This window comes from Carassius gibelio, chromosome B21, assembly GCF_023724105.1.
Source record: "Carassius gibelio isolate Cgi1373 ecotype wild population from Czech Republic chromosome B21, carGib1.2-hapl.c, whole genome shotgun sequence".
NCBI classification, from domain to species: domain Eukaryota; kingdom Metazoa; phylum Chordata; class Actinopteri; order Cypriniformes; family Cyprinidae; genus Carassius; species Carassius gibelio.
In genome coordinates, this window is record NC_068416.1 from 11,984,638 (window position 1) to 12,257,151 (window position 272,514).

General features: G+C 37.2%; 14 protein-coding genes, 2 long non-coding RNA genes and 1 other non-coding gene across 23 annotated transcripts; 9 read left to right on the top strand and 8 right to left on the bottom strand.

The window, feature by feature from the left end:
- Positions 1-6,881: 6,881 nt before the first annotated feature.
- On the bottom strand, positions 6,882-10,892 carry arxb (aristaless related homeobox b). The gene is made up of 5 exons (XM_052588524.1): positions 10,591-10,892; positions 9,678-10,182; positions 9,197-9,242; positions 7,891-8,186; positions 6,882-7,790 (listed from the first exon to the last, which is right to left on the bottom strand). The coding sequence occupies exons 1-5, from the start codon at positions 10,727-10,729 to the stop codon at positions 7,550-7,552; spliced, it is 1,227 nt and encodes a 408-aa protein (XP_052444484.1). The 5' UTR covers positions 10,730-10,892; the 3' UTR covers positions 6,882-7,549.
- Positions 10,893-11,736: 844 nt separating this feature from the next.
- On the top strand, positions 11,737-13,696 carry LOC127985627 (sperm-associated antigen 16 protein). The gene has a single exon (XM_052587657.1). It carries the CDS (start codon positions 11,773-11,775, stop codon positions 13,615-13,617), a length of 1,845 nt encoding a protein of 614 aa, XP_052443617.1. The 5' UTR covers positions 11,737-11,772; the 3' UTR covers positions 13,618-13,696.
- Positions 13,697-14,904: 1,208 nt separating this feature from the next.
- Positions 14,905-19,512, top strand: ccdc82 (coiled-coil domain containing 82). Its single transcript, XM_052588484.1, has 7 exons — positions 14,905-15,769; positions 16,640-16,907; positions 17,013-17,105; positions 18,227-18,351; positions 18,497-18,667; positions 18,766-18,966; positions 19,058-19,512. The coding sequence occupies exons 1-7, from the start codon at positions 15,224-15,226 to the stop codon at positions 19,121-19,123; spliced, it is 1,470 nt and encodes a 489-aa protein (XP_052444444.1). The 5' UTR covers positions 14,905-15,223; the 3' UTR covers positions 19,124-19,512.
- A 17-nt stretch (positions 19,513-19,529) lies between these two features.
- pomp (proteasome maturation protein) lies at positions 19,530-21,640 on the bottom strand. Its single transcript, XM_052588485.1, has 6 exons — positions 21,526-21,640; positions 20,931-21,031; positions 20,783-20,843; positions 20,028-20,129; positions 19,851-19,944; positions 19,530-19,687 (listed from the first exon to the last, which is right to left on the bottom strand). Exons 1-6 carry the CDS (start codon positions 21,601-21,603, stop codon positions 19,620-19,622), a joined length of 504 nt encoding a protein of 167 aa, XP_052444445.1. The 5' UTR covers positions 21,604-21,640; the 3' UTR covers positions 19,530-19,619.
- A 152-nt stretch (positions 21,641-21,792) lies between these two features.
- Positions 21,793-21,864, top strand: trnac-gca (transfer RNA cysteine (anticodon GCA)). Its single transcript has one exon. It is a non-coding gene; the product is annotated as a tRNA-Cys (tRNA).
- A 1,532-nt stretch (positions 21,865-23,396) lies between these two features.
- On the top strand, positions 23,397-24,060 carry LOC127985789 (uncharacterized). The gene is made up of 3 exons (XR_008160689.1): positions 23,397-23,543; positions 23,736-23,889; positions 23,990-24,060. It is a non-coding gene; the product is annotated as an uncharacterized LOC127985789 (long non-coding RNA).
- Positions 24,061-31,468: 7,408 nt separating this feature from the next.
- apbb3 (amyloid beta (A4) precursor protein-binding, family B, member 3) lies at positions 31,469-52,244 on the bottom strand. Its single transcript, XM_052587742.1, has 12 exons — positions 51,782-52,244; positions 44,531-44,718; positions 44,344-44,414; positions 41,104-41,155; positions 39,643-39,789; positions 39,430-39,557; positions 36,188-36,302; positions 35,985-36,072; positions 35,809-35,892; positions 35,354-35,469; positions 34,912-35,091; positions 31,469-34,758 (listed from the first exon to the last, which is right to left on the bottom strand). Exons 1-12 carry the CDS (start codon positions 51,828-51,830, stop codon positions 34,534-34,536), a joined length of 1,443 nt encoding a protein of 480 aa, XP_052443702.1. The 5' UTR covers positions 51,831-52,244; the 3' UTR covers positions 31,469-34,533.
- Positions 52,245-54,957: 2,713 nt separating this feature from the next.
- On the top strand, positions 54,958-58,857 carry LOC127985691 (SLC35A4 upstream open reading frame protein). Its single transcript, XM_052587746.1, has 3 exons — positions 54,958-55,069; positions 55,500-55,598; positions 57,296-58,857. Exons 1-3 carry the CDS (start codon positions 55,058-55,060, stop codon positions 57,485-57,487), a joined length of 303 nt encoding a protein of 100 aa, XP_052443706.1. The 5' UTR covers positions 54,958-55,057; the 3' UTR covers positions 57,488-58,857.
- On the bottom strand, positions 58,611-61,266 carry cd74b (CD74 molecule, major histocompatibility complex, class II invariant chain b). The gene is made up of 6 exons (XM_052587743.1): positions 61,069-61,266; positions 60,323-60,483; positions 60,123-60,202; positions 59,891-59,918; positions 59,602-59,805; positions 58,611-58,997 (listed from the first exon to the last, which is right to left on the bottom strand). The coding sequence occupies exons 1-6, from the start codon at positions 61,146-61,148 to the stop codon at positions 58,969-58,971; spliced, it is 582 nt and encodes a 193-aa protein (XP_052443703.1). The 5' UTR covers positions 61,149-61,266; the 3' UTR covers positions 58,611-58,968.
- Positions 61,267-62,408: 1,142 nt separating this feature from the next.
- rps14 (ribosomal protein S14) lies at positions 62,409-65,903 on the bottom strand. Of its 2 annotated transcripts, none has more exons than XM_052587744.1 (5): positions 65,776-65,903; positions 64,986-65,136; positions 62,807-62,968; positions 62,613-62,689; positions 62,409-62,513 (listed from the first exon to the last, which is right to left on the bottom strand). In XM_052587744.1, exons 2-5 carry the CDS (start codon positions 65,132-65,134, stop codon positions 62,446-62,448), a joined length of 456 nt encoding a protein of 151 aa, XP_052443704.1. In that variant the 5' UTR covers positions 65,135-65,136; positions 65,776-65,903; the 3' UTR covers positions 62,409-62,445. The 2 variants fall into 2 exon arrangements, with proteins under 2 accessions (XP_052443704.1, XP_052443705.1); XM_052587745.1 differs by having other exon boundaries at positions 65,780-65,804.
- A 3,054-nt stretch (positions 65,904-68,957) lies between these two features.
- On the bottom strand, positions 68,958-172,907 carry ndst1b (N-deacetylase/N-sulfotransferase (heparan glucosaminyl) 1b). 2 transcript variants are annotated; one of them, XM_052587484.1, is made up of 16 exons: positions 172,641-172,907; positions 145,060-145,146; positions 102,420-103,366; positions 95,760-96,233; positions 93,130-93,217; positions 92,806-92,960; positions 92,457-92,642; positions 88,781-88,909; positions 85,277-85,459; positions 82,309-82,405; positions 78,446-78,569; positions 75,553-75,727; positions 74,339-74,509; positions 74,139-74,248; positions 73,573-73,675; positions 68,958-71,722 (listed from the first exon to the last, which is right to left on the bottom strand). In XM_052587484.1, exons 3-16 carry the CDS (start codon positions 102,963-102,965, stop codon positions 71,603-71,605), a joined length of 2,661 nt encoding a protein of 886 aa, XP_052443444.1. In that variant the 5' UTR covers positions 102,966-103,366; positions 145,060-145,146; positions 172,641-172,907; the 3' UTR covers positions 68,958-71,602. The 2 variants fall into 2 exon arrangements, with proteins under 2 accessions (XP_052443444.1, XP_052443445.1); XM_052587485.1 differs by lacking the exon at positions 172,641-172,907 and adding an exon at positions 171,917-172,478.
- Positions 172,908-174,546: 1,639 nt separating this feature from the next.
- On the top strand, positions 174,547-178,727 carry rbm22 (RNA binding motif protein 22). Of its 2 annotated transcripts, XM_052588498.1 has the most exons (12): positions 174,547-174,691; positions 175,189-175,242; positions 175,369-175,398; positions 175,656-175,788; positions 176,000-176,100; positions 176,176-176,348; positions 176,586-176,786; positions 177,009-177,173; positions 177,266-177,348; positions 177,888-178,019; positions 178,113-178,236; positions 178,286-178,727. In XM_052588498.1, exons 1-12 carry the CDS (start codon positions 174,638-174,640, stop codon positions 178,293-178,295), a joined length of 1,260 nt encoding a protein of 419 aa, XP_052444458.1. In that variant the 5' UTR covers positions 174,547-174,637; the 3' UTR covers positions 178,296-178,727. The 2 variants fall into 2 exon arrangements, with proteins under 2 accessions (XP_052444458.1, XP_052444457.1); XM_052588497.1 differs by having other exon boundaries at positions 174,548-174,691; positions 178,113-178,727.
- LOC127986233 (myozenin-2) lies at positions 178,508-184,383 on the bottom strand. Its single transcript, XM_052588499.1, has 6 exons — positions 184,242-184,383; positions 183,953-184,041; positions 183,136-183,290; positions 180,694-180,856; positions 180,415-180,598; positions 178,508-179,061 (listed from the first exon to the last, which is right to left on the bottom strand). Exons 2-6 carry the CDS (start codon positions 184,017-184,019, stop codon positions 178,878-178,880), a joined length of 753 nt encoding a protein of 250 aa, XP_052444459.1. The 5' UTR covers positions 184,020-184,041; positions 184,242-184,383; the 3' UTR covers positions 178,508-178,877.
- Positions 184,384-185,082: 699 nt separating this feature from the next.
- On the bottom strand, positions 185,083-190,819 carry arl3l1 (ADP ribosylation factor like GTPase 3, like 1). The gene is made up of 6 exons (XM_052587544.1): positions 190,585-190,819; positions 190,282-190,425; positions 186,991-187,107; positions 186,797-186,847; positions 185,834-186,019; positions 185,083-185,757 (listed from the first exon to the last, which is right to left on the bottom strand). Exons 1-6 carry the CDS (start codon positions 190,600-190,602, stop codon positions 185,710-185,712), a joined length of 564 nt encoding a protein of 187 aa, XP_052443504.1. The 5' UTR covers positions 190,603-190,819; the 3' UTR covers positions 185,083-185,709.
- A 6,199-nt stretch (positions 190,820-197,018) lies between these two features.
- rgs14b (regulator of G protein signaling 14b) lies at positions 197,019-208,703 on the top strand. 4 transcript variants are annotated; one of them, XM_052588165.1, is made up of 15 exons: positions 197,019-197,170; positions 197,728-197,749; positions 201,081-201,250; positions 202,317-202,409; positions 202,515-202,658; positions 204,216-204,356; positions 204,434-204,551; positions 204,641-204,684; positions 204,766-204,957; positions 205,176-205,252; positions 205,558-205,684; positions 206,238-206,313; positions 206,737-206,789; positions 206,881-206,983; positions 207,060-208,703. In XM_052588165.1, exons 1-15 carry the CDS (start codon positions 197,126-197,128, stop codon positions 207,323-207,325), a joined length of 1,671 nt encoding a protein of 556 aa, XP_052444125.1. In that variant the 5' UTR covers positions 197,019-197,125; the 3' UTR covers positions 207,326-208,703. The 4 variants fall into 4 exon arrangements, with proteins under 4 accessions (XP_052444125.1, XP_052444124.1, XP_052444122.1 ...); XM_052588164.1 differs by having other exon boundaries at positions 201,102-201,250; positions 204,165-204,356; XM_052588162.1 differs by having other exon boundaries at positions 197,020-197,170; positions 204,165-204,356.
- Positions 208,704-211,120: 2,417 nt separating this feature from the next.
- LOC127985951 (uncharacterized) lies at positions 211,121-217,037 on the top strand. The gene is made up of 4 exons (XR_008160707.1): positions 211,121-215,098; positions 215,234-215,311; positions 216,566-216,622; positions 216,793-217,037. It is a non-coding gene; the product is annotated as an uncharacterized LOC127985951 (long non-coding RNA).
- Positions 217,038-219,052: 2,015 nt separating this feature from the next.
- Positions 219,053-241,380, top strand: slc34a1b (solute carrier family 34 member 1b). Its single transcript, XM_052587622.1, is given in 9 exon segments — positions 219,053-219,175; positions 225,791-225,883; positions 225,958-226,042; positions 226,872-227,039; positions 228,619-228,726; positions 233,993-234,031; positions 234,034-234,099; positions 239,733-239,758; positions 240,814-241,380. Coding segments are annotated over 9 exon segments (1,275 nt in total).
- Positions 241,381-272,514: the final 31,134 nt, after the last annotated feature.

The following is a 272,514-nucleotide window of genomic DNA, read 5'->3' on the forward strand; positions in this document are numbered from 1 at the left end:
ATCAGTCATGCCTGCTTTTAGCTTTTGCATTTAGTCATGCTTTTAGTCATCACTTTTAGCATTCTTTGAGTGCTGTTCCAGAGTGCTTCGGCCTGCAAGCCTGCTGCTGATTAGCCACGATGAAAAGAAACACCACCTAGTCTCGTCAAACTTTACTTCTGTTCTTTTACTTTAGATTCTTTTCTTTTCCGTTTGAGAGTTTCATGTTCTGAGTTAAGATTTGTAACGCTGTGTCTCTGAGTCTGACCTCGAGTGCCCGTTCAACTTCAACCAGCGCACACAACTCCGCATCGTCAGCCAACGCCCAACCACAGGCTTCCCAAGACGTCACTTCAGCGACTACTGAACTTTCAGCCAATCAGCAACCTCGGGAAACACCTTTCAACGTCAACAAAGGGAACCCTGTTACACAGACAACGCAAGTAACTTTACCTCCAGACTCACATCTGTACTGTTGTATCTAATATAATTTTAACCTCATTGAGGAACTCAAAGCGAGGGTTAATTAAGTGACTGATGGCAGTTCATGTCTATGCAATTTCAAGTATTGCTGTAAACTTGGGATTTCACATTTTCTTTCTCTTAAACTCATTCTTTCCAAACTTTCTATCTTTCTGCAACTTGTGTGAATGTAAGTGCGTGTGCTTATGTGTTAGATTAGTTTATATGTCTTAGATTTATCTAATAAAGCCTTATTCATATTGAAAAGAGAAGTATATTGTTTTCTGCTTACAAGTTATTGTCTTAAACTGCTGTAGCAGAAATGACTCGAACCAGTCAAATTAAAGAGTCGATCAGGGCTGTGATTGAAACATGAGACAAATTCCTCAGTAAGGCAACAGGAAGTCATAAAACATTTTGTGCCACAAGTCCCAAGCAAGATAACCAACCAACCTACGCTTTCACAAAACAGCCTTCAACATTAACACCACTAGAACAATTATTGACAATTTTAATTCGCAGAAGAGATTGTCAAATTTGTTGTTCGTAATTGAAATGCAATGCTGGACATCACATGTAAACCCATGAGAGTCCTACACAAGATCTTTTGACTTCCCCCAGCAGAACCAGACTGAAATTCCTAAGGGGGAGGGGCCTTTGAACCTCTGGTCTCCACAGAAATCTTTGTCAGGAAAATGGCAAAGAAACTGTCTTTTCTACAAATATATGGACCAAAATTAACTCAAAAAGACTTATATATGAATATCAGTCCATCGCTTCACTCCTTATTCATTTATATGTAACCCATACATTTGACTATCATGTTATAATCACTTATTGTGTATGTCTTTTAATAACTATGGGATAGCTTAAGGATACATATTCATGTCTAGTATCTATGTAATCGAATCTGCTTGCTTGAAATAGTCCTGACCATCAGTTATTTGTCAAATGTATCATATTCTTGTTATAGGAATCATGTCCAAAATTAGACCCTGCAAGAGCGGGAAAATTCGGACCACATGCTTGATAAGATAACATATGATTTTTGATACCCCCGAGCCAAGACAATATCTGATTGGTCAAGACAACATTTGAGGTGTGGCCAACAGGCCAGTTTAAATACTTAGGACACCATCAAATCTTGCTTTTAATCTTTAGCTTTGCTTTTGCTATCAGTCATGCCAGCTTTTAGCTGTTAGCTTTGCTTCTTAGCTTTAGCTTTTAGCCATGCTATTTGTCATCACTGTTCTTTGAGCGCGGTTCCAGCGTGCATCGGCCTGCACGCCTGCTGCTACTTAGCCACGATGAGAAGAAACACAACCTAGTCTCGTCAAACTTTATTTATTTTCTTTTCCGTTTGAGATTTTCATGTTCTGAGTTAAGTTTTGTAACGCCGTCTGACCTCGACTGCCCGTTCAACTTCAACCAGCGCACACAACTGCATCTTCAGCCAACGCCCCACCACGGGCTTCCCAAGACGTCACTTCAACGACTACTGAACTTCCAGCCAATCAGCGACAACTTTACACAGGCAATATACCTTCAGACATTTGTGCTGGTGTATCTAATAGAATTTTAACCTCATTGAGGAACTCATTGTGAGAGTTAATTAAGTAATTGATGGCTGTTCATGTCTATGCAATTTAACATATTGCTGTAAACTTGGGATTCCATATTTCCATTCTCTTAAACTCATCTTTCCCTAACTTTCGATCTTCCTGCAACTTGTGTGAATGTGTGAGTGAGTGCACTTATGTGTTAGATTAGTTTATACGTCTTAGATTTATCTAATAAAGCCTTATTCATATTGGAAAGAGAAGTATCTTGTGTTTTGTGCTTACAAGTTAATGTCTTAAACTGCCGATCTTGTTACTGTGCTAACTGATAGTTTTCACTATACTTTGGACATTAATATCCAGCATAGATTTCATGTTAAACGGCTCGTTTAGTGAATCGCAGGGCGTCTCAGTGATCAGCCGTGAAACAGTGATTCTGTTCAAATTCCCTTTAAAATCTTAAATGATTCCCTTTGAGCTACATTGACCTGTTACCTTTACACCTCCTTATTGAAACGGGCCCCAGGACATTTCGAGACTCTCAAATGTAGGCTAAGTAATTGCGGTTGTTTATCACAAACACAGACGGTATGAATTTAGCCATACACACTCAACTTAGTTTTTTAAATGTTTTCATACTGTCCAGTGAGTCAAATCTGTGGCATCCAATGCTGTTTTGGACTCCCCTGACTTTTATGTACGAATAAAAAAGTTGAAAGGTTCTTTTTCCACAGAAGAAGAAAAGTCATCAAGTTTGGAATGATATAAGAGTTTCCTGTCAGAAATGACAGCATCAGTGAAATGAAGTCCTATGTTTTGTAGTAATATATTTGCCTCTAAATCAGTTTCCGCAGGATGGTGCCAATATTACAAAAGCTAGCCTTTCTTCACATAGGCTACTCCGAAGATGCATTTTATGCCCTGCATGCAATCCATATTTTACACACCTAAAATGATTGTCAGCAACTAACCAACGAAGGAGTGTTTTTTAAAAATCCTAAATGAGCAATCCACATTTTTGTCATTTCTATCACTTTCACACTGACAGACAGAAAAAGCCTCTAAAGAGACATATTAACTAACCCTGGCAGAGCATAGAAGCCCTAACCCCGCACACTTCACACACTCAGGTAATCACACTAGAGACGTTTGGAGTGCTGCAGCTGATTGACTTGCTATCACTGATTTTCAAAGGCTAGCAATCACTTTTACAATGACTTCATATCAGAGATATGGTGTAATTTGTTACAATGGAAACTGACACGGAACAAAGCGCGACTGGGGAAGGTGAAGGTAAGAGAGCAGGGAGAGGGAGAGAAAGAGATTTTCTCTTGTTTGGAACAAATTGCATAAAGGTGATGAGGTTCTGACCTCTGACCTGAGAAAGAGCCAGCTGAAGCAGCACACAGAGTTAACCCCTAAAATAATTCAGAGACAGGGATCAGAAAATTGTCTTCCGGCTTTAAGAATTGTATTATTCTTAAAATTCCTGAGTCCCCAGCACTGGCCTCACTAGCCTGGTCCATAATCTGAATCTTGATTTCAGTCAGCTGATTACTGATTGGTCCATTTTGTCTGCGTACAAATCAAATTCTTTATTTCAGATGTAGCTATCTATACATAATCGCCTTGCCATTATGTAAGCATGGGTGTCAACAATATATGGTACGATGAACAATTTAGAATTTGCTTTGCTCCGTTTGCTATGAATAGTTTCAACCCAGCAGGAGTCACATCAGAATTCAAATGACTTTAGACGTACCGCTGAGAGAATGAGCGAGAGCTAGAGAACACAAGTAAATGACCAAATTGTGGAACGATGAAAGTGAGAATGCTGCTTCAGAGTTATCAGAATCTATAACACAGCAATTCGGAGAACCAAGTGCAGTTCTGACCAATCAAAACCAAATGAATACACATAAAGAAAAGGGCACATAGGGAACTGTACAAAAAAGAAAAAGGGGCGACGTGAGCATATTTCAGGTATGTCTAATATAAACAATCATATCAAAAAGTAAACCCCTTAAAACAGAATCCAGAAAGTAAAAGACTAACTTTCTTTAAACTTTATTGGTATTCCTACTCTTAAAATTACAATTTATTAGGAACCCAGCATTCATTTCTCTCATTTAGATCATCACAGAATGAATCAGAATGTTAGAATTTCCTCATGTGCAACTGATGAAAAATAAAGTTTAGTTGCAAACTGATGAACTCCATTTGCGACCTTCTTAAGTGCAGCTGCACAGAACAGGACACATGAAGAAACCGCGTACAGAAAAAGCTGTACTCTGTATTGCTCAAAGAACAAATAACAAGAAAGGGTCCATCCTCTAAGACTTAAGTAAAACTTATGCTATGAGTCAATTTATGTTAATCTTTACAAATCAAACAGTGTGGGAAACAAAGACATTTAACTGAAGCGCACGTTGACGTCTCCACACTGCGTGGTAGATCATTTCACCCCTTTCAAAACATAATGGCCTTCTATTTAGCGATATTCAGGCTCAATTTTCAACAATTAATTACACTGGATTGGCAGCGCGAATATGTCAGTAGCCATGAAAAGGATTTGATTTCAATTATCTCGGCTCAAAGGGGGTATGATTTCCGAATACACTTAAGCAAAATTATAACAGGACTTTGCTCCCCAGAAAATTGGGTGTGTTTAAAGAGTAATTATGTGGTGAATGGACGGGTGTTGAATGGGAGTGAATGCTCCAGGCTCCGTCTGAAAGGCACTCAATTATCCCTGATTGCTCCCCTTCGCAGTGTAGCCAGTGGAGATACCTGGGGAGAAATTTACATGCAGCACTTTCTACTGAGGGAAACAGAAAGGGCTGCAGGGTTAACGATTTTCAAAAGACAACCGTAGGGTCAGTACAGCAGATGTGGTAAAGCGGTAATCGAGGAGAAGTAGGCCTAACAGGTCATTAAGGGGCGGTGGAGAATGAGAAGAAATCGAAAGAAAAAGGAAACAAAAGAAACATCAAAAGTGGTTAAGGTTGCTTAGTTTAAAGATACCATCATGTACATGTTCCATGAGGCACTACTTCATGTGTGAATTCTGAACATTTAAATGAAAGCCTTCAGTCAGATGCTGTCCAATATTTCTTACTCTTTCTTTATAAATTATAGTTTTACTTTCTTCCATTTATTTTTTGTTAAGAAATATACAGTCTCTCATGCCAAGCTAGAGAAAGAATTTTCTAGCAAGGTAGGTTCATTCTGTTTATTTGCTGTTGCAATTCTCTTTCTTTTTGACAGCATAATAGTGGGATTCTCTCATTTGTATATGTATGTAGTAGATAGTGAACGTGGAAACTGTTTTCATTTAACATTTAAAAATCATGACGGTTGAAATCTACACTGATTCAACCCTTAAAAATGGATCCTTCTCAGATTGTGATGATGCATTGCACCAGCTATTAACACTGTTAATCTAACAAAGTATCTTATTTTTTATTTTTTATATACAAAATAATTATTAAATTACAGAAAACCAGTTAATGTTGATTCGTGAATGTTTCTAATACAATAATGCAATACAATTTCCCTTGTTTGAAAAGTCATAGAAAACCTATGTTGGATTTTTCATTTGTTATTAGATCAGAAATTATATTTTTGTTGTAGTTTTGTTGACTAACTATTTCTGAGAACACCCGTAAATTACCATGTGACCTAAAGTCGGTTTTTCCCCCAGTGCCTGATAATATATATTATGAATATTATATCATATGTGTCTCCAAACTCCTTTAGGTGCTCATGTAACTTTATGAGCAGCTTGTAAAAAAAAAAATATATATATATATATATATATATATATATATATATATATATATTATTATTATTATTATTATTATTAAATAATAAAAGAAGAAGAAGAACACCTGCACTTCTATAGTAATACTTGCTATAATCCTGATCCTCAACAAGTTGCATATAACCACAGGTCTCACAATAGCTCTTAAAAATGTTCAGTTCCTTTCTGTAGCTATAGAAAATCTCTTAATCCGTGGTTGGTAATCAGTGGTTTAAATTGACCATTCAGACATTTTAACATGTTAAGCTCTACGTCATTAAGGGTACACTTTTGAATAGTGGACTCTGAATAGCGTTTCAGATCTTAGGAAGGACATTATTCATGGCTTCGATGTTAGGTCAAATATGTTATACATAGCCCCACACTGGTCCAATGACATGCTGTTCTCTGAGTGATCAGATAACAAATCACCGTAAACTCCAAACTAATTGGATGAAGGCTTAGTTTGAAGGAGTTAAACTAGTTTAGACTTAACAAGCCTCTTTTGACAAGGAAAAACGCAAAGCAGGAAGCTGAGGAAAGCGTAAGCCTCTTAATTTGTGTGAATACTGAAAACAAGTATTTGGCATTAATGCCCAGATTACATGGACACCTATGGAGGTGTTAAAGCTCTAAATTTTGCCATTCTTCACGGCAATTCCCCTGGTCTGAAAAAATGACCATTTGTTCCTATAAAGAGCTTTAAAGTCGTTCCTGACTATATGTCATCATCAAACAAACCTTACTGATCATTTTGTTTATCGTGTGTATCGGGGTTTTCGAAGTTCCGTCAATAATTTTCGGAGCAAAATCTGTTTCAGTCACGCTCCCAAAACATTCATTAGTTACATCTGCCAACTAAAGACGCATATTTAGTGCACAAGTTGAAATATATATTTTGTGGTAAAAGAAAGGTTGCTAGAAAATGCTTTTTTATACAAAATCCTTGGTTTTCTTTTGGCTGTAGTTAAGATGATGCAATAAAATAACAAATAAAATAAAAAAGCACTTTAAAAATCCATATTAAAATGTCAGAAATTACACAATAAGCTATTATCAATTTTGTAACCTGTCCATCGTCCATTTATTTAAAGCATTAAATACAGAAGGAATTTTAAGACAGCACAAAACATTTCTGTTTTTTTTTTTACTTTCACATTATCTTATTTTCCCTGCCTAATTCATCAAGAGAAGCATACGGATATTTTGTTTATTTCCCTGAATGGTGTCTCGTAGGTTTAACAAAATATAATAAACTCATGGTAATGCATGGCAACATAACCTAAACTATTTTAGTACTATCCTGTGAACACAGAAAGTGCAGCCTTATAAAAAATCCTAATATTGCATGATGCAGAATAAATACAAGTCGAGTAAAACATAACTTTTACTGTTACAGAACAAACCTTTAAAAAAGTGTTGGATGTGTAACAGATTAAAAGCAGCTTGTCCTGGTAATTTCTTCATATATATAGCTGTTTGATTATTGTTTTGTTCATTTCATAATGAAAACAGGATGAAATTATCTAAAAAGAACATTCAACAAATGAAAAAAAAAAACATTTAGCACTTATTAACAACCAACATTAAACAAACAAAAAAAGCTTTAGAATGCTACAGTTCAACTTCCAGAGACTAAAAACTATACGTGTCTATTAATGTATCTATTAATAATCACCTAACTCTCCAGATATCAGTGCTTCCGCTTGACTTTGGTCTTTTGCCATCTCTCAAGTGAGAGTGAGTCTTAGCACTCCTCTTTTCCAGTTATTCCAGCAGCAGTGATGTGAGTCAGCTGAGCAGAATGCTCCTTTGCTTTGAGACGCAGTGCTGCTATGCTGGAAGTGCGGAGGTCCACCGTTGGAGAAGAAGGTAAGGGTGATGAAGAGGAGAGAAGGTTGTTGGTGAGGTGGGAGCGTTGAACTGGACCCTCGATGGCAGGAAGGGGTATCCTTTGCAGTGCCATTGGACCTATGCTTGTAAAAAGTCTGATGAGAAATGTAACCAGATATTATAGGCATTATAAAATGTGAAAGGTACAGATAAATAAACTTAACGGTTTGTGTTGAACATGCAGATGAAGCTCACCTTCCAAAAGTGGGGTTAATGAAAGCGGGATGTCTAAACATGGCCGCCCCTAACAGAGCACTGAAGCCAAGAGGGGAGGCAGGGTTTGGGGGAGGCTGAGCCAGTCTTTGGAGTGGAGCAGGCCAAGATGAATCAATAGCTGGATGTGGGTTTGGGACAAAAGGATTCCCACTCAGGTAATGACACAAGGACTGTGCAGCAGGGGGGGTTCCAGGATAGTGTAGACTCAGGGTGTGTGACTGGACCCCCGCCTTTTCCCTTTTCCTCCATTTTGCTCGTCGATTCTGGAACCAGACCTTGAGAGGAAACAATGCTTTTGTCAATTACAAGTAGTTAGGAGTTTTTTTTCTTCTCCTTCTTTTTTTCCATTTGATGATCAATATCACTAGTGTCTCCTTAGTGAAGGCTTGTATTAGTCTTTCTTGAATAGAATAATGTTGGCATGACAACAAATATACAAACTTTTTTGAAAGTATCCATAAAGGAGCCCACCCAAAAAAGTAAACTCTCACAGTGTTTACAAACCTGTATTATGTTCTGTCTTCTATGGAACACAACAAAATGAACACTACAAAAATATCTTAATTTGTATTCCTGAAGCAGAAACTTCATTCACACAGTTAAACAACCCTGCTCCTGGCAATCGACTGTCCTACAAAGTTTAGCTCCAACCCTAATCAAACACACCTGCCTTTAATTTTTAAGTGAACTGTCCCTTTAAGACGGAAAGTTGTTTACCTATGAAGGTAGTTCATAAAAAAGTGGGTCAAAAATATACCTTGTTTAGTGGAAAGTCAAGATTTATTTTTAGGCAATAACGCAATAGTAACTTTCTAGGCCAAAACTGTGTGTAATTTAAAATAAATAAATACGCGATTGTCCAAAACATCTAAATAAAAGAATGTTTTATATATTCTCGCGCCATTTTCACTGTTATATATATATATATATATATGATGTAATATCTAACATATAATAGATTTTAAGGTATTTTTCAATACAATGAATGGAAAATAAACCGCTGAACCAAGTCCAAGTAGCCTAAATTGTAGCAACGACAAATGATACAATGGCTGTACGTTTAATACGAATCCTATTTTAGATAGCCAGTCACATTAATTGTTGCTATCTTAAAAACGCATTGCAAAAAAAACAAAATCGAAACTAAACAACACCAACAACAATTGCATAGCTTAAATGTTATAGACTTAACGGTGGCCTTTAGGACATTAGATTTTTTTTTCAGTGTTTCTATTCTTGTTGAGATATTGTCCCCAGTCGTGAGATAAATAGGAAAGTGACTTACTTGCACCCGTGCTTCTGTAAGATCAAGTCTCATTGCTAATTCCTCCCTTAAATTAGAGAGAGAGAGAGAGAAACAAAAACAAATTGTAGGTCGAATGTCTTAGCTATCTCATAAAAAAAAAAACTTTTTTTTTTTTTTTTTACTATTGACCATATATTTTACTCCAATCAAAAATGTATACATTTATTTAATTGCATTTAGTGAGATTTAGTGAGATTGCATTTAGTGAGCACTATTGAAACTGTTAATGTAGCCTACAGTGATTGCAACGAAAATAGCGACAACTGCTAAAATTGTAGCTATGCCTTTTTTCTATTTAAGCATATATAGTTTTCATATAATATATAGCTACTGAAAATTATGATCGATGTTGTCTTAATGAAGACGTAACGAATTGTGCCTTCCATCCATCAATGAATCACGTTATATATATTTGCTTAATATTAAAGCATCATCTTCTACAAGTTGGTGTTGCCGTTACCTTGTGAAAACATCTGGATAATGAGTCTTTTGAAAAGCTCTTTCCAGCTCCTCAAGCTGATAGCCGGTAAATGTGGTCCGGTATCTCCTCTGTTTTCGTTTTAACACCCCATCTTCAGCGTCACTTCCCGCTGATAAAGTAGTTTCCTCACTGTTCTTTAAATATCCCTCTGGTTCTCGCAGTCCCTTCAGACCCGGAGACACAGTTGTCTCTCTACAGAGTCTTTCATTGTCGGTTTCTTTCTCCTCTGGTCTTGGCGTGGGACGAGATGTGTCTCTACATGACTGTAAAGAAGCGTGTTCCTGATACAATATAGCACGACTGGTGTTTACGAGCGAGGCCTCTGTAATTTGTAATTTTTCACAAGCGGTGTGTAGCAGTCTTGGACCCCCTGCTTCAGTCTGCTCTGAGTGAATGGAGGAGTCTGTCAGCGGGGCGAAGGGGCGGCGGAGCTTCGGTGGCAGGTGCATGTCTGGTTGAAGGGGCCACAAACTGTTTGGTGTTGCTGTAAGCAAAAATTATTTATCAACAGGATAAATTAAGTTACGGATAGTCTTCTAATTAAACTTAGAGGATTCTTCTAAAAAGACCACGTTTCACAGCATGTCTGTTTTGTATTTAATCACTAGGCTATTTAGACATTTATTACGCTATAGCCTTGTATAACTGCAAATTGTTGTTGTTATTAATTATAGATAATAGCAAGCAATATTTGTTACATGGACACTGTAATGAACTTTGTCTATTTCAAGACTATTAAAATATTTTTAAATTCTAATTTAAGTCAGTAGTAGCTTCAGCTATTAAAAACCATTGGTGAGTTTACAAAAAAATTAAAAAAATAAATAATAATACAATTCAGTGGACAACATAAGTAAAACAGAATCACAAAATTAAACAAGAAATGACTAACCTTTAACTTTTGAGGGACTTTTCCTTCCTAGAATACTGTCGATGCAGTACGAGGACCCCAGAGTATTTGATTTACATTTGCAGTTAGTTTGATCTGGATTATTCCCCTCTGTTTCGCTGCTCATATCTCTGGCTTTCATGAAGGCTACAGAAACCAGTGATCCATTGGGCGCGCGTCGCCGTGCTCTAGCTGAATGATCTTTGCAAAAGCTCGCGCACGCCGACCTTTGTACTGATGATTCAGCTTCCAAAACTCAGCCTCAGCATCTGATTGGTTCTGCAGTGAAGGGCTCTGCCTCCGAATGTCCGATTCAGTTTAAAGATACTTATCAATTCTAACTTTATACATTTTGCCTAAACATTTCATATTATATTTTATAGCCTATTATAGGTAAAGCCTGAATGCACTGTAAGTCGCTTTGGATAAAAGCGTCTGCTAAATGCATACATTTATTTAATTTAATTTAATATTGATAATTGTTGTCATTATTATATCTAGGCTACTTTTGTAAGTGCATATTAATATATAGACCATATTAAAATATATAAAAATTGCCTGTATTGACTAACCAGTTAAATAACTATTCATTTATCCTCGAACAAAATTACCAAAACATTTCGTGTTTTTATTCCTCACACCTTACACCTAAACTAACGTGCGTGGACATTAAACACAAATAGAAAGAAAGAAAGAAAGAAAGAAAGAGAAAAAAAGAAAAATAATATTATTTCAAAGACAAAATTCTTTATCAGCATTATTACAGAAATGGATTTATAATAAATGTACATTCCGTTTTTAAAACCAGTTTAATTTGGAATTCACTGCTCCCTGAGCGCCATCTACTGTTTATAATGACCAATATTAACTATTTTAATCATTTGCATGTGAGGTTAAACAATAATCACGAATAATTTCCGTTGTCAAACATGTAAAAGTTTAATTAAGAGTAAGCTTAATTATGTGAACATTTTATTGTTTTTGTAAAACTTCTATATTTGTGTCAATTTTCTACATTTTACGATTTAACCCACATAGGTCGATTTTAAATAAAACATATATAAATAAAAAAAATAGCATGGAATCATTTAGTGTTTAAACGGAAACTGTTCCCATCGTCACGGTTTTACGGTCACCATGGAAACAGTACACAACTTTGTAAAGCACAACAAAGCGACGTGAAAAATGGCAGCCAGATACGAAGTAGCAGAAGAATCCGATGACGGTCCATATTACTTAGAGAAGGTTTTAATTCCAGAAGACTCTGAGGATGACTATAAATACGACGAAGTGACTGTCGACGACGAACTCAGCATACCTGAGGGGGAAGAGGACTTGGAAACGGCTGTTAAAGCAGTGCAGGATCAAACTGATGCCACCGAACGCACAGCACAGCCTCAGAGGGTCAGTTCGGCCAAACATTCAGTTCCTAAAATACCTGAGGTGGTGGAAGACTTTGTCCGAAATTATCTGGTAAAAATGGGTATGAAAAGAACATTGGACTGCTTCCAAATCGAGTGGTTTGAGATGATACACAAAGGCTTAATGAAAACAGACCACATGGAACTCGTCCCTGATGTCTATACACGCAACCAGCTTCTGGACAACGAGCTGAAAAACGTGCAGAAAGAGCGGGATAGTTATAAACAGGCTGCATTTGAAGCTGGAGAAACCATAGTAAAACTTCAAAGAGAGAGGGACTTTCATAGGATGCAGCACAAGCGCGTTGTTCAAGAGAAGAATAGGCTTGTTGAGGACATTAAAAAGCTGAAGAAACACTATGGATCCTACGAACCTGCTCTTAGGCAGCTAAACGAGAAGTATCAAACAGCCGTGAGGCAGAAGATGCTGGTTAGTCTAGAAAGAGACAGAGCTCTCAGCCAGGTTCAGAACATAGACAGCTCTCTTCATACCGCACATTCTTCCCCAGGAACCCGGAAATCTGCTAACACGGCAGCGCAAAGAGAAAAACTCCAGAAGAGTCCAGAAAAAGGTGCACACCTGCCATGTGACAACACTGCATCAAATGATGCTATAAAAGACCCCAACAAAAGCACAAGGCATCCTAAAGACTCTGAATTCCCAGCAAGCACTCGAGTCAATCCCTACTTGCCACAAATCAAAGCTCTTTCCTCACTCAACACCAAATCAGCCAACTTCTCTCTCTTTAAGTCTTTTAAAGCGCACACGATGGCAGTGAGCTTCCTCGCTCTCCATCCCCGTAAAATGATAGTAGCCTCCTCAAGTGATGACCAGCTTTGGAGATTATGGGGAATACCAGAGGGAGAGATGATCATGACTGGCGAGGGTCACACTGATTGGCTGTCATCATGTAGTTTCCATCCCAGCGGTGGTTACCTGGGGACCACAAGTGGGGACTCCACAGTTAAAATTTGGGACTTTGCTCAAGGTCGATGTGTGCTTAGTTTAGAGGGACACATTCACACCACCTGGGCTTGTTCCTTCCATTCCTGTGGTGATTTTGTGGCCTCTTGTTCATTGGATAACACGGCTAAAGTGTGGGACTTGAATAGCGAGCGTTGCCGGTGCACTCTGCGTGGACATGTTGACTCGGTGAACAGCATTTCTTTCCTGCCTTTCTCAAACATTCTACTTACCTGCTCGGCAGACAAGACCCTCTCTCTTTGGGATGCCCGTGCTGGACTGTGTGCCCAGACTTTCTATGGACACAAGCATTCATGCAACTATGCCACCTTCAATGCCACAGGTGACACAATTGCTTCGTGCGACTCTTTTGGGGTGCTCAAATTATGGGATGTGAGGAATGTCTCAGCAATGGTGACCATGGACACTGGGCCTCATCCCAGCAATCAAGTGGCCTTCAATCCAAATGGAAGAATTCTAGCGGTGGCGAGTAATGATGGCACTGTTAAAATTGTAGAAGTGGCATCTTTACATACGTCAAGTCTCATAGCTCATGAAGATGCTGTTCAGAGTGTCATTTTTGACCATAAAGGGGAATACCTTCTGTCTGCAGGCTCTGATGGTGCAATTCATGTCTGGTCATAACAATGTATATTTGCAATGCTTGAGAAATATAAAGACATTCTGAAATCCTCTGTAATTAATAAATATAACTATACATTTATTTGTCTGTTTAAAAAATTATGTTTTCAGTACACAAACCTCTAAATTCTGGAAGAATTTTATCATGAGATTTAAATAACTAAATTAAACAACTCTTAAGAAGCAATGCATGATAACCCCCCCCCCCCCCCAATATATATATATTAAATTCACAATCATATGGGAACCTTTATTTACTCATATAATAATCATAAATGACAACAGTTTATTTTATGTTCTTATTACATAATTTCTTTATACCCGTTATTTATAATCATTATCTCAGTCTGTAGTGTAATGTTTTCCATGTGTTCTTATATTTTCTCAATGCTGAATTCAGAGAATTAAAAATGTCAAACCACTGATACAGTTGCTCTTCTTGGTAAACCAGTTTTATTTCCTCTCCAATTTTTTACACCAGTTTGCCATTTAATAGTTAATTTTAGTCACTGTCTGCAGCAGAATCACATCCTGGTACTTTGTGCTTCAAAAAGTAAATAGAGGGACATATAGTGTATCTCCCCTTTGAGATGTCACTTACCTGGTAAATTTACTATCCAAATTACCATTTAAAGTGATAAATATAAACTGTGAGATAAAAGTGAGAGGCTTAACTTATATAAGAACTGAAGCATAATAGGAATAGATAACTTTTCTAGATTATCAATGTTATAATGTTTATAAAATTATAGATGGGTTGTATGGTTAAGAACATAATGCAGAATGTACGTCTCTCTCTGTCTCTCTCTCTCTGTGTGTTTTTTTTATGTTAAAATAATTATACTTAGCATGTGAGTCTGACAAACTCCAAATATTCTAGATCTATGAAGATTGCCTAAAACTTGAGAAGCTGTACTTTCCTCCTGCACTCACTGGGAACACAGGAATGTGTGTAATTTTAATTAATAATATATAAACAGTTTCACTGAAATATCAAAGTCACTTTAAGGTATTCTATAGTCTTTGGAAAAATTATGTCACTGCACTTGGCAGTTTATGTATAACTATACCTATCAGATGTAGTCTATATAGCCCACTAACATTTAACCACAGACACACATTTACACAAAAAATAACAATAAGAAGGAAATGGCAAAAACATTACACAAAGATAAAACCCTCATTGTAAATAAAAATCTGATTTGAAACTATTCTCCTTGTCTTTGGGTGGCGCGTTTGTTCCAGCTGATGTGAAGCTAACGACGGAAGTGCGTATCTACAAAAACACAGACACGCCCCCTCATGTTATTGGCGCGTGTGGCGGACTGGAGCAGAGTGATACATACTGATAACCATATTTATTCAAATCACTGCTTAAATATCGATTGCAGCAATAGATTGAGCTTTACGGACATCTGCATGCTCGAATCAATGATTTAGTATGACTAAAATTGCTGAATAATCATTCACGAGACGGGAATGTAATTTCACAGCACTGGAGCATCCTGTTGATGATATATGACAACTGGCTATAATAGATTACGTTTAAAAATATATAATAACATTTATCGGTGTATTTCAGTCAAGGGTCACTTTTTTCACCGTAAAAATGATGAAAAGCGTGGGAAAGCTTTTTGGGTTAAGGCGAAAATGCCCGCCTCCCAAGTGTCGCATTGACAAGAAAAAGGCTCGCGTGAATCCCATTGACCGTATACTGGATGACAGCGACGAGGGCTCGTACGCCAGCACCACGAGCGTCAGTTCAGAAAGTGAATACCATAACTCCGAGGAAGAGTCCGGTACCTCCGACAGCTCTTACCGAGCACGTGAGAGCGACGGGGATGATAGCAGCGAGACGGACGAGAAATGCGCCGTGTCTCGACGAAAGAGGAAGAGATCCGCCAGCGCGCCTCCGCCAGACGACAGCGATTCCAGCGACTCTTCCAGCGAAGCCGGCGGAGAGCCGCTCAGGAGAGTGTTACAGAGAAAACGCCTCAGGCTGCCGGAGGACTCCGAGGACGAGGCTCTGAGGGAGAAGAAAAGAGAGACGGAACTGACAGAAGCTGCTGCCAAGAGAAGAGAGAGAAAGAATAAACTCATGGAACTGTCAAAGAGAAGAAAAGCAGGCACCACGCGGCGCAGGCGCAGGACGTTGGTAAGCTGACAAGGACAGAACAAGAAAAAGTACATTGGAGCAAACAAAAAGCAATTTTCTGGGTCAAGCATCTTAACCTCTTTAGTCTTTAGTAAAACACTTGTGTTTACCGATATTTTAATCAAGTATTTGAATTTGCCATAATGCTGTTGCTATTTCCATGTTTCCATCTTACAGTGCAAACATTTGTTCAAACTTAACATGTTACTTCAGGTGCATTTTTTATAATGTATGCCCAGTTTTGGGAAAATTGGTCATCCATCCATTTTCCATCCCAGAATCTTGGGCCACAGAAGGGGGGCACCCTGAAGGGATGTCCAGTTCATCACAGGGCTGAAATTTGGTAATTTTGTGAATAATATATCTAATTGAAAATAAATAAGTAACTATTCATTTATGAGGTTCACCATGTTTTTGATATTTATTGACAGTAAAATATTTAATTTATTTGTCCCATCTTCTGTGACTGAGAGAAAAACATCTCAAACAAGTATTATGACAATCGGACATTATTAACTTTATACTTTTGCCACAGAAATCTGATTATTGATCGTGACCATTGGTTTAAAAATGCAGTTGTCCTTTTATAAGTTCAGAGACGTTGCATCTTGCATGCAATTTAAATGTCAATGATCAAATATGAAACTAGTTACCCAATCCATGTGACTTCTCATATAACCTAAAACAAATGAGTAGATTTTAAAACAACGTTTGCAAACGTTTCAACCATTTACAATTTTCACTCTTGAGCAGTTACAGCATTAAGGTTGACCAAAATTGCACTACAATAATAAGTAACAGATACAACGGGTTCCCTGAAAAGAGACTGGTTAATAATGGGATACCTTGTCTATTTGTTGTTATCTACAGGGTTCAGAAGAAGAGGAAGAAGAGGAGAGAGAGGAGATCAAGGAGGACAAAGTCGAAGAGCCAAGTAAAGCAGATGATTTTGCTGATGAATCTAGTGTAGAAGAGAAGTGCAGTCCTCTAAACAGCAGCGAGGAGGAAAAACTTGCTGATAGTAGTGACAGTCTGAAGGATTTTATTGTGGAGGAAGAGGAAAAGAAAAAGGACGAAGATCAGGAGGAAGAAGGGGAGGCCAAAGAAAAGTCCTTTCTCTCTCACCTTCCACGTGAATGTAAGACCACGTGATTTTTATATTGATTTTCAGATTTGGAACCCTAACAAGTGCCTGTAATATTTAAGTTAATTTTAAAATCTCATGTTTCCCTTCCCATTACAGTTATCACAGGATCTCAGCTCACCCACTTTCAGGTGGTGGTCAAAGCCTTGCTGATCAATGTACTGGACTCAAGCTTCCTCAAGTCACTTTACAGTATGTTCTTCAAATTATTCCTTAAGCACTGGAGCTCTCCATCTATCAGCACACAGAAACGTAGTAAAGAGATCGGTGAAATAGTCCATGTGACATCAGGGGTTCCAGGTTGTTTATGTTCAGCATGCGCACACTTTCTACTGAACGTAAACGATGCAGATTTACATTCTGAAATTATTCTCGTAGCATCATAATATTACGGTTGAACCGCTGATGTCACATGGACTATTTTCCTGATCTCACTAGGTTTCTTTGCGATGATAGTGGTAATATCCTTGCTGTCTATTAGGGGTGCACGATTATGACAGAAATCATAATTGTCGATTATTCCCTTGAAACTGTAATTTATTACGATTATCACAATTTACATTGAATTATGTTTATACCATTGTTTGATGCAACTGCATGCCGTATTTTTCTATGAAAAAAACAAGCTGGAAACACTCTAACTGAAAAACTTTGTGCTTTTCTATAGTATTAAGCCTCAAATGTCAACTATAAATTGGATTGGTTTCTTCTTTAAATTATAAAAATGGTATTATGATGTTATAGTAAAATTAAAATAACGGGAAAAATCCTTAAGATAACATGTAGAAAGAAAAAAAACACATCGCGATTAGAAATTCGATTAACTGTGCAGCCCTACTGTCTATGGAGGGTCAGAGAGCTCTCAGATTCCATAAAAAATATCTTAATTTGTGTTCTGAAGATGAACGAAGGTCTTACGGGTTTGGGACGACATGAGGGTGAGTAATTAATGACAGAATTTTTCTTTTTGGGTGAACTGTCCCTTTAAGCAGCACATCCATGCAATAAATGAAATGTTTCTTAAGAACCAAAACACAAAAGAAATTTACCAAATTAGGAGTAAATTACATTTTAAATGCTCTTAATGATATTTCACAATGTGAATATAACTTAATATAAATAAATTAAAATTTACTGTATATTGGAGTAAATAAATGCAGCCTTCAGAAACATTAGAAAAGTCTTACCGACCCTATCGTTTTGAATATATATAATATATATATATATATCTATATATATCTATATATATATATATATATATATATATATATATATATATATATATATATCTGACTTTGTGTTATTGACTCTAGATGGCGAGCGAACAAAACGATACGCCCAGGAGATGAAATCGTCATTGCTTCATTTTGATGAGCGACTGGTCCTTCCACGTCTGGAGAACCTGAAGCAGAGGAGCCGCTGGAAAGACCGTTACAAAGTAAACCCTTTGTGAAAAGAGGGCATATTTCTTAGTAAAAACTTTTTTTTTTTACTATTAATCACTTTTATGTGAAGTTTAAAAAACATGGTGTTGTGTAGATTACTTTTATGTCTATTTATGTTCTATTTTTGTTTATTAAAAGGAAAGGGTAGAATGTTATCCCAAATTGCGGGTTATGGTGACAAGGGTCCAGACGAAGGGATGCGAAGCCTGTGAGCTTCACAGGACGGGCCGCTTCACTGTGCGGCTCTCTGGCCAGTTGTACCACAGCAACACCCTGCAGGAGGACCAGTTCATGCCTGATGATTCCCAGGTTGTTTTCCATACAAGCCACATGTACAGTTTTAGCATAAATAGTTTGAAGAATAATTTTGAGCACTTGATGGAATGTTTATTCGTTAACTATTGCAGAGTTTCTTTGTTGGCTCTGTCTGTGCCAGTCGTACCGAGGTCTACCATGCCCTGAAACACTTCAAATACCATCTGTTTGAGAAGTGTCGCACCGCTTTAGAAGCTCAGAAGGAAGAAGATACAGTAGAGGATGACGAACCAGTTAAGGACACAGTCAACAAAGTGTTTACTAAACTGCAGGATGCAGGATGGATCAGTGAGGTGTGAATATGTAACCTTCTTTTATGTGTCTTGAAAAGCTATTTACATACGTATGAGGAAACTGATTCCTGTTTTCTTTCCATCCGTTTAGCAATACGAGAAGTTTCAGGAACATCTCAATTCTGCCGATTTCTTCCAGGAAGAAAAGCTGGACTGATAGTGTTAAACATTCCATAATGGCATCCGATTTATTTCTGTAAATATTTTTTTTTAATGTTGTCATATAAAGCATGGCTAACTTTTGAGTTGTTGAAAAGTGTGTGCCCTGAAGATACAGCATTTTAATTTTGCAATTATACTACTGTGTAATTTGCTTCTGCATGATAGATATCAATTTAATACTGAGAATATACAAACAATAATACAACCTGAAATGTAATTTTTTTGTTTTTGTATTTTATCCTTAACATTGTGCTTTCAAAGATCTGTATGCTGGTTTTACGCATTCATTTATAAATAATCTCATTTTAACGCTTCCGTGTAAATGCATCCAAGTCATTTTACAGTGTTTCAATGTTCTTGTAATAAACAAAACTCATAACCAGGTTGTTTTGCAACAACAATTTTCTGAATTCAAGTTTTACATTTTATTAGAAACTGGGGTCAAACAATGCATATAACACAGTCTACGGGCTTGAGGTGAAACGCCATCCTCACAGGATACCAAGTTTGTATTCGGTCATGATATGAGGATCGCCCATCATCTCACTTTGGATTGGATCTGGGAGAAAGAGAAAGAGAAACATGAGACCTAGTATACTTCACAAAATAACATTCCAGTAAAAAATTAAAATAAAACAATCAGTCCCATATTTTAATAAAGCAAAATCATGTGAGGAACTAAACAGGTCATTACTTAAAGTACTTTAACAAATGTTACATACCATTGAGGATGTCCTCGAAGCCAATGGTGTCATCGGAACCTCTCAGGGTATCCAGGGCCAGATTTGAGCTTGGAAGGAAGGGCAAACGCTGAATCTGAAAGCAAGAAAGTGAAAAGTTTAAATACTATAGTCTTCTATAATGAGTATTAGGTCATTTATGACAATAGCTCACAATACCTGTCTAGCCGCTCTGTACTCCATCTGTAGTTTGAGGGGTGCGTGGAGACCCTGGATGTTCCTTAGAGTGTTGAAATTCATCTTGTCCTGGTTGAGCTGAAACTGATTTCACATAATACAAGCTGGTGTTACACTTTATTTTAAGGTGTCTTTGTTACATTGTAATAACACAAGTATGGAACCAAATGAATGAACAGGATCATTTTATAATCATTTTTGATGTTTGCATATTTTAATAGTATAACTAATACTTTTGTATGTAATTAAAACATTATGTAATATATTTTTGTACTTGTGTGACTATTTAAGATAGCATGTATCACTACCACTGATCTATATATTAGATCAGTGATCACTACATAATTAAGCATGAGCGTCATCATTTACTACCAATAATATTCTGTGTATCATGTATTTATCCATTGAAATTAAATGACTCGAGAAGCTAAATCTTAAACACAAATCTCAGTTTCAAACCATATGGCATCCCTTTGTGGATTTCCTCAAAACTGAATAGTACATGGCTATTTTTCTCTGCAACAGTTGAATTTAATCTATTAACAAAACAGAATTTTATGATTATGCTTATGTTAGACATACCCCACTTCTTGTTGCTGTTGTTTTCAGTTGATTTTGCTTTGTTTTGTATTGCTTTACTGGGGTTGTTCTGATTGTATTGTATGCTTCACTTTGTACTCTTTAAGGTTTGTATATTATGTAAAAAAAAAAAAAAAAAAATCTTAGATTGTACTCACATTTTTCTCAGAAAGCTCCAATGGATGACTCGGTAGCAGCTCATTCTTTACACTTGAAAACCTATAATCGCAGCAAAATTATGGATTTAGAATATAAATCGGGCAGAAACAATAATTTAACTTACAGGTTTATATGACCAGAACCTACCCTCTGCGAAGAGAGTCCTGAACCCCATAAGGACCAGCCTGTGGACACAGACCTGTCACAGGAACACTGTCCTTCAGCTGAGACCGCAGGCCACGAGTATTCTGCAGATAACACACAGTGTTTCAGAAACAACATTGACAAAAGGAAGCTGATGTAAAAAATTGAAACATCAGATGGACCTGAAATATTGTGTGATTGAAAGTCACTCCGTTACATTAACGTTTTCAGTCTTTTTAGGGAAGACTTCAAACTGAAAGTACGGCCATGACGCATCACAATTCATTTAGAAGCTGACAACTTAGTAACAAAACAAATTCTGAAAGGTATGCATTTCTGTCTCGGCAAATAATAAAACATCAAGACATCAAAGTCCAAAATATGACTAAATATTCCGTCCTGGAATATAGATAAACACGAGCGGATGGGCTATGCTATGTTAGCTAGCTAATTACCGGCACAGCACAAATAAGTACTTTATTAACGACAAATGCACGTTTCACACTTGTAAGAGCAGAAAATTAACACAAATCACCACCCTATAAATGGCGACAAAAGAAAAGAAAGCACTAGAAAACAAACTGAAGCTCTTCACTACCATATTCAAGCGAGGTTCGTCTTCTTTACGATCAGCAAAAAATGTACTTCCGGTCAATGTCGGAAATAGTATTATCATGTCATCACGACGTATGAAATGTTTTGGTCGCTGTTTATTTTTAAGAATGCTCGTATTTTATTATTACTGAAAACATATACCTCTTACGGGAATGTTCAATTGAAAAATGCTAGCAAAAATTGGCCAGATTATTTGCAGTGATCCACGGACAATTTTGAGTAGGTATCTGCCGGGAAATGTTTCACGGATGGGGGTATAGCTCAGTGGTAGAGCATTTGACTGCAGATCAAGAGGTCCCCGGTTCAAATCCGGGTGCCCCCTCATTTTGGATTTTTTTTAATCCTTTAATCATCGCGTGCATAATACATTTCGACATCAAATGATCTGAGAACTGTTTTCCTCGCGAGTCTTTCAGAAGTTATTGTGTGTCCAGTTTTTCTGGCGATTGAACCAGCGATGCCAATCATTCCTGAATTAATCTTTTGAATTCTATTGATGGCTCTTTCTTTTTAGTCAGTTGTCCAAAACTGAATATAATCAGAAAGGACTTTGATCGAATTGTTTTGAACCGCTTTCTCACTAATCATCTGAAGATATTTAATGATAAGGATGACCCGTAGAACACACAGCGATGGGTTGCTGGAATTCCTTTTTTGGCTCAGCAAACGGTTCTTCATTAGTCAAGTCAAGTCTGTCAATTTCCACATGTACAGTACATACAGATAATCGAAATTGCGTCACTCTCAGACCCCGGTGCATACAAATAACATTAACATTAAAGCCTAAAAATCTAGATCAAATATAAAATGTAGATACCACAATACAATAAGGGAATGTAAAAAAAGATAAAGACATACTAAAATTAAAAATGAAGTTAAATAAAGCAGCGCAAGGCAAATGGCAGATCGAGTGCAAATTAATGAAGTGAAAAACAGTGCAGATAAAAGATTTTTAGTGCAAAAAAATAAAATAAAAAATTAAGTCTGATTAAAGTGACAAAGGGCTCAAGAGCAGTTAATTTATTTAACTGATGAGTTAGTGGAATGAGGTCAGTTCCATGCTGAATGAGGTAGTGAGCAGACCAATGCTGAACAAAGTGACTGGTGCATGCCATCATATATTAGTGGGGGGGCTGGGCATGTGGGGTCTGGGGGGGGGGGGGGGCTTTAATAATTCAGCCATATTTACCAATGTTGGGCCTATGACTGGTAGCCTATGTGTGCACAAATATATTTTTTTGGTATGATAATCAAGAGCCTAACTCGTTTTCGAACGGCACTTAGATATTCACCCACAAACCGTTTAAACAACTGATTTTTTTTTTTTTTTTTTGGAGGTAATGAAAATTTGAAGAAATGCACTCACTACTCACTACTAAGCAGCTATTCGCACCTAAAGTTTGTGTGTGTGTGTGTGTGTGTGTGGTCTAAAGTCTCAAGTCTTGTAGAAGTGTGAGTTGCATGAACGTTAGACAGAAAAATAAAATTTCTCTCAGTTAATTTTCAAAAGTCTAATTACACATTACACAAAGGTGTGAGAGCACATAAAGATTTTGTTTTAGCTTGTTTTATTTTCTGATCTAGACCTATACTTATTTAGACTACATTAAAACCACACTAAGACAAGAGAAAAAATGGGCTATAGTAGGGTATAATCAAGGAATCAAATGTCACATTATGTAAGTTTCTACAATTTATTAATTACAATTACCAGTGCCCAAAAATCCTCCCTAAGTAATATTAACCCAAACATGGTCATTAGGCAGTGTAATAATTAGGCATTTGAATCTGCATTTGAAATCATTCACTAGCCGATGTGTGAGAAGTGAACTCAGGAAGCAGAGGTGTCTGAGGTGTAGCTAGACTTCACAGTGAAAAAAAGCATTTCAAAAGTTCTTTTGTGCAACAGGTCATCTGAAAATCTCTTGGTGATCGCCTTCTCACTGCCGAATAAAACCCTTAACCCACATATACCAGGAACGATGTCTCAGGATTCTCCAGGTAAGACTTTAATTTCATTCACCCACAAATTGGTTTTGCATTCACAAATTGGGCTTAATTTGTCGCAAGACCCAGTGTATGTATATTTTACACCTTGATTATTCACATAAAACAGCAGTATACAGAAGATATAACATTGTGATTTTTAAGGCAACATTAAACTTTTAATTTAATTCTTGTTCAATTGCACAGTTAATTATTCTGCCACTGAAGAAGATTCAACGGTTCAGAAGAGTTGCTCAGGCAAAGATTCTCTCATCAGTATTTCTATAGCACTGTGGCTTGGTGTCATCGCATCTGTGTTCTTTCTTTACTTGTACTGGAGGAACATTAATCTCAAAGCAAGGTATTATTCATTCGCTTCATTTGATTTAGCTACATTAAAAAAATACAAATCGAGTCATATAAAGAAGTTTCAGCATTTACATTTAAGCTTCATTTTGCAGTGTACATAATTCAGAGATGGAAGAGAACAATTCAGGCCCTGAAAAAACTACAGATCATACTTTCGAAAAAGGCAAGCAACAAATAACTAAATTAATGATGGTCACAAACAGTCAGTTTAAAAGTGCCATTTAATGCTGCATGCTGAAACACAACTTGTTTAATTTCTTTTTAGCTATAAAATGTATTTTTTTGTTATGCATTTTAAAAGGTTGTTTAATTTGTTACAGAGCTTGAACAGAGCCAAAGTGAGAACTACGAATCTCTTAAAAACAGAAATGAGGGTAAGCGCACAATCTGATATAAATTATCTGATAGAACGACATACAAAGACTGAGCTGTTTATCTGGGACGCATTTTGTAGATCTGCTTCATGCAGACTGATATCAGATCTCCCTTAACATCAAAGATAAGACAAACCAAAGGCCTTTACACTTTTGCCAGCCTTCAGTTTGTTTCCTGAGGAAGTTACCATTCTAGCAATATGTGTCTGAAATGATGCTGTTTTGTAGTAAATGTCCGATAATGAAAACATTATTTCTCCATTTTAAAGATATGTATCAGAGTCTTGACACAAACCAAGGAGTCGATCTCAAGAAATGAGGATTCTACGTACCAGTGCCAAAGACATTCAATCTGAAAGAACGCAATGGAGTAATACACATAATAACATATACAGTACTGGAATAACAATAAGTACTGGAACAGTAAAGACAAAATTGCTTTGCTGCTATGGAGTCAAGACATTTGCAGATATGATTAAAAGATGAATATGCAACAAAACTACGGAATGTCACATTTTATTATTAGGTCTTTTGACACATAAATAAAAAAGACAACACTTTTAGAGTTCATTGAACTATTTGATTTGAGCATAAGTATTGGAACAGTTGAATTTAAGGCAGATGTAAAAGATTAAATGCTAATATTTAGATCCATTGCATCCAATCAGAGCAGCTGAGTTTGTGTCACGGTTGGTAAACCGTGATCTCGGGTTGTTTACACTTTGTGGTGAATTCTGTGTGTTCTGCGTTTGCACTGATTAGTTGTGGGCGTCTCCGTTAATTGTATCAGCAACAGCTGCCACTCATTACTCATCTCCTATATATATGGCTTGTCTCACGTCTTGTGTTTGTGAGATCGTTGTTTCATGTCGTTGTGTTACCCCCGTCTGGTTAAAGTGTTAGTTTGCGTTTGGATGTCTGTGTTTTCCCTAGAACCTCATCCACTCTCCGCACGATCACTCAGCCACGGACACTTACCTTCGGCTCTATTCCCCGCAGTTCCTGTGCCACTCTCTCCTGCTGCCTCACGCCACCAAGACCCGGACTTCCCACCTACACTCCACCTCAGGCCGGATTTCTCACCAACCACCGTCTCCCTGGAGTGTTATCGTCCCATCGTCTTTGTGTATCATTGTTCTACTTGTCTTCATTTCATTAAATCCTGTTAACTCGCATTTGTTTCCGGACTGTCTTTCACCAGCCGTCACAGAACGATCTCACCTCTGACAGCCTTGACTTCCCCCAGTACTCCGTTCAGGTGGTCTGACGCAGCTGAAACTGCGTTTTCCAACCTAAAGAGCCGCTTTGTTTCGGCTCCCATCCTTGTCGCCCCTGATCCCACACGGCAGTTCGTGGTGGAGGTCGACGCATCAGAGGTGGGGGTAGGAGCAGTGTTGTCCCAACGTGCTGCTTCAGACGATAAGGTCCACCCTTGCGCGTTTTTCTCTCATCGATTATCTCCTGCCGAACATAATTATGACATTGGCAATAGAGAGTTGTTGGCGGTCAAATTAGCGTTGGAGGAGTGGCGCCACTGGTTAGAGGGTTCAGGGGTTCCCTTTATTGTTTGGACCGATCATAAGAATTTAGAATACATTAGAACTGCTAAAAGACTCAATTCCAGGCAGGCTCGGTGGGCACTTTTTTTCGGTCGTTTTGATTTTACCCTATCGTACCGCCCGGGTTCCAAGAATGTTAAACCCGATTCTTTGTCACGTCTTTTTGATCCCTCCGCCCGTCCCGTTACTCCTGAGTGTATTTTGCCTGAGAGATTAGTTGTCTCAGCACTCGTATGGGAGGTCGAGTCGAAGGTCAAGACGGCCTTAGAAGGGGTAACGCCTCCGTCCGGGTGCCCACCGAACCGCTTATTTGTGCCGGAGGAGTTAAGGTCCGAAGTTGTCCGGTGGGGTCATTGTTCCAACATGGCTTGTCATCCAGGGATAAGTAGAACTAATGGGTTGGTTAGACAGCGATTCTGGTGGCCACGTATGGCTCGCGACGTCCGCGATTTTGTTTTGGCTTGCTCAGTTTGTGCCAGTGGTAAGTCATCTAACCGACCTCCTGATGGGCTCCTTCAACCGCTGTCTGTCCCTTCGAGACCCTGGTCACATATCGCTCTAGATTTTGTTACCGCCCTCCCGCCCTCTAATGGCATGACAGTCGTTTTGACTGTAGTGGACCGGTTCTCGAAGGCGGCACATTTCATTCCCTTGCCCAAATTACCTACAGCCAAGGAGATAGCGGTTACTGTGTTAGATCACGTCTTTCGGCTTCATGGCCTCCCGGTAGACGTGGTCTCAGACAGGGGATCCCAGTTTACATCCAAATTTTGGAGAGAATTTTGCAAGTTATTAGGAGCGTCAGTAAGCTTGTCGTCGGGTTATCATCCCCAAAGCAACGGACCGTCTGAGCGAGCCAACCAAGATTTAGAGAGGACGTTGAGATGTTTGGTCTCCAAGAATCCTTCTTCCTGGAGTCAACAACTCTCTATGGTGGAGTACGCCCACAATTCGTTGCCAGTGTCTGCTACGGGCCTCTCTCCGTTCCAGTGTAGTGTAGGGTACCAGCCACCAGCATTTCCCAGTCTGGAATCTGAAGTCACGGTCCCCTCCGCTCACGCGTTTGTCCAGAGGTGCCACCGCACCTGGACCAGAGCCCGTGAGACTCTGCTCCGGGTGAGGGAGAGCACTAAGGCCAAGGCCGATCGCCACCGGTCAAAGCCTCCCGTCTACGTCGTGGGTCAAAAAGTGTGGCTTTCTACCAGTAACATTCCATTGCGATCCGTTTCTAACAAATTAGCTCCCAAATTTATCGGCCCGTTCACTATCACCAAGATCATTAGTCCGGTGACAGTCCGCCTCAAACTACCTCCTGCATACAAGAGGATACACCCCGCCTTTCATGTGTCCAAAATTAAACCCGTGTTTTATGCACGTATTAATCCGCCTACTCCGGTTCCCCCGCCGCCGCGTCTCGTAGAAGGGGAACCAGCATATTCGGTTAATCGTATTCTGGACTCGAGACGGAGGGGACGAGGATTCCAGTATCTGGTGGACTGGGAAGGTTACGGTCCGGAGGAGAGGAGTTGGGTACCTGCTAGGGACATATTGGATCACTCCCTTATTGATGAATTCAATCAGCAGGTAGGCCCTTCTGGGAACTCCAGGAGGAGTTCTTAGAGGGGGGGGGTACTGTCACGGTTGGTAAACCGTGATCTCGGGTTGTTTACACTTTGTGGTGAATTCTGTGTGTTCTGCGTTTGCACTGATTAGTTGTGGGCGTCTCCGTTAATTGTATCAGCAACAGCTGCCACTCATTACTCATCTCCTATATATATGGCTTGTCTCACGTCTTGTGTTTGTGAGATCGTTGTTTCATGTCGTTGTGTTACCCCCGTCTGGTTAAAGTGTTAGTTTGCGTTTGGATGTCTGTGTTTTTCCTAGAACCTCATCCACTCTCCGCACGATCACTCAGCCACGGACACTTACCTTCGGCTCTATTCCCCGCAGTTCCTGTGCCACTCTCTCCTGCTGCCTCACGCCACCAAGACCCGGACTTCCCACCTACACTCCACCTCAGGCCGGATTTCTCACCAACCACCGTCTCCCTGGAGTGTTATCTTCCCATCGTCTTTGTGTATCATTGTTCTACTTGTCTTCATTTCATTAAATCCTGTTAACTCGCATTTGTTTCCGGACTGTCTTTCACCAGCCGTCACAGTTTGCAACCCACAGGCATTACCAGACTCTTGGTCTTATGTATTGAAATGCTTTTCCCAGCCTTTAATGCAGCCAACTCCAACTGTTGCTTGTTTTGAGTTTCTGTCTTTAGTCTCCTCTTCAGCTGGTGAAATTAATGTTCAATCAAATTTAAATCTGGAGACTGATTTGGGCAATCTAAGACATTACATTTCTTTTCCCTGATAAAGTCCTTGACTGAACTGGCAGGGTGTTTTGGGTCATTGTCCTTATCCAATATGAAGTGCCTTCTAATGAGTCTGGTGACATTTTCTTGAATATTGGTAGCCAAGATTTATACCCTTCCAAATTCATTCTTTTACTGCCATCATACATTAAGTCATCATTACAATGAAGAAGTCCTGTTCTAGAGACAGCCATGCATGCCCTTGCCATGACACCAGCTCCACCAAGCTAGATGAAGTTGTATGCTTAGGATCATTTGCAGTTACCTTTTTTTTCTCCACACTTTTGCTTTCCAAACATTTAGATAATGGTTAATCTTTGTGAAGAATCTTGCCTTTCTATTTTGGGTGCTGATCAGAGGTTTGCACCTTGCTGCGTAGCTTCTGTAATTCTGTGTTTTTCCTATATTTCTAATTGACTTCCTCTTTTTTTTTTTTTTTAGCATCCAAATTGCTTGCTTTTCTTTCAGAGTCGGCTTCCTCATCTTCATCCTGGTTTGTGTGTGTCATCATCGAAGGCAAGACTTAGAATGCAGAAGCAATGGATATATCTGGACAATTAATGCGACAGGACACAGCTGAACACTTAGAAAGACAGGCAATACTTCAGTAACATCAGATAGGGAGATGAAACTCTAAAAGTGCTGAAATTCTTAGCTAGTAAAACATCTTTGTGTTGAATCACAAAATAGTAAAATGTGACATTCTGTAGTTTTGTCTCATATTCATCTTTTAATCATATTTACAGACTTATTGACACAGTTTTGTATTTACTGTGCCTATACTTATGGAGGGCACTGTATTTGCTTGTTCTGGACACTTTTCCCCTCAACAAAAGAAAGGAGAAGCGGTATCTAAATAAGACACTGACACAAAAATGAATGACAACGGAGCCAGAGATTCAAGCAGTTTAATGTCCCAAAACACTCCACCAAACGGTGGATTCGGGCAGGCATGTCATTCTGATTAATAACAGCAATAATAACAAACACAAAGAATAATACAAAACCATTTACATGACATCCTAGTTTGTGCTGAAATACTGCAAATATATAGAGAAAGATTTCTTTACAGAGTATAAATAGGACAAAAATTAAGAAACACAAGGTGCTACATGACGTTATCTAAGACTATCAGTCAAAGTCTCTTCTAAAGGCTTCTTGTCAATGATCTTACATGCTGAAGAGTCATCCGCTTCTATACTTCCCCCTTTGTTTTAGCATTAAAGGAGACCTGAGTTCATTTGTGATATAATATGTTTTTTTCTTCTTCTTGTTTTTCTTTTTTTTTGTGTAAGTAAGGGAAGGGGAGGAGCAGTTGCATATATTAGATATAGCATCACATAACTTCCTTCAATGGCATTCGTGTGGGTGCTTAAGTGCCTGTGGGCGTCTCAGATCAACATGCACTGAGGTCAAGTGCTTTAAAAAGAGCTCATTACAATCACATGAATGCAAATATATTGGCTCAAGAGTTTTTCCCGTGGGTTCTTCATCATCAAGATTTACACTGCCTTTGGGAGTAAATCGTGTAATGTTTTTAAGGTATAGTCACATAAGCAAAATTTCACAGGCAAAAAGGGAATTGTCCATTTTCAAAGGTGTAGCAATAATATATAGCTCACACAAAAGTCACTTTCAAACCAAGTAGTGAATCCACAACACTTGAATCCTTACACAAAATTCCCAGTTGTTAGGATTCCTGTTGAGATGACTGGATTTTGCTTGTGAAGATTTGCTCAAATGTGACTGCACCTTTACTGTGTTAAAAGTATCCAAGTACATACTTGGCTAGTTCTCAAATCTCCAACGCATTCTGCTTGTGTTCTCAAGTACCCAAGCGAAGCCTCGAATTTCAAAGCATGTGCAAAATCATGCAACGGTGGTACTGAACTGAGGACTCCACACACCGGAAGGGTTATGATGACAAGCAATGTCTCTGTTTGGGGTCACTGATATCTCCTCATCTGCATCTCTGGGCTCACAATAGAAACAATTATAGTGACACAAGCAGGGTTTATCTAAAGTACAACTCTCGCACTGATAGCAATATGTTACTGAGGTCGGTTTGTTGTGTGTGAAAATTGCTCTGTTTGCTCAAGATGGAGTAACGACCTTGAATATTCTAAAGCTTCATTTGATGTTAAAGGTGTATTAGAACAGCAAACAGCATCCTTTTTCACAAACTTTTTACTGTTAATATATACAGACACTCCTAATAGGTCTGAAGCTAAATTTACTTTCTGAACATAAATGTGACCTAAGCAGAAAATCTCTACCATCTACTAGTCTTACAAGAATAAGGTCACTGTACACCAATACTTGTACTTAAAATATTTCACACATTTCAGTTCAACTGCGATATACATCTTATTGCACGACATACCGTTAGTCGCAGAAATTTTAGATGTTCAAATGATTCATTTCTATTTCTTAGCCAATGAAAAAAGTTGAAAGCAGAATCAAGCGTTGTGTCTCTGAGCAACACACAGCTGAGTCAATGATTCAACGACTTAAGCAGAAAGTATACTTCTCCACGTTCTACTCCAGTTCACGGAGACGAGAGTCAGTCAGCATTACATAATTTTCGTCATTAACACCGATGTTCTGTTCACATACAGGTTTTTTTCTTCCCGCATGAAGTTATGTGACAACAATAACACATGTGTAAGACATTTGATAGCTTGAAAAATATAGGTAAAAGTAAAAGCCCAGGTATACATTTTCCATGTTCTGCTCCATCTCATGCACAGATGAGTGTGCAGGCCTTTCAAAGTATCACAAAGGATGTGTTTGGACTTGACATGTGCTGGTATTCGGTAATGCATATATCATGTTAATGAATATGCACAATATTGTTATCATGGGCACTTCTAAATACCGTGAATAATTATACATGATAAATTATTCAGAATTTGGGATGTATTTTAAGAATGCTTCTCCCATCAACTGGTCAAAATACACAACACCGCTGTATGCTGCTTGAAAGAGCATGTGTGAAAGAGCCGCTGATGTACCGTATTTTCCGGACTATAAGTCGCACTTTTTTTCATAGTTTGGCTGGTCCTGCGACTTATAGTCAGGTGCGACTTATTTATCAAAATTAATTTGACATGAACCAAGAGAAATTAACTAAAAATGAATCAAGAGAAAACATTACCGTCTCCAGCCGCGAGAGGGCACTATATGCTGCTCAGTGCTCCTGTAGTCTACACTGAAGACATAGAGCGCCCTCTCGCGGCTGTAGACGGTAATGTTTTCTCTTGGTTCTAAATAAATGCGACTTATAGTCCGGTGCGACTTATATATGTTTTTTTCCTCATCATGACGTATTTTTGGACTGATGCGACTTATACTTAGGTGCGACTTGTAGTCCGAAAAATATGGTAAACAAGCAGGCATGAAGAGCACATGGAGGAACACATGAGAGACGAGCTGAATGAAAGCACATTCACTCTCTGACAGCAGATGGCGCTAAACTGCAGATAATGCAGCCAGTTACCCTGGAAATAAAACAGCTGCTACTTTCTAAAACATATTTAAATAATTTAAATAGCCATTCAGGTTTGTGGATTTGCTATGGTGTTCATCACAGCGCCAAATACTTAAATATTTAGACTTAATAGGCTACTTATTTTAAAACTATTTTTTTACATTTTTATCTGGACTACACAATGCTCTATATATTGTTTGAAAGTGGTTTGATTCTTTATTGTTCGTTCACACTTTACATTAGGGCTTCATTAGTTAACATTAGTTAATTCGTTATAACTGAACATTCATAAATCTGAGGTATTCCAATATTTAATAACACGTTGTCAAAATCAAAATTGCAATTGTGTTATTTAATGAGCTAAAATGGACTAAGACTTTTATTTTTTTTACAAGGATTAATAACTTTGTTAGCAAATGTAGCTATTGCTTATTGTGAATGTTAATGTATTAACTAAGGTTAACTAATGAGGTCTTATTGTAAAGCGATACCTAGTGTTGTCACGGTACCAAAATTTCAGTATTCGGTACCGATACCAGTGAAAATGCACGGTTCTCTGTACCAATTTTGGTACCAAAGCAAAACACAAAAATATTCTAATTAAAAAAAATAACTTTTTAGCACTAAAAATAAAACCAATGCCATTCTTTATACTTGTTTACAATTGTGTTTAAAGTTCTTCTACAAGTTATATAATTATGAAAAACAGTAAACAAGTTTCACCCAAATTTAATTTGTCTTTTAATTTATGAAATTTAAACACATTTTATTTTTGGTAAATAAAGGGGATTTGATTTTAAAATTAAAACATGGAAGAAATATTGTGATTGATTTCTTTAAAAAATAAAGTTTTATTAATTTTTTCAACAGTAGTAGTAGTATCACATACATTTTACTAAATAATAGTAATAGTTCTAGCACAATGCCTTTACCTTTAGGCCTAATGAATGCATATTTGTCATTTTGACTGAACTTAAGAATGGTGGCGATACTTAAGATATTTTTGGTCATTGAGGGTTTCTGTAAAAAAAAAAAATTGTAATAGACCATATTAATTATTATTAAAAGATAATACTACTACTAATTCTACTATCATACTAATGTGTATACTAATGTGGGAAGTCGTGGCCTAATGGTTAGAGGGTAGGACTCCCAATCGAAGGGTTGTGAGTTCTAGTCCCGGGCCGGACGGAATTGTGGGTGGGGGGAGTGCATGTACAGTTCTCTCTCCACCTTCAATACCACGACAACCCCCAACTGCTCCCCGGGCGCCGCAGCATAAATGGCTGCCCACTGCTCCGGGTGTGTGCTCACAGTGTGTGTGTGTGTTCACTGCTCTGTGTGTGTGTGCATTTCGGATGGGTTAAATGCAGAGCACAAATTCTGAGTATGGATGTCACTTCACTTTCACTTTCATACAATGCACTATGAACTGATGAGCTGCTGGGTTCATGAATATTAATCACGTTGTCTGGGTTCGGTCAAACTGATTTGCTGAAATCAAAACAGGGACGGTACTAAATCAGTGCCAGCCAATGAAATTGCCATTTGCACGTCAGCTCCGCCCACTACAGGAGAAACCGGTATGTCTTCTGCTTGTTCGAAAAAGTTGAATAATTCTAAATGAACTCCATTATTTTGACAGGAGAAGACAACAAAGAATAGTTTACATATAGCGTGTCGATTCAGCGTGGTAAGACTCTCTCCCTCTCTCTCTTTGCATGTGTGAGAAACAGCGCTATCAGTAAAGCGACGGTGAGTTGTGCGCCTTCACAAAGAGTTTACAGAGTGTCAAATACAGGTGCGCTGTGCGTCCATTGAGATGAACTGAAAAGTTCAGATCGCTTGATTGAGAGAGAACTCTGAAGCTCAGATGCTGAAATTAATGCAAGCGTCATGCGCTTCAGTCTATGTAGTAAACAAACCTGCACGTCTCTGCCATTCATTAATTCACACAGAGACACGCAGAACACGGATTCATATTTCAAACAACTTTTGCTGCTTAATATTTAGATACTGGTCCATATGGAGATTTGATTTGATTAATTTATGCTAACTTTGACAAATTCCATGACTGTCAAAATTAAAATGTAAGTTTCATTTTCGTGACTGGATTTTGAGATTCCGTCCTCGTTTTCTGCTTCGCAGAATTCATAGCGCTGAACTGGGTTTGAACGGGACCTCGGTACTACCGGTAAAGAAACCTGGTACCGTCACATTAAATTTTTTTAGTACCGACTTGGTACCGAAGTACCATAAACACTCTTTACTTCTCACCACCTATTACCGTAACAGTGTAGCCTGCAGAACGAGTCAATGAAAAATCCCCACCACTAATATACACCGACATTCTGTCTGGAACAAATAGACAAGTGAAGTGATACAAAGTCCAAGAGAATGTGTACTCTAATTCACATTGCACTGCCAGACGTCGACCAACCTGAAAATCCCTGTCGGTCTGTGTGGTGAAAATGAGCCTTTTACCAATCACATTTGTGGACTGTTTTATAACAGTATTTATGTTACAGAGGATTTGGAGTTCTGTCAGTTTTTGGAATGTGAGAGCACAGCACCTCAATGTCATTTAAACGCTGTTCTGCACACCTACATTCCGATACATTAATCCTCAAAACACTCTTATTAAGGGCAAATAGGTGTTTGTGTGTGTGTGTGTGTGTGTGTGTGTGAGGTCATACTGGGGAAGTTAAGTTGGATTTTTCTAAAAATGCCAAAGGCAAAGGATACTGATATTCCTTCAACTTTTTTAGGCTTAATGTTTAATTTACTCCTTCCATCTCTCCATCTCCTCATATCTCCCTCCTCAAACCCCCTCACCGAGTTGCTGTTGTTAGGGTGTGGATACTGCTGAATGTTTATTCCGGAATGTCTCAAAAAATGCCAGCATGCCCTTCTTCACGCCGGGAGAAGCCATTTTAGAAGGTGTGTGTCCTTGGTGCCGAGGCGGGAAGCTGGAGCTATCCATGGAGTTGGCTCGTTTGACTTTGGAGCCTGCCCGCCACATTTTGGACCTCACAGGAGGAGTTTGTGCAACCAAACACTTTTGGTATTGGACCTGGAGGGGGCGCCAGATATTTACAACAGAAATACTGCACTTCGAACACATTCAAGAGTTTGAACAAAATTATATATCAGTGCAATGAAACTATGAATGCTGTGTGTGATATTTGTAGTGTGAAAGTCAATTCAATTAAAAGTATTTCCTCACCATGCATGCAGCCTGAACTGCCTCAGAGAGGATCCCAGCATCGGGCTCACACCAAAACACATGGCACTCGAAGCGCTGGGTTCCTGCTTCCACTATGACTGCGAAAGTGTGTGTGTCATGACCCACACCTAGGAAAGTCAAGTAACGTACTTGGCTTTCCCAAAATGGGTCATCTCCATCCTGAAATAAAGCAAACGGGATAGAAAGAGTAAAACACAGGAAGACCATGTTTACATTAAAAAAGCATACTACTCACACTACTTCTGTAGTATATAAATATGTGTACTATTCATAGTATGCTAATTTTTCTGTACACTACTCCGTAAATGCGTTGTATACTTAAAACAACAAAAAAACAGTATACAGTACAAATTGTGCAGTATGCAGTACACTAGTATTCCTAGTATAAAATGCCTCAATGTCAGTATTCTCATATACTCACCTCTCCTCTCCACAAAGACATAACTGTATCAGACACATGGATGACTATCGGCTCCCACTCATCTCTGTCTCTGGAGTGCATGATGCTCTCGATAGCTCTGTTCAACACTTCCATTCCTGTCAGCATATACACAAAAACCTTTACAAGATAGAGCACAACCAGGGTCACATTTAAAGGCTGTTTAAGCTAGGGTTTCCAGGTCTCTATACATTAGCCACCAAAATAACAATTAACCTGGTTTTATAATATTAATCTTTAATAGCCAGCTAAAACCACTGGTCTGTTAGAAAACGGTTAGATACTGGTCCAGACTGGATCCACAATCTGTTGTGCTCATGTTTGACTCTTCAAAAATAGCTTGTAAGAGTATTAAAGAGCAAAACTCAGCAAATACTCATTCATAGAGTGTAAAATGTGTTCATATTAAGCATCTGAATTGCCCAAAACCCACTCACCCATTGCTCTGGATACAGGCAGGTTTCCAATGTACTCCACCTCAAACTTCTGCACCCTTTGCCTCACTGATTCCAGGAAGTCAACTGGAAAGCATTAAACACATCAAGTCTCATGAAAGACTATAACAGTAGAGTCAACCACTCGGGTTTTCTCAAAAAGACTGCAGGGGTCATACCCTGACGGGGGAAGTCCTCTGGGGAGATACTCTCCATGGTGAGAGAACGGGCCATAGAGGGCTGCAGTGCTGCCTTCTCTGACATGATCTGTGGAAGCAGACCGATCACAATCAACGCTGTAATCCACTGACTTTGAAATCTGGCCATTTGTAATTATGATATTATGTTAATTATGAGCTTTAACAGGATTGTGTGGTCTTACCTTGGAGCACATCTCATGCAGGGCAGATGCAATGGTCTTGGCTGGAGCATTGCAGCGAAACACATGGCACTTGAGCATGCAGGTGTCTTTATCACTGGCCACAAAGGCAAAGTCCCTACAGAGGACCAGGAGACTGGAGTAAATACTCATCACAGTCACTTTCATGCTTATTCTAACAGCCTGGTAGAAACACTAAGCCTACACACACATACAAATAACACAAAAAATCTAAATACATAAATTTCATGACTGAATAAAATAACACATTATACTTGCTGAATAAAATAATTAATTTAAAAAAACATTATAACAAACCTCAATCTTTTAAACAGTAGTGTATACAGTATATCATAAACTCTTATTTGGACACTTAATCTATAATGTGGCACCATAACAATTCAGTTGCTTCTGACTTTGCTATAAGCACGCTGAAAGGCCACAGTAGTGAGCAGGACTTCTAAGAATAGAGCTGTAAAATGCTAAAATAAAATAGGACACAAACTACTGCTAGCTGGAAATGACATTGGCAAGCTGGGTATTTACAAAATGACACTAAACCATCTCTAATCTCTCAACCTATCTTGTTATTCACTAAATCTCTTCACATTAACCTCAGAATGTCTCTTTTAGCTTACTTTACTCGCCAGTATCAGATGTCAATGTTCTAGAAATACAGTTCGATCGACATTTCTGGGCAGTATGATTTTCCCGAAAGGCAACGCAGTGACACGGGCCTACCAATACTGCAGCTAATGCTGCATGCTGCCTCCATCAAAGAGAATATTTCATTCATGAATATTACATTGGAGAAATATAGAGCAGTGGTGCTTCACACGGCCTGTGGCTCAAGCTCACACAGCATACCAGCGCTCGTGAAATCCAGCACTCGTTTGCTTTCAATTTTTAAGAGAGAACATGCAAGTCAAACAAATGAATTGTCTGGGCAGTAAAGAGAGAGATGGAAACCTTCATTGTGCGAATACAGAGTTGTTGCACCAGCCCATGCAGATCTCAGTAAAGAAAGAGACCAGGGTTCCACACTTACACTTAGCTGGAGCTATTTAGACTGAAAGGGTCTATTTTTGGATTTGGATCTGAGCACACTGTCACAATATATATAAGGTTTAAATGTCTCTCATCTAGCAAAGACTATCTCTCATTGGCACATGCCAACATGCTCTACTGATGGTTCCATTACAAACTAGTGAATCCCCCCCATGTCCAAACAAAATGTAAATAAATCCTTTTAATTAGATTGGTCAATAATCTGCATTTATTGTTTGTTTGAACACTGGGGAAGGCATTTCTGGAGACATGCAGAGCAAATCAATACTTCAGTCAACGAAAAACGGTTGCGTTTATGATATTTTTTTGCATTTAGTACTTCAGTAATGACAAAACCGTTGTATTTTATGATTTTGTTTTGCAATTTAGTACAAATTACACAAACTGAGATGAACCATGACGGTAAAAGAATGAAAGATAACATGGCTAAGGAGCACTATTGTACTTCATAGACCACAATGGAACCCAGACACCACGAGATATGTTTTCTAAAAGAAAAAAAGTGCAGTTATTACCTGTCTCTGTTTTCACGAGTGGCGGTTTAAAAAAGAAAAAGGAAAAAGGGTTAACAATAGTCAAAATAATGCAAAAACGCGTGAAACGTCTTCGCAAGCTCAAGACTGTTGTGAAAAAGAAGTGCATTTAGCATCCTTTTAAAAAGAGTACTTGTTAAAGGGGTCATCGGAAGCCCATTTTCCACAAGTTGATTCTTTAGGGTCTTAATAATGAAAGGTCTATAACATACTTTTGTTAAAATTTCTCAATAGTAGTGTAAAACAACACCCTTTTTTACAGAGCTGTCAAAATCAGCTCTGTTTTCAGCAACCAGTTTTAGTGCATTTTCCTTTAAATTCTAATGAGCTTTGCTCACCCCGCCCCTCTCTTCTGTGGGGTGAAAAAGCCATTCTCATGAGACTGTTTACTTATCTGCAAACATATTATGGTATTTTATGCTTTAGTATAGTCTTTTAGACTAAATAGTAATTTATGAGGAAAGGTGATTTGCAAAGATTCATAAAAGAACCTTGCTGTAAGTGAAGATGGATCACGAATGATTAGCAAAAAAAAAACAATAAGGTAAATCAGGGACCGCATTCTTTTCAAAAACAAAGGTAATCCACTATGTCTTCAGCAGCTCAGATGTCAGGAGTAAATGATGACTGCTATGTTCATTATTACATCAGACAACAAAACACCTCAATCATTTAGGAAACATTCTTGTCTGCAACTGCTCCGGCGGTGAAACAATGACAGACTGATGACACTCACTCAGGGCGGGTCATGCTAGTGTCAATTAATAATAGTGAGAGGGGCCTGTCTGCGAATGGCTTGATATGAGAAAGGGAAATGATTTAACATGATAAACTAATCACTGGGTGGATCTTTTCATTATAGGGTGGTTGTGTACACACACTGCTAACACACATTTCAGATCAAACAACTTGTAAAAGTGAATGTAGCATCCAATGACCCCTTTAAAGAAAGGATATCCTTTAAAACAAATTACTTAAAGGAATAGTACACCCAAAAATGTCAATTCTGTCATCATTTACTCACCTGAACACAAAAGAAGATACTAGTGACTAGTTTCCCACTTACTTCAATATTTACAGGTTTAGATATGGGTATAAGATGACAGAATTCAACATTTTTGTGTGGACATTATTTTATCTGCAATAAGTTATTTTTAAAAATACACTTTCAGGATTTGAAGTACACTACTTGAAGTGCACATTTAATACAATTAAGTACACTTCTTTTTCACAAGGGGAGCTACTCTACTCTATAGCCAGTTACAGCTTTTAATAACAAACAAATCAAAAACAAAAGCACATTTCATGTAAAACATCCTATTATAGCATGGATGGCCAATATTCATCTTACGTATCTCTGTGTGTTTTACAGGAAAGTCACAACAGCTACAATGGGCTTCCGCTTAGCTGTAAATAAAAAAAAGCTCTTCGTTTTCAAAGACCTGTCTCGGCCTGTCACTGAATGGGGAAATATAACTGAATTGAAGGGGTTTACTGGCCATTTGTCATTTTCCAGGCTAAACATTTTCTGTTAAACTGTAGTGAACTGAGTCTCTGCGGAAATCCAGATTTCATCTATGATACCATTGAAAATGGGAAAAATTTTGGAATTTTAAACCCAGAAATAGAACAAGTACAAAGTACCTGCCATTGTTGCAGCCCACCCCCCATACACGGATGTTGATTATGGGCTGACAGTGGATGAGGCTGCGGTCCACAGGGTCCATTAGACTGAGAGTGTCCTTCTTGAGGACCATCATCATATCCTGACCCTGAACACACACAAACATGTCTGAATTAAAACAGCGCACATCTCATCTATTCTGAGTTATTTGTATGAGCCCAGTCGGTTCTAACCTCTCCCCAGGCGCCCACTGCGTCCCGGCCCTCTGCTTTGCTGTGAGAGAGCTGCTGGATGCAGTTGTTCACCGCCAGACTACTTTTTCCAGGGGTCAGTTCCTCCTCAGGGATCTCAACCCAGCCGAGTGAGCGCACAGCGAAACACTGAAAGACAAATGCATAGATTTTCCTAACAGCACTCAATATACAATATAGAGATACAGTTGCAATTGTGAGAAATACAATCACATTGTGATATACTATAAAGTCATAGTTATAAGAAATACATTCACAATTACAAGAAATAGTCACAATTGCAAGATCTAAACAGCTATATAAAAAGACACAATCCAAGTAGTAGTCATATTGAGATATTCAGTCCCAGCTGTGAAATATATGCTCACACAATTACAAGAAATAGTCAAAATTACAGGAAATAGTTATATTGTGATATTTAAAGTCACAACTGTAAAGTATAAAGCTTCAATTATGACATGAAGTTATACAGTTTCAAGAAATAAAGTTGCAATTACAAGAAATAATGTCACAATCGCAAAATAAAAAGTCACAACTACAAGAAATACACAATTTCAAGAAATGAAGTCATACTGTAATACTTAAAGTCACAATAGTGATATATAAAGCCGCAATTGTGAGATATTTAGTCATGAATTACAAGAAATAAACTTACAATTACAAGAAATAGAATCATGTTGTGATATTTAAAGTCACATCTATGACATATATTGTCAAAATTGTGAGATATGATTTCACAACTACGAGAGAAATACCGTTTTTGTTTGTTAATCTGAACTGAAAGGAGCTTTCTATACCAAACTCTTCAATGAGAAGGACAGCGTCGCATACGTTTGGCCTGTACTTCAAGTTGACATTCTGGACAACATCCATTTATATTTTTCATATTGTCATACCTAAATATTTCTTAGTAAGCAAGTAGAAATTTAGCAGACGATTTTATTAAATTTGACTCACAGTACACGTTACAGTAATTAGCTCCTGGAAGCATCCTGGGGTTAACAGTCACATTAATAATTGTTCATGGCTCACTCCTGGGAATCAAATTAGCACGTTTACCAGCCTGGTGACTGATGGAAATCGAAATGTTTTGTATAGAGCTTATATCTATGACCCAGCCTACGTGGATCATTTTACACAGACTCAATAAAGCTGTGTCTTAAAATTGCATCTCTTGTGCATTTAGAGGTCGTAGCCCTCCACCCCCACCTTCTATATACACTCCACCAACATACAGGCATGTATACACCCTACTGCATCACTAAACATGCTCTGATTGATGCTCCTTTCCAACTCCTTTCACCCTCAGTGGTTGCCTCAAGACGTGCTCTGCATTTATTTATATTTTGTGATATTTGTGGGGCACAGCGACTAATAGCAGAGAAAACAGTAATACATTTTACATGTTGAACAGTATTAGGGCAGCACACAGCAAGATTCTACCTTGGAGTCTGGATCCATGTTGGCACAGAAATACTCTTCCTGCCAGGAGGGCCTGAAGTAGAGCAAGAGAGCACATCATTATGATAATGACTCATAATTAAATACTGGGCTCATCTGAGCAAAAAAAAAAAAAAAAAACATGAATACAAATTAAGTCCTGAGATGCTGTACACTTGGTTATTTTTCTGTTTGGTGTTCTTTTGAAAGCACTTTCATTTATACTCTAGACAAGGCTATTCAGACCGCTAGGGTAGTTTGTCCTGTAAACAAGAAACAGCTCCTGTAATTATCACTCTCAGCTTCATGCATAAATTCTTATGAACAAGTCACAACATTTTGCATATACTTCCTACCTATAATAAACAGCGGTCTCGGAGAGGAAAATTATATAGTATAGAGCTATAAAATGAAAAGCCCTAGACTGGGTATTTTGTCTCAAAATAAAATAATAATGGATAATCACATTTCATATAATCACCTTTTTATATTAGGTGTCCTTTACTATGTTCTTACATCAAAAAAAGTAAAATGTACTTATTGTGTTCATAATGTATTGCAAAACACTTTTGCTGCTATTGAGATGGGATACGAGTAAGGTTAGGGTATGGGTAGGTTTAAGGGTGGTTTATTATTAATTATAATGGTAATTACAGAAATTAATTACAGATGTGATAACATGCAGGTATTTTAAAAATATAAGTACAATGTAAAAGCACGTTTATACACAATAAGTGAATTGTATCAAATTATTAATTTAAATGTAAGTACACTGTATAAGGCCACCTAATATAAAGTGGGATCGAATATTATTATAAAAGTTAGGATCTGGATACAGTTGTTGATATACTGTAAAACCCGATAAGTTATGGTAACTCAAACCATTTGAGGAAATCAATAAATATGAGTACTATAACTCATTTACATTGAGTACCGGTAACTTATTTTTTTATGTTGGCTCAGTCAATTAGTAAACTTTGGTCTAGTCATATGGCGTATGCCTGCAAATACGGAGCAAACTGCATTATAGCTTTCATACGCGGAACTTCTTTGATGTCTTAAATATAGGCATCCTTTGAACCCAGTGGCATGACAAGACCGGACCACCAGGAATTCCCCCATTGCTCCCGATTAGCCAATCTGGGCCTGTTTCAGGATCTCGTAAAAATAGTACGCCAAATAAAAACGAACTGTGGTATTGTTATGCAAATTTTTTACTTTGGCTTGTATATGCTACGCGATGGATGCGTCTCACATGTAGGTGAAAACTGTGTATCATATGCATGCCAACAAATTTAGTATAATATGCACATGAAAATTGCGTATTATATGCACACCAAAAATGTGCGTTTCATATGGACGCCAAAGTCGATTTTTGCATACTGTTGGTTTGTTCTAAAAGCCTGGAAGACATACTTTCTTTGTCTCGTGAGAAATATGTTTAAAAATAATTGTAATATTTTATTAAAGCTAAATATTACATTAAACTGAAAAACAAATTAAGCTGAGTAAGTAATTTAACTGAATATTAAATGAAAAATAAATGATTCATTTTTGTTTTGCTCAAGTACACAAACAGTGCTCTTTAACACATACTGAGGACAGAAACTTAATGTGCCGGAATTTTTTACGCTGCCTGAAGCTGCTGACAAAATAAGTGAAGGTAATTGCCTTCTCTGTAGCTGTCAACAATTCCCAAACAACTTAGCAGCAGCCAGTCTCAGCTCTCCGAACAAATTCAGAAGAAAGGTCAGTCAATGACAAACCTGACACTTAATAAGGGCACGTTCCAGCCTGTTAAATGAATGTGTGTACAGTATTTTGTCCTTCACTGGCAAAGACTATGTTTAGCACCACAAAGTGAGGGAAAACGCTTCTCAACGTTCTCAATTCCCCAGGTGAGTGCTTGCTTTTGTTCAAGCATTAGTGTGACTGGGACCTCATGGCCTGATATCACAGCGTTTGGAGGTTAGCCAAAGGCAAAATGGCCTGTTTTACTCTCCATCTTACAGTTGTACAGGCCACACCTGACTGGCTGTCTAAAGCAGGACTGCTTTCGTCATTTCCACTAGCAGACAGTGGAGACCACATCTGTTCACAGTACTCCAGGTGTGTAATACCACCTTCAGGTACAAGAACGTGTTTGTTCAAATAAATGTCTCCTGGCTTCATTAGTGGATTAAACAAAAGGGGAAACAGAGAGAAAATGCTTTTTTTTTTCTCACCAGAAGGAGAATTTGGCTTAGTTTTTGTGTGTGTGTGTCTGGCTGCAAATCTGTGCCAGACTTTAATTTACATCAAGGATGCAAATTGACACAGTCCATGGGTAATGTGTTACTACACCCAGCACATTAAAACAATTGCAACAAATTAGTAGGAGACACGTTTTTACTCAATTATTTTGTGTCTGTTGACACATCTGAACAAACTATTCTGTAGTATAAAAATAACTTTAAAGACATGTCCTTTATGACTTTCATTAAATACGTAGAAACTGTTTACATGGCACTCTGGAATACTTAATCCTGATTGGTCAAACATAAGATGATGTGGTTAAAAACTGCCCACTGAACTGTGCAACTAAGCAGAAGAAAACTGAATAGCTTAGAGGTTTCTTTTTCATACTTCCGTTTTTCTACTTTGTCAACTTTACGTTTCTCCTCAATTTCCTTAGGAGACATAAGAATGTACATGAATGAGACTGTTAACATATAATGTGGTTAATTACTGGGGTCTTTTTCTCACAAGAAAAATTTGAGAAGCAGGGGATTTAAAGTAAAAATGTCTCTCCATTTAATATTATGGAAACCCATTACTAGCATTTAAGAAAACAAAAGAAAATAAAAAAAAATCATAATTTGGCATGTTTAAGTATGTCATTGTCAGTAGAACTTTCACTCCCATCAGTGTTTTTAAGAATCTGTGCTCTCACGCTAATGTTCTGTTTAGTAAATCTAGCCCTAAAAATAAATGAATAATCATTGCTATCTCATCTCATTGGTTATTGATATTGCTGGGATTTTTTGTTGTTGATGTTGTTTAATAAAATTAAATAAAAGATGTCTGTTGAGCACTCTACAGTATCTCTGTTCCCACATAATAAAATCTTTTAAGTCGAAAGTGAAGATGTTGTGTAATAAGTGGACTGTTTTACAGCCAGTCATTATCCTGGAACAACATTCCCATCTGTTGAGCCTGGAATATTTCTAACTCGTGTCCTCAGCGCAGGTGCGAGTCCCTCACCTTTCGCTCAGAGACGGCAGAGGGTTTTCAGTCAGTCTGCCTCTTGATTCCCGTCTGCCATCTGCTGCAGTCTGAGAAAATCAAGAGTATAGGGATGTGACAGCTGACTAAAACATCCACAAAACCACTTTAACACACACACACACACACACATACACACACACACACATAGATCAGAGTATCTCACCTTGATCTGGCTGGCAGTGATGCCGTTAATGGTGTTTTGTTCCTCCTCTGCACTGTAGGAGGGGTGCTGCCACTGTGTTGCGCCCGTGGGCACGTGCCAGTAATAGGTGCCAGTGCTGTCACGTATGGTGCGCCATCCAGGAGGCAGATCTGAGTCCATCGCCAGACTCTGATCATTCCAGATGTCATCTGCACAGAGATCGGATTTCTGGATTAATCTGTATTTTTATAATATGTTATTAGCATTTCAAATGCATGTTAACTTGAGGGCAGCACACAAAGATTCTTGTAAACGTGCCATGTTACAATTCCCACCAAGTAACACAGAGCCAGCAGCCTTCACACACACACACAGAGAGATTCAGTGAGGCATACACACCCCGAGGTGAGGTCACCGGGCTCAGATCTACTCATGAGAGACAGACCAGGCCCTAATCTGCCCACACGACACACAGCCTAAAATGAGGTCAAAACTAAAAGCAGCTCTCTCTTATTAAAAATGGGCTGGACTAATGTTCCATTATCTCCACTCGGTCTCTTTCACACTGACATTTCATACAGTTGTGGCCAAAAATGACAGAATCTGCAAAATGTTAATTATTTTACCAAAATAATAGGCATCATACAAAATATGTGTTATTTTTTATTTAGTACTGGCCTGATATTTTACATAAAAGGAGTTTACATATAGTCCAGAAAACAAATTAATAGCTGATTTTATAAAAATGACCCTGTTCATTCTTACTTTGCGTTGATTTCTAGATTATTTTTTGTTTTGTGATGTTTTATTTATGAGAACCTAGTTTATTCTGAAGAGTGAAACTGCCCACTATTCTTCAAAGAAATCCTCCAGGTCCTGCAGAGTTTTTGGTTTTCCTCCGTCTTTTGCCTATTTAACAATTTCCCAGCAGTGACTGTTGTAATTTAAAAATCCATCTTTTCATCAGTCGTGGTGACCAGAAATACACAATTGTGAATGCTTTAGAAATTATCTATATTATAGAAATTATATATATTAAGTATATTTTAAAAGTTCTACCCATATAGTTCATGATGAATCAGAGTTCATACACACAAAGACAAACCATTCTCAGGGCAACATTGAAAATAATCTAGTAAAGCCACACAGGGACCTTTGGGATTTAAACTGTACATTATACCGTTAATTATTAGTAAATTGTATCATTTATCTTTCTTCCAAAAAAAAAAAACATTTTAAAGTGCTGTACAGTAAAATTACATTTAATGTCATTAATGTTTTTTTTTTTTTTTTCACTTCTTTATGGTAAGATAGCTTACAGCCAATTGGCCGGTTTTTCCTTGTGTAAGTTTTCACAGCTTTTATGCATGTCAAAGTCATCCTGTCAGATCTCCTGATGATTTAGTGCTTTAGACACAGGCATAGGGCTGCTGGCAGAACAGAAAGCAGGAAAGAGCAGCTGTGTCTGCTGAATTATATTTGCCTGAATTTATCTCTCGCCCGAGAGAATCATTTAACACAATGCATCTGGATAGCCCTGTCCGTTCTCAAAAACAACACAGTGCAGAAGGCTGGAGGGGACGTTTGGGGAGAAAACAACACTGAAAATGTGTGTTTTTCAGCACTAGAACTGGGTCAGTAGTGACACGAGATTGCTTGGGCACGAGTATAAGAGTTGCCTCTGACATTCAGACAGTGAGACACAGAAAGAAAGAGACAGTGAGTCTCATGGTGACATTTTACAAATGTCATTTGCACATGAATTTTCATGTGCTGCCTTAAGAAAATGTAAATTTTAATTGTAAATTTTTTGAGGGAACTATTGTGATTTCTATACACTGGTCGGAATAGTTTTATGCGCACATGTATGAGTGAAACACAACATTTCAATTTATGAATAAACTTGCCATTTTAAAGTTCTTTCTCTGACAAAGGGCCTCCATCGTTTACTGAAAATGAAATTCTGGCTACACTGTAAAATAATAAAAACAATTTTTAAAAATCTGACATTTAAGTTAATGATTAATGACTAAGAAATGTAAACAATAATCCTACAATTTTGCCACATTTAGCTTAAAGGTTCAGTCATAACACAGTTTGTTGAATTCTGTGAATTTATTAAAAATATTTGGTGGTCGTGGTCGTGTGGGCTTAATTTGCATGAGGGCAAAAGATCTTCCCACTCAATTTACATGTGAATCTGGCATGTTGGCCAACAGAAAACAGCTTGATTTGAAAATGATTTCTGTGATGAGTGGAGCGGGACCGAGAGCCATGGGAACGGAGAGAAGCCGGTGGAGTAATGGAAGATGAGCGACACCTGCACCACTCACCGGTCTCGAGTCCCACGGGGGAGCTCCGGAAGGATAAAGGGAGGAGTAACAAGTCTCTCTCTCTTTCTCTCTCTCTCTCACACACACACGCGACAGGCACAACTCTGCATTTGAACATTCAATAGCAAATACTTAAATTAATAACAGAACATAGCTGTATGAATATCTACATTCGGAAGGCCAAATAAAGTGCTTTTGCCTAGATACACACAGCATCTCCCTGACATGGCTGCTTCAACACTAACTGCAGTTACTGAAACCACACCTTCTTTCTTTTGGATGGGGGCATTACACAAATTTTTCCACATAGTGATGTAGACGTGGGGGCGTGTTTGAATGAGCCACTTTGGGGTGTGTGGCAGAATCTTAACTTTAATAAATAATATCTCTTTGGAAAATATTTCTTTTATATAAAATTTGCTTCAATTTTTTTTAATGATTTCATTCTGCAATAATTTTCAGATTGTCCTCTTTAAAAAGAGACCAACCTTTGGTCTGTATTCATAAGCGTTTATGAATTATAACAATTTAAGTTTGAATTGTGTGCTTTCACGTCTATGTTCATGGGGGGGGTGGGGGCAGTTAAGAGGTTAACTAAATTAGTTAACATGAACTAACAATAAAAAAATTATTCTAAAGCATAAATTAACTTGAGAGCTTATAGAGTCCTGTTAAAGCCACAATAATCTTACAACACAATGGTTTAACCTCTAAACCAACACCTCAAATCTGCTTCAGTCCAATTAAGCTCGTCACAGTCTCGAGGCTAATATTCTGCCTCAAAAGATGCATGTCTTTAGTAGACAGGACTGCCAGAAAAGTTTTAAACAACTGGCTAATAAATAAATAAATAAATAATATAACTATAAATATATACAGTTTTTCATTTCGATTGAGTGAGCTGTGTTCAGAGTCATCATAAAACTTATTTAATTATACACAAACATATAAATATATAAGTCTTATATATGGAAAATCACTATAAAACTATGATAATTAACTTAACTATCTTCGTGTCTCAGCACAATTTTTTTTTTTTTTTTTTTTTTTTTACTTTATTCAACTCATGTGCATCATCGTAAAGGAGTCTGGGTGTGAGTGTCTTTGTTAGTGTTTGTGTGTCTCTGGTCCTCTCAAGAGATCATCAATCATACCCATATCAAACTCCTTTCTTTTTCACAAGCCGCCCCTCGCCTCCGCTCCTGACAGGCCATAATAATCATGCTGTGTTGCCATGACATTTTTAGTGTTTTGGGTTGGATGGCTAGCCATGCTGTCAGCAGGCTGAAATAAAACACAGGCAGAAAAAGGCTGAAGAAAGAAGAAAAGCTATTCTCAGTCTAATTCTGGTCCCCATTTAGGGTGCACCTGGAATTATGTCTGCAGACTGTCTGTGTTTGGAGCTGATGGCAGTTTAACTATTGGTGCAATGGATGCATGCTCAAACACAGATGCCTCATTGGTTATCCCTTGTTTCTCTGGCTCAGATGCCAATAGATAAATCTTGATGGATAATTCAAGAATTGAATGGTTGCTAATATACAAAACATCTGTTATTCTGTCACCAATCTCTTTCAAACAATGCCCTTTCTACCTAGTACTACAACACATATTACACAATTCATCATATCATTTACTATAGATGGATGGATTTCAGATGCAAGTCTGTGGTTTTAAGAAAAAGTCTTTATTTATTAAACTAAATAAGCGTACTGGAATGCAGCTACAGTGAGATCCGACCTCACTTCCTGTAATTGTGGTATCACAGCTTTACGCACGTAGGTGGTGCCGCAGTTCCCATCATGCACCCACTAACAACTCCAAGGCTATGTCATGAGGATGAAGCAATAACAACAGACTGAATGCTGAAAACAGCAGGGGAGGTGGGGGGTTGAGAAGAGGATGTTTGTGAATTATTGATGATCTCCTGAGAAAACTTCTACTGCCTGATCAGTCCCTATAGAAATTGCTACATAGGGACTGCGTTTGTTTGTGTATGTGTCCAATTTAGTGTAAGAAACCATCACTGTAAGTCTTACAAGGTTGAAAAAGCTTGATATATGCTTATTATTTGGCACTCTGTATCTCAGAGTTTAATGTTTGGGAATATTTGTACATTTCCTGCAAAGTTGTGTTTGGGTGCTTGCCAGGCCATTGCTATACATTCTGAATGGCATAAATCAGGTTACATTTTTGAAGTGCTCTTAATGGTATTTAGCCTGTTGTTTTACAGTTATCAGGAAGTTCTGGATGATTCCAAGGGCATTGTAAAGTGGTTGCTTACAAAATTATTCTTATTTTGTAAGCAACCTATTAGTCTCACATCTTCTATATTATGAACAGAAAAAAAGAAAAGAAATAGCAGCTCTTCTTAAGAAGCTGCATGAGTTGGCATTAAACCTGTTTAAGCGATACCGAAGCTCACAACTCGAACACCACTAATTACTGAAATCTACTCGAACAGTAAAACGGGACACATTATTCAACACCCAATCACTCTTGAGATTGACAACAAGCACATAAAAGAAGTAGTGTGGGAATTCTCCATTGACAATCCCTCGCTGTTCTTGATGCACTTTGTCGCCTGAGAAACGCCTGCAAGCAGAGTCTAAAAAACATTTGCCTGAATTGTGTCTTTAACCAGAAAGCTTTCACGTGGCCAATCAGAACTGACCACTCCTGATTCCCATGAGCCACTGAAACAACTGTAATAAAAGGCACCATTACTGCACTGATTGCAATCAATAGATTTTTTTCACCTTCCAGTTCAGCCACTTTTAGAGTAAAGAAGAAGTATGATGTAAATACATGTTACACAGAGAGTGAGAGAGAAAACAGAAATGCATTAGACTACTCTTAGTCTTTGGTTAGGGTCACTCTTATCCCACTGATTGCTACGATTTCGCTGACCAAAGTTCGCTATAGTAAATATAATGGCACCTTTAGTCCTGCTTTTGTGGTTCTAGACATTTAATGTGAATGAACACTGTGTAAAGCAGTTGTATTGCTACATAAAAATAGTTCTTTAATAACAGAAAAAACAATTATAAACTAGTGTAAAAAGATCAAGGGGCACCATTGGGAGAAAAAGGGGAATATTGTAAAGCGCCAAGAAAAGGACAAAGCTCTATTATGTCAAGGTTTAAACTCTGTCAGGATAAAAGAGAGAAAGAGAGAAGCAGAAAGAGATAATTATAGCTACATCTGGAAAAAAAAATAATAATCCCAATGGCGTTATGTCAGTGGTCAGATAATCCCAGTTCAGTTATGTCCGTGTGAGGTCAGACTGGGAAGATTAAGACTCGAGGTGGATCTAAATGTCCATCTGGAACTTAATCCTTGGCCCTTCAATAAATCAAGAAGCAAGACACAGCGTTTTATTTGAGGCGTCCTTTTGAAGACATCCACGAGGCAGGCAGTATTTCACTAACTGAAAGTACAGCAGAATTGATTAAGCCAGAACGATTTGACGCAAATGCAATCAATTCCTGTACATCAACAGAGGCTCCTGTCATCAGCGTAAACTCAGCACCGCTCAGCGTTGTGTCTAAATGCCTTGGTGTCCATGCCTTTGCTTTTGGAGAAGCAATTCCATCATTCACTGTCTCTCGTACACAAACAACAAACACATTCTCACACACACCCCCCTCTCAGTGTGTTTAACAGAAGTTATTTTAAGAGCGATGACGTGGAGAGTACGCGGTGAGGACAGTTTCTGCCTTTCTACAGACACTGGGTACTTGACGCACAAGGTGTCCTCTTTATTATAGCAAACATCAAGATTTTAGGTTCAAATTTACATGGACGTATAAGAAGAATGCTATTTTTAAGGCCCTGTGATATATTATGTATATTATGCAAACAAACTCGTCACTAGTTCTTTTTAAAAGGTCCTATGGTGTAACATAACCTATGTTGTGGCATAAATTTATATTTTATATGTATGTTTCTTTCTTTTTTTTCTTTTTTTTTTTTTTTACAAATCTTCCAGGTAGTCTCTAAATAAAAAATAAAATTGATATATCAATAATAATTTTAGAAAGAATTATCAATAATAAAATCAAAATCAAGTTTTTAGCATGTCACACTTTATGAAGATTTGTTCTGTGAACAGAAAATGAGAATTATACATTGAGATAATGTGATGGTTTAGTGGTCAACAACAGGCTCTGATCCCATTAAAAGGATTTTATGAAAGCAAAAATGAAGAAATCATCCCACTAATGCTCCATCATCTGGAAAGTTTCATTTGAATACTTTATCGATCAACTTTCAGCAAGATCTCAAGGCAGATCCTTTTAATTATAAGAGTTTTAGCACTAAATGTATCAGCTTTGATACTACATCTCAGGCAGTTGAACTTTTTTTTTTTTAATAAACACTGATTTCTTCGGTAAAGTTCTTTGTTTAAATCATGATTCTACCCCAAACTGTAAAAATATCTAGCTTTACCACATGAACTCACAAAGGGGAGGAGTTTAGTGGTCTATCTGATGCTTAATGTTGTGTGGGCTAAATTATGCTGCTGTGTTTCCATAATCTAATCCTGCAACAGATGCATAATCCCAACAGAAGCGCACAGGTGACGTTGTTCACGAACGCATGGATACATGGTCCTCTATGGGTTTTTCAATATTTTAAACAGGCTACTTCTTTTAGACTGTGTGGCTCTCGAGTGTGAAAATCAGTTGATTCATATCTCCTTCCAGCAAAATCAAGTCCATCTCACTAAAGTGGGGTGGGTCTAGTATGACACATCACCTGTAGGTAAAGTCCATGAGTGACCAGTGGAGCATGAGAACAACAGACAATGACTGATTTCGATCCTGTAGAGGATAGAAAACTCTTCCGCTCACTCCGACACCTCCAGCCCACGCTAACTAGAGAGTGACAAAGAAACAAAGAGCAGAGGAAAGTGCAGATGCATCTGTGTACCTACCGTCATAGTTGACGATGATGATGGCGAGCATGTAATCCTTTCCCAGCATTGTGTCTTCCCAAAAGCCCCCAGCGGTTAACTCAGATACATTCCAGTCCAAAGCGTCCCAACACCACTGACAAACTCTGCAGCACACACTCACACACAGGGTGACCACTCACACACTCAGTTGCCAAAAAGCCAGGAATACACTCGCATGCCAAGAGGATTAAAAGCCACACTCTTTTTTTTCCCACTCTTCTATTTTGCCCTCAGGTAATTTCACTGCTGTCTAATCAACCTCATATCTTTGTCTTTCTGTCTAATGCTTGTGCGATCACGCTGTTCTGTTCTCTTCTCTATTCTGTTCACTGTCTAGCAGAGAGTGATGCTGTTTTGAGATCGCTTCTTTCTCTCTCTCTGTAACTGTGTGTCTCTCTCTCTCTCTCTCTCTCTCTCTCTCTGTGGATTCTGTAATTCAGTAATGCCTGCAGCTTTCCCCCCTCCTTCGTCCCTCCATCTCTCTCTCTCTCGCTCCCTCTCTTTGCCCCCCCAGCCCATGGTGGTGCCTTAAGGATGGCTGAACATACAGCTGATGAAAGCAAACTGCTGGGGTAAACATAGCCGTCTGCTCCCTGTACAACTAAATATTCTAAATAGATACATAAAGCAATATATATATATTCAGCAAAACGGGTAATAGTATTTTTCATTAATCAAACACGGCACAAACTGTGACGTGTGTTCCTGAGAAGAATTAGTGTCTCCAATCTGTTCCACACAGTGAGGCAGAGACTCACCATCTGTAATGTGAAGAGTAAAAAGCAAATTCACATTTTTGACACTGTAGGTAGTTTAAGCACATTTAAAAGCCCTTTATTTTATTGTTACAAAATAATATGGGTCAGAATACGCTATTATAGTTTATATTACGCCATTATTTATATATTAGAAATGAATGTAACTTGCTTCATTAGACTTCATAAGAAGGTTTATGGGAAATATTTAAGTACGTTACGCCTTTGGATGTGTTGTAGGCTACTGCGATTAGCAAGCTAATGTTACTAAATACTGAGGCGGGTATTATAACATACTAATATGAATATGAATATATATATATTCAGCAAAACGGGTAATAGTATTTTTCATTAATCAAACACGGCACAAACTGTGACGTGTGTTCCTGAGAAGAATTAGTGTCTCCAATCTGTTCCACACAGTGAGGCAGAGACTCACCATCTGTAATGTGAAGAGTAAAAAGCAAATTCACATTTTTGAATTCATACTAATATGAATTCTGGTTAGATGCTAACTGCATTTCATTAGCTCTGTACTTGTACTCTGCATAATGACAATAAAGTTGAATCTAATCTAATCTAATCTAATCTAATGACTCATGCAGCCGCCCGGGAACTATTATTTAGGAATAGATAAAGAGCTGTGTACGTGTAAAGGTTTTTGGTTTGCGTTGTGTTGGTCCACCTTAATTCCTCCCGTCATGAAGTCGAGCGAAGTCCGTCATCGTCCAGCCTCCGTTTGCATCAGCCTTTTGGTTGCCGTGGCAACAACTTCTCTGTCGCGAGCGTCTGTCTGCTTCTGCAGAACGAGCAGAGACACTCTATAATCAGTGGAACAGGCTGATGTAATGATAAAATATTTTATACATGCATGTTTAAACCATAGTTCATGCAGGTTATGAAATAGTTTACATCCATGTTGAAATAATATAATATAATTAAATTAAATTTTAATGTTGAAATATGCTTCTTTACAATCTTTGTTGTAATACAGTAATGTCAAATTGTAAAAGTTTTAGTGCTTTAAAGTACATATTAAATTATTGTGATTAATAGGTCTAATCTTTCATCATGTTTTAATTAATTAATTAATTAATTAATTAAATTGTGATGTTTGACCAAAATACTAAAGCACATATAAAGTTGATTACAGCTGTAACTATAGTGTGTTATTTGACGTTGAATTTAAAATTAATAATATTTTAAATTTTAAATTGCAACTTCATTACAATTTGTGTAATTAAAAATATATTTCAACAGTATTTACAAGTTTTATTAGAAATTAGCTTAAAGTACAGTTTAGTTCAGCATTAATGTTTACAATCTACTAATACAAATTTATTTCTATGAATTTAATATAAATCTGAAAAATAACTACTGCTGAACAAATGGTTAATCATGATTAATCGCATCCAAAATAAAAAAAGTTGTTTACATAACATATGTATGTGTACTGTGTATATTTATTATGTATATATAAATACAAACATATGCATGTATACATATCAGAAACATTTTATTTTTATATATTAAATATGTTTATTTATAATATTAAATATATGAATGTAAATATAGACATGTAAATTAAATACATGAAAAAAATATATTTATATAGTGTATATTTATATATACATAATAAAAATACACAGAACACAGACATATATTATGCAAATGAAAACTTTTATTTTGGATGTTATTAATCACGATTAATCATTTGACAGCACTAAAAATAACACATTTTTATTTTAATTGTAAATAATTCAGTTTCCGCACCTGAGTAGGGGTGAACTTGCATAAACTGAGACACTTTTTTTGTCATTGAAATGACTGGGAAAACATTTCCTAATTACCCTGAATTACCTGAACCCTATAACCTAGTGATTCTCAAACATGTCCTGGAGTATCCCCAGCCCTACACATTTTGTACATCTCTATCAACTTCCACATCTATCACAACTCATCAGCTTGCACAAGCATTAGTGGAGATCACTTGTTTGATTGGGTTCTCTTTGTCTTCTTTCAAGACTTGTTCCAAAGTCTGATTATGTTTTGGGTCATATTTATTCAGAAATATAGAAAATTATATTAAAAAAAAAGGTTCACAAACCTTCAAGCAGCACTGTAATATATTTCTAAAAATATTTACAGGTCTATATTTATATTCATATAATTTATATTATAAATAAATATATTTAATATGCAAATATAACATTTTTTCTGAAATATCGGGTGTGTATTTAAATATACCCTAATAAATTTACAAAGTACACATACACCACATTATGTAAAGACTTTTATTTTGGATGCGATTAATCGAGATTAATGAATTGAAAGCACTAATTTCCATAGACAGTAAAATAAATTCCTGATTATTTAACTGATTGTTTAAAATCGTCGCGCGTGAGATAGACATGTGTAATCAAACTTAGAGCGCGATATAGATCAGGCATGTTTTTCAGGTTGCTCAATCGAGCTCAGGATCTCTCCCACTCAAGCAAACATGGCGGATAAGGTTGGTGTGCCACCGAATTTACCTAGAAGTTTTAGAAGACACTTACTGTTCTGTAATTTTAACATTGTTTTCGATTACTGTTTGGCTGTTTGGATAGCATTTTCGGGCAGAGAGATCACGGAAAAATGCTAAATCTTATGTTTCTTACGGTTTTAGATGGTAATATTGTTGCAAGTTCAACAGACAACAGTCAGTTAATGTTAAGTTACATGTATTTTCTCTGCCAAATATCTGTCTTTTATGTTAAAGACCTGTACTTTATCGTGTCCTTTAACAACACTTCGCTGAAACATGTTTGATAGATGGCGCCGAGTTAAAAGGGCATTTCTGCTGGCACACCCGCGATGACTCACACTGCTGACAGTCCGTCATCTAACATGAGACAGTTTGTTTTTGCGTTAGTTTCTCAATTTTAATATTTCTTAATCAGGATCCATTCCGGCAGCTGAAAGATCTATCTCTGCTCAAAGACCAGCTCGATAACATCCAGCGTCGGGTGGAGGATGAAGTCGGAGTTGGGGTCCCACAGGTAACGTACAGTAGGACCTTAGATTTTTGGCCAACTCGACAATGAACGCTTTTTCATGAATGTTACTGCTATGACGAATTTCCACAACAATTGAAGTCGTACGTCTAGCATGTTCATTAAAAGTGAGAGAGGAAAAGAAAACACTGCTTGTGAGAGTGCAACAAATGCTGAACTAGTTTCTATGCTAAAAAGTATTTGAAAATCTGAAAATAAGACATTGTGTGCAAAATTGTGTACTTGTGTATTAATTTCTTTCATTAATTATTCACCTTCACGTCGTTTCAAACCCATAAGACCTTTGTTCATCTTCAGAACACAAATTAATGTATTTTTGATGGAATCTGAGAGCTCTCTGACGCTTCACAGACCGCAACGATATTATCACGATCAACACATGGAAATGTAGCAAGGACATCGGTAAAATAGTCCATGTGACATCAGGGGTTCAACCGTATTTTTACAAAGCTACAAGAATACTTTTTGTGTGCCAAGAAAATTAAAATAACAATTTATTCAGCAATTCTTCTCCCGAGTTACCGTCTTTCCCCATTTTGGAGAGTACCCCAGAACGTAATCAATGTAATCCGTGTTGTTTACGTTCAGCAGACAGCTCATGCATGAATACATAAAAAGTTTTAGCTTTGTAAAATTACGGTTGAACCCCTGATGTCACAAACTTGCTGTCTATGGAGTCAGAGAGCTCTTAGATTCCATGAAAAATATCTTAATTTTTGTTCTGAAGATGAACGAAGGTTTTACAGATTTGAAACAACATGAGGGTGAGTAATTAATGACAGAATTTTTGGGTGAACTATTCCCTTAACGACTTAAATGAGGGAAAGAACTACAATCCCAAAAGAAATAAAAACAATAGATATAACTAAAACTGTTGATTTGAAAGATGTTGATTATGAATGTAGAACCAATATTTAGTTGATTGCAAAATATGCATATATAAAAATATATTATGTAGTGCTTCATGGAAGTTGGGTGAGAGTTCTTTTGGTGCAAATTTCTTTGTAGAATTATGGGCAATGTAGTCTATCACCATGAATTTCAATTTTAAAGATGATTGCTTAAAAGCTGAATACTTTTTGTGTTTAAAATTTACAAAATGTATATAAGCGAATACACCATGAATACATTTTCCAAACTGTGTTTTTGGCTTATCCTGAATCACTACGGTACACCTATAATAAGTGTTTATATTTGGACTATTTTCGACTGGTCCGGGTAGGCACCACTGCGGAGTAGCCCAGTACCTGCGTGATTCATCATAGACATAAACTGAGAGAAGTAGTTCCGGCTACAATGTTCTTCCGCAAGATGCATGCAGTTCTATTTATTAACCGCTAGAGGGGCAAAAGTTACAGACTGCAGCTTTAAAACAAAAATTAGTTGACATAATCTGGCCGGATGGTTTTAACACAAGCATATAGAATTGATTACTAACCTTGTGGGTCACAATAGGTTTCTTTAAAGGTTTATGAGATCCAGTTAAAAAAAAACAGTTCTTCTGTGGAGAAAGTGAATAGGATACAGCTACAGCTGTAGCCTACTTTCTACTCTTTTACTTCATTGAAAATTCAGTATTCAAAATTGGTAAAAAGGTTCCATCTGATTATTTTGCCTTATGGAGTTCTGTGTTCAAGTTTCTCTCTCACGCAAAGTTTTTTTTTCCCTCTTCCTCAATTTAGGGTGGAAGTGTGCTGAGTTCCCCCTTCCTGAAGGGCTTTTTGGCTGGGTATGTGGTGGCGAAGCTCCGCTCCTCTGCGGTCCTGGGAGTTCTCGTAGGAACCTGCACAGGCATCTATGCTGCTCAGAGCTATCAAGTTCCTAACGTTGAGCAGACCATAAAAAACTACTTCAGCTCCTTTAAGAAGAGATAGAGGGAGCCAATAAAACAACTTCAGAAATGGTGCCTCTTCCAGAAACTTAAACGTACCTCAACTGAGATATCACTCATCAGACCACATAGAATAACTGGAGGTATTTAGATGATACTTGGGTTAGCAATTTTAGGCTAGGTTTCTATTTAAAGTGGGTTAGGTCTGTGCTGTTGCAACAGCTTTTTTTTTTTAAGACACTATACACCTAAATTCCTTAAATGGTAAAAATGGCCAAAGCGTTGTTATGTATCAGTTCTTAATATGCTCAAAATGTCAATGTTCTGTCTGTTAAATGAATATTTTTTCCAATGCCTTTATTTTTAATAGAGGTTTGCACTAAACAGGTGAACAATCAGGCACAACACACTTTGTAAATGATGTCTGGCATTGATTCCTGTACCTGTCAAGTGTCAGGGATCGCTGGACTTGAGTTGCTGAAGCCTTTTATGTAGTTGTTGGATAAATAAATGTTGCACTTTACCACACTCAACCACTTCTGCTTTTAATAGATATAATGGAAGTCAGCCTTTGGAAGTGAAATAGAAAACAGGAAGTAGTCTAATTTGAGGTCAAATCTGAGTATCATGCATTTGTTGTTTTTTTTGCATGGAGTGGTGAGGTTTTAAAGTGTAATCCATATAATAATGCATACTTTTTCTACATAAAGAATTATATCAAAAGAATAGTTTTGAAAAATAGGAATTCTTTCCTTTGCTTTATTTGTGTATAGTTTTTCTTTGGCATGGCTTCTAATATCATTTCGATCATGTGTGATATATTTTTGTGGAAAGATTCTTTTACATTCATTGCATGTTTTTCATTGCATGGGGTTTTTGAAAATGTTGTATTTTAATGAATAAAAATTGGGTCTAGAAAATGTATGGTTAATAATTTTAATAGGAAAAATATGAGAGGAAAAATAAACAATTGTTGAAAGTACTGTAGATGACATATTTAAAAAATGGTCTTTATGCTAACTAAGATAGTAGCCTACGCTTCGATAGCGAGCGATGACGAAATAGTACAAAGATGGAAATCGAACAGAGACAGATTCAGGTGTTCTGCAAGCATTTTGGCTTTAAAGTTACAGGAATCTGTATAAATCAGACACGGGGCACACAAGTAGTTAGTAATGAATTTTATTGTCCATCTTTGTTAGCTATCCATTGTCCAATTTCAGCTATCCTTCTACATATTACTTCTCTCTCTCGATCCATTTTACAAAGGTTCGTTAAAAAAAGCAATTGCATCAAGTGAAAGTTTTTCATAAAAGGTCAGCACTGCAGAATCTACTGTAGTCTGTAATAATTACCAGTAAAATAGAAAACATTTAACTTTAATTTCCACAATTGTGACAGAAAATATCTTAATCGGCTGAAAAAAGCTCTTAACCTCAAACCAAGCCATTAAATGTGAAAGTAGAACTGTTAAAGATAGCAGAAAATGCTATTTATATTTGAACTGCTCTTCGCTGCTCCTCTTCAATGGCCATCTCTTCCCAACATAGGCTCTGCAGAGAATGATTTATATTAGAGTTATGTTTCATATAACACCATTGGCTACATTTCAATTCTGAAACTGCTAAACGAAAACAAAACGCAAGTCAGGTGACTGCATTCATGAAGATGAATAAACCTTACTCTTAACTGGAAAATGACAGTAAAATAAAATAATTATTTAATTGTTGATAAAGTTATTTAAAGCAACTGTATGCATTTTTGTGTATTTTGCTGATTTGGAGACACCTAAAGGTACATGAGTGGAATTTGTAAGTCATAATTGCTGCATATTTTTATTTAACTTTTTTTGCAGAATTTTGTACCTGCTCTCCAAACTTAAATACTCCCAGGACAGATATTTGAGAAGTGTGGGAAAGAAACAGCAGCTGTTTTGCTTTATTAGATATCAGTGTACCATAAGAATTCTTTTGAAACCGATAAAAAAAAAGTTACATGAAGTTGCTTTAAATTATGTGATACAATAAAAGGAAAGCTGTATTTATTTCTGAACATGTAGCACATTTGATCTTAATATAATTATCATGAGTTTATCATGTACGTTAGGGAATAAATCAGCTTCCAAGGCCTTTTATAACACAGATATTCAGTTCATACCAGAATTGAAGTCCTGACACTTAGTAGTGCCGTTGGTCAGGGAGTCAGGCATCTCGACGCCGTTCTTGTCCACACACCAGCAAAACTCAGTCTTGTCCCAGCACTGCTCAGCCAGATAGTCTCCGTTCTCATCACACCTGGGGCGGAAAGATGGCAGAAGGCTCTTGACCTCCCCAGAAGCCTCCTTCTGGCACTGGGTGAGCTCTGTGGGACAGAGCATACACACATGTGTGAGCAAAAGACATAAAACTGCTCAGAAATGATTTGATATCGAAACAGATCTTGATACCTGGTTTGGGACTTGAGGAAGAGGAATCCTGAAAAACAAGAGCATGATGACAATTAAATAAATGAATGAGATGAGAAAGCTGTAGATGGCAGGATTTATATTTTGTTATTTTCGTTTATGGCTTCCTGTTTTGATCGTCCTCATTTCGAAATCAAAACCATTTGGTTTTCCGACTCAATCCTGACATCAAGTGGCTGCCAGCCCACATTCAAGAAGAGGAAATGAGATTTACCTTCTTCTCCTCAGGCTCTTCCACGTATTTCAGAGCGAGGGAGCTCATGGGGAGATGCATTTGCAAGGGGGCACGATTTACTGCATTAAAAAAGGGGAAGAAAGTCTGATTTATTATGCTTTCATTAGAGGACCCTTATGGGTTAAGGGTGATTTAAAAGGTAGTATGATGAGAAGGCCATGAAATAGATATTGGCTGACCAGACTTGCGGCTGATCTCCTGCAGGCGGTCGCTGCGTCTCTCCAGGGTGTTGAGCTGCTGCTTCTGGCTGTAGGCCATGTAGGCGGTGAAGGCCTGACCTGCGATCAGTATGCCGGCCAGCAGAGTCACTCCTGCCACCTTCAGGGCCTGATTGTTAGATCTGATAGGGAACATAGACCAGTGCATTCAAATGAGTGAAATGATGGTGGAAACAAACAACAACAACAAAAACTAACAAATATTTTTTTAAGTCATCTTTAAAAATTGTTACGTGTCCTAAAAGGGACAGAAAAGTATTATATTACATTTGGTTTTACATTAAAAATAGTTTATATATAATAGTAATTATATAATATATATTTTAAATATTTTCTTTTTTAGTCAAATATTCTGAGCTCGTAAAAGCAGTAGAAAATGGAATAGCGTGTCTGGTATTTTAAGCTGTACTGAATTATTAATCAGATAAGAAAGATGACGTGTGATCATTTAAAATGCGCAGTTTGCACAAACATAATTTTCACTAAAATGTATTATAGTTTAGTTTGGTTTTTAAATGAAACACTGAAAGTGATGACTAAATATATTATAAAAGTCACATATTACATTTTTTTTCTGCCTAATTATTGAAGAAATAACACAAAACAGCTCTTTACACTCAAACATTTTGCGTTTACCTCCATTTAACATATGCAAGTGGGGTAAATAAATAAGATTTGTCTATAAAACAAATAAAAACTATGTTCACCTTCTCTGAGTTCCCATGTTGATTGAGGTCGTCTCACTTGGAGACCTGAGAAGTGGTCCGTCGTTTCCGTCGGTGGACATTTCTGCTCGATAGTCAGAAAAACCTCTCAAAATGTTGTTAGTTTGCTCCAGGAGTTTTTGTAACAGAGCTCTAGTATGAAAATATGAGAACTGAGAGTCCAGCGGCGACACTCGGATGAAAGTGCCTGGAGTTTATTATTTCATTGGTTATGAAGGACTGCATCATCAGTTGTCAGACAAAAGTGAACTGGAATGAACTGTTTCCACGTAAAGCTAGTCATTTAAGTGTGCAAATGATTCAATGATGTCGCTTAGTTTTTGCCAGACTTGTTTTAAAAAAATCTAAAATGCTTTTAAACAACACCTTTTGTGATATAGGCTACTTATCCAATACAAACTCGTAACAAAGACAGTACTTACAAGCTCGAGCGGCCTGTTACCATGGTAAACTTTTCTGAAGGAATATTGAAATAATTTAGGTTTATTTTTATATTTGTTAAGTTGTAATAGAAGGCTCCCCCCCCCCCCGCAGTAAAAATAATAGACAAAATGCAACATGATTGTTTTCCTAATACTAAAACACATATTAAAGGAACAGTTCTCCCAAAAATGAAGACTCCGTCATCATTTATTCTCCGGTTTCTCCAAACTTGTATTAATTTCGATGTTCACAAAAATGGATATTCTAATAGAATATTGGTCACCAAACAGCTGATGGTAGCCACTGATAAGAATTACCATGGAAGTCAATGGCCGTTTGATTAAAAACATTTTTGAAATATTAGTGTTACATTACATTTATTCATTTAGCAGAAAAATATTATTGTGTTAAACAGAAGAAAGTCAAATGTAACATGAAGATGAGCAAACGACTGGATTTTTTTTTTTTTTACATTTTGATTGAACTATCCCTATGAAATGCAATGCTTTCACTTTCAATTATCTTGCCCAATATCAAATAAAATTCTCCTAAAGTGAAAACTGGCTTCTCAAATTCTAGTTTATAGACCATAAATGAGACAAAAGTCACCCAATAGAAGATCTTTTTACAATACTTCAAATATAGTGTAAGTTTTGCTATTTTTATTTTTAAATCTACACAGCTCGTCAATTATTTAGAAGTATGACATCATTGTCTGCACAGGGTGAAATACTTGGAGGAAATTATTCTGGTAAAATCGGAATGAGGATGTTTTCTTGGTATTCCCCTAGCATTCATTCATTTGGTTTTAAAACTAAACTAAAACATCAGACAATCAAACCGGTCAGACGTGTTATCAGCTTAAAAGAAATCATTGCAATGAAGACAGGACGCAAAAGTATAATTTGACGTTTTATTCTGAAAAGATCCCATAGTTTACAGACGACGTCCACGGCGACCTCCCTTTCTGCGGGTGCTGTCCGATGGAATGGGGGTGACGTCCTCTGTAGAAGAAAATGAAAGTGAATGAGACTTCCTCAAAAACAAGATTACCCTGAACAAACATTAGGCATCATTAGATGGCAGTACTAGTGCTAACATACCGATACGGCCAATCTTCATGCCGGAACGAGCCAGAGCCCTGAGGGCGGACTGTGCCCCTGGTCCAGGTGTCTTGGTTCTTAAGAGGGGTGGGTGAAAGGGCAAGTAAATCATGATGCAAGCTCATAAGTTCTTCTCATAAACGTGATATTAGAGCTGTAGTCTGTAAATGTGTTGTGCATTCAGGGCCTCGCACCTGTTTCCACCAGTGGCCCTCAGCTTGATGTGCAGAGCGGTGATCCCCAGCTCCTTGCACCTCTGAGCCACATCCTGAGCCGCCAACATGGCAGCATAAGGAGAGGACTCGTCTCTGTCGGCCTTCACCTTCATTCCACCAGTAACACGGCAGATCGTTTCTCTGGAGATCAGGAGCAAGGAAAACTCACGTCAGAAGATGACCACCATCCGAATGTTAAATGACAAACATCACCTTTTTTTATGAAATGGAAATGCATTTAAGAAAATCATGGGCACTATTTACAATTAAATTACTCTAAGAAATAAAACTTCTGGTACATATTGCATGCTATGTAGCAGTTCTTCCCAAACTAAAAATTTGGGTGTTGACAGGTCTTTTTTTTTCTTTCCAATATTAAATGTTAAAATGTGGCAACTACAAGTTATGCGTCTCATATGCAAACGCTGTTGACGTAAAACCCTGATATGGTGCATCTAACAGTCACATTCAAATAGAAAACCACAGAGAAGGGATAGGAATGATTAGAAAGAATCCTGACGAGCAAATCATGCAAAATCATTTCAGAACTCATCCACACCCTTGAAATACTATTAAGGACAACCTCCCTATGCTCTCAAAACTAAATTTGTGTGAACATATACATACATACACACACACACATATATATATATATATATATATATATATATATATATATATATGCGCACTTGTTTACAGCTTACAAGTATACATTCTTACACCTCTTTCTTTTCGTTTGATTTTCAAATACTTGATCCAAATCAATATTTTTGTTATGTTGTTTTTTTGTTCATGGACTAGAAGTCCTAAAAGATTACTTTTTAAAAATCTTTGTGTGAAAACTTATGAAAGAGCTACACTCTAACAACTTACATTTTAGTTTGGGCATCACTCAAAGCTAATCGCAAAGCTTATCATAAAGTACAAACTATTTTTTGGTGAAAGTGAAAACCACAGGTTTGGAATAGACAAGTGAAATACACATTTAGAGCAATACAGAATTAAAGGTTTGGTTCACCCAAAAATGGAGCTCACAGTTTAAAGGGATACTCCACTGTGTTTTCATATTAAACTATGTTTTTCCCTTACCTAAGACGAGTTGATACATACCTCTCTCGTCTCAGTGAGTGCACTCAATGGCGTTGGCGCGCGGTGACTGATATTACTGCGCCAAGACGAAGTGCTTACAAGCACTTGCCATGGTATTCCGCCATACAATATAGTTATCCATTTTACACGCTTAGAAAAGCGCAACGTTTTGTTTTGTGTTACTGTCCTAGGTCGAGTTACAGTACGCAAGTATTTAAATAGGGAGAACGTGGAGGTGTTTGGTAGCTTCTCTGCTTGGCCCATATTGAATGAATGGGCTAAGTGCTTTCAAAGTGTCACTGCGCGCCAAAGCGATTGAGTGCACTCACTGAGACGAGAGAGGTATGTATCAACTCGTCTTAGTAAAGGGAAAAACATAGTTTAATATGAAAACACAGTGGAGTATCCCTTTAAGATATTTTAGATTTAGTCCGAGATCTTTCTGTCCCTCCATTGAAGCTGTGTGTACGGTATACTGTCCATGTCCAGAAAGGTAAGAAAAACATCAAGTAGTCCATGTGACATCAGGTCTATTGAGCCCGTTCACAACGCTGCTGACGTGTTTTCAGGGTGCACCCAATAACAAAGACAACACATCAGCAGCGTCACTGTAGGGTTGTGAACGCGCTCACAAAAGACCCGGAAAAGACGACAATGCTTAATAAAGTCATCATTTTTTTTACATTTTTGAACCAAAATGTATTTACAATGCTTCAACAAATTCTAACTGGCCCTATGATGTCACATGGACTACTCTGGACATGGACAGTATACCGTACACACACTTTCAATAGACGGACAGAAAGCTCTCGGACTAAATCTAAAATATGTTAAACTGTGTTCAGAAGATGAACAGAGGTCTTACGGGTTTGGAACGATATGAGGGCGAGTCATTAATTACAATTTACATTTTTGGGAGAACTATCCCTTGAAGGCAAAATTTGAGTTGAAATCACGGTGGTATCTGACACTTCACTGTGCGGATTAAAAACCTAATTTAATTTGTTTTGCTGGTATTTGTGCTTTTCATGTGCATAGAGGTATTTCTCCATGCTCTTGTGGTACTTACTTGCCGGAGAGGTCAGTGACGTGAACGAAGGTGTCGTTGAAGGATGCGAAGATGTGACAGACTCCAAACACATTCTCGCCTTCTGCAACCTGAGGTCCCAGGCTGATGACCTGCTCTTCCTTCTTTTCCTTACCCTTGCGAGGTGCCATTGCTGAAAAACAACATTCAACAGTTGGGTCAACATCACATGAAAATCATCAAGGGACTAATGATGATGATTAACTCCGAGTTCTGAGACTTTAACTTCTTAATAAAATGCTCTTCTAAACCATTTGACTGAATAGGACTCACATCATCTAGCAAAAATGCTGGAGTGCAACCATGCATTTAAACAAAGATAGTTATAAGCAACAGACATAATTCAGTGTGAAGTGCTGACAAACAACTTAATCAAATACCAGGTCCTGTAGAAAAGTCCTAATTTTCCTCGACATTATTCTTTTGGATGCCAAATGGGGGCTTATAAAGCTACACTGTTATTAGCTCAAGTTCAGTCATGAAACGTTGTAGATATTTTTAGCAAAAACTTGCACGAGAACCTGAGCACATTTCTCACAAACTGAATTACATATACAAGTAGCTATATCGGATCATGCAGCTGCGCTCACGAGAACCCCGCTATAGCAACACTGAACATCCGACTAAAATACTGCACTTATCACTATTTCTGGGATTAATATCACGTTCTTTTGGTGCGTCAAGTGTTGTGGAACGTTACCGAGGTTCACTTTTATACGTTACAATCTTTATGAAGGTAGGATTTGAGTGGATTGAAACTATAATGCCTTACCTACGTGTGTATCTGATCGAGGCCGAAACAGGAAAGGAAGGTTAAATCGCTTCCGGGTTGCGATTCAGCTTCCACGAGCGGAAGTGATAGTGTGAGTTTGTGTGTATAATAAAAGTCCCCTGAGCCCGTATGCTCCATTTCTTTCTTTCCTACTTTAAAAACAAACAAACATAATCTCTGTATTTAATATGTACGCTGTTTTTCTTTCTTTCTTCTTAGATCTATCTATCTATCTATCTATCTATCTATCTATCTTTTTTTATTAGTTGTGTCCGGTGAAATTTTGTCATGTATTTTCTACTGTGACAAATACTTAAAACAGTTTCTACACGCAACATCGCAGATAAAAAAAAAAAACATGCTTGATTTACACCTGTGATTAATAATAATTATAAAATATGCAATAAGAACAAATATTTCATATTTATAAATATATAAATATTTAGTTAATGCCCTTGCATTTACTGTGGCATTCCTACTATACATTTATTCGTATAGTACGTTTGTGTGTAAAACTTTATTTGTAATAGAAATACTGTATGCCAGCAGCAGGACAGATTTCGGTTTCCTTAAATAATGTTGCAAAGGGAACAAGCAGAGATGTATAAAGTACTAGAGACCCATACTTGAGTAAAAGTACAAGTGCTCTATCAAAAAAGTGACTTGAGTAGAAGTAGAAGTGCTCTTTAAGCACCACACTTAAGTAGAAGTACTAAAGTATTCAACATTTTTTGTACTTAAGTATTGCAAGTAGTCTATTTAAAAATTTACTACTCAAGTACTGAAAGTAAAAGTACAAGTATTGTGTTATGTAGCTATTAAAGAAAATAGTCAAAAGTTTGAACATATTGTTTTTACTATTTCAAATGATTAACCTAAAGGACAATCACAATTCCTTTGACTGTAACTTCTTGTAAACCAAAAATGGTTACTAGGGTTAGTTAGCCCAATTTGCAAAATTATGTCATTAATAACTTACCCTCATGTTGTTTCAAACCCATAAGACATCAGAGGGTCATTTAGAATTTTTTTGAAGCATCGAAAATACATTTTGGTCCAAAAATAGCAAAAACTACGACTTTATTCAGCATTGTCTTCTCTTCCGTGTATGTTGTAAGACAGTTAAAAACAAAGCAGTTTGTGATATCTGGTTTGCGAACGAATCATTCGATGTAACTGGATCTTTTTGAAACAGTCCACCAAATCGAACTGAATCGTTTTAAACAGTTCGCGTCTCCAATATGCATTAATCCACAGATGAATTAAGCTGTTAACTTGTTTAATGTGTCTGACACTCCCTCTGAGTTAAAACAAACCAATATCCCGGAGTAAATCATTGACTCAAACAGTACACTGACTAAACTGTTGTGAAGAGAGAACTGAAGATGAACACCGAGCCGAGCCAGATAATGACTCGTTCACGAGTCAAGAACCGTTTGTGTCAGACGCGTCCGATTCGTGAACCGAGGAGCTGATGATACTGCGCATGTGTGATTTAGCGTGAAGCACACCGAAACACAGAGCGTCTGAAACGAACTGATTCTTTTGGTGATTGATTCTGAACTGATTCTGTGTTAATGTTATGAGCCCAGGTGCAGTCAACGAAAAGGACGCCATTGCATCGAGCGCAAAAGAATCGGTGAACTGTTTTCTTCAACTGGTTTATTGAATCGAACTGTCAGAAAGAACTAACGTTACTGGTCATCCGAAAACCGATGCAACCGGTTCTTGACTCGTGAACGAGTCATTATCTGGCTCGGCTCGGTGTTCATCTCTCTCTTCACAGCAGTTCAGTCAGCATGCGCAGTCTTCGCTTGTTTTGCTCAATGATGTGCCAGCTTCATCAAATCTGCCATCTACAGTTCTGGCAGTGGTTTGTAATGGAATGATTCGTAACATTATTATAATTGTAACGAGTAACGATGCAGCACATAAAAAAAATATCGGAGTAAAAGTATTAAACTCAGCGAAAATATGTACCGAAGTAAAAGTGGAAGTAGGAGAAAAAAATAATACTCTAGTAAAGTACAGATACCGCCTTTTAGTACTTAAGTACAGTAGTGAAGTAGTTCTACTTCGTTACTATACATCTCTGGGAACAAGTATATATCATATATTATGCTGTTTTTGAAACGCAATTCTCGGATCAAGATTGTAAGCCAAGTATCAACAACTGAAAGATTTCAATATCCACAGGCTACGTTATCTTCTGACATATACGTCAATAACAAGAGACTTCATTAAAATGACAAATGTCTGTTAGGACAGTGTATGCATCTAAATTGCATGTTCACCTACTAAAACAACCCACACAGGGCATATATACTGTGGCTATACTACGAATGTTCAGCCATCCAAATGTAAACGAACAGTCTGTCGTTAATGTAGCGGGTCATTGGCAGTGTCAGAATGATGGAGTGTAAAGATCTGGCCAATATGCACTCTGTTTTGCTGAGTGTGTGATGTGGATGCAAGCCATGCTCACAGATGCCCTGCCGCTGACAGATTGAGATGCAGCTGTAGTTTATGTTTGTTATAAAAATCAAACCAACCAGTGACACTCCAGTGTTTCATGGGACAAGGATCAGCTGTAAGGCTACTAATCCGTATGTAAATATGCTTCATTTAAGAATGCATTCATATAAAGGTGGCCAAAGCCACAGAATTTGTTTAAAATATATAATCATTTCTGTAATTGTTATTTGATCTGTACTCAAGTCTGTCCCTTTTTATAGTGGTCCCCTTATTAACAAAACCCATTCTTTAATGTTAAATAAGTTTTTTTTTTGGAATGTCTATGTGAAATAATAATATTAACAATATTGAAATACAATATTTTTTAAACTCGAAAAACAATTATATGATAAGTTTGTGGTGATGCTTGTTAATTTCATGGCATACAACCTATAATATGAATTAGAGGGTTAAATATTTATCACCTTAAATGTGACTTGAGCATCTTATGAACAGTGGTGACATTCACAATATTTTAATTTAACTAGTATTACTATAAAAATGTTTTTTTTTACACTGCAATGTCTAAACCAACCAATTAAAGTAAAAAAAAATTCCCCCAAATATTCAATGTCATGTGTATACATGTATACATAAGACACATACTTCTGTGTATTATGTACTCATTGAAATAATACATGTGTAGTTAATAAAGACAAAACAATTAATAAAAAGACAGTGGTTTCTTTATTTGCAAATTAATCACAAAAATATTGGCTACCAACAATAAAAAATATTAACAACGGTAGGTTTATTTGTACAGTTCAGATGATTATTACCTTACAGTTATTTTATTCCATCTATTCATACCCTTCATTATGATACAGAAAGCACAATATTGGCAGTGTGAAAGTCATGGGGACTCTCTGCATGTCTGTGTGAGTGTGGTTGATGTCTAAAATAAAATTCATAACTAGTTCATTCATATTTTATAACCTCTCTCTGTTCCATTCACTCAAAATAAATGGGCTCTGTACACTGCGACACATTATTTAAACATAATTTTGTGCTTTGTGCAAAACCTCCCATTTTACCAGGAAACATGATATTGCATTATTAGATGTCAGTTGTGGGGTTGGAAGCAAAAATACTAAATGATATCATCAATAAAAAAAAGGTTACACGTGATTATGACAAATCCGAGAGCAGCATGTAAGGTGCATGGTTCTGTACCGCACACAATTGTAAACTACTTACATTTTAACCAAAACCAAGTAAAACTATCTGTAAAAGGTACTGGTAATACAAAATGCTCTGTGGACTGGTGCACATATCTGGGTGTGAAGTGATATCCTTGCACACGAGATATGCATTGTATGCTTTTCCACTCCTCAGTCAACAACACAAACATTGTGCTTCTCAAGCATTACACTTTGAGGTCAATGAAGAAAATTAAGGGTTGTACAAATTGTACAAATGAAATCTGTATTATAGAAAATAAACGCTCTGAGATACTGTCAGTTCTCCATCTGTAATATTGCCAAACCCCTTCCCAAGTGTCCATCCTAAAGCAGGGAATATCAGGGGTGATTAATCATCAAACATAGTTCAATTTGTACTTTTTTGGTGCCATTTTTTCTCCCAGAACTAACAAGTGTTATGAAAATGCTTGACCAAAGGATGACTTTGAATTGACAGACTTGAATTGAAATGCCAAATGACTGTAGGCGCACACAGCTGTTAGAGAAGACTGATAGATGCTGCATGAAGTGAGTCTGCTGGAGTTGTGCATGGAAGTACGGAAGAAAGTGCACAGAAACCTTTCAAAGATGGATGAAAAACAGAAGGGATCGAAATTAAATCCAATTATTTTTATGTTATACATAAAATGAGATTTGGGTTTGTTTCATGACTTCTCATTTCAGCAGCAAGAGAAATTAAATCCATGAGCGCAGTGGTTTAATTCAGCCCCAGCGACTGGGTTAAGGGGCTTTGTGGAAATTCCGTGGATCGCCCTGCCTGCCACTGAAAAGGCATTGTGTCTATTATATAGCATCCTTGCTTACATTCATGGGTGTAATTCATATGGTTCAGTAGCAGTCAACGGTTCCCACAGAACACAAGTCATATAAAATGGCCTTTTAAAATGGTCTCTTGGCAGAGACAATACATTCCTGGACACATTCTGAAGACAACCCTGAATGCAAAGTGATAAGATGTTGTGACATGCTAAAAAAAATCACATAAAAACTTAAAAAGGGTAAAACATTCAATAAAACAAGATAAAAAAGGTGATAAAAGGATTATTGGCGGACAGGTTTTATGGATCGCTATTAAAACTGCAATACCCTTACTTAACACTCCAGTGAAATTTGTGATATAATGCCATTGCCAAAATAACACATGGGTCCAGTTCTCGACATTCATCATTCGAATTATGATTAAAAAGATCAGCCCCTAAGGCCTGTCAAAACACATCAGTTTGTATACTTTAGTGAATTTAACCATAATTGGCTTGATTAAGTTGCATTAAGGCAGTTACTGCACATATAACGGGCCAAAAACATACCCAGCTTTTTTACAGTTTCATATTTACAGTCACATTGATTATGGATGTAGCTTATCTGTGTTTTAGTACCACAATTTATCACACATTATTAAGCTGTCCTGTGGATTCGCAACTAATAGCCATAAATACATCGTGATGAAAATTCACCTTTAAATGTCACATTTTAAGCCCAGAGGGTGCATTTGTAACGAATGGGCTTAATATCCTATGAAATAAAAAAAGTTCAAAACAGAAATATGAAACTACAAGGTGAACAGCCTGGTGTTGTGGAAAACAACACATGAAATGAATGTTAAAATAATATTTAACCAAGAAAACAAAGAAAGTCTGACTTTAAGGTACCACCCTGGCACTTATTTATCTGTTGCGGACTTGTGTATGTCCTACAGCTCAAAGAAATATGTGCCCTCCTCTCCCATATATGTCCATTTGTTCTGACATTATGTCTTCCTGGTACTTCAAAACACCAGACAAGTAGAATGTCTTTTGGAAGCCTCCCGTTGTGATCCCATGTTAGAGCCAAGGATTGTAGTGGGTGTACCCCAGGGCTATGTCCTGGGCACATCACTGTCCTCCAAAATGGAACAGAGCCACTAGCACACCTAAGGGCATCTTTCTCTACCTCTTTGTCACGTCCTCTAGAAGCTCAGTTCTCCAAACTGAAGGTCCACAAAGCCGCTGGAGGAGACTTGACCAACCACTGTGGCCGGCGGCTTACAGGGGTGGATAAGAGGGTGAGTCCCCTCAAGAGCAGAAGGAGGGGTGTCAGAGTCTGACCAGTGTGTCCCCACCCCCCTCTTCAGGTTACCTGCTGTGAAGTAACTCCTCCCTAAGCCAGCTAGGCAGCGGCTGGCCCATTTTGTACAGCAGCTTGGAGAGCTCAATGTTGTGCTCATGGTAGTACTCTCTCAGGAAGGTCCGGGACTGTGGAGGAAGAGGATGGAGTCAGTTTTTCTGCAAATATGAAACGCACAATATGTAAAGTCATGCTCAAGCTATATGTGGCATTATTAGTAATTTTTTTATTTTTACATTTAGATTAGACTGACTTTTACATTTAGTCATTTAGCAGACCCTTTTATCCAAAGTGACTCAACTATTATCTGATGCTCACTTAAAATAGATTGTTTTAAACACTTTAACAAATTTAAATCCAATTTAATAAAACAGTTAAATCTTTAGAAAATTAAGAAAATCTCATATTTTTTCATTCTGTACATTATAATGTTGCAATATTCAAATTCATTGGTAGGATTTACTCCGATTAGCATTTTATTTTCATTTTATTCAGTTTAGCATTTTATTTAATTTTTTTCAATAACCTGAAAATCATTAGAGACATATATCCATACACACACACACACATATATATATATATATATATATATATATATATATATATATATATATATATATATATATACACACATATACACATATACACACACACACACACACACACACCCCTACAGCATTACATCTTCATTCCTTTTAACATCATCAGCATCACTCATTTACTTTTAAAATGGTTAGAAAAAGCCATGTTAAAAAGCTAAATATTTTTGACTGGATATAAGAGCAAACATCTCCGGGCTAGAAAAGGTCATGAACCTTAAGCCACTGCTGTGACTGTGAGTGTTAAATGACAGTGTCCCCCTCTGTGTACAGCTCTTTCTCTGAGGAGTGCTGCCACTGCCACTGCGTCTGCAAAGCCACGACACATCAGCCTGTTCTTTCACCCCTCATTAACTCTGATGTGTCTGCCAAGAAGCCTCAAGGTAACATCAAGGTCCTCAGCATCCAACTGAGCCTCTCTTTATCATAGTCTGTTAAAAGATCTGACTGAAGTTGTGCCCTTGTAGAAAAAACTCCAGTCTGAATATACCTGAATTAACAAGAATTTGTCAAAAATAGACTACTTGTATATCTTCAGGGTGCACAAAAACAAAACAAAAAACAATTGCTGTATAAATGCATTAGTTCTAATGGCAGCACGGTGCACAAGTGAGTGTGATTATCCATTCCTCTTTATTACTAGCTTTAATGTGAAATAAACATGAATGAACATCTCACCCCTCACATAATCACTCAAATAGTTTTTCAGCCACGAAGAGACTCATAAAAATTTCACGTAGCATTTCGTTTACATCCTCAGGCAAGTCATCAGTGTCTAGAGCTCGTATTTGAAAGAGAAATTAACTTCTAAAGTCTATTGAAGAGCATTTTGTGAAATATCAAGACTATACTTCATTATATGTACTTTATCTGTTAGTGATGTCATTATTATTTATGTGTAAATAAATATAATTTATGATAGAAATAATTGATTAATTCAGCAAGGGGCACATTAAATTGACCAAAGACTCCGTAAAGACATTTACACTCTTACATAATTCTATTTCAAATAAATGTGTGGAACTGTTTTTCGCACTGGCAATAAGAAATGTTTTATCATATAAGTATGATTTCTCATAGATCATGTGACACTGAAGACTGGAGTAATAGCTGCCATCACATGAAATTCTCACAATATATTTTATATATATATATATATTGAATGGTATTGTATTGCAAAAATTCTGATTTTAAGATGATTTTATGCAGTTTTTACTACTGAGATTATGAAAACTGAAGACATTTGAGTCAAATATACCAAAAATGTCTGAACAAGCTTCCTTTTCCCCTTTCAACATCTGTTGTAAAGCCAAACAACCCCAAAAAGACAAGACTGTTTTTAACTGAACCAGGAATATGAACCAGAATCATAATCTCACATCAACGTCCATGTCAGGATATCTCCTCCCTTTACTCTTGCCCAGGCATTTGGTCTTCCCTCCATCTAGCACCTGGCACCAGAAACCCTTCTTCGGATCGAACCTGCAGCAGGAAGGAAGGGACAAAATGAAGGACAGGCAGCAAAAACAGGGCAATGTTTCAACATCTGCCTAATTGTAAGGGAACATCACAAACAGATGGTGCACAGCTAGGCCTCCTGAGAGGCTATACAGGACAAACCACCTTCATTGGCCAGTGGGAGATGTGGCTGACAGATGTTACTGCTTATGAGATTATGTGGTACAGCATGAGACCGAGAATGAGACAGAACGAGAGACAAGTGCAAGGGCTTGACTGAAGTGAAAGAGTTTTCACTAGGTGAAAGAGAAGGCAATGAATTAACAAGCACTCTTGTGTACCTGTCAGACGAGGAGACTACTGTGAAACACTTCAAAGCAGCTCTAAACCATACACTCCAGCTGCTCAATAATGTATCGCATAATAATGACTTTTAATTGTCAATCATAAAAGAGAAATGAGGAACTTTTGGGGACAAGCTTCTTACGCAAGAATCTTGTGGTAGTTGAGCGTGTTTGTCATGCCTAGAAACTTCTGGATTTTGTCCATCACTGAAGCTGGTTCTGTCCTCAGCAATTGTCCATCCAGGACCAGGATCTGAAAAGAAACAAAGCGGTTAACTTAAATCATAGAAACATCCTCAACTGCACAGCGCATCTATGGACCCGCATGAACTCCGCTCGATACCTGACTGGAGTGATAGTGTGTGAGCCAGCGCTGCAGGTGTGTGGCGTAAAGTCCGGGCACTAGACAACGGCTCTGCAGGACCCTCAGTTTGATGGGCGCATCCCGCCCAGCAGTGATGACATCATGGAATGTGTATTTCTGAGCCACAGGATCATCGTGAGCCCTCTGGTGCTGGAAAACAGACAATTTATATTTACAATTTCGTGATGAAATACAGTGTTGTGAAAAAAGTAAGTAAACCCCATGAAGTGCATTTTTCCTGTGATGGGGTAAGCAGAGACAAGAAGAATTTATGTTGAATTAAATGCTACATACAGATAATTGTGTAACTAACGTACCAATAATAATATAAAAAAAATTAAAAAAATATTTAATGTATTTTTTTATGTATTTTATGCATTTGTTTTATTATATGTGGGACTCTTATATACACAAAAACCTGAAATACACCAGGACTCATATAAAAGATAAAATACTAAACTCTACAATATAAAACCATAAAAGTACATTTTAATTATTCATTAATAGTTAGATCATATTCAATTACAAAAATGTAAGGTCTTCATAGCTTGAAATTGTGAGTGTTTTTAAATTGAAACAAGCAGTGCTCATATTTAAATCACAAGCATTTGAAGCATAGTAATCACATGATTAATAGAGTACATAAAATATGTTTTGTACCAAGACATTTAAGACATGGCCTCAAATGACGAGATTTTAAGCCTTTTTAAGGACACCCAGAGGCCCTGTATTTTGTTTTTCTGTATTAGAAAGTACTGAATATACATTTTTACAGATGTTAATAGATAAAAGGCAGTTTATTAAGATGAACATGAAGCCATCTGTAAAAAAAAAGAAAAACCTGTCATTGGAAACAAAAGAATGTTCCAGAAAAAAGAAACTGTTTTAGAAGTCAAAGCGTCAGAGCATCATTTCTTTATAATTTGCATAAGCTGCTAAATGTATGGCTGTACATCATTTTTATACCATTTTCTTCCATCCATACAATCCAAATATAGTTACAGTATCTAAATGTCCACATTTCAAAAGGACATCATTTTTCTGTCAGACCCAGCACAACAATGCTGTTTACAATTCCTTCCGAATTACACATTTTTCCCATTTGCAGATCTAATCTTCTGTCCAGAGCAGGCATCATGGCCTTGACTGACCCTGGATGTGATTGGATGACACATGAGCAGATAGATACTGACCTGATACCAGGAATAGGCTCTGTCAGCCGGGTTGATAAGAATGGTGATGATTTTGGCTTTGGGCAGAAGAGCAGCTGCTCGCCGGGCCGCGACCTCGGAGTCGAAGTAGTTGGCACTTTTCTCAAAGTAGAAATCTGAGCTAGTGTTGGAGGGTAGAGGGAAATACTCCATGTACCTAGCATTTAAAAAAGAAAAACGATTAGCGTTTCATTAAATTTGGTCCAAACTTCGGAGAGAAAACAGATGGTGGACATGTCAACACCTGTATATACAGTATTGTTCAAAATAATGGCAGTACAATGTGACTAACCAGAATAATCAAGGTTTTTAGTATATTTTTTATTGCTACGTGGCAAACAAGTTACCAGTAGGTTCAGTAGATTGTCAGAAAACAAACAAGACCCAGCATTCATGATATGCACGCTCTTAAGGCTGTGCAATTGGGCAATTAGTTGAAAGGGGTGTGTTCAAAAAAATAGCAGTGTCTACCTTTGACTGTACAAACTCAAAACTATTTTGTACAAACAATTTTTTTTTCTGGGATTTAGCAATCCTGTGAATCACTAAACTAATATTTAGTTGTATGACCACAGTTTTTTAAAACTGCTTGACATCTGTGTGGCATGGAGTCAACCAACTTGTGGCACCTCTCAGCTGTTATTCCACTCCATGATTCTTTAACAACATTCCACAATTCATTCACATTTCTTGGTTTTGCTTCAGAAACAGCATTTTTGATATCACCCCACAAGTTCTCAATTGGATTAAGGTCTGGAGATTGGGCTGGCCACTCCATAACATTAATTTTGTTGGTTTGGAACCAAGACTTTGCCCGTTTACTAGTGTGTTTTGGGTCATTGTCTTGTTGAAACAACCATTTCAAGGGCATGTCCTCTTCAGCATAGGGCAACATGACCTTTTCAAGTATTTTAACATATGCAAACTGATCCATGATCCCTGGTATGCGATAAATAGGCCCAACACCATAGTAGGAGAAACATGCCCATATCATGATGCTTGCACCTCCATGCTTCACTGTCTTCACTGTGTACTGTGGCTTGAATTCAGAGTTTGGGGGTCGTCTCACAAACTGCCTGTGGCCCTTGGACCCAAAAAGAACAATTTTACTCTCATCAGTCCACAAAATGTTCCTCCATTTCTCTTTAGGCCAGTTGATGTGTTCTTTGGCAAATTGTAACCTCTTCTGCACATGCCTTTTTTTTAACAGAGGGACTTTGCGGGGGATTCTTGAAAATAGATTAGCTTCACACAGACGTCTTCTAACTGTCACAGTACTTACAGGTAACTCCAGACTGTCTTTGATCATCCTGGAGGTGATCATTGGCTGAGCCTTTGCCATTCTGGTTATTCTTCTATCCATTTTGATGGTTGTCTTCCGTTTTCTTCCACGTCTCTCTGGTTTTGCTCTCCATTTTAAGGCATTGGAGATCATTTTAGCTGAACAGCCTATCATTTTTTGCACCTCTTTATAGGTTTTCCCCTCTCTAATCAACTTTTTAATCAAAGTACGCTGTTCTTCTGAACAATGTCTTGAACGACCCATTTTCCTCAGCTTTCAAATGCATTTTCAACAAGTGTTGGCTTCATCCTTAAATAGGGGCCACCTGATTCACACCTGTTTCTTCACAAAATTGATGACCTCAGTGATTGAATGCCACACTGCTATTTTTTTGAACACACCCCTTTCAACTAATTCAACTAATTGCCCAATTGCACAGCCTTAAGAGCGTGCATATCATGAATGCTGGGTCTCATTTGTTTTCTGAGAATCTACTGAACCTACTGGTAACTTGTTTGCCACGTAGCAATAAAAAAATATACGAAAAACCTTGATTATTCTGGTTAGTCACATTGTACTGCTATTATTTTGAACAATACTGTATATATATATATATATAAAAAAAAAATTGCACCATTGTTTATCTCTGTTTGGTGAAAATCACCTCTCTCTTTATAATCTGCACTGTGTCCAGCCTTTTTTTTTTTTTTTTTTTTGAGAACGAACCGCCAGATGAACCATCAACCTCCGCAATTTTTTCCACAAACTGATTAAAGAGAAAAAGAAAGGCAGGAAGAGAGAAAAGCGGTTGATGATGTGCATCAGACACCTGCTTTCTATTAGTTACATTTCAGGCTACTGGATGATGGAAAGAAAGAGCTGGTGGTGAAGGCAGTGCTGTGTTTTGAAATGACCCATAATGCTTCCCTCTCATGGGAACATTAGCCTCCATGTCTCTTAATACTCCTAACTTCAAAGCATGCCAGATTTTCACAATCCCAGTACTTCACAAGAGCTATCGACTGTAAAGAACCCATGAAATCATGCGGTACTCCCTATGGAAACAGGAAGTTGGGATGCATCAGAAATGGGTTGTTTAGAGGGAAAGGACATTCTCATTCTAGAGAGCAGTTTTAGATACATCCCATGAGTTAAAGAGGAGTCAGTATTTTAAATCAGTAATTTAGATCATAATTTTTAGGTCAAGAACGATAACTGTAACAATATCTATATTGGCTTCCAAATCAATGCATAAACACTTTCTGTTCATTAAATGAACGTGCCACAATTTTGATGTCTGCCACTTTAAATGCTGATGTTTTTATAGTTCATCAGCTTGAAGAAAATGTTCTGAAATGACTGTGGATTGTGGATTTGACTACTCTCACAAAATTAAAAAATTGTCCTGGGTATGAATGGATTTTCAATCTGCTAAATGTTTTAGGTGTGCACTAGCATCCAGACGACCTCAAAACTAACATATATGGACTAAACGACAGAGCAATTTTTTTTATTTTATGGGGTCAACCAAATCATGCATGATTTCAAAGAGACTGCAACCTATGAAGTTTCTTCCACAATATCACCACATACCAGTCAATTCCTCTGTGGTAGTTTCGGCCGTTGAAGAACTGGATTTCTTCAAAGGTCTCCTTGCTGGGGTAGTTACTGGTCAAATCGGGATGCATGCCCAGGAACAGATAGAGAGCAGTAGTTCCTGAATAAACACAAGACAGCATATGTTTCTTATATAATTTAAAAACAAACTTAAATTAGAAAAATCCCTTAAATATAATAACAATATTAATACAACTATTTCATCAGTAGTCTCAGACTTCTTAACCCCATTGTGACTCCTAAAATTCTGCTATTGAGCAATAGAAGTTAATATACGTTTGTACAGTATGTAGTATAAAACCGGATTTAATTTGAGCCAAAGAAAAAGTTTCAGTGAAAGTTTACTGAAACGATGATGCTAGCTAATATACAAGTCTGGGAAGTGAAGTAATAACAGTGCAAAAAAAGAAAAAGAAAGAAATATATAAATGTTGGTCTCAGGCCCAGCCCCCAATCTAACTTTTATTGAGATTAACACAGCCATTTTCCTCCCCACTCTTAGAGTGGGCTATTGCTCCCTGAAGACATCTTTAGAAGTTTAATTAGTCAACGCTGTAAAACTGAATTCACATTTACTGAGGAGCAGCCAGGGTTGCAGGAGAAAGCCTGCATACATCTATGAGCCTGAGTCTGTAAGGAAATAAAACCCCACCAATGCTGTTGGATGATGAAATAAAAAGATAAAAAATAAAAGAAACAACACACACACCTTTCGCAAGTCAATCACAGCACTAACCCACCCCATAACTGAATAAAACATTTAGAAATAAAAATACACATAGCTGATTATTGTAGCTGATTATTACATTAACTGAGATGAGCCAATGATTCTGTTCCTTGCTTTGTTTATGAATAAATCAGCAGTTCAAAAATTTTAATCATTGACTGAATGACTCTCAACAAGCTAGTGGTTTTAGTTAGTTTCATATTTGAAGTACATTTCATATTATATATATATTCTCAGATCATTAATGCAATTTTAAATGCAGTGTAAATGCATTCATGCCACCTGAACAATATGTTGTATCAAAATATTTCCTTCTAAAGCTACTTTTTGTATTGTCTATTCAACATTCTTTTTTCCTCATTTAACATAATAATGATTTTCAATTATCTTTAGGGGTCATTTCTCAGCCTAAATTGACGTGTGATTCATTTGATTAGTTAACAGGGACATCAAGTAAATTAATTAGATTTTTTTGCATGTACGTATATACATGTATACAAAATTCCAAAAATCATGTCGTTTTTTTATTATGTAATCATGTGTTTTTTTGCGTTAATCAGCTTTGTTAAATCAGGATTGTTAAAGGGGTCATATTATGCTACTTAAATTTTTCAGTAACACTTTATAACAACTGCATACTATTAATCATTAGTTAAGCATTAGGAAACAGTTAATTCATCATTTATAAACCATGAATAGACATTTATAAGCAGTTTATAAATACAGATATAAATGCTTTATACCTGATTTAAAAGCATATCTATAATTTAATAATTGTTTTTTTTATACTTTATTAATGATCAATTTATCATTTCTAAATTAAGTATAGCATTATTTACACACCAGTTATTAAGGACTTGTCAATGGTTCACTTAGAAGATCACTTAGAAATTGTAAGTAAATGATTAATAAACTATTTAAATGTGTATTCATACATATTATTCAGATATACAGTAATAGTTACTTAGAGTGTTAATAAATGGTTTATTAACATGTATTTCTACTGTAATTCAGGGTTAATTCAGGTAGTTATAAAATATATGTAGTTGTTAGTTAACTATTTTTGTGAGCTCATCTAAAGTGAGGACTATTTATGCCTTGTAAAGCTTTTACAAAGAGATTTAAAGGCTGTTAATATTTCTATGTTCTGTATCACTGTGTGGTGTTTGTTTCCGTTTTTTGTTTAGAAGATAACTGAGCCTTTAAATATCCTTTATAAATGCTTTACAAGGCATAACTAGACTCACTTTAGATGAGCTCACATACATAGTTAACTGACCACTACTAAATGATAAATTGACCATGAATAAAGTATGAAAACAATTATTAAACACATTATAGATATGCTTTTAAATCAAGAATAAAGCATTTATATTTGTATTTATAAACTGCTTATTACTGTCTATTAATGCTTTATAAATTATGAATTATCTGTTTACTAATGCTTAATTAATGATTAATAGTGTGCAATTATTATAAAGTGTTACCTATTTTTCTTTTCTCTTTGGAGTGTCACAAGCTCTTGGTGCATGACGAAGATCTGTAAAGTTGCAAAGACTAAAGTCTCAAATCAAAAGAGATATACTCTTCTATACCCCACTTCTAGGTCACTATGTGGAAATATTTGTGTAATGCTGGCCAAATATTCATGCAAGGAAAGAAGGTGTGGTTTCAGTAACTGCAGTTGATGTTGAAGCGGTCACGTCAGGGAGATGCTGTGCAACACATTTTATGGATGACCTTTTCGTGAATCTGCGAGAGGAGGTAATTCTGACTTTGTTTGCTACAACAATCTGGCACTTCTGAATCAGCTACTGTAGCTATGTTTTGTTATTCATTTAATTAACTTATTAACTGTCTTTAGATTTATTTTGAAAGATGAAGCACGCAATTATGGAAAGGGAAGTTACATTTCCCACAAGTGCTTGCGGTGTTCGGCCAATCACAATGCACTGGGTCAGTTGGCCAATCAGAGCAGACTGCTCTTGTTTGGGTCATACACAGTAAAAGAAATGGACACAGCGACCCCATTGGATTCAACGGAGACAATTGAAGTCAATTAGAAGCACGCACTTCCTGGGGTTCGAGCGTACTGCGCAGACTCAAACTGAGCTTGATGACGTAGATGTCACGTGAAGTGAGCAACCTGTAAGTCTTCTAATCGCTGTGCCAAGAGAAATCTGAATCACCCACCGAATCTTCCAGAGAAGGCGAGCGTGAACAGGAGCACATTTTGGTAAGTATTCGGATTAATTATCTCTCTTGACTTTATGCCTCCACATCCCCCCGATTGCCTCACAGACAGTAAAAGATTGCCTGCGAGCTTCTCCTCCTGTCTTCTACGAGGCCATAACGTGAGATACAAGGTAATGGAGACTTTATACATTTTCGTGTTTCTTTAGAAATAATTAATGGACAAATGGAGTCTTTAAATGACTCAGATGTAAAGTTATTCGCTGTCAAAGTGACGCCAAAATAAATGGGAGTCAATGGAATGCTAACAGCAGGTGGGGGTCCGCTAGTCAATGGCGGCGCCCGGGGAAGCTTCAATAAAATATGAAACCCTGCCCCCCTGGTCTGAAGGAAACAACACGTTTGAGATAGGCGGGGCATAGAGGACCTACAATAATGTACAGTATTTGAAAAATAATTTTTTTTTTTTTTTTTTTTTTTTTTACATTAAAGCATGTCAACATATTCTGTTCCAAATACACAAAATAATCTTTAAAAGAAAGAATCATATGACCCAATCATATATATACACATACAGCCAGATGATCTGTCAGATAAGTCTGATGATCTTAAAATTGCCAAGTATTGCATCATTACTGGTAACATTCTGGCAAATGAAACAATAATCACTCAAAAATGGGGGATCGATAATAAATAAAATTATAATAAAAAGTCAGAAAAAGAAGAATAGGAATTCCTCAAGTAAATTGTAATATTGTAATCTACAGTATTACATTGGCTGATATGTGCTGGAAGGCACACTTACTCTGGATATAGATGGAAATGTGCTATAATTGGTTTTAAAAGAACATATCTAGCTAACACAGCTAGATGGCGCAAGTGCACACGTGTGTGGATGTGTGCCGAGCACAACACTCACCGGTCTTCTGAGGTCCAATGATAAGCAGCTTGGGGAAACGGTCACAGGTCTTCTCTTTAGACCAGATGTCTTTGTGTCTTTTGTCCTCACAGGGGTCCTGTAGGGGCAAGAAATGAGCTGAAGTTAAGTGCTACCCATAGATCACTAAAATGAGCACATTCACAATAAAAAACACCGCAGTGAGTCAATCGTTGTGCCTCAATAACCAGCGGGAAATTATAAAGAAGCTGGAAAAATTGTTCTCATTCACCAAGCCAGCATGAATATGAGAAACGTACTGTTTTATAAAATTACCCAGGGTGAGATGTTCATTTTTTATTTTTATTTTTTACAGGGAAGTATGCATATTCAAATATAGGGTACAGCAAAATAGCAGAACGTCCAAAAGTTAAGATGTGCTCAGAAAATTTGGATGTAGACCGAGCGCTTGGACTTGGATTTTACATCAGCAGGAAAAGTGTATTTTCTGGCCAAATTAAAACAAACTATTCAAGCATGTCAAATATCTTACAACATCAGCAGAGTCCAATAACAAGCAGATTTGAGATTAATTCAGACTTAGCCTCTAAACTTGCCCTAATAACATCCCAGAGGTGGCTGTTTTATGGGATAAACCAGATAGAAATCAGAAGCATAAACCATAAACCAACCCCTGTCGAGAGCTTTGAAGCATCTCGGGAGAAAGATGTCCTGCAGCAGCCATTGCGAGCCCTTCATCCATCACAGCTGAAGATGCTGGCAACGGTTGTAATGAATTAATAGCTTTAACCCTTGCCTCTAAATTAAAATCTTGCACAAAAATGAGACGGTGAAACGGTGCATCAAGGCTGCGAGCCACCAGCAATCCAACACCTGTCCTTCCTAATGAGATTAACAGCCATTAACAACCAAAAAGTCTCGCATGAGTAGATGCCAGTGCTAAAAGGAATAATTACACTAAATTAACACATTTGGTTAGTGAGTTTATCACTGATGTACTCATGGGGTCACAGTTTACGTTAACAGTTAATATGAGCTCTGTTCCGAAACTTAACTTCTTATAAAATTCCTTATTTTTAAGACAGCATCACATGTATTCATTTTGGAAAAGGAAATTTGAGAATGCATTGCAAGTTAACTAAGATTTTTGTAAAGAAACGAATAACTTTAGGACATTAAAAATAAAGACATGTCATTTATGCAATCTTTCAAATTTCAAATAAATGCTGTAGTGGTTCCTAACTACGTTCCTGTAGCCCCTAATACCAAGTTCACACTACAGGATCTTAAGCCGGATTTGCAAGTCAACAAGCTCGCTGACAGGTCGGGCTGTGATCAGGGGCAAATCAGTGTGTGATCAGCGCTCGGCAGTCTTTATGTGTGAACTACTCAACGACGCATCAAAGAGGCTCCCTGACACCTCGTCGACGCCAAAGAATTATCTAGCATGCTAAATATCTGGACCAGTCAGCCGACTCGATGGTAGTCCGACAGCCAATGAGAGAGCAAGACATGGGTTGAGAAAATGCCAGCAGCAACATGGCTTTAAAGGGATAGTTCACCCAAAAATGAGGCTAGATTTCTATTCATCAATACATTCGTCTTGGAGCCCAATCTGAATAAATTGGCCAAATCTGACTGAAATGTAATTCTGATTGTAAGAGGTGAGAATCTGTTCAGAAGGAGAAATATAAACATTTGAACAGATCGAACTGAAACTGGAGAGTTATGCACGTGCAATGACGTCGAAATGGTGTAATGATGTATGACACATGAAACAGCTGTTGCTGTTGGATCAGAAATGTCATAAATTACTATCCTTTCAATCGAAAATTCTCCTTCTACTCATCGTCTGTGAAACAGTGCAGGACAAATGTTGTCTCACCAGTCCTTGCTTCAGACTCTCACCCACAGGCGCCTTGTTTTGGACGTGGGGTTTTTACTGTTGGATAAATATAGAAGCAGCACGGCACAAAGTTTTGGTCAATGTTTTGGTCAGCATGCTAACATCACACTGTATCGCAGGGGTTCTCTTATGCACAACAAACATCTTCTGTAAAATAGGTTAGCTCATTACATGAAGTCCACTGAAATCTTCATCAGTTCATACTGCGGTCATACATACAGAATGCGACCTGTTTTCTGGTTTGCTCAGGTGCCGTTCAACATACAGTGTACCCCATTGGAACCAATCAAAAGGAGAGTCTCATGTTCAGTCCAAGACATGATTTTGCCTTATCTATCATACATTTGCTTTATCTCCCAGCACTTTGGCAGGTGATCTCTCTTAGAAAATAGCTACCCATGTAGGATATAAACAGAAGAACAGCTCAATGGTTTTTGGGTAATAGCCATGGACATGCTGTATTAAGTTTAAAATAAAAACTAAACTCTTTCCAAGTTGTTTCTTTCCTCTGCATGTAAGAGCAGCTTGCAGATTTCTTGGGAAAACAACTGCAGAGGAAAGAAGATTATTCAGAGCGGGGCAAGCTGTGGAACGCTGGAGAGCCGACAGAAAAGATGGGACCTCAACCTTGACAGGAAACGAAAGAGAGATCAAAAGAGGGATTTAGAGCTTTCAGGCTCCCACTTTCGCTTTCTCTAAGGGTGAAGCAAAACAAGTGAGTTCGAAAGAGTGAGACAAGAAGAAATAAAGAAGCTGGATAAATTGAAATGGGGTGAGCGCGAGAAAAGATACAGAGAGAAAGACAGAGCTTCTGCATTGCCTCCAAGTTTCAAATGAATTATAGGAACCAATTTCAAAAATAGCATTCTCTGATTTCCTGGCAGGCTACACGGAAAACCATTTTCGCTCTTTGTACATTAGAGTAAATGTGCAGACAGCCATACGAAACCTTTCGCCACATATTACAGCAACACCGCTCAACACTCTCAACCTACGCTGATCCACTCCCACTAAATAGAGTTGTATTTGATTCCCATAATGATCCCTGGACAGTACAGACCCCCAACAGAGCTTCTCTGTTACCTGCCAGATGGGGTCCCTCTCTTCAGGGAAGATTTGGAAATATCTCTGCGCCAGCTGCACAGGCGGCAGAGTCTGCAGTTTCAGGTTGGTCCACATCTGTATGAACTTCACCAGGTTCTTGAAGGTGTACAGGCCAAGACGATCATTCCCGTAGTTGGACAGGTGGGTCATGAAGATGCTGATCTGGTTTAAAATAAAATGGTTTAAAAGCGTAAGAAGTCATTAAGCGCTCAGCCTATCAGATTAATGAATAGATGACTTTTAAAACAAGCTGTATTTTCACAGCCATTACTCTAGTCTTCAGTTTACTCTAGTCATCCTTTAAAAATCATTTTAATATGCTGACTTGGTGCTCAAGAAAAATGTCTTATCAATTTTGAAAAAAAATTTTGTGGAAAGAAATTGAATTTTGATCAAAGAATAACCTTACAATAGCAATACTGCGGAAATAGTTTGTAACATTATACGTCCATACGGTTACTTTTTTAGCAATTTAATCAATGATTATGAATTTAACCAAATTATAATAAAACTAATTCTTACAGACCCCAAACTTTTGAATAGTAACATAAATATGTATTATGTAGAATTAATACAGTTTAAAGAGAAACTATTTTTGAAAATGACCTGAAGTGAATGAAAAAATCCTGCAAAGTTTTACATTTGAAAGTGCACAGTGTATAAAGTGATCGTCTCTCAAAAGAAAGAGTTGACTCTGAATCATTGAAACAAATAGTTTTTAAGACAAATCCCAAGCTGTTTCATGTTGCCGTCAATTAATGCGTTGGTCTGAATGAATTTTTATTTTTTTAATTATTTGCCACTAGGTACCACTTTTCGAAGCGGTAAAATTAGTGGTTTCCTCAGTAACTGCTGTACACAAAGCAGCACTGTGCTCACAAACGCTGCTTTGTCAAGATACAGAGCGTCACACGTCATAATCTGAAAACCATGCCCATCCCACGGTCCCCATTGTCTTTCTATTGTGGACAGCTGCCTCCTTGACATTTCTGACTTATAACAAAAACAAAGCAATGTCTAAAACTGCTATGTCACAAGGTGCACAGTAAACAAACTTAAAAACCCAGAACTATGTTTTTATAAGCTGTCTACCCAAAAAACGAGAGACAGAAAGTCCATGGAGGGTATTGGATTGTTTCCCCCCCAGAGTGGGTGTGGCCTTAATGCATCACTTTTACAGGTATGATGAAATGAAAATAAGACCAATTGGACCAACCACCACTCGTTAACCGATTATTAACCATTAACCGACAAGATTATTTTATATATATATTTTTTATTTATATCTGGTCTTTGAATAATTTTTTTTTGCTCTGTGGTTCATCATCTGTAATTTAATAGCATTAGAGCTGTAAGTAGAGTACTGTAATCACGCGCTTTGCTGTAATAATACAGGGAACAAATCTCCTGAGATATTTTCACAAATAGAAGTCACATTTTTTTTTTTTATCTGAAACGTGCTGCGTTTTATATTCCAAAGCCACTCATATAATGCAAAAACACTCAAGCAAGAAAAACATACGCAACGCATGCATGTATTTGGACTGGTTTAGAACGAGAGGGACAGTATTAACGTACAGCCTAGTGCATTACACACAGGCTGCTAAATTCACTTTCGCTAGAAAGTCATGTATGACTAAGGTTGAAATTAAATCATGTTTATAGTGAATGTCCCTATAACTCACTCCCTAATTGTGAAAAATCATTAGGATATTAAGTAAAGATCATGTTCCAATATATATATTTTGTAAACTTCCTACTGCAAATATATTAAAACCTAATTTTTGATTAGTAATTTGCATTGCTAATAACTTCATTTGGACAACTTTAAAGGTGATTTTCTCAATACTTAGATTTTTTTGCACCCTCAAATATTTGTGTATCATGGGCAAATATTGTCCTATCCTAACAAACCATACATCAATGGAAAGTAGACGTGACGGTCTTCGGTAATTCAATATCTTACGGTAATGAATATGCATGATATTGTTATTGTGGGCACTTCTAAATACTGTGAATAATTATAGATTACAAATATTATATTACAAATATTATTCAGAATTTGGAATGCATTTTAAGAATACTTTTCCCATCACCTGGTCAAAATGCACAACACTGCTGTATGTTGCTTGAAAGATGCATGTCTGATGTAAACAAGCACACATGAGAAACACACGGGGGAACACGTGAGAGACGCGCTGAATGAAAGAACATTTTCTCTGATAGCAGATGGCGCTAAACTGCAGAAAATGCAGCCCTTACCCTGGAAACCCCATAAATATAGCAGCTGTGCTACTTTCTAAAAAAAAAAGTATTTAAATTGATTTAAATAGCCATTAAAATTTGTGGATTTGCAATTACATATTTAGACTAAATAGACTATTTATTTCTAAACTTTTTTTACATTTTAATCTGGACTACAACATGCTCTAGATTTTGTGTGTTTTGATTATTGTTTGTTCACACTTTACATTAGGGCTTCATTAGTTAACACTAATTAATTCATTAGTTAACAAACTGTCAATGAAAAATTATTCTGAACATTCATCAGTCTTAGGCATTCCAATATTTAAGAACACATCGTTGAAATTGAAAGTTGCTACTTTGTTATTTAATGAGCTAACCGGAACCAAGACTTGTATTTTTTAACAAAGATTAATCACTTCTGTAGCAAAGGAGAAGTCGTGGCCTAGTGGTTAGAGAGTTGACTCCTAACCCTAAGGTTTTGGGTTTTGAGTCTTTGGCCAGCAATACCACAACTGAGGTGCCCTTGAGCAAGGTACTGAACCCCCAACTGGGCGCTGCAGCATAAATGGCTGCCCACTGCTCCGGGTTTGTGTACACGGTGTGTGTGTGTTCACTGCTGTGTGTGCACTTTTGGATGGGTTAACTGCAGAGCAAGAATTCTGAGTATGGGTCACCATCCTTGACTGTATGTCATGTCACTTTTTCACGTCACTTTGAAATGTAGCCATTGTTGATTGTGAATGTTAATGCATTAATGCACAAGGTTAACTAATGAGGTCTTCTTGTAAAGTGATACATATTGGTCTTTATAGTTCTTTTGCACTTTTACAATCTTTGTACAAATTTTAACTATTTATTTTTCTGTATTGCTTTATTATATTTAAATGTTCAGTTATTTTTGTTATAAGAAAAAAGTTATTAAACCTGTTATACTTTATTGTGACCACTTTTTTAAAGCTAAATTGCAATACAGTAATAATACCGTATACCGTGATAAAAGCATTAGCAATTAATCGCAACATGAAAATTGTATACTTGCATATCCCTAATGGAAAGCTCATTTATTTATCTTCCAGGTGATTTATAAATATCAATTTCGAAAAATGTACCCTTCCAACTGGTTTTGTGGTCCAGGGCCACATATGACAAGTTGAACATTTGCAAATAAGATTTGAGAGCTACAGTGCACAGGAAGATTTACAGGGAATAACGTAAAGAACTTATGTCACTACGTACTGGGTTGAGAAGCACAGTTAGGAAAAGCTCTCCTCCATTTATGAGTTTGTCCAGCTCTTTAGAGCCTCCAGGATACTCATTGTAGAAGATGGTGTGAGTAAAGAGACCACAGGTCTGTCTGGGCAATACCTGAAAAACAAAGACATTTCCTTTCATTATGTCATCACTTTATTTAAAATAAAGTTAAATTGCCTTGGCCAAAAAAAAACAAACAAACAAACAAACAAAAAAAAAAACATAAGAGCCATATATATGCACATACACACACACACAAACACACACACACACACATAAGTGCTGTCAAATGATTAATTGCGATTAATCCCATCCAAAATAAACATTTTTGTTTACATAATATATGTGTGTGTGTACTGTGTATATTATGCATATATAAAAACACACACACGTATGTATATATTTAAGAAAAATAATAATAAATTAATTAATAATAAATGTTTATATATTACATATATTTATATATGACATCATTTATATGAACATTAATATATACATGTAAATATTTGCAAGATATATGCTGTATGTGTGTGTATTTAAATATACATAATACACACACACAAATATTAAATAAACAAAAATTTGTTTAAATCGCGATTAATTGTTTGACAGCACAAATATATAATATATTATATATATATATATATATATATATATATATATATATATATATATATATATATATATATACACACACACACACACACACACACACACACAGTTGTGTTCAAAATTATTCAACCCCCTTGACTTGCAAGACAATTTGCTGTGGAGGATAACATTTTATGAAATCAATTTAACAAAGGCATCAGTAAAGTATTATAGAAAGTTTGTTAACACACTTTCGAGTGATTCTGAGAATGGAACATTGATGAATCATGATAAAATTAGAATTGGCTCTAAACATTCATGTTCAAAATTATTCAACCCCCTTTGTGTAGAATCTTTTATTCTTTAAAATCACCAATAACGCTGTCTGTAAGTGTTTAGAAGCTTCTGTCACCTCTCTACTACAGTTTTTGCCCATTCCACACCTGAAAAAGCTTTCAGATCACTGATAATCTTTGGTTTTCACATTGCCACTGCTTTATTAAAATTCAACAAGATATTTGAAATGAGAATTAAGCCTTGAGACTGAACAGGTCACTCAAGTACATCCATGATGTCATACAGTCATGATTTCCACTTCCTTCTACACTAAAGAAACCCCATAACAGGACTGATCCACCTCCAAGTTTGAGGATGGAGATGGTGTTCTTCTGCTTATGAGCTTTGCCATTTTTTGCAGCAGACATACGGCTGATCCATGGGTCCAAAAAGTTCCAGTTTGGTCACATCACTCCATATAACATTCCTCCAGAGCTCCACAGGTCCACACAAATTTTTTTTTTTATCAAGTTCAAGTTGGCTTTTTGTTCTTCTTGATCAAGGGTGGTATTTATCAAGATGTCTCAACATGAAGTCCATGCTTGTCTAGTGTTCTTCTTACACATTGCATTGAAATGGTTTTCCTCCTTTCATCGGGTCATCCTGCAAGTCTTTGGCTGTACATTGCAGGTTTTTTCTCAGTTGCTCTGATTAAACATTTTATGATCTTGTGCTTTTTCTTCCACAACCTCAAAGGTTTTCTGGTAAAACACAATTTAAGCTAAGGAATAAGGCTGAGAGCTGTGTCTCTAGGAACTTAAAACGCCTTGGAAATCTTCATATAGCCTTAGCCTTTCTAAAGTAATACAATATTTCTTCTCTTTTGCTTTTGTGAGATCTTGGTTGACATTTTTGCTACTTAACTTCAACACATGCATGGGCTAACTGTATGTGTGACGGCTCAAGTTAATTTTGTTTTTAATAGAGTTTCTAAAGGCTTAATTGTGTTTCAGACTGTTTTATTCCCCACCATGCAAATAAGTGATTTAAAAACAGCAATGTTGAATAGGGGTTTAATAATTATGACATAGCAGTATTATTAAAAAAATCTTATAACTCAAATATATTACATTATAGATTGACAATATCACTTTTAATATGCCAGTGAACTGTTATGGATGCAAGTTTTATTATATCCTGGATCTTCAGAAAAGCTTGTATTTGTAAAATACTGCAGTCTCTAGGGGGTTGAATAATTTTGAACACAACTGTATATATATATATATATATATATATATATATATATATATATATAGATATATATAGAGAGAGAGAGAGAGAGAGAGACACACACACACACACCTTGAATAAATAAAATTTCATATACAGTAAAGGAACAAAACAATAAAATAAAATAAAAATCACAATCTAAACATGTTTAGAAATTTTACAGAAGCTATAATTCACTTTCATATGTAAGCCAAACTGGACCCACTTTATATTAAGTGGCCTTAACTACTATGTACTTACATTTTAGTTAATAATTTAGTACAATGTACTTATTGTGTACATACATGTTTTTAAATTGTACTTATATTTAAAAAAAACTACATGTAATTACATCTGTATTTAATTTCTGTAATTACATTTATAATTACACTGTTGACCCATACTTTACACCTTAACCCACCCTTAAACTGACCCATACCTCCAATCCTCTCCCTGACCTTACCCCTATCCCACCTCAATAGCAGCAAAAGTGTTTTACAATACAATATGAACACAATAAGTACATTGTACTTACATAAAAAATTTGTACATAGTAGTTAAGGCCACCTAATATAAAGTGGGACCGTAATCTCATTTAAGAGTAATTTTTGACTGGAATGGCAAATGAATGACTTTCTGACCTTACTGAAAAATCATACAATAACTGGAGAAAGTCTACTAGAGTTAACATGTAATGAGTTGGAATGCTTCTGCTCTAAGAAAACAGCATCCCAAAATAACATGGCCCGAACATCAGCATACATGATCTTATTTGACAGCCAGTGATGGTAGAATGAAGATGTTTACATTAAATGTGATTTTTCCTTCATTCTGAAAGGATTCTTTACATAATACATGTATATGCTTCATGATTAGACTATTGTCTTTGCTTTTTCATAAGCATCTTTCCCTGATATGAACCATGGATAATAACTGTATGTCAGGATAAGGAAATGTTCAATGGCCCTTGTGTGCATTTAAAAAAAAAAAATAAAATACAACATAGCTGCTGTATACGATTCTCAAGGTGATTTTGTTTCGGCCCATTGTTGCAAGTTCACATGCATTCTTACATTCACACACACACATAAACCGCTCTGTCATGATTCACCAATCTTTTGTCATACTCTCTCTTGTTGTTCCCTGAAGCGATGCACAGTTGATAAAAAAAAAAAGAAAATTGTACTTCCACAAACAGTTTGCCCTTAACCCCCCACTGGGATTCAAAGCTCAAACCATACACAAAATAGCCTGGGGTTTATCGTACTGAATCCAGCCGGAATAAAAATTCAACATACTATCATATAACCATACAGCTGTACAGGCTACAGTCTGAATAAAAATGTGCCATCTGTTTTTTATAGAGAAGAACTAAAGTCTTAGTGCACTGGCAATGCATATGTCAGTAATGCAATGCAACATGTTTGTCATAAGGATACAGGTTCAAGTCTGTGTTATTTCCAAATTCCATTCTACCAGTTTCTCCCAATTTAATCTTTACTTTCCCCATTAAAGGTGTTCTTACACTGATGCCACTGTGTATGAAGCCCCTGCGGAAGCGTGCGGGTTTGAGGTGGGGATACTCCTCTGTACTGGTCACTTTGATGCCCCACACTCTCTTCCAGGCCTCGTACAGCTGCAAATGGATGGGATACACTCCAGAGTGATGGGGAGCCACTGCATAACCCATGTTTGTGGGAATGCCATGCTCCTGAAAGGAAACAGCAAAAAGGGTGCTTCAGCTATGAACCACTAATCGTGCATAACTTCATCCTAACCTCATGGGCATGCAAAAAAAAAATAAATGTGCTAAATGACCTAATGTAAACAGCCTGATTTTTTTCAAGCGTTTTATCCAACCCCTACAGTCTCACCTCTGCAAACTTTCTGTTGAGCAGCATTTGTTCAGCCAGCACGGACTGGTTGTGGAAGAGATGTGGCTGCATGTGACTCCACATGTGGGGGAACCACCAGAACTCCTTACTGTAGGACAGAAGCAGGTCATCTCCAAGATCCTCCTCATCTGTGCCTAAAATATAATTACAAGGACACAAACGGTAAACATCTCGACTCTATTGCAAAAGCTGCCTACTAAAACAGCATCCTATCACAGAAACTCATAATTGACTGAAGATCACACATACCAAAAGAGCACGTTGTTAGCATTTTGTTAAGCTAACAGTGTGATATTTGCTTACCAGCATGGAAGAACTTTCCAGAGAATCCCAAGTTGAAGGTGAAATTGGGCACGTGGTTTCGGAGTTCGTTCTGCGTCTCCAGTAGGGCCTGCGAAACGAGGAGTTTAGAAATGTAATAAAAGTTGTTTAAAAGTCAGTAAACACACAAAACGCATTCAAAAAGCACACAGACAACAGACGAGAACACAAAAGAGATACACCGCCAAAAGACGTCCGCCAACGCACGTCTGCACACAAGCAGTGCTTAGAGGGACAGCGTAAGCATGACTGCTGTCTGTTCGTCTCCTGTGTTTGCTTCATTACCCCTCTCAGATTTAGCTCCGCATCTGCCTCTCGTTTGATTTGTTTACTGTGCTTGTTTTTGACTGCCTGCCTCTCCAGTGTGACTCAATCAAAAGACTGATTCATATTTAACTGCACAGAGGTCCACAGACAGACAAGACGGCTTTGATTATGTTTGCTTTCTATTCCTTCCCTCGGCTGAACATCTGCATCGCAGCGCTCAAGGAGATGAGAGATTCACAAGGAGGATGCAGAAAACTGCATTTGAAATATTCATCCTTGCGGCGAGTCTTTGGATGCCCTTTGAACAGCCAGTCGTACAAAAAAGTATTAAATAAAAAAGGGAAATGGAAAGAGGAGGAGATATTTGGAAAAAGAACAGCAGAGGTTGGAGTATTGAAAAAAACAGACAACTGATGATAGGAAAAGTGCGGTCACGTCAGGAAAACTTTTGGTAAATATGGATCTAACAAACCAGTTTCTCAATGTTCTGCTTCTGAGGTGATACAGACATGCCTTTTTCATGGCCTCTTCTTTCCTCCTGTGTATATATAATGTCACTTACTTTAAATTATTCCCTTTCTGTACATATTTCATTCTATGTCTCATTCACAAACAAGATTTTGTTCTGCTGGTCCAGTCAATAAGTCGGTCCTTATTTTCACAGGTCCCAGCACTAAAAAATGCATCATTTTTTACATTTTAAATAACTTTTAATAAAAATTAAGTAATAATAATGTCAAGTTTAAATCCGAATAATGAATGGAAATTACACAGCTATAAACATAACTATTTGACAGCTAGAAATTCATACAAGTTTGTTACAAAATGATGAAACACAGTGCACTGGTGATTTATCTTCATCTTCTCACGGATGCCTCAAAGACTATCACAAATCATTCTCACTATTTCAGAAAACTTCATCCATGTTGGCTAGCTAATGCAACACTGGCGTATTTAAATGAGCAGAATTCACAATGTTCAGTACATCATAGAAAGTTCTCAGAGCACAAAAACATGTATGTTAATAACTTATCATATGACATAGTGTCCAATGGGGCAGCATAAATTAGTCAACTGGCCAGAAATTCTCTTTTGCTTTCTTTCTATGTACAAATCTGGATGACAGAAATGATGAGCAAAAAAGGAGCAGGGAAAAGAGTAATACGATAAAGAAAAGTGGAGAAGAGCATTAGTTCTAAGTGTATGTATATAGTGTGGTTATATAGCCCTTAATCCCAGTCCTCAGATAGCTCAGTTTGAGTTAGTGTTGTCAAAAGACCCAGTACTTCGGTACCAAGTCGGTACTAAAAAAATTAAAATGTCACGTTACCAGGTTTCTTTAAGTACCGGTGGTACCGATTACCTGGTCAAACCAGTTCTTGACGCATACAGCGCAGACGGAATTTCAAAATCCAGTCATGAAAATCAATCTTACATTTTAATATGGACAGTCAAGGAATTTGTCCAAGTTAGCATAAATGAATCAAATCAAATCTCCATATGGACCAGTATCTGTAAATGTTAAGCCGCAAAAGTTGGTTGAAATATGAATACGTGTTCTGCGTGTCTCTGTGTGAATTAACGAATGAATGGTTTGTTTACTACATAGACTGAAGCACATGATGCTTGCAGTAATTTCAGCATCTGCCGTCTCAATGAGGACATAAATATATAAACAAGATCACCAGAACTGTTCTGAGTCACTTCACTAGCATTTTACTGTTTTATTCGAGGAAAACCAGTGTCAATTTAAAGGTATTCACTGTAACCCGTCAAAATAAAAGTTCATTTTTAAATAAAGGCATTGTGCTAGAAATATTACTATTATTTAGAAGAATGTATGTGATACTACTACTACTGTTGGAAAAAATAATACAATTTTATTTTTTAAAGAAATAAAATCACAATATCTCTTCCATGTTTTAATTTTAATAGAAAATCCCCTTTATTTACCCAAAAATAAAATGTGTTTAAATTTCATTAATTAAAGACAAATTAACTTTGGGTGAAATTTGTTTACTGTTTTTCATACTTATATTACGTAGAAAAACACAAATTGTAAATAAGTATAAAGAATGGCATTGGTTTTATTCTTAGTGATATTTTTTATTTTATTTTATTTTTTAATTAGCATATTTGTGTGTTTTGCTTTGGTACCAAAATTGGTACCGAGAACCGTGGATTTTCACTGGTATCGGTACCAAATACTGAAATTTTGGTACCGTGACAACACTAGTTTGCTTCAAACTAAAAATATATAAACATGATAGAACTGATAAACTATTATCAACCATTAAAGAAATGTATGAAATACAGATATGCATTTTAAACAAAACAGCACTTACCTTGACATCAGACACCTTCATCCTTGTGCCCTCCTTCCCAACAAAGATGTCATCGATATCCACCAGTATGTAGCGCTCAAGAGCCAATGAGAGACGTTTGCCTGTCAAGAAACTCACTGCGTCCACCAGTACCAGTTTGTGCAGCCAAAAGTTCAGGTTGTTGCCAAAGAGTACCCGCTGGATGCCATCATGGAGACCCAAATCCTGAACCACAGCCGCATGAAGGGGTCCAGGAGCTCCACTGGCCTCTGTACTCCGCCCCCGAGCTAACAGCACGGGCTCATAGGTGGTATGGTTAGACTGAAAGACCGTCCAGTCGTCCCCTGGTAAGGGGCCGTGCTCCACCTCCCGGGCTTTGGTGATGAGCAACAGTGGAGACTTGGGATTGACGCTACAGTCCCTTAAACCCAGATTGGAGTGGAGGAAGAGAGGAAAGCCCTTGAGCTGGGCGCTCTGCAAACTGTTCTCATTAGCCTTTCAAGAAGAGAGATAAAAATCCACATTAAAGGAGCAATATTCACAGACAGGTTTTTAGCATTTACTTTTCCCCCCCATTCATACTGTTGGTCAGGGCTGGGTGATAAAATTATAAATTATCGCGCTATAATATTACTCAATAATACAATATGAAGAGTTTGATAAATTATATAATGTTTATGTGCCAAAACGGTGCAACTTAATTGAAGTACGTCACATGAACCATTTATCCGCTCGTCACAAAGTTCAAATGGCAGCGCAGCGTGAGCTCAGTAGAGCACATGTGTTTACTTGCTGACGAGTCTCAGTCACGCAAGCACTAAACAGTGCTGTGAAATCCAGTGTGACATGCTTAAATTCAGCGAAGAAGGCAAACGACTCAGTAATTTAAACTAGTTTAAAGCTAGATGAAACCGAGCTGACAAACAGGAGAAACACTGTGCGCAACGATACAGTCAAGGTCATTTACCATGGATTTATAATAGTAACGGTAACTGCACCATGGTACTGTGTCAGAGATTTTCATATTTAATTTGATTATATGATTAATGTAGACATGTATTAAAAGTATTGAAGGAGTAATGGAATATAATTTCAGTATATTTTGAATTTAAAAGGGTCATATGATGAGATTTCAAATTTGCCTTTACCTTTGGAGTGTTACAAGCTCTTGGTGCAAGAAGTAGATCTGTAAAGTTGCAAAGACTAAAGTCTCAAATCCAAAGAGATATTCTTTATAAAAGTTAAGAAAGGCAGCGTAAGTTTTATTCTCTGTTGCCGCCGCTGCCATGTCGTGGATTCGCTGTGTGTTTTATTGTGAAAGCGAAACTACTTGTTTGACCTCTGAATCTGGTCACCCTACCGTTGTCCATAACTATTGTACACATGGCTGTGATATAATTTTTAATAACCTATTTAACCAGCTTAGACTTTGAGTTTAATTAAATTCAGCACAAGTTTCAGGAATGCAACCTTTTAGTAGTTAAGAATCGGAGATACCATATTTCATAAATGGTTTGGAAGCACTGTGAAGGACATTTTGTATATGGCCTTTTTAATACAGCAACAATGAATTGCTTCCTTTACACTTTAAGATGAAGATAACTAGTGCTCTCCTGAGTTAGATGCCTTGTGGTACTATGGTAGCCCAAATTTGTTCAAACACCATCCATACTTATCTGCATGCAGTCGACTCTCCTCTCTGCCCAGCTGACCCAGTGAAGCTGGATCAATTGGTGATAAACTGCACACTGAGTGGAACAAACACAATGAGCCTTACAATTTGGAGAGGCCTTTACCCTGCTCACCTCTTAACACACCAATTATTCTGCCACCAGAGGTAGAAATGGGATCCCTCTGGAGAAATGCACTGTCCAGAGGCAATGTCCGATGAATCATGCACATTTTCATCTGTTTCTTTTCATGGCAACAAAATGAAACAATCTGAAGCTTCAAGAGTGGGTGGTGATGTCACTCAGCACTTGGAGAATATGGATGGGAGATTTTCACATAGCAGTGGCCTTAATCAATATCTTCCCTGAGCCTCTACCTCTCTCCCTAATCCCATCTTCCGGTCTCCATTGTTCCAGCAACACGTGCAAGCCAAAGGCAACTTCGAAGCTTATCAACATTTAACTTAATTTGACACAGAACAACTCCTGAATCATGTTAGATAATTAGTCAGAGCCCCTAAAAAGCTGTTAAATAATTGTAGCCCAGCTTGTTGGCTACTGCCTACATAAGCAACTGCTTTCTAAAGGAGGCACTAAAAAAAATCCAAAAGTGACTCAGCACAGGTAGTTACTATAAATTAACACTTATAAATTAGTTAAGAAAGGTGGCTTACCTTCGTTTACCAAAATGAAAGTAGTAGCCTTCACGTCAGGAACCTTATGATTCCTTAAAATCATCAGGGTAGTATTACTATGTTTAATTTGAGGGCCAACAATAGCTTGAACCCGTTGATGCACGCAAGCATAACTAAAAGAACTGCTGGTGTCCACTTTGACGCTACTTTGTGCAACTACTGGGAGATAAATGCATTTGGGTGATTCTCATGAAATCGTAGTTTCAAAGATTTCATATATGACATTTTAAAAAATGTTTGTATCAACAAATTTTCTTTTTAAGCATTAAGAGCCAGGTCTGAAGTGTCGATGACCATAAATTGCAATAAGTTTTACTGACAATTTAACAATTTTTTGAACATATTTTCCAAAACATGTCGTTAAAAATCTCATTACCGTAACACTCTGAAAAGTCCAGTGCAATGGGGAAAAATAATAAATTTTCACATTTTTAAAAATGGTTTATTAACAGTCATGCACAGTTACTTGAAACTTTGGTATAAAATATATTTTTATAATAACATTTTTATGTGTTTTTCAATTATTTCTCTCATTACCGCAACACCTTCTGCATTTTGCAACCCATTTTTATTAATTTTTTCATTAAAAACTGAAATATTTTCAAAATGATGTGGCAAACCTGAAAGAACATAATGTATAGATTCTGCACATACATTTAAAAGAAGACTACTATTTTTAAATTTCTTAAATAAATCTTAAAAGAATGCATGTTGCGTTAATGATACATAGTTTACGGAAATGAGGTTCATGATTTCGGTAATGATAATAGGCATATTAAGTATATGGTATAGTCAAACAAATAATATTTAATGTAGAAAATAAATAAGATAATATTGGCATAAATTATTTTGCAGTGCTTCATAACTAGATAACATAGGGTAAAAACACGAGGGGCCATTTTCACAAAATATTTTAAGTGAAACTAAATGTTGCTCCTAACTCCACATCTTTAGGACTCTTTGACTCTTCTTCAAGTACTTCATAAAGTGTTTTTATGTAAAAAATCAGCTCTTAAATCTGTGAAAAGTTAGTGGTAGTCAAGAGGACAGCTAAATCACAAAGACCAAATCATACACAATCCTAAAATGGCTGTTTCCACAGCAATCCAGTTTGGATTTATTTTATATTTGTACTAAATCTTACTGTCATATCAGCCATAATAATTCTAGTCTGTTAATTAAAAGGCTGCTTATACATATAACAATTATTTATAAGATGCAGACATGTAGAAGCTGACAATTAGCTGAACATATGCTTGTTTAATTAGTGACACTCTAGTTCAAACTTTATTTGAATATTGCAACATTTTTATTTTTAAATCTTTATTTGATTATGGCAACATGATATCTCATTCTACAATATTTCTATTATAAAATAACTGACAGATACCCATCCCTTATCAGCCAATCACTGTGGGTGTAGTTAGTAATGATGCTGACATCATCCATACCAAAAAGGTCGTCCTCACTCTTTTTCTTAGCTTAAGATTTCTCCCCATTCCTTAGTAAAATTCTGTCACAGTTGCTTTATGAATAAGTTTTAAGAGAAGCTGTTTAAAGGGGACCCTGTGGTTTTCCACAAAAATAAATACTTAATAATGCAATGTTAGAAAACAAACAAGACTAATATTAGTTTTGTAATTTTAGTTTTATTATTAAAAAAATATTCACAATACATTATTACAAAATAATGTTTCTTATTTTATTTTATATTTTATGTAATAATCATATAATTACATAATAACTATTTATTAATTGTCATTGACAGTGGGAATGTAGTTTTTGATAACTCAAGTGGATTTTTTTCTTTCTACTGAAAGAGTTGGTTCTGGTAAAGAGTAGACCCAAGTGTTTACCTAAAGTTTTTCCAAAATCGCTTATTCCTAAAAAAATGTATCACAATATATTTTTCTTTTTTCCTTAAAGATGTTCTCCTTCAATTTAACCCTAACCATTCTTTAATAATTGTTTTTGAATTAGAATTTAAAACTGCTGCATTTTGTCATATTTAAATACACTGCCATTCAAAAGTTTAGCATCAATAATAAAAAATAAGTTTTTTAAAGCCTCTTCTGCTCATCAAGGCTGCATTTATTTGATCAGAACTACAGTCAAAACAGTAATATTATGATAAAGTGATGGTTATCTTTTTAATATACTTTAAACCAGAATTTTATTTCTGTGGTGACAGAGCTGAATTTTCAGCATCATTACTCCAGGTTTCAGTGTCAAATGATCCTTTAGAAATTATTCCAATATGACATACAGCCAAGTATGGTGACCCATACTCAGAATTTGTGCTCTGCATTTAACCCATCCAAAGTGCACACACACAGCAGTGTGCACACACACACACACAAAGTTCTGTTGCTCTGTATAAAAATCATTACACTTATAGAAAGTCCTCATAATGATAGATGCACCAACATTTGTGTAGGCTTCCCAACAATTTTTGATAACTACTCCTGCTGTAACCTCTAACCCACAATGTCTCTCTCCTTCCTGGGGTTTGGTGGGTTGGTATAAATGTTTTCTTTGAAATTGGTCACCCTAGCCTTTGCTTAAGCTTTTTTGTTTTGTTATTAAATAATATTTAATTTAATAACTAATTTTATACATTTAAAAATAGTCTGTATGATTAAATTCTCATTACCGAAAAAGAGGTTCTCTCTACCGCAACTGGCCTTAAATTGTTGCGGTGAGTGAAAATGGTGTTGCGGAGGATGAGGTGTCTTAGCATGTTTTGCTAACAACAGAGAAACCATGACGATTTAGCAAATTTTTTACTCCGTGTATATAATCAGGCATTAATGAAGTATATTTTCATAGAAAATTTGTAATCTAATATTTTTCTAAAAGTGGAAAACTACCCGTTTCGGTGATGATAATCAATTTGTCGTGTAGACGTTCTGACAAGAGAATTTTACAATTTTAACTGGAACAATATGAAGATATCTGCCTACCTTGTTGGTATTTTGAAGGTTCTGCCTCATGTGTTGCTTAATTTAAAATCAAGATTTATATTTAAAAATAATTTGTGTGCATAAATGACCCTCAAAAAATATTGCGGAGGATGAGAACATTAGTCATGGACACTTTATATTTCCACTATTGTATCATTATTATTGTACATGAATATTCAATCTGTCATTTTTCTGTCATGTGAAAAATTATAGAAGAATATCCATTTACTTTTTTCAGAATATTTTTATTGTAATTTGTTTAAATTACAACATAACATAAGTTAAGATACAGCTGGACGCATTGCGGTAATGAGAATTTCAGCAGAAAATGCAATAAAATGCAAAAATAATTAATTCCTATGTTGAAATTACTCTTTGTGCAAGGTAGAGAACAGTATTGTCTTTATTATGGTGTTTTTATATATTACTAAATTGCATGTTTAATATCTAAAATCACTAGTGACATGGCGTTTCAACAGTTTCGTGAGAATGACCCATTTGGCATTGATGCAAGTCGAGGCTTGATGTGAAGGTAATTATGCATGTTTCATTACTGGAGTGAACTGAAGGTAGTGCTTCTTCATTCAAGGGACAAAAGGTTTGGTGAACCATGTACCTTCAGGGCCTTTTATCAGACACGCTCAAGACTCTCAATCAATGAAATCCAGCAATGCAAGGATATTAACTGCCTGGACAAGAAAACAGCATTTCCAGCCAATCAGGGATCGAACTGCTCCTGTTAGTGTGTAAACAGAAGAGCCTGGGGTAAAACAGCTTTAAGGAGAATCGGAGCAGCCTGAGTCAATAAAAATTAATGAGCGCAAATTTTATGCGGTTCGTTTTAAGATGTGTTGATGTCCTCGCCATTCTGCTGCAGGCAAGCGAGACTCTAACAGTCTCATCAACTGGGTTAACCTCTACTAACAATTAGTGTGCCGCACTCAAGCTCGTGAGGGTAATAAAAGAGGGCCTGCCATAGGCAAACAATACATTAGAACTGGGAGAGGAGGTTTACAAGCTGGCAATGACAGGCAACGATGAGTAATAGTCAAATGTGCAGACTCTATTTAATCGGACTGATTTTGAAGAGCAGCTCCCCCATAGAGCAAGAGCCAATCGACAAGGACATTCTTGTTCAGTAATGTGCTATAACTGCAATGTTTAGCAGAATGCCCCAACCTCCCTCTGCTGGCAATATTTCTGCAAGCTAACATCTGAATCAGACTGTAAAATGTCAGTTATGATATCGTTTAGTACAAGGTGATTGACCCACTGGAATTAAGAGAGACATTAACACCCATTAGTGACACTATTTACTGTGAAAGGTCAAGCTGAACAACACAAGCGGCTCACCTTGAAAAAGCCGATGATGCCAACGCCATACTCCACACAGTACTTGTCCAGCAACTCTCTATTCCAGGCATCCAGGTTGACATACTTAAGAATGTTCTCGTAGATGACAAGTGTAAATCGCCCCCGGTTCTTGTCTGTGAGTGTGGGCATATCGCCCTTCCCAGGTGCGATCTCGGTCTGGTATCGAAATCTCCCGGATTCCAAAATGGCAACGATGTCCTGGCCCAACTGGGAATACAAGCTTTCCACAAACACCAGAACCACAGGGTCGGTTCGAGACATGTCTGCTGGCTTGGCGGTTCTGGCTGGCAGCACCCTTGCTGACGGAGGGGAAGGAGTCGCCCGGGGATCTTCCCAATCAGCAGTACCTTCTTCTGGGACCACCACACCTCCAACTCCTGCGGGCTCGAGCTCTCGTTTAACGCCATACAAGAAATAGGCTGAGATGAGAACACTGACCATGCAGAAAATGAAGAGCAGCAGCAGGGTGGTCTGCAGCGTGAGCTGACGGAAGAGCCGTCTCACACGTCCACACTTCAGCATCATCACCTTGCAACCACACCAATCAGGATACACACAGTCCTCTATTTACAAGTCTATTGTATGTTTTTTCCAAAGAGACAAAATAGATGGGTTGAAATTGGGCTTCTCTGTAAGGTATACGCTCATGTCACCATTGCAGTGGGAGGTGAGACTGGATTGGGCAGGGGACGGCATGGGCGAGGTGGGCTTCCACTCTCCAGCAAGGGATGTGCACTGCCCCCACATGCACCAGCGGCCCCCTGCCCAACACCTCTACGCCCCTTCTCTACCCTCTCTGAGTCCTTATCTCCTGATCCCGTGCAGAAAAGATTCTGGGTTTTAGAGTTGCAGGTGGCTTCTTGTTCTTTGACACTGGATGCTCCAGAAAGATCATGCCCAGAGCATTCTAGCCTCCTTGAGTTCACCTAAAAAGAAAAAGCATGAATTTAACAAAAGTACAAATGCAAATAATGCAAATAAAATCAATGCAAAAATATCTACTCTGCACCATTTTAGCAATCGATTCCGTTACTTGTGGACCGAACACTAAGGTGCAACTTATGTATTCAAAAGGCAAGAAGTTTGACTAGACCAGACAAAAAACTCTTGTATTACCCCTCTTTGAAATTTGGCTGCTAAAGCCAAACCCACATGATGCCGTGGGAGCCCTACAACCTGGGTTTCTTTTCACTGAATACCAAGAGTGTCTAGAGAGGCATTTACAAAGGCAATGCCAGGATTACAGGATAATGGAGGCGGCTTGTATTGATTAGTAAGGGCTTTAAAAAGTGATCCTCACTATCTTTCATGCACTTCAAAGGGCAAAAGTCATTTAATCTTTTCATCTTAAATTAAGGGTTTAGCGCAAAGTGTGGCACAGGTGAATGAGTCGAGTAGGATTCAGATTTGCGCTAACCAAGTAAAGACCTCTGCAGAATGAGGATAGAACTAATGGCGACTGCAAGAAGTTGCACTGAAGACTAAAGGTGATGACAATCACGAATTGAATGGCAAGTGTGAAAGGATCTTGCAAAAGAGATCATGAAAGTGTAACTTCAGATTTGATCTAAACCCGCCAAATATTCCTTATGCAACATTCAAAGACATCCTGAACTACAGAAAAACCCATTAATAGACAAAAGGACAATAGAACGTTTGAAAAGTCGGTAAACATAAGTCAATTTAAAGCCATTCACATTAAGTAGACACCTAAACAAACAATACGACTGACATTTACAGACATCTACTATGCTCAAGGGCACCGTGGTTTCAGGTTTTGTTCACTTTCAAAGACATCTCCTCAAAAGATGCAGGGTTTATACATACATGCATGTCACCAGTGGTCTACATGTTGTTTAACTAGAGGGAGAAGCACACAATGGGCATCGGAGGAAAGGCTGAAGCAAAGCAACAAGACACAACGTGTGTCTGAGAAGCAATACAGGTCAATTTTCAAAGGCATCACAGACTCACTTCATGTATGGGTTATGTGAAAAGGGAGACTAGAACAAAGAATCAAAGCCTTGCAGGGGTCCGGGGATAAAAATGCATGAATACCGCAAAAAAAGGGAAAGACACAAGAGCATGCCTTCAACAAGAAGGGTAAAAAAGCCTTGACAGAGAAATAATAGAGCCTTAGAGAAGGCCATTTATCATTTCAGACGGTTGGCTTTGAGTACATGTAAAAATCCTGTCATATTTACAATCCTGAAACCCAGCTGTTGACTCTCCTGTCTGCTTGTGTGATCAAAAAAATGTTAGGGGCCTGTGCTGTTAATAAGTACATGAAGTATTTCAGCTGTAGGGTAGTGAGCCATTGGGTTTTATAAAAAAAAAAAAAAAAGGCAAATCTAGGCTGCATTCCACAAGGGACACTCAAGAATAATGTTTTTGCACCCAGTAGCTCCACATCTCCTTTCCTTTACACCAGGATTACGTTCAAGCCACAATACCTGTCACTGGCCTCTCATTGTGTCTGGCAGAGGAACGTGAACAGCCATCAGCATGTCGTCAGAGGTCGGATTACAGTCAAAGAGCTTTCCTATTCAGAGCCTGGTTCTTTAATATGCAGATGTCTTGACTAAAGACGGCTGAAGCAGCCCATTGTGTCCTGCATACTCTGGACAGCATGACTCGGATGACATGAGGCGAAAGAGCCCACACCCAGAACCAAATTCAAAGGATATGAAATGGCTTTGTAGCAGGAGCGAATAGGGGAGTTTTATAAGGTGACAAAATAGAAACTAATTTAATAAATACCAGTATTCTTATAATACTATTAGATAATTAATTGCAAATGATATTACTAGAATATAAAAATTCTGCCATCACTTGCTCAGCTTCATGTCTTTCCAAAAGTGTATGCAATCTTTGAAGAACATCGGGGGCCAACAAACTCTATTCAATTTCATTGTAAGGACAAAAACAAACACTTTTTTAATTTCTAAAAATGTTAATGTCATACAGGTTTTAAAGACATGAGGCTAAGTGAATGATGACAGTACTGATTTTTGAGTGAACTTCCCGTTTAATAAGACTAAAGGTCACGTTGTAGATGTTAAATGAACATGTGATGTGCAGTCACAGGTAGGGTGTCTAAAAATGGAGACAAACGCAGTTAACATATTTTGCGACTATGGCAAAAACAAAAATAAAGAAATAAACAAAATGCTGATAGGTTGAAACAAGAACTAGATGTGAAAAAGGTGTTAAAACGAAAGTGTCAAGCCATGGAAAAATAAGGACCTTGACATTTAGAAACCCGTCACCATCTCACCCACGCCAGCAAGTTTCTTCTGTCCCAGATCTTTCCTTCCGTTTTTTTTTTTTACAGTCTCAAAGCCCAACAGACGTGTGAAAAATGCACCCTGCCTGGGAGTCACAAAAGCCATTTTCTGATGGCGGGATTGCTTCTATAACCCTCCCTATCTCAAGGGTACAGCATACCTTCATTCCCAGAAGCTCACACTGGACTGTCAAGTGAGTGTTGCTTGAATCGTGAGCCCAGACAATACTTGACAACTGCTATATTCCAAAACACAGATACAAAACGCACGATAAAGTGAGTTTAGACACATTATAATGCCACCAATTGCTGCCGAAGTGTAGTAATGCTTAAGATTTATGTGCTTTCAGTTATGAATGCAATAAAACCAGGAGACTGGAAAACAAATCAGAATAACAATGTCTACATGATATCCGGAATTGATCGGCACCAAATAAAAAAAAGTTATAGGTCTGGAGTGGAAAAAGCAGGGGATATCAATATACACTGGTGAATTTGAGGGACCTGCTGACGGGAAAAAGATATGGAAGCATCAAATGTTTATCTGCACTGTCTCCTTGTTTTATGTCAAAGCAAAGGGATAGGACAGATCTGCTGCTGAAAGAACAGGATGATAAAAAGGACGACAGGCTCGAACAGCTTTGAACACCAGGGCCACTCAGAGACACAGGACACTTCCTGGAGCAAGTGGTGTGCATCCGTGTGCCAGGACAGCAGGACAATAGCTGGCCGATCGCCCTGGACAGCTCGACTCACAGGACTAGTTTCTACCCAGCTTTAACCGCAGGCAGAGCTAAAAATCAAAAGAACCCCTCCCAAATCGGTACAGTGCAATTTTACATTCACAATGACAGACATTGTTTGTAGCACATGATGACGACGGTGGCTGATGTGGGGTCTGTTCCTGCTCATGAATGGAGGTAGTCAGACTGAGACTAATGCTGGCTCTGACCGCCTCTGTTCTGTTACAAACTCGGCAGAAACCCAGTGAAATATCGGAGTATTTCATAAAAAGAATGAATAAAACATGTCGTACTTGTCATTACACTCAGCTGATGCCGAAAAGAATTATGTGTCATTCTGTTAATTCATGATGTGTCTTTATAGAGCACAGAAAGAAAACGGGAAAAAAATACCCAAAGGAAAAGCTAAATAGTCTAATCTGTTAGAGAGACAAATCACCAGCTGCAGGTCACTGGGAATGAACTCAGCCTCAGTAGATGAGCAACATTCAAAATGTTGTTGACTTCCGGATGATTGCGTCTGTAAAAAGTGGGGAGTTGTTGAAAAATAAAGTGCTATTCAAAAGATTTTTTTTTCTTCTCTGCTACATTTACAGTTATGGAAACTTATTTTTGCCATGGAATAATGATATAAAATGGTAATTGTGACTTTTTATTCCACAAATCTGACTAACCCAACAAACATTACAAAACTGTTTTCCAAGATTTCTGAGTATACATTTAACATTTTATTCAGAGCTCTAAATGTACATTTTGCAGTTGTTGTTGTTTTTTCTTTGAAAGCTTAAGGAAAACAAATAATTAAAAAAATAATGGTAATTTGTGATTTTTTATCTTGCAAAATGAGTTTAAATTCAAAGAATTGCAAGAGATAAATTGTGAGATAAATATGAAGAGTTCATTTGCACATACAATTTTCTAAAATCATGTTTTTCCTTTGTGCATTCCAATTAATCTCAGTTAAACTGGTTGTTTTGATTAGGTAAAAAAAATACAGCTAACTAAAGCAAAACAAAAACATTACAGCAATAAAAAACATGATTTAAAGTAGTAAAAAAAAAATAATAATAATAATAAATATATATATATATATATATATATATATATATATATATATATATATATATATATATATATATATATATATATATATATATATATATATATATATATATATATACATACATACACAAACCGAGTTATCTGTTTTTCCTATTAAACTCTTCATAATATTCAGTGGAAGAATTAAGTTTCCGTAGAACTTCCGTAGAATTTTATAAACAAAATGTATAAACAAAGCTTTTTCTTCTGCTTTGTTTAGGTAGTCAAGTCTCTCAACATGCCTAATAAATATAGAGTAGTCAACATTTGAAGTGGATCAAAACCTTCCCATCAATGTTGTCGCGAAACCAAAACAATATCCGGTCTTGTCTTAGGACAACTTTGATGAACTTTTTTGATCCACTTCAAATGTTGACTACTGTACACAGTACACATATACAGTATTATGTACACAAAAGCTTTTATTTTGGATGTGACCAATTGTTGCCCAGCACAAAATATTTTTTATTATCTGTTATAGCAATAAAATTATGTTTTAATAAAAACGTTTAATAAAATATCAATGTAATATAATTGTGCATATTAATTTTGAAACTCAATGAAATAATTAAACAAATACAAAAAAAATTATTTTAGATTTATACATTAAGTAAATTTTAAGCAAATTTTGAATATTTTAAATACATTAAGGTTTATTTTTACATTAAATGTATAAATTCATGTATTTTTTTCCCTCAGAAATTATTATTTCCTAATTTTGCCAACCACTAATAATAATAATTGACACCAAATGAATGAATCACAAATTATTAAATATCTTTTTAGGTTTAGTTTTGAGAATATTTGATAAACATGATTGCTCTTGTGCTCTGTGTTGTGATGTCATAACCTTTTCCATTTCAGAACAGGGCTTTTTTAGATTGAAGTACGTCTATGTATTACATCAAACTAAGATTTCAAAAGAACTGGGAAATCAATTATATGGCCCCTTTAAAACTACCATAAACAAAATTAATTTCTTCTGTGGGAATATTGCACGTTATATCAATATTTAGGCCTAGATCACATAGTTTGAGACCTGAGGGGATTACGCGCACAACTTTCATGTCAGATGGGTTCAAATCAAGCCAATAGACCATAAAGATAGAAAGATGTCCTCTTCTGCTAGTGTGGCATCCCATATTCATTATTATTAGCTATTTATTGACTATACATTTTAAAGCAAGAATGTGCTTTGAACGCACAGGCAGTGGGAATTGCCGTCTCTCCCTTTCAGACAGCTTGAGATATTTCTCACTAAACATGGTCTTTGAACTATAGAGGCTTTTGTTTGCAGCCCTTTGCCTTTGAAACATTAAGATTTCAGCAAATTGCCTCCTCACATCTTTAGTTTTGGGTTGGAGATTAGAGCACGACATCCTGCTGACCCCCGAAAATAAGCTCTGCATGTTTTTAAGGCAAAAGCAAGAATCCAAAACGGATTAAAAATTTACAACACATTTAGTTCCTTACTGTGCACACTTGGCCAGCACTAAAATTATTATAATATAAATATATAAATGTAATGGTACAAATGAATATAATGCCACTAATGCTTCAAATGTGTATGTCCCCACTATTAATGCTTTGTTTAGAGACTGAATGAACCTGGATAGGACTGAGGGAGAGAGACACGGACAGTCAGAGAAACAGAGTGTAAGGGAAACAGGTCAATTTAGCTCAAAGGGAATCATTTAAGATTTTAAAGGGAATTTGAACAGAATCACTGTTTCACGGCTGTTCACGGAGACGCGCCTGCGATTCAGTGAACGAGCCGTTTAACATCAAATCTGCGCTGGATACTAATATCCAAACTATAGTGAAAACACTATCAATTAGCACAGTAACAAGATCGGCAGTTTAAGACATTAACTTGTAAGCACAAAACACAAGATACTTCTCTTTTCAATATGAATAAGGCTTTATTAGATAAATCTAAGACATGTAAACTAATCTAACACATAAACGCACGCACACACACATTCACACAAGTTGCAGGAAGGTCGAAAGTTAGGGAAAGATGAGTTTAAGAGAATGGAAATATGTAATCCCAAGTTTACAGCAATACGTTAAATTGCATAGACATGAACAACCATCAATCACGTAATTAGCCTTTGCATTGAGTTCCTCAATGTGACTAAAATTATATTAGATACACCAGTACAACAAATATCTGGGGATACGTTGCCTTAGTTTCCTGTGAAAGGGACTCCCGTTGAAAGGGGTATCCCGGTGTCGCTGATTGGCTGGAAGTTCAGTAGTGAAGTGACGTCTTGGGAAGCCCGTGGTTGTTGGGCGTTGGCTGACAGTGCAGAGTCGTGTGCGCTGGTCGAAGTTGAACGGGCATCCGAGGTCAGGCGTTGGAGACTCGACGTTACAAAACTTAACTCAGAACACGAAACTCTCAAACGGAAAAGAAAAGAAATAAAGTTTGACGAGACTAGGTTGTGTTCCTTCTCATAGTAGCAGCAGTAGGCAGGCACGCTGGAACCGCGCTCAAAGAACAATGACGACTAACCGCATGGCTAGATGCTTATAGCTAAAGCTAGGTAGCAAAGCTACAAGCTAAAAGCTAAGAGCAGGCATGACTGATAGCAGCAGCTAGACTAGAACTAAAAGCCGACTAAAAGCCGACATGGCTAATAGCAGCAGGCAGACTAAAAGCAAGGCATGACTAAAAAACAAAATTACATCGTGTCCAAAGTATTTAAAACTTCCTGTTGGCCACCCCTCAAATGTTGCCTTGACCAATCAGATATGTTCTTTGGGTGGGTATCATAAATCATTTGTTTATCTTACCAAGCATGTGGTTCTTGCCTCACAGGGTCTAATTTTGGACATGATTCCTATAACATGATTATGATATATTTTACAAATAAATGATTGTCAGGACAATATCAAGCAAGAAAATGCGATTATTTGAATACTAGACATGACTAGGTATCCTATAGTTATCAAAAGACATACACAATAAGTGATTATACATGATAGTCAAATGTGTGGGTTACACGTAAATGAATATGGAGTTAAGCAATGGAATGATTCATTCATAAGTCTTTTTTGAGTTCATTCTGGTCCATATATAATGTATAAAAAGGGTTTCTTTGCCATTCTCTGGCAAAGGACTTTTCTGTGAAGACAAAGGTTTAAAGCCCTTCCCCCTTAGGAATTTCAGTCTGGTTTCACTGGCTGGGGGGGGAAGTCAATGCAAGTATTTAACTTGATCTCCTGGGTTTACATGTGATGTCCAGCGTTGCATTCCAATCACGAACAATAAATTTGACAATCTCTTCTTCGAATTAAAATTGTCAATAATTGTTCTATTGGTGTTAATGTTGAAAGCTGTTGTGTGAACAAGTTGGTTGGTTGGTTATCTTGCTTGGTTCCTGTGGCACTAGAACTGATTTATGACTTCCTTGAGGAATTCAGCTCATGTTTCAATGCACACAGCTCTGATAGACTCTTTGATTTGTCTGATTTGACTAATTTCTGCTACATATATCCCCCTTTCGATCGGCGAGGTGTTTAGGTGAAGACATCGTCGATCGCTGGAGAAACAAAGGCAGAAGAAGCAGACAAACACAGCAAACAGCAAGACAACACCTCCATGACAGTTACTGTACTGGTGCAGGCATCAGGTTATTTAGGTACACATGGTTAAGTTCAATTAGTCAATGTAGTTTAGCACATTGAGGATAGTTTAGATCGTCTTGGAAATTGTTTTTATTTTGATTCATCAATCAAATTTGTGGTTAACTTTGTTTGGTTCTTCTAGGTTGTCTTACTTTACATGTTTACCATTAGTTTTCTAGTAATTTCATTTTCAATTCAATGGATTGACCTATCATGCATGGAGCTCTCTGGCTTCCATTCAGTTTAGAGTGGCTGGCGGATATTAGGTGTTGCGAGTCAATCCTAATATCAGACCTTCGACCCTCGCAGGGTGTCTAGGCGTTTCACCTACTCAGGAAAGAGGGGAAGGAGAAGGATAGGTAAAAGAAGAACAAAACAAAACAAGGCTGCTGTGGGTTTTCCTAGCATGTGTTACAACTACTATTGAGCTAGGATGTCAGGTGCAGCTAGTGTGTCGTGAACCTTAATTTAGTGTCAGGTGTTCTACCTATTGTGAGGATGGCTGCACGTTTCTTCATGGTGGGTATGTGTAACTTTGTTACGCTAAAAGTTGGATATTCTACCTGTGGGAAGAATATGTTTGTTGACTGTGTTATCAGTAGATGTGTTTACCTCTGGGTGTAGGTAATGTTGTGTATTACTGGTGTAGTGCATGTGTGGTCAGATCTGTTCAAGTCTGTGTTGTCTCCCCCTTTTTCTAGAATGTCACTTAAGACTGGCTCTCAGCATCCTTGGCTTGGATGAGGGCGTGTCCATGGTCTAATGAGGGGTCAGTCCAGCAAGGCAGGAAGTTCTTTAGCAGACAGTCGGAGGCAGTTTGGCATGGCTGTGTGAAGCTGAGTTGCAAAACTTGTCTCCTATGTTGCATTCTTCTTGTGATGCCTTCTGGCTGTAGCAGACTTTCTGACCTTCTGTGCTCTGGTGGTTGCTGTTGCACAGACAGGGAATTTGGAACTTGGAGTTGGAGTTCATTTGACAGTTTGTTAGTGACTGAGGTGATGTCCTTTAGTACCTCAGATTTTTCATCAACAGTTGGCCGTGAAAGACTTGTTCATTCTGGGTTGTTGTTGAACAGGTGCTTGTCATCTCTGATGTGGTGCACCAGGTGATCACCGGCCTTCCGTTCTGTCGCTGGTCACAGCGAGCATGACTCAAATTTGTGGTCACCTGCATGTAAATTGTCTTGAAGGAACTCTCTTAGTTGTTCCATGACTTGTTCCGTGTCTTCTAATGGTAAGCGGTCATGTTCTTGTGCATACTCAGCACTGTGCATGTCTGAGTGGTGCTGAGGTGGGTTTTCTTGTCGCTTACCCACACGAGTTGCTCTTGGATGAGTCAGGTGATTACCTTTGGATATCTGGTTAGGTTTCCAGATGTTATCCTTTTGGTTTCTTGAGAAGCGTGGCTGGTCCCATGGATTTTTCCAGCAGTTGGGCTGAAAGCGGTCGTGGATATGGGCGTCACGTTCTCTGTGCTCTTGATGGAAGACTCTGGTGTTGTGATGCCACTGGGTGTCGTCCAGTGCAAGGCTTGAGTCTTTGTTGACAGAGTTCAAGAGTGTGGATGTTTTGTTACCTTTCTTTGAGGCCAACTTCTGCTTGTTATAGGCCTTCTGTGTTAGGTCACGCAACTGTTGGATGGTCATGGAGTTCGGACAGGCCATGACACCTAGATGGTGACTGACTCCAGGGTGCAGATTCTTTAGGAAGAGGGTTTTGAAGTTCACATCCTCTTCAAGGTCAGAGTTGTTGTGTGCACCAAAGTAGGATTGTCGGAGTCGGTTGTAGTAAGCTTGTGGAGTCTCTTGACGACCTTGTTTGGTTTCCAAGGCAGTTAACAGTCCATGTTCAGACTCTGGGTCTGTAAACTCTTTAATCAGGACCTCACGAAGTCGATGGTAGTTTGACTTGGTTTGACTGGGCTGTCGATCTAGAAAGTTTCGTACCTCGGAACTGGACGTGGCTCTAAGGAGGTATAACCAGTCTCTGTCAGTCACATGAGGTCTCACTTCCAGGTGAAATTCGATATCTCGCAGATAAGCTTGGATGTCGGGGCTCTCTGTGGAGTTCGGGTTGAACCTGCTGATGTTTTTAGACAGCTTGTTGAGGTCTTTGATTGTCATCCCGTGTGCAGCTTCAAGGCCTTGGACGGGAGGTTTTCTTTCGTTGGCAGGAAAGGGTTGTGTGGCGAAGGCAGGTGAGGTTTTGGGTTGTGGCCCTTCGCTCCTTTCGTCATATGCCAGTTCTTGGACGTGGGACTCTGCTCTGCTCAGCAGTGATGAGGCTAAGAGATGTTTCTCTTTTCTTGGCTCTAGTTTGTGCTTGTAAGCATTTTGGAGTTCTTTTTTGACCATGTAGAGCTCATCGTTGGTATCATCTAGTTGTTGGGTCAGATTGTCCATTTCAGTTCTGTACCTTTCAAGGTGGTCTTTCAAAGCACTGATTTCAGAGTTCTTGTTTCTGATGTCTAGCTTGGCTTTCTCTAGTAGCTGTTCGGCATACTGGAGTCTGTTTACCAGGTCTTTCTGAGCAGCCGTTGCATGTCGCTGGTCGAGCTGAGCTGCTGCCAGGGCTGCTAGGAGCTTCATAACTTGTTCTGTTGTATCCTGCTCCCTCTCGCTGGGTGCTTTGAGTTGATTTTGAACTTTCACTTCCAGCTTGTCTATGCGATGTTGAGCACGTGCCAGCTCCTCTTGAAGGTGGGTGATGTGCTTGTCGCTCAGTTTCAGCTGGGTTGTGAAGGCATAGCTTAGTGAGCTCGTGATCTTGACTAGCTCCTCGTGGTTGTTGTTCTGGCTTGAATCTTGTGTCAGGAATCTTCTCAGGATTAGGATTATTATTAAAAATAATAACAGTTCAAATGTCTTTGGAGTGAGGCTGTCTGTTATGCCTCTCAGCCAAATGTTCACATCTTCCCCATGGGCAATGGGGTCTGCAGTCTGCGGCATGTTGGCACGCTGGGGAGAAGAGAGACTGACACAGATCTGTGTGGAGTAAAAGCCTATGTGTGGTGGGACAACTAAGTGTTGTATCAGTGATTGTGAACCACTAGTGAAATGTGGTGATGACTGTGTTGGTCTCAGGGTGTCTAAGTAGACTAGAGATGCGAAGACTTTGTCACTCTAATGAGGAAGAGGAAAAGAGAGACAGAGGTGAAAAACAAATTCAAATGACAAGCAAAATTTCTGTTTTTCAAATGAGGAAAATTATTTTTTCCAATTAAATGTTATCAAAAACGTAAATAATATTATTATATTTCTTGCTTTGGACAAAAGAATACAATAATAATTCTGATATCTCTTTTCTTAGTCTGACAGGATTGACACCGTACACCTTTCAGTTGGACCGCTCACCAGGGAGTCAGCGAAGGCGACAGTTGCTCAACACGTATCTCTATTAAATTGATCTCAACGATGGATGAGATGCTAAAACTTGGAATGCGTTTCCAAATGTAGGGAGGTTAGGAAGAACAAATGAAAGGATGATTACAATCAAATTCATAAGGATGATTCGTCGTCTTTGGCACGATTGTGTATTTACTTCACTTAGAATTGATTGATGGTTCTTACATGTCCTACAAATGTAAAAAGAGAAGAGGAAAGTAAAGGAGAGAGAGGACGGAGATGGTAAGTCTCAGAAGCGGTTACCTCAACTACAAGGAGAGCGTTGTGTTAGTTGCTGCACAACTAATCAAACAAAATAAACTTTAAATGAAAGAGAGTTGTCTTTCTAATTTATTTGAACTCGTAGTGAGGGATAACAATGTCTCCTTTTAGGGCTCAGGTTTGTCGTTCCCAGGCTAGGATACACAAAGTAAAGAAATGGTAAGAAAAAGTAAAATTAAAAAAATTAATAAATGGGCAAAATATGCAAAAATAAAAAAAAAAAAAAAAAAAGGAAATCAATAAGTAAAACAATAGTGGTTAAGTGTATAACCAAAATAGGAAGAGGGGTAAAACGCATTCAAATAATTAAAGGTCTGAATAGCATATATTCAGATGGGTAATAAATAAATTAGGAAGAATAAGTTTACTTAAACTTCCAAAGTTCAAGGCTTATTCATTCCTAAAATAATAAGACCCAAAAGAGAATACTAGAAATAAAAGATCATATGAAATGATCTGAGAGGGAAATTTTAAATGATTCAAAATAAATTTAATGTTTCAATTAAATTTCAATTTGACAATTAATAATTGTGAGTCAGTATTTCCCTTTCTAGTAAAATGAAAATAAGTGGTCTAGTGAGAAAACAGAGCGATAAAAAGAAAGAGACTAACAAGTGTTAGTTAAGATGTTGAAAATGGTTAAATCACGTCAGCGTTGCCCAAACACACATTATTCTACCACTGGATGGTAATGCTAACGGCTAACCTTTGAGGCTAGTGGCTTTAGTATAGACTTCAATGTAAATGCAATGGTTTCGTTAGCTTAGCGACACCGCAGAGTTTGTGCGCTGCGCGTGCACAGTTCAGAGTTGCTCCGGAAGTACGTTAGGCTTCCGGGTCACGGTCGTCACTATGGCAACCAAAACACATTCTAGTGGATCAGCACATGAATCGTTGCATTGTTGCAAATACAGTTAAGCATGTTACATGAAATGTCGGCTCATTTCAACACTCTACAAATAACAACACCGCCTTTCAGTTGGTTTTGCGATGTGGCACTTAAACTCTCAGTTTGTATAGAGTTAAATTTATCTTAATTCAAATAGCAGCTTCCTGCTGTAGTTAAGGGAACACAGTTATATCAATCTCAGCAATTTGAATCTCCGTGCCAGTTTTTCTGGACACAAACATAAAAGTTTTCCTTCGCTGTTGGTACACAGTTAAACTTTACTTGATCAAGCTTTTAAAACACTCCCATTCAAATTACTCTCGGACACACGCAGTGTTACGCGAGATTGCATTCACTTTGTGAACGGATACAAATGGGCAAACATTGTTCTCTAATGTTTAACGTTAATTTAGGGGAGTAGAATATCAAATTTGATTCGGCAGTGGAACACGCACTGGCAATCAAACTATATGAAATATGAATACGGGGACTTTGATAAATAGATTGAGGAACCCGCTCAAAACTATTCTTTATTCACCGATTTATATCCCTTTTGAAACACTAACAGTTTAGCTCCGTTCAGCAAACAGTGACTGAGATAGCGTTTGAGACACTGGAACACGCAGTGAAATCAAATCAGCTATAAAACAAGGCATTACACAAATGAGGAACACGCTCAATTTCTACCTTATTGTACGATCTCAGATGTTTACTTTTAAGTTCACTTACTGCTGTTAACAAAGGGGAGACGGACTCGAGTTAAAGTCTCCTCTAGCTCCTTTCATTCAAGCGGAAGGGCGCGCGCTGCTTACGTCACGCAAACACACACACATACTCAGGTCTCGGAAGCTTTTCATCCGTCATTCCTTTAGCAAAATCAAAGATTAAATAACTTGGTTTATGCTCACAATTTAGGTTAAACTGCCCGCAATCATTCTCCACCATAATAAATGTAAGGGAAACAGGTCAATTTAGCTCAAAGGGAATCATTTAAGATTTTAAAGGGAATTTGAACAGAATCACTGTTTCACGGCTGTTCACGGAGACGCGCCTGCGATTCAGTGAACGAGCCGTTTAACATCAAATCTGCGCTGGATACTAATATCCAAACTATAGTGAAAACACTATCAATTAGCACAGTAACAAGATCGGCAGTTTAAGACATTAACTTGTAAGCACAAAACACAAGATACTTCTCTTTTCAATATGAATAAGGCTTTATTAGATAAATCTAAGACATGTAAACTAATCTAACACATAAACGCACGCACACACACATTCACACAAGTTGCAGGAAGGTCGAAAGTTAGGGAAAGATGAGTTTAAGAGAATGGAAATATGTAATCCCAAGTTTACAGCAATACGTTAAATTGCATAGACATGAACAACCATCAATCACGTAATTAGCCTTTGCATTGAGTTCCTCAATGTGACTAAAATTATATTAGATACACCAGTACAACAAATATCTGGGGATACGTTGCCTTAGTTTCCTGTGAAAGGGACTCCCGTTGAAAGGGGTATCCCGGTGTCGCTGATTGGCTGGAAGTTCAGTAGTGAAGTGACGTCTTGGGAAGCCCGTGGTTGTTGGGCGTTGGCTGACAGTGCAGAGTCGTGTGCGCTGGTCGAAGTTGAACGGGCATCCGAGGTCAGGCGTTGGAGACTCGACGTTACAAAACTTAACTCAGAACACGAAACTCTCAAACGGAAAAGAAAAGAAATAAAGTTTGACGAGACTAGGTTGTGTTCCTTCTCATAGTAGCAGCAGTAGGCAGGCACGCTGGAACCGCGCTCAAAGAACAATGACGACTAACCGCATGGCTAGATGCTTATAGCTAAAGCTAGGTAGCAAAGCTACAAGCTAAAAGCTAAGAGCAGGCATGACTGATAGCAGCAGCTAGACTAGAACTAAAAGCCGACTAAAAGCCGACATGGCTAATAGCAGCAGGCAGACTAAAAGCAAGGCATGACTAAAAAAACAAAATTACATCGTGTCCAAAGTATTTAAAACTTCCTGTTGGCCACCCCTCAAATGTTGCCTTGACCAATCAGATATGTTCTTTGGGTGGGTATCATAAATCATTTGTTTATCTTACCAAGCATGTGGTTCTTGCCTCACAGGGTCTAATTTTGGACATGATTCCTATAACATGATTATGATATATTTTACAAATAAATGATTGTCAGGACAATATCAAGCAAGAAAATGCGATTATTTGAATACTAGACATGACTAGGTATCCTATAGTTATCAAAAGACATACACAATAAGTGATTATACATGATAGTCAAATGTGTGGGTTACACGTAAATGAATATGGAGTTAAGCAATGGAATGATTCATTCATAAGTCTTTTTTGAGTTCATTCTGGTCCATATATAATGTATAAAAAGGGTTTCTTTGCCATTCTCTGGCAAAGGACTTTTCTGTGAAGACAAAGGTTTAAAGCCCTTCCCCCTTAGGAATTTCAGTCTGGTTTCACTGGCTGGGGGGGGAAGTCAATGCAAGTATTTAACTTGATCTCCTGGGTTTACATGTGATGTCCAGCGTTGCATTCCAATCACGAACAATAAATTTGACAATCTCTTCTTCGAATTAAAATTGTCAATAATTGTTCTATTGGTGTTAATGTTGAAAGCTGTTGTGTGAACAAGTTGGTTGGTTGGTTATCTTGCTTGGTTCCTGTGGCACTAGAACTGATTTATGACTTCCTTGAGGAATTCAGCTCATGTTTCAATGCACACAGCTCTGATAGACTCTTTGATTTGTCTGATTTGACTCATTTCTGCTACAAGAGCAAAAGATAAAGAGGCTGATAGGATGAGAGCAAACGATAGCCACATAAAAACAAGTGTCTCCGTTGAGCAGACTGCTTGGTTCAAAGGGTAAAGATGCCACTGGGACAAATGGTTGGTAAACTCCCCAGGGCTTCAAACACTGAACTGACAAACAGCATTAGATGCCCAAAGGGCCTAGACACAGCACAATCTGGAGAAGGTCGGGGAAGTGTAATCCTAAATCCCTAATCCTGTTTATCTGGGCTGGACCAAATGAGCCAATGAAAATTAATGCGACTGGGTGAGGTGCAACCTGAAGAAAAAAAAGAAACAGAAAAGGAAAAGGCTCCGCAGATCAGTTCACAGTTCACAGTTCAAATCAATTAGATGCCATTACACAGAGGGCTCAAACATGGGAACGCAGAAGCCAGACAGCACACCAGTGCAGACATACCTCAAAGACAGGTATCACCATAACCAGATTTCAATTTAGAGGCCAATCGCCGTTAGAGAAATCCAGTCTAATGGCTGATACTGATGAATAAACAAGTGTGAAGTCCGAGGAGCTCTAGAAATCTTTCTTGAGATGTAAGGACTTCGCTGTCTGTGGTGACAGAACTGGAGGGGACACTCAAAGTCACTATTATGTATGAAGGCACAGTGGAAGCAGTAGAGAGCAACAAATCAATCTTCTCTGCTGGCGGCTCCCATCTCAAGGGCACTCAGTCTCCATCAGAAGACTGCATTTGCCCTTGCCAGGCCAGACGGTGTGTGTGCTGAGCTCTATCCTGTGTGCTCTCACACCCGCCATCCACACACACACACACACAAGTATTTGATACAACTGTACTGGTAAACACTCCAGTCTGTCTGCACACAGTGTGCTGCCACCATCCTGCTGCCGGTGCCAAGCTTGAGGACAGGCTGACTTGCCAAAAGATCCTTCCCCACCCCACGCACAACATGGGCCGCATTCGGCTGTATCTGTGCATCCACCGCACCGCTGATCTAATGTCCATCCTAATCAGTGTGCATAATCTCCGGATTCACTGGGACTGCACTGACCCTGAGAAACCGGCCAGCAAAGACATGCAATCATGCGCCCAACTGACCGTCTTTACCACAGGAGAAACGGGATTATGGGTAGGGAGGAGGCTTGTCTATTAAAAATGAGGGAGAACAGTGGAGCCCGCAGGCTGTTAGGGTAACAGTGTGGACTCTCAGAGATTAAAAGAAACACAAGCTAGTGCTCTGACTGCATGCAGGATCAAAAAGCTAGTAAAAAAAAAGGTAATTAAATTCATGATTTTTCCATTAGATGTCATAGGAAATAAACATTATTTGTTTACTTTGTAAAGCTGTAAAAATGTTTTAATATGTTATATACTTTATAATAAATATTTGTAATGGTTTTGTATCATTTTTAGCAAATTGTACAATAATGAATTATTTTAAACAGCTAATTTATACTTTCATATATTTTTTTACAAAATGGCTGTGCAATTATTTTACAATTAAAAAATAAGTAATAAAAAAATCTATTTTAACATTTATTTTAATGTATTGTAAAAATGCATTTAATTTTATGATTTTTTTATTTTTTTATATATTTTTTTCTGTCACATTTGATCAATTCAAGGCATCCTTGCAGAATAAAAATGAATCTCATAACCTTCTTTTTGAACTATTGAACTGTAATTTATTCTAACATATGTGTTACAATATAAATTGTTAAAATAAAAACAACTACATTTATTTTGAATACTTATTTTTTTAGTCCTTTGACTTTTAACTTAACCCATTGCTGCTTCCCCAACAAAAGAAATTACCATTATTATTAACAACCCATAAGCAATCATTTTAGCAGGTGTCACCCAAATGAGCCTACAATCATGCAAAATTAGCTAATTACACAGAGTCTGGGCAATCCTCGTGGTAAACAAACAAAAAAGAGTGAGCAGAATATAAACAGCAGCTAGGCAAATGGATGTTTTTCAAGACCAATCAGACACTTAGTGCACATGGATGAATCACAATAGAAGAAGTGGGGCCTACAGGGGTCCTCTTATCCATGAGACGTGGATAAAAGCTAGCCGTGAGGTGCATCAGTGCAGCTCCACCCTTTTCTCATGTCCCTCCGTCAGTCGCTGATATCCACACACCTCTCAGGCGGCGCGAAGACAAAAAAGCATTTCAGAAACATGTTTGACACAGGCCCAGAAAGAAATCAATGAGCTGTCAGCTCAATCTCTTCCTGAGTGCGCCTTAATGGCTCAGACGAGAGAAGACAGTGCAGGCTTGACCCCATCACTTATAAAGTCATCCAAGCTTCGATTTCACTTTAAATGACAATCTGCAGGGTTAAAAGTGTAGAATTTGAGAGATATTTTGATTTAACAAACCGTCAAGCCCCATGTGGACATTAACCTCAGGTTAATACAAATTGAAGAGAGGAAGAAACTACGGTAGTCACTTTGTATCTACAAGTGAAGCTACACACTCATAACGACAACCAAACATCTTCAATTTCCAAAATAAATGATTTTACTTGTTCAGAATGACATTCTAAGCTAAAAGAAACTGCTTATGCCAGAGCTCTTGCAACACAGCGTGCCGGGAACGGGTGCAGAAAAACTTCCGTCAGCTTCTTTAAGGATGTCTTCAGTGGTAAGCCATGCTACGAGGGATAATTGGTAGCGTTGTGCATCCACTAGCAAATAAAAACAAGGGCAGGCATTACATACCGAGCCCAGATGCTCGGAAGCACCTCCGTCCCTCTCCTCTTAATTAGGTTGCACAACACGAAGGGAACCAGGCTATTTTTAGCCCCTTTAACTACCGAGGGCTTTCAAAGACCAGGAGAGAGTAGAAACAAGAGAGAGAGGCAGAAATGTCACCTCTATTTCAGAGAACACTGGAGCCACAAAGGTCGGAAAAATACATTTTGTGTTGCTTGTTATATCTCCAGTCCCAAAATTTGGCTTGACCCTGAAATTGCGTCCAAAGATAACAGTGAATTCATCTTGTGGGCGTTACAAATAAGATTACTCTGAAGGCCATTTGCACCGAATCAATTTTAGAAGAGCGAATCAACTAAATCAAATATTGCATTTCGTACACAAGCCTTCTGATGCAAGGCATTCAATAGCAGAATATGTGTATTATAATTCACTCTCCCTCACTGCGGATACCCTTATTAAATTATAATATTAAATCAAAAACTGACTTGATTAAGAACATTTTTAGGCATAATTAATGTCAATAGTTCAAATGGCGAGAGTTGCACCTCACAGTTTAATAAACAGATATATATAGGTTTTCTTGAACACCTCAGCCAAAGTAATAAGACTACTCATAATCTATCCATCTATCTATACAACCAACAACCAACTAAATAAATAGATTCCATGGTCTGTCTGAATTAGGGATGTCAACGATTAATCGATGATCGATTAATTGTCGATAAGAGATGCAATCGATTAAGGCTATCGATGGTCGGTTAACCGATTCAATGTTGGGCTGCGTGCGGCTCATGCGCACTCAACACGTGCGAGCGGCTGTGAGTGACGGTGACGATATATAAAAGCATCATCATTCATTCACAATGTACAAATTAAGCTTTTAATGTGATTTAAACTTTAAAGTATATTAAAATAGAAACAACATAAAAGTTCTTAAACATTAAATGCAATAGAAATGTAGTTACTAATCATTTCATCAGATAACTGTTTTATATCGTGCGCTTTGCAGGGCTGCAGGACACAGTGACAGGACAGATAGTCTATTCATTCCTACAACTTGTTAATTCATTCCTACGAATTATTAATGTGGCAATTGTCCATGTTTCATTAATTTTGTTCCCTAAATAACCCATGATTTAAGTGAAATAAGGGAACAAATTAATAAATCGAACGAATTCTTAATTCATGAAATCTTTAATTTCCCTTCCCATGTTTACCACAGTAAGAGATGCGAAAACAGTTATTAAAAGCGAAAGATAATAAAATAAACCTGGGAAATTAGAGGGTTAGACTATGAAGATTTAGGAAAAGAAACAATGCCTAAATATACTGAATTTGAGGAAATTCGTGACCAACCGGCAAACATTTTCCAGTTAACCTATAATTCTTCTAATAAACAAAGCTTTTATACCACACTTGTCATAATCAGATCTTATCATTTCTAAATAAATAATTGCTGGATTCAAAACAGCGATTAATAGGCGCTGTGACCGACACATTCCTGGAGCATTCAGTTTAAATAGACCGTAGTATACCGGTCCTCTCTGCTGTTATGCCAAGGACGTTTTTGCTCATATGAAGAGGATCATCTTTTCCGTCTATATGCGAATGCGTGTTAAGTACAAGCCTAGTTTACATTATAAATAATAGTTTAACATTCAAATACATTGCGAATATGGAAACATTTCGATTTGTGCCGAATGAGACATGAGCAATAACCTCCAAATAGCCAAAGCCGCGCTCGCTCATCCTCGTCTGCACGCATGCACGGTCACGATCTAATGCGCTGTATGCCGGATTTGTAAAAATCTGACATTTTCTAGGACAGAATCCAGCAGGATCAAATTAATGTGAGCAACTGTGTTTTGGTGCAGCAGCGCCGATGTAGTTCACTTAATGTGCAGCGCAGTCACACGCGCTCCACATTTCGGATAATTTTATACAATAATGTCAGTTGAAAACATTGCAATTGTGCTTTAAAATACAACAACGAGCACCACAAAACCATTTAAAGAGGCGCGTTCAGCGTTCTCCGTGCGGGACTGGAAACTGTGAACAAAGTAAAATGACCTCAAAAGTATGGCGCGCTCTCTTCATTTTATCAAATGATCATAATCGCATCTATTCATTTTATAATCCTGCTACTAGCATTTTATTCAGACTAAAACCTCTTTAATTCAAGTGAGAAAGCGTTTTGTGTGTGTGTGTGGCTTTTGCACATCCTGTCATACCGCTGACTGCGTGCCTGCAATAGACGCATTTTGCAGTATTATGGTTAACGATTAATCGATTAATTGATCGTTAATTTAAACGACGATCGATCATGGAAATAATCGAAATTTGACATCCCTAGTCTGAATACTCCATTCTGATTGGCTGGTAGGTATGCATTAAAACCATTTAATGCTTAGGTAGTTCCAATTCAGTTTAATCACTGTTCCATATAACTGTGCTGCTTTAATTGATGCACACAAACACACACAGAGAGAGAGAGAGAGAGATTGAGAGCGAGAGAGCGAGAGAGAGAGATAGAGAGAGAGAGAGAGAGACAGATCGCTGATTGCGCTGCACACACGCATAAACTTGTCAACTCTTCCCCGGTGATTGATTTTTATTAATAAAGTAGCCTAGATACTAGATTGTTACATTATATTCTTCAGCAATGAGGTGGTAAAATCACTGTTTTTGAAGTAATTGTTTGTAGAGAGACGCGCAGATGCAGGTAACGCACACACAACTATCATCTCTCTCTCTCAATCGATAAATACCGCACCATTTCATCTTTGAAGTGGACAGAATGCTAGGGTTAATGAACCATAACCGATTAAAATAACGGTTATTTTTACACTTCCAGGCAAATCTTGCTATGCACTAGTTTTGACTTGTTTATAAGTTGGCAAATAACCAACTTGGCAAATCGGGTGTTTCTTGGCCTCCACGTCATGCATTTAAAATACTTTAATGCACGGCAAGCCGTTGATTTTGCTATATAAATTAGAGTTGTTCCGATTCCGATACTAGTATCGGAAATATCTCCGATACCACAACAAATTCTGGCATCGGCATCGGCGAGTACATGAACCCATATACCGATCCGATACCATTTTCTTAAAAAAGACCTAGTTATGACCGCAAGCTTTGCCTAACCGCTGCACGGTTCTTCTTCGCTGCTCAAAATGCATTGAAAACACAGGAAGTTGTGCTGTGTTGCCACAAGCAACCCCTGTTTAGAGCAGCGAAGAAGAAATGAAAACGCGTTAGCAGCCCTTATCTATATATGACTGGATCACTCATCACATTCTAAACTGCCAAAACACAGTGAAGCCGCTACTATATTATAGATCAGTGGTTAGCAGTATGTCTCTGTAGTACCGGTAGTTACAGACTCTCGAGTATATTCAGTACCGGCAACTGCGTTCAGTCGCTTCCGTGTAAGTCAAAACGCAGGGCTCCAGACAGTAGCCGAATATATACTAGTGTCTGTGAATATTAAACTGCAAAATACTATTTAAATATTACTCCCGCAAAATCTACATCTCTGTGGGTGACTGGCACAGATGCGCGAGAGCTCGCTGTTTTGTAGTCTCTGCTGTGTGTCATGAGGACACGAACGCATAAACCGTCACTTCATGAGAATTTACCGTTTCATTTGAGAATACTGTCATATCATAAACACAGACACTCAAAGATCTTCATGGCAGCCCATTAAAATAAATGTTTGGTTTACATGAGTAAATTGACAATATATAAAGCTACTGTTGTAGCCTACAGTAATAATAATACATCTCTATAATAATAATAATTATGCCTAGATGGTTGCTTGTTTTTTACTTGTTTTTTACTTGTTAGAGATTATCTGATTAATAGATCTTTTTTTATATTCCTAGACTTATTTGTTGCAGTTTTTTTATACAGTTATATTGTAAAACTTAAATACCTTTTTTAGTTTGCGGTGTTAGATTTTTGGCTGCATTTGAAGTTCTTTTTTGCATAAGAAAATAAATAATACTGTCAAATTCATGTTAGATAATAAAAATACTGTAATAAATACAGTAGTTCACCATGTATTTGTTCATGTTTTATTGAGGGATCTGTCTGAAGCACACCATAAAAAAATTCTAGCAATTTACACAGGGCTAGTAGTATATACAGCTGTATATACAGATATACACCCAGGTATCGGATCAGTACTCGGTATCGGCCGATACCCTGAGCCCAGGTATCGGAATCGGTATCGGGAAGAGAAAAAGGGTATCGGAACATCTCTAATATAAATGTACGTATGTAAATATATATATATATATATATATATATATATATATATATATATATATATATATATATATATATATATATGTGTGTGTGTGTGTGTGTGTGTGTGTGTGTGTGTGTGTGTGTGTGTGTGTGTGTATATATATATATATATATATATATATATATATATATGTGTGTGTGTGTGTGTGTGTGCGCGTGTGTGTGTGTGTGCGTGTGTGTGTGTGTGTGTGTGTGTGTGTGTGTATATATATATATATATATATATATATATATATATATATATATATATATATATATATATATGGTAGTTTATGGCTATTTTTTATTAGTTTAGGGATATTTTTATGTTAAGAACAGAATAGAATCATATTATTAATCATATTAAACATATTTAAAAGGGGATAAGGGGTGCTTCACTTTGTATAACATTTCCAATTATGTTATATGCAGTCACACAGGCCTAGTATGGCTAGAAGAAAGAAAGAAAAGAAAAAAAAAACTTGAAAAACTCATCTTTGGCCATATCTTCAAAAAGATTCCATTCTCTGCTTCGACTGCTGTCCTGAGGCCAGTGCCATATCCTATTCTCTCCATCAAACTCGGTGGAGACACAATACCACAATGCTATAAAGAAGGATATAACAGGCTGTCTAATCTCCCACAGCTCATGCTCGATTGATCCAGGACAGCTGCGCAAACCGCTTACATGTCTTTTTTTAACCCGTTGTTTAAAGGAGAACTGTGTCAAAGCAGCAGGTTTTATTAGCTGTGATTAGATGGGGTTTATTATGATACAGCCTAATGGAATGCCATCAGCACAGGCGTGGAGTTCTGCTCTGGAGTCCAGTGTCTGAAACACAATGAGACGTCTATGTAAAGCTCCGCTTAAGAGACAAACAACAATGGAGTGTCCGTGTCAGTTTGTACATTGCTCTTGTTATCCAGGCTCCATTTGTGCTGAGGCAGGACAAAAGACGTTTCAGGTTTGACTAAAGGGAGGAAATTCTGTCTCTGATAAGGCCATAGGCCATTCTTTTTTTCCTCATGTACAAGCATCAGGTTACTGGTAGAAATAGAAGTTTTTGGCTGATATAATTACAAATAATGACAACGACAATTTATTGGTTTATTGTTTTAAACAGCATTCATAAAACTAATAATCTAGATCAGAATCAGAATGAGCTTTATTGCCAAGTATGTTTATGCATACAAGGAATTTGTTTTAGTGACATAGGCTTCCAGTACACAGAGACAACAACACATAGACAAAAAATATATATGTAAAATTTTGCTATAAATGATAATGGAATAGGACTGAATAAGATGCAGGGATGTACTAGGATGGAGGGGTAACAAATAAATTAGGGGTGTGCATGGATAGTCGAACATTCGAATATTCAATCTTTAACTATTCGATAAATAAAAATTCTATTCGAATTTCGCAACAAAAAAAAAAAAAGTTCACAAAACCTAATTTGGTCACTTTCTGTGATTCTCCATAGTATGTTTGAAGATGTATGCAAGCAAAAAAATAATTAATAAATGAATAAAGGGCCATTCACATATCGCGCCTAAAACGCGTGGAAAACGCTAGGCGCGCCGCTTTCTCCTTTCCAAAGCGCTTGGGCAGAAGCACTCCTTAGGTGTCTGCCATTGCTAAGCAACAATGATGCACTCTCTCCATGAAGACGCAGAAAGGATAAAAGCATAAATGGATCTGCAGCACTAAAAATCGCTTTCAGTAGCTCTAAATTTATTTCAAAATGGCAATCCATATACAGCTATGATCAGCTGTTCCTTCATCTTGGCTGAGCTTTCAACATTGTTACGGGAAAGGATTAAAGCTGAATGTTTAGTTCTTGTCACATGACCCGCGGTTCGCTTGTGGCATTCTGAAAAGGTAAAATTAAAAGCTAGAAAATAAGAGAAAAATTACAGTTGCCTATACTACCAGTCAAGTTTTTGAACAGTAAGCCTGTTAATGTATTTTTTTTTTAAAGAAGTCTCTTCTGTTCAGGAAGCCTGCATTCATTTGATCCAAAGTACAGAAAAACAGTAAAATGTTTAAAATATTTTCACTAGCCTATTTAAAATAGCTGTTTTAGATTTAACTATATTTCAAAATGGAATTTATTGAACATACTGGATCTGTTTTTCTGCTTTTCTTTATTCTTTTTTTTTATGTATTATAGAAGTATCGGATGGAGACTCGGTATCGGCAGATAATGTAAATCAAATGACTCGGACTCTAGGGCAAAAAACCTGATCGGGACATCCTTAATCACATTAAATAGAACTGCAATCCAATAATTTATACAGTAGATTCAAAAAAACACTAAAACATAACATGTGGTAACATATTTCATCATTCATTCATTTATATACTAACAAAAGTCCATGCATATCTTCAAGTAATTGTTGTCATATGTTCCAGTCAGAAACTATTGACAAGTCTCATAAGCAAAATCTAAAAATGTCATAAATTGTAAGCTGTATTGGTTTGATTCACAAAAAAAGTGTTCACAAGTTCACATTCAGAAAATGAACTATACTTGCCAAACTGTTTTTGTTGATTGATTAAGAAGAAATGACAGTGTTTCCTGCACTACTATTCCAGAACGAATGACTCAGAGTGTATTTTAGTACAGTATTCTGTCGGCAGTAGTGAAAGACTTCACACACAAAAACCAATAAAAAAAAAAAAAACACTAAATCTAATAAGTGTTAACGACAACAACAAAAAGATTACAATAAATGTTTTAAAGATTTCCAACCATTCCACAACTAATCAGGTATGTGCATTAGGGATGTGCCAATAGACGATAATATAGTGTATCGGTGATAGCAGATGTCTGTCGATAGTCAAGACGATATTAGACTCATTCTCCTATTAATGTATTAAATAATAATAATAATAATAATCATTATTATTATTTCTTTTTTATTGGGCGGCCTATTATAATTCAGCTACCAAACTGCCCAGCTATTTCACTTCAGCACCGCATTTCACGCATGTGCGCAAATGAGGATTAGAGCCTATAGCCGGTGAATGAGTCTTCATCCACAAACAGACGTACATCGTCTGCAAATATAAGGTATTTCATTGCACTTTAACATGTAATCAGAACATCCTATATATGTGCAATATTTTAAACGAGCCCTCACTAACTGAGTCTAATGTCACAGTTGTGTTAGAATGCATGTCATTCTTGTTTTTTGTGGTGGTGTGTCGGTCTCGTCATGAGGCGCGTGGTCCAGACTTGTATGCGGTGTATGACTGATGCATCAGTTCAATTCAACTTCATTCCAAATATATGAACTTACCGGTTTTGAATACTTTATATTCAACATGTTCATTTATGCCAATTATTAGTGTTTAACTGCTGGACTTAAAATCAAAGCTACTATCGTTTTTCACCGTTGACTGATTTTACAGAACGTTAAGACTGATAACTTCTGTGTATAGATGTGGCAAATTTGTCACAGGACGCGCAATATGACAATTGCGTCCGACTATATATGAACTAGCTGTTTTAAATACAGTATTTTAATATTTAACGTTAGTTTATCAGTATGTTCGAAAGTGTCTTTTTTCGAATATTGGTGATTCCGTAGGATCTCTCTCACACATCTTAAGACACCAAATAGTTATGATATGACAAGAACAAAGACTCTCTCTCTTGCCTCACCCATGCACGAAAATATGTGTATTGTCGTTCTCATGGGCTGGCAATACGACGATTTGAAAAATGACCATATCGGCCAACACTAATGTGCATAGCGCACAAAATTAATAAGCCAAAAGCCATAAGGACATATGCAAGCTAAGACATAATGCATCTTCCATGAAGGATGTAGCCGACTATCCCATCTCACCTTCCTAATACTTGTCGGAAAAAGAGGCAGCGTAAGGGAACACCTTACTGAAACAACTTTGCCCCTATTAATGTGAGAATCCATCCCAGTGAGAATAAACATGACACCAGCTCAAAGACAAACGCGTAGCCTACATAAAACTGCAGGCTGAATCTACTCTGTAATAAGCAGAAATGAGAGCAAACGCTATTGTGTAGGGTCCTCACAACAGGAAATAAAAAAATAGTGCCTTTATCTTTTTGGCATATTCTATGTGCAATATAGCTTTAGGGAACGAGAAGATTTCCTTTTTCACTTTGAGACAGGGAAGGAGGGATTTGGGTTAAGAGAGGCGAGGCGAAAGGAGGGAGAGAGCGAGAGTGGATGTTGCTTTAGAAGTTATAGCAATGCATCATGCTGACATGAACGAGGAACAGAGGGAGAGTGAATTTACTCTATTGGATTTTAGAGGAAACAAATACGGCTGGCCACCCTCAAGATTCATCACATTGACTACCAATTAGACGGGCTGAACAGTAGCAGCCATCGATTTCTGACGGGTCAAACCTTACGTTACACCTTCATTGACGCTCACACGACTGCAGCTTGACAAAAAACAAGAAACAACTGTATAATCACACTACTGAGATTAACTGCTGAAAAAGGAGGAGTATGTGTGTTTGCAAGTGCGATTATGTTTGTGTGTTTTATTGGCCTTATTGTACTTTGCCTGAGCTGCAAGAAACAAAGTTCAAATCACTATAACATTGGCATTTTGGCGTGTGCACAGCAGTTTGTAAACAGAAACTAGGAATGTGAAAAACTACATTAATAATTGACTAATCAGCAGGTTACCCAAACGCTGAATGATCATAGATACATAAATTTAAAATGCTTTATGATATATAATATTGAATTAATAATTATTATAAAAAATATTAACTTAAAAATACATGAATATTTTATATGGGAGCCATATGTAAAAACACGAGGAAGACAAAACACATCCATTGATATTAGGGCTGCGATAATCGATTATTTTTTCGATGCATCGATTAATCTAATGATGAATTTTTTTCTGACCGATTCGATTTCGATTACCTCCCCATTAATTGACTACTAACAATTTGTGTCTGATTTTGCATGTTGATTTACATATCTGCAATATATGTTTATTGCTCTTAAAATTACAAAATAAAAGACTGACTAAGAATGCATTACTTTGCAATAAAACCTTGAAGCCTTGAAAACACATAGCTTACTGAAACAAGCTTACTGAACACAATAGGGCCTAGCTTACTGAAAAAAAGTTCTTCTTTCAGATGAAAATAACAACAACTTGATGTCTAGCATTCAATAAAAAGGTCACCCAAAATACTTGTTTAGAGCAATAGAAAGAATACAGTAACCAATGTAAACTTGAGGGCTTTAAACTAATACAGAGAGTGCTTTTCCAAAAAATTAAAAAATTAATTAACAGTGGGAGCCAGCAGCCTGTCATGGAGAAAAAAAATCTCTGAATGCTCCACGTGAAACTTGGGTGTTTCGCCCTTTTTATATCGTGTTTAATGATTTTGATTAATATGCACGAGGGAGAGAGAGAGCAAGAAGCGCTTGTGTTGTTTGAAGACTGTGAGTGTGCGTGCGCAGCCGGGGCTCTCTCTCGTACGCGCCCTGTCAGGTACAGCGATCAAATAAGCCTTTGACAGCCGCCAAAAAAAAAAAAAGATCAATGCAGAAAAACCCCTGGATTGGTTATATAACATTGGACAGAATGTTGATCCTGCCATCGCGTATATTCAGCGCACATAAGGTAAACGTTTTGCAAACGTTTTTTAGAGAAATAAAAACAGGTCGACGAATCGATGTGCATATTTTGCGTCTACGTATTTTTTGCGTCGACGTCATCGATGACCTCGACGCGTTGTCCCAGCCCTAATTGATATCTATGCAAAATCAGATGTACATATTTACATTCATACAAATGTATTTAATATTGTATTAATATTAATAATTGTATATTTATTATTTTATATTATTTAGTTGTATATTAAATTATTAAATAATAAAATATTTTATATTTTAAATTAACTATACAATAAAAATATACAATAATAATATTACAAATATAGAATATTATTAATTCAGTATTCGACAATTTATATATTTTCATTGGAGAACTATACAGAACAGTGAACATTCTGATGAGTGTCAGTTTTTCTGACCTGAACATTATAAAATAATATATATATAATAAAATTTTATATAGAATTTATATAGAAAGAGAGACAGAGAGAGAGATCTTATAATAATGATGTTAATAAAAATATGCATGCATAGATGCACACACACAAAAAAATCTAGATATACTAGTGGACTAGTCAGTTATTTGACAACTACTCTATTTTGACCCATCTCTAAAGGAACTCCCCCTTTTAAAATTCACAGTTTTTGCTGGAGTATGATGTACATATACAGTGTTCCAAAATGGATAGTTTTCACCGGTGTACATTCCCAAATGATCTGTAATCTGTTTGAATAGGGATAATCTACCAAAAGAGGAACAATCCAAGCCCTCCAAGGACCCACAACGGATGGTGTATTATTGGCAGGGTGTAATACGGTCTAATGTGGTTTCCACATCTCGAGGGCATGATCAAATAATCAAACATAACAAATAAAATTCCCCGTCTACCTGCTTTTGTTTCTTCCATCATCACTTTTCACCTCATAAACTTCGAGCAAAAGACTTTGTGTGCCCAAGACCAACCGACCAACATGTATAAACGTCTGATTAGCCTTGCTTTTAGATGAAAACTACACTTCTGAGCTCAAAGGACTCGTGACCTAAATTAAATCTGCACTAAGGCTTGGTCCAGCTTCATTTAGACACTTCAAGGACAATCTTGTCCTAACCCTGGAACTGAACAAGCGACGTCTGAACTTCATTCAGCCACAGGTCTCCCTTTTCACCACAGGTGCAGCCATCAGTTCGCAGGGCAGCACCACAAATGACTCTACTGGCAACTGCCACACTCTGCATCTCGTTTCTGATGCCAAATCCTACTAAGTAAGTCAGGAGGTGAAAGTCACAGGTATAAGCCGGGCCACAGGGTATGCTTTGTGTGTGAGCAGGGTGGGATAGTGCTAATAATGAGAGCTAACATACACATCTTTGCTCGACTAGATCCACAGCAGTAACGGCTATATAATATATATAATATACAGCTGTTACATTTAACAACACTGTGTATTTGGAAATAATGTTTTTGCTACGTTATAAGATGGAGAATAACATATCAAAGTCAATGTGAAATTCTGTTTTTAACCTATTTCATTGTGAAACCGTATATTTATTTAAGCCGCTTTAACTTGTATTGTGTTTCGAGAAAAAAAAAACTGTTAAGCATCGCATTTGTAGCTTGTGATGCGATAAAAGTGTCTGAAACCGTCTTTAGCCTAACTCACTTTTTTTCTTGACATCATATCGGAAAGGTGGAAATCAATTGCTTTATTTATAACATATTGCAATTTAATCTCAACATTCTCGTATTAGTACGACTTTAATCTGGAGATGTTTTTTATTTATTTGTATTTTTTTTATATTGCTTGGCCCTAACCCCCTTCCATATAAAATACATTTAATGTAATTTAAAATGTATTTTATCGGTATTAAGTGTGAATAATTGATTATTATAATGGTTTCTGAAGGTAAATGACCACGTACAGTGACTGGAGTAATGGCAAATGAGACAATGCGGAAAAAATCTTTTAAAATAGAGGAAAATTATTTGAAATTTTAATTTTTTTGTAATATATCTTGCTGAGTATATGAGACTTAGTATATGACCTGTAATATAACACGATATGATATAAAAAATTTTATACCTGTGAGCAGATCTGTATTCTTTTTTAAATACACGGTAGCTACCTTTTTATGGTCAGCCCCTAAGATATCTGGTTTGACTGCCAGAGCATTGATTCTACCTGGAATAACTAAATTCGGAACAAAGACGCACGTCAATCCATATCCACCCACCTAAAACACCCTGAAACCATCCTGCTTTATTCTCTTGCTCGTCTTCCCAACTGCCAGAGTGCCGGTGCCATTTGAAGGTGAGGTGTAGCATTTGCACTGCCTTGATCATCAGTGTGTGTGTCCAAGCTCTCAGTGGGGAATTCTGGCTGGCATCTCTTCTGGAATTGGCAGCGCTATTTGTCAGACATAGGGAACGACTCTTGCAGAGATGAGCATCTTAAAATGTCAACATCATTGGAAAGGCTCACAAATAGACCTAACATTATTTTCTTAAAAAGTTATTAGTTTTTTTGCTGAAAAATCAGCAAAAGCCACGTCGGAATTGCCACAGCATTTTAGCACAGCAGGACTTCAAGTCCAACTACAACTGGTGGTGTTAGCACAGTGGATAAGACGCATGCCTTTGGTGTGTGAGTCCCGGGTTTGAATCTACTGTGAGACACCAATGTGTCCCTGAGCAAGAAACTTAACCCCTAGTTGCTCCAGAGGCGTGCAACCTCTGACATATATAGCAATTGTAAGTCGTTTTGGATAAAAGTGTCAGCTAAATGTAAATGTAGACATTTTCAACTAGCTTTAGTCAGAGTGATGCAGTGAGTCATCAGGGAGACTTGGCTCAAGGTTCACTGCAGGATTTCACCGAAAATTTCACTCATGTTGACAGTCAAGCATGTGGTGTGCCAATGGATAATAAGCTCTACAGTTTGAGCGAAAGGTCAGTCAACAACTTATCAAATTTTGGACATCACTGAGATCAGACACTATCATTTCTTCACTAGAGTAGATGCTGCTACTTCAATGCAGAATAAAGTGCTGAATAATGTTATTTATAAAATCACATTAGAGCAACGCATCCCTGGGGGACCGGTCTGACATTTGAGGCTAAAATCCACTAAGTGGTTCCATCGTCAGGGAGCTAAGTCGACTCCAGCTTTCAGGCTACTGTGGAGGACACGTTCTCTCGGAAAGGGGGAATCTATACACACGGGAACCGTCTCTGTCACTTTCATCGGCACAGCATGCTTAAATGGAGTCATCACCCCATGAGAAGTCAGATTGGGAATGGTCTAAATGTACCAGACCAAGTCACTTGTGATGGGGAGGAAGAGATGATGGACACTTATTGGATGCGGATCCAGCTGAGGGCCATTTCCACTCCCGTACAGAACAGGGAGGTATGGGAAGGAAGGTGGACAATAATCCTTCTCCTTTCTGGAACAAGCGATGGAGATCATGACTGCATTCTGATGCGAGCAAGAGTAATTGGGTCAATGACATATAAGAATGTCCACTGTAAACTTTTTTTTTTTTGAAAAATATAGTTTAACAAATGTGTCAGGTTCTTAGAAATGTACTCCTTGTATTCATGCTGGTTCCTTATAATGTTCGCACACTTTTCAAGTGGTTTTAAAGGTGTGACCAAGTAAAAAGATATAATCTTTACACATTAAAGAGTGAAAGATCTTGAAAGATACATATGCGTTGCCAGTTATAAAAAAAATAAATAAATAGATTTATAAAACGTTAAGTGAAATGTCATGACTTTCCATGAATAAACTCACAAACAGCATTTTTCAAGTTAAAAAATATCAGTTTTTTGGAGAATCAGGCCACATTAAATTTCACAACTTTTATGAAAATGAATACTCTACTTAAAAAAAGCTGAAGCATATGTTTTGTATTATTTTTAAAACCTGAAATTAAGGCTTTTTTGCTTCATAATGATATCTGGACCGGTTTACACTATGACTTTAAATTATGCAAAAAATATCAAAATGAAGATAAATTCACAATTTAAAAAAATAGATAAAATAAAGCTAATAAAACTTCACCAGAGGTCCCTTTATGAATCGCATTTTAATGTATTTTCCAATAAATCAACAGGTAGGACAAAAACAAGAAAATAAGAGCTTTACGTCACTGACCCAATTGTTACCATTTTCTAAAAACAGGAGGTTCATCTTTAGACAAACACCAAGAACTTTAAGCTGAGGTTTTCAGGATGAAGCACAACGAAGCAAGAAAAGTGAACCCAATTTCAAAAGGTTAGTTCGATATCCTAAAGATTATCTCTCATGACAATAATTCTCAAAGAAATTACGTTTAGAGTGAATCGATGGAGAAAAATTGAGGATTAAGTGGAAAAATCAGGGATTCTTTTCGTTTTGCGTCAGCACCGAGCTCTCTGGGTTGAAGGATGGCTCCCGGGGGCAGGGCCAGTAGGCCTCATTCCCCCCACAGCATGCAGAGAATTCCTAATAGTACAGCACATTATGAGAGCGGAACAGACTACTCAGCGAATCAGATAATTGAGTTGAACAGCAGCTGGGGAGGAAAAGAGCGAGAGAGCAGCGGTAGCATCTCTGCTGAACGTTACAGAGGGGAATACATTTCCACCCAGCATCCCAGTCGACGGCTCTTTTCGCAGTCTCCACCCTGCTTCGAGAACATTTGAGCACTTGAAGCATGCTAGCACATGTGGCCTGCTAGTGATTGCCCTGGATCGTGAAGAGAGCGCATTGAGATTGTTGAGACGGCTTATAGTTCTGGGACCGCGAAAGGAACATGAGGGGCTGCCAGGAAAACCAGGGGAAGTTTAATTGTGAATGAGTGCGTATGTCTGAAAATGTTAGTAGCATTACGACTGCACCGAGCAACAAAGTGCAAGCATGTGGAGCCCATGAGAGACTGATCGATACCAGGTGCTTGTTCCATTTAAGCCACCCAAAAAAGGACATGAGCTAAAGTTAAAGCACCTCTGTGTCTGCTAAAGTGGGTCGCAGTACCACTCCTGTTGCTGTGCTGCATTCATGCCGACTCCGCAGGTCAAAGAAGGCTGTGTGGAGCTGGCAAGCAACCTGCTTCTTGTCTCCCAAGGTGCTGGGAAATGTAAGAAGGGTGTTGGTCTCCAGGCAGATTCGATCAATCTGCAGTTAGAGGGCAATGGTGCAAGACACACAGAGGGGCGTATAAGCAACAGGATTGAGCGAGGAGGGGCGTGTGTACACATATACACATTATTTGTCATTTATCCTATTATTAGATTTTGTGATACAAAATAATTGTGATACATTATTATTATTAATAATAATAATAATAATAATAATAATAATAATAATAATAAAACATAATATTAATAATAATGTAAGAACTTCAAATCTAAAAGTCATAATTATTTTTTTTTTCAGAAAACATTTTTTTTTATTGATTTACAGTATAATAATAATAATAATAATAATAATATTAATAGTAGTAAAATTTAAAATATGTATTGTAAATAACAAACATTTATTAAATATACTAATGTTTTTCATTTATCATACGGTTATTTGATTTTGTGATACCTACTTTACTATTATTACTATTATTATTATTATTATTATTATTATCATTATTAATAATAATAAGGTAAGTACTTAAAATCTAAAAGTCAATTGGATTTTTTTTATTGAAAACTTAAAAAGGTATTGATTTATTACAGTATAGTAATAATAAAATTACAAAAATATTGTTTGTTGTTAATAAAAATGTATTTAACACACTTATTTTTAATGTTTGTATATTATCTTATGGTTATTTTAACTACCTATAATAATACCATTATATATCTATATCTATATATATATATATATCTATATATATCTATATATATATATATATATATATATATATATATATATATATATATATATATAAAATATAATACCTACATTATTATTATTAGCAGTATGTCATAATAATAATTATAATTATATTGATATTTTTACTATTAAAATATAATATTAATAACGTTATGCTTACAATCTAAAAGTCATAATTATTGTAATTATAGTATAGATGAAAAATGTTGAAAAAGGTGTTGATTTAAAACAATTATAGCTATTGTTATTATTATTATTAAATATAATCATCATCATCCTCCTAACACTGTAATGAATTGATAGAAAAAATCCAAAGTGAGTACACCACTCCAGTGACAGCCTTTTGAAACAATCTTATAATGGCTTCTATTCATAAATGCAGCATTATATGCACATAAATGTTTACTCTAATCCATATTCTCCTTTCAACCTGCACTTTAGAACAGGAATCTTCAACCCCTTTTCAGTAATTAAGCTTGTGTACAATAACAACAAAACAACAACACTGACAACAAAAGCATGGGGGGTTATATAGCTCTTCCGTATGGCTCAGAATGAATGTTAATGCCAGATGCCGAGTGAGGACCCATGTGTGGACGCTACTTTGTCAGAAAAATCTTTCAAGTGTGGAATTGGGATGATTTGGCAAGACAGGATGACTCTGGAGTGTGTCGTGTACGGTCATCAGAGCTGTCCGCTGTTTGAAATCTCACCTTCATTTCCTTTGACAAAGCACCACAGGCCATATACTGAGCCCAGGCAAGGTTACATCCACAGAGAATCATTCTGGAAATGGGAACAGACACAAACCTCACCTTGACCACTGCTGAGACAATCACTAAACAGAATGAGAAATCGGGAGAGAGACAGTGCAAAAACAGGATGACTAAGAGAGTAAACCAGTACTGTTTAAGCATCACAGTGAATTTGCTCAAAAGGCCGTTTCATTAGCATTCATAGACATGATCCAGGCGCCCTTCGCAACAGTTGTAGGTTTGCATTTACATTTAAAAACACTCGCACAAAAGGTGAGGACGGCACAAGTCTAGTGCTCTTGGCACTGCCATTATCTAGAGCAAACGATCTTGGGCGCATAATTAACAGTATATACAAGAGTGCAAAAGATCGAGTGTTAAAGGAGTGTTAAAAGAACTCATCTTGGTTGTTTAGATGCTTATCTTCTAAAATTGTTGTTGAAACCACAACTGATAGAGTGTGGCTTCTATCTATTAGTGTAGGTTCTTTGCACTATGCCCACTGTTTGTTTGCACAGACACTGTGGGTATATGCTATATATAAACACTACTATACATTAGTCTGGCATTTTTTTTTAAAAATGTATCATGTTTTTGAAATATTTTACCAAGACTGCATTAATTTGATCAAAGTACAGTAATATTATACTTAGGGCTGGTAATTTAACACGTTAATTAGATTAATTATGGAGAAAAATTATGCGTTAAAATTATTAATGTGTCAAAAAAATTATTTTAGACACAATGTTGTCTATTTTGCTAAATTATGCCAACCAGAAGACGAAGACAAAACAGAACGGTTCATATCTGAGCAACCCACAGCGGCATTTAATTTCTTAATCCATGTTTTGAACGAATCTGGTGAACAATTTGGTGCGTTGAACCATTGGCCAAAGTCATGTTGGCTTTGAAGTGGCACTGCACAAACCGATCGGTGTATGACATCAAAGTACCGCGAGAGCGATTCAAAAGCACAAAGAGTCATCTGCTCTCTGAGCTCTTGCGGTTCTTTGATGTCACACACTGATAGGTCTGATGGTGATGACCCGCTTCAAGTCGAACAAGCCTAATGATTCAATGAACCTTTCATAAAGAACCAGTTACTTCACTCCTGAATGAATCAGCCATTTGAACGAGTCAAATAAATGAATAAATTACTTGATGGCTTTATCATTAAGACATTTACCACCACCTACTGGCAGTTTTAGTTCATTATTTAGATTATCATTTCATTATTATTAAGATTATCATTTCATTTCACCCTCAATACCACGACTTAGGTGCCCTTGAGCAAGGCAGCGAACCCCCAACTGCTCCCCAGGCGCTGCAGCATAAATGGCTGCCCACTGCTCCGGGTGTGTGTTCACAGTGTGTGTGTGTGTGTTCACTGCTCTGTGTGTGTGCACTTCGAATGGGTTAAATGCAGAGCACAAATTCAGAGTATGGGTCACCATATTTGCCTGAATGTCACGTCACTTTAAATAAATTTAATATTTTCATAGTAATAATAATACAAAAATAAATTAAAGTTAGTTCACCCAACCAAAAATGACAATTCTGTCATAATTTACTCAAGTTCCAAAAGAGTTGGTTACATGTAATCAATTTTATTAAACAAAATATTTATTGCTGAACCTACTTTTTTAATACTGTTTGATGGTTTACACAACAATGACTTAATTATCTTTTGTGAGTAATTTAATTCAGTTTAATTCAATTAATCACATCATGTAATTAATTTGATTTAAAAAATTAAATCGCCTACCAGCCCTAATTATAATATTTAATATTACTAAAAAAAAATCTGTGATCATATTTTTAAATGTCATTTACTCCTGTGACGGCAAAGCTGAATTTTCTGCATCATTACTCAAGTCTTTAATTTGTTTAAAAAAAATACAGACCTTTTAACTTTCGAACAGTAGTGTGCATGTCTTTTCTATTTACTATGCACTAATCCATAAAAGCTATCCTTCTCTTTATGTCTTACTTTCAGCTCTATTCCAACCTGTACAATTCTGAAAAAATTTTATAATCTGTATTACAGCACGTCTTATGGTACAACCTCTTTAAAATAAATCACTTGTTTTAGTCCTCATTTGTAAGTTGCTTTGTATAAAAACGTCTGCTAAATAAAAAAAAAATGCAAATGCAAAAGCAAAAGCAAATGCAAATATTTTCCAATATTGCATTTTTAAAACTTGCCAAACAGGTATGTAATAGTGCACACAAAGCAGACACAAATTAATTCAGTGTTTCACCTCAAACAAGTCGAGCTCCAGCTAACGATCAAGTGTTTAGTTACAGGTCAGAAAAGACCTGAATTGATTCAAGAATAAGTCTTCATGAAGTAAAATTAGATTCAGAAAAAGGAGACCTTGCCAAGCCATTTCACATTGAGTCAAAGTCAAGCCACTACTTGGTATCTGGCACAGACCAAGGCTGCAGTTCCCAAAAGTGTTGTAAACCTAAGCAGATCATAGAAACCATTGGTGCCAGTGGTTTCTACCATCTACTTAGGCTTATGATGCTTTTGGAAAACACGGTCTAGATTCTGATGAGTGGGTCTAAACAGCAAAACTTATTAGACAGCATTTTTTCACATTCTGAAGCTGAAATCTGCTCACCTGGCCCAAATCTCAGATTTAGTATTCATTTTGTCTCTTATTTTAGATAAGATACATAAGAAATGAGAAATCCAACATGCAAATTATGGAGGAAATACACTAGTCTAATCATTGTTAAGTGAGTGTTAACAGCTTTTTATATTATTATTATTTTCGGCTCTTACCGCCATCAAAATAAAAGTCTGAAGCACCACCATAATAAAACATTGAATCTTGAACACACTGGCCAAGCAGAAAAACTTATCGGTCCTATATATTGGCCTTGGCGATATATATCGGTTGACCACTAATGTTGTGACATATGCAGTTTAATTTCATTATGAAGTGTATGGGAAGCAAAATGCTTTAAAAGGCAAAGCTGTGCTACTCAACTAGACACAGCACAGTCATTTACCGTATTTTCCACACTATAAGGCGCACCAGATTATAAAGCGCACCTTCAATGAATGGCCTATTTTAGAACTTTTTCATATATAGGGCGCACCGGATTATAAAGCGCATAGAATAGAAGATACTGCAGTCAGACGTTTGACTGGGTTTGTGTTATGCATCCACTAGATGGAGCTATGTTAAAGGGAATGTCAACATTTTGACAGAGTGCTTTGATCCATATATAAGGCTCTCTGGATTATAAGGCGCACTGGCGTTTTTTGAGAAAATTAAAGGCTTTTAAGTGCGCCTTATAGTGCGGAAAATACGGTATATTTTTCAGGGTTTCTGTAGGTTTTATGATGGTAAATGTTAGACTTTATGACAAAAAAAAAACAGCAAAATACTGTAGTAGTACACTTTCCTGTTTGGGATTAATGTGCAGAGACAATACGTTTTAGTGGTGTAAGACTGAGCAGACTTACATAACATTACGCATTTAATGAACGCATACAATCGCACACTTTAGCAGAATTCAATTCAAATAGTCATCAACAGCCATTAGTTCAGGTAAAATTGAGCATCAGAAATGACAAATTAGTTTTTAAGGGAGAAAAAATGTGGAGAGAAATGTGGAGAATGCCAGCGAATGAACACATACAAACAAGAATAGTCGCAGTAGTGAAGGAGGATTTTCGGTTTGATACGCAACTGACTTGAAGTTCAGGCAAATGGAAACACCATATACTACTTAGCAATCATCCTTAACTGAAGAAATGTGGCAAAACATCTCTGGAGAGAACCTCATATTAAATTCGAAAGTGCTTTCCATATTTGGATCATAGGCTACATTTGTGAACGCATATTTTCTGCAATGTCTCGCGTCAGGTCATGCTCCCGTGCGCGTCTTACAGACTGCATCTTAAAAACTCTGTACTTTCCACGTCCACGAGTCTGCTATGGACTGCTAGGTAGGCGTGACGTAAAAATCATCCTCGGAGAGTGTGTGCCGAGGCTCTGAGCAGACGACCGCGCAGACAGGTGCGTGTGGTCGGTAGGCTCCAAAAGCACAACGGCACATGTGCAGGCAGTATGAAGAAGCCCATTGCTGTTTGAACCTGTGCAATCCTTCAATAAAAGAATAATAATTCTGGGCAATTGTTTCTTCACATGTTTGTTGCAGAGCGGACCATCAGCGTACGCTTTCGGAAGTATAAATGGAAGAGGTCCGTGTCCGCGCTGGCCGTGTACGCTTCCGGATTGCTCATGCGGCAAGTATAACACAGGCTTTACAATCGCAACTTCTTTGTGCTGTTTGTCCTTTCGAGCCGAATTTCACAAAATTGGTCAGCTCCTGACAGCATCAGGTGTTTTATTTATGGGGAGTAGATTTATTTATTTCAATGAATGTAATCGATTAGATATTATAATATTTAGGCTATAATATTATAAATCAGGTTGTTTTTTTATTGGTGACGTAATATGTAAATTATATGAGTGCGGCCTGCGAGACTTGCACTTGGACCACAGTGCGGCCCGCTGGGGAAAAAATGTTGAGAACCACTGCCCTACACAGACACTGATCTCTAAACCTACCCGTTGTCACTGTAACCTTAACCAATGAAATCGACTGCAGCACGGGATTTCCGCTGAACTGGTTTGAGAAGAAAAAATAAAATAAAATAATAAAAATAAATAAATATCACACACCGCGCGCTGTACACCAACATACACGGCATGCTTTAGCCCAGCCTCTCGCTAGCTAGCATCATGGCCAATGACAGTAAAGGGTCATGGCCAATGCAGACAAGCCCATAGACAGTATGGACAAGCTGGACCTTGAAGAGTTTATAGTAAAAAAGTTTATAGTAATAAACAACCTGCAGTTTAATGTTTGCATTTCCTTACCTTACTGTACCAAAAATGAACTGAACCGTGACTTTAAAACCGAGGTACGTAACGAACCGTGATTTTTGCATACCGTTACACCCCTAATATGTTCCCACTTTAACATTAGCTGAACCAACGGCATTTCATCAAGGGGGAGAACTATATCGTTGATCAACTAATGAAAGGTGGGCATGTGTTCAGGGAACCTCTTTGAAAACTGTTCACACCTGACATAAAAAAAAGGTGTTGAAAGCACCAAAATAATTGACTAAAATTCGGATCTGAAATCTGATGTTCCATCTTCAAATAAAAAGGATACAGCATACAGCTCAAACATAATTGCAAGTACGCCACTTGCTCTATCTAGCAAAATCACACTTTCTTAATGAGAGGAAATAACATGTCTGTGCTTCAGGAAACTAAGACAAGCTCATGTTAGCCCATCACGACGCATCTAGAGCGATGCCTTTTTCACCTATAAATAATTCACTTCTGCCGATTGCTCTCAATTATTTATGAAAGTTTAATAAATACCTTCACTTCCATATGGTGAAAAACAAAAGAGGAGTTGATGTAAAGATCAATGATGCCCATAAACATCACATCACCTTCAGGCACCAAGCACACAGCTGTATGAGACTGTATGTGCAGGTGTGTTACAACAGCATAAACATCTGAAAATGTTAAGCAGTGTCTATTTGAGGCATTTTAACCTAAATGATCAAATACAGCTCACAGCAAAGCAACACACTGGCAGAATTTCAATTTGTTAAGGAATCCAAGTGTTCATTTTTCATGCATTCCCACAGGCAGGAATGTGAACCGTGTGACGGATACAGTCGGGCTCTTCTCCAAATCCTTGGCTGATCAGAAACACTGGTAACTGCCATCAGTGAGACTTGTGTACTTTTTCGACTCTTTCTGAATATAAAAGGGACACGCTTCATAAATGATGCTTCAAACCCTATCGCAATGCAATACTTAAATACAGGCTTCTATAGACATCCCATTAAATACCTACTAACAAACCATAGCCAGAATGTGGCAATTTGCCATTGTTATTAATAGAATAAAGGAGCATGGCCAGGTCTGACGTAATTCCAGTGAAGACAAAGAACGGAGTGGTCCACCAAATCTGCTCACCTGGTCCACATCTCGCAGTTAGTATTCATTTTGTCTCTAGGTAATATACATAAGAAATGAGAAATCCAACATGCAAATTATGGAGGAAATACACTAGTCTAATCATTGTAAACAAATTGTAAACAAAATCTGGCCAAAACGTAGTTCGTTAGGAGTAGTGTTGTCAAAAGACCCTTCTTTAAGTACCGGTGGTACCGAGTACCTGGTCAACCCGGTTCTTGACACATACAGCGCTATGATTTCCGCAAAGCAGAAAACACGGACGGAATCTCAAAATCCAGTCATGAAAATGAAACTTACATTTTAATATGGACAGTCACGGAATTTGTCAAAGTAAGCCTGAATTAAGCAAATCTCCATATGGACCAGTATCTGTAAATGTTATCTGTAAACTTTATTTTTTAAATAAATAAAATCACACAATATGTTTTAATATGCCATGTTTTCATTTTAATAGCAAATCCCCTTTATTTAACAAAAAATTAAATGTGTTTAAATTTCATTCATTAAAAGACAAATTAAATTTGGGTCAAACTTGTTTACTGTTTTTCATAGTTATATTACTTGTAGAAAAACGTTAAACAAAATTGTAAATAAGTATAAAGAATGGCATTGGTTTTATTTTTAGTGATAAAAAGTTTATTTATTTTTTAATTATCATATTTTTGCATTTTGCTTTGGTATCGAAATTGGTACAGAGAACCGTGGATTTTCACTGGTATCGGTATCGAATACTGAAATTTTGGTACCGTGACAACACTAGTTAGGAGTTTATTTTGGTAGTTCGAAGCAGCTCACGAAAGCAAAAGAACCCAGAAAAGTTTGCACCCCCCGGTAAATAGATGAAGGGTGAATGACCTGAATTCAAATGTTGTTTTGAACTCCAATGACTTTCAAAAATATCTGTCTTCACAATATCTGGTTAGAAACAAAAAAATTATAAGTGAATAATTACAGATTTGTGTCACTTTTGGGCGAGTTAAAAATTAAATACTGTCCCTATAAGATGCAAATTAACTATTCATGACACTATTAATGCTACTAAGTCAGAAGTCTTTAAAATGTGTTTACTCTGTGTTCTGTCCTTTGACAGGCAAGCAGCTGGTGCAAGAACATTACAAGAAACAGCAAGGCCACACAACAACATTCCAACTGGTAAAGCAATAAACCCTGACCGGCTCCCATCCTACCTCTGGTTGACGGTGTGGACCTCCCAGAATCTCATCAAAAGTGGCTCGGGATCTGCAGGTGAGTCTTCCGAGACGCTGTAGGCATTCCTGCGAAACGAATCAGAGCACATCGATTAACAAAGCAATAACAGGAGCAAGCAGGGGAGAGTATAAGGGACACGCTGGTGGGTTTCTGACCGATTACCACCCAAGTTTTCTGCAGAAAAACAGGCCTTGCTTAGATTCATTCATTTAAAGTAGCTGGACAGATTTAAAGTATTAAATAGGGACATTTCTGTATACACATGTTTTGAAATTACAGATCGCTATATTTCCGGCACAGCCGGGGAAACACCATTTAAAAAAAAAATTATTAAACAGTAGTTTACTGACTAAACATTGGCTCTGTCAATACGACTGTAACACACTTCCTGCACTGGAGTTTATGGGGCAAAAGATTTAAAGCACTTCCACTTTTGGATGCAAAATGGTTTAGAAAAATGTATACTTTAGTCAGAATTACTGCAATCTTATTATATTGTGCTCCAACTATTAAAATTTTAATACAGACTCATTGGTGCCAGGATGAGCCTTTGTGCCAAATGGAAACACTTGCCGACTTCCTAACATTTACTGATAAGCTTACAAGCCTAGGTTGTAATTTATACGCTGAAGAAAACTGGTCTTAATGGTATTAAACAACACAGGCAGAAGGGCCAGTCACTTTAAACTTCACAGTTTATGGGTTCATTTGAAGCATGTCTCATGTTCAGGACAACTTGGATTGTGAACTTTTCCCCAAGCAGCCCACTTGGTTTCCTGCTTTATTTTTCAGATATTTCTTTCATATTCTAACATCATATCATTCTGCTCTGTAGACAAGTGCTGCATGATAGCCTATGTGCGTTATTTGTTTCATTAATATTGTGATTTCGATTTGAATCACGATTTCGACACTATATTTACTTACACTTTTTACATTCAGAAATGCATTTTGTTGTTTATGAATTTTAAACTTTCAAGGAAACCAATTATTAAAACGTTGTAACTACTAAATATGTCAAATCATGTCTCTAGAACAGACAAAATCTTGTGTCTTATTTCATTACGTTAACGTGGCTTTATATCCTAAAACAAAAACCACTCACAACCTATATTAATCACATATAATAATTGTATATGATTTTAGATGATTAGCATAATAATCTACTTCTAAGATAACAGTACCATAATCCAAATGGAAAGACAATAATACTTTTCTCACCCATAGAAAACTGCTATTAAGTAAAAACTTGACATAAAAATGATATGAGATTAAATTCGGTACACACCTTATAAATAAAATATAGGCTATTAAAAGATGAGAGTTTCACATTAAGCGGTTTCCTTCAATTGATATCCGAAATCTTGCTTTCTGTATGTTCACATTGAATTTTTATTACGATTTGAATTCATCGACAGATGTTCCACATGTAAAGTATTTAAAACTAAGATATGCGATATGTTGATATTAGATTGCGAATGGCTGTTAAACAGCCTTTTTTTGTTGTTTCATTACCATGCAGGCTTGCAGCACTGCTCAACTTAAAACGAACATAAAACAGAATCATGATCAGATTTTGGATCACGATCCTGCCTAAAGAAAAATATAATACAATATTTTTGCCATATCATTAAAACACTGCATTTATTCAGTTTGTATGCATTTAGTCGTTCAGTATCTTGCCAAACCTAGAGACAGGTACCAAAAATTTCTGACGTTCATGTTTTTAAATCTGTATGATTTCCTATTTTCTGTGGAACATAGGATATTTGTTTCAGTGTGTGTGTGTGAGTGTTTCTGTCTATGCAATGGAAGTTTTATATACAAATTATCTTTTTCAGAAGAAAATTAGTCATAACCGGTTTGAAGCGCCATGAGGGTGAGTAAATGATGACAACTAGCCCTTTAAATAACCATGCCACTCCATAAGAAGATTAACTAACTAACAGCATGGGTGAGTCACTGCTGTTCACTGCCTGGCTGAAGCTAGAGAGTGCATTAAGAGATCATTTAGAGTATCTAAATCCAGTTACTGCCCCCAAAAAGCAAGTCAGTGTGCTTCAAGATATATTATATGAATAATTCAAGCAGAATTTGTCCTGTTTTGATGCTCTGTGGCTCAGGCAACCACAGGTCAATTTATCCGGTTCCTACCGGAGCAGTCAGGGAACTCGAGGCCTGCAGAAACTCTTTAAATTGAGCTTTCATGCATGAGCTACAGTACGCATTGTAGCCCCTGACAGGAGAAAACGAGAACAAGGAACTCTCACAAATGGAGGTAACTTAACATCAATGTTAGTGCTGAGACGTGCTTTTTATCTCGAAAAAGATACATTATCTTAGCAAGGCCACATTACAGCAGCGGGAGGGGAAAAGTGCTGAATCCGAGCAGTTGAATTGGAGTCACCAAGGGATTGGCAATGACACTGTGGCAGCTCTGGATTGCTGCCAACCAGTTCCTCTAATATATATATATATATATATATATATATATATATATATATATATATATATATATATATATATATATATATATATATATATAGAAAAAGTCATTTCTTGCAGTCTGTCATCCTGGCAAAGAGGCAAGAGAACCAACAAGCTTTTCCAGCTATGTTCCAAAAATGTTAACATAACGCCAATCTGTCCAACCAAGAGGCAAGATATCCAGCAGACGGCCACAAACGCTTGACACATGGGCGCTCAAACAAAGGGTATAGTTCTCTGCTCTAATGACCACTCTCTAATCAAGAGGCTCGCATGGAGAGGTCTTGAGTGGCAGATTACAATCAGAAGTGCAGAAAATCAGCACCGTGTGCCGTCACCGGTCCTGAGGGGTGACAGGCGAGGGCACAGACAGAAAGAATGGTTATTGCAGCTGTTCGGGGCCAAGACCTCTTATATATCCGGCTGGCAAGAGCCACTTTAAAAGTGAATCAAAACAGTGTAGGTGAGCAGAAGGAAGGAAGCCAAAAACAACAACTTCACACTTCACTGGTGCCTGTCTGAACAGCTGAGGCCGTTCTTCACTGGCTCACACAACTGCTGCAAGCTTGCTCTCTGGACAAATGCAAATCCCTGGGTTATTAAGGGTGTTCATGAGTTCCCGAGCCCTCAGAGACTGAACAAGAAACTTTTTTGTTATTTTTTTTTTTCTCAGCAGACAAGATTATAATGGTATAACTAATTTTACTTAACTTACTGAATTTCACTGGAAAGATACATTTTTTATATAAAAGAACTGTATTTCTTTAGTCAATTTTTAAAGTATTACATGTTACATTGTATTTGGGATTTTAAGAACAAGTGGAAAATGTGCTGAATGTTTCTTTTCACCCAAATGAAATTAGCAAGCAGTTAGACTGAATTTACATTCATTTTAAACGCAGAGCCAGGCGTGAGTCGAGGCAGGTTGCGCGTGTGCGTCAAGCCTCATCCATACTGTCAGATGCGCTCGTGGAGATTTGCGGTGTAGGGCCACGAGAGAATATAACCAAGCATTACAAGGCTGAGTAGTTCTTAAAGCACTGACTCCAGTTGCAGTCCACACTTTGTGAATCTCCCCAACATTTTTGAATGGGTTTTGTTTCACAATCCTCTCCAGGGTGCAGTTATCCCTATTGCTTGTACACTTTTTTTTTCTACCACATCTTTTCCTTCCCTTGGCCTCTCTGTTAATGTGCTTGGACACAGATCTCTGCGAACAGCCAGCCTGTTTTGCAATGACCTTTTGTGTCTTGCCCTCCTTGTGCAAGGTGTCAATGGTCGTCTTTTTGGACAACTGTCAAGTCAGCAGTCTTCTCCATGATTGTGTAGCCTACAGAACTAGACTGAGAGACCATTTAAAGGCTTTGCAGGTGTTTTGAGTTAATCACCTGATTAGAGTGCAGCACCAGGTGTCTTCAATATTGAACCTTTTCACAATATTCTAATTTTCTGAGATACTGAATTTGGGATTTTCTTTAGTTGTCAGTAATAATCATCAAAATTAAAAGAAATAAACATTTGAAGTCTACGTCTGTGGTAATGAATGATTATAATATACAAGTTCCACTTTTTGAATGGAATTAGTGAAATAAATCAGCTTTTTGATGATATTTTAATTATATGACCAGCACCTGTATATATTTTTCATACACTTATTATATGATACTGTGCACATCTTAATCATTATTATTTTTTTAAGTTTTAAATTATTAAGAAATTGAAATTCATTCTATTAATTCATAAATATTATTACTTTATGGTTTAACCACACAACATTTCCAGAATCATGCAGAGACCTTTTTGCTGAAAATGTTATAAAAAGACTGACATGAATGCAGAGAACCTTTCTATAAACTTTGCACATTCATTTTTAAACTTGGAAAATGTTTCTTTATCTTGAACACTCTTATTTGTCACTGACCCATCAGTATCAAATTGCTTTGCAAGTTGAATCTCCCTATTTTCCAAATATTATTTGCTGTCATAAGATAGTTTAGACAGAACAGAGTAGAAGACATTGAGAGGAGGACAAAACCCTCCTAAAATGGCTACATGTTTCAAGTAAATTTATCAAATGCATGCCTTCAGCCCGTCATCTCTTTTCTTGTGCCTCTTGCCAAAACAGAAGTTGCATTGCTCTTTATCACAGTTCATATCCCTGAAGCCAGGATATCACTACAGAACCACATACCACAATATAGCTATTTCCCCTGCTCCCCTGCGCGCACAAATTCCAAGACGTAACAGAAAAAGCATTCACTAAACAGCTGCTCGAAACTTTTATGGTGGTTTTGTTATCTAGAGCTCTTTCTTTACAACGACAACAGTGAAGAATTACCTTCAGAAAAAGGCATTTATGCTTTTTTGCATCAGACAGAAAATCATTTAAAAACTGACAAAATGTCACAAACATTGTCCCTGGGCTACGACTTCAATATTCTATCAACAGCACAGCGAGATTTCCATTACGCTTCATTATTCTGCGACAAGAGGACCTCTGACAGCAACTCCAGGCATTGAGTTTCTATACCATTCAATACTTTGCATTTAAAAGGTTTGCGTCTTTAAACAAGGGTTTGAGGTATGCAGCCACACCGAATTTAACATGCAGAGATTTTAGCCAATCATAAAAGACACCCTGTTTTACCTCTTATGGTCAAAACGAGATAGGAAAACTGACAAAGCTAAACTGGTGCAATAAAATATGACATAAAAGGATAAAACAGAATAAAAAACTAAATCAAGATAAGAAAAAAAAGCCCAAAATAGAAAAAAAAAAAATACTGAAATAAAAACCCAAAGAAAAACAAAGTAAAACAAAAAAAAGATGAAAGAACAATACTATTTAAGTATTTTTGAAATTCTATTTACAATGTGTAATATGTTACGCTCAGTTTTATTTCGCAAACTTCTGTTTTAGTACACAAGCATATAGACACCTCAGAGTGAACAGACATGGATTAAAGCCACCAAATTTCAAATTCATGAGGTATCTCTCACTCGGCAGCGTGTGGTAATAACAGTTTTACCTTTAAAGCTACCCACAGGAATGTGAACAGATGGAATTAATACGTTTAGTAAACATTATGTCTTGGGTCATTGCACAGAGCTGGCCCAATCTTTCTCGGTGCAAGATACCCATCTTGGATATCAGTGGAGAAGTAATGGTTTTCACCCCCTAAATCCGGGATGGAATGCAGCTCACAGCTGTCTGACTGGATCAGCAGCTGAAGACGCTGACGGAGCAGGAGCTGGAGCCCTGACAGCTCTGGATCCATGCGTCGCTGGCTTGGCCTTCTCCACGGCGGACCTTGGCATGACTCCAGGTCCTTTCCCAAACCCAGGTGGTGGCTTATGATCGCACTGAGACGCAGCAACCTTTCTAAGCATTACCCTGGAACAAAGAAACTCGCCCAACGAAAAAAATTTGCATTATGATGTAAATTATGGCCCATCTATTCCCATTTCATTCAAGACTATAACAAGTCATTCTTGCAACTTCGCCAGACCTGGTCTATGTCATCCAGCCAGATAATGTTAACAGAGTTCACAACAATAATGTTCAGTACATCACAGAAAACCAAATGTTTAAGTTGGCAAGGCATAAAAACACATGTGCATGATCAGTGAATGCAAGATGTAGCAACAATGCAACAGTGGCCCAGTGAGTCAAAAGACAGTCTGTCAGCAAACCCGTAACTCTCTCACACTGGCTCCGAGCCCATGGGACATCTGTACGCTTCACCCAGAATAAAAGTTGTCATGATTCTGCATTGCATTAATGCAAACAAACAGTTACCAGTATGGGCGACTAGAAGCACCCCTTAAAAAAAAAAGGAAAAAATATATTAACAAATTATTATTATTAACAAAATTATAAACATAAGAACAAGGATAGAAAAACTTGTCAAATTGTCAAAAAAACATTTAAAACAGTTTTCGTATTCATATTTAAAATTTAACAAAATAACAAAAAAAATTAATAATACAATGGTAAAAAGATTTTGGCAAAAGGGTAAAGAAAAGCAAGATAATATATGTATTAAATATGTTTAATATTCAGAATATGAATGTATTAAATATGCTTAATAAAAAAAAGTTAACATTTTACTAGAAATACAATTTTAAAATGGATGCATTTTAAAAGCAGTTCTTATTTACATTTAAATGTTTAAAACAAAAATTACTGACTGTATTAAAAATGTTCCTCAAATATTTCATCAATGCATTAATAATGAAATAAGCAGTTCTAATCATTTAGGCATCATAAACAATATTTCATAATTATTAAAATCCATTTAGCATCAATTTGTGAAATTTAAATCTTCTGAAGACTTATTGTGACAAAAATGCCTTTGGTTCTTTTTTTCATGCTACCGCTCAAATGTAACAACTTTTTTTATGTGTATGTGTCTATATATATATATATATATATATATATATATATATATATATATATATATATATATATATATATATAGACACACTAATTTTTTAAACAACTAATTTTCCCTTTCATGTACCTTAAATGAAATCAAGCAGATTTTTAATTTAAATCTGTTTAACATATCTGGGAAGTTCTTCTAATTAGATTATTGTACAAAACCAGAGCCACACTTAAAATTGCATCAATGAGATTGAATTACAAAATGCAGATGAATTGGAATTAATGAGTGATCAAAGGCAGAGAAACCAGCCAAGAAACAGACTGCTTTTATTTTTCCACCTTTGATAGGAACAGATGAGAGAACATGAAATAAGAGAAAAGAGGGGAATGTGATTGCAAAAAGATGTGAATTTTAATTTGGCCGATCTATTCCTTTAATACCTAATGTTCTAAAGCAGAAGTGGTAGATCAAGACCATCTAAACAAGCTGTAACCTTGAAGAGTTCACCATAACCGACAAGCAGGACTCTCTTTTGGGAGCCACACATAAGAATCAAGAATATGCTCTCTGTTTACCATCACCCAATAACGGCTTCGCAGTAGGAGGGTTTTGTAGGTAGGTGCACATCTCTGGAGAGGAATTCAACTGAAGAACCACCTCCAGACTGCCATGAATAAAACCTCCCCAGACTAAAAGGGGTACGTGAGTGCTTGCTTCTTCAATCTTCCGTAGAGCGCCCCACAATTTGGACTTTTTTTTTTGTCTTTTGGCATAAACTAATTTGGCTAAAGCTCTCAAGAATCGCCCATCATTGCTGGCATTCACAAACAGTAGGCACCTGTCTTGTGGGTGGTGAAAAATAAAGCCATGCATCCTAAGTGGTGTGATGATAACGGTCCGATGGATTTTAATCAATTGCTCAACAGACAGTAATGTATAGCTGCCCAGCGATGGCATGAACTTCAAACCACAGATTCTCAAAGCATATTTGAAGAGCGTGAACTTTTTAGAGGCATGCATAAATGCATACATACATAAATATGCAGCACACATGCCTTGCTTAACTTTGTACGAGTATAGTCTTGGGATGCATGAAATATTTAGATCATATCCATCATCAGCTGATATGATAGATTTTTTACTTTATCAGTAGGGAAATGCGATCTGACGATTTTTGATCATGGACGATAAAAATGTCTCCACGATCTGCTTTTGAAAATATTGTAGTATCGTGCTACAGCGCACATTCTATCAGCTGCAGTTCTGGCGCCTCCGTCATATACTATACAACACCACATGCATTCACAGCAGTGTTAACTCGGCAGTAAAGTTACTTCTCGTTATTTGCATTTGCTTTTAACGGTTTAATTTGCGTGCTGGTCTGACAGTTTCTTTTCCTGACTGTCGCATAACCCAAAGCACCTGATTATTGAACGAAGTTATCTTTTGCACTAATACTGTCAGTTGAGAGAAAAACGTTTACGTGCAGGACATTAGGCCTGTTAAACATGCAGCCTACTATCTGATTATTAGACAGACCTCTATCCGTATTAGACAGAACTGTTTACAACGACAGTAAACAAGAGAGAGAATGTGAGCACGGTGTTCTCGCAGCCCTCTACATTGCGAGTAAATCACTTGTATATGCGATTAAATCTTCATTATGGCGACTAAATGATGTCTAATATTAGACAATGGCTAATAAATTCTCGCCATTGTGTTAGTAGGAGGATAAGTATAAGTTTAGCACAGATTAATTTTCACTCGCGAACACTCACAGCTTCAGAGTTTCACTCTCCGTCAGGCAATCTGTGCTTTTTTCAGTTCATCTCAATGGATGCACTGTGCACCTGTATTTAATGTGCTGTAAACTCTAGTGTGAAGGCGCACAAATCGCCGTCGCTTTCTCTCACAAACACGCAGAGAGAGAGAGAGAGAGAGAGAGAGAGAGAGAGAGAGAGAGAGAGAGAGAGAGAGAAATAGAGATGAAATTGACGCGCTACATTTAAACAATATTCTATTATATAAAAGTTCTATTATTAAATAATACTTGATTATTATAAAGCTTGACTGACTGACGTTAATAGTGTACTTTCAGATATTTAAAAAACTGCACCATTTTACAAATATTTATTATACAAGTCTGGCAAGTAAGTCTGGCAAGCATTAAACAGCATATAAATCAACATTTCCTAACATTAACCGAAGGATAAACAGATTTTAAAAAAATAATTCCCGGGAACAGCTATCGCTGTGGACCATAGGCACCGATCACATTATTATTGCAAAACGTAGGTGGATATTGGATGTGTGGATTTCCCTCATATGAGTGAGAGAGAGAGCTGTCCAGATTTATGTCAACAAAACTGGATGTTCTCTCTCTCAGATATTACAAGTGCGCTTATGTAGTGGGCACCGACCGGTAGAAACATAAATCTGCAACTATTGCATGGACGATGAAAGAAAACCTCGTCAGAGCCATAATGCAGCACAGAAGTGTTCTTGCATTGCAGCGCATCTACATTTGAAATAACAAACATGAGGGTGCAAAAGACGCAATGAGAATAGCTTTTTCCCCCCTGCATGTCATGTGTGGGGCTCCGTTTTTATGATGAGAGGAGAGGAAAGGTTTCCAGGGAAATTTTGAAATGTACCAGGTTTATAATAGGCTATATATAAAGTTGATAACACGTTAAATGCATTCGTTTACACACAAAGAAAAGTGTACACTTAATTACTATAAAAGCATTTCCTTAGCATGTTAAATTTGATTTACAGAACTTTTGTGCTGTTTTCTAACAGTTTGGACTTTCTAACAGTTTTGAACCTTTTCACAGGCATTTTGTTGTCATAGTTAGACAAATATCATAATGTATCGTTATAGTATTTGGGGAACTTAAAAAAAAAAAACTGGTATGTTAAATAAATGTTGAATATACGATTGACTACATGAGAAGTGTACTTCCAAAATTCACATACACTTCATCACTGAGAAGCCATGCAAATACATTTTTCAAGACGTCCCCCATGAGACACAATTACCATCCGAATAGAGTTACTAAACGAGAACTCCATGCTGCATTGAACAGCCTCCTTGACAAATATCCTCCATTTCTATTAGCTAATGGCAGTGGCTCATGAAGGAATTATGGGAACTGGTCTGCTGATGACCGTGAGCTGGTCATCTCAACTCGATCTTCCAAAGAAGCCTGTATTATCCACGCTGATGATCTGGTTTATCAGGTGATCACCTCTGACCTATGGCAATTTAGCAAACAGACACAAAAAGGCTTTTTTTTTCCTTATATTATACTGATGATACAGACAAAACGACAAATTTAATCTCATCCAATCTTCTTCATATCAAACCCTGTAGTCCTCATTTATATAAAACCAATCTTTCAACGGGGAGCAAAATGACTGACCCATCTGCTTTCCCAGCACCATCTGTGCCCAGGACAGTGTGCGCTTGACAGAGTAAAAGATATCATGAGAAATGCTGCTTGTCATCTTCATGAGCTAACAGAGACGTCTACAAAGAGACACGCAGGCTTGTTCCTTTCCTCTCGGCCTACATTTATCCTAACAAATACAGACAGCAGAGGAAAGGAAAAATTACCCACGCGAGTTTGATGCTACGTATCGGATCTGCCTCAGGGTTCCAGGCGGTAGAAAAGTGGAACAACAAAGGCGAGCACGTAAAAAATTCAGATGGGGAAATGAAAGCAGCCCGTGTGTCAGCAATTCAGAAACACAAGTTGGTAAGGAGAAGACTGCGGTAAAAACACACATGGATATTCAGAATAATTTCATTTTTAAGGCGCAGCCAGTAAAGGTGTTCTACAGGAAGTAAGATCGCATGAATGGAAATGTGTTTGGAGCTTGGGACTTCGCCGAGCACTAATCAATCTTGAATATGCATAAACATGAAGTCTCAAGAGATGCCCCTAGTGATAATTATATAGAGCTAATGAAGAGATCAGAGGAAGAGACACAATAATGATTCAACATTAAAGATCTCTTGAAGCAATAGGAGGTCAAGAGCTTTGCTGACGAACGCAACAGCAACTCAACACATTCCATGACAGTTTAGGATTTAATTTTAAGACCTGCAGGTCTGCATTGATTTTACAGGGGAAAAAATAAGTGTGAATATTAGGGGTGCACGATAAATATCATAATGTGCATCTAGTCAGTAAAGCTGGTTATCTAATCAGTGGTAAATTCCACTTCCACTAAACGGAAATTATTCCTGTGATGGCAACAGCTATATTTTCAGCAGCCATCAGTCCTGCTCCAGTCTTCAGTGTCGCATGAGATTTCAGAAATCATTCTAATATGCTGATTGGATGCTCAAGAAACACTATAATTTTCTTATTATTATTAGTGTAGTAAACAAATACAATTTTGTGGAAACCATGATTTTTTTTCATCAAAGGATATTTTGATTCTTTTGAAAGTTGAAATAGCATTTATTTGAAACAGAATTTTAACATTAAAAAAAGACATTTTTCACCAAATTGTGACAAGTTTAATGCATATTAGCTTAATTAAAATATTATTGTTAACAAATATTAACAATATTAATAATCATTCTTATAATTATTTTTTACTTACCTCAATTTTGAACGACTCAATTTCTGTATCAGAGTGAGTGTTTTCATTTAATATAATGGTTTTAATCATTGCTGATAAGAAGAAATATTAGAGCATATTAGAATGCTAATTACAGCATATTACAGTAGTTTTTAGTCTCACTAGATCCTTCAGAAATCAGAGTAATGGCTGCTAAAATATAAATTACATTTGAAAATACATTAAAACTAAATTATTTTCCAATTGTAATCACATGCGACAAAATTACTGGTTTTATTATCTTTTAAACAAATTAAATGCAGCCTTGGTACCCTTGGAGACTTCTTCCCAAAACCAAAGAAATCTCAATTATTTCAAACGTAGAGCTGTAGTGTAGCTCTATTCTAAAGACTTTAAGGATCATGTGGATCCCTTTGTTAACTCAAAGGACTTCTTTCCTGAAGTAAGGGAGAGCTGCTGGAGCTCAGGGGCTTCTGGACTTGAACCTCTGCCATCCCCTTGTCTCTGCTCTCTGTTTCAATGCCGTTCTCCGTGACAAAGCAGCCTTTTCTCGGCTCTTCACCAAAACAATGTGGATGGGGGAAAAACAAGGCAGTCATGTTGCCACTGCTCTTAAATTCCTCTCCTCGGCAAAAGTAATCAAAAATGCCTCCGTGCCAGAAGGGCGTAATGGTCTTCTGAAATTCAGCTGATACGAGTGAGCAAATGCGAAGGAAAACAATGCTGATGCAATGCCTGAAAGCAGCGGGCTGCTCGGTGAACTTCTCACGGGTTGTGAGTGATGCATATGTTCCATGTCTTACGAATAAAATATTTCTGCAGCGGCGAGGAGCTCAGGCTCTCTCACATCTGATTGAGATTACGAATGTGCACTTTTGTCGCTGACCTTTCCAGACATGCTCAAGATAATTTAATTCTTCAGTCTCAGAAATGTGTAAACAATGATGCAACATAATGGAGCAAATATTGCCAGTGCTAGATGAGTTATAACTGGATTCTTTCTTACTAGGCCAAATAATTGAATAAACAAATAAATCAATCCACCCCAGGTTTCTATGATGCTTTGATCCCAAGAATATGGCTTTGTTTAATCCCTCTAACTATCTATCTGTATCTATATCTGAATCTATATATCTGTATCTATCTATCTATCTATCTATCTATCTATCTATCTATCTATCTATATATATATATATAGACAATTATGAAGTTACAAAAAAGAAAACCCTGTCAAATTAGATACAACATTCTAGCTAAAGGGGGCTCTTTTGTAGTATAGGTGAACATAAACGTAACATTAGGTTGTTAAACACTATCAAAAACAAATTTCTGAGCAAAAATTGTGAAATTCGAATATAATTATTTATCGAATAATTAGAGCAGGACGAATATTTGAAGGTTCGACTATCCGTGCACACCCCTAAAGAAAACACCCGAAATCTCATGAAAATAACGTACAAACTGTATCGTAATCGTGCATTAAATGTATAAGGCCTATGAAATCGGTTAAATCTTTTTCCTAAAAAACAGTTTTATTTTTATTCTAATTTTTATAGAATCCTTTTTAATGGTTAAATTACATTTTATTAATCAAAAAGCACATCTAATTAATTAAAATCATACAACTTATACAATTTCAAATCGGTGTACTAAAAGTTTAACAAAAATTACATGTTTAGGGATCTATGAAATCTATGAAATTTTCTTTCACCATATGTTTTACTGTAACCAAATTCTGTGTTGTATTATGTCTGATTCTTTGTATGCATAAAAACAACTTAATTTCTTTCTTAAAACAGCCTTATGAAATGTTTTTTTCCCTCAGAAATTGTGTTGTGTATCTGGTCATCAAACGAAGGCATAAAACATTAATTTCATCTATCTTTAAATTATTGAAAATTCAACGTTATTTTTCTTTGCAAACAAAGGGGATTTACTATTGTTATTAAAACATGGTAGAAATGTTGTGATCGTTATTAATATGATTATTGCATCCTTGCTTAAATTATTAGTGACCCCACACTTTTTATCTAAGGTATGATCTCAAAGCACATGAAGAAGAACTAATTTATATAATTAAAAAAACACCGCATTTTTACTCAAACTCAATTTTGAACCAGTAGCAATTTTGAAGCAGCCGATGTTCTTCTAATATCAATGGATTCATTAAGGAACTGAATCGCTTGTTATTAAGATAATGTAAAAATGCTGGCTGGATACACATACAACAGTGGAAAACCCCTGTCCCCCACCACACCTTAGGCCTGATGAAACCAATTCTTCACTGATGCCTACATACAGTCAAGCAAACATAAAGAAGGGAAAAAAGGCATCAGCTGCCTGAAGGGAAAGCAAAACAACGTCATAGCTCTGTCAAAGCATGACCTAATGACATTTCATCAGTCTTCCATTTGCAAAGACTGATGCATTCAATTTTTAATTCCTTTTCACATACACGAAAACATGTTCAGACAGGAGAGAGACAAATACTAGCCTTCCAAGACAGTAAGTGAAGAGTGGAAGCCCAGCCTTGAGTCCTGATGTTTGAGTCGGTTTACCTGTCAGTTTTGACAAGAGTGCCAAACTCCAACTAAAAACTCTGCCGAAAACACTCCATGATGCTAGGAAGGTGCATGTGATCTCCAGGACACGGCTAAACTGCTTTACTGCTTTAAACACAGGAAAGCATATTGACGAACCTTGTGATAATTATAACTGTCAAAGGTTTGAATAAATGTTTTAATTCCATTACAATAGGGAAGTCCACACTACAATTATAATGACAACAACATAAAAGGAAGAATGAGTCACTTTCAGAATGAGTTTTTCCAGCTGATAAACATTAAAAACACTGGCAGCTAATCAGAATCTACCTGACTTTAAAGAGCTTGAGCATTTAAAGCAGCAGATGGCATAATTGCAACAAGCACCCATAATAAACGGTATGTTGTTGTGCAATGTTGGGGATGCTTAAATAGTTATCGTTCTTTGTGAGAATGGGCTTTAAGGCAACTGCACTGTTTTTCTATTTGAACGGTTTTTTTTTTTTTTTTTATTACATTACTTATTTTCATTAGTAGCAATCAAAGTCAGTTTGTTAGGTTTATTGTTAATTTAGAAAAATAAGTGATTTGTTTATTGATAATTTAGAAAAATAAGTGATTTGAATACATATATAAACAACACACACATACACATATATATATATATATATATATATATATATATATATATAAAATATATATATATAAAAATTTAATATAAAAAAAGATATAGTATTTATTACATTGAAATACATTTTTATATCAGTGCATCATTACGTATTGTTATGCAAATTTTTTAAAATATTTATGCAAACGGCAAAGATAAAAATATAAAATTTACAAAATCCATAAAAAAAAATTAAAATAAAAAAGGTTACTTGAGTTTTTAGACTGCAATGTGCAAAATCTATGAAAGACATTAAAAAAAAGAAGTCATGTGACTGCCTCAAATCATGAGAATGAACAATCTGTTCAGAGAAGTAATATATTTGAACAAATATTATTGCATGCATCTCAGTTGTTTCTCTGTGATTTGCAGAATTCTTATAAACAGAAGTTCTCATTCATGTCTATAGCACAAATTGTGCAGGGTGAGTTATGTGCTAACATTAAATATTCAGAGTTAGACATTTTGAAAAACCATAATCCCCATGTATGAGCAATAGCACCGCAGCAAACAGCACTAATGAGTCATTGTTATACCTGGCTCTGGTGAATGAGGTTCATTCATTTATCAGGTCGGATGTTAAACACAGAGATTTGAGATTGTTTAGCCGGCATCAGTGATGATTACAGATGCTGTGGCAAAAGCACTGGCGTCAGAAGAGCCCACCTGCAGAGGCACCGCTGCACAGTTCACGCCTGCCGGATTACAGGATCACGCACAGATTAAAGCTCCAACGCGTTTTCACAATCAGACTACGCTGAGAAACCATGAGCAAGCAGGTGTGCTGGAAACGTTGCAGCTTTTTCAGCTCGGTGCATTTGATACTATATTGTTCTCTGGTGTTTGCTGTTTACAGGCTTGGAAAAAAGACGCTCTGGCATCCAGGCGTTTCCACCGCTGCCAGAGGAGCAAAGCCTTCCTGGAGCCCGGCCAAAGACAAGTGTGACCAGATCAGAGAACGCAAGAGGATGCCAACACAGCTACATGCTCACACTCCTCACAATACAGGTGTCAACTCATCGGCAAGAAACACTAAATCCCATTAACTTGCAGGTTTGTTTTGATTTGTTTCCGCCGACTGAAACAAGGTTGGGATGTGGCTGTCTGTAAAGAGCCTTAAAATTTCAGATGACAATCGTGGCCATTTTACCAGACCCCAGACTACAAGCAGCAGCTTATAAAAATTCAGAGCAAGAGCCGTCAGTTGTTTTTCCTTCCAAATGCTGTCCATCTGTCAGAAATTGCGCAGGCCTCCTTAAGACAAATTTAACCCAGAATGGGCTGGTTACTGAGAAACTTTCCTGATCTCTCCAAATGAACTCAATCTGCAAGCTTGTTGGAGTGGGGAAGGAAAAAACTTGACCAGATGGCACAATTTAAGAGGATCTTATATGGAAAAGTTAATACGTCTCAGACATGAAAGTGGGTTTAAGCAATTTCATCAAGAAATGTTAAATAGCAACAAATATTTTGCACAGTATTAAAGGGATGGTTCAGCCAAGAATTAATCTGTCATCTACTCTTCCTCATGTCATTCCAAACCTGTATGACTTCCTTTCTTTCAAAAGATATTTCACATTTTTCAATAGTCCCCCCCCCCCCCATCACTGAAGGTCGATGATCTCAAAACAACAATAAAAGCCACTGACTTTCTTTGTATGAGGAGAAAATAAAATAACCAAAACATGTTTAAAAATGTGTTCTTTTATTTTCCACAGAAGAAAGAATTTGTATGTTTATGGTTCTCTCTGTTGTCAGTTAATGGTGACATGACATGCAAATTAAAATAGATATAATAGTGTTAGTAAGTAGGGTTGAGTATCGTTTGGGTTTTTTATGATCCAGGTACCAAATCGATACTTTAAAAACATGTTTTTCAATGCATTTAACTACTTTTATTTTTAAAATAGTCCATGTGACATCTGTGGTTAAACCTTGCATCAAGGTGCTCTCATTAACGCACATCAAAGACGGAGGAGAAGAAATTGTCGAATAATGTCATTACCATATTTTCCGGACTATAAGTCGCAGTTTTTCTCATAGTTTGCCTGGTCCTGCGACTTATAGTCAGGTGCGACTTATTTATCAAAATTAATTTGACATGAACCAAGAGAAATAAACTAGGACAAATGAACCAAGAGAAAACATTACCGTTTACAGCCGCGAGAGGGCACTAAATGCTGCTCAGTTCACCTGTAGCCTACACTGAGCAGCATAGAGCGCCCTCTCACAGCTGTAGACGGTAATGTTTTCTCTTGGTTCTTGGTTCTAAATAAATGCGACTTACAGTCCAGTGCGACTTATACATGTTTTTTTCCTCATCATGACGTATTTTTGGACTGATGCGACTTGATACTCAGGTGCGACTTATAGTCTGAAAAATACAGCAAATTTTTTTTTTTTGTGCACAAAAATTATTCGTCTTCTTATATAAAATTATTATGGAACACTGATGTCACATGGACTATTTAATCAACATCCTTACTACCTTTCTGGGCCCTGAACGTTGTAGTTACATTGTGTTCAGAAAGCTCTCAGATTTCATCAAATATATCTTAATTCGTGTTCCAAAGATGAACAAAGGTCTTAAGAGTTTGAACCTTTGAAAGGGTGTTTTACTTATTAAAATAATTTTGAATTAAAATTTTTGTGTGAACTGTCCCTTTAAACTAAAACCAATAAAAGATAAAAGGGTGACATTCCTTATTTGTTAGATTAGATCTTGACCCAAGTTTGTTTATTTCCATCTAAGGGGGCTGTGTGGACTGCATGTGGATCTGACCTCCAGGCACCATCATAGCAACATGGGCACCCACTAATGAAGCGGAGTGTCTCAGGCATGCCAAAAGATAAGCAGCCAGCTGCTGATGTACCCCTGCTCGGATGACGAGAAACCTATACTGGGGTGAAGCGAACACAAACACTGGCATGTTGAAGGAGAGGTGAAGCGACAGCTTGCTCGGTGTTACGTTCCAGCAGGAAGAGTGCAGGGGGAGATCGCGCCAGGCAAAATTTTTGCCAACGCCCTGGTGAAGAAGACAAATTGTTATGCAGTGGCCCGATCTGGCACGCTCCACCTGGAGATTAATTACTCTTCCCTGCACGTCCAACAGAATCAGTGGAGGGGGCATAGGACAGGTGGGGCGCACTCTGCAGGACCGTCCCCTTAACTCCTTGAACAGGATGACAAGATACATGAAATCCAACCATGTACCTGGATGTATAAAGCAAGCCTGTGGAAAACTATAGCACTACAGCTGGTGAAATGCTTAGTAATAGCTAAGTGAGGGAGGAAAGCGTGATTTAAGGGTGTCTGCGAGAACTCATTTCAGGGCGGAGCGATAATTTGTATTTGTGGGAGGACAGATAATGAAGTTTTTCAAAACCCGAGCCAGGATTTGAACACACTCGAGTGCTCTTCTGGGGCCTCCACAAATCACTCAGCCTCTGATTGGTGTTTTTCGCATCTCATTTTCTAAGTTCCACCACCCCAATGTCACTAGGGTTGAATGAGGCAACATTAGCACATAACGCACGGGAACTGACAGCTATTGTGCATTACTTTCTCTCTGATTGGATCAGGCTTTACCAATGAAAAGCCATCCTTTCTGTGATATACTACAGATTAGACTGGAAAGATTAGTCTGACCCCACAATTACACTCACGTTTAATGGATCCTAAAAGACTGTAGGACCTTTTAATGATAAGAGGGCTTATGAAAAGAAAATGAAGGATAATTCCAGGACTCAGAGGAAACATAAATGCCTTTACCTCGCCTCCCTTCAACATTAAAAGATTAGCAGTGGAAAAACAGCTGGTTGAGTTTCTGCTAAGTGTCCATTATTTTGATAATACCGCCGTAGCAGAGCAATAGAGTTAATTGCTTGTATAACATGCATCTGAAACGTATCAGCATTAGATTTAGAGAGAATCCCAGACGTTTCAATGCCAGTGCCATTAGGCGTGATTGCATTACAGAACCACCGGCGAGCTTCTCGGCTGTTGGCGCTGTTGTGATGTTGCACAGTAACGGTGACGCTGCAGTGTAGCGAATGGCATTATGGTGCAGACTTCCCGCAGTGCACACGAGAGTAGAAAATTAATATTTCATGAAAGGAATTCTTTGTGGTTCTAAATAGGTGTTTAAATGCAACCAAATAATCTGTTAGTTACTGGCTCAATAGGACTGAGATTTATCTGAATGTAATTTCATTTGGACTGGTAGGGGTTGTATTGACCTGAAATTATCTGCTCAACAGGAAAAGAATTTAGGCATATAAATGCTTGATTCTGAGTCTAAGATCATTTAATAAATGTTTGTTAAAAAAAGCTCTTCTGACATATACATTAGCTTTCTCTTTAGATGTCATCAGGAGAAAAACGATTATACTCATATTAGCTCTGGTCTAGAAAAATTCAAACTGACAACACATAAAAAATAAAGCATTTCACAGAGCCCTATTATTGTAAAAATGTAATAAATTATCCAAGTTATGAATTCTATTCATTACACATGCTTTCTAATTATTAAAATGTAATTAAACCATTAAACATTATGCAGGAAAACAATGGAATGGGAAATGGAAAACACAGAATTTTGGAAATTAATAAAGCATTTCATAGGGCGTTTAAAAATTTGAAAGTCTTTTTTTTTTTTTTTTTTTCATAGGGCCCTGTAAAGTCAAAAATGTATTTAAGGCATAAACAAACACCTACAATATTTGATATTTTACAGTCCATGCAATTTCACAATATTCCTGATAAGTTAAATGAACAGAAAATCCCTAAAAAGGCTGATAACAAGCAGGCCTGCCACAGCAAATGAAACGAAACAGGCAGTTCAAGGGCAGTGGCTGAACATTCAGATTACCGCAGTCATTAAAACTTTTGCTTTTGCACTCAGCAGAAACTCAACCAACTTTCAGTCAATGACCCAAAGCGCACTTACACTTCACATGAACAGAAACCAGCACCATCTTGACTCACTTGTCAACAAATATAAAAAAGAAGAGAAGTGATAAAGGATGTACTCTGGAGCCTGTTCAATACATTATCTGTCACCGGCTCAAACTTCAAGCTTCACTGAATGAGCCTTGGCAAGGAGTCGCTCTTTATACGAAGCTGCCTTTAATTACTGAAGAGCAGTTAGGCTAATTCATGTGTGCACTTCATGTCAACTAATCAACCATGAGACATTTGAGCATTGATCAAACATGGGAGGAAAGCACAGGCTCTTATGTTATGCAACAAATTAGATTTTTTTTTAATATTCCTGGCCTCCATCATTCAGGAAATGGGCGAGAACATACAAACAACTTGACCTTTACATTTTCGGAAGAAAAGGGCAGCGGAAAAAGTTGTCTCCATGTTGCTTACTGGTCTTTTAAGTATGGAATTTGTCTCCCATTTGCTAGGTAGTAATCAGAAGTCTGAGAAGAGAATCCCAAACATTTAAATAAAATCTAGTTTATCATTTGCGATGTCCGGTTGAGCATTTGATTTATAATTTGAGCATCTGATTCATGATTTGAGCATTGACTTTTATATTCAATTATGACAGGTTTATACTGGGTTGATGATGAAAATTAAAAATCAAATCCGAATGAGGAAATGAAATATGGTTTGAGCATTTGATTTTTAATTTGTGCGGCCATTTTGAGAGTTTGATTTATTATTTAATATTTTAACCATTTGATTTATCATTTGAACAGTTGTTTTGAGACTTTGATTTATTATTTGATCTTTTTAAGCATTTTCATTCTAATTATGTTAGGAAAAAACTTCCATAGTTACTACACAGAGCCGTTTGTTAACTGAGAAGATGTGCAAATAAACGCTGAAAATGAAGTGGATTTGCGCATCTTCCCAGTTAACAATGGCTCCTTGTAGTAACAGCTGCTCGAAGTGAAATCACGCACCTGAGGGAATTTACCGCTGATTACAAAACCGGCTTTACTGACGAGATGCGCATTAACGATCGGCCGATCCTGATCGGAGCAGCCCTAATCAAAAGCAAGACAAATGTAGCCCCCATTTTCATATTCAGCTGGTGCTGCTGCTTTTGACTGCGATGGGCTTTAGGCAGCGTGGGGTCTCTTGCTCCATGTCTGTCGCAGCAAACCCATACCAGTTCCAAACAACAGATGATTTTATTCCTTTCTTGGGAACAAACTTCCAACTCTCACCGGTAGCTATGTTGTCGCTTGCTGTTTCGTGTGTGCTATGATGTTGTTGTTGTCGCTTGCCATACTGCCATGTGAAACTAGCGCTACGGAAGCTCCGGGGAGCCAAAAATGCGCCATTACACAAAAACTCGATTTACTTATTTTTTTAATCGCCTGTAACAAAAAATTAGAATTCATTCAATCGATTTTTCGCCCAGGCCTATGCCTTATTGTATTTTATCTGTAAAGCCCCTTTCACACTGCCATTCCGGCAAATACAGGGGTAAAGTGTTCCTGCAATTGGTCCCTGGTCGCTAGATTTGGCACTTTAACACTGCCAGTGATGACCCGGTATATGTGCGTGCTTTCACACACAGCCCTTGAAGATCCCGTAACCACACGTGACATCAGCGCATGACGTGTAATGTATGAGTCGACAACGCTAGGCACTTTATACTTTCACTGAAGCAAGCAAACGGTCTCGGCGTCAGCGCGGAAAGTGAGTAACTAACTGATCTCTGCTTCATTACAGTTTGCACATATGTTTTCGTCGCGAATGTTGATCTTCCTTCAAAACAGTCGGTAAAAGAGTCACACGATAACGCGCGTCATCACTTCGACACGGAATTAGATCTGGCTTTTGTTCACACAGCGCTTGTCCCGGGTCGAAACCCCCAATGTTACTAGGTCCCCGACCCGGGTTCAATTCGGTAATCAATTCCGGGACGTGGTTGCTTTCACACAGAAGGCGACCCGGCAATGTTCCGGAAATATTGCGGGTTCGACGTGCAGTGTGAAAGGGGCTTATTACATCAACTTCCTGGAACAACAAACACTTGACCTTATCTAGAGGTCCATATCCGGTGGTGGAAGACATGAAGTAAATTAACATGGAAATGATGATACATTACCAAATTTCTCAAGAATAGCTGATCATCTGTACATGGCTATAATGTAATGCACTTCCCATGACATGGTACAAATTGTCACTTATTCAGAAAGTGTTTTGACAAAATTAATGGTCTAGATATAGTAATTATTTTTTGTTCATTTATTACCCTTACCTGAAATCTAATCTCACTCAAGCACTAGTTGAATTTATGGAATAGCAAATTATAGGATTCAAAGACTTTGTCCTCAAACTACACCTACGAGAAAAGAACAGTCAAAATGACTCACATCAACATGAATGCTTAAAAAGAGTTCTCCAGGAAAACTGAGAAAGCATACAATGACCACAGAGTGTCAAACTCCAAAGAGCAAAAAAAAAAAAGGTTTTAATATGTGCAATGTAACTTTAATTTTATGCCATATAAATTTGGTCTAATGAAACCACCAATAATTATTCGCACTGGAAAATCTCTGAGAAAATTGGAGGAACTAATAACTGATAATAACTAATAACTAATTTTGTGTTTAACAATAGGTAGGCCAACCAAAATGGCACTGACAACAAAAAATAATATATTAAACAATAGCAATTTATGTGTGATACATATTGTGCATCCCTAATCATGAGACTTCAGAAGGCATATGGAAAAACTTCCATAGCATGGAAAAGCTAGGAAACAGCTGGGATTTTAGAAGGTCATAAAGGTTAGGAACAACATATGGGGAAATAGACCAAATTAAATGTTGGGTCAAACTATGATTTTTAAATCATACTTTTTGAAATCCAGTGATCACTGGGATATTTTAATCAAATCAAATGCTCCCATGCAATTGGGGATATTACTAAAATTCATAATTATTTCAAAACCAAACACGTGATATCATTATGCAAAATCCCCAATCACTAGTAATTTGAAAGCTTTATTGTAATGTCAGTAAACAGCGACTATAGGGATTCAAAACAATTTCCATTATCAGTTACGTAAATCCACTTTTCCTAATGTTTTATCTATCAAAACCACTGCTATTCAGAGAAAGAGAGAAGAAAGCTAAGCTATTGATGTGCTGCAGGAGTAAAATCGAGCTCTAAGCGCACTCCACTTCCCAGTGCTCTGCTTAATTTGCCTGATTGCTCGTGGCAGACCACCCCCCTGGCTCTATCCAGTCATGAGAGGTGAGCCCATGGCACTGCACAGCGAGAGCTCAAGAGCATTAGATGCGCTACAGACTGCAGTATCACCCGGGCCCAATCCGCTAGTAAAAGGGGGTTTTAACTTGAGGGGAAAAGATCAGAATATCCGCACTTGGAATGCTGTAGGCGTTATTGCTGTTTGCACAAATATACCAACCTCATATGAAAATCATCTGCTGCTAGCCTCAATCTGCATAAACATTTAGCCTTGGGTTACAAAATCATCGCTGTTTTAAAAAAAATCATAAAAAAAGGTTTAAACTTGTCTCTCAATTTCTTTAAATGAAAAAGCAAAAATCTGAATTAGAGAGAGGCATTTACAATAAAGGGAAGGGATTTTTTTTTTTAATATTTAATTACTTTAATTATAGAATATTGAATAGGTTGCGTGATTATTGTTTTTAAAAATGTCTCTATTTTCCGTGCTTATGCAGTGGTGTAAGCAGAGAGTGGCGCTTCCAATAACACACTTAAAATATGTCTAAGACAACAGAATGACATATTGGAACAATATCAAATAAGAGTTCTGTGCAGACCACAAACACCCCGACTGGGTTAGAGGTGTGACTGAGTTTGTATTCAGAAAGACACGGAAAACAAATAACGTGTTCTACAGAGCCCCTAAAGGGACATGGTTAGCTGCTTGCTAGCGGTAGCCTGTTACATTATAGTACATAAGATTTTACCACATGAACAGAGTAAGGAAAGATGACTGATAGGATGATGGTGAATGATTTGCAGATCCTAAGCACCGCTGACAAACATCTTGTAAAATGTGTGGGAAGTACTGCTAATGCTGGGTACACACCAAAAAATAATCAGGCTGATTTTGGACTGATTTTCCCCCTTCTGACTATCCTAGCTATGTCCCGATTATCTTGATGGTTCTACAGATTATCTTATCAGACGTTCCCTTGATGTGAGGTGTGTAAAGAGTGCCCGAACCTGATCGTAAGAACGTCGGAGCCGCCCCGATCGTGAATCGTAAATATTCAACATGTTTAATATTTACGATCAGAAATCCTGTGTAGGGGGACAAATGCGAGGACGAATGCGTGCACGCTCTGGAGATTATCACGTGAAACGAAACAATATCCAGTCAGAAAGGGAATGATCATGTTCTTAAAGAGTGATGTAAGATCTGATAACAATTATTTAAAGTTTATTTAATAAGCCAATTTCAAAGAGATAACTGAGAACAACAATTATAAAAAAAAAACATATCTGAATCATATCTTTTGAATTTTCTGTGAAAATCATTCCAAACACTATCATTGTCACAGTCGAGACTCTCGTTGAAAATCTCTTTGTGTATGGTGTGCTGTCTTTGTCAGATCATGGGACACCACACACTAGGGCTGCACAATATTGGGAAAAAATGACATTGCAATATTTTATTTTTCTGCGATATAAATTGCGATATGTAATCTAATTGATTTTTTTCTTACAAACAAAAATGGGGGTCACTTGCTCGCTCTCTCTCGCGAGCACGCACGCGCTCTCTGCCCTGTTAAACTGACAGGACTTAAAAATGCATGAACACATGAAACACATGCATGAACACATGCAAATGATAAACTTTCACTATATAATGGTTAAACTGTGCAATTAATCCACGAATCACATTTGTCAAGGTCCGGGGAGCAGCTGGCCCGTACAGTTAATGAATAACGGATCAACTATGACAGCCTACATCGCACATCCTGCGATGTGACGATCGTGGATTCGTACACTGCGATATCGATGCTTAAACGACACATCGTGCAGCCCTACCACACACTATAGGAGCAAAACGATTAAATCTAGGATTTTTTAATCCTCATGTTTGTGGTCGATCACATCTTGAAAATCTTATAATAGGTAAAAAATATTTTGGTGTGAACCCAGAATAACCAAGAACTTCTATGTACATGTGATCACAAATCTCGAAGGTCAAATTTAAAAAACAAGCACGTGTTCATAAGTAATTTCAATGCCCCGCAAATTAAAAACAGCTCCCTGATGCCCACAGTTTATATACAGTATAAATACCCAACGATATAATTGCGACAGAAAATATTGAAGTATATTTTCCCTTTAGGGATTTCATTTTTATAAAAATTTTTATGGAAATGTCCTAGCTTTATGAGCAGTTGATTTGTGTTAATCGACAGACTCTTATCTTGATAAGTGCCGTTATTCAGTTATGTATATTATATCAATGTTTCAAAACATTACAATCATTATATGGTATGAGTTAAGCTAGCCTATCTTCTGAATCAAACAGTTTATCATACAAATTGAAAGTGTGAATCCCATCTCGATCCCTCACTCTCTTTCTCTCGAGGGAGGGGTGTGATTTTTGAATAATAATAAAATAATACCCAGTGATTTGCTGCTCAAGAGTTTGCTAACGCTTCTTCAGCGAAGTGTGAATTCACTTCAGCAATATAACAACCAACAGCGGAGACGCATCATATACAACATAATCGTCACTTCCCTACAGGTACAGTCTACTAACAAGGTAACAGCGCCAACTACTGGCCGACATACGTAATCAGCATTTTTTGGCAGTTTTCGCGGATAAGGGTAAACGCAAATGATTTTGCAAACGTTGTGTATACGTGAAACTTTTTTAAAATGCTTTTTAAAAAAGTTTTTGAATTTAGGCTGCACGATTAATTGCATGCGATTGTCATTCGTGTCTCGTCAGTAATTAATCGTGCAGCCCTATTTTGACTACATTGTTGTCATGTAAATATAGACCAAGTTCACCACTCTCAGCCCTTCGCTGTTAGCCAGAGGCCGTCTGAAATTTTCTTTTATTGACTCGAGGTCATACTCTGGTTCTCTCTGCATTGCCGGCAAGGTCTTTTTTTCTCGCTTTAATGAAAAACTCAATTTGATATTTATCTTGCTGCACACAGAGCCACACAAATTGTGAGCCACCTATTTCCATGCCCCCGGTTTCCGTCTGACTCCGTCATTCACATTCAAACCAGAGATAAATACCTGCATAAGCACAGACATTCAACGTCTCTGGCTATTCAGCGGGGAGGATCAGAATGCCCATCATTTCTCATTATTAAATCTCCTAACCTTTCCATTCAGATGCAGCTTTTCAACTAGCAAAACAAGAGCATCTCACCCTAATCCCACAGACAAACCACTCTGCTGCCCTAACATGTTTTGCTGTGCACTTAAAGATATTCCATCCGCAACCACTGCACTGATTTCCCACAAAGCTGTTTTTCAGCGCCTACGGCCAATATTTCCCAAATACCCTGCTCAGACAGAAAGTCAGCGTACACCAGCTAAATAAGCCTGTGCAAAAATATTTGACCAGTGTTGTTTATCTGGTGGGCTTGCAATTTGCTTTGACCAGAGCGGCTAAATTTCGACACATGAAGGTTAATCTAAATCTCAATGAGAGACCTTAAGACTCCAATTACTTCATCAGCACTATAAAGTATTTATGAGCTCCCTAATACATAAAAGGCTTAAATAAAGCCACAAATCTAATTATAAACTATAAAGCACATTCTTTTTTTTACAACCAAACACTGATTTGTTTGTGGAGGTCACAACAATGTCTACTGATCAGGATGTGTGACAATATTAAGTGAATTCTGTTATAGTGTTGTTTATTCTGCTTAAGCACTGATTTGGGTTGCACATACATGACATTTTAATTTTACTAACTTGCTTTACAAAAACATAACCTTTAGATTTGAGTCAGTACCAGACTGTTGTCCTTTACAGTTGCAAACTGTGCATTTAAAAGATTTGACGAAAGAAATACAGTAATATTCACAACGTGTTACCCACACAACTATTTCAACAACAAATGCCATTGGAAATACATTCGTAATATTATTAACGCAATGTTAACAATACCACTAAAAAGAGAAAGAAACAGATACCGACCTGTAATCGTTCAAACACCCACACAACTTCCCAAATAATCCAATTCAAACGCAGTAGAAAATGGATTTAATACAGTCCAAACTTCTTTCTCTTCTCTGGCTTGTTAGCTTGCTAACAGCTAGTCGACCCGATTTAGATTCAGTACGGCGGCTAATGTCGACTTGTGTTGAGGTGGACGGATAAAACTCATAAAAATCATATAAAAGCCCATTTCCAGCGCTGTGTTATGTTCACAAACGCTTTTAGAAAATATTGGGCCAATGTAACGTTAGATGTTCATACAACACAAACTAGGTCCAGAGCAGTAGCAGACTGGCTAAGCTATGCTAAACTGTGGAGAAGGTAAATGAGGTTCATGATGATCCACAGAGACTTTGAGCTGTTTCAAAAACCTAGTGAGGTGCCTACCTAGACAGCTTTTTGGGAATCGCTCGATCACGCCCAAAAATGCTGTCTACATAGACAGCTGGCTATGTTTTGAAACAGTCTTTGGAGCTGCTGTTCTTCTGTTAAGACGGAGACACAGAACCCAGCTTGCTACTCATTCCAACTAAACACTATAGCCATTAACGTTATTTCTGCGAGGTTACAATAATTCGGCTACCTCCAGGGCGTGTGCCAACCTAGACAAAACCTAGACCTACTGACGTCTTTTCCCCCCACAAAATTCGTTTAGTTTACACATTAGCAAGTTAGCTGATCCAGAATTCAAATATCCACTCACCAAGTTAATATCAGTGAGACAGTCTTCAATCCAGAAATATGAATGCACGTGAGCATCGGAGGTATTCAGCCTGATGATGCAAACCTTCTGCTCAAGGGAGAATCGAGAGTCCCGGTCCGAGTACAGAGTAAGCTGCGCGTCTCTGCTGGGCTGAACCAGACCCAAAGGAACTCGAGCCTGACTGTCCCTCTCGCACACACTGGACTGGACTCCTCTTCTCCACTGGCTAGTGCTCACTCCGAGGCTGCAGCGCACGCCGTCGCCGCTAGTGGACAGCAACGTATCAGCATATAATCAAACATAAACTCTATGATGGTTATTAGCACTGATCAGCGTCCTCCGCATTGATGGATAATTAATGGACATAGTTCAGTTTGTGTGTATTTTATGTAATAGGTATTTTGTGCAAACCATATCAAAATATAGGTAGATAGATAGATAGATAGATAGATAGATAGATAGATAGATAGATAGATAGATAGATAGATATAGATAGATAGATAGATAGATAGATAGATAGATAGATAGATAGATTTTTGATTTTTGAATTCAAACCAATTAAAATAAATTCACAAAAAACTACTACATAAATAAGCATTAGGCTTATTAATAAAAATATTTTTAAGAAAAAATAAAGGGGAATAAAAATCTTTGTTGAATCCAGTCGAATGCCTTTTATAGCACCATTTTAAATTCAGTATTTGCTTGCATTTACTGTGAGTAATTATGCGAGTATTATTAAGCAAGATTGTAGGTCTAAGTTTTATACATAAAACATATGTTTAATTTAAACTGCATTCCTGCAAAGATTCCAGTCAGCATAATCAAAGTTTTTTTGTCATGTTGAGCTTTTAAAGTAGGCAATTATTTGCAAAAGTACTCATGACCTTATGATCGATAAAATATATCAAAATGAAGGGAAAAATTAATAGAAACTTATATAAAATTATAACCAATAATAATAGGCATAACAATTAAAAGTTACATGACATACGGCCAGAATTCGTGCTCTGCATTTAACCCAACCAAAGTGCACACACACAGCAGTGGACACACACACACCGTGAACAGCCATTTATGCTGCAGCACCCAGGGAGCAGTTGGGGGTTAAGTGCCTTGCTCAAGGGCACTTAAGTTGTGGTATTGCTGGCCCGAGACTAAAACCCACAACCCTAAGGTTAGGAGTCATACTCTCTAACCACTAGGCCATGACTTCCTTTTAAAATTAAAATAATATACAAAAATTATGGGTAAAAGACGATCAGTTAATGGACTATCAAGACTGCAGGATTGATTAAATGTTTTCTTTTAGGCCTATTTTATATTATGCACTTTATGTAACATTTATTCATGATAAATTTAATTTCATTGAATGCTGACTATTGCACATAATACAGTCCAGTAACCAAGGTATATGCTTAATATAATAATTTAATAATGAAATATTTTCTATTATAAATAATATAATAATTTCGTTATTTCAAAATGAAATATTAATGAATACATCTATGATAATGATTAAATTATCATTATTGTTGGCAGATTTTGATTTATGATGTAATTTCTTTTATTTAAAAAACATGAAGAAAAGCCTACAATATACAGTAATATTAGATCACATTTCCTTATATTAGCATCTGAGGATGTTAAATTTAAAGGGATTAAATTCAATATAAAACATTCATCAATATTTATCTGTCTTTGCATACAAGGCAAAAAGAGTTGTTTCATACCTGATAAACAGTGAAGACATTGATGTCTTCTTCCAGACTTTGGGCAATGGAGTGATTGTTTCAGGTAAAGGTTTCAGAATATAACATTAAAATTGAATCTAATTAAATTCTTAAATCATTAATACCGGCTTTTCTTTTTTTTTATCTCGCTTGAGGCGAAATGTGTATGACCTCCATAACTGTAGGTGGCGCTGTGATTCTTCCCTAGGCTTATAGACGCAAAGCATTGTGGTTAAGGGCTCCGTTCGCGGCTAGCTTGTAGCAATGGCGACGTCTTTAGGTTCTAACACTTACAACAGACAAAACTGGGAGGATTCGGTGAGTACAAAACAAATGTTGTTTAAGAATATATAAGAAGTATTACCAATCACGACTGGCGCATTTTTGTTTTCTGTTTGACCTCGCCAAATCAACATATTTCCTAACTGTAACATTCTGTGTCGTCTCAGCTCATGGCTAATGAAGACCATTTCAGCATTCAAATGCATCTTATCAATAGTTAAAAATGTGGTTCTATAAATTCTCTGTCCAGTCTCTGTGTTGAGTAGATTTTTTTTTACTGGGCAAGCAAATAAACATCACATTGAAATAAAAATGATGAGAAATGAATTATATAATTAATTAGTAACGTTATATAACGTTAGCTACATTTTAATGTGAACGAGTGTTCTGTTAACAAAACAGTATTCATAACATTATTAACCTTTGATATGAGATATATATGTATATTAATATCATCAAATGTATAGAAAACATGTATTTATTTATGAATGAATGCATGCATACACAGCCCTGACCTTTTCTTATTTGAACAGGATTTTCCGATTCTCTGCCAAACATGTTTGGGAGAAAACCCTTACATCCGGATGGTAAGTTGAGATAGAATAGTTTTACTTATTAGTTTCACTATTTACTTGATCAGAATTCAAACGAAGTTGTATTTATTTTTGTATTTAAACACATTTTGACTCTGTACCTTGATTTTGTTTTAACAGACCAAAGAGAAATTTGGCAAGGAGTGCAAGGTACTGCTGGCTTCATCCTCTCAAAAAAGCTAAATGTTGTCTTGATAGGGTTCCACAGGCATTTCCAATTGTTTTATGCCATAGTTTTATATTAATTCCAAAGGTTAGTACCTCTTATACAACTGGAAAATCATTCCAATAATCTCTTTGACAATACAGTGTGGGAAGTCACTCTTGAAAAATTACGCCTCATATTATTTGCCCCACATTTTGGTAGCGCAGCATTTTATTTTCCATATATATTTCTCATCCTCTAGATCTGTGCACGTCCCTTCACTGTGTTCCGCTGGTGTCCTGGGGTCCGGATGCGCTTCAAGAAGACAGAAGTTTGTCAGACCTGCAGTAAAATGAAAAATGTCTGTCAAACCTGCCTTTTGGATCTGGAATACGGTAATGTTATAATCTGTAGCCATAGTCTGTTAGTAAAACTGAACAAACCTGTTAAAGGCCCATTCAAGCAGCACTGACACGTTACGTTTTCAAATTCATGTTAAAGTCCCAGCATATGCAGAGATTGAGTTTGATGCATTTAATTAACCAAGTTTCTATGGGATGCTGAAAACAACAGATGTTGAGCTGCTTTTTTATTGTTGTTGCACAGGTTTGCCCATTCAGGTTCGTGACACTGGGCTGTCCGTTAAAGATGAAGTACCGAGATCCGACGTAAATAAAGAGTATTACACTCAGAATATGGAGAGAGAGGTAATGCAAATACTAAATGGCTTGAAGTATTATGTAAGAGTATCTGTGGGTCAACTAATGATGTTTGCCCTGTAGATTGCTAACTCTGATGGCACACGACCTGTGGGGCTGCTTGGGAAGGCACCGAGCAGCAGCGATATGCTGCTGAAACTGGCTCGTACCACACCATATTACAAGAGGAACAGACCACACATCTGTTCCTTCTGGGTGAAGGGGGAGTGCAAGAGAGGGGAAGAGTGTCCATACAGGTGAGCAGAACCTCAAGAATCTGTCATGGGTGTAAAATGATGACCCCGTGATCCTCAATTTCACACGGTGTTGTGTCAGAAAACATGTTTCGGTTTTCAGTTGCTTGCTTAATAAGCCTCATGCATTTTATGAAGTGACTGCTTTTAATGAAATATGTTTAAGCTGTGAATTATGTTTGAGAGATTATGAGTTTTGGTCACATTTTTGAGATGAAATGCATTGCTATAACATCACAGGCATGAGAAGCCCACCGATCCAGATGACCCGTTGGCTGATCAGAACATTAAGGACCGTTATTATGGCATTAACGATCCTGTGGCTAACAAACTCCTGACGCGGGCCTCCTCCATGCCCAGACTGGACTTACCGGAGGACAAGTCCATCACCACACTCTACATCGGAGGCCTGGGAGAAGACGTTACAGATTCTGAGCTCAGGTAAACGCTCTTCAGAGATCACAAAGCTAAAACTATTCAAATATGATCACTGAAGTATAGGAATATTGTCTTGGCATCCAACAGCAATAAGTAGATTTACTAACTTGGAATAAATAATGACTAAAACTGAATAATAATTGAAGCTAAAATAATATATTATTAAAACGAACAAACATTTTGTCATTTCTTGATTTGAAAAAACTGTCTACTTCTTCCCCGAAGGAACCACTTCTACCAGTTTGGGGAGATTCGTACCATCACCATCGTTCAAAGGCAGCAGTGTGCTTTCATCCAGTTTGCTACACGGCAGGCTGCAGAGACGGCTGCCGAGAAGTCCTTTAATAAACTCATTATTAATGGACGTCGACTTAATGTTAAATGGGGCAGGTTGGTCTCTAATCGTGCAAGGAAAAAGAACTGAAATTCTAACCGTACTGTTTGTGTGGAGGCAGTTCTGAATGTTGTCGTGTGTCGTTCAGGTCACAGGCGGCTCGAGGAAAAGAGAAGGATGGGGTGACGGAGAGTGGAATCAGGCTAGATCCAGTGCCCGGCCTCCCTGGTGGTGTGTGACCAGTCTCTTACGCATGAGCATGTTTTATATAGAAATAGAATATTAGTGTGAATTGTATGGATTGCTTTTATATTTAAATATTTATTTATTGTAAAGTTTAAATATATGTGTGTGTGTGTGTCTATATATATATATATAAATAAACTCACACACACACATATATATTTAAATGTGTTAAATATATATATATATATATATATATATATAAAAATTGTTTAATAGAAATGAATTAAAGTAATTTATTTATTTATTGTAATTAATACAAATCTATTTTTAATCTATTACTTTTTTTTTTTTATCTTGATATTTCACACTAGTGAATCAAATTCATTTACAATAATTAAGAAAAAAATTATGTTCTGCTAATAAAAAAAATAATTACTACTATTAATGACAGAAAAACTACTTTTTCTATATACTGCTTCTACAATGGAAGACAATTGTTCCAAAATAAATTAAATGGGGAGCCACTAAATATTATATAAGTTAGAGCGGTATGTGATTTTTCTTTTCTCAAACTTTTTCAACAGCTCTGCCCCCACCCCCTGTGTCTGATGAAGATGCCTCCAACAACTACTTCAACCTGGCTCCCACCAGCTCCCATGCTGTCATGAACCTGGGACTTCCTCCTCCACCTGGGGTTGCCATGCCCCCACCGCCTGGTGAGTTTCCCCCCATTCACTTCCTCTTTTCCCTTTTTTGTAACCTATGATAATATGCTTCACTGTCCTGTTAATCTAATTTGTTCTATCCAGGCTTCGGTCCTCCTATGTTCCACACCATGGATCCCATGGCCCCGCCGATGCCCCCTCCAATGGCCATGAGGCCCCCCGGACAGGTGCACTACCCATCCCAGGATCCTCAGCGGATGGGTGCCCATGCAAGTCGCCATGGAGGCCCTTAGATAGTTATACAGCTACCTCACTGTTGGGGTATGAACAAGGAAAACATTGGAAAAATACCAGCATCTTAGAATTTAAACCATGGCAAAAACCTTTCTTTTTAAAATTTTGATTTATAATAACCCTTAATGGTTTCTGTTATCATCTTGTCAGTTTTTATGTTTTGTATGTAATGATATGAAATGGATAGCATGCCGATTGACAAAGAATTGGTTGCAGTGACCAACAATTACCAAGTGGGGGAGCTATTGACTATTTCATGCGCCTGAGGTCTTTATTTGTTTGACATTTTATTGTCCTGCACCTTTAGAATATTCCAGGATTCATATCATATTACAGTTTGTGCTAGTCTCCATCTCTTCCCATTTTTCTGTAAAGCATGTTGTCCTGAAATGTTTTTAAGACTTTTGTTTTTAATGTACGCCTGTCTAGTTTGTGGTTCCATTAAAGAAGCATCACATTTTGAAATCTTGTGTGAACGATTGTGTAAATGTGTTTCTAGACATTGTGTGTAAACTTTTTAAATTGGTATTTGATGGTTCATAATGGCTCGGCTCACAATTCACAGTAGCAATTTAGGCATCCCTCAGAAATCCAAAACAGTTGTGTATGCCAGCTTCACAGATCGGGAGACTCTGCAGTGTACTGGATGCTCCAGCCCTGTGGAGTGCGATTGAAATTGGGCCGATGGCACATCCTGTCCCAGGTCAGGTGTGGCTCTGTGTGAGCCTGCAGCATCTCAAAGCCAGGCAGCGGCAGAGTCTTCACAGTGCCTGCGGTTCCACCAAACGGCATAGGAGCTCTGTGAAAAATAACAATGATCAATGTTGTTCATGTCCCTTTATTGCTAAAATATCTTGACTTTCCCTATCAGCTGAGTGAAACGAGTCTTGTCTTTTTTACTTGACATACTGATACGAGCCGGGACCAGCGTAAGGTTTCAAGACACAAATTCTGTTTTAAGGCATGACCTTAAAACCAACCATTTTTGGCAGGCAGCCTTACCACGCCAGACATGCTAAGAAGTTTTTTTATATGTAATGTTACCAGCAGTGGCTGGTGTCCTTCCTTAATTCAGTCACCATTTGAGTTGCGTTTGCTACTAACTATATCTACTTTATATACAGAAGTAGAATTGGGACCTTAACAAAACTTGTTAAACTTATTTAGATAATCTTTTTTAACAGCATGATACCTTGGGGGGTATCATGTTTCCATAAAATAAGGGACCAGTCAGGGAATCTTGACAAGTAAATTGTGGCAAAAGAACACGTTAGTCTCCCGTTTACTTCTATGAAGCACTGCAAGTGATTCAGTCAAGCCTCTCTATGCTCTCAAAAATAAATACATTAGTCAACATTTGAAGTGGATCAAAACCTTTCATTAAAGTTGTCCTAAAACCAAAATGTGTTCTTGTCTTAGGAGAAATTTCAAGTTCAAATGTTGACTACTATATCTGTGTGTATATATAAGCCAAAATCTTCTGGTTCTTTCCCAGTACCTTCACTGTCTTATTTTGCTTTCCAACTGTACTAAAAAAGCAAAAATACTCAAAATAAATCTTTAAAAAATAATAAAATGATGTTGTCTCTAAGTAATTCACATTCAATAAATTCATAAACATAAAAATATATTTCTCATTTTATAATGTTTTTCATTTGCCTTTGTAGTGTTTTCTGTCCCTTGTAGTTCTTTCCCTCAAAGTCATGAGGCACAAATTCTTTAACCTTTGTCTTTTTATCCAACTTTCAAATATTGTTTTATTCATGGCTTATATCTTGTAAAAAAAAAAAGGGGTTGAAATCACTTGTTTATAAGAATTTGAAAAATACATATGATTTAAAGGCAGCTGAAAAAGTAGGTTTAGGCACGTTTGCTGGATTGCCATTTTGCAACCCAATTTACTAATGAATTATGTCTGAGGATTTTCAGGAAGATTTTGAATAGGAAACTAATTTGGAAAAGTTAAATTATTAATAGCTTGTGTGGCCATAAGTAAAACATCAGGAGAAGTACATTTGTTGCATACATTGATGAATAATTCACATTATTTGTAATAATTCAATCTTGGTTTTTAGATTTTAATTTAACATTTACTTTATGCTGTGTTTACTACTGAGGGTGGAAGTATCATTATGTTATGATTAATTTGTACCTGTTGAAGCATTTGTAGTTGGCTGGGGTGAGTTTGTAAGGTGGCTCAGGCAGGTGGGTACTGATGTTAGCCAACAGCGTCTCATTGTCAATGGGTTTTTCCTCCCAGGGTGACTGGTAAGATTTGGGGATCACAGTGACGTTGAACTTTTCTGGAGGAACCTCTTTCAGAGGCCCCCCATAACCTGAATAAGAGAATTGAGTGACCTTCAGAATTGTCCTCTGACTTTGACAACAACAGAAACTTTAGTGTACTCGTACAGAATTGTGCTGTATTTACCAGGTGCAAGCACGCTTGGGCTTCCTTTCTTGGAAACCGTGTGCTTTAGTGTGGTGACTAGGCTGTTCTTTCCAGGATGTTTGATGTAGATTTCAGAGGTTAAGCAATCATTTCCTTTCTCTCCTTGCATCGCATTATGGCCTTGAAGTGTTTCCCCTAAGTGCTAGACAGTGTTAAAAGATCATCAATTATTACTGAACCTACAAGTAAAAAAAAAAAAAAAAAGGTTCCCCAAGGAACTTTCAGCTAACAGTTCTTCAATGAACTTTTATTTTTATGTTTTAAGTTGTGTGAAGAACATTTTCAGGGTTATCCAATCCTGCTCCTGGAGGGTCTTTAGGGTTTAGCTCACACCAGCTGCCTTGGGATCTTAAAGGCCTTGATTAGCTGGTTCAGGTGTGTTTAATTTGGTCAAGAAACTCTGCAGGAAGGTGGTCCTTCAGATGTACGATTGGACACCCCTGAGTGACTATTTGTCTCACTAAACATCTTTAGTTTTGTTTCTAAAGGGCCTCAAATACAGAGTTTTGGCATGAAACTCTAGATAGCGCAGTCCGAGGTCTAACACAATCTGACCTAATGACATCATTATCATATGGCACAGCTGATTGGTTCTCTTCTGTATCTGTAGCCAATGAGCTCGCTGCTCAGCATTCAAATATATGACTTGTGCTTACTGTAGCAGTTGCAGCTGGCTTTAGAAACCTCTGCCTTCCCCAGCTCCACCTGTATAGATCTGCTATGAGGTGATTCATGTACGGTATATGGGGGTTATTTCATGTATGTTATATTTGCAGCAGTAATATTTCTGCTCACAGCAGCATGTTGTGGTTGTATTGGCAGTAGCAAGTCTCAAGACCAAATACATTAAGGGGGTCATATGATACAGTTTCAGTTTTCCTTTCTCTTTGGAGTGTTACAAGCTTTTCGTGAATAGATAGGATCCTTAAAGTTGCAAAGACTAAAGTCTCAAACCCAAAGAGAAACCCACACCGCCCTAAAAACACCTTATGTCTATGTCACTGTGTGGAAAGATTTACATAATGCCGCCCAAACTTTCACACAAAGAAGGAAGGCGTAATTTTGATTCTCGCTGTAGCATTGTTGCCTTTTGCCACCATTATGTCGCGGAGTATTTGTATATTTTTTTAAAAAAAGGGACAATACATTACACATTACTTACTATATAAATGTGCCAGATTTAGCCATTCAGGCTTAATTTCATCTGCAGTCCCTGTAGCCTACAATGTAAGTAAGTTTTAGTATTTATAAGATTTGCCACTGATGATTCAAACACATTTTTTGAGCAGTGTATAGTAGCGTTTGCTTGTTGCTTCTCCGATCACAAATGCAGACATGGTTTTCTGTTGTGTGGCACGATGCAACGCAACACGTAAAACTCTATAATCAGTAATTATGTCCCCACTGGATGCTAAAAATGGCTCAATTGTAATGGGTTGTATTGGTTTTGTCTCGTCGCACCGGGATACTGCATCACAGTATGGCAAAGGGGCATAACATTTCTGTCACACACTTGAGGTATTCCACCAATCACAATGGACTGGATAGCTGGCCAATCAGTGTAAACCTCGCTTTTCAGAACGATGGGCTTTGTAAAAAAAATCAACATGTTTCAGAAAGGCAGCGCATAGAGGAGAAACAATAATGTACAGAATGAGGAAAATAATGTTTTTTTTTTACCTTTAAACCTCATAAACACATTTCCTTACACCAAATACAAAAAAGAATGTACTTTTTTGGTAGCATCATATGACCCCTTTAACACTGAAATGTACATTACCATGCCAATCCCTCTGAGAGTTGTCATGACAGAACTGCTATTAAATACACCTGACTAACTAATCAAACTCTTCAGGATGACTAGAAATTTCAACGCTGCTAGAGTTGGATCTAAATTTGCCAGGAAGTTGGCCCTCCAAGAGGAGGACTGGACACTCCTGATTTCACATTCAAACAATATTCACAACCCATTTTACTTATGTATAGTAAAGATCTTGCATCTCTGAGTGAAACCGGAGATTAAATGAAAAGTAAATAGGGTGGGACTTGATCTTATCCATCATGGATTGATTGGATCATGAAAAGTGGGTGTTCCAGAATAGAGCCGGACCTGAATGTGAGTATGCAGTCGATTGTGAAACTTATGAGGGAAGGCAGAAGGGCAAATTTAACCTCAAGATGATTTCAGCAAATCGTAAAGGTAAAACTTTTTATTCAAACATATTATTTGTTATAATTGCCACAATATTAAAGTTATGCCACATAGAAATAATATTGCCTACTGACATTAGCCTAAAATAATTCAATAGCTTTTTGGCTACTAACTTTGGGACCATATTCATACATTTGTGATTATATGGGTCAATAAATTGGGTCAATTCTGGTTTCATGTTGACTTTAACTCAGTTTAAGATGTCTTACATTCAGGTGTCTCTGTGCTAGATTCTCCGAGGTGAACCTCTCCACTCTTTTGAGTCTCTCGTGGAACATTATAGATCCTCTGTTAGACAGCAGATTGAGCTCCTCCATCATCAGATCCCGAGGAACACTGATCTTCTTCCCCAGGTTCAGACATACTGATTTAACATGTACAAATATTGATATCAATCAAAGAACAACTATCCCTTATGACATTACATTGCAATGTTATTAACTAGTAATTACAGCACTTTAAACTAGTAATTACATGCCATTCTTCTGAAAGTTTATATATAAAAAACACATTTTATAGACATTTACAGGTTTTCATTAATACTGTATGATCATTCATAATTAATGTCATCAAAAGCATGTCTAACATTCTCTGTCATCATCTTTGGCTCTAAAATCGTCAGTACAATATGTGAAACGGTGATTAAATCATTACATTTGACACAGGCATCTGGGTGTAACCTCAGCCTGCTGTTTATTCAGTAATGTTTAAGAGGGTTCAGATCTTTCCCAATCAGGCGCGGATGAGTCATGATCTCCTGGAGTAAAGCATTTAGTCTCCTGCTGTCATATTACATTACAAATACCCTTACTGTTTTGGAAACCGAGTCAAAGCTATTGAGACATGCCAGAGCAGAAAGTGAAAATTTGGCTCTCTGTTTTCCCTTTCCAGACTGTTTTGCTTTTGTCCCCTACACGTCACAGAGTTGTTGCTCTCAAGCTGATTTCATTGAATCATTCTTACCCACTGAGACGGTGTGCTGTTTGAAGAAACTGAGCTTTTTTTTCTACTTCCCATGTCTCTTACCTCCATCTGTGTCCGAACACAGCTCCTGTTGCTCTTTCTTGGGTACATCAGTGTATGGCACAGGCATAGTGATATAAATAGTATCCAGCCTTCAATAAAACCAGTCCAGAAAGATTAATAATATATTTTCATTTTTCCCCCAACTAAATGAATCTGATTTGACCCTTTCTTTGTGATATATATATATATATGCACTCCTTTGATCTCAAATCAGGCCTGAAAACACTTTTTTAAACCGAGTTGCATAGGTCACAGAATAAACAAATCCTTTGATTACAGCAAAACTTACCAATTTAAAATTCTGTGTTTGCTTTTATGCTAGTCTTGATGATGTATCTCGTCCAGAGGTAGAAATGCTTATGTGAGCCCACATCAGACACACTGTGGACCCTCTTTTTGCCCTGGTTAGATCACTGTCTTATAATAGCATGTGCGATGTGTTCCTAATGGACTTGGATTAGCACAGTGGAGCTTCAGCATCCACACTAATGAAAATTTGATCCACTGGCCATACTGTGCAGATTTGGTGACCGGGGAGGAAGGCAGGACTCGTAGCCAAGTATGTCTGCCTCTGAGGTTCAATACCGTTTGCTGCAGACATGCCAGGGGTCTGAGAAGGGCAAAAAAAAAAAATTCAGTGTTTGGCTAAATAGAGTGCTGCAGGGATAACCTATTTTTGTAGACCAAACCTGACAATAAGCATTTCATCACTTCTGGTTTAATTGTTCCTGTGGCTCAAGTGGTAGAGCATTGCATTAGCAGTGCAAGGTTGTGGGTTCGATTCCCACAGAACACATGTTAGGTAAAAAAAATGTAAGTTGCTTTGCATAAAACGTCTGTTAAATGCATTAATTGAATTGTCCCGAAAGTTTTTTTTTTTTGTTGAATGTTTTTTGGTTAAATGCCTGAAATAAAGTCTTGTGGATGAGGTATTTTCACCATTTACATCATAAAATTCATCAGTAATACACCCCTCAATCCATAATATGTGAGTTATTTAGAACAATAGCATTCACGCTTGTTATAGTCCTTGAAAATATTTTTTTAGATCTTTAAAAATGTAGGAAAACGTGGGAAAAAACTAGCATGTCTAGTCTAGGATCTTGTTTGAATTAGAATCAAAGGCAATCTTAAACAACTAAAGAAAAATTTAATGTCACAATTTCATTTCACATAATCATAAACATGTAATCCACAAAGTATAATCATAGAAACTATCAAATCCAGTCATACTGAGACAAACAAACAAACAAACAAACAAAAAACCTTGCTTTGATACATCATCTTACACAAAATTCCATAGTTTTGCTCTGTTAGAGAATTCTCTGGTGGGACAGCTATCGAAACAGCTGAAGAAGACTATATATATGTATTTGATAGATACACGGATACCTCATTCTTATTTTAGACTGCAAATCTTGCTTGTGTGCATTATTTATGCCCTGGTGTGTCATATTTCTCAAAAACATGACAGCAAAATCATGATTTACAGATCTTAAAGAAAGCTTGTCTAGTCAGAAAGCAACAAAAACTCTCTGTGAGAGCATGAAAGATAAGAGAGGGGAAATGATTTGTTTCGTTTGATTTCCTGCCAGTCTCTGCTGGGAGCCAATTCACAAATAAGAAGATAGATCATTAATATATTTACCAAAAAAAAAAAATAAGTTTTCCAAAGTATTTTTATTTTTATATACGTGGTTGACATTAACAGAAGAATCAGCACAATTGTACAAAATAACACTAGCAGGTGCGCAGATTCATTTTTTCTTATTCACAATATTGTTGCTGATCCAGTTCATGCCATCCTGAAAGAAAACAGAAATGTCTTCAACTATTCCTATAAGGTTAAATTGAAAATAAATTCACTATGTATTTACAAACCTGTACACCCTCCCCAGATACAGCAGAACAGGCCTGGATCTGCCACTCTCTGTCCCGGTACGTGTGCAGGTTGAGGCCCTCGGCGATCTCGCTGGCCGGAGAGGCTGTGGCCAGGTCCTGTTTATTGGCAAAGATGAGCAATGGCACACCCTTCAGGTTCTCCTCATCGATGAGCTCCGAGAGCTCCTGTGGAAGAAGGTCAACACAGAGGAGTCAGAAAGACTGTAATCAGCACTACGTTGAGGTGCCAATATATATCAAAGAGGTGCCAATATATACCAAATTAATCGTTAAAAATGTCTTGATTTTCTCAGAAGCAAGAGCAAAGTAAAATTCCTGATTGTAATGCTTGTTGTATACTATATAGTTTAACTTTTTACTTTGTGCGATTGTATTTAGGCTTCAAAACTCATGAAAGGTATGTTAATTTGTGGAGATTGTCATGATGATAATCAAACCTCTGTTGGTCATAGAGCTTATTTTATGAAACAACCCAAAAGCCAATGGAAAAATACTGTCTGGTTTTTGGGAAGGGAACCAGGGTGATGCTAACTGACAGGTTGACCTACAAAATCCATAATATGTGAATTAAATTGGAGCAACAGCATTTGCTCTTATGTTATATTCCTTAAAAATTTAAGGAATTCAAAGATTCCTGTTTTGGGTGTTTAGATGGAAACGACAATGGTGGCATTTTCAAAAAACTTGAACTTTGTAACCCATTTAAAAAATATGCATTTTCAGTCCCCAAAACACTGTTGTCGTGTAAACGAACAGGCAAACCGCATAAAAAGTTTCCCATTTTCTGGCTGAAAACTTTGTCGTGAAAATGGCCCCGGAGTCTAGAAACTTAAAATATTCAGCCTGTGCACATTAAAAGTAAAAGAAATTAGGATGCAGATTGCTTGACATATAAATATATCAGATAAAATGATTTTCAAGACAAAAAAAAAAAAAGCTTACCAATCCTGTTTCCTCAAATCTCTTTTTGTCTGCACTGTCAATCACATAAATCTAAAAAAGGGAGAGAGAAAAGGGACTATCAAAGAGAAAAAAGCTTTTTGACTGATACACAAAACAGAAATGTAATGCGATTGTAAATACTCTCACAACACTGTCAATGTCACTGATTTTCTGCCTGAACACTGCTGTAATACCAATAAATCTGTGTTCTCCAGGTACTTCTTCCAGAATGGTCGGATTTTCCTCTGTCCTCCAATGTCCCACACATTCAGCTTCATGGCATCACAGGACACACTTTTAATGTTGAAACCCTGAAAGAACAAAATTAGCACACGATACAGCTGTGTCTACGTAATATGACATTTGATGGTATTGTACTATTAATTAAACTGTGCAAATCTTAAAAAAGCTTTAACATTTTTTTTTTTGAGAGTATGTGTCTTAAATCTTGCAATTGCAACTTTATTTGAAATTATATTGTGAGAAATAAATCTTGTAACTTTACTTTCCCAAAGTGACTTTAAATCTCACAATTTCGACTTTATATATCCTGCATGTGACTTTAAATCTCATGATAGTAACTATACATCACAGTTGTGAATTTAAATCTCACAATTATGACTTTATTTCTACAATGTGAATTTATTTCATCACACCTGTGACTTTAAATTTTACAGGTTTAATTCTCATAACTGTAACTACTGTGTATATCACAATTATATATATATATGAAAAAAAAAAAACTCACAACTGTGATGACACCTTGACTTTATATCACACTATATTTCAACTTTTCACAATTGTAACTATATATCACAATTGTTGAATATAAATTTCACAATTGTGATTTGGGATCTCGTACTTGTGACTTTAAATCTCACGTGGGATTTAACTTGATTGTGACTTGATGTCTCATAACAGTGATTTTAACAGTGAAGGATAGTTCACCCAAAAATTCCAAATCCTTCCAAACCCGTATGACTTTCTTCGGAACAAAACTTTCATAAAAAATATCTACATTTGTGTTCCTAAGATGAAAGGAAGTCGTATGAGGTTTGAATGACATGAGGGTGAGTAATTAATGGTATAATTTCAATTTCTAGGTAAAATATCAATTGAAATATTAAGTTTCTATTCAATATTTTGATTTTCCTTTCCCATAATGTGATTTGAATCTCACAATTGTAACGATATATCACAACAGCAATTCATCTCACAATTGTCACTTGATATTTCACAATGTGACACAAATCCCAAAACTGTGACTATACATCACGTGTATAGTCATTTTAATTCTCATAACTCTTACTTTGTCTCACAGTTGTGACTTGATATATCATAACAGTACTTTAAAACTCGCAATTTTGACTTTATATATTTCACATTGACTTAAACCTCTCAACTCTGACCCTGACTTGTGACTTTATATTACCCAACTGTGACTTAAATCACATAATGCGTGTTTATAACTCATAATTGAAACTACATATCTCATAGTGTGACTTCTTATATTAAGCATTTCTTATTTTAAACTTTATTTCAGACTTACCTTCTTAGTTTTTTTTTTTTTTTTTTTTTTACTATGAAGCAGAAACAGGCTTCCATAATGTAAAGCCTTCACATTCCCAATCACACACAAAACACCAGATAGAGGCACAATGTATTTAAACTCTCCTAGTCTAAATTTATCCTGGCCCTGGGCAGCCTCCAACTACTGAGACTTTATGGTTAAGTAATCTTTAACCGTGGGATTAAAGACACTGTTGTGGTGCTATTCTTAGAGAGGATCTTCTGTTCCCACAGGCCTCAGCTCTTTACAGCTTTAACTGGCTGCAGCATATAATGTCTGTTAACAAAACTCATGCTAAATAGCAAATAGTCATATTACATCTAGGTACCAGGATATTTTAAGTGATCAAGTAATGGTTTACCAACATCTTAACTAGTGGCAAACTGTGCACAGCAGAGTCCAAAAGAACCCTTGCTAAATGTTTTGCTAACAGCCATCAGTAGTTCTATAAATGGATGATATATACTGTCAATCAATGATGCATGAATTCAGACTTTTATAAATTGATATTAGAGACTTTTTGTCATATGTGTTATCTCTAGTTAGCTGACTTTATGCTAATAACTAGCACGAATACGCACAGTGATGGTGTATAGTGCTCTATCCCTGACCCCTCAACAGTAAACAGAGCGGTAAACCAGACTGGCCACATTTGATCCTATTAACTTTCTTGGAAGATTGAGATGTTTTCATGTCTATTTATACCATTTACTTGGGTAGTAGTTTTTGTTTTCGGTTTCTGCCTTTATGTGGTTCTAGCAGTGATTGTAGTCTATGCTTTTCTTTTTTGTCTCATGGGTTGTAGGTGAAACAATATTAAGTGGATCACTTTCGTCATGCTACGATAACACATAAGATTAAATAAAACATTTTTTAGGGGGTCAGAGGGTGCCTTTTTTTTCATAATTGAAACAGCTGACATTTATCCATCAGTCTTATAAAGTTTAAAACTCTACATAATTTCTAAATGGAAGTGGTGTTCACCTCAGACTAAAAGGTTACTGTCTAAGAAGCTGTGTATTCTGACCAACTGTAAATTGCATATAAAGTAAAAAAAAGTATATTATAATCTTAATGAGGGGTTTGAGGATCATTAGATTTGTTTCTTCTTATTTTAATAGTATTTTAATTGTATTTTTCGTAACAGAAATTACACTTGGGTATAACTTAAGAATGGAAGTCCATGTTCACCCTAAACTTAAACAAAGATAATTAGACTTAATTTCTAATAATTGTGACATATTCACTATTTCACTTTGTATGTCAAAATGCATTTTATATTTTGCAACTGCAAATATGCTATAAAATATGATTATATTATATTACATACTTCATCTCTCTTAGGCAGACCCCCCAAAAAGTTACCCCAAAGTCAAAGACGTGATCATGTCATACTTTTTAGGGGGTTTTTCACTCTATTATTCATCCACAGTCTGCCTGTCTTCGTCACTGATTAACCTGATTCATCCATTTTGGTTGTACAGTCTAGTGTTATCCAAGATGCAGCTAAAGATACACATTAGTTTTGTGCCAAAGAATGACTCTAGTATCATTTACAATTCTGTATGGTAAGTGTAACTGTCAAACGCTTTGAGAATATTTCTACTGAATTTGTTAAACAGTAAAAAAGCGCTAGAAATGTATTAACATTCCACACCAGCTAATAACTTCACACCTTTCTACAGCTTCAGCAAATTAGGCTGAATTACTCATGAGACATGTTTCTACCATTCATAACACATCATTAAAAAGTAAATGTACATTCTGGAATGGCAGAGGGCTGTGCTGCTTTTAAAACCACATGTGTCCTGGTTGTCAATGTAACCCTTTTTTTGAACAAGCATATTAAGAAAGTGCAAGCAGCGAACTTGAAAAAATCTAGTGCTTTGAAAGTCCCCGTGGCTGCTCTTCTCACCTGAGTTGGAGTGATGGTGTTCACATCTTCTGAGGCGAGTTGTTTTAACAAAGTGGTTTTTCCGGCGTTATCGAGACCGAGAAGAACTATCCGCAGCTCTTGCTCAGTAGTGCCTTTTAGCTTCTCAATGACTGAAAACAAACCCTTGAAAACAAACATTTGCGCCTTAAAGATCTAATTAAAGTTTTACATTTTAAGTTCTAGATTGGTACATCCATGAAATCTCACATTCATCACAATGATGTGTATAACATTAATAATTAATGATTCAAATAGACACTTCAAGCAGACCAAAACATGTACCTTTTGGACTTCTCCCATAGTGCCGTGAATTTTGTGGTAGGAAGAGGATGCGGAGACAGATGGAAAGGCGCAGCTACATTCTATGCAGGATATATCCAGGTAAGTGTTTGGTTTTCTTATCTGTCCACTGTTTCCTGGATCCTCTTCCCTTGAAATACTGGCTCTTCACTTAACAGGGTGCAGTACCTTTCCTTCTCTATGCGTCTGGCCTTCCTCAGACGTGACACAGAGGAGGATGTGGAGGTGGGTGAAAATGGGGGAGGGGTTGGATTAGTAGGCCACAATTAGCAATCTCCCCACCCACCCGCCTCCCCTCCACTCGTCTCCTCCAGCACATCTCCAGCATTAAAGACTTACCTGGATTATCCTTAACAACCACCTGCTTCAGAACAGGCCACTGAGACTCCCAATGCTCTCTTCAAGTCTTCACAATGTTGTCTTTTTGACCCTTCCTTGGAGCATTTACAAGCTTGGATGGCCCTCGTATCTTACTGGATCAAAAAGTTACAAGGACAAACAAACTCAGCAAATAATATGAGATAAGGTCTCATGTCTCATGTATTTTCAATACTTCTTGTTGTTTATTAAGAGATATTGTTCATGCATCTTAACAATACCTCTCCCAATCAGCAGAGGGCAGTAGGGTTAATATTTGAAATTAGGGTTCTTCAGGGTGTAACGTGAGGTAAGGGAACAGTGTAGGGTGGGGATCAAAGGATTAGGGTTGGCTAATACAGTGCTGCAGGGATAACATACAAATCTTCCGTCGGCTAAAACAATGGAATTTTTAAATGGGTTTTTGGTTAAATTCCTGAAATATGGTCTATGGTTTACACAGGCTCAAGATGCATACGCTCTTGCAACAGTTAGAGTTGCTAGCAGAAAATGTATAGCACATATATATAGTGTATACTTATTAGTTAAAACGTTTTATATTTTAATACTATGATTTTTATATAATAGTATAGCAATAGGATTTAAGAAAGCACAAATTCAAGCACAAATATTATTAAAAATAATATTAATACTAAAATTATAAATCTAAAAAAAAAAAAAGTACCTGGGTAGTTGCTAGTAAAATAAAAATGTATCGCATTTTCATGTGATGGCACAATAATGTCACATGACATTTATAGCTCAGGTGATAGGCTAAACGTAAAACGTAAGTTATTTTGTGTAATTTTTGAGCGTGAAGTTTCTGGTTAGCTGTCAAACAATAATTCTCCATTGAAGTAAACCAATAAACCACTCTAGTTGTTTCATTCCTACATATTTAGTTCTTGTACAGGGCTTGAAATAGAGTCTTTATTCCAAGATTCAAGTTCATATTGAATCTTTAAAGCCACTTTCTCTTCCTACATAAGACCTCAGTAGATAAGGCTTCAGATCTGTTTCGGTAGCAGTGTAATAGAGGCCATCACCAAGACACATCTTTCCCTTGCAGGAACACTTCCCCAGGGATTAGAAACGGTCCTTCCCTCCCTTTGTATTACTCCAAAGAGCTACAATATTCCTTTCTCCCTGTTAATGAGAGCAACAGGGGAGCGTCTCTATCCACAGAGCAGTCAGGATCCAGACTCTTCCCTGGTGCATCCCAAGGGCCCTTATCACTGCTCTGCAGATGTACTGCTCTCTATTGTTGGCTGTTTGCTCTTGTAGGGATTCTATAATATTTTGAGGGATTAGGAACCAATTACTGAATGACCAACTAACTCCTCCGAAGATGTGAAACTAGCATGGATCAGCTTCTGTTGTTGCTGCCTTTATTGCCCAACATCTTTTGCATGAGCGAAACTTTGAAAGTTATTACTCATTCTTTGATGACAGGTAGTGTCTCTGACATTTCCAATAGTCTAGCATGTTAATTATGTCAACATCATTAGCAAAAAGTACATTGATTTCAGTCTCCATGATTACATTAGGCTACAAGTCACATATATGTGTCGACTTGACTGAAATTAATTGATCCCTCAGGAGAATTATCATTAATATAATGTCTCTCAAACAGCATAGAGATTAGAGTAAAAAAAATATGAGGTTTCCTCTCCTGCTTTTTCTGATCAAAAGGTTGTTTCAGAAGCAATCTTGATATTGTCTCACTGTGTACTATTTTAAGCTCTTTATTGTTGGAACGAGGTGCTATGAAGCATGTGCAAAAGTGAAAGCAAAAACTTGTAAATTAAAATATATACAAAGCATTTTTAAATGCATAATATATATTTTTAAAGAAATCCAATTTTTCAAAAGTAACATTTATGACGTTTTTCAAAAATGTCTATTCATCAAAGAAATGATGAATATTAAATATTAAATGTTTCTGCAGGATCATGTGATAGTGGAGACTGGAGTGATGACAACAGTAAAAAACTAAAAAACATAAAAATTCATAGTAGTTTATAATTATTTAAAATATATTCTGTCAGACACAGACGAGGACACAGAGGATTCAGTGATAAGGTAGTTTAATGTGAACCAGAGGTTTCAGACACAGGTGAATCTTGACACGTGGATAGAACGGTGACAACACAACTTCCCTTATGGTGAACGGTGATCCAGATGGTGCTCAGATGAAGACGATGGGGACAGGAAGACTGACGAGGATGAAGAGGGTTCAAGAGTTCAGGTAGGTTTAATAATGGCGTTCAGGCAAGTGAGAAGATCGGTGCAAGACCAGAAGATGAGTGATTGTGACTGATGGCTTTATATGTGGTTCTGGTGATGATGCACAGGAGTTTAGAATTCGGGTGATTGGGGACGAGTGGGTGTGGCGTAAGTGTCCGATTCCGGGAGTGTAGAAGGTGTGGCTGTGACATATACAAAGCATTTTTAAATGCATAATATATATATATATATATATATATATATATATATATATATATATATATATATATATATATATATATTTTTTTTTTTTTTTTTTTTTTTTTCTTTCAACCTGAAAACATATAGCAAGCTTCATATTTTATTACACAAGGGGATCATTATATTTGGGGATCTGCAGCCTCAAAAAGTTTGCAAAAACTTGTAACAAGATAACAAACAGCATTTCTTTTTAGCTTTAATACACTCAGACTGTATGTCAACAGTTTTCCTCATTTGTGCCTTTATTTTGTTGTTTCCCCATGGTTATTGTGCATACGAACAGAACTGCTGTCTCCACTAAGTTATCCCAAGCTCATAATGTGACCGAATCTAATTTAAGCACGCTTCTGTTCCATGACACATCACTGTCATTCTAAAACAATACACATATAACCATACTCATTATTCAGAGTTGTGGCAACCCGAATATGTATCTGAATATGAAATTCATGACAAACTCTTTCTTTCGTTTTTGCTAAGGGTCATTAATAACTGCATTTGCTTTCTCCTCAAACACACAGGAACACAAATGCCTTTGTTGCTGGCTGAGCTCTTCTCTCCAGCTGTAAGAGCGATGGAGAGTGGGATGGTGAACGGGCTTATGGCTGCACGGACTGCTGCACTGATGAACTGAAAGGAACAGGTGTCAGCCATCACAGAACAGAAGGAGCTTTGGTGACGCAATACAGAACTGGTTCTGGATGGTTTTCTGGTCTGGACCTGCTTTGGGCAGTTTGGATGATTGGCTGGACACAATGGTGAAGAAAAACACAGCCTCCATTTGACAATAAACATTTGAACGTCTATAAGACTGATCATGATCTAACTGCTGTTTGTACCATTATACAAGAAGAAGGTTTCTATTTAGGAGCTACTGTACAGAAAAAGGCCTATCAGGGACCATAAAAACATAACAATAACACTAGCATAACAATAGCAGAAATCCACAAGCTAATCCACAAGATTTCAGCTGATAAATGGAAGTCTTGAGAAACATAAAGGCTGAGTTTGTAAGACACAAATCCAAATTTAAACCATCGCCTCTGGCCAAAATCCATAATAATGCTTCCTTCAGCGGAAGCGTCCATCCAATGTTTTCCTCTCCCATCATTTCTTTAGAACTGTTTTTGCTTGTAAGCAATGCAAATTTCTCTCCTGATTTAGATAAGTCAACAAGTTTCACTATGGTGGATGAGTTAATATTGTATCGGTGGATTTGTCTATACAAGCAAGCAGCTGGAGTTGTGTGGCTGTTTGGACTCTCATTCATTCTCACTGCAGAAGATCTATTGGTGAGTGAGTGATGTAAGGCTAAATTTCTCCAAATCTGTTCTGATAAAGAACATCTACATCTTGGATGCATTGCATTGCATTGCAAGAGGTTAAAGATGATGACAAAACTTCAACAAAGCACCTGTGGAAAGTCTGTTTCAGATAGATTGACCAAATGTAGACATGCAAGCATTTGAGACAAACACTTTTTTTTATGATAACTGTGCATTTGCTTTGCGTCTGCCGTATTGACGGATGGTCAGTCATGCCAAGGTTTCTCTCGATGATCGTTGCCTGAATGTGCGTCAGTGTGTTTTCCTTCTCAGTGACTTTTATACCCAGCAGCGTTGTGTTTTATGGTGTTTGCACAGTGACACGTTGTTTCTGTGAGCCCAGAAGTTCTAGCGCAGGTTTTGTATTACCTCGCTGGTCTCCAGCACACAGCCAGCTTCATCATGGAGATCTCTCTGGCTCAACACCAACAGAAGCCATCCGTCCAGTCCAAGGAAAAGGTACCAGATTTCCCTTTCCATATGCTTACCTGTGTTGTACAACTGGCAGGGTGGAAACATCTGGGCCATGATGCGATATTATTGAGATTCTTTACGTTTAGGGTATGGTTAAGGTATTTGAAACTGTAGCTTCTCACTTAATTGGATTTCTGCTTTTTGTAACTATAACGGCAAGTTATTGAAATAATTGAAAATAACTAAATGTGTGTTGACCCTAATTAAACTTTATGACTGACTTGGTCCCAATGGTGGTAAATCTACTTTTACATGAAGGCATTCATGAAAGAAATTAACTAAAATGATTTATTGTTTGTGTGTGGATATGGATGGAGCAATATTAGCCTCTTTCACACAGTAATACCAGTTAATTTCCGTAAAATTACCGTAACAACTTTACAGGTAAATTCAAAAATACACTGTTCACACAGCCAACGACATTCTGTCTTTTTTTTTCGGAAAAGCACCATTCACACATCCATTCCAAAATACCGGTAAATTCTGTGACGTCATTAATCTCTAAACAGCTGCGCTTGTATTTTTAAACATGGAGGGTAATACGTGTTCAGTATTTCTGTTGATGGTTTCATTTTTTGTTTCAAAATTTATTATTCATGCAACTGCTTTTGTTACAGAGACATGGTAATAGACGACTGGTTTGAATAATTATACTCACCATTAATAAAACACCCGATGCTGTCGGGAGCTGACCAATTTAGTGAAAATGGGCTTGAAAGGATTGATAGCACAATGAAGTTGCGATTGTAAGATGCAGTGTGTAAGACGCACTTTGCAGAAAAGGTGCGTTCACAAATGTAGCCTATGCTGATCCAAATTCATATCAAATAGTCTATCAGCGCAGATAATTTTCCTTCTGCGTTCACACACAGCAGAATTCCGGCAATTTCCTGGTAATGTTACAACTTCTCATACCATTAAATTGCCGGAACGAATTTAACAGAATTTTTTAAAAGGTCCTGTTCACACATGATCTCTTTACGGCAATTTACCGGTAATTTTCCGGAAAAGTCTGTATGTGTGGAAGGGCTAAATGTGAAGTACTCCTGTAATATAATTTAATATAGAAATACAGTCAAAAATATTGTGTGATTTACTTGTATTCAACCCAATATGCTGATATTTTTGTGTGTGAATTTCAAATCAGAGGACCTTGAGTTTCAATGAAATCACTAGAGGGTTCTCAATTCTTCCTCGACGCAACTCTTTTCGAAGGACTCTTGGGAGACACAACACCCTGTCAGAAAGTCACCCATGCACCCTTAACAAGGTAAAACCTTTGAGTAATTTCAGAAGAGCCCTCATTTCCTCATCTCTCTATTGTTGCCAAGCACATGGAGTTCCTGCCATGCTAGCCATTAGCAGAAATTCCAGTAATGTAACTTTAGTAACTTTCAAATGTTGGGTTGAATCATCTCAAAATGACAGACTTGATTGTGTCCGATAGCAACTTGATTGACATTCACTAACAGAAGTGCAGCGGTTTTTGGTCATGATTGCTTGAACGATAATTAAAAAAAAAAAAAAAAAATCTAATCTAAATCTGCTCTTACAGAACAAAAACATATCAATAGCAAAACAACACATGTTAAAGGTCACGAATACACAATCATTTCTTTTCAATGACCGTTCTTCTACAAAAATGACTTCATTCATTGTGTAACGATGGAAGAACTGCAGCCATGATTTCACTGTAAAAACGTTCAAAAAAGAGCTCTGTCTGAAACATGCCCACACTTCCTCTTGCGGCATGTTACCATGGTAAGACTTCCTGTTCAAGCAGGAAGTTATATTGTGCTCAGAGAACTTCTCATATGCACATCAGAAACAACTCACTCATGCACTCGTTAATAATCTAAAGTACATGAGAATCAAAGGATATGTCTCTGAAAGGGAACAACAATGGGATATCCAACGGACTTAAGGTATGTTCAGAAGGGAGTGAAATGTAATGGTGTGTGTGCACAAAGAGAGAACTGCCACAAAATATGAATCTGATCATGAAAATGTGCTTGGTAACAATGAGCTGACTATTTTTATTTTTAGTTTTTAATTGGCCTTGAACAAGCTAATGTAGAGTTGCAACTACTTTCTTTCATTCAGGGCGAAAACGTCTTTAAAAAGTATTTTTTGGCACTTATGCTTGATTCTTTCCTGCAGATCATTGAAGATATAAGCTCTGCTGCATTACCCGCTGCGAATGAGAAGATCAGAGAACAATAATAGCAGTTAATATGCAATTTAGGGGGAAATGAGCAGCCATTTTGTCTCAGACTCCAATTTCGTGTCACATTTTGTTGCGAGCGGAGAGCTCTTTCCCTCAGTCTGCAGGCGTTGAATCAAACTGCATTCATTTCCAAAGAAATGGGCTTCATCTAAGTCTCAAATGCCACAGATGACTGTACGCCGTGATCTAGACTATACATTTTTGTTTAGTGTACTTTATTACAATTCTGATCAATATAATTTCATTTTCCCACAGACCCTGGCTGTTTCAGATGGAGGTGAGTTATGCTTTAATAACTGTTTTTAAAGGGGAAATGGAGGATGAATGATATGTTTCCCTCCATTATGTTTCTTGAAAGCGATCAGGGGAAAGCTGTGTTTTCAAACTTTATCCACGAGGCTGTTGAACAGACATCTAGGTTCAACATACATCTAGGTTTAGCACTTTGACCTGTTTGCACCTTGTTTTTGGGGCAGGTGTAACCACATCAGTTTCCTCTCTCGGTTCAAGTGTCATAATGAGACCGGGAGAGAAAAAACAGGTAGGCAGGCAGGCAGACAGACAGAGGTATAGAAAGTCATGTGACTGTCTGGAAGTGAGGACAATCATCGATAGCACTAGTTATCATCAAGCGCCTGATGCTAGTCATCAGTGTGACTCTAAATCACCCTTGGGAAATTCCCATACTGCCTTTCAGTGCCACAAAAACAAGTGACGAGTGAAGTGCCGGAATAACGGAAGAGAGCTGTAGAAAGTGTTTTTTTTTCGGAAGCATTTACCCCAACGAGACAGTTTAACAGTGCACATACATAAATGGTAAAAAAAGAAGTGTCAGATTGATGAGCTGATAATTTAGCATGTCTCACATATTCCCACAGACTGAGGAAGAGAAAAGAGAGCTAAATTTGCTCATACGACCATTCTGACTGACATGCTTGTGCATAGTTTTTTTTCTTCACTGTATTATATGCAGTGCTTTTAATTTGACATTACATTAAAATAGAAAACTTCAGTTATTAGAGCCTAAAATAAGATAGATTGTGCAGAAACTGGCAAAAAAAAAATTCAGCATTGATAATACCTTACTCTCATAGCCTTTGTAAAACCAAAACTCTCCTAAATGTGAATTTATCAAAACTATATGTGAACCTGGATCACAAAACCAGTCATAAGTTGCATGGATATATTTGTAGCAATAGCCAAAAATACATTGAATGGGACAAAATTATAAATGTTTCTTTCACGCCATTCATTTCATTAGGATGTTAAGTTCATGTTCCGTGAAGATATTAAAAAAATTCCCTTCCATTGATATATGAAAACGTAATTTTTTATTAGTAATATGCATTGCTAAGAACTTCTTTTGGACAACTTTAAAGGCAATTTTTTTAATATTTCGTTTTTTTTTTGCACCCTCAGATTCCAGATTTTCAAATAGTTGTATCTCAGCCAAATATTGTCCTATCCTCCATCCATACACCAGCTTTCAGTTTATGTATAAATTTCAGTTTTAAAAAATGTACCCTTATGACTGGTTTTGTGGTCCAGGGTCACATATTTGGTGCAATATCATTTTCTCAGATAAAGTGGGACAGATCTATTTTTTCCCCTTTTTTGTGATTTCAAGTTTATAACTTGCTTATACAAAATTACACTTAATTTATTTTATTTTTTTAAATTTGAAGTTGGAATCTGGTCGTATTGTGTTGTATTTGTCCCTGTTAGAAAACTTTAGAAAACTTGCATTAATGTTAGCTGATCCCGATTTTCTCAAGTTTTTGGAAGATTTTGGCTGGGTTGTTCCTCGTCCCCTAGCTTGATCAGCTTGATCAAGGTCTACTAGGTCAATCACCAGTTGGTAGTCCATCTGATACATTATTTATTCATCTAATGCACAAAAATGATGGAAATGGTTACCCTAGAAACAATGTAAAAATAACTACCAGAATAAGAAACACACTATTATTTCACAACAGAAAAAAGGTACAAAAAATGTCACTGGGGTGGTACCCCTTTAAAATGTACTAACACATACCATTTTGGTACTAATATATGTACACTTGAGGTACTAATAATGTATGTACATTTAAAGTATTAAAGGGGTTCCTTGAGGTTTACTTATAATGTTAATAAATACAATAAATAAATATATGCACACACACAAACAAATAAAAAAATAAAAATATATGGAAGAATTATGACTTTCAACTCTCTTTTTGACCCTCTCTCTTAAATGAACTGTTTTTAAGGCCGTGTCCTTATAGATTCTTAATAATCGGCCATTGTTATGATTGGCTGATGTCATTGCATAGGAAACAGTATCAATGCTCCCTCGCTATTGCATGTAATTGTGTTGATAGTCTCAGCTTCAGACGTCACGCCCACGGGCCATTGGCTAAACGTCTGATGCATATGGGATACAAAAGTGGAAACACTTCAGGATTGTCAAAGTTGTCGTCGGATTGGTTGAGTTCTACAGGATTTCCGTGTCACGTTCTTTAATGTTTCACCTGGAAACAAAGACACCGTGGTGCCAAACCCCCTCATGAAAATAGAAAGCCTTTGTGTTTACAACTGGGATGACGAGCGCTTATCAGGATCAACACTGGATTTTAGGCTGGCCTTGGCCAATGAAAGCTGCCATGAATTCCAGACCTTCAGTCTGAAGGTCTGGCAACACGAGACTGGCGTGTTGCGTGTTGACAACGTAATTTCCAGACAAAGCATCATGAAATTATTTACTAAATGAACTATCCACTTGTTCCCTATGCTGGGATCCTTCTGATATCTGTAAACAGACACGAATGAACTGTTTAAACCAAATGCATCAAAACCATGGTCTTTCATGCCATTTGTCACCTTGCCCCTTGGAACCAAAATGAGGTGTTTTTGGAGCTTGATTCAATAAACGGTTGGATTATAACGAGGAGGACGTTTTAAGCTCTGTAATTTGCTGGAAGTTTTAATGGTGCAAAGACCTCTTACATGCCAACAGATCAAGGCAAATTTGATTTCTCATGTCATGACCCCTTTAATATGCACCTTTTAAGAGTAAATGAGGTACAAAGGTGTACCTTTTGAAAAGGTACTGCCCTAGTGACAGCTTTTGTACCTTTTTTTGAAAGACCATGGAAAAAGACCCCTGTGAAAAAGTCTAATTTAGCACACTTTTAAGCAGAGTTAATTTTATGAAGAAAAAAAATGACTAAGTATGTATGCACTGATTTTACACTTAACTGAATGTTGATTGCAATTAGACTAATTATATTTATCATATTATAGTTTATAGAGTTTTTTGACCTGCTTAAGTAGGCCTACATCTTTATATGTAATTTGACAATTTATTCTATTGTCTTTATGATGTGTTTCAAGTATACTGCCTAACATTTATGATAAACTAAAATCTATGTTATAGGGTTATTGCATTTTTATTTTGACACAATTACAAAGCACACTTAAAGGTATACTTAAGTGTGTTAAAGAAACAATCATAAAAGTGTAAGTTCTTGGTAGCTTTTTATTCTGTTAATATTTCATACATTTTCTGCAAATTCATTTATTTTTATAATAAATGCTCTATAGCATTCTCTTTGTCTCATGGGTGATAGAACTGAATGTACTGGAAACAGATAATCGGTCAGCATCACAGTACTCCAGCAGTAACAGCAGTCTGCCCACCGTGCCCAGTGAAGGGAGCAGAGGGGTGGGTCAGGTGGCCAGCTGGGCAGTCAGCTTTGAGAGGCTCCTGGAGGACCCAACAGGCGTACGCTACTTCACAGTGAGTAAAGCACCACTACTCGTATAGCTACAGCAGTGAGTGTGAGTTTTTATCGACATATCAACAGGGTTTAAGGGAAAATATTGATTTGCTTACTGTGAAGGTTTATTTCACAAATGGCTCTTCTAATAGCACTTGACCCAGAGAGCAACATCTGGCACGTCTGAAATACGGATCTGGGCTGAAACTGGTTCCTTTCTGGGGAGTTAACTGGACAGGAATGAACTATGTATAATGTCTAAGATTGTCAATTTTATGCAATAATTTAATAATTTTTAATAAAAATAAAATTAAATGTTGACGTACCACTTTAAACTGCTGCTTCAGGCAACTAAGCAAATCTTGCTTTTAATTTAGATCATATTTTTAGTTGAAATGACAGCCCTAAAAAACTGGCTGATTTTTTTCTTTCTCTTTTAAATATATATATAAACTGTAAAACGCTGCATGCTGGTTTTCCAACCTCTATTACAAATAGAAAGCTGACTATCTTACTCAGCAGACAAAAGCAGAAGTGGTGTCCTAGAAATAAGCCTTTGCTTCTAGTTTCTAAGTGTACACGTCATACAGTTCTGTACTTACTCACTTCTTAATAAACAGAATGCTGCTGAGAGCGGCTGCCATGTTGTTCGGCACTCTCATTTGTTTACCAACCACGCAGAGCAAGTAATTCAACCCCAATTCATTGTGAAATGTGTAAAACCTGAAAAAAGGAGGTGAGGAGGAAAACAGCCCACGGTATGAGTCATTGTAATTATAGGGAAATGAGGAGGTGTGGAGACTGTTTCAAAGAGGGGGCTGGAAGAGAGTTTGTTGGGGAAAGGAAACGTTCAGGCGTCTAGGTGAGAGAGCAGTGAGATGGATAAACCTCTGTGAATTTTTCATTTGGTGGCCAACAGAGATGCCAGCTAGAACCAGAAATTAAATTGTTGCCTTGTTTTTAATGATAATTCAGGTGATGGTAATTATCAGGTGTATGTTCCCACCAGCACATGCAGTTCATCTAGATTTGAGGCATATTCTTAGCGTGTTCCCAAAATTACAAGTTTGTTTGTTCACACCACAGGGATTTCTGAAATCTGAGGTCAGTGCTGAGAACATCTTGTTCTGGCTGGCATGTGAAAAGTTTCGAAAAATACCCGTCCATCAAACTGAGCAGGTAAATATCAGTATTTTATATCTCTCCCCTTTATCCACTTATTACGGTTTCTTTTTATTAATTCATAGAAATAACATAAATGTTATGTATGATTTCTTACCCTAGCTTAAGAAAGAGGCATCTTCAATTTATAACACTTTCCTGTCCAGCAATGCAACATCACCCATCAACATAGATGACAGGGTACGAGTTGAGGAGAAAGATGTTCAAAATCCTCATCCTGACATCTTTCAAAAAGCACAACAACAGGTATGTGATGTCATACCATAATGCAGGGTACTCAACCACTGTTTCAATATGTTAAGGCTAAATTATATATATATATATATATATATATATATAATTTATAATCTTAAATGAATTGTCTCTACAGGTTTTATGTTGTTTTGTAAATCTTTCAATAGATTTTAACAGCATTTTAACTGTAAGAATGGATTCTAGGTAGGATTGCTCTTGGTGAATCTGCTACACTGCTGCTGTCATGAGTGAAGGCTTACTACTTACAATTACAGAAATTATGATACATGCTGCTGAAGCTGCAAGGTACAATAGAGAGAACCCTGTAGAAGATTTAAACAGGTGGTGCTAGGGAGGAAGAGGGCTAAAGAAAATTCTCATTGTGCACAATACTATTCTGAACCATTTTGAGAATAAAAAAACAAAAAACTGCTGTGTTGCCAGCTTAAAAGGACCAATCAGTTACTCAAAATTGTTTCATGACTTGAACTAGGTGTATTATAATTTTCATCAATGCTCTATTATTATTGTTAAGAATTAGAAAGGAAAAAAGCTGATTCTTTGCAGAATAGGTCTATTTAATGTTAAATATAGGTTATAATTACAATTTCTTTTACACCAATTTCATATTTAATATTGGTAAAAAATATTGGTTTTACATTGCATTCATGGTATACTTCTGGTGTAAAAAAAAAAAAAAAAAATATATATATATATATATATATATATATATATATATATATATATATATATATATATATATATATAGTTTAGTTGTATCATCTGTTTCCGAAACTCAAGCAAAAAATTTCATCATTAAGAAACATTTTTTTTATATAACTAAACTATTGAAAAATAGTTGAAAAATAGAAAGGAAAAAAAAATGCATCTTTGCAGAATAGGTCTATTTAATTTAACTGGATATAATTACCCTTTTATATATATGTTGAATATTGGTATGAAAATTTGCAATAATGTATTGGTTGTAGTTAACGTTTATCACCAATTCCCTAAAAGTGACTTCATGACTAAATATTTAAGAGTCCCTGCTCATTACAGTTCAAGATGTAAGAAGAAAAACTAGAGCATTCCCATTGTAATGAACAAACAAGCAGGCACCATCATATGTATCTTTTTCAATCAATTTAAAAAACATTTTCAACAACAAGACAACAAAACAGCAGAGATTTTTGCATTGCTCAAACAGGTGAAACAGGATCAAAAACCATATGTCTGTGAAAAACCTAAAAGACTGTGCTCCTCTGTGAGGCTTAATAAAGAAGACATGTGTCATACTGAAAATATTTTTCCATTATATAATAAAAAGTGACAGACGTTTTTGTTGTGTCATATGGGATGAGTCAAACCACTTTCATTTAAGAACAGACAGCAATCATGACTCAATTATCCAGAGCTACTAAAAGCAATCAAATCAAGAGCCTGCCCTCCTTTGACTCCCTCTTGAACAGAAGTGTCCTTACCTATCCTATCCTCTCTTTTCCCTCTCCCCGCTTCCAGATCTTCAAACTGATGAAGTTTGACAGCTATTCTCGTTTTGTGCGCTCACAGCTCTATCAGAGCTGCATGCTAGCTGATGTGGAGGGCAGTCCTCTGCCGGGGCTGGACTCTCGTGGCAGACCCATCCCAGCAACAAAACCCACCAGCAGCACTTCACCCAAAGAGCAAGTCAAATTCGATAGAACTAAGGAGGTATGAATTTCTCAAAATATGAAAATTAGAAATGTTTTACCCTAATAAGAGATTCATATGAGGTTGTTGTGTTCCAGAGGTTAAAGGTGAAGCCTGGAACAGCAGATGGTGATGAGGTGGTAGAGAGGAGGAAAGTCAATCTTCAAGGCATGATAGGAAAGGACAAGCGCAAAGAAAAGAGAGGGTCCTGGGGAGGTGAATTTAAGATGTCAATATTGGACAAACTGAACTAAGAAGAGGCCTTTAGACCGTCTAATAAATTCTGTGTTCTCTGCCATTTCCAGAATCACCTATCAGCTTCAAGACTGGACTTGTGAAGAGTTCAGAGGTAACTTGCCACAAAGTCTACTAAGACAAGAATCATATCGTGCCATATCAGTACCAGCTCATATCAATACTGTTGTTGCAGGTTGACAAATTAGTGGCACGCTCTGCAGACGGAAGGGTAGATAAGTACTGCTGTGTCTTCCTGCCTGATGGTACAGCTTCTCTGACCCCAGCCCGACCTGGCGTCACAATCCGGAACATGCTCACTGGACTGTGTGAAAAAAGAGGCCTTCCTCTTTCAGACATCATTATTTATCTACATGGCAAAGACAAAGTAAGAAGTGTGAAAAATGTACATGTGCATTACCAGTCAGAATATGGACACAAATTACTGAATTTTGTTTCTCATGAGCCTAAAAACCTTTTTATAAAATGTTTTTATAGACAAATAAAAAATATGCCCATGCATGAATTTCTTTTCAAATATAGAATTTTGATTTTATTTTTTGTGTTTATTTTTTATTGTTATTTCCCATTGGGTGTTATGTATAGCAACCACTGTCACTGGACCAGGACAGCTCTGTGCTGAAGGACCAGCAGGTGTTTTTGGAACTGAGGGTCACATTTGCGTGAGTGCTAGAAAAAGAAATATAATTCTGTGCATAACGACATAAAAGAAGATACTTTGAAGAATGCTAATAACTGACAATGTTCAGTTCCTGTTGATTTCCATCATACTTTTTGTCCACACAAAGTCAATGTGAACAGAAACTGTTTAGTTACGAATATTCTCCAAAATGCATTTTGTGATTCACAGAGCACAGAAGAAAGAAGTAATACAGGTTTGAAACCACACGAGGGTAGATAAATGATTTTTGGGTGGAGCCAAACAATCTGTATGTGCACATGTGTTTGTGTTATGTCTCTTGTACAGAGTGAAGGTAGCCTTCGCAGGAAAGACGGTGGCCGTTGTAGTGAAGTCTAATAAGACCCTGCAGGACGCCCTAGCGGCGATGCTTCAGAAATACCGCCTCAGGTCACAGGATGCCATTGTCAGCATGGTGAGGGGAGGCCTAGAGTGACCGGAACAGCCATTTCATTCTTTGTTGAAAGTTAATAGTTTGTCCTTTTCTGATGGACCACAAACATTTAGGCAAACATTGACAGATTTTCCTGTCTCTTTTGTTAAAAAAAAAAAAAAAAACGCAGCTGCAAAAGTAGGACAGAGCCAGTACTGAACAAATCATTTAATGTGTTTATGTCCATCAGAGCCCCCGCACACAACCCAGAAAACCTCCAAAAGATTTAGAATGCAGAAGAAGCCTCTAGATGCTCTATGCTATTCATTATTGTAATGTATTTTAGCTTCATTTCAAAACAATTATTTTCTCAATATGAGAATAAAGAGAATATAATAAGATAATAGAGTCTCCACAACTGAATGCTTTCCCTCCAAAATCATGTTTTTCATATAACATCATGTTTTTTTCTATGAATTATCATAAATTCTAATAAAAAAAAAAATACTATTATAGATGACACTGATCTCTCTGATTCAGCCTTTATGTCAGTCATGTGCTAACATTCTTTATCATTTCTGTTCTCTATTTTCAGAGTGAAACTGGAGAGATATTAAGTATGAACACAGCAGTCACCTCTCTGGCCAATAAGACACTAATTCTAGATAAAGGTATGTAAAAAATTCTACATCTGTCAGGTTTCACACAAGGAAGACAGACAAACAGATAGATAGATAGATAGATAGATAGATAGATAGATAGATAGATAGATAGATAGAGAATGAACAAACCTTGGAATTTTCCTTAAAGCTTGAATTAACAGACAATGATCCATGTGATCCATGTTCTACTCTCTGCGCTAGATTTACAGTGCCGTGCTCTGTGGAGAACATGTCATCTTCCATCTGTGTTGTCGTTGTGGGCCCTGTACAGCACTAAACCTGTCCCACACACGACCCAATTACATTATATGTGATATATATAGATGGAATTTATCAACATTTCAACAATGGGAAATTATGATTCCTTTTTTCTTCCCTGGAATCAGTCTTGTAAAACAGCCCATTCTAAGATGAAACTGTAATTCTCTCTAGCAGGTGTTGATCAGGCCAGCAGCCCCAAAGGGAACTCAACTCCTTCATTACAAGTGAGTCTACTGCTTTCAGATAGCAGAATTCTATATCTTTATATTCTTCAGTCCTTCTTTGAGGTCTAACATCTTGTGCATCTGTCACCAGGATCGGAGAGGTGGTGTGGATGCAAACATGTTCCCTCCAGGGATTTCCAGATCTGCTGCCCGTCAGAAGAACCCTGGATTGAGAAGAACCTATGACATGGAGGGTAAATGATGATTTTCTAATTTATTTTCTCTTGGTCTTCGACCAATCTGCTCATCTAAAGCTATTGGGATTTTCAGGTTTGGTGGAGTTGTTAAACCGAGCTCAGTGCTGCAGTGCTGATGATCAACGAGGCCTGCTGAAGAAAGAACATCTAATGCTGCCTCAGTTTCTCCAGTTACCCATGGAAGAAGTGGACGAAGCTGAGACAAACAGATCACTGGAGGAGTCTTGCTCCAGTATGGGGTCTTTTGAAGTGGATTCTCCTGGAGTACAATCAGAAACATTAGGGAAGGAACAATCAGAAAATGAGTGCTCAAACCAAGCTCGAGAAACCGTGGTGTGAGCTAAACGGACCTGTTACATCTTTTGCTTCAATGATCTGTCACACTGGAGCATGAAGAATAGAGAATAATGTTTCAGCAATGTGAACATGGTGGTCTTTAATGATGGACAATTTTTCTTTATAAAAGCAATGATATGAAATATTGTTTACAGTAGATGTAATTCTGCACGTTATTGTCCAGCTGCTTGTATTTATTTTAAAATGATTCACATAACAAAATTGCATTCTGTGTTCATGAAGACATTGCATACTTGGCTTAAAGGTTAAACATTAGCTAATGCATTAGTTATCGGGAATTAAGTTTTTAAGCATTTATAAGGCTGGATTAATTTTAATTTATAAATGTATGAATTTGCCTTTAAAGGGTTAGTTGACACAAAAATGAAAATTAACCCATAAATTACTCACCCTCAAGTCATCCTAGGTGCATATGGCTTTCTTCTTTCAGACAAATCCAGTCTGAGTTATCTTATAAATTGTCTTTGATCTTTCAAGCTGTTTAATGACACTCAGCTGGAGTCTCAGGCAGCTCTGGGGGCTGAACAAAGGCCTCCTGTAGCGAATCGATGCATTTTTCTAAGAAAATATAAATATTCAAAAAGCAGTAATCACTTACTAATGTAGCTTGCGCCAACAGTTGCACACAGAAGCAGCTCTGGGCGGATGACGTATGAGGTCGGCCTTGCGCATGCACTGGTGAGTCTCATGAAAAACAATGTTTCTTAACAGGAGCGAAGGAAGAAAGGTTTCCTTACTTTAGTAAAGGAAAACCAGTCTCCTCTTGGCTTATATCAAAATCCTCTGATATTTTTTTTTACAAATCCTAATTTTGTACTTATAATTTGTGACCGTCGTTTTGTTTTGATCTCTAGCCTGTGCATATGCATTCGTCACTTCTGAGCGGCACATGTGCAAAGCCGACCTCATATGTCATCTGTGTACAACACCGAGCACAAGCTAGATTAAAGTGATTATTACGTTTGAAATATTATTATTATTTTTCTTACATCAAACTTTGTTCACCCCCCCGGAGCTGTGCTAGGCATTAAGGATGGGCTTTTTTATTTAACTTATTTTGGACTGATGCACTGTAACACCCACTGAGTGCCATTAAACTACTTGCAAAGATCAAAGACACATTTTTTATATAACTCTGTCTGGATTCGTCTGAAAGAAGAAAATCATACACACCTAGGATGACTTGAGGGTGAGTAATTTATGGGCTTATTTTCATTTTTGGGTCAACTAACCCTTTTAATATTTAAAACATATTAGTGTATGTAAAAATGTACATTAATATTTGGGGCCTTTATTGACTTTATTAACAGTTTCCTTAATGTAACATTTCTGGGTGAAACAGGATATTTTTTAAAACAAAGGAGGCTTGATTTTTTTCTTATGTGATTTTTTTCCTTGATTGGATCATGAAAAGTGGGCCACCAAACCAGAACTAGATGAGTAAATTTCGCAGACGAACTTTGAAGTTGGTTTGAGATAGTCTAGCCTGAAGTTTGAAAAAGTTTTAAAATCTGTAAATAGTTGTAAAAGCTTTAATATCTGAAAGGTTTTTATTTATTTATTTATTTAATGTATAGGTATATAGATAGATAATTTAAGATAATAAAAGACCAACTATAACAACCTAAAAAAGCTAAAACCCAGTTAAAATAAAGACCAGATAAAATTGGCAAAGACTATCTAGAAACTATCTACTTAAGAATACCTACCTGATGCTAGCAAGATTGAACATGGTTTAGCTATTTAGCTAGCAAGTTTCTAGCATGATTAACATGTTACTAACATGTTGTTACCATGATTAGCCTGTTGTTAGCATCATTAGCAGGTTACTAACATGTTTTTAACATGATTAGGAAATTATTTGCATTTTGTTACCACGATTAGCAAGTTTCTAAGTTCTAACATGACTAGAAAGTTACTAGCATTATTATGTTATGATTAGCATGTTACTAGTGTATAGTTAATTAACATGATTAGCAAGTTTCCAACATTTTGCTAGCATGTTTCTAGCATGATTAGCATGTTGTTAGCATGAGTAGCGATATACTAACATGTTGTTAACATTTTCTAGCATGATTAAAATGTTACTTGCATATTGTTAGCATGATAAGCAAGTTATTAGTATGTTTCTAGCATTATTAGCGATTTACTAGCATGTTGTTAACATGTTTCTAGCATGATTAACATGTTACTAGCATTTTGTTAGTGTTATTAGCAAGTTACTAGAATGTTTCTAACATGATGTGCAAGTTACTAGCATGATGTGCATGTTACTAGCATGCTTCTAGCATGATGAGCATGTTTCAAGCATGTTGTAAACATGATTCGCAAGTTACTAGCATGTTGCTAGCATTTTTATAGCATGATTAGCATGTTTCTAGCATGATTAGGATGTTACTAGCATGTTGTTAACAGGATTAGTAAATTACACTTTTGTCTAAAATCAGTTCATATATGGTGCAGCTTCAGATGGCTCTGAGCATAAAATAACAGTCCTGCTTTGCATTTCTATACAAAAAACCTTATGCATTTTTGTGCCTTCGAGATGCACATTGCAGTCCCTCTGATTTTTTTCTGTGACAAGCTTGCCATGCTTGCTATTCTTGCCGTGCTTACTGAAATTTCCATGCTTGCTATATTTTTATTGGCTGTGCTTTCAGTGCTTGGCCCTATATTCTGCTATTATCACCATAACTTTTTAAATATTTAATTAAACATATAGTACAGTTTTAAGCATTGGTATGCAGAATATAATCTCACTTCCTAAACCAATTTACCACATTAACAAGATATTTCAAGATATAACAACAAAATCCTCAGACTCTGTAAATGGTATGGTGGGTGTTCTTTATTTAGTCTTGGGGTGTCCAAATCTGTTCCTTATGGTCAACTGTCCTGCAGAGTTTGGTTTTTGAAAAGTTTTATTCCTAGTTTAGAATTCCTAAATGGAATCGTTAACACTAGCCTCTGCATCACAAGTGACATAATCTAAAAAACATTTCAGAGGTAGTTTCTTGTTAAACCTAAATCAAATACTATAATTTTTCATTTCATTATGATTTTAATGGCTTAAAAGATTGATAGCTAATATCCTCGCTTCTGTGATGAGCTCTCAAGGTTTGTTGGGTTTTGGTGTGTGCCTTTTGAAGACATGCAACTGCCCCGGGGTGAATAGAGATAGAATGACAGAAATGGAAGGAGGTAAAATAGAGGCACAGAGGAAGAAGAAGCTAATGCATGGAGTGTACTCAGCTATTAAACTTGATGCTGATGGTACCCTAGGCTTTAATAACACACACACAAACCAAACACACAGTCACACATTTTCCTCTAGTGCACCTTGTCCTCAGGAAAGTCTTCATCAGGGACATTATTTTTATGGCCTCTGAATGGACATCGTGTAGCAATGTAATCAGATGACTAGCCCCCAAGCTAAGGCACATATAGAAAGAAATAGAAAAGGAGAGAGAGAGAGAGAGAGAGAACAAGAGAAGGGAAGGGATGGAAAGGGAGAGAGAGAAAGAAGACTGAAGGGAGGGAGGTGAATCTGTGAGGTGAGGATTCTGCCTTACATCACTGAGCATGTCTTTGTGAGGATACGATTGCTACTGTTCTAACTCGTTTTTTTAAAGGTCTGTTTTGTGTTGTTTCAAGCAGAACAGTGCTGCACAACTGCGTGTCTGTCCTCAGTGAGTGTACACTGAAATAACAACAGGTTTTTTCAAGGTAAGACCACTTTAACAAACTCCAATATATAATGTTTATTTTATTTTAGTTTTTATGCTAATTGCAGCTTATGCACCAGATAAAAAAAAATGTATTTAGAATATATATATATATATATATTTAGTTTAGAGTGTTGATGTCATCTTAACCCTGTGTGTGTGTGTGTGTCAGAAGCAGAACAGTTCAATCAAAAACAAAGAGTCTGCTACACACACATACACACACCCACACACCCACTCACCTACACACACACACACACACACACACTTGTTTTTCTTCCACTTTGGGGACTTTCCATTGGCTTTTGTTGTTTTGAATACTGAGCTAATGATATGTCATATCCCCTAACCCTACAAATGACCTTTTTCAGTTTCATTAAGATGTTATTTTGCTTATTATTTAGCTGTTTTCCCTCTTGTGGACCATTAGTCACGACAATGTAGGGACTTCAAGTTTTAACATCCTTTTAGCAACAATTGGCCTCTACATTGTAGCTAGACCCAGACACACCACAGCTGCACCCCACTTTCCACAGAGTTCATTTGTGAGATGCTATACGATGTTAAACTGTCAGTCTAACCTTGGCTAATATGTAGTTAAGTAGTCAAAATGTATTTATTAGAAGTTATGCACAGAAGTGTTTTGGTGCTGTTGTCATATCAGACAGTTCTGCTCCTACACCAGAGAGAGTCTGTCGGTTTTACTAGAAGGTCCAGTAATGGCATTTTTATGAAAAATTATGAGGTCCATAAAAAAAAAAAAAAAATAGTGTATGTGTATAGTATAGTGCTGTCCCACAGTTCTATGATTGATATAAAATATCAAATGGAAACTCTTAACCTAAAGTTATAAACTAAAATTTGTGGTAAATTTCTCATAGTGATAAAACTGATTTCCTGTGATGTATTAGATTGCAACGGTTATCCATCTTACTCTTCCAATTTTAATAGATGTTTTCTGTTCAGAACAATTCAGGGTTTGTGCACACCATGTTCAAAACTGATCTGAGATGAATCATTAGATTTAGCTGGCTTGGTTTATGGAACATAGCTGCCAGTTAATTGCTCATGACATACATGTAAAGTACACTTTTAGTCTATTTTAAACAACATGAATGATTCAGTGTAATCAAAAGATGAGGTCAGCCAACTTAAATCAGTCAAGCTAATCATTTTCTATTACTAATCTGAATAAACTCAAACCGCATTGTTGCAACCGTTCTCCAGAACACTCTGCACAGGCACAAAGTTTGAAAGATGAAAAATCACATTTTGAGACAGGGGTCCCTGTAATCTAAACCCACCCTTGAGGGACACCACCCATCACATTCATTCCTTCATCTGTCAGGCTCCTGGTACCGGCTTGTTGCCATGGTAATACCGTCTGGTGGTGCATTCGGAAGAGCTGTAGAGTCGTAATTGGCCTCAGTCCTGGGTGAGATTTTGAATAGCTACTTCCGTGCCATTGCTCTTGTTTAAAATAACTATTGAATACTGATTAAAGATTCTGTTTTTAGGATATATACACAAAATACTGAGCCGAGATGCAGGAGGAAAATGGAGGCAATTTTCTTTTTATTTGTATTTTCTCTTGCTTAACATTTGCATCTCATTAAAAAAAATTATCGCCCTCTCTATTTATCACTCTATCTATATCTCTGTTTCATAGTCTCTCTCCTGCCAGCAAATACACATGCATGCAACAGGGCTGATGGTTCGATGAGTCACCATCTGTTGTGTTCTAGGTGCTGACTTTTGCACCAATCTCATATCTGAGGTCAGACTCGCCTCAGCTGGTGGTCTTCTTCTAGTTGATGTGACATTTCAAGTGTCCTGCAGGCAGGGTTGGCGCGTTTTCACAACAAAACCTGTCCAATTGCTACTCAAAACTAGCAGAATAACTTGTCGAGGGGGGTCCACAGGTAAAAAACTTGATCTATTTGTTGGAGGGGTACCCCAGGTAAAATTCACATTCCAATTGCTAAATATCACGTTTTTAGGGTGCTTCAACCTGCGGACATGAAAACCGTGGCAACCCGTTAAATTATCCCAGTTCCACAGGAAAACTGCAGACTCGGCAACATTGCCTGCGGGGTGATAATTTCTCTATAGTTCCTCTAAAACTATTTTTGTCGAACAACAACAACAATTATAATAATAACTGCCAGTAAAGAAATTGATATTGTTTTAAATAATTAATATTATAAATATTCTATAATTTAATTATAATTGATTAATATAATATACAGATATAATATGAATTAGTAATTTATCAAATCAATAAGTAACTATTAAGTAATTAATGAGTAATTATTGACACACGCTGACCTCATATAAGATTGAGAACTTTCAATATTTATACTTATTATATTCTTGTACTGTTTTTGTACTATATATTATTACACTGCATGAAGATTGAATTTAATTAAACTAGTCGCCGCAGACTGAAAGGTTCTTTAAATGTAATTTGCTAATCTAACTATCAAGTCATTTACTAAATGGCTGAAGCTGATTCGCTGCTGATTCTGCAGCCAATTGCACAACATTCTCTGAAACCCTCCACCTCCCCCTGCTCCACCTGTCTCGAACTGCTATGGGATTTATGTATGACTGTTTATGCAGCAGCAGTATATCTTACATGCTCACACATCTCTGACTCTGTTACAATTTGCAAGTCCATACTTTTAGCAGTTCGTAGCAGATCTAGTCCACCAAAACCAAATACATTAACATGCTAAACTATTCTATAAATTGTCATTATTGAAGTTAACCCTAACTTAAATTATCTTGAAAATGTCTGTATTATATGTCTTTATTTCATACTGTACTGCATACTGTACTTCAAGAGGAATTAAACTATGGTATTGTGCTGTTTTATAAACTGCTTGCCTTGGATCCATCATATTATATTGATGAATTTATATATCATTCATCAGCAATGTCTATTCATAGGTCAGTATATGAGCTACCATGTGTTTGCAGTTGAAGAGGTTTAAAAGGTGTTGATGAGTCATATCAGTGAAAGGAAAGACTAAGCAGACGGAAAATAGATGCAGTCAGCCTAGGTTTAGCTTGCCAAAGACTGAGATTATTAAATGCATTTATGCAATCAATGTTCTGAGCCGTCAATAACAAAGGAGTTTCAAATCATCTCATATGAACAGAAAGAGCCCAGAGATTATTTATTTGAAGCTGAGATGGCATTCATAAATGCATTTAGCAAACATCAATATTTCTACACAAGCAGTTGAAAATATGATGTGTGCAGAAAGAAAAATACAGAAGTTAGTCACAAGCTTATTTACAAACTTGATACAGAAGCTTTTTTTTTTTTTTTTTTTTAAGAGATCATCCAATGAGCATTCACTTCACTGGTTTGCTCCAAATTTTGGATCGTATACCACAAATCATAACGTAAATGGAGCAATGGTTTATTAAACACTTCACTAGAATAATAAAACGAGTGATGTTTAACATTTAGTGAATAGCCTGTAATAAAACCAAGCAGCATCTGGGTCACATAGATGAATAAATAAAAATAAATACATAAATAAAAAAATGGATGTATGCACCATTCAAACATCTAAGACAACTTGACAACACTTTTAGAAAATGTAAAATGTTGTTGTTTTGGGATATTCAGATTCAGGTTTCTTTTTTACCTCACAAATGTCTCAATCTCAGCTACGCCTACAGTACCTTGCCATGGGATTCCCGCCAGACGCAATTTGGAAAGGGTTTGTTCGATGACAAATATTCCACAGAGACTTGGTACAAAAAGTTGTGAAAATGAGCCAGGCTTCTAAAGAAGACCCATCATCTCTGTGGACCAATTACAGTTATCATCCTATCAAACAAAAGAGAGACATTCAGCGACGAAGACCGTCTTTGGGAAGTATTATCATGGCTAATATTATTGTTCTCTATATCTCTTTTTATATCTTCAGATAAGCAGTAGCGCTTATTACATTATCTAAAGACACAGCTGATTTCCCTCCTCAATCGAGACATGGACAGAACAGAGAACAAAGTGAGTGGAGACTGAACCAAATGCAGAGAGCATCACAAAATACAGAGGAAGCTGTCCTAATAGAAAATACAGATGTTCCAGTTGTGCAAGCAAAAGACTTTCTGGCCTTAACTCTTTATATTTTCATTCCCCAAGGTGTCCACCATCTCCCCGCAAAAACAGACAGTAAAAAATAGATCCAAGTCCACAGAGGAGGTACAGCAAGCCAAAAAGGTAATGGCTCTACAGACTGTTAATGTCACACACATTTCAATTTAAGTGAACCTCATCTTTAATGTGACTTTTGTGCATATAGATGACAGTGTTCATTGGTGCATCAAATGAGATGATGATTAAATGGGAGGGGTCTGTGTGTTGATTTTTGGCTTCTAATTTGAAAGTGCTTTAGTAAAGTACTTTACTTACCTCACTGTTTTACGCCATTACTGCCCACAATATAAAAAAACAAGTGTGTAATGCACAAGCAGTGTGACACTCTACTAAAGATTTCAGCAGCTGTCCAGCACCATCTAGTGATGTGGTCGAATAATCTCTGAATATGTGTGTGTGTGTGTGTGTGTGTGTGCATGTGTGCGTATGCGTAACACATTTTTGTCCCTATTTAGTCAGGGGAAAATATCTTTACCTTTCTATGAATGCATAGAGACTTAGTAATTTATAGAAAAAAAAGTTATATTTATAAAAAAATATACAATATAATACTACTACTAGTAGTACTATGTATTTATTTACATATCTTTTTTTTTTTTTTGCAATAGACAAAATATCTCTGCCTTCACTTGAGTGCATAGTTAGTGACATCCTCTTTTGTAAAAATCATTCATAAATAATGTTTCACCTCTTCCATCCATCCATCCATCCAGTAAAATAAAAATAAATATAAAAATAAATAAACTAATGTTATATTAATAAAAACAGGAATGATATTTTTATTAATAATAATAATAATAATAATAATAATGTTTATTACTACTACTTGTACAAGTATTTATTTATATTTTTTGTAATAGAAAAAATATCTCTGCCATAATAACCCTAAATATCTATTAACCCTATAAATCTATTAATTTGTTATTAATAAAAAACATGACTGTTATTTTTAATAATAATATATATATATATATATATATATATATATATATATATATATATTATATTTTTTGGTTATGTTGTGCACACTTGCACACTTTTTGTTGTCAAATTGATGAAGAAGTTTTCTTGAATTGCTGGTGCTTTTTCTATTTTTATGTGTTTTCTGAAGTTGAAGTGCCCTGAGCTCTCTCAGCCATCATTTAGATAAGGTGTAAATATGTACGGCAGCTTTGAGAGTTATTTCTCAACTGCAAGCAAAAAAGTCATATTTTTGAAAAGTGCATGACCTTACTTAGATAGCTGAGTAAACGTGCATGTGTTCAGAAAGCCTCTTTCTGCTTTCTAAAGTCTTTTGTTTGTGCTCTCCTGCCACAGGCCTTTCATACACCACAAAAATCTCTTCCGGCTAAATCAGAAACCGAACAACTAGAGGTAAACATGAAATGACGGATCATGGGCCTCTTTGACTTTGAAAAAGAATTAGATCAAAGATTAGACCAAAGACCAGTCAGTGCTGCTTGTGCTGTCAGTGCTGCTTTATTATGTGCTTCATGTTTTATGTCCTTGATTACTTTGTGTCTAATGTATTGTATATTTTATAGGAAACCTCAGAACTGAGTGCCTCATCAGAGGAGTTCAAATGATTGCTGGATTCAAACTTCGGGGCTTTGAGATTTAGACAGCTCAACTGGAATTATGGGTAATAACAAGAGGATGATTCAGTGTCTCCATTTATAAAATAGTGACTCAGTTCTAATTAGTTTAGTTATCATAGAAGAAAACAATAATCATGTGTTCTTGAATTTGTATGAGTCTGATCATGTTTGTGAAATAAATGCATAACTGGATATCAGTGAATTTGTATGTGATTCATATGAACAGGTTACATACAGTACATATACAGATGTAGTGACTTGTAACTCATCAATGAAACTTGAAAAACTAAATTGAATTAAACAAATCACAGTTGCACATTGTTTTACAGTACATAAAGTGCACTTTTCTAAGAGAGCATTGGGTAATAAAAGTTAACTACATGGTATAAGGGTTATTACCTAGTAATTGTATTATTAAAAAGTGCATAGTATGTCGAACAGGACTGTAAACTTTAAGTGCTATACCAAAATCACTAATGTTCAAAAGTAACATTAATGGTACATTTTAAGTGCTTTGAAAAATATAATTTTATTTTATTCAAAAAAAGTATTTAAAATATTTAAGTAACTAAATATCATAGCAATAAAGGTCCTTAAAATAACAGCAGTTTTTTTAACTTAAGATTTGTGTCATATAATATACAGTAGCTTAGATTCAGATAATATAATAATAATTATTTCAATAATATCATATTATTATAAAATATTCAGTCTTAAATTAAGCATAAACCTCATTAATTTGTAACAATTATTAATAACAAGATAAATATTTAAACTTAATTGGTAACACTTTATAATAACTGCACACTATTAATCATTAGTTAAGCATTAGGAAACAGTTAATTCATCATTTATAAAGCATTAATAGAAATTTATAAGCAGTTTATAAATACAGATATAAATGCTTTATACCTGATTTAAAAGCATATCTATAATGTATTTAATAATTGTTTTTTCATACGTTATTAATGATCAATTTAGCATTTCTAAATTAAGTATAGCATTATTTACACACCAGTTATTAAGGACTTGTCAGTGGTTCATAAGATCAATTACAAATTGTAAGTAAATTATTGATAAACTATTTAAATGTGTATTCATACATCTTATTATTCAGATATACAGTAATAGTTACTTAGAGTGTTAATAAATGGTTTATTAACATGTTTTTCAACTGTAATTCAGGGTTAATTCAGGTAGATCTAAAACATGTAGTTGTTAGTTAACTATTTTTGTGAGCTCATCTAAAGTGAGGACTATTTATGCCTTATAAAGCTTTTACAAATGAGATTTAAAGGCTGTTAATATTTCTATGTTCTGTATCACTGTGTTGTGTTTGTTTCCTTTGTCTGTTTAGAAGATAACTGAGCCTTTAAAAATCCTTTATGCTTTACAAAGCATAACTAGTCCTCACTTTAGATGAGCTCACATAAATAGTTAACTGGCCACTACTAAATGCTTTATAACTACCTGAATTTACTACATTTACTTGCAATTTCTTGTGATCTTATGAATCACTGGCAACTCATAAATAACTGGTTTGTAAATAATGATATAATTCCTTGAGAAATGATAAATTGATCATGAATAAACTATGACAATAAAATTATTAAACTCATTATAGATATGCTTTTAAATCAAGAATAAAGCATTTATATCTGTATTTATAGACTGCTTATTAATGTCTGTAATGCTTTATAAATTATGAATTATCTGTTTACTAATGCTTAATTAATGATTAATAGCGTGCAGTTATTATAAAGTGTTACCTAATTTTTGTATTAATACAGTGTAATACAGCTTCAGATAATATCCCAAATTGTGTTTATATCTTGAAATAAGCACAAACCCCACTAAATCTTGTTTCTTAGGTATGTTCATACGTTACTGAAAAAAAAAAAAAAAGACAAAAACACTGATTAAGAACATGATTTTTGCAGTGAGAGAGTGAAACAAAACATATATAATGATTCTGGGGATTTAATGAGTGAATTAAACCGTCTGGATTTCTATTCTAGGCATCAGATATATTATCAGCTTTATATTTCCAAATGTATCCACTGCAGTCAAAACGCTATAGTTCCTATCTATTGCTCACAACCATGCCAGTGTCCCCTGACTGATAACAGATAGATGCTGGATGTTCACATCATGAGCTTTCACCCACTCTAAATTATTTCTGCTTTTTTTAACACTGAAAATGACTATGGCCCAGATCATTAGTGCTGTTGCTCCAATGTCACATCTCCACAGTCAGCTCACCGCAGGAGTACGGATCGAGGCTGAAGGCTGGCTTCCCTATGGATCCAGCCCTGGAGCAGAGTGCAGAGTACAGGGTTAGAGAATTAGAGTTTCAGGAAACAATGTGCTCACAGTGACATTTTATGAGAAAATGAATCAATTCTGTCAAGATTTCATTTCATTGTTCATGGGTGTCCATTTTTGCCAGCTGGCCAAGACGTAAATTATGGGATTGTTTGGGGAGAAAGATATTTTTACTGAACTCACCAATGTTGCTATTTGATTATTGTGAATGTCTGATTTGTTTCTGCGACAGCAAATAATGGACAAAATATAACCAACATGCATCGATTATTATGTACAAAAAAGTCAACAATTAAAGGGACAGCTCATCTAAAAATTTAAATTCTGAAATTCATAATTTAAATTTTGGGGGGAACTACCGCTTTTAGACAAATAATCTCTTATTCTTCACATTTTCAGTTTAGTATGTGTGTTTAGTATATGACCAAACAAGCAGTTTATGTATAGTCTATATCTAACTTTGATGTCATAAGATAGTATCATGGGTGTCTTGTGAGATCATTTAATTTAACAATTGACTACATCAGGGATTTTATCATTGTAGCATTCATGAGAGGTTGAAAGAATGTTATTCATTTATGAACCTTTCAGTTAGCACTAGAGTGAATTATAGTGTTACTGATTAGCAGACTCTTAAAGGAATAGTTCACCCTAAGGCCATCCAAGATGTAGATTAATTTGTTTGTTCATTGGAACAGATTTGGATAAGTTTAGCATTATATCACTTGCTTGTGAATGGGTGCCGTCAGAATGAGAGTCCAAACTGCTGATAAATACATCACAGTAATCATAAGTAATACAAAAAGTTATTGCGTGTTTGTAATAAACTAATCCATCAAGACACTTTAAACTTCAAAGCATTGCTTCCAGCTAATATATATATATATATATATATATATATATATATATATATATATATATATACAAAAAGATTAGAAAGCAAGTAAATTATATATATATATATATACATATAAAATTGACTTGCTTTCTAATCTTTTTGTATTCTATCTGTATTCTTTTCATTTATTATACAATTAACAAAAGCAAAAAACACTAACACTAGACTGCTCTATTCTTTTTCTATTCTATCTTTTTCTGTCTATCTATTCTAAAATTAATTTTTATTTATTATATTATCTAAAAGCCCTTGCTATGTGTACTGCGTTAAGCTAACTGAGACTTGTTATAACTCTTGTATATCATTGCTCTTTTGTTGATTTTGATTGCTTCCATTGTCCTCATTTGTAAGCCACTTTGGATGAAAGCATCTGTTAAATGACTAAATGTAATGTAAAATATGAGTCCATTATACATAATATTTTCTCCACTTACAAAGTAAAATATCCACAGATCATGCACTGTTTATTAGTGAAAACAGTCCAAAAAAGATTTTTTTTTTTTTTTTTTTGAGGATCCATTGGCAAGCAAATGATGTAATGCTTTATTACTCCAAACACATTCATCTACATCTACATCTATCAAAAAACATTTTTCAGCTTTCCATTTTTTGGTAAAAAACTTTACCTCTACACTCTAGCTTCAAAAACTTAAACATCAGTAATTTATGCAGTCATGCATTTTGCTATCTGCAGTCAGGCAATGTAATTGAAAAGCAGAGAAAGTCTGTAAGTATACAAACCATTCATCAATGTCTTGAAAAAAATCTCACCACTTGGTGTCCCACTGTCCATTCTCTGGCCCCTCAGAGCGACATGAACAACTATTGAGCTATGCACATTGATTTCTGTCACAGCTAAAGCATTGTGAATAAAAGGCAGGTATAAATGATGGCGGATAAATGCATACACAGACAGCCAGATGAGCGGTGCATCATTACATGACGAGGTACAAATTGATCATGTGTTGTGTTTAATTGCTTCACAATCAAGACTGTGAATATCAATTCATTCAAAGAGGATGGTGAAAGAAAAAAAAGGAGGAATGAAGCAACTCAGAACCATTTGAGTCTACTGAGATTTTAATGTTCAGGAACAGAACAAACTTTTTTGTTATTAATGTTCAGTTTTTAAATTCATAATGTTCATGATTCATGATGAGACACACATGACAGCTTTTTCATAAAGAGACATTGAATGAACCAGTGGTAAAATGTCTCAGAATTGTAATAAAGCTAATACCCAAAATTGAAAACTAATTTTCTTACAATTATGTTTAACCGCAGCAAGCATCAATGATGGTATTAATTATGTGAACTGAATAAAATGTGTTTCTCCTTTCTGAGTCCTGGATAAGTGGAAATGAATCTCGCAAAGGGCGTGAAATTAAAGATAATTAAAATTTTCACTGAATTCACAAATCACATTGTAATGACTCTTGAGCCAACTGCATAATTAACGAACTTAACCAGATCTGTCGAATCAAAAGAAAACAATTAAGGAAAAAATCTGGATTTGAATTTGGGTTGTACACAGTGTGTGTACTGGTATTCACTACATTATGTGGAACAAATTTTCAAGACCAAGTACAGTAATACTAGTAAATTTTGTCCTTGTGGGGACATTTTTGGGTCCCCATGAAAAAAACAAGCTTTTAAATCTTACAGAATGAAGTGTTTTGAAAATATGAAATAGAAGAATGTACAAACCCGATTCCAAAAAAGTTGAGACACAGTACAAATTGTAAGTAAAAAAGGAATGGAATAATTTACAAATCTCATAAGCTTATATTTTATTCACAATAGAATATAGGTAACATCAAATGTTGAAAGTGAGACATTTTGAAATGTCATGTCAAAAATTGGCTCATTTTGGATTTCATGAGAGCTACAAATTCCGAAAAAGTTGGGACATGTAGCAATAAGAGGCTGGAAAAGTTAAATGTACATATAAGGAACAACTGGAGGACCAAATTTCAACTAATTCGGTCAATTGGCAACATGATTGGGTATAAAAAGAGCCTCTCAGAGTGGCAGTGTCTCTCAGAAGTCAAGATGGGCAGAGGATCACCAATTCCCCCAATGCTGCAGCGAAAAATAGTGGAGCAATATCAGAAAGAGTTTCTCAGAAAAAATTGCAAAGATTTTGAAGTTATCATCATCTTCAGTGCATAATATCATCCAAAGATTCAGAGAATCAGGAACAATCTCTGTGTGTAAAGGTCAAGGCCGGAAAACCATACTGGATGCCCGTGATCTTTGGGCCCTTAGACGGCACTGCATCACATACAGGAATGCTACTGTAATGGAAATTACAACATGGGCTCAGGAATACTTCCAGAAAACATTGTCGGTGAACACAATCCACCGTGTCATTCCAAGGCTCATTTAAACATATGCTCCCATCCAGTAATCGTCTCTTTCAGGGAAGACCTTGCATTTTCCAACATGACAATGCCAGACCACATACTGCATCAATTACAACATTAAGGCTGCTTAGAAAAGGCGTCCGGGTACTGTAATGGTTAGCCTGCAGTCCAGATCTTTCACCCATAGAAAACATTTGGTGCGTCATAAAGAGGAAGATGTGACAAAGAAGACCTAAGACAGTTGAGCAGCTAGAAGCCTGTATTATACAAGAATAGGACAACATTCTTATTCCTAAACTTGAGCAACTTGTCTCCTCAGTCCCCAGACATTTGCAGACTGTTATAAAAAGAAGAGGGGATGCCACACAGTGGTAAACATGGCCTTGTCCCAACTTTTTTTTTAGATGTGTTGATGCCATGAAATTTAAAATCAACTTATTTTCCCCTTAAAATTATATATTTTCTCAGTTTAAACATGTGATATGACATCCATGTTGTATTCTGAATAAAATAGTGAAATTTGAAACTTCCACATCATTGCATTCTGTTTTTATTCACAATTTGTACAGTTTCCCAAATTTTTTGGAATCGTGTTTGTATTTTTTGTTTATTTAAAAAAAATAAAGAATTCAGACATTCTAAAAGGATAAAATGATTTTTTTTCCCCTGCAGTGATCCATGGCAAGATGCTCCAAGACATCATCTGAGCCACAAATCTATTATTATTTTTTATTTTTTGTCTTACAACAAAGATCTTAGAACACTAAATAAAATATTAGTTGAGTGTGTTCTTCTCTTCAATCATTTGATTGCCATATAATCTGAATACTTTTAATACTACAAATATGTTTTGCTTTGGAAAATCTAAAATTTTTATTTCTGAAAAATTCTTCCATTTTTGTCCAGAACAATATAATGAGGACAATGGGAAAACACATCTTCATCAATATTTGCAAGATAACCCTTCTTCTTCTATTTCTGTATAAGTTTGTCTGTTTGCTGGACATTCCCAGCTCAGCCTTTATATTGTAAGTAAATCTTACTCTCATTTCCAAAAGAAATGTGGAAGCTAATTATTTTGTGACCAGTGCGAATCACAATATCACATCCACAATGTGGAAATAAAATCTGTGAGTGGACTGTGTCGTATCTTTGTATAGGTATGGTTGCAGTGGACATATTTAAGGACATTGCTGCCCTTTCTAACCCTGTGGCGGGAATACTGGTTAATAATTATAAAATCCTTACATTCATATAGCGCTTTTCTAGGCACTCAAAGCACTTTACATTGTCAGGGGGTATCTCCTCATCCACCACCAGTGTGCAGCATCTGCCTGGATGATGCGACGGCAGCCATATTGCGCCAGAACGCCCACCACACACCGGCTTACCGATGGAGAGGAGACAGAGTGATGAAGCCAATCAGCAGTTACTGTCCTGGTCCAAAGTTCCAGTCCTTCCATTGTTGTCAGCTTGGTCTGCTCTAGATCTAAGTCAGACACAGCCAATTCAAACACAGTCCTGCACTACCAAACCTAAAATCCTACATTTATCACAATATTATAATTCTTAAACATTTTTACACAGCGCTCTGGAATACTCAATTCTGACTGGTCATCAGTGCCATCTAGAGGGCTGATATTTTGTAATATTCCGTTTTCAACTGTTCAGTTATGCTTATTGCGTACTATAAAGTAGTTGAAAAGCTTGCGGAATGAGTATTTTGTCCTGCTGCATAACCCAAGTTCGCTTCAGCTTGAGGTCACGGACAGATGGCCGGACAATCTCCTTCAGGATTTTTTGGTAAACAGCAGAATTTATGGTTCCATTTATCATAGCAAGTCATCCAGGTCCTGAAGCAGCAAAAGAGCCCCAGACCATCACACTACCTCCACCATATTTTATTGTTGGTATGATGTTCTTTTTCTGAAATGCGGTGTTACTTTTACGCCAGACATAATGGGACACGCACCTTCCAAAAAGTATTCTCCCAAAAGTCTTGGGGATCATCAAGATGTTTTCTGGCAAAACTGAGATGAGCCTTTATGTTCTTTTAGCTCAGCAGCGGTTTTCGTCTTGAAACTCTGCCATGCAGACCATTTTTGTCCAGCATCTTTCTTATGGTGGAGTCATGAACACTGACCTTAACTGAGGCAAGACAGGCCTGCTGTTCTTTGGATGTTGTCGTGGCATCTTTTGTGACCTCTTGGATGAGTTGTCGCTGTGCTCTCAGGGTAATTTTGGTCGGCTGGCCACTCCTGGGAAGGTTCTCCACTGTTTCATGTTTTTGCAAATTGTGAATAATGGCTCTCACTGTGGTTCGCTGGAGTCCCAAAGCTTTAGAAATGGCTTTATAACCATTTTCCAGACTGATAGATCCAATTACTTTATTTCTCATTTGTTTCTGAATCTCTTTGAATCTCGGCATGATGTCTGGCATTTGATCTTTTGGTCTTCTTCTTCTTCTTCTTCTTCTTCTTCTTCTTCTTCTTCTTCGATTTAATGGCAGGTTGTGAACCAACTTCCAAGGTGCATACCCTACCTCTCTTTGTCAGGCAGGTCCTATTTAAGAGATTTCTTGATTGCGAACAGGTGTGGCAGTAACCAGGCCTGGGTGTGACTAGAGAAATTGAACTCAGGTGAGATAAAACACAGTTTTAACAGGGGGACAAGCACTTCTTCACACAGGGTCATGTAGTTTTGGATTTTGTTTTCCCTTAATAATAAAAACCTTCATTTAAAGACTGAATGTTATGTTCACTTGTGTTATCTTTGACTAATAGTCTGATGATCTGAAACATTCAAGTGTGACAAACATGCAAAAAAAAATGTTTTTTCACACAACTGTACAGATGAAGCAAAAGTGACATTTTGGAGGTGAAATCAAATAATTTTAATCTAGACAATCTGAAATTTTTGTGTCAAGGCAATAGTTTTCTGAGTGATGTGACCACATCTTTCGGAATGTAGCACATAAGTCTTACTTTGATTTGGCTTTTTGATCTTTTTGCCACTATCCCTCTGACCATCCACTTTTACTGTATATAAAAGAGCAGCCTGAACATTCCACAAAACTTCTTGTTTTGTGTTCCACAAAAGTTTTCAACAACATGAGGATGAATAAATAATAACAGATTTTTCATTTTGGATGATTTATTCATTTAAGGACACAGCCAGTTGGGTGTCATTATAAATAAAAAGAAAACTGGTCATTAGTTTTCTTGTTAAATGCTGTGGAGCTTGTTAAAACTTACGTAGCCTAATTAAATATCACACTGTTTGCCCTCCAGTACTCTTCTGTCTCTCATTAATAGGGATTTAGAGTTAAAAGACAATTAAATGTTTTGCCTTTCAGCTGGATAAGATTGTAATCGTAGGTATAGCAACAGGGCAAGAGGTGCTGCACAATAAGAGCGTGTTCAAAGGTTGGTGCCATTTACGGACTATGGTGAGCGATGTCTCTGTTTGCCTACAGATGAAGATCTTTGATGTACTGACGTTATCTAAATTTATTATCCACAGATCCAAGAGAATGTTTCTTTTTTGCCTTCAGAAAACTCAATAGCGCAGACCACGTCACTACACATTAATGCTGAAAAAAATGTGAGTCGAAACTCTCAAATTTCAAAGAAATAGAGAATGAAATGAACAGAGACACAGCAAGACCATCCTTTGATTGATCTGCCTTTAGTCATTTCACGCATACGTTTTTAAATTACAAAATATTGTTCTACATTCTATCTAGTTTCAAACTTGAAGATTTGTTAATACAGAGAAATGCTGTATTCAAAAATGCTCCCTTTTGCTGTGAAGAAAACTCATTTTCCAGTCCTTCTGTAGACTGTTTGGCTGTTCTTCATTTACTCAAAGCTCCGTCGGGGCTAATAAATATAATTTATACTGTGTTAGTACATCCTGTGATAGAAATTTCCTCTGAGTCATATGCTTGTTTAAAAGACTAACTACACATTCGACATCAACAACAGTAACAAACATCTAACAGGCTGAATTAGGAAGCAAGATGTCTTTAAACATTCAATAAGCTTTTCACTCATCTTTCCTCGTATAATGACTTGGAGGCAATACGCTTCATATTTCTTTTTAATCATCTTTCAAATACAAGAGCCATCCCATTAAGGTAAAAAAAGAAAAAGAAAAAGAAGAACTAATAATCCCATATTTATCAGGGGACAGTCAATGGCTAAAGCCCTTAATTATAACTGTGGGCTTCATTTTTAGAAGCCACTTTTTCGTGATGCATAAACAATTATATCATATTATGTCATTTATAAGAATCTGAAATCCTCTTTCTTCTAACACACCATAATCAGGAGCTGATGGGCTAATCACTGTTAATATGAACACATGCCTGTCAATGCATGAGTGACAGGCACATTTCCACAGGAGACTGGAAATGCATGTGTTTACTGGAGCAGGCTCTCATCTATTTGTGGAGACAGGATTGTCTGATCTGGCTGTGGGGTTGATTCTGCTGGCTTCCTCACTGATGGTTCTTCGCACCTGCGTCCTGCTGCTGGTTAAGCTTCTCAACTTCCTTCCCCAGGGACAAGTGGCCAAAGCCATCCATAAAATCATCAACACAGGTGGGAACTACCTATTTACACAGTTAATGTAATTGAGAGGATCCATGTCAAATGCTCTAAGAAGACTCTTCATATTTGTCAATTATTTTTCTCTTGACCATAGCTATATATTTCATCTCAACACATGATAATGTTTTTATTAATCTTGATGGTCTAATCAGAACATAAACATTTATTCTACAGATTTATTCTGAACTAATTAATTTATTAGTTAATTGCTTTACTTACCCAAACGTTTGGTATCAAAAGTTTTCTAAAATGTTTCATTTAAATATGCAAATGAGTTATTATTTAATGAAATATGTACTGATTTGCATACATTTCTACCACAAAAATGTGAACACTTGAAGTCAGTTTCAAAATTGTTGTTTATTTTTTTAGATTCAAATGTTTTTCGCCTCTGTAGAAACCTTAAGGATACAGGAATAAAAATTTAAAGTTTGGTGCGTGCAAGTACTGAAGTTGAGATTTATGGCTCTGGAGAAAAAACAAACAAAATAAAAAAAAAAAAAAAAAAATATGTATTGTAATTGAAATCTATTGACAAAAATAAATAAAATGCTATAAAAGAAACACTTAACAGTGTCTTTTGGATGTTTTCTTTTCACAAAAAAAAAATAAAAAAAAATAAAATAAAAATTTGCCTGCAACGTCTTCACTTAAAAATCAAGTTGAATCTCAGATAACATAAAAAATTATGTTGAAATAGGTTAAATTGCTTTGATTAATAAAAAGTAACGGAAAAACATACAGTATGCTGTCATGACTCATTGATCTTATAATCCATATGTTATAATCTTATAATACATTACCATGGATTTACGTATATTTGTGTGGGAATCTTCTATCATTATTCATTATCAAATTAAATAAATAAATAGCATTTTTTTATTATTTTTATGAATGATTAAAAAATATATATGATTACATTATATGATTTGGGATTATTGTATCCTTGATAAGTACTGTGTAATTAGGAAAATAAAGTAATTTATTTTCCTTAATAACTGAACAATGCATAATCTAAATTTAGAGGGGAGCTCTAAATATGTGGTAACACCAACAAGGGACCAGGGACCAACAAGTTGCTTATTATATAGCATATAGGCAGTTTTTTAGTACTTTAAAGCAAATAGTAATGCCTTATTTTAGATGACCATATTTTAGACCCTTTAACCCTACCCTATACCTGAACTAAATTAACAACTTCCTTACTAACTATCAATAAGCAGCAAATGTAGGAGGAATAGGAGTTTATTGAGGCAAAAGTCGTAGCTAATAGTTAGTTAATAGTGAGAACTGGTCCCCCCAAAAAAGTGTGACCAAATATGTTACAGTTTATCAGTTAACATACACTGCTCATAATCAGGCCTCTTACTAGCAGAAACATCACTGGTCTTTTGAATTTTTGCAGGAATATATAGGCTCCAGTTAGCACTTTGTCACTTTCTAAGTGTGCTGCCATTTTGGAAAGAAGAATTTTGCTAAGAATTTCATCAAGTGTCTGAGAAACCCCAAAGGGAGCCTCATGTATCTTTTCAGTATTTTCATGAGATGTAAACAAAACTCTTTCCTGCAGACTCCCCTATCTCATTCGGCTGGCTGACTGGCTACCTGGTTGGTGCCGGCATGACCTTTGTTATTCAGAAGAGTTCGGTGTTTACTTCTGCCTTCACTCCTTTGATAGGTGAGTCCTTTCTCTTAGATGAACAGGTTGAACATATGGGCAAGAATTTCAGTAAAGTGTCTGAATTTCTCCTGTATAATTTAGCTGTGCTCCCAGATGAACTGAGAAATGTATTACACCCAAAAGCACCTCTGAGTAATGCTCTAATATTTGCATTTAGAAGCCTCAGAGGAGTAATGCTCTAATATTTGCATTTAGAGGCCTCGGGGGAGTTAATCTTTGGCCCTCACTGGGTTGACTGTTGACTTCCACTCATTCGTATTCACTAGTCTATGAGCTTTGTGCTCTGAGAATCAATGGTCTTCCCTGTGAATAATGTGAAGGTTTTATTCAATACAGTCGCTAATGCACTCAATTTCCCAGGGCAAAGACAGACATACGTTGTTATGTGTAAACAAATAAGAGTGAGAGAGAAGGATTTTAATTAGAGGCAGGGAGAACCAGTGCCAAGAGAACGCCTCGTTTATGTACGTAATCCTCAATTCAGTTCAATTCAGTTCAATTCAACTCAATTCAAGTTTATTTGTATTGCACTTTTTACGATACAAATCATAGCAAAGGAACTTTACAGAAAATTAAGTTTCTACAACATTTAGTAGTAGCTTATCAAATGTATGGAAAAATCTATTAAAGATGTAATCAAACAGACGATGAACACTATTAATAGCAATTACTATATTATGCAATCCAATTTATAGCAACATTTGGTAGTTCTGTATGTTGTCTCAGGGTTGGCATAATCCGAGGTTTTCTGAGGGCATCATCTCTTCTCAGGTGTTATGGATCCAGACTGGAACTTGTGTATATCCTAGCTACCACGGGTTATAAATCCCATGGCAAAACACATATAGAGACATAATTAGCGTAGCTGCTGTTTCAACCAAATACAATGTATTAGTTTAACCCAAGCTAAAGAATAATGAACATTTGATTAAAAATAACTGCAGTCAAAAATTATGAGATGCATTATTTGAATGCTTGGCCAAAGAGATCTGAACATTATCAAGAGATCATTGAACATCATCAGGAAGGCTATTCCAGAGTTTGGGAGCCAAATGCCCAAAAGCTCTACCTTCTTTAGTGGACATTGACCCAGACTTTTGCCTGTAGAGGAAGTAACAGTACATCCGTCTAGTTGCAAATTATAATTTACAAGGTTCTGTGTACTGCTTTTTTGGTCCAATAAGTAATATATTTGTCTTATCCGAATTTAATAGGAGAAACTTATTGTTCATTCAATCTTTTAAATTTTTAACACAATCTTTTAGCTTAGATAATTTAGTTAGAAGTTTCATCTGGTCTCATTGAGATATATAGTTGAGTATCATCAAGCATAACAGTGTAAACTTATCCCTTATTTTCTAATAATATTACCAAGGGGCAACATGTATATTGAAAATAGCAGAGGACCTAGGACAGATCCTTGTGGCAATCCATATTTTACTGGTGATAAATGAGATGACTCCTCATTTAAATAAACAAAGTAGTAGCGATCAGACAGGTAGGATCTAAACCATCTTAAAGCCTGCCCTTGAATACCTGTATAGTTTATTATCCATGAGTATGTCATGATCTATGGTGTTGAACGCAGCAATAAGATCAAGTAAAAATAGCAATGAGATGCAGCCTTGATCTGAAGCAAGAAGCAAGTCATTTGTAATTTTAACAAGTGCAGTTTTTGTGCTATGGTTGGGCCTGAAACCTGACTGAAATTCTTCATACAGATCTTTTTTGTTTTTGCAGGAAGGAGCACAATTTAGCAGACACAACTTTTTCAAAAAATTTAGACATAAATGGAAGATTTGAAATTGGTCTGTAATACCAGTTCACTAGGATCTAGTTGTGGTCTCTTAACCCTCATTCCCTGATAGAGGGAACGGAGATGGTATGTCAATGACGACATTGAGTGTGGGGTTGTGGACTTGTGAGCCCAAATCCTCTCTGATTAAGTGAAACCACCTATGAAATTTGGCTAGTGGATTTTGCATGCTGAGCCACTCCCCATGCACACGGGTATAAATAGGCGACAGGTGCATCCATTATTCAGATGTTGTTCTAAGGAGCTGAGAACTTGTCCCTGGCAACCAGCAATGGTTTGTGGGTATGGCATAACGGGGAAATCAATCTTCAATGAAAGATTGCTGGGGAATGATGGGGAAGCAAGCCTTCCAGAGAAGGGCGCTACAGATGCCACATCCTAACAGTAGTGGAGACACTGATATGGAATGACACAGGCCTGGGGCAGGACATACGGAATGGAACTCTGAGGCAGGTCCTACCCGAGGAGCTCCTGACAGAATGGTCTGTCAAAGAGGCAGACACAGGTTCACCAAGAGGGAAACCTTACCATGGAAGAATACCCATGTGGGATCTCCTGTAGGGAATCAAGCCATATGGACATCTAGCCCTGTACAGGGGCTGTCTGAAGACCCGGCCAAGCTAACACCAATGCTGGGTCTGAATTCAGACTGCTTCCCACCAGGGTTCATTGTCTGGAGAACTGTACTGGAGGAGGAAACTGGTACTTGAATCCCCGGGTGAGAGGGAATGGCGCAGCAAGTTTGACACCAGCAAGCTCCTTCCACCACTTAATTGTTACCCGACACAGGAAGAAACTGGCTCAATGCAGAGACTGTAAACTCTCGTGAAGGTGTTTGGTATTGCCCAGCCCACAGCTCAACATATATCTTCCAGAGAAGTGTCGTGCACCAACGCATAGGAGGAGGCAACACTCTCAGGCTCTCAGGACAACATGAGAGTAGGCCGGCCTGAACACAAGGCACTTTTGCCAAAAATGCTTGAAAATCCCTGACCCTCTTGATGGAAGTGAGCGTGGTCAGGAGCGCTGTCTTAGCAGACAGGAATTGAGCTCACTGAGTCTAGTGGCTCAAAGGGATTCCTCTCAAGGCCAGCCACGATGGTAGAAAGATCACAGGATTTAACCTTCTGACACCCCTCAGGAACCTGGCGAAAAGACCATTTAGTTATTATTAATTTAAATCAGAGTTTTTGGTGTTCCTTTATGTCTGTTTGAGGGTTTTACAAATATTTAACCAATGAAAAGCATGTAACTAAACCTCGTAATGCCATTGGATCCTCAAACTGTCAGTGAAACCTTATATTTTCACCTAACCTCCAGTAAGAACATAGACTGGAGCCAGATATCTGTGTGTTCACAATGCAAGGGTAAATAAATATCTAGTATTTGAATAAGTACAGTGCTTTCTTTATCCAAACACTATGTCTGTAAAGGCTGATGTTTTGTGTTTTGTGTGGAGAAGAGTCTTATCATTTGCCTTCTGGTTGTAGCCAAAATAGTTTTGTACATTTGAAATATACTGTGCATTTAATGCTTCATCGTTTAGGCTATATTGTGAGATTTTGGCCAAGTGTATTAAACAATAAGAAAAAATAAGCTCCCATATCGCTACAATAAATGTTATAACATGTTGATCAAAGTGTATAATGCAGATCCACTATATAAACACAGATGTACATAATTTGCTGGTCAAAAACCTTGTTAACTCGATTTTAGGTTGATTTTCATAAAATGTTAAGTGCAGTGTCTGATAAAGCCACAATACCAACTCTGACAATGCAGTGATTAAAGGGTTAGTTCACCCAAAAATGAAAATTAGGCTAGAAGTCTAATCAGCCTGGAACTGGTTCCAGACACAACTGTTGGCGCAATATAGATTAAAGGGATTATTACGTTTTGATATTTTTCTTACAAAAATGCATCAGTTCACCACAGCAGGCATTTGTTCATGCCCTTAAGCCATGTAAGACACTTTTGTGACACTTCTTTTGGTCTGATGCATGCAACACCTGCTGAGTAGCATTAAACATCTTGTAATATCAAATGCAGTTTTTTTTATATAGCTCCGACTAGATTCGTCTGAAAAAAGATAACCATATACACCTAGGATGCCTCTGGGATGAGTAAAAGACAGCCTAATTTTCATTTTTTGGTGAACTTACCCTTTAACTATGGGGAAAAATTTTACCCTTTTTATCGTTGTTTTTTTCCTATATTTCAGTTCTAAGTGGTGTAACGTGGGATTATTTTTAATCAAAATCGATAGATAAGGAACAGAGATATACACTTGAAGCTCTCAACCCTTTCTAATCCACCTGCCCTTCTGACAGACGAGTAATGGTCTAATATTGCTCCTGGATTCATTGTAATAGCTACACAGTGATTAGTCTTTTTAGTGAGGCATGGCAGCTAGATTATGGATCCACAGCATCCTAATTACACTGGCTGGGAGACCACTAATCCCAAAGAGTTTTAGAGCTGCCATTGAAACTGTAATTTGTGCAGATTATATTTTTCTAAAATTATTTCTTACTCTCAAAGGTAGTCTTTTCAAACATATGTAGGTCTTGTTGCAAATGATGCACTTGATATGGATGCATGTGCAAACATCTGTTTTAAAAAGACCTTAATGTTAATGTAACGTTAATGACTTATGGTAGTTCCCATGATAAAGAAAAAGATTAAAATTAAAATAAACTTAAACAACTTCACACTTTAAATATAAACATCTCAATGTGTGTGTGTGTGTGTGTGTGTGTGTGTGTGTGTGTGTGTGTGTGTATGTGTATGTGTGTGTGTGTGTATATATATATATATATATATATATATATATATATATATATACACATATACATACATACATACATACATACATACATATATATATATATATATTACTTTACTGAACTTTAAAGGTAGTTTGTTACAAAGTTCTTGTTTTAAATTAATTTTAATGAGACTTTTTTCTTCATTAGGACATCATAAATATTTGTTTTACTTTATGTCCACCCATAAATCAAAGTACATTTTAATTCATTTAAATTAATAATTCTAATAAAAGCATAAACACACTCATGAATAGAGTTTAATTAATTTTATATGAATTACATTTTTATATATTTTTTAATTAATTAATACATCAAGACAAAAAAAAAATTATGTCCCTATAAGGGTGCTTAAAAATGCCATTTGCACCCTTTTACTAAACCCTTGGTACAGACTTCACAGCACGTTATTCCCCCAAAATCCATACAGCATATGTTGATTCTGAGGGCTGTGTGTGCCATTTGGGACAAGGCCATTTTCATAAGTTAAATGCCAGTTCCATCATGGTCATACATGGTCATCCAATTTGCTCCTAATAAGGCTAGATTGACCTTACTGGAAGGTCTCATTTGAAACAGAATCATCTGCTGTGGTGACCTCTCACGTTCATTGTGGTTTCAGGTATGGGTGTGATAAGTATTGAGTGGGCCTACCCTGTGACCCCAACATCGGAACAACCACTACAGCTACCTTAGCCGCATTAGCTAACCCAGGAGCAGTGGTGTAATGTAAAAATACTTTGTTACAATACTTAAAATTTTTTGGGAGTATCTATACTTTACTTGAGTTTTTATATTTCAGCCAACTTTTACTCTTACGCCAATACATTTCCTAATTAAAATGTTCACTTTTACAATTTTTTTTACTTTTTTACAAAATTAGCAGGAGAACACTCACAAATCAGTGGTCTGGCATTTGTAAGTTAGACTCCCAAAAAAAAACCCACCTTTGCTCATGTGCAAACAAGTGCGCGTCGCACACAGGCGCTGATGATTTCATTTTCCACACAAGCTGAGGCTGGGGTGTGCGAGATACAGCATCGTCTGCGATAATATGGTACTGTAAGTGGTGTTGTAATGATGTGCAACCAGACATTATCAAGCTATATCACCAACTCATACATACACAACGCACTTTGATTTATTAGTCTATTAAAACTCCAGGCATTCTAAATTGAAGACGGCAAAAATGCTTCTGTATGCTTTTTATATTTATTTAATTTAATGTAGAACTAGTTAACTTAATCTGTATCACACAAAGAGTACTGTTTTTCTGCAGATGCATGAATACATTTAATGATCATTTTATACAAGTTCAGTGAAGCAATAAGTGAATTTGCTCAATTTTGCCAACGATAGTTCGTTCCAAACAAAGATCACAGCACTGTTTTGTGTGATGGATCTGTGTTTACTTATTGAATGTATCAGATTTTTGAATGAATCTGTTGAATAAATGATTCAGCAATTCCAAACACAGTCAAATGCTTTGTTTCTGAATGAATCAGCCATTTGAATGAATTGGTCGAATTATTCACTTGCTGTCACCTACTGGCGGTTTTAATCTTGCCATTTGTACTTTATTTCAGATGTCAATATTCAATATTTTATGTTAAAAACCAAACATTAGGCCTTTTTATACATCTGTATCTGCAGTTTAAATGAATCCATGTCCCCTCTGAGATTAGAGGTGGGCATAGATCATTTTTTTAATCTAGATAAATCTCACTGTAATCTTGGAATTAATCTAGATTAATCTAGATTAAAATAGCTCATTTTAATTCTGCCAAAGGCATTCAGAATATGTGTGCTACCCTAATAAAAAAATGACTAAAAGTAAGTATTTTAGAATGGGTTTCTCAAGCTAGGTGGTGCATAGGGGCTCATCTCCTGTTTCCAAAATGCATCACAAAGTGCTTGAGAAAGCTGTAAACTAATTCCACATTGCACAAGGTGCAAACAACCTTACGCCTGTTACACACATACTCTGTCTGCAGTGTGTATGTGTTTTATAATTTTTTACGCACCCATGTTAATGGATTCTAGCGTTCACGCAGTTGCGGTCCATCAGTGTCACGGTTCATGAATGCACCATCTCCTGCTCGTCTCATGTTACGTCATGTTGATTGTTCATTTGGGTGTCACCGCTGATCATCTGAGCTCGGCTTTCCCGGGAGGAGAAGGAGAGGCGGAGGTCCCTGGGCCTGTGCCTCTACTGCGGGGGAACAGGGCATCATGCTTACATCTGTCCGGTAAAAGGCCAAGCCCGGTAGTACGTATGAGGCTCCTATCGGGTGGGATCTCCGCCGAGAAGACCTCCACATCATCCACTCTCCTCCTGGTAAGACTAAGATGGTCAGCACAGATTCACGACTGTCAAGCACTACTGGACTCAGGGGCGGAAGGTAATTTCATGGACAGTACACTTGCACGCAGACTACACATTCCCCTCAGACCCCTCATGCACCACATCACGGTTCACACCCTCAATGGACAGGAACTACAGGTCATATCTCACGTCACTGAAGACATCACCCTCATCACATCAGGCAACCACTCTGAAATCTCCTTCCACATCCTTGACTCTCCCCTGGCACCTATAGTCCTCGGTCACCCCTGGCTCCTCCTTCACAACCCCAAAATAGACTGGTCATCCAATTTCATTCTGGCTTGGAATAATAAATTTCATGAGTCTTGTCTAGTGCCTGCCTGTCCGTCTGTTTCTATGTCTGTGTTTCAGGAGGAGGCAGTGGATTTGTCTAACGTGCCCGCTGAGTACCTCCACCTGAAGGAAGTGTTCAGTAAGTCTTGTGCCGCTTCTCTTCCTCCACATCATCCCTATGACTGTGCCAAAGAATTACTGTCAGGTAAGTCTCCACCTAAAGGCAAATTATATTCACTTTCTGTTCCAGAAAGGGAGGCTATGGAGAAATATATTTCTGATTCTCTAGCTTCGAAGTTCATCCGACCTTCCTCTTCTCCAGCGGGGGTGGGGTTCTTTTTTGTGGGAAAGAAAGATGGATCGCTGCGACCTTGCATTGATAACCGGGGACTGAACAACATCACATTAAAGAATACTTATCCTTTGCCGTTAATGTCTTCAGCCTTCGAGAGGTTGCAAGGAGCATTTTCATTAATTGGACTTACGTAATGCTTATCATTTGGTCCACATCAGGGAGGGGGATGAATGGAAGACCGCTTTTAAAACCCCCAGGGGGCACTTTGAATACTTGGTCATGCCCTTCGGGCTCTCCAACTCCCCAGCGGTCTTCCAGGCATTCATCAACGACATGCAGCGAGATATGATTGATCAATTCATATATGTCTACTTGGACGACATATAGATTTTTTCCTCTTCTCTCCAGGAACATGTGCAGTATGTTCGACGAGGGGTTCAGAGATTCCTAGAGAATGGGCTTTTGTCAAGGGGGATAAATGCGAATTTCATGCACAGTCGGTTCCATTTCTTGGGTATATCGTGTCGACTGAGGGAATACGCATGGATCCCGAGAAAGTTAAGGCCAGATTCCCGTAAGGCCCTACAGAGGTTCTGGGGTTCGCCAACTTCTACCGGCGTTTTATTCGCAACTTCAGCCAACTAGCCGCACCTCTGACCGCCTTGACCTCCCCCAAAACTACGTTCAGGTGGTCTGGCACAGCCGAGGCTGTGCTTGCCAAACTGAAGAGCTGCTTTGTTTCAGCCCCTATCTTGATCACCCCTGACCCATCACGTCAGTTTGTGGTGGAGGTCGATGGGTCGGAGGTGGGGGTAGGGGCGGTGTTATCTCAACGTTCTCCCTCAGACGACAAGGTGCACCCACGTTCGCTTTTCTCTTATTGATTATCCCCTGCCGAACGAAATTATGATATTGGTAACCGAGAATTGTTGGCAGTCAAGATGGCATTGGAGGAATGGCACCCCTGGTTAGAAGGATCTGGGATTCCTTTTATTGTATGGACAGACCACAAGAATTTAGAATATATTAGTACTGCCAAAAGGTTGAACTCCAGGCAGGCTCGGTGGGCACTGCTTTTTCGGACGTTTTGACTTTACTCTCTCGTACCACCCAGGTTCCAAAAATATTAAACTTGATTCCTTGTCACGTATATCCTTGAACGCCTGTTCACTCCTGAGTGCATTTTTTCTGAGACATTAGTGGTCTTCACACTCACATGGGAGATCGAATCGAAGATCAAGACAGCCTTAGAAGGGGTAACGCCTCCGCCCAGGTGCCCACCGAATCGGTTATTTATCGGTTATATAATTATAAATTCTAAATTCTTTCATCCGTACTAAATGGCCACTTGCTCGGTTTGTGCCACTGGTAAGACTTCCAATCGATCCCTTCGAGACCCTGGTCCCCCATCACGCTGATTTTATAACCGCCCTCCCAGGGCAACACGGTAGTTTTGACCATGGTGGATTGGTTCTCGAAGGCCACCCACTTTATTCCCTTGCCCAAATTACCCTCAGCCAAGGAGACAGTGTTGACCATTGTTGACCATTGTAGATCACAGAGGATCCAGAGGTGTCACCGCACGTCCAAAGGTGACACAGCACTCGGGGACTTGGCCCGCGAGACTCTACTCCAAGTGGTCAAGGCTAAAGCCGATCGCCACCAGTCTAGGCCTGCCGTATACATCGTGGGTCAAAAAGTGTGGCTTTCTACTAAGAACATTCCTCTCCATTCCGTCTCTAATGAGTTGGTCACCAAGATCATTAGCCCGGTGGCAGTCCGCCTCAAACTTCCTCCTGCGTACAGGAGAATTCATCCCACCTTTCATGTATCTAAAATAAAGCCCGTATTTCATTCTCCTATTAATCCGCCTAGCCCGGACCCCCACCCCCCCCTCCACAACTCATAGATGGGGAACCCACTTATTCTAGACGGAGGGGACGTGGATTTCAGTACTTGGTGGACTGGGAAGGTTATGGTCCGGAGGAGAGAAGTTGGGTGCCTGCTAGTGACATCCTAGATCACTCTCTTATCGATGATTACAATCGACAGGTAAGGGAGTCTGGGGACGCCAGGAGACGTCCTTAGGAGGAGGATCATTGTTTGAGGTCCTTCGTGGTTCATGTTAGTTCATCCTCCAGCTCTACTGCTTCGTGCCTTGTTTCCTGTTTCAGTCTACCTTGAATTACAGCCTCACCTTGGAACTATCACCACCATCACCTCCACCAGCGCACTCAAACACCAACTCACCTGTCTGTGCTGCCGTCGAGGTTCCTGCGTCACCCTCCGACATCTCCTCATCATTTACTATCCCTCAATAAACATTCTTACTTGCATTTGCCTCCTGTCCTCCATTGTATCCATCACAATCAGTGCGTTCCAGGAACGGTGCGTATCGGTTTACGTACCGAGTAGCGGACTGCAAACACGTCCTGTGTGAAAGCACAATGAGTATGAGTCCGTGCTGCTTCAGCACCACACACGTAATGCACACAGACTGCATATGCTTGTAGAGGTTTCCATTGGGAAGCTTCTTAAAAAAAAAAACAATTCCCTGAAGCAAACCCGGCGGCTTCAGCTGCATCCATGTTAGAACGTCACATTTGATGTGGTAATTTCACAGTAGGAATATATATATTATAATTGCAGATTCACACTGAAGGCATCAAAACTATGAATTAACACGTGGAATTATATATGGAATTATATACATAGCAAAAAAGTGTGAAACAACTGAAAATATGTCATATTCTAGGTTCTTCAAAGTAGCCACCTTTTGCTTTGATTACTGCTTTGCACACTCTTGGCATTCTCTTGATGAGCTTCAAGAGGTAGTCACCTGAAATGGTCTTCCAACAGTCTTGAAGGAGTTCCCCGAGAGATGCTTAGCATTTGTTGGACCTTTTGCCTTCTGTCTGCGTTCCAGCTCACCCCTAAACCATCTCGATTGGGTTCAGGTCCGGTGACTGTGGAGGCCAGGTCATCTGGCGCAGCACCCCATCACTCTCCTTCTTGGTCAAATAGCCCTTGATGCCTTCAGTGTGACTCTACAATTTTCATAGTGATGAAAATAAAGAAAACTCTTTGAATGAGAAGGTGTGTCCAAACTTTTGGTCTGTACTAAATATATATATATATATATATATATATATATATATATATATATATATATATATATATATATATATATATAAATATGCTTATTTTCCGTTTTGCATTTTCTTGTTCTTTTACTTTCAATACTTAAAAAAAACGTACTTAGGTACAATAAATATCACATACTTAAAGACTTTTACTCAAGTAATATTATAAACAGTGACTTCAATTTCTACCAAAGTCATTTTCTGGTGAGATAGCTGTACCTTTACTTGAGTATGACTTTCAGGTACTTTATACACCACTGCCCAGGAGACAAGCTAGCTGCGGCCTTTCAAGTGATCCCATTTGAGACATGAACTTTCTCACTTAATTAAACAGTGGCTAAGCCAGAGGACTCTAGGAATGGTGGATTGATCTTAGAATACTGATGCTTCCAGCAGTATGTTGTATGGAGCGGATTGATTCTCACATAAAAATATGGACCTTGCTTTTTTTTTTTTTTTTTGCCAACTAGTGATTTTATTATTTAAATTCAATGATTTAAACAATAGCATTTTAATATGAATTATTTTAATTATTTTAAAACATCAACTGTTTGAGGATTTCGGTTTGAGGAAAGGAACAATTTCTCTTTCTGCTCATTTTAACACACGGAAATACTGAAACATCCCTCACAAACATCTTTTAATGTTATTTTACACTAAATAATGATTTAATGATTATTAAAATTTATGCATTTGTGATGTTTATCATATATATTTAAATTAAAATTAATTGACCATGTTTATTAGTTTTAGTCTCCATCAAAATGTTATTCATAATGAATTATAGCTTTCCAATTTAATGTTAAATTGCTAAAACAATATTTTGAGATGTGTTTTAAAATACAAATTAAACAAACATCAAAATTAAATAAACAAAAATCTATTTAAAAATGTGACTGCAAATATAAATGATATTAGTTCTAATTTGTTGATCTGGTGTTCAAGAAACATTTCTTATAATCATGTGTATAATTATAATCAGTGTTTAAAAGAGTTGTGCTGCTTAATTTTTAGTTGAGACCATTCACATGACTAATGAAAATAATAAAACAGAAGTCTGATAATTAAATGAATAATGGACTTCCAATTGAATGTTCAATTCTTTTTCATGTTTTTGAAATTTTCTTGGAATAAACATACAAATTAAACAAACAAAATGTATATGACATAGATTTTTCCAAGTTAATAAATTTGTATATTGGTATAAAAAATATCGGTCAATATTGATCTTGGTAAGAGACTGAAAACAAGTCATAAGACTCACAGCACAGACCCATTACACAGTTTGTGAAGTAAATTAAACCATGTTCTGTCCCTCATGTTGCTCTGCACGTCATCTCTCTCAGGTTGCCCTGTGTCATTTCATCTTCAATGTTCTGGGCATATTTCTTTGGTACCCAGTTCCTTTAAGCCATCTCCCCGTCTGCATGGCATGGTTTTTGGGTGAGTGGACATCAAAATACAGATTGTTTGCTATGCTTTACCTGATTCTTTGCTTCCTCTTCCTGCCATCCATTGTCTTTGCCCTCTCCATGGCTGGATGGCAGGTTCTGGTGGGTATTTGTGTAGCATGTGTTGCTGTCCTCCTCTGCATTGTTGTTGTGAATAGACTGCAAACACAAAAGCCTCACCTCCTGCCTTGGTGGCTGCAAACCTGGGACCACCTACCTCTCTGGATGCACTCACTCAAACCAGTGGATAACATCATCACAAGAGTCACATTGTGCTGCAGGGAAACCCGGAACAATGTTCAGAGCTGTATGTCTCCCGAGGATCTGCCACAGCTGACAGAATATGAAGCTGAGAAAAATATTGCGCCTTTGGCACACAATAGCCCAGCTTTGATTTATAGTTATGAGACTGAGACTGGGGCTGTATTTGACTCATTGAATGGCAAGAGCAGCAGGCTGTAGACGATATATGTGGTCCATCAAATGCTTTTTGATCCTTGAGAATGGTTTATCTTTTTATATTGTGATTAAACAGGTATCCTTTGTTTTTTTGGGCAGTGAGAGAAGGGGCTTAACCTCAAAGAAAACTGCCTTTTATGTAAGTTTTTATTATTTTCTATTCATTTTCTAAGTTTCTAAGTTTGCAGTTTTATGAAACTTGTCTAAAGAGTTAAACATCATGGTTTCTGTGATGTTTTATTATTTTTTTATATAGGAATAAACAGCAAACCAAAACAGACCAATTTTAAGAATAAAATACACATTTTGTGTCACCACTAACAATATAGGTAATTGGAAAAAAACCAGAGATGGGAAGAAAAAATATATTTCAGTGCTTTTGCATTCTCTCACGATTGCATTCACCCGAGACATGATGTAGTTGAAATAATATGAAATGGGAGGTAACACATGGTATCAGGGTTTAGCATGCATTAAATGTGGGAAGCAACTAAATATTTTTTTCAATATATGTCAATGCCCAGCCAAAATCATCATGCCAAAATTTCAGAATGTCAAAAGATAGCATTTTGATTGGTTTACTATTAGTTAAAAACTACTATTTAAAGCTATTTTATGTGATGCTGGAAAATATCTGACAAAAACAAAACAAAAACATAAAAAAATGAAATGTGACATAAGAGAAAAAAGTAATGGGACATTGGAGTAGCATATACTTGCAAGTGCCTAATAATTTTCTGATTGATGGGAACACTCCACAGCATGTGGCACAGAATTTTATGAACATGCCTGAAGTAATTGTTATAAATTCAAGAAGTTTTTTTTTTCTTCTTTTTTTTCAGTCAAGCTCAGTACAACTAGATGAATACTTTTAAATTCACGTCATTGAGTGGACCCTGTGGCTTCTACTGACAAGTCAATTTTAAAATGCACCGATTCTGTCCTCAGAAGCAATGACATGCATAGTCAAGCATATAAATGGCTGACTAATTACAACATGCTTTAAAAATGGGAATGGTCATTGTCACGTGAAATTAAACTGACCAACTTCTCTTTGAGTTCAACTTGATGCATAAAGAAAGTCTTTTCCTATTAGATTATATTTAAATCATTTCATTAATTTTCCTTTTAGATTAAAAAGGGATTATACTGATGCATCTAGCAAAAATAAGCTAAAATTGACTTGCCTGATATTATGTTATATTATAATATGTTACAAATCTCTATATAACAGGACCTGCCAGACACTCAATGCATAAATATCGGTCGTCTCACTAACAGTTCTCATTGATAGTGCTGCTCAAGATCTGAATGGAAGATAGGCCTACTGTACATACTATACTTACTGAACTAGTGTATCCGACAAGTTCCACAGTGTGACCAATAATTCCAGGAACAGCAAGTCTGTGGGCTTTGATGACCACCCACGCAAACAAGATGCTATAAAAACCTTTTGAACTACTCGGTGGTGGTGCACTTTTGATTGCAGGACCTCTGTACATTTTTCTCAAAAGTTGATTAGGAGGTTGCTGCAAGACAGAAAGCCCAGTGCTTTTATAACATGATTTTGATACATTTTCTCCCAGCTTTACTCTAAGTAACTTATTTACTTGACACACATTTAAACAAATAGGAAATAAACATGCACTGTCATGCGTCAATTGCATCGCTTCACCAGAGTTCTATTACTGGGAGTCTCTTACCACTGGAGAAAGTGTAAGAGTCAGTTTGGATCACATGTGCCTTGATAACCAATCACATCCTAGACATCATTGAATTTTAGTCAGAGTTGTGCCATTGTCAACCGCTGTTTCAGATACCTTAGGAATTAATGAGAAGTGCTGTAAAATGTATTTGGTCTTGGTGATATAGATCTGATACGCTGCTGCTGCTGTTGGTTACTGCTGTAAGCAAGTACACAAGGTTGCTACTGCCAGTATATACGGCTAAATAGCCATGCTACTATAGTACCAGATCTACACAGGTGGAGCTGGGGAAGGTGGATGGTTTCAGAGGAACTCTGAAAGCGTGCAGCAAACTGCTCAAGTTAATGCTATTACCAGCCATTTAAATGTAAAGCAGTAAGCTTATTGGCTGCATATTCAACGTGAAACAATCAGCTTGTGCCAAGTCGATTAACACTGTGAATATCATCAGTAACATTAAAAACCCATCAGCTTGCGCCATCTAGTGTTTCATGAAGGAACTTGGTATTATCCAAAACTATTGTTTAGTGTAAAACACGTTCAAGATTAGTCTATAGATTGTCAGTTCATTAAATGATAAGGCCTTTCCTCACAAAAGCTATTTATTCAGTGTGGTGGAGCTTTTGTTCCATTGACATGCATTGGTCTTCTTCCCTGCTTAACCAAAGCGGTTGTTTGCCATTACTCTTTTTTTGGCTAAAGTGGGAGGCTTTCCTTCCAGTGGCTTTGTCTTCACAACCGTTAACAAAAAACAGACTGGCAATGACACAGTGGTGCCTTCAGCTGTATGGCTGTACATAAATGCTCTGACTGACCTGAGAAATATTTTCCCTGTGAATAGTGAATATTTCAGTTAGGCTATTATGTGCATGCAGTATTTTTGTCACCTGACCAAGTGCTGCTGCCAATCGTTTGTGAATTAATCATTGTTTGGAGTCGTTTTATCTTTCTACATTTCAATCAGCTGGCCAAACGGGTTTATAAAATGGTCTGAATCAATTCATATTTGTTCAAGCTCTCAGTCAAAAGACTGTATCAAGATACTTAACAATCAGCGAACAAACTGACCACAAATTTGTTTTTCTGAACCTGGGTCTTTGTGGCATGAATTAAAGGGGTCATGTGATGCGATTTCATTTTTCCATTTCTCTTTGGAGTGTTAAAAGCTCTTAGTGCATAAAGAAGATCTAAAGTCTCAACTCCAAAGAGATATTCTTCATGAAATTTAAGTCTTCAAGCCCTCCTAAAACACCTTGTTTAAACACGCCCCCACATGTCTATGTCACTGTGTGGGAAGATATGTATAACATGCCCAAATGTTCACGCAAAGAAAGAAGGCTTAACTTTTATTCTCGCTGTAGTTTAGTTGTAGCCGCCGCCGTTGTGGAGATGCTATGCGTTTCGTTGTGAAAGCGCAACTACTTTGTTTGACCTTCCAAAAGAGGACGATATCCGATTTGTCATGCCTAGAGCTCATCTGTGCTGGTCACTGAGGAAATACATTAACTTCATGCTGTGGATCGCCAGATCGGCTTTCACTTTGGACAAAGTGGAGTCCAGCCCGGAGTTGTCACATGTGGTTGCCGCAAGCCCACCAGCCGCTCCTTCATCGAATCTGCCGTCTGCACCATTCTCAAGTCTGCCAGCCGTTCCTCAGTCAAGCCCACAGTGTGTAACACTGTGTGAAGCATATTATGGAGGATTGTTTCCTGAACCTGCAGAGTAGCCTATAATGTCTGCGCTCAAAGGCTTTTCTATAAAGTGGGGCAGATAAAACTTTGCAAGAACAGTCTGGCACTTCTGACTCAAAGCCTGTAAGTACAAATTTTATGTGTAAAGAATTTGCCACTGATGATTCAAATGTGAGTTTTAAGCAGTGTAGAGTAGCACTTGTTGTTTGTCGTTTCTACGATCACAAATGCAGACATGGATTTAGGTCTACACAGCGAGATACGCAACACATTAAAACACAGTATAAGTCATTATAATCAGTAATTATGTCCCCACCGGATGCATAAAATGGCTAATCACAATGCACTGGATAGCTGGCCAATTAGAGCACACCTCACTGTTCAGAATAACGAGCTTTGTAAAAATTGAGGCTTTTCAAAAAGGCGGGGCATAGAGGAGCAACAATAATGTACAGTATGTGGAAAATAATGTTTTTTGAACCTTAAATTGTATAAACACATTGCATTACACCAAATACACAACATAGTTATTTTTTAGCAACGTCATATGACCCCTTTAAGTATGTTTGTTGTCCTGAATGTATGAAAGTTATGTGTGAAATCCGAATGAAATTCAGCAGTGGTGTGTTCGAAGGGTGTTGCACTGTTGTAGAGTTGCAATCTACCGTCTGTTTTGAAACAATCTCATGGGTATAGGCAGGTCCTGGCAGTTTTATCATATGAGGAGTTAAGTTGGTTGACCTTGTGAGACTGGCATGGAACTTGCTCTATGGGACAGGTTTCTCGGGCCAGACGGCATGTGCAAAATCGGAGAAGATCAAGCAGCACAGCAGCTAATTAATATGAAGCTCTGGCAGTGCATCAGGTCTTTTCTTCCCTCTTTTGAATTTGGAGTACAGATATTGTTGGCTGTCACTTTTATGAAATATCTGTAATGGCAGTTATTAAATTTACAGCATTTATGAACCTCAACCTTACTGAGTACCAATATGTGGATGTGTAATCTGCTCGGATAACATGCTGTTGTTTGAAACTGTTTTTTTCAGGGAATATAATATTTTTGGTGGTTCTGAGTATAGGCCTTAGTCAGATTAGACGCCACAGACAGAACAATACATTGAAGGCACTGTACTTCAAGTCCTCACAGCCAGGTTTTTGTTCCTGTAAAAAATAAAAAACGTCTCTATCCTGACCAACTAACAAACTGTTACAAATTTCTTAAAATTTAAAGGAATAGTTCACCCCAAAATGAAAATTTGCTGAAAATGTACTCCCTCAGGCCTCCAAGATGTAGATGGGTTTATTACTTCACTTTATTTGGTGAAATGTAACATTTATTTAACACATGGGTGCCATCAGAATGAGAGTCCAAACAGTTGATTAAAAAAATACTACAAGTAATCCCATGGCCCCAGTTGATCAATTAATGTCTTGTGTAGTGAAAAGCTTAATGTTTATAATCAATTCAACATCAGTATTGAACCTTAAACTGTTATTTCCGGCATAATATTGCTTTCTTCGGGGAAAAGGTCATCTTATCCGATTCAGGAGAGAAATATGCAGAGATCTCACATCATTTAAAGCAAAAACAGACCAAAACTGCTCTAAAGACATATATTGTGGATTTTGATGTGAGAGGAAAACAGTGGGTGGATTTTTTTTCAATGGAGGAAGTGTGAAAATTATGGACTTGTATTTTGGCTAGAAGCAATGCTTTAAAGTAAAAAAAAGAATAATAATAAATACTCAATGATGGATTAGAGACATACTGACATACACACAGCTTTTTACTTCCCAATATATTACCTGATGTGTACTGGAGTCTTGTGGATTACTGTGATGTTTTTATTTCAGAAAATCCATTGGCAAGCAAGTGATGTAAAGCTAAATTTCTCCAAATCTGTTCTAATAACAAACAAACTCATTTACATTTGGATGGCCTGAGGGTGAGTCAATTTAAAAAATATTTTTTGGGGTTATTCCTTTAAATAATAATTAAACATAAGTAATAATCTTTAAGTGATCATTTATTTTCTTGAAATTAAGAAAATGTTTTATAATTATTGATGGTTCTGGGTTCTGCATCTCTTGCTATTTTAACACCACTGCAGGGGAAGATCCTTAGCACGAGGATTAGCATGCTAAGCATTGCATTAGCAGGCAAAACATTAGCAGGTCTGCATGTAGTCTTCTTCCCTTTCCAGTGTTTCCCAAAGTTTCAAACAAACATGTCAACACAAACTCTGTTATTGTGTTAGTAATACATATTGAATGACACTTCCTCTGAATGCTAAGTGCCAGGGATTTTAGTATCTAGTGCGTTTAAAACATTAGAAGTGCTACATTAACAAACAATAAGAAATGCTATTTTTATTAAGTGACATTAAGATAGATTAACACATTTACATATTCCAGTTATATATTTGCTCATTGCTAGTTGATGCCAGCCAGTGCATTAACTAATGTTAATTAATGGAAACTTATTGTAAAATATTACCAAATACCCTTCAAGATATTAGGGAATCACAATGTGCACCTTATTAATTTTTTTCTACACATATCATGATTAATATAATATGTTTTATAGGTTTAAGAAGAAATGTAATACAGTGGAAATGTTCTCATAAAGATCTCATAAAGAATTAATGAAACATATTAATGCATGGCATGCCATCTAATCCATCAAAATAGATTTTATTAAAAATATCCTGCTCACTCCACAAATAAATCCATTCTCCCTTTGGGAAACATTTTTTTGCATTACTGCCCATTTTTTTCTGCTTTTAGCCTTTCCTTATTTAAGATACTTGTCTTTTGTCTCAAAATGCGTCTGATAATTTCATGGATTCTACATACAGTGAAAATCTTTCGAGAACAGTTGTTTAGGGATGTCCAGTGGGACATTTGTTGCTATTTGGACTTTTAGGAGAAAATAAAGTTAGGAAGTCCTGTTACCTCGAGTTGCTTTAGCCATGTTGTACCCTGTGCCTCTGCTGCAGAGGTTTATATCAGTTTAGGATTAAAGTGTCACAAATGATTGGGTTTTGATGAAAGCGTTGCTTTCAGGTGACAGCAAGGAAATTGTTTTTTTACATTATCCCATAGTGAGACATGATTAAAAATAATGTTCTAGACACTTACATGTTCACAATGAGAAGTCAAAAATTATTCAATTATGTATGAGGTTATGTTTATTTAAGACAAACCCTCTGTGACTGCATTAAAAGAAAAAAGAATAATTGTTTTTGTTCAAACAGCAGTAAACAGTCATCCCATTGTGCTTTCATTAAAAGTACAGTTATTTGGCTCTTGCGGAATCAGAGCAGATCTAAAAACTCTTCCATATTAAGAAAAAAGTGGTTACTTCAAGTATAAACCATTAAATGATCCATACCAGAAAATAAGTCTTAAAATCATAGTTCACACAAAAATTTACATTTTGAACTGACATGAGGGTGAGTGAATAATGATAGAATATTCACATTTGGGTGAACTATATCCCTTTAAAAGCTCACCTTTGAATAAACTCCAGAGTACACTGCTATTTTCACATTTATGCCAACGTAGCAGCATTAAACATTCATAAAAGAGGTTCATTTTCAGTGTAAAAACACAAACAGCCAGAGTTGCAAAGTTCTGTCACTAAAATCACCATATTCACAATCTCTGTTTTGGTTTTCTCTAAGCTTTTTGATATTAAAGAACAACAAGCTCAAGTAAGTCAACAACCTGATTAGAGTACACTAGATCCTTCCCTTCTGTTAGAAGATCCATTCCTGCATCTTAATAATATACTGCTGTCCTCATGACAGTGAAATCACTGATGGAATCACCTACACAGTTAAAAAAGCTGCACTCCTAGTCACCTCCCCCCACTTTTATGTAAAGTGCAGCATGTGTTCCAGCCACCTACACTGAGAATGTTAGCAGCAGGCCCATAGGCAAAGAAACAAATTGCTGCAAATCACACAACATTATGGCTTTGATGCATTGAGCTTGGGGAGAACCATTTGCCAGTTTAATGTCCATTCAATGTTATGAATCTTATACTATATATTGATTTGATTTTGAAAACCATTTCTGTTAAATTTTGAATGCCAGTTTCCTTCAGAGCTGCTTATTTATGATGCATTGCCAAATTGAGTTTCTGCTGTGTTGTTACTTAAAGTGATTTTGTTAGGGGATGTGTATCCGTTTTTAACTTCATTTCAAACAGGCAGACTACAAGGCGTGTAATAGACCCAGAAACCATTTCAGCCTACACAGTGAAATCTGCTGCCTGTGATATTAAACAAACTAACCTGCTCGCACATTTATAATTCACCCACACCTAAAGTCATTAATACACCTTGAGGAACCGAAATGTATATGCAAAATGTCACATTTCTTTGCTTTTATCCATTTTCATTTCATGAAAAGGCCTGGAATATGGAAGTGTTTGCCAAACTGGCAAGATCGTGAATTGGACTGTAAGGTTTTTTTTTCGTTTTTTTTCTGGTTTTAGAAACGCTCTGACTGGCATTTCCCAGACATGCTGTGGTAGCATTAATTAGACAGTAATTTGTTTAGAACACCCCCCACCCCCAATAAAATTTGTATAGGCAATAATTTTTAGATTTAATTTTTTTTTTTTATCATGCTTTTGCATCGTTTTTTTTTTTAATTATCTTAAAAGCCTTTTTGAACCTTAAAAGCCTTTACATCTATTCATTGCAATTGCATGGAAAAGAACAACCATTTTTGCAAATGTCTTCCTTTGTGTTCCAAGAAGAAAGGTTTAAAATAACAAGGGTGTGTCGTGTGTAAGTGCTAACAGAATTCTATTAAATTTCACTAATAATGTGTTTGTTTACATTTTTGTAGAGCTGAAACAAGACACCTGATGATCTTCACAGAAGACAGTTATTTATTTTGACTGAGTCTGAACGAAATTACACCTCTGTTCAGTGGGGCGTTATTACTTTGAGCCTGACTTAAATCTGGCATGTTTTCAAAGCGCCCCCTTTCATAAATTCTTTCCCTTAGGGTGAAATAAGAAATGAGACACATATTGCCCGTGATATCATTAAAGATTAAGCAATCACAGTCTGAAAAACCTGCTCTAGGTGTAGAACACATGATGTAATATATTACAAACATGTTTCTATCTGCTTAAAGGATAAAGTAAAATAAAATTGAAAATGAAAAAAAAAATCTAATCTCCGAAGCACGTTGTCATGCACATCTTGCTGTGTTATAATCAGCATGCACCTGTTCCATTTTGCTCGCCTTCCATTTACTCTAGATTGTGATTTCAGAGGTGTTATGAAAAACCCACAATGTAGCAGCTGAGCGCTTTTCACAGTAAAATGTGCCCATTGTTATGACCCTGAAACAAAACCACAGACTTGTTTAATGTTACGTGTGCTGTAGTACTAGCAGCTTGATCATGCTTTCCTCTGCTAATGCTATGTAAAGCCTAAACACTCAAATTGTATATAGGCAAGCATATAGGCCGATCGGGAGTTTACTACAGGGATTCAATTGAATGAACTTTAAATTAGTTTTCTGTGATCCAGACAGGCTGAGCCTGAGCTAACAACAGGCAGACTACGTCACGTCAGGGATTTCATCTGAGAAATAATAACAACTAACAATCAGTGTGTTTGTGTAGTACAGCGAGAGCAGAGATCTCTGGCTATATGTGTCAGACCCCAGAGAACCCTCGGGAGGCTGTGAAAGCAAACATCACATACAAGAGAAAAGCTATTGAATAAGTTCAAAACACATCTCACAGGACAGAAAAGTGTTATGGCAAAAATAGCCTATAGTCATCACTGAATAAAGAAAAAATGGCAATGCATGCTAATGGTTTGGCATTAACACATGTTTATTTATAACATGTTTTTAAGCTAAGAACTAATTAATAAGTATAAAAATATACACATATTTGGTAAAACAGTCAAATATGCTTATAATTGGCATGGCATTTGCATTTGGCCAACTATTTGTAGTCTTTTTGTTTAAAATTCTAGTAAGCTTTACAGCTAGACTGCATAATTTAAAGGGATAATTCACCTAAAATGAAAAGTCTGTATTTACCCCTACATCGTTCATCTTTCATTCATTTTTCGTGGAAAACACAAATGAAGATATTAATGAAACCTAAGAGAATTCCGTCTCTCCAATTACAGTCCAATCCACCAAACTTACAGCTTCAGAAAGTTCATAAAGAGATCATAAATGTAAAGACACAAGAAGTGAAGAGACACAATAAATTAATACAATGAACAGATTTAATTTAAGCTTTTATTTGCATACAAAGAGTAATCATACATACCACTTGTTTCCTATGGATTACATTAACAATACTTTCACAAACCGTTTGAATAAAGAAAATTTTGGTTACCTGAACGTTCACTGGAGAGATCTAAAAATATATTAATTTGAGTTTCAAAGATGAATAGAAGTATTGTGGGTTTAGAACAACATGACTTAGAATATGATAACAGAATTTTCATTCTTATGTGAATTATTGCTTTGAATTATGCTGTCTCGTTCAAATTTGGAACAGAGATAAGGACTGAAATTTAATAAAGGTATTATTAATTAATCAAATTTATTCTTATAAACATTAAACAATAGAATAAAGGGCAAAAGAGCTTAATCACAATGACTGTTTACCACAACAAAAATCTGTATCAATAAAATACATCAGCTCAGAACATGAGGATCAGACAAGTAGTGAATCAATATGATCAATATCAAGATAATATTGTCAGATTAGATGGAAAATGACTGGTGAAGCTGAAAAACAGATAGGTACCCTTTAAACAAGAATGAAAGCTCATTAGAATAAATGCTAATTGGAGATATTTTAGGTCCTTCGTCTTATGTCCACTGTGTGTAGTTTCTCTATGTTGGTTATGGTTTTTGAGAAACCTAAACTTCCTGTTGTGCTTCCCACTCATTTCTCACAGGAAGGAGACTCGAGGTCGGTTTCTCCATGGGGACTCTTTATTGAGTGTGAGGGAATCAAAGGCTTCTGAAATGCTTTGTTAATTTACCATTCATTCTTTGCTCCTGATGAGCAGACATTCAGTCTAAGTTCAGTCTAAAGAACGTGTTATCACTTCTCATCACGCTATACTGTATCTTTTGTACTACTGAATATGACAGTTAAATAACAGTGCCGCATAGAGTGGTGGCTAAATGACTGGTTTTACATTTTGAGAGTGCACCAGGTGATGAGTGAAAAACCAGAACATAGAGTGAAGGTTATAAAGTAAACTTTGTGGAAGAAACTTCTGACTAATGCAAAAGTATTTTTTTCTGATAGTCCTATTAAATCAAATAAAAAGCCAATGATACATACTTAACAACAAACAAGCTTGAAAGCACTTCCCGGAGTTGATGCCCTACAATTTGCATTCCATTTATTAACAGTTCATGTTAATAAATAGATCATGATGTTCATAAACAGCCGAACACAACCCTTCCCCAGGGTTTCTCAGCTTAATCTCGACTTAAAGAACAGGGACTCTGAAGGTGTGAATGAACGTTAGCCCTTTTTAAAGTTGCTTTCACACCACACAAAATAGTAGCATGTCAGTAGCACTGCAATGTATCTGCTACAGCAGGCTAACATTGTGTTTTTTTTGTTTGTTTTTGTTTTACTCTGTGCCGAGTTTCTATTTTAAGAGACTATATTTGAAAGCAATGAAAAAGTTAGAAAAAGTTGTTTGTAGGAACTTTAAATGATTTACTTATACACTTCATAATTAAAGAGGAAATATTTCAGGTTAGTTGATGTCTTATTTTTTGTTTATATATGTTTGTGGTTATTTATTATTATTATCATTATTATACTGTACAGTACTGTGGTTAACATTGTTGTATTAAGATGTGATTTATAAATGAACTGGTATTGAAATATGAATATATATATATATATATATATATATATATATATATATATATATATATATATATATATATATATACATATATACATATATATACATATATACATATATACATATATATACATATATATATATATATATATATATATATATATATATATATATATATATATATATATATACATATACACATATATACACACATATATATATATATATATATATATATATATATATATATATATATATATATATATACATACATATATATATATATATATATACATATACATATATATATACATATACATATACATATACATATACATATACATATACATATATATATTGCACCGTTAGAGTGTACTGCACACACTTAAGTGCTAAAATGGTGGGAGCGGACTTTTGAAAATAATTATTGATTGCACTCATTGATTGTTGTGAAACAAGCCTGAGATTTTGACTGCTACAAGCACACTGACATTTACCATGCTTGTGATAATATAAGCAGTGTTTCTATGTTGTAAAAGTCACTCTCGCTGTGCTTTAGGGTCTCGTCGGGTGGTTGCCAGGGCATTGCTATGCGGTTGCTAAGGAATTCTGGTTGATTTTTTTTTCTATGGTTACTAGGACGAAGCTTACTGAACCAAGTCAAAAGAACAGATCCTCAAATCTCTAGGATATTCAGGTCTCTATATAAGTCTCAGAACACTCCTTTAATGATTTTTCTGCCAGTTTCATCGTCCAGCAGATGAAAACCATAAGATCAGTCATTTGGAAAAGTAATACTCTTCTCCTCAACAAGCTATATGATTTGAAATGTCATTCCACAGTACAAATGGTGCTGGATGAGTTATGAGCCAAAGTTTAACACTTGGTTAGAGGTATGAGAAATATACTTCAAATTTTGAGAAATAATATTAAAGCTTAATGTATGTGTTACTTTTTCATGTCAAGACATTCATTCCTCCGACGAAACCAGACGCTCCTCAAGCAAACACACCTGGCCCTTCACTTGCAAAAGTGTATGTCCCATTAGATACTAAAATTAAAAGCATGCATTTATGACATGCATGCAAAATTAAGGCTCTTTGACTTTTATCAGCTTTTATTTATCATTTTTAATTTACCATATAAGACCTAATTTTTTCATCAGAGAGACCACAGATTTTGGATTAATTATAAAATCTTGATTACACTTGACAGGCAGAATAACACTTGTGAGACTCTTGTGAGTTTAACACTGGGCTGTGTAATTATTCTTGTAACACTGATAATTAGAAAGTGGGACAGAAAAAAGAGACAGTGTGTAAATAAAGCACTCATGTGATGGTGTTTGGTGAGGATGGATTTGAGTGTCCGCTGCTTCTGCTAAGCTGTAATTTTTCTGGATTTCTTTGCTGAAATCCTAGTCTGTTGAAGCAGCCTTTCTCAGACATTCTCCTAAAATGGGATCACCTATATTTCACAGCAGTACCTCTTACCAAAAGATAAATGCCTTTTTTTTTTTTTTTTTTGAAAGCATGGTGTTTTTCATATTTTTTAAGGTTTTGTTGTTGATCTGTTCTTGTTGGGTTAAGTGTTGGAAAAATGTGTTACCTTAATTATCATGAGACTTAAATATATCATATTTTGAATTTTAAACTTAAAAATAAACTGAGAACAGGATGTATTAGTCTTGAGTAAAATTCAGGATTTAATTTCAATTTTCTTGTCAGAGTTAGCCACAATTCAAAGAAATTCACTTAATAGTCCAATGCACATGTTGCAACAGGTCATAAATGATTACATCAGTATGTTGTTAATATTCTTATTAATATTCATATTCATATCTTTACATAGGGGTGCATTCAGATTAATTTGGACATTTGTCATTAAGATGAATGAAACTAATCAGATGTATTTCTGTAATCTGATATCAATACTGCTGAAACAGCACCACAAAATCAATCATATTGCAGATAACTTTACAAAAATAAATCTTGATATCAAAACATTTACATTTAATACAAGAAGTGCTTGTAATACCAAGTTTTAGACATTGTTCAAATAAGTAAAAGCTAGAAAGAGAAGGAATAAATAAAGAGACATCAATTCAGTTAGATTCAGTTAAATTCAGTCTAATTCAGTTAGACATCAATTAGTGTTCCTGTAGCTCAACTGGTAGAGCACTGCGCTAGCAAACAAGCAAGTGCAAGGTTGGGGGTTTGATTCCCTGGGAACACATGATATGTAAAAATTGATAGCCTGAATCGTAAGTAAGTCGCTTTGGATAAAAGTGTCTGCTAAATGCATAAATTCAATTTTATTTAATTTTATTATGATGAAGTAAAGTAGCTTCGCAAGAGAAAGTTTTCAGCTGTCGCTTGAAAGTTGTCAGGGAATCCGCATTCCGGATAGGGGTGGGAAGATCATTCCACCAGCCAGAAATAGTTGAACGAGAATGTTCTGGAAATTGATTTTGTGTCAATTTCCTCTCTGTGATTGGTACCACTAGGGATGGGTATTGTTCAAAATCTTTCGATCCGGTGCCAATTTCGATACCTCAGTTTCGATACCAGTTCCTAACGATACTTTTTTCGATACCATATGTTTTAAAATCCATTTCAACATCAACACAAATACATTAAACATAAAACTTTTATTTTTCACCTTAATTTAAACAAATTCTGGTAACACTTCACATTCAGGATAACAACTCAGGATTGGTATCAATCCTAACTTGGCCAAAATTAACAAAAAAAGAGAAACCTTTTTGCCACAACATGAACATATTATATATAATAACAAATTATATTGTATACAGGCTAATATTGAACCAACTAAAATGCAAAGGAATGTAAAAAAAAAACCTTTTAGTGCAAAATCAAACTGCATTTGTGGATTAAAGAACATTTCATGACTTCTCAGACAACTGTACATTTGTGGCTACTGTGGGTTGATTATAAACGCTATAGTAACCCACAGTAGCCACAAATGTACAGTTGTCTGAGAAGTCTTGAAATGTTCTTTAACATCATGAACCATAAAATGTAGTCTGCTATGGTTTATTTTCATAATAGGTAAACACAGGTCACAAGTTTACACGGTCATATGATTTCAGATTCAGCAGCTGCACGATGTGACGCCGAGAGTCCTGTCTTGAATCCAGAGATCTAATGCTGATTCAGCGTATAGCTCGGTGGTTTGTGACTGTTGTCTCGCGGCGTGCTGTCTTTTAGCACGAGTTCGAAACCCGTGCGAACACAGAATCACTTTAATTAGACTTTTTTGTTTATCCTATTTACTTCAGCCATAAAAACGGGCGATTATACTAATAACAAGTAATCTTTACAAGAATATCAGAATCATGCAATGAGCATGTCTGCGTTTATTAGACACTTAATATCACGTCAGTTGGTGCTTTCAGAATCGCAGAATCTGCTGCCATCGTTCCAACACATCTGCAGCGGAGACCTAAACCAGGAAGTTGGTCACCAGATAACACGGTAACCGTAACACCGGATTTGGTTGCAATACTCTTTAGACTTCTTTGGCATTCATTTTGAGAAGAAACAACTACACTTGTGCTGTGTGACTGCGAGTATCTTCAGAAATCGTCTCCGTCACGTGGTGGTGGACAGCCAATCACAGCGAATTTAGGTCCTTACATGCACGTATGCTACAAGCTCACACAGACACAGCCGCTTGGCCAAAAAAAAAAAAAAAAAACGCTGCTTGGTTTTTGGAACCGAAATTTAGCACCGAAAGATAAATAATTTTTCGATACTCATAGTATCAAAGTTTTTAGTTCGATATCATAAAGGCATTGAAGTTCGGTACCCAGCCCTAGGTACCACGAGGTGTTGCTCACTAACGAATCCCAAACTTCTGTAGGGGATGTAGATTCCCAATAGTGAGTGGAAGTAGGTGCATGATGAGCCTGTTCTATATGCAAGCATAAATGTCTTGAACTTGATGTGAGCCACAACCGGTAGCCAGTGCAAGGAGATAAAGAGAGGTGTAACATCGGCTCTTTTGGGCTCGTTGAAGTCGTGCCGCTGCATTCTGAATAATTTTTAGAGGTTTGATTGTGCTTGATGGAAGTTCAGCCAGAAGAGCATTGCAATAGTCCAGCCTAGAAATGACAAGCTGCACAACAAGAAGTTGGAAAGGTGCTGATCTTTTTGATGTTGTGCAATGAAAACCTGCAAGATCGAGCAGTCTTTGCAATGTGGTCTTTGAAGGTCAGCTGATCATCAAAGGCTACACCAAGATTTCTCACTGAAATTGATGGCAAAATTGTAGAAGAGCCTAGCTGGATGGAGAAATCATAATGTAGATTTGGAGTGGCAGGGAAGAAACTCTGTAGGTGATATTCTTTCATCCATGTCAAGATGTCCGCCAGGCTGTCACAGTGTCTGGTTAGTGTTCCCTGGGTAACCACTAGATGTCCTCCTTCCCCGCAGTGTCTGTCACTTCCTGAACCACATTTCCCACGATCTCTGTCTCCTCATTGCACTCAGCTATCACGTGTCATTAATCATTGCACTCAGCCAATTCCCCATTATTTCCCTGTGTATTTATACCCTGTCTGTTTTAGTATGTGTCACGGAGTCCTTTTAGTTTTCATGCTACTTCTAGTCCTGTCCTTGCCTGATTGTTTTGTGTTTGTTTATGTTTGGATTGCTACTCTGGTTTTGACCCCTGCCTGGACTAGATTATGATTTGGATTCCCCCAATTAACACATATAAGCACTTGGATCTCTCTCTGTGTTTTCCTGTGTGACTCCGTCACACACAAGATCCAGCTGTATGTCTTTTGATGTTTCTCCCCAGCCACCGAGCAGGAGAAAAAAAAGGCCTGGTCGTACTTCGTGAGACCAGGGGAGGTCGCAGAGGAGTGAGCCGTCGAGAGGAGATTCAGCATCGCTCTCCACCCTGGCCCCCTTTCAACCCGGGGCTCGAGTGGGACGGATCGGAGCCACCGTCTCACCATGGCGGACAGAGAAAGGAGAGGAAGCGCACATCGCCCGAGCCAGCGCCACTGCCCATGATGGCCGCAAGTCCAGTGTCACTGCACAAGATGGCCGCCAGCCCAGATCCACTGCGCAGAATGGCCACCAGCCCAGCACCACTGCCCATGATGGCCGCAGGTCCAGGGACACTGCACAAGATCGCCGCCAGGCCAGCGCCACGAGGCAAGATGGACACCAGCCCAGCGCCACAGCACAAAGTGCTGTCCAAAATCCTAGAGATTCCCAGGAGTGTTCACGTCACGTCTGCTGATCCAGAGACTGTTCACGTCACGTCTGCTGAGCCAGCGCCACTGCACAAGATGGCCTCCAACTCAGTGCCACTGCACAAGGTGGCCGTCCACCCAGAGCCACTGCACAAGGTGGCCGCCAGCCCAGAGCCACTGAAGAGGATGGCAGCTACAGTGGGCTTTCCAGAGTCGAGTCAGGTCCTTGTGGACCCTCCAGACTCGAGTCAGGTTCCCGTGGACCCTCCAGAGTCGAGTCAGGTTCCCGTTGACCCTCCAGAGATGAGTCAGGTTCCCGTTGACCCTCCAGAGTCGATTCAGGTTCCTATTGACCCTCCAGAGTCGAGTCAGGTTCCAGTTGACTCTCCAGAGTCGAGCCAGGTGCTCGTGGACCCTCCAGAGTCAGGATTAGTCACCGTTGACCTTCCAGAGTCAGGGCTAGTCACCATTGACCTTCCAGAGTCAGGCCTAGTCACTGTTGACCTTCCAGAGTCAGGCCTAGTCACTGTTGACCTTCCAGAGTCAGGGCTAGTCACCGTTGACACTCCGGAGTCAAGCCAAGTCACCATTGATCTTCATGAACAAAGGCAAGTCACCATTGATCTTCTTGAACAAATGCAAGTCACCAATGATCTTCATGAACAAATGCAAGTCACCAATGATCTTCATGAACTAAAGCAAGTCACCATTGATCTTCATGAACAAATGCAAGTCACCAATGATCTTCATGAACAAATGCAAGTCACCAATGATCTTCATAAACAGAGTCAAGTCAGCATTGAGCCCTGGTGGGCTTCGGTCTCGACCACACGGATGTGGTGGTCTTCTGCTCCGCCCTGGAGGGCTTCCGTCCCAACCACACAGTTGTGGTGGTCCTCTGCTCTGCCCTGTTGGGCTTCTGTCTCGACCACACGATTGTGGTGGTCTTCTGCTCCGCTCTGGGGGGCTTCGGTCTCAACCACACAGACGTGGTGGTCTTCTGCTCCGCCCTGGGGGACTTCTGTCTCCACCACATGGATATGGTGGTCTTCTGCTCCACCCTGGAATCCGGCCCGTTCGGCACTGTCCTGGGTCCCTGAACGCCCTGACCCACCCTGATCTCCTGTTGTGTTGTTGTTGTTTTTTTTTACTTCCTGTCCCTGTTACCCTCTGTGAGCCTGGCCCTCCGTCCCTCCCCCTGATCCTCCGCCGGTCCACCTCCCTCCTGGTCTCCCTGTTTTGTGTTTGCACTTCTGGTATCTGTTCCCCAATTTACATGTCCCTCTTGTCTCTGGTTTCCCCATTTTACCTGGCCCTCCGTCCCTCCCCCTGAGCCTCCACCTGTCCACCTCTCTCCTGGTCTCTTGTTTTGTCAGTCTCGTCTTGGAGCGTCTTGTGTATTTATACCCTGTCTGTTTTAGTATGTGTCACGGCGTCCTTGTAGTTTTCACGCTACTTCTAGTCCTGTCCTTGCCTGATTATTTTGTGTTTGTTTATGTTTGGATTGCTACTCTGGTTTTGACCCCTGCCTGGACTGGATTACCTGGATTACGATTTGGATTACCCCAATAAAGACATACATGCACTTGAATCTCTCTCTGTGTTTTCCTGTGTCCCGATCGTGACACAGGCAGCCTGAGATCCATGCAGCTACCATTGATATCAGCTGGTTGAAATTAAAGATAGAGCTGTGTGTCATCAGCATAGCAATGGTACTCCTATGGTCGTGATCCAGCAGAATAAGAACTGATGATTTGTAATTAGCTTTTGCAATCCGCAGGGCTTCCGTGATTGACAGTAGCGCAGTCTCAGTTGAATGGCCACTCCTGAAACCTGATTGCTTAGCGTCCAGTTTGTTGTTCTGTGAGAGAAACTATATGATATCTGGTTGAAAACAACTCTTTCAAGGGTTTTCGCCATGAATAGAAGGAGTGAGACAGGTCTGTAGCTATCTGTAAGTGAAGTATTTAATGTATGTTTTTTTTGAGCACTGGGGTTACCCGAGCCTGCTTGAATGCTGTGGGGAAGGCGCATGTGAGAAGAGATGTGTTGATAATGTGTGTGAATGCTGGTAAAAGTTTAGGGGAGATAGCTTGGAGGAGGAGTGAGGGGATTGGGTCTAGAGCGCATTTTGTAGGGTGGTTGGAGAGGAGAAGTTTTGATACTTCAGCCCCAGTGAGGGGACAGAAGGAAAAGATGGGAGTTTTAGCAGTGGTTGTGGTTGGTTTGAGGTCCTGTGTGTGTTGGGCTGAGAATTGATTACTGACTGTTCTGGTTTTGTCTGTGAAGAATGTGGCAAAATACTCAGCTCTTATAGAAGTGGTGGAGGGGGACAGAGGAGAGAATTAAATGTTTTGAAAAGATTACGCGTGTCTGGAGCGCTGTTGATCTTGTTGTGAAAGTATGAAGATTTGGCAGTATAGACTTCAGCAGAGAAAATGGAAGCAAAGTATGATACATACTCAGGTCTGACGGATTTTTTGATTTGCACCATTTTCTCTCTGCTGCCCTGAGTTTGGTCTGATGCTCACAAAGAACTTCAGATATCCAGGGGTTAGAAGGGGCAGCCGTGCTGGCCTGGAGGATGGATGACAAATATCATCTAGACAAGAGGTTAACGCAGAGCATAAAGTGTCAGTTGCTGCATTCACATCCAGAGATGAGAAATGGTTAGGTGAGGGAAGAGAGAAGGATACTACGGAGGAGAGATATGAGGGGGAAAGGGAGCATAGGTTTAGTCTAAAAGTGACTGGTATAAGGGTTGGTGGCACACAGGTAGAAAAATGTAGTTTAAATGTAATGAAGAAATGATCTGAGATATGTAGGGGTTTTACCAGAATGTTGTCTGCAATACAATTGCGTGTATAAATTAGGTCAAGTTGGTTGCCTGAATTGTGTGTGCTTGTAGTGGTAAGTCGTTTTTAGATCGAATGAAGCAAGGAGTAAATGGAAATCTATAGCATAAGGCTTGTCCAGATGAATGTTGAAATTGCCAAAGACTATTTATTTATCATGTCAAATCCATATTTCTCATAAAGACTTTTTTTAAACTTTGAGTATGTCATAGTGGTATACAACACATAACCTGTTACAAAATGCTGTTTTATTATAGCTGTGTGACTCAGACTTCCCTTGTGGACAGCTCTTCATATTTTCCAACTTCTCCCTTTGGCCCTTCACATTTCTCTGGTGTTTTTAAGAGGTCGGGGCCAAGGAACCTTCAAACATCATATGTTGAGTTCCTCAGTTCTTTCAGGCTCACCACTTTACATTGCTGGAGCATGGTGTGCTGGAAGATATGTCAACACATTCAACTGATGTGTTGCCAGGGGTTATACACTGATATGCTATATTCAGGATGTAACTCCACAAAGGGTAATCTGAGTTTAAATACCAATAAACCTCTTAATAAAAGCCTTCAAAGACACATTAAGGTCATAGTTTGATATACACCAGAGCTTGCAGTTGACAGACGCCTCATATGTAAAGACATTATGCATGTTGTTATGCCCTTGCGTATTGCAAGTTTGGATTCACAGAAGAGACCTGCATGGCATATTATTGCATTACTTTCCAGACAGCAAGTTAGAACATATTTGCGTCATCTTGAGCTTTTTAGAACATCTTGAGAATTAGAACAACACTTATTGATTTGATTATAAAAGAAACTTTTTAAAAAAAGCCCTGAGGGATATTTAAACCCTGAATGCCTTAGATTGTGCAAGAAATAAAGTGTTAACCTCCTAAACAACGGATAGGTAATTTAGAAAACTCGACCATCTTTGATCATCTTTTTAAGACCTCCATAAAAGATCAACACCAAGTCAAATCACTTTGCTCTCATTAAGACTTTCGTTCTCAAAAAAGCTTCATTAAGTAAAATCCGGGTGAATGTAAAGGCAGCTGTTCTCTGATCTAAAAGCAGGCTGGGACACGGAAGGCGGCAGTTTCCATGGTCACCAGCAAAATCATATCCATCAGGAACGCCACCTAATCCATCCTGTCTGAAAGAAGGACTCTTTTTCTTTGCACTATACCACTCTGTTGATTTAGTCTATTTCATTCCCCCGACTCATATAAAAAAATGAGTGGGCAATATGTATGCAAGTGACCACAAGAAGCAGGCATTGAACTTGGGGTAAAGTACTTATCATCTCCGCAGATCATAAGAGGCTGCGTTTTTGGCATTCTAGAGAGCAGAGTGAGTTCCTCTCAGTGAACTATCAGAAAACACATCTAAATGGACGGGCTTCTGCCTGCTTTGGCTCTAAGCAGGATCCATCTTACTGTCAGTTAGATAATGATACGCTCTGTTTCTTTTCGAGAGGGATGCGGTCCAATCTGCAAGATGTCTCGGCGATGACATTTCGTGCATCTTGATGCAACTACTGTCTTTCTTTTCATGCCATTTGTGGTTTTATTTGAACAAGTTTATCCGTCTGGTGCCAAGTAGACTTGTTGTGGCGGTTAGTGCACATGCTCTTACAGATTCTGCCAAAAAACTTTAAACAACCTGTGGTTCTTCAGATATGGAGCTTTTAGTGATTGATATGAGCAGTTTTATGGTTCCAATGATCTTTTATCATAATATAATTATGTCTGTTCATGTTAATGATGGTTATTACAACAGGATTTAAAATTAATAAATCAACATACACTGCTGTTCAGAGGTTTGGGATCAGGATCAAGATTTGTAATGCTTTTTAATGAAGTCTCTTATGCTTGTCAAGACTGTATTTAATTGGTCAACAATACGGTAAAACTATAATATTGTGAAATATGATTGCAATTTCTAATATTGGTTTCCTGTTTTAATTTCTGTGACCCAGCGCTTTTCATCAGCCATTTCTCCAGTCTTTAGTGACACATGATCCTTCAAAAATCATTCTTATATGATGATTTATTATTAGTGTTGAAACTGTTGTGCTGCTAAATATATATATATATATATATATATATATATATATTTATATATATATATATATATATATATATATATATATATATATATACATATATATATATATATATATATATATATACATATATATATATATATATATATATATATATATATATATATATATATACATATATATATATATATATATACATATATATATACATATATATATATATACATATATATATACATATATATATACATATATATATACATATATATATACATATATATATACATATATATATATATATATATATATATATATATATATATATATATATATATACATATATATATATACATATATATATACATATATATATATATACATATATATATGTATATATATATATACATATATATATACATATATATATATATATATATATATATATATATATATATATATATATATATATATATATATATATATATATATATATATATATATATACATATATATATTAGAATCTGTGATTCTGTTCTATTTTATTTTTTGATGAATAAAAGTAAAAAGATTTATTTAAAAAATACTTTTTCCCCTAAAAATATAAGTATTTACTATCACTTTTTCTCAATTGAATGCATCCTTGAATTAAAAAGAAAGAAAAAAATGTACTGACCCCAAACTTTTGAATAGTAATGTTTGTTGTAACAATAATAAATACACTGTTCTTTTTTAACTTTTTATTTATCAAAGAATCCTGAAAAAAAGTATCACAGGTCCCAGCACAACTTCTTCCAACACTGACTATAAATCAGAATTATTTGATTGATTTCTGAAGGATCATTGAAGACTTGAGTAATGATGCTGAAAATCCAGTTTGCTTCACATGAATAAATGATATTTTAAAGCATATTAAAATATAATTTTTTTAGTTTAGTTTAGTTTGCACTAATATTTCCCAAAACTATGAGCATAAGAATCTTTGTAAAACATCAAAATCTTACTGATCTCAAACTTTTGAATGGCACTGTAGGTCCTTTTTTAATGCTTTGCATTGTTTTTGACATCATTTATTTTCATTGTGTGATACATTGTTCCAAATATCTTCTTTTGTTTTTAAAGGAAGAAAAAAGTCCATGAGAATGAGTAAATGATGACAGGATGTAGATTTTTAGGTAAACTATCTCTAAATGTATAAAGCAACACTTCTAATCATTGATCACTGCTGGTTGTATTAGCATAAGTTACTGCATTCAAGCTATAAGCAAAGGTGAATTTGGTCAATATGGCAAGATTTCTATTGGCGTATTCTTTCATAAAGATCTGATACACCCTGTGGTTAATCAGTTATATTGTATTTGTCAGCGCAGTTGTTCTTTGAATGAATCAGTCATCTGTGACTTAAGGGTTTGCAGGATGCTTTGAGAAATATAAATCTAGCTTTTATTAAAGCAGAGGCGGGTATGATGACTTCGGTCTGGGAACTTGAATCAAAAAAGAAATGGTCCATTTGAAACCCCCACGTAGCACTTTTTTTGTTTTTGTCATTTTAAACTCAATTTGAATGAAGTGTTAATGCAAAGCGGTTCTTTTCAAGGGTGACAAAAGAACCTGAAAGCATCTCTATGGAGCATCTGTTTGTAAACAGTAATTTAATTAAGACTTAAACCGTGTGTCTGGCTGCATGGAGTCAGGTTGTGTAGGATGTTGATTCACAATGTCAGATGCCCTGAGGGACTGTAAACCTGCTTATACGGACCACTTAATATTCAAACATTTCCTATGCACTTCTGTGCAAAATATGGCCATAAATGCATTGCCAGATGGAAAGAAGTCAGAATAAAGATAAAGAAGTCATTCTCACCATAATTCAACAACCTTGACATATAACACATTGTGGAGAAGTAATTATAATGCTGAGCTTCATACAACACTGACATGAATTATCTATAACTGCAGCATGCAAGAGGCGTCATTGGACGCCAACTCTTTGAAGAAGGTGATTTGCTTGATGTGATTCTTGCTTGAAAAATGCATTGGTATATGTCAGTGACTCTTTAAATGAAGAAGCTTCAGTGACAATGATATTTTAAGAGACATATTGACCTTGACACAGTTATGAGATTTTATTAGAAGACGACTATGAAATATGTTCTTGTTTTATGATTAGTTCTGCATATATTGGACTTTGATTTGCAGATTTAAGACTTTAAAATTATTAATAAGCAATAAAGCATTGTAAAAAATATTTTTCTAAGAAATAATTTAACGTTTCTTGAAATGGTTTAAAATGTTTTAAATGCTTTTTTTCTTTTTTTCTTTAGAGAATTTAATTTTTTTTAAACCATTTTATGATACGACAATGATTATTTTTGTCATTATTATATCGATGCTCTTGTATTACGTTGAAATTTTTTGACTTTATGCTCTTGTATTATTTCAGAATATTTCAAAATTAATTTCATTCAGCATTTAAAATCATGTTTGCATGCCCATATGAAACAAAAATATATTGCAGTATATTGAAAAATATCATGTAATATATTGGGCATACCTTCATATATATTTTTATTTTTTCCCAATATATTGTAATATATTGAAAGCGGCAATCATTTGTATATTTTGCAATATATAATATAATATATGTATCATCAATATATCATTAAATGTATTCAAATATATAAAATATTAGAAAATAAAAAGGGAAAATAATATATTACAATATATCACAATATATTTTAAGAAATATATTGGTAAATATATTTTCCTTTCGTAAGGGTGATTATTATTATAAAGCAAGAAAAAAAAACACACTATACATACAAAGTCAATAACAATATTGACTGACAGAGAGATCGTCTTATAGATAGCCACACAAATTAATAAATTAATTGCAATTTTATAATTTTAAATATTTGAATTACATTATTTTAATCAGTTTTTAAGTATTTTAAGTAATTTTAATCATTTTTCTTATGGCATTTCCGACTGTTTTAAAATATTTCAAAACCTGTTTAATTCGGACATGCTACATGCTTATCATAAAAGAGGTGTAATTAAGTTCACAGTATTAATTTTTCTTCATTTACTTACATTATCGAAAACTCTAAGACACTATACAGATCCCTGAAAGCCAAAAGGAATATTTAAAAACAACAGATCAGATTTGTATTATAAATACAAAAGTTAAAATATGAATTGCAATTTAATAGATACACACTAAAGAATGCATCATATCATTGGACCAAGTATACTCCAGAAGCAGACTGATAAAGACGTCATTATTCTCAAGTGATTCATACAGTAGCATTGGAAGAATGGCACACCACTAACCACCATCTGACAAATCGGTTTGTGTTGATTTTCTGTCTTGTCCTTATAGATGGATAGCTATTCCATCACAATATGACACTGTTGTATATATGAGTAAGATTATGGTTCTCTCTCCAGCCTGATGTCCTGTGATCTGTACTCTATGTTTATGTGGAGGTTTAATGACAGCATACATCAGTTGATAAAAATAAATCTGGATTAAAATACTGCTGAAAACATAACTTGATTTAGAGACAATCATCAGTCTCTGCCAACAGGATATTGAAAGACAGACAGCCAAACGCTCACCAGTCATCTGCTCTCAAACAAAGACTGAAATAGTCAAACTGTATGAAAGAAAAAGAGTGTAAGAGCTTTCAAATTCATAATTCACTGAGGCAGTATTATCTGAAATAGATAGTGGCACATACATGGGCAGATATCAACCTACAACCGCTTATCCTGCAAAAAGATAACAGAGCTTGCATTAAATGATAGGAATCTAAATGCAATTACACTCATTTTGAAGATCTCGTTCTGTTTTGTTTTGTCTTTTTTGTTTTTAAGCCTTTAACTTCACTTATGGGCATTTACAGCTATTTATTTGTTCATAATTTGTTTTCCAGGGTTAAGTATTGCAAATGTGCTAAAAAGCAAAGCAAAATAATCTGTTTCTAATTCGTGTAAAATTAAGAAACATAATTTATGATGTTTTACTTTTTAAGTCAGAAAATATACTTTTTTTCTGAAATGATACATTTCCTCAGTTTTTGTCATTCCTTTTTATGAAATGTCAGAGTGAGCTGATACTTATATGAACAAATAAGAAACTTGTCATGTAAGGACAACCTGTGATCAATAACATTCTCCCCTGGTAAGTCGTTCGGTGGGTTTCTCATTGTGATTCAGTGGACCTCCTTTCCCAGTGTCTCTTGTGTCTCTTAATGAAACCCCTGTCCAAGCAATACATTTAGTTCCTTCTAGCAGGCTTTCAATCTCCTGTCGGAACATACATTTGAGATTATATGTGTTCACTCTCCCGTCTATGTACTAATGATATCTATTTGTATGCCCCACTCGTAGGTCTGTAACCGCAGAATTCATCCTCAAATATCCCCTTCCTCTCACTTCAGTTCAGTTTCAAAATGCTTCTTACCCTAAACTGTTCAGTATCATAAATGCACACACACAATAAATAAATATGCTCGTCCAAACATGCACACACACCCATCTGATTATACCTTCATGTCCCTGAGGGTATTTCTGAGAATGTGTGTTTGCAAGTGATGTTTCTACCTTAATGGCCACTTAAATTATTAAATTATTCCAGATTTAATTTACTGGCAAAATGCAGAGACATTTAGCCTCAGCCCAGCAGTTGCACTTTTGCCCTTTTGCTAATCACAGTATTTATTCGACCCGTTAATGAATATTTGGAGTTAGTACGGATGAAATTTGAGAAATATATACTGACAATGGAGGAATAGAATAAATAAAACACAGAATAAATTGAGACAGACGGACCGACAGACGGACCGACAGACAGAAAGACAGATAGATAGATGCTGATCCAGGAACATGTTGCACTTGGTGAAATCGTGTTCATAGTCAAGGTCTACTAGCAGTTGTTAGATTATTAACATTCTTTAAAATATCTACTTTTGTGTTCAACAGAAAAAAGAAATGCATACAGGTTTGGAACAACATGAGGGTGAGTACATTTTTGTTTTTGGGTGAACCATTCCTAGTTTTTCAGCATGTTCATAATAGAAGTGTGACAACTGAGGATCTATTTTCTAAAAGTAAAACATTTTTATTCTTTACTAGAGACATACAAAATTGTTGAATTGCATCGCACTGACACAAGCTTGTACATAGAACCCCCCCCCCTCCAAAAAAAAACTGCCTTGCTAGTCAGTTATAAATAAATCTAGATTTTCTCAGAGTTCTGTGTTCTTTTGTGCATTCCGAGCCATAAACTCACAACTCTGTTCAAAACTCACATCTGAAGGACCGTGAGAACCAAGATGACAGATGCCAAATGCATCCATTAATATTTCATACGGCTGGTAAAATCACTGGAAAATATTCTTGACTTGGGCTTCAAGCTCCTTTGTGGGAGATTCTACAGGTATGAAAACCTAAAAGCTGTCAAAGATAAGGGTATGAACTCCATTGAGAATGCTACCGGTGGAGAAAAGTATATTATAAACTCTCAGAAAGGTCAGGACTCGGGAATCACGCTTTGAGACTGTGGACACATCAATTTTTGATTCAATTTGAATTACAATTGTGACCTGAATTAATTTGTAATAAACTAACAACCAACTTTCCCTCTTTGTATTAATAGCTGAATTCAGTACTTTGAAATCACTTTGGGCTTTGTTGGACATTGGGATTTGAAAATATTAAATCTAATAAAACATTTTGAGATTGTAAAGATGTCTTCAGATATATTTTCAGTTTACTTCCTGTTATATTTGCTATGCTTGACAGTATGTAAGCTTTACAGTTACTGAAAATGGAAAGAACCAATTTAATCCACCTGGAAACTGATACCAGAACTTGCCACTGATTGGCCATCCAGAGATTGTGAAAGCTGACAGTCAAAATAGGAACTCTTCACACTTCTCTGCTGAATTTTCTCCACTTCCCCAAGTTTCTGTTATGGCATGCAGCAATTATGGAAGTGAGATAAAGTGGTTTGTCCTTCTGTTTCTAATAAGATATTGGTAATAGACGATAGTTTGGTTACAGTTTTCAACTCTTTATTTACTGATGATATCTAAATGCAATTGCTGTTATGTGTTACATTTTAGTCATTACTGAATGGGTTGGAGCATTGGATTTGTCTAAGGTTAAGTCCTCAGATGCAAACTTTGAATTTGTGTGTGTGTGTGTGTGTGTGTCTGTGTGTGTACTGATATGTTTTATGAGGACACAAATGTGTATGACATGGGCACTACAACGTAAACATGGTTTATGAGGACCCTTCCTGTGGCCCTGTAAACCAAAAGGCTTTTATGTGTTTTATGAAATTCAAAAATTGTCAGTAGTTTTCTGTAAGAGGTAGGTTTAGGTGTAGGGTTGGTGTAGGGCGATATAAATTACAGTTTGTACAGTATATAAACCATTACGCCTATGGAGAGTCCCGGTAAACCACAAATGTAAGTATGTGTGTGTGTGTGTGTGTGGGTGTGGGTGTGTGTTTGTGTGTAGTCAAATTATTCCCTATGTTATGGGAACCAAACAACACTTCCCGAAAAGTATAGTAATACCAGTAAAATTTGACCTTGTTGCGACATTTCCTTGGTCCCAATTAGGAAACAAATTAATACTGGAAATACAGACATTTTTTTTTATATTTATTTATTTGTTTGTTTTTTAATATAAAAATGCAGAATGTTTTGGAAAGTTTCCAAAGCATGGAAACCATTGTGTGTGTTTGCCGCAGGCACTACAATTCCCACAAAGCCTTGTCCCTTCATCATAGTAATTGCACTCCTGTTAATTGTACTCAGGTGTCTTCACTTGATAGTCATTACCCTGCCTATGTTTACCGGTCTTTTTCTGTTTGTCTTGATGGAGTCCTTTCATTCCGTTACCCAGTTTCCTCGTCTTCCGAGTTTCCTGTTTCAGTTCCTGTTCCTTCCTGTTTGTTTATTGTTTGGATTGATTTCTGGTTTTGACCCCTGCTTGTTAGATTCTGATTTGGATTACCCAACAAATACCACACTGCGTTTGTATCTCTCGTCTCCTGTGTTTCCCTGGGTTCCGATTGTAACATTTATTTGTTTTAAAATGATACTACTAATATATATATATATATATATATACATATATATATATATATATATATATTGTGACGAGCACTCCCAGAGGAATCAGCGTCGCCCTGGAAACCAAACCAAAACACCTGCACGTCCTCGTCACCGGCTGATCGGTCACAGCTGCTCCCCATCAGCCAGCACATTGAAAAGCAGCACATCTTGCACTGAGAAGAGGTTCTCAAACAGAACGCGAAGCTGGACTAACCCCTCTCTCCTATCCCCACAGAAAGCAGCGAGTGACCGACAGCCCACACCCTTTGGAGCACGTCTGGACACCCACTTTCCCCTTGATTGGCACAGAGGAGCACGGAGAGCACACGGGGAGCACCAACCAGCGGAAAGCAGATCAGGACACTTCACCAGGCACCCTTCACTTTTCAATAAACCCACCCTCCGGGGCTTTTGATTTCACGTACCTCTTGTCGAGTGGTTCTTCACCCCGTGACAGTGGTGGAGAATGCAGGCAGAACAGTGAGGAATCACCGACAAGGTCACCGCCCCAACTCCTAATTTTTTTTTTGCTTTCTGTCAGCAGCACCACGGAAGACGGAAGGCGGCACGCGCGGCCCCGCGATGGAGGACGTCTTACAACGCCTCGCTGAGGTTAGCATCCGCCAGCAGCAAATAGCGGAACACCTCGCCACTCGCCTGGGCAGGACGGAGGATGAACTCGCCGCCGTCCGGGCGGCCGCGGCCCAGCGCGTTCCGCTACCTGAGCCTCGGGCACAAGCCACCCGTCTGTTGCCCAAGATGACGGCCGATGACGATGTGGAAGCCTTCCTTCAGGTCTTCGAAAACACTGCCCACCGAGAGGGATGGCCAGAGGACGAGTGGGCACGTGCGCTGGCACCCCTACTCACCGGTGAAGCACAGAGGGCTTACTTCTCACTCCCCCTGACGAGTGCCGACAGTTATGTCGAAGTGAAGCGAGAGATCCTGGCGCGGCTGGGCCTCTCCCCTGTAAGTGCCGCCCAGCAGTTCCACGAGTGGGAATACAAGCCCCGGGTGCCAGCCCGTGCCCAAGCAGCCCAACTCAGCCGCCTCGCCCAGCACTGGCTGTTGGCAGGAAACCCCACACCAACACAGGTAGCGGAACGAGTGGTGGTCGATCGCCTCCTGCGCGCACTACCTCGCGCCCACCGACAGGCCGTCGGCATGAGGGACCCACGTGACGTCCGGGAACTAGTGGAGGCGATCGAGCTGGCGGATGCCGTTCATCCCAGCGGGGCAGGGGACCGGCTGCCGCCATTCCCCCGGAGGGTGGTCCAGGAGCGACGCCCACTCGAAGGCACCGCGCGACCCGTCAGCAGGCCGACGGTTCCCCCACCGCGAGATGAGCCCATGCCAAGTGCCGAACCACCGTCGCCTCCGCGAGCCTGGCTGGCAGGCTGCATCCTTCACCAACGGGTGCCGGCGGGAGCCCCCGAAGCAGATGTGAAGGTGGATGGAAGACGGTTCCGGGCCCTGTTGGACTCAGGCAGTGCGGTCACCCTCATCCAGGCGCGGCTGTGCGCCCCGCGAAGCGGCCGGAAAAACTTCCTACCGATTGCCTGTGTGCACGGAGACACTCGTCAAGTACCGGCCCGTGAAATGGTCATTTCGTCCCCCCAAGGCACCTGGCCAGTGGAGGTAGGCCTGGTGAAGGACCTGCCGGTGGCCGTACTGCTTGGAAGGGATTGGCCCGGCTTCGAGAAGCTGCTGTCCGCCGCTACCCAGCCTGCCAGCCCCAAGGGGAACCGTCGAAGACCGAGGCGGCCGCCTGGACCCCGCCGCCGACCGGCCCTGCTCGTCTCCGACAGTGGGAGAGAAGGTGAGGCCCCCTCCCAATCTACTAATCTGTTTTATGATGTCTACCAACAGGCCGCTGGAGGGGGCTCTTTCGCCAAGGAACAGCGGGAGGACGACCGACTCAAGCACTGTTGGAGCCAGGTGCGAGTCGTGGATGGAGAGGACGTCCTCCCCCGGCCCCACCCTCTCCCACATTTTGTCGTAGAGAATGGCCTGCTGTATTGTGTCGCCCAGCGTAGGGGGGAGGAGAAAAAGTTACTAGTTGTGCCTCGTGCCAAGACCGAGACCATTCTGGAGCTGGCCCATTCCCACCCCATGGCAGGACACCTCGCGGCAGCCAATACTGCCCAACGCATCCGCGACCGTTTCCATTGGCCGGGCCTGGACGCCGAGGTAAAGCGGTTCTGCCAGGCCTGCCCGACCTGTCAGGCCACGTCGCCCCGGACTCCTCCCCCCAGCCCGCTCATCCCGCTGCCTATCATCGAGGTGCCCTTCGAGCGGATTGGAATGGACATAGTGGGGCCGTTGCCGAAGTCTGCCCGAGGGCATGAGCACATCCTGGTCATCGTCGACTATGCCACCCGGTACCCAGAAGCAGTCCCCCTGCGGAAGGCCACCGCAAAGTCCATCGCCCAGGAGCTGTTTCTGCTGGCCAGCCGAGTCGGCCTCCCCTCAGAGATCCTGACTGACCAGGGAACCCCCTTTATGTCCCGGCTAATGGCTGACCTCTGCCGGCTGCTGCGGGTGAAGCAGTTGAGGACCACTGTTTATC

Coding starts and splice junctions, on each gene's coding strand:
- arxb (XM_052588524.1), bottom strand. CDS start 10,729: ATGAAAGCCAGAGATATGAGCAGCGAAACAGAGGGGAATAATCCAGAT. Junction 10,183..10,590: donor AAGTCCCTCAAAAGTTAAAG/GTTAGTCATTTC, acceptor TTTTGCTTACAG/CAACACCAAACAGTTTGTGG. Junction 7,791..7,890: donor ATTAACCCCACTTTTGGAAG/GTGAGCTTCATC, acceptor ATTTCTCATCAG/ACTTTTTACAAGCATAGGTC.
- LOC127985627 (XM_052587657.1), top strand. CDS start 11,773: ATGGCAGCCAGATACGAAGTAGCAGAAGAATCCGATGACGGTCCATAT.
- ccdc82 (XM_052588484.1), top strand. CDS start 15,224: ATGATGAAAAGCGTGGGAAAGCTTTTTGGGTTAAGGCGAAAATGCCCG. Junction 15,770..16,639: donor GGCGCAGGCGCAGGACGTTG/GTAAGCTGACAA, acceptor TGTTATCTACAG/GGTTCAGAAGAAGAGGAAGA. Junction 18,967..19,057: donor ATGCAGGATGGATCAGTGAG/GTGTGAATATGT, acceptor CCATCCGTTTAG/CAATACGAGAAGTTTCAGGA.
- pomp (XM_052588485.1), bottom strand. CDS start 21,603: ATGATAATACTATTTCCGACATTGACCGGAAGTACATTTTTTGCTGAT. Junction 21,032..21,525: donor ACGAACCTCGCTTGAATATG/GTAGTGAAGAGC, acceptor TGTTATCTGCAG/AATACTCGTGGCCTGCGGTC. Junction 20,844..20,930: donor CAGGACTCTCTTCGCAGAGG/GTAGGTTCTGGT, acceptor CTGCGATTATAG/GTTTTCAAGTGTAAAGAATG.
- apbb3 (XM_052587742.1), bottom strand. CDS start 51,830: ATGCTGGGAAAGGATTACATGCTCGCCATCATCATCGTCAACTATGAC. Junction 39,790..41,103: donor ACATGGATCCAGACTCCAAG/GTAGAATCTTGC, acceptor TTTGTCTTTCAG/TGTTTCGCTGTGCGCTCACT. Junction 36,073..36,187: donor TGCATGAGATGTGCTCCAAG/GTAAGACCACAC, acceptor CTGCTTCCACAG/ATCATGTCAGAGAAGGCAGC.
- LOC127985691 (XM_052587746.1), top strand. Junction 55,599..57,295: donor TCGGAGTTGGGGTCCCACAG/GTAACGTACAGT, acceptor TCCTCAATTTAG/GGTGGAAGTGTGCTGAGTTC.
- cd74b (XM_052587743.1), bottom strand. CDS start 61,148: ATGTCCACCGACGGAAACGACGGACCACTTCTCAGGTCTCCAAGTGAG. Junction 60,484..61,068: donor AACATGGGAACTCAGAGAAG/GTGAACATAGTT, acceptor GTTCCCTATCAG/ATCTAACAATCAGGCCCTGA. Junction 59,806..59,890: donor TTCCTCAAGTCCCAAACCAG/GTATCAAGATCT, acceptor TCTGTCCCACAG/AGCTCACCCAGTGCCAGAAG.
- rps14 (XM_052587744.1), bottom strand. CDS start 65,134: ATGGCACCTCGCAAGGGTAAGGAAAAGAAGGAAGAGCAGGTCATCAGC. Junction 62,690..62,806: donor AGGGCCACTGGTGGAAACAG/GTGCGAGGCCCT, acceptor ACCCCTCTTAAG/AACCAAGACACCTGGACCAG. Junction 62,514..62,612: donor CATGAAGATTGGCCGTATCG/GTATGTTAGCAC, acceptor TTTCTTCTACAG/AGGACGTCACCCCCATTCCA.
- ndst1b (XM_052587484.1), bottom strand. CDS start 102,965: ATGATGCTGAAGTGTGGACGTGTGAGACGGCTCTTCCGTCAGCTCACG. Junction 96,234..102,419: donor GCATCATCGGCTTTTTCAAG/GTGAGCCGCTTG, acceptor TCTTCTTGAAAG/GCTAATGAGAACAGTTTGCA. Junction 92,643..92,805: donor TCAACAGAAAGTTTGCAGAG/GTGAGACTGTAG, acceptor GTTTCCTTTCAG/GAGCATGGCATTCCCACAAA.
- rbm22 (XM_052588497.1), top strand. CDS start 174,638: ATGGCGACGTCTTTAGGTTCTAACACTTACAACAGACAAAACTGGGAG. Junction 175,243..175,368: donor AAAACCCTTACATCCGGATG/GTAAGTTGAGAT, acceptor TTGTTTTAACAG/ACCAAAGAGAAATTTGGCAA. Junction 175,399..175,655: donor AATTTGGCAAGGAGTGCAAG/GTACTGCTGGCT, acceptor CTCATCCTCTAG/ATCTGTGCACGTCCCTTCAC.
- LOC127986233 (XM_052588499.1), bottom strand. CDS start 184,019: ATGCCTGTGCCATACACTGATGTACCCAAGAAAGAGCAACAGGAGCTG. Junction 180,857..183,135: donor TAGCACAGAGACACCTGAAT/GTAAGACATCTT, acceptor AACACTGTCTAG/CACTTAGGGGAAACACTTCA. Junction 180,599..180,693: donor CCCAAGCGTGCTTGCACCTG/GTAAATACAGCA, acceptor TCTCTTATTCAG/GTTATGGGGGGCCTCTGAAA.
- arl3l1 (XM_052587544.1), bottom strand. Junction 187,108..190,281: donor ACACCATCACTCCAACTCAG/GTGAGAAGAGCA, acceptor TTGTTCTTTCAG/GGTTTCAACATTAAAAGTGT. Junction 185,758..185,833: donor TATCTGGGGAGGGTGTACAG/GTTTGTAAATAC, acceptor GTTTTCTTTCAG/GATGGCATGAACTGGATCAG.
- rgs14b (XM_052588162.1), top strand. CDS start 197,126: ATGTCTCTGAAAGGGAACAACAATGGGATATCCAACGGACTTAAG. Junction 204,357..204,433: donor AATTCGATAGAACTAAGGAG/GTATGAATTTCT, acceptor GTTGTGTTCCAG/AGGTTAAAGGTGAAGCCTGG. Junction 205,685..206,237: donor AGGATGCCATTGTCAGCATG/GTGAGGGGAGGC, acceptor CTCTATTTTCAG/AGTGAAACTGGAGAGATATT.